The sequence below is a fragment of the Cygnus olor genome, chromosome 12, assembly GCF_009769625.2.
Source record: "Cygnus olor isolate bCygOlo1 chromosome 12, bCygOlo1.pri.v2, whole genome shotgun sequence".
Classification (NCBI taxonomy): domain Eukaryota; kingdom Metazoa; phylum Chordata; class Aves; order Anseriformes; family Anatidae; genus Cygnus; species Cygnus olor.
In genome coordinates this window covers 10,616,328-10,904,685 of record NC_049180.1, presented here as the reverse complement: position 1 = coordinate 10,904,685, position 288,358 = coordinate 10,616,328, and the positions used below count along the sequence as shown (strand labels likewise).

Here is a 288,358-nt window from a genome sequence, read left to right as displayed (position 1 = left end):
CAGGTGCGGGCTGCTCCTCAGAAAGCACCTCACTGCCTGTACTGCCCCGGCCGAGTTCCAGCGTGTGTGGAGAACACAGCCTGTCTGATGCGTGAATAGGGTTTTTGTTGGGTTGCTTCTCATGTGCATCAGCCCCCAGGTCTGGTTCCCTGTGCAGTCACACAAGGGTCAGTGCTTTCATAAGGAAAGAGATGACATGGTCAGCCCTGCCCCTCGCAGCAGCAGCCCTCACTTAGAGCAGCTCGGAGCTACCACGATGCTGGCTCAGTGTCTGTGCAGGTAACACTCCGATACAGAGCGTAGAACTGGACTTTAGCACAGCAGCTGCAAGCAGGCTTCCTGAGGTACCAAGAGGTGGCCTCTCCTCTCATGGTAAGAACTTCAGCAGCGTAACTTGCTGCAGTGTGTCCAAAGAGGGCATGATGGCTTTCTTACTCCACACTAACTTTTCCCCATTGCTTAGCCCAGGGTAACGCAAAGAGGCAAGGAAGCAGCTGTCTGCAAATTTCATTTAAACTCTTGTAGCTCTTTGCCATATTATAGGAGAACTATTTCTTGGTTTATCTCTGTTCTTTTTTAGAATATGAATCTAATTGCAAAACTATGATACTGCACTTCAGCATGTATTGCAGAGTTTCCGGGATCACGTGTAGCTGCAAACTTTCACTTCATGCCGATGTACTGCACTCTAATGGGTGAACTTTCTAAACTCAGTGTTCTGAAAGTACGGAGGTATTTTGAAATAAAACCCCACTGGATAAAAATAATCCTCTAGTATTTTACTCCCAATTAACCTTTTGATGGAAGAGAGTACGGAGTTGGGCAGTAAGGCTTGAAAGTCCAGTTAGTCTCAGTGGGATTATTTGTGGAATAGCTCCTCTTCTGTGTTAATGAATCAGAATCTGCCCTTGAGTAAATATTCTCTAAATTCAACATCTGTGACCAGGGCATATATGGAAAAGAGTCATAAATACTACACAGTCATAGGTCAAGGCAAGTGGACACTTTGTGGTGGTGCACTTCGTAATTATTGAACTGCACCTAACGTCCTAAGCTGGTGGATGCAGCAGGGGCAGGAGTTCACATATTCTGTAGGTCACCTCAGTAGTTTTAGCTTTAGCCTGAGAAATAGTCTCTTTCACTGTCCCTGCCCCTCTTTCTGGCTCAGTCACTGTTTAATGATTCAATGCAAAGTTGAACAGTGGCTCCAGCCAGGGCTGAGAAAGCCCTTCCTCCCTTCCTCCAATACCTGTGGGGTAGCAGCTGTGCCCCTGAATCACAGAAAGGAATTAAACCTGTTTCCCTTCCACACTCCCATTTTATGGGAAACCTCTAGCCACTGAACTGCTGGTGAAGGTGGGGGATGAAGGAAATAGTCTTGTAAGAGGAAGGTGACCACGTTGCATGGGGAACACTCAGCTTGCTTGTTTGCCTGAGTAGTATAGGAAGATGCAGGCAGTTCCTGCATCCAGTGAGTTTGCTGGGCAGAGCTGGGGCTGACATGCTTGTGCCCAGGCCAGGCGTGTTAGCATGGGACATTCAGACCAGCAGCTACTGAGCAGCAGACGGAGCTTTGGAGCTTTAAGGGAGTAAAAATGCATTAAACTCAGCTCTTAAACAGATACACCTTCAACTTACTGCACAAACGAACATCTCAGACAGTGACAAAACACAGTGTAAGCCTGAGAAATTAGTAAAAATGATAGAATTTGAGTTTTAGGTCCTCTTGTAGGCACAAAATTAAGTTCTTTTTGACCTGCTTGATGTTTGCTAATGACAGTTTAGAGGCTTGGTGTTGTTTAAGTATCATTTGAAAATACATTTCTATTTTTAAAACTCTTACACAAGATGTCAGAGACTCTCATCTAGGGGTGTTCTACCATGTCACTGACTTAAGCAGGAGTTTATGCATGAATACGCTTTTGAAGGAGCAGATCCTGAGCTGGGATAAATTTGCAGGAAGATGCTGAACCCCGCTGTCTCATTAAAGCTGTCAATGCTTATCCAGTGTGACCTCTTTGTACAGGCTTACTGAACTGGGAAATGATGTGAGAACCCAAAAGGTTCCCAGGAGCTCTTTTGGTCTTTTGGATTTCAGTGGAGTCTGAAACTGTTAGAAGCACAGCTGACTCTCCTGTCTTGGGACAATCCAGGTTTTGTTTTGGCAAGCTGACAGAAGGAAGTGAAGAAGAAGAGAATTACAAGGAACATGGTGAAAACTTAGTTCTGGTTAGATATGTGGTCCTGTTTTTCCCATCAGTGTCCTGCCCCTTGTATCATTTAATACAAAACATTCCTGAAATGTTCTGTTTGGTGGGGAAGACAGGATGAATAAAATGCTGTTCTGGATTCCTGATTCCCCTAGTTGTCCTGGTGTTGATACAGCACCTGACGTATCACAGCAGCATGACAGTAAAGATCAGCATTCACCAGCAGAAAATCCTAGCAAAGATGTTATTTTCTATTCCAATCAAAAGTGATATCACTAATATCTGATGACAATTGCTGTCTATTTAATAATCCCCACTCTGGAAAGCCTTGAATACTCAGTTTTGGTTGCACTCCTGGAATCATTTAGTCTTTGCTTAGAGATGTTTGCTCCACATAAGCCAAGACCGAACGGTGCCTGAGGGAGCCAACCAGCCAGCTACAGAATCTTGATCAAACTGACATGGACAGCACTCATCCCTGGTAGGCAGACTGAACACCCCTCACAGGAACAGGATTTTCTTTCAGCTTTTCAGTGTCACAGTGTAAACTGGAACATGCTTTGGCTTGCTGGCTGGGCATGGAGGGAGGGAAGCCTGCAGTCCATTACCTCTGCCCCCACCAGCTGTGGCAGTAGAACTGTGCTGCAGGTTCCAGGGAGTGTGAGGATGTATTTGGACAGCTGCAGAACATGAGCAAGGGGAAGAAAAAGGGCTGTCTCCAGGCAAACATGTCCTGATTTATAACGGAACTATATTTATGTTAGTCGCAACCACATTATTCAATGTAATTGGGGTCAAGAATTGAACGAGTCTAAAAGAATGCAAAAAATAGTTTCAAAATTCCTATTATAAATAAAGACCTGGTTTAGAGGTTTTGTGAGAACTCGAGAAGTTAAAAGGGTAGCAAAACCCTAGTGTTTTCAAAAAGACAATGCCAGAAAAGCCACATGAAAATTCCCCTCAGTGGAGACTGACTGCTTTCAATTAATTTTATTTTTTATTTTTTTGGTGCTTGTCAGTTTCTCATACTGCCCTCACTGTCATTTTGCTTCACGCTATTTCTGTGCAAGCTGACCAGTTCAGTATCAATGCGCTGTAGTACCAGTCAAGAACAGGGACTTGCTGTTCCTATTTGCCAGGGATGAATTTCCCTCCCCTCATCATCCCCCAGGGTATTACCAGTTGTCAGCCAAACAAAGCAATGGCAGTACCCTCCAGTCTTATGCTGCTTGTTAGATTTTCAGCTGGGAAAATGTATGTGTTTTCCCCCAGCTGCATTTTGGAAGGTTGGCCTCTGGCTGAGGCAGTGTGTTCTGCTCTCCTTTACATGTATGTGCTACCCAAAGGCAACATTTGTTCAAAGAGTTCCCACTATTTGCCTAATTATTTTTTCATCTTGCTTCTTTGCTTATGCTCTGTCTGGTAGGATAATACTGAGCGCACAGTGAAAGCTCTGCCTGGGCACAGCTTTTAAGGCATGAATTTTACTCTGATTTGCTCTGTCTAAAAAGATGTTTCTCCCATCAGAGAGCTCTCCTGACTGTATTGCTTCTCTCTGTGGTTTTCAAGTTAATACAAAGTCTCCTCTCTTCCCCAGGTCTTCTCTTTCCACCTACTTATGTTGTCTTCTTCGATGGCACTCTAAAGAAACATTGCCAAATAATTCTCTGCAATTGCCTTTTTATGGCTCTGCTGCCATCATTAGAGAAGTTGTCTTCATTCTGACAGAAAAAGTCAGAATGTTGCTTTTAAGCTATAGTAATGCCAACATCTATTACAGTTAACCTTTGCTCTTCAGTTAAAGCTGTATCTCAGACCTAAGCCAAGGGTCATAGATAAAACATCCCTGTTTTTTTTTTTTTCTACCTCTTAAACTGAGTTGCATCAGTGAACCATTAACTTAGTAGATTATTTACTGTTACCTTTATGGGAGAAATGCATACTGTACTTTTCCTGCATTGCTCAGGGTTGATTTATGTATGGCCTCGGTTCTATAGGTTCCTCACTGAGGCAGGGCCTTCATACCACAGCAAAGTAAACAGACAGCAGAAACTAGCCTGAACGGTAGTCAAAACTCACAGAAATTCACATACTTTTGTCCCTCTATCTTTTCCATTTCACATGCTGCACTAACAGTCCTGGTTTGTACTGGGGAAAAACTAATTACAGCAACGTAGGACTGAGATAAGTGTTAGCCTCAAGTTAAAATGGGAAGGCTGGGATCTGAGCTGTGCCCAGATCCTACAGGGAGCCATAGCCAATTAATTATAACTCCCTGATCCGAGGACAGGTTGCAAGCTGGCCCCAGCACTGCTGAGAGCAATATTAGAGAAGAGATCGCAGCATCCTGGGGCTGCTCTAATCAGGACCAGCTGCCGGTGGCCATCACGGCCCACCAGAACACGGCTCGTGTTGGACTGCACCCCTCTGTGCCCCCACTGTGGACTTGCAGGGGACTGCAGGAACTGGTTACACCAACTCTCTGGCATGATAAAATATCTGGGCTGAAAACGAAGGAGTTCTTTCAAAGGACACAGCATGCGGAAGTGGGGGAGCCATGGGCTGACTAAATCTTCATCCTCCCATTGGGCAGCCCAGCAGGAAGTGATAACAAAATGGAAGACATCCGCTGGTAGGGACCGGCGTTTCTGCTCTCTGAGTAGCAAATGGAGACTTCCTGGGCTGATGATTTTCCACTTCCTCCCAGTCTCACCAGCCTATCTTTGAGAGTCAGATTTTACAGTAATTTCTGGGAGGTGGACTTCCCTATTTCTTCTCCTGCAAGCTCCTCTTTGCTCTTGCCAAACATTATCTCCCCTCCCAGCATGTTGGAGCTCCCCAAAGCAAAGGGAGTGGAGTGTGAGGAAACCAAGGGATTTGTCTGACTCAGCTTCTTTTGGTCTTTCAATCAATTGAGAAACAAATGCGATATCTCCCTCCACTCCCTATCGACTGGGCCCACGAGTGTAGGTCAGGCATCTGGAGCTGGATTTTCCAATGGTTGGGAAAGAGCTTAATCCTTAAGAAGAGATTTATAGGGAGGTGCAGAGAAGAAGGGTTGGGCTCTCTGTTCCCTTATGGTGGGAGCCAGGAGAGAGGTGATTCACTCAACTCTTCTGGTAGCCCTCTACAGATGCCTTTTAAAGGCAGCCAGAGCTGCTAGAGGAGCGCCGTACAAGCCAGCTACAAAAGCTTTTTTGATGCTTACATTGACCTCAGTTGATTTCTTGACAAAGCAGGGCTTACTGCTGCTTTCATTCTGTATTGAGGGAAAGATAGGCTTAATCTATTTTGACAGGCAGGTTTAGTTCTGCGTGATGTTGCTGCTTTGCTAACGGGGGTGGCCGGGTCTGTCTGTGGCTTTCGGGGTGCAGGGTAGGAGCTTGACTCTGCTGCTCCATGGCACACGGTCTGATGATGCTGCAGAGGCTGTGCGTGCTCTGAGCATCCCCGAGGGGCTCCAGTCCTGACTGCTTTCAGAAGCAGATTCTCCGTGGCAGTGGCCAAGTCTGGGGACAGCACTGCCAGCTGCCGTCTTGCTACATCTAGCATGCCAAAAGTAGCACAGTTTCTTGGGGCAGAGGGGAAGGAGAGGACAGAGAGAGAAAATGTTTGGATCTCACTGCTTTCCTCCCACATGCAGCTGCCCTAAGCATATGGCTGCTGTGTGTTGTGCAGCACAGTTGAGCTTGAGCCTGGGGTGTCTGACTGTGGCAGGGCTGCCGCTGCTCTGCCTTTAAGCATCAGATTAGACCTCAGAGCCCAGAGGCTGGCGGTGAGCTAGCCTTGGGCTGCTTTCCTCCCAACACCCAAGAGTGCACCACCCTCTTGGATACTGATCCAGGATTTCACATCTCTCAGCTGTGATGTTTTCGTGCCCTCTGGCCTTCGACTAGATGCTGCTGCCCAGACCACTCAGCAGCAGAACAGTGCCTCACGTCCTTGTGCCCTCCAAACATCCCAGTACCCCTCGGGCACTCAGGTTACACAGTACCCCCATGCAGAGCCCACCTCCCTCCTCCTCTACTGTCAGGACGTAGGCATGCACAGGTAGGATGTCCCTTCCTATGCCCTGCAGAGCTCTGAAACCTGGGTCAGTAACCCCAGCCCCCCCACATAGTCTGCCAAATGCAGTGCAGCCCCAAATGCTCCTTCCAGACAGCTTAAGGAAGTTGAGTGCAATTTTATAATATGAGGCTAACTCAGGGAGAACTGCATACATCTCCTTTCCCCCACCCCCTCCAAAGGAGTATGTCAGCATCTGCACCCAGCTATATGGGAGAAGACACTGTACTCCCAAATCCCAGTCCCCCTTTGGCCATCCTGAATTGTGCACAGAGATGCACAACAGGTGAGGCAGAGGAAGATGGCTGAGAGGCGAAAGGTGAGCTCTTCGACTGCATGGGTCCCTCATTCAGTACAGCTTTTTCCTAGTTAAACTTGAAAGTGCAGTTTGTTGAAAGGATCTAACACCCTTCTTTTTTCCCTTTCTTTTCCTTCTCTTTTCCCTTTCCCAGCATAGATCTTCTGCACGCAATTTAAAACAGCCTGTATCAGTAAATCTTAATCTAGTTGGGTACCACAGTGAAATATGCTAGGTGAATTTCAATTAGGCTAAAAAGCTCTCACTGAATCAGCTTTAAACTCCTTTTAATCAGACCAGTGTATCTTTGTGAGGGGTTGATGTATTTTGGTCCCAGCTGTGCCGTAGTTCTGTGCTTCAGCCCTGACCTTGCTTTAGCCATGCTTGCTTGTCCTTCTCTAAAGATGCGTCTAGATGTCACGTCATGAGGCTTATGGGAAGGTTGGAGCGGAAACAGTTCAGTCCTATCCTTCATGCTCACGGTGTTGTTCATACTCAGTGCCAAGATAACAATCTGCTAGTGTTTTTCCAAAGAAATGAAGCTGTAGTTTCCCTCTGCTTGACATTAGCTGTGAAGAGGAGTTTGTTATGCCCCTTATTACAATAGACGATTGCAGGGTTGAGCAAGATGATGAAAACTTCGAGGTTAAGTAAGGTCAGGAAGAGAAAGCCATGTGGCCCTAAGTGTGCTTAGCAGGTGAATTTTAAGTACCTTTTTCCTTCTCTGGAAGAGAAATTCTGCTTCTGTGGAAGTAAATTCTGCTTTCCCCATGGCTTAAAACTTCCCATTCACAGAACACCTCCATTTTTTTTTTCTACACCAGCCCAGGTGCATTATTTTCAGCTGCTGGTTGCTCTCTCTTGTGAGCATACAATGGCATGAAAAAAGCACCAGCTGTAGGACAGGCTTCAGGAGGCCTCCGAGGGATGCAGTGAAAGTAACATCTGCATTACTACCTCAATTTGCGGTGATACTGTCCTCTGACAGCTGAATCCCCTGGTGTGTATGTCTAAGAAGTCCTTGAGACTCCAGGTTATCTCTTGGGAGAAAGGCAAACTAGTCCTGGGGGCCATTCTTCCTGTGCAGGATTCATGGCACAGCCCAGATTTTTTTCAGAAATTTTCTTCCAGAATTTTAGAGGGAGAACATTGTTTTTCAGGAAATTATTTTCAGGTTTCAATGGTAACCTGATTTTTCAGGTTTCGTGGTGACCCTCAGCTCCCACAGAGAACTGTGCTGATGGTATTCATTGCTCAGACACTGCAGGAAGCAAACTTTGGCTATGTACCACATATGAGCAAACTCCTGCTCTTTAAAGCTGTTCCTTATTATGTCCAGTGGCATTCAGAAGAGTGAGGATTTAAATCTGTATTGAAAAGGCAGAGGCAAAAATTCTGAACACCACATTTCTTTTTGTTGGGTTTAGACCTACTCATATTCATAACACTGCATTTCTGATGAAATCGGTAGATTTTACCCCACAGGAAAAAGTGCACAGAGATTTGGGACTTGTGCAGAATTCCATTCAGTACCTACAGTATGGTAACGCTTAACATGCTTAACATTAACGCTTAATATTAGGGACCACAGTGATTTCTCTCCATGTCAAATTCAAGAGGAACTCACATCACCCTTCAAATAGCTTTTGCCGTAGAAGAAATGTCCTTCTTCCTCTTGGAGGCCAGTGCGTATACCTGTACTTCTAAGCTTTCCTCTTCCACTGCAATTTCTGTACATTTTCCTCTGTGAAACCTTCACCATTTCTAAGCTCGGAATTTCTCTCACAGTTGATATCTGTCTTGAAAAATAGTTTCGCTTATGCATTGCTCAATCAATGCTATTCTTACTTCTATTTTTGGAGCTGGAGTGTTAGACCTGTAAGATGGCTCCAAGTGGTGACCATTGCTAAGAGCCAGTGACCTCCAGGCTCCTTGGAAATGGGGAGTGGATGGGCTGACTGCTTTTCTGGTGGCTCTGCCTGCCAGACCTTGCAGTTGCTGGGCTCACTCGTGGCCCAAAAGCAGGCTTAGGTCAGGTGTTAAAGGCTGAGCACCGGCACTGCAGTAATCAACTGGAAGCGCCGGCCTGGATTTTCCACTGTGTAGGTATGTTTTTCTATTAGCTTCCATTTTTCCTAGACTTGGAACTGGAAATACTGCAGAAAGAGTAATTGAACATAAACAGGATGGTGGGAAGCCTCAGACTGCCTGTGCAAAGGGCACATAGCCTGTCTGTGCCTGCTGGGGGAGACATGTGCAGGTTGAGGACGTGAACACAAAAGTCCTTTAGTCTGTTTGTGCAATGCCTGGCTAGCGTGCAGGATGGGCATGAATGAAGTGCATGTACTTGTATGAATGTCTGCTGGTGTCCTGGCGCCAGGGGTCGCGTCATTTAAAGTTTAAAATGGTTAATAATATTTTCTATTTAATTTTGGTACAAATAAGGAAGTGCAGTGTGCAGCCATCTTTACAGTCAGCCATTTTCAGTTCTCCTTTTTGTCTGATCCACCCTGGACACGAGAACTCCTGTGAGCGCATGCAGCCCAGAAGCAATCCATGGTCACTTCAGAAGTCATATGAGTCATTTAGTTGACCAGATTTTACTGGAAGACACTCTCCTGTTTTCAGTAACAGAAGTATGCAAATAATGGAAGTCATACACATTGGAAATGTTCCTGTTTTAGTTTGCTTAACAGCAGAATCCATTTTTTGTTATTACTTTCACACAGTACTTTCAAGTAATTCTTTGCAGTTCCTTAATTTTCACATTTCACTGCAGATTTGTTGCTATAGGTTGGATATGATTACATTTGAAATCAGTGTGTTAGACAATGGTAGGATTGCAACAATTAAAGCAGAGAAAGTCCTGACTCTAGCAGCAGAGCTGATGGGTAGAGGAGGAAATAGTGCTGAAAGATAAGCTGCTCCGCAGCTGGGGCAGCAAGACAACTGCTTATTACAGAACAGTCAAAAATAATGGTTAAAAAAGATTTATTCAGCAATTTAATCTCTCTCACTGCATGTGTGATTTTAGAGCTAATGTGATGGACCCCTGGATGTGGAAGGCTTTTGCACAGGACAGGGTGTGTTCTGATCTGTGACTGATCCATGTGATGGATGTTTGTCCTGTACTGCCAATACTGAAGAGCAGCCTCCCTTTAGGCTGCAGGCCAGTGACCCTTCATTTAAAGTCAAAGGTCTCAGGCAGGAGAAGGGGAAGTGAGGTCATGAAAAAATGACCAATGCTTGGCTTGAATTCACTGAATTCAGCTGCATTAGGATGTTTCCTTTGAGGGAAGGTATGTGACATCTTTGCAATGTGTTGGACTTTCCTGTGGCATCCAGTTGCAGAAGACAAGATGTACTGCTTACCTCCCAGTAGCATTACTGTGTTGCTAACAGCATGACTCCTTCAGCTAATTTCAGAGGGGCAGATTTCTTAAGCTAAAAAGCAGAGGTTCAAACCCAGGAAATAAACCATCTGGTCTTTCCTCAGGTGATCGCATGAATAATCAGTGATGTTAATCATGTGAACAGATGCTGAAGGATTACTTTTCTTTTGCTCCAGCAGTGTAACGATTCCTTATTAGCATGGCAAATTGGTGTTAAAATGCCTTTATCAGCTCTCAGAGTGATACAAATTGTTCTTCCCATGCACAGTGAAAGTACCTGCCTATGGGGGCTGTCTCAGTATCGTGCCTATTGAACATCCCATTGACTTTTGCCTGTTAAAATATATGCACCATAATTGTGCTGTCTCTCAGCTCCTGGTAATTCTGGGCTAGCTTTGCTAGATTTAAGCTAAATCGAATCCTGGCCATATTTTCTCTCTGTATTGTAATGATCCCTTCCTACTCCCCTTGTTTTCGGGTCTCCCCACAGTCTGACACCGCTGGCCTCAGCTGCTCTCCAGCCCATTTACTGCAGTTTCGCAGCTCACTGACAGCTCGGGTGCAGCAGCAGACTGAGAAAATGAGGCAGAACTCAGAAGAGAGGAACCAGGTTTATTTGCTGTGTTTCTTTCTTTAATAACATTAATATGTCTAAGAAAACCCAAGCCACTGGCAGGACAGTCCATGCAGAAGATACGATTGTCACCACAATATTTTGCAAGGTTTTGGTCATTTTTGCCAACAAACCGGTATCTATCAGCTTCTGACTAACCTGACAATAGTCAGTAAGTGACACAAGTGCTGAACATGGACAGCACACACATATAGTGTCTTTCACAAGGATGGAAAGTACAGTTTTTCTTAAAAATGTTTTAGTAACTAAATATATAGGTGGGTCTTTTTTTTTTTTTTGACACTTTACACATTTTACATTATATTGATCTTGGCCCAGAATTCTCTGTTAAGTGTTCAACATGAGTGATGCATCTGAAAAAGGCACTTCCTAACTTTTACATGCTATTAATAATTTTATCAAAGAAATAGCCACAGGACCTACACGAATGAGGTGTGTTTAAAGCTGCATTGGCTGCATTTCCGCTGATTGTGCAACCCATTCAAATCTGTAGAAGATCAGTGCTCACTAGCAATTGTCATCTGAAGCCAAACAACCACCGTAGCTCGAACTTTAGACACCAGAAGTCAAACCACAGTCAGGCTAGAGAACAGAAAGTACAATACATGGAGAGGGATTTTGAAATGCTGTTTTAGTGAACTTTTCGTAGCAGCGAAAATGATGTAACCATTTAAGGAGTTTGAGGTACAGTATGTCAGTTGCTGAAGTGCTTAAAAATAAACCACAGCACACTCGTTTTCACAGACTGGGAAATCGAAGTGCAGAAAAGTGAAACGACTTGGTTCATAGAAGCACAGTAGCCTCTAGCAGATCAGGACCATATCCCAGTTGTCCAAGACCCAGTGCTGGTGTTAATCAGTAAGGCCTGCTGCTTTGCGTACAGCATAATATGCATAATATGTCTTGTATAGCAATTGCAGTCTGTTGTCATCTTTTTGCTTTTTCTCCAGTGCGAGGGCTGTAAGAAACAGCTGTCTCACTTGCTAGGTGACAGTTTTCCTTACTTCTCAGTAGGAGAGATGAGTTACCAGAAGTGCCCTACAGAGAGAACAGGACTTGTTGCTGGGAAGTTACACATTCAAGTGTCCAAGCCCAAAACCACAATGTACTATTTGCTTTAGACAGTCATGCGATAACGCGTTTCTTTCTGTTGTAAGCTGTTAAAAATAAAACAAGGATGCAGAAAATAAATGTTAGAACAGAAGGAGCACCCTGACTTTCCACATAGCTAAGGCAGCAGGGTGGCAGCCCTTGGAGCAGAACAAAAATATGTTCCAGAGAGTTATTTCTTTTTGCTCAGAGTTAATGAAAACTGCACGCAGTTTCCCTACCTGTTTTTTAAAATTATTTTTAAAATCAGCCCCATTCTGAACATTGTTTTGGATGCTGACATCTGACTAGGAAGCAGCTATACAAAACTACATCTGCTTGGCTCCTGTGTCCTGTTTACCACCTGAATTTTGAAATACCCTGCCCTAACATTAAGCTCTCCAGGGTATTCACTTACACATCTACTTGTTTCACCCATTGAAAGAAGAAGAACGAAGAAGTCTCATATCTTATCCACTTTGTGATGTAACTCAGTGTACCCCCAGCCTTCCCCACTTTGCTCTGGTCATGCTCAAGTCGGTCAGGCTGTGGGCAGAGCTCCCAGTGGGCGCTGTGTCACTGGGCATCATCTGTCACAGGGCAGGGGTACCGAGCTCACCATGATTCAAGGGGTGCAGAGTGGTTAAGGGCAACTGGCGTGTCTTTATCTGTATTATGGCATGCTTTATGTGACAATTGCCATCCTGGACAATTGCATCCTAAAAGCACAGATCTCATCAGCTAGAGTTAGGTGGGCCGAGCAGCTGCTGTGAAAGACTTCTGCCAGCCGTGTGCTGGAAGTAGGGGAAGGAGAAATGGGCGGTGGGGAGGGACATAAAAGGTACATTTTTCCCAGGACTAAACCAGCTCCTCTTTGGGTGCTGTGAAATAAATCATATTTCTAGTGCTGTAATAAGAAAGTAGTGCAGCGAATGGTTGTCACTAATCTGGAATAGGAATGATTGTCACTAATTAGCTCCTGGCCCCACCACAGAACCTGTCTCCACAGGATGATATCTTACACTGCGGGCACGGTTACTTTTGCCTGTTGAAAGTACACTTCCAGAAACGGGCAGGTTATCTCCGCCTTGGGGGATTTATAAGAACACTGTTCCAAGGCAAGGGACTGAAAAGCACCTAGCTCCAAAGCAGGCTCTCGTAGACTTTTCACCCTGTTTGAGCAGATGGAAACCGCCACTGCCACCACTTCTGCTCTGTGGGACGGAGCGTGTTGATCTGCACAGGGACAGAAATGACTATCTGTTATCACCATGACTTACATGTGACCAAGGGGGCGGATGCTGCCGCCCAGCAGGTGCAGAAGATTCCACGATGTGTTATCTCTAGCCACGGACTGTCCTGTTTCCAGGAACACTCTTCTGATGGAGGAGATAAGAGCCTGCCAGTAACTTCTCTTATGTGAAGGAGTCAGCAAAAGTGTCTCCATCAAAATGGCTTTGTAATTGCATTAGTTCCTCAGAAGCACAGGAGGAAATGTAGATACAGCTGCATGTCGTATCCTACTTTTTTACATGTTTTGTTAGGTAATTGTATCATATTTGCAGTGTAGCAGATAAATTAAGTGGACTATGAAATGGCAAACAAATAAATCAAAGTCCTGCAAACATGTATGAGCAAATGTACTGAATCCAGTGAGCTACTGCAGGTGTGAATATAGTCACTTTTTCTCAGGGCTGAAAGAATCAGCTGCCAGCTTTTCTGTGTGTGCATGATTTGAATCTTTTTTTAGAACAGGGTAGATGGAAGGTGCCTCACAGTGTCTAGTGACTAGCATGCATCAGGAATTCCCCCATAATCCAACCCAAATGAGCACGGATATACAGTAAGATCCATCAATACATCATTCTTTACAATAATTGGAAATAAAGAAGTTTGTCAAAATTTCTGTCCTGAATTTCATGCCCTACTCCTTTATGGTTGGTTCTAGGTCTCTGGAATCTTTCCAGTCTGGAGATGAATTAATGCTTTGGGGTTTTGCAAGCAGGCAAGTGTGGCAACTTAAGGGATAAGGGCTTGATCCAAAGGCCATTTTCTCCAATTGGCCTGGGCTTTAGCTCATTAGTCCAAAATAATTAAGGACATTGTACCACCCTGCAACGTCCAGGCAATGCTGAGATCTTACACTGTGCAACTCAGTGTAAGCAGCAGTTCACAGCAACACATTTTGCCCTGTGTTAGCCACCAAGCAAACACTTCCAGTGCTTTTGTTGTTACCTAAAGCATCCTTCTGGTGAGCACAGAGGAGGCAGGAGTAAAATGATAAAAAGAGAAGAAATTTGATTTGCTGTGATCTGTACAAGTGGGATGAAGGTCCGTTGTTTCTGGACCATATCCATGAGTTCCTTTTAAGCAGACTGTGTTTGGGGTTTATGGGATTCGGTGGCGAATGAGTCAGGTGATGTGCTAGTATGTGAGGACAGGCATTATAGCTCTCAAACGAAAATGCTATCAAGCAATTACTGTTGCAAATTGGTGTTTGGGCTGCCTCAACTCTGCTCTTCATTCTCCTGCTTTATCCCCCTCTTCCTCTCCCAGATTTAGCTTCTGGTATTCCCTCTGGAGCACATCTCCGAGGGACAGAGCCTGCCCATCAGTTTGGCTCCTGGCTGGAGGGGGAATTTGCTATCCTCATCTGTGCTCAACTCTAACACCGTGAGTTAGGCTATGTGCTGCTTCTGCTGCTCTTGTAAGCAGAAATTCGTCTTGATCCTGGCAATATTGCACTCGTGGGCTAGCTCTTACAGAGGGTTCTTGCTGTCATGTGCAGTGATGGGAAGGGTTGGACGAACAGCCAAGGGTCTGAAATACACAGCTGTGAGACTTGCCCAAAAGCCCGACTGCTCTAGAGGGGCAGTCTGGTCCAGGCTTTCAACGGCTGACAGATCCGGAGTGCCCAGACGTTCACCCCATCCCAGAGCCACTGGAGGAGACCCTACGGTTGCTACAGCCTTGACAATCAGCTGGTTCTGTGGAGGACAGCCACAACTCCCAGATCCTTTTCAGGCCACATACAAAAGCTCTGTGTGTTGCAAGAGGACTACAGACCACCCTTGGGAACCATTGATGGACGGCTTCCCAGCCTCCTGGCCCCACAGCGTCACCCTGCACTCATCATTTCTGCTGGGCCAGAGGCCTTCTGTGAGTTAGCCTGAAGTGCGTATGCTTGTTTTCCTCTTGCACTGAATAAGAGACTGACAATATCTAATTGTCAATACCCCTCCCTTGAGAGACATGCAACAGAGTTGCTCCTCAGGGCATATTCCCCACTGCTGTATTTAGAACAGTTTGAAAAGACCAAATTTTAAAAATAATAGTCTTTCCAAAAACTCCCCACCCACAAGCACTCCTCTGCCAAATTTCAGTTTGAAGAAAATGAAAAAGGACAAGTTTATACACTCTGATGAACAGGAGTTCAAAATGGAACCTGAACATCGTAATTCTTGTTAATGTACACTGATAATGGAAAGCAGAGGTGATGATGGCATAGTGCCCAGAGGGGCCCTTCGTTGTAGATGCTTGTATTGTTGCTTCTTTTCTTGGTTTATATTAAAGGTGAAAACCTCTCTTTTCTTCAGTGTTTAAGACTTCTTTCCCCCTTTTAAATAAAGCTACACATCGGTACTTCTGCAATGTTGTTAACTGCAAATCACTTGCACAGTGAATTTAGCTGTCTTCCTGTTCATGACTCCCCGTTTCTGCAGATATTGCATGTTTAGGTTATTTGTGAACATTTGCCACAAAACACCCAGTGGACAGTTGTCAGACTTTCGCTTCTTCTGGTAAGTATTTGTAAAGGAAGGGTCACCTAAGTAGATGGCATTGTTTCTGTTCCCTGTTTTGATAAACAGTATTTGTCCTGTGTGTGCATACTAAGTCTAAAGTGAATGGTAACATCAAGTAATTTTATTGGCCTGCAGACACTGCTTTAGAAAATCAAGGGAGGCAAAAATATCATGGTTAGGTGGTTCTCCAAAACTTAGGTGAACAGAACTCTTGTGCAAGTTGTGTCAAACTCCATGCAGGAGTCTTGAAACTGGATGGAAGAAGAATGGCTTTGGATTAGTAAATACAGCTGTGGATGCTGGGTTCCACACTACTTGCACTGATCAAAGTTAGTGATGTGAATTCTGCAACTTGGTTGTCTTTGTGCAAACTCTGCTGCTGTGCACTCATACTTATCCAGCTCAGATGTAGGCAGTCATTTCTAAAGGTTGTAGAACACATTTCTGCCACTATGATTCCACATCAAGTAATAGGTATTTTGCCAGTCTCATGGCTAACCCATCATTGTAGATGAATTCCGACCTCACTGAACCCTCTGTGGCACCAGTGAAATGTATGTAGTTCAAGGCGGAATTTAATCTTTAGATTTTATAAGGGTATGACAATTACCTTTTACCCATGCACATGAAATACTGCATCAGGCAAATCTATAATTAGTTAAAACTAAAACAAAGTGCATTTCTATTATTAACAACATTGCATAAAAGTCTCAGTGCCATAGCTGAAAAATCAAAGCCAAGTAACAGTTCAGAGACAGTTGCTGCTATAAAACTTTTGACCTTAGTTACCGAATGTACACACAAACAAATAAACTAACCAGACAGAGATATCCCCCTAGGAACAATCATGATTTGCAAAATTCTGGGGGCTTTCAGCCAACCTGTAAAGTTGATGGAATGAAAAGTGTGCCTGTGTATGCCAGCTCATTAATCAGTGCCCTTTTTCATGAGCTGAAAGGATGGTTTGTCGATTTGCTTCTACCCAAGGCATCCGTTTTTGCATCCTTTCCAATAAATACTGCTGACTCGAAGGCTTCAGGAGTCAGGAAGTGTTTTGCTGAAGCATCATGGACAGCACTGTGTATCTTGTAGTGGGAGCTCTGTGGAAGGCTGTATCTTCAGTCTTGCCAGTTGTATTCTTCAGATGCAGCTATCCTCTTGGATGCATATTGCTTCATGTTGGCTTAAAATACTGCTGTGTTATATTGTTATCTCTGGGACCTCTTTGACAACTGGTTCCAAATACATTTCTTCAGTAATGTTTGAGGTCTCTGATGGTCAGCATTGCTTGTTCAATGGGTCTCAAATATGCCAAGTTAGTTCTCAATATTCCTGTGTCAATTCTGCTTATTGTTAGCCTCTGGCCTTGGCACATCTCACCCAGAGTGCTGAGGATTATCTCACTGAGGAATTGTGCTGGTCTCCATCATTCAAGTCTTCTTGCAGTCAGCTGCAATCATTTTCCAGTGAGCAGAAGTGCTCGTTATTGAACCTTACATGTTTTTTTATTTTTCAGTGTAAATTCTGTGTTGACAGCATGCTCATCCCCAAAGCCCCTTAAAGTCCACTTTAAATCACATATTAGAGGCTTAAATCTATCATTCACATACCAGTGAACTTGTACATAGTGGGTATGGTTCAGGGTAGCATTTTAGAAAGTAACAACTCCTTTTTAGCATCCGTGAGTACTCCTGGAACATGCTGAGCTTGTTTTCCAAAGCTCTGCTCCTGGCTGGCATTGCCTACCAACTCTGAAAACAGGGCTTTGTATCTCTTACCCTGAGTCCCCTAAGATAGGGGAGAATCATAAATATGAGCCTCAGGTATCTGCCATGCAGCAACTGTGTGGTGCAGCTGGCAGCAGAGCTGCTGTGACTCTGACATCCCTCTTCAGGATGCCTCACAGAGTATGTGTTCAAATAGCTATATAACATGCTAATCTTACCCCGTTACAACATACTCCTACTCAAAGAATATTGCAGCTGGCTTACATAAGAACTAGACAAAACATTGCCATTTGAAGCTCATGCCCACTGTTAAATCATGAAGAGAATGGTCCCTTCATTCATATGTTGTTTCCCATGCTGTGCCACATCGAGGCACCAGAATAAAAAAGACAAGTAGATGTTAGGAAACCAGCCCAGCAAAACCTCTTTAAAAGTTTACAGAAGGCCTTGACTTGCTCTTGGGTGCATGGAGGATGGAGTGAGGATACGCAGTGAGAGGCTGCATCTGGTCACTGGGAGTGGAGAGAGGAAATGTAGTGTGAAGTGGGGGGACTGTGGGAACCTGCTGTGAGCCACGGGAATGTGCTGGGTTATAGCTAAGTGAGGTGCCGTCAGCACACAGGTAACACAATGGGAGACAACATAATATAGCTTTTTTTTTTTTTTTTTTTTTTTTAAGTACAAGGGTAGTATTTCTCTGCATTTAGAGGCAAATCCTGTCTTTCTTTTTGCCCGGCCCCTGGGCCTACTCTTGGGCAACTAAAGGGCTCAGAAGGCTTGGGAAAGTAGTCTCATGTCCTTGCAGCTGGTTCCTTACTCCTGTAGGCAAAGCTGGAGAAACATTGTCCCTGTTCTGGAGCAAGAGCAAAGGGCCATCTTCTGCCCTTTACCCAATAATGTTTATTTCCTGAGTGCTAATCTGAATTAAACTTTTCCATAAACTATTTTTGAAGCAAATCAGCTCACCAGGCTTGGATATGGGAGTCCAGCGAGCCAGGCCTTGAAACAGCAGGTTCCTATAACAAAAGGTTAAAGTGTCATGCATAGAAATGACCCTTTCCCTTACAGGAACAGCCGCACAAAGCAACCTACAATTTGTCCAGCTAACAAGATACACATGGAACTTACATTTATAAGCCTTTAATCGTATGTGTGTCTTCACTAGCTGTGCTGCGACATGTTTGGGCTGTATAAACTCTTCAGAGCCCTGTCCTTGTATACTTGTGTGAAATGTCTTACACACCTACAGAGCTGTATATAAAAAATAAATCCTAATCCTCATCAATAATCAAAGAAGGGAGCAGCTGCAGGCTGTACTTTGGCTGACCCTGGCCCAAGTGAGCTAAAGAGAAGGAAATAAAAACCCAGCATATGGCACTGAGAAGCAATAGACAGTGTCTCAGCTCCTGTCTGAAATGATCCTCGTTCCTGTAGTGCTGGAAAAACACGGAGGATTTTTCTTCCCATCAATAGCAGGGTTGCACCAAGGGGCTCCTGGTTCTGCAGATCCCTATGGCCCACATACCCTGCCGAGGTCTGAGGGGAGAGGGTAAATGCCAGGAGGAGAGGCACCGGGACTGTCCCTGGCCTGGAGGGAATGAGGCAGGGTGACTCTGGGAGCACACCCACAGCCTGACCCAGCTGTAGGGATGTGAGTGATACTTCTTTCATATGGGCATCACTTTGCTGAAGCCAAACTTCCTCTGTGGCCTTTTCCACAGGCTGCTCTGTGTGATGCTGGGGTCCTCAGGATGACACAAGGTGTGAATTTGCTCCACTTTGTCTTCACTGCCTGCCAATCTTCAGCTGCTTTCAGTCCTCACAGGGATAGTAGACATGCACAATTTCACATGTTCCACCACAGCTGAATTTTCAGTACAAATCCCCACTTTACAGCTCTCCTGTGCTCTCAAAGATGAGAAATTATGTTCTTGCCAGTTTAACCCATGTAAACTTCATTGTAATCTGAGTTTGGGGGAGAATTAATAAATCCCAGTGCAAGTTTCCTGGGAAGGAATTCTGGTCTGTTTTCAAGATGATGATGCAATCTCACTGATGGAGTGAGAATAGCTTTTCCTTCAGTCCACACCTTGGGATACACATTAGTTACGTAGAGTAAGTGAAGTATTCCCAGGAACACCAACAGAATGGCAGTAATTTTCTTTCTCTCCTTTTCCCACCATTCTGAAGTCTTCACTGTTCTCCTTTCAGCTTTTAAAACAGCATGGATTGCTTTATTTTAAAATCAAAATCCTTCCATCAGATCTCTTCTGCTGGCTACACGCCTGTCCTCCTTCCGCATGCTGCTCTGAAATAATACTGTGCTCATGCCAGCAGCAGTTGGTGGGAGACCAGTTTACAGGACTGAATGGGTGGTATGGGGAGCACCAAGGTAGCATCGTTACACTGCTACCTGAGAAGTGATGCAAATGTCTCGCTCTGTTCTTTTAAAAACTTTAAACTTTGCTTTCTCTCTTAACAAGTGTGCAGTTAACTTCTGTCCTGCAGAATAGCCTTACTAGCAAGGAGTAGTTACACCTGTAGCAAGTTTCAAAGTTTACCAAATTTTCTTTTCCCCACTCTTTACTGTATCTTTCCAAGTGCCCTTGGTTTCCTTTTTCCCTAGATAGGAAGTAGTTCACCATTGATCTCTTAAGGTTGCATCCAAAATGTCAGAGGTCTCTCAGGATCCATGGACAATCCATTTTCAGCCAAACTGGTTGGTTTTGATGGAAATATTTATTCTCCTGCAGCTGTTTCTCAAAGGCTTAAGGCAGTGTTATATGAGAAAGTAGGTAATTTTAAGTCACTTTGAGGAAAGAAGCAGTTCACCAGTAGCATTCTGCACTTCTTTGGAGATCATCTCATGCTCGTTGAAGTCTATATTGACTATATCATTTCTGTAATTCACTAGTCAAGCTGGAAAAGCATTTCATTCCATAAATACTACACAACATTCCTTCCAATATTCTGTGGGTTGTTATTAGTCCCTTTGTTGGTTGCTTTTTTTCTCTTTTCTTTCTCAGTCTGCTCCATGGACTTGCTCTCACTTTGAGATAAATCTGAATTGCAGTTTTAAAATACAGAAACAAATTCTGTGTTTTATTTGTTTGGCCTATTTCTTTGTTGTGAAGCAACTGGTACCTCACCCATGCTGTAAACATTGTATGTTATTACAATCTATACTGACTTAACTGCTTGGAGCTCAGTGTTCACCCACTGCTCTGTCCCCAGTCCCTGGTGGTCTTCAGTCACTGTTCACCGATTAAAGCCCATTAGGTCTGTCTTGCTCATTTGCTTTTCTTATGTCATGTCCTGGGGATGCAGGTGGTCAGTGAAGGACAGCATAAAGCCAAGTCTAGCAGAAGACTTCTTTGTCCCCAAGACAATCTTCAAATCTTTGCTGTCATTTTTCTAGAGTGGCCAAGGCTATATGGTGCATTTATGATTTAGGTTTTGTGGAGGCATGGAAACAGACTCCTGTCCTGCAAAGCTTACTTTATCTAGAAAATGATGAAACTTTGTGAAAATAAGTGGAAAATAAAGAATATACAATTGAAACTGAATTGGAAATGAAATGTAACTTTATCGTTAACCTTGTATAAAAGGCTGCCTGCAGCATCTTTTGAAGCAGACTCTTCTGGGGCTAGTCTAAATCAGTTCGGAATGGGCCTTAGCTAAGGCACAAATTCCACTTTTAAATAAAACTTGTCACTTCTTTAACTGACCTGGTACAAGTTCGTGTGTACCTGAACACAATGTACAAGTACAAGACAGGATGTCTACTACTGCCACACATGCTGTCCCTGGGAGTTTAGATTGCATGAGAGTAGATTTTAAAAAGCATGTCTGAATTTTACTTCCAGTCCTCATGTATATTGCTTTTTCCCTTTATATGCTTATCCAAGCTAATAACCGTATGAAAAAGAGTAGAAGGCCTTTGCATGAAGTAACAAAGCTGGACAGTCAGCATGCCTTGGAGAAGCCACTGGGTTGCACTCAATAACTCATTAGAGTTCAAATAAGAAGAAATGAATTGAAATGGGAAATACATTCCAAAATGCTGAGAAAGGAGCAGTAATTTAGACTGAGTTATGGGGACAGCTTCATCTGGTGGGCGAGCACTGCTGATAAAAATGTTCACAGCATATAGTTCTACTTGGAAGAAATTCATTTTGTTGATGGTGCCCTTTCTGTCACTGCATGTATGATTAGGCTAGTGAATAAGTGTATTTTCTTGGCATCGGAGCTCATGAAAACTGTAACTGAACGTTTGGTGATTTCTAGAAGTAGGTTTCAAAGAGAGCAAAATTAAACTTTGGGTGACAATGGGACTTTGAATTTAACATTGTGTGTCACTTTGGATAGGGCCCTGGGAATGTATGGTGCAAAATGCATCAGTGACAGATCAGCACTACATAATCAAATTAATTTGCCCAACCTCTAAAAGCTGAAATCTGCAAATCTAATTTCCTGTAGAGGCTCTTACTATTGTTTACAGCTGTACTGTAAAGCATATATGGATGTACAACAGGAGAGTCATCTGGCCTTAAATGCAGTTGATTGTTTGGCTCAGGAGTATAATAAAACTGTCAGCCAAACTCTGCCATTGAATACTGAGTTATCTATACTTGTGACAGGAGCCTGTCAGTGATTTCCAGTAAAAACTCCTGGAGGCCTAATAATTGTAAAAATGCTGAAAGAGAATTTTCACCCTCATTAAGAGTCAGAAATGGGTTGTATATTTGTGGGCTATAGTCAAACTACACATATTTCAGCTGTGCAAAGCTGCCCCTCCAGCTGTGCATACTCCTTGCCTTGCCTTTCTATCCCATCCCATCCCATCCCATCCCATCCCATCCCATCCCATCCCATCTCATCCCATCCCATCCATCTCTCAGTGTGAGTGATCCGCCCATGCCACCACCATCTTGCTGCTGTTTCAGCCAGAGGGTGTACTGGGAGCTGTAAGTACCCTTATTTTAGCTAGCAGAGGTGAGAGCGATAAGCAGGCCCTCAGTGCAGCCATCTCATCTGGCACAGGCACGCTGACACGAAGATTACAAAGCTCTCAGCTGAAGGGGCACCCCAGAAGAAAGACGGAGAGTGAGCTGGCTGTGCTGGCTCCCCATAGGTCTTGAACTACCTCTGGCAGCATCTCTTCTGGGCCACATACACCCTCCTGCACCCCAAGACCACCCTGCTTTGCTCCTAAGCTTCCAGCAAGCTCTCCTGTGCTCCTTCACCTACCTGAGAGGTGGGCGATGGGGCACCCACAGGACAAGTCCCACAAGGCAGAAGAAGGAAGCGCCTCCATCTCCTACATCTCAGACACTGAGCAAGTGAAGGGACAAACAAATGCTGCCCCTGCCAGGTTTGGAAGAAAGGGCTGGTGTCGCTACAGTAGCAATATGGAGGCTAGGATGTGGGTAGTGGACAAAACATCTCTGCAGTCCAGAGGAAAGTGTGTAGCATGATTAGGTTCTTGGCATTTACTATACGCAAATTTAGATGGTTGTTTTCCCTGCACACACATCCTTCCTTGGTGTCTTTGTCTATGGAAGCATTGTACAGGGAGCTGTACTCAGGGTTACAGTTTCTGTTAGATGGTTGGGCTCTTAAAAGGCAGCCTTACAATGGTCTTTTGTGGATCTAATCCTTGGGAGTGTGAGTCTTGCTTGCAATAGGGATTTAAATGACCATGTGTCTCAGAGTGCTCCAGACCACCAGAAGAAATATTCCTTGCCCTGAGCCCTGTGAGTACCTGCAGCAAATTTTCATCACGAGTGGAAAGAGTGTTCTGTATTCATAGAGCTTAGTCCCATCAAAGCAGACAAGAGGTACTCAGGAGATCGGAGAGGGAATCTGACTTTATTTTATTTATTTGTTTGTATTTTGTTTACATCAGCAATCACTAGAGCATCAGAGTGCCTCTCAAAAACATGAAGGCATTATTTAGAAAGATAACGGGGTAGAAGTAGCATTGCCATAGCAGTTGTTGCTGGTTTCATGTGTTTCTTAATTAACTCTCAAAACTCCTTTCAGACAATTCTTTCAGCCTAAGAAAATACGGTTTTGAACTTGACCAAAGAGCTTATGAGGGAAGCAAAAGCCTTCAGAAGAGGCTGAGCCCCGGAAATGTCAGCTGTGATTCATTAGTGTCGTAGAGACACATAATTAAGCTGATGAGGACAGGGAAAGTTTCCATAACAGCAACAGTACTAAAATGAGATTGGAAGAGTCGTCATCATTGTTTGAAACAGACACAACCCTTAAGCAGATCACTATTATTTTCTAGACTCTTTGCAGTGCTTGAGGCATTGTGCGACTCACAAAGCCCTTCAGCCACCTCTTTCCCTTCAATTTCTCCATCATTGTAGAATTTAAATAGCTTGTTCTTCTCAGACAATAGATTTGTCTTTCTTCTACCAATACTGTGTTTATTATAAATGACATTTCTGCTTAAACAGAAGGGTCTTGATTCAAAAAAGGCATCAGTTAGGTTTTCTTTACCAAAGCACAATTCCTTTTCGAAGAATTCAAGTGAGTTGATTTCAGGTATTTGCATAACAGCCAGACTTGTGTTCAGAGGAAATTCAGTAATTTCAGGAACAAGTAGGTTTAGATTTAATTGCTGCTCATCTATCTATCTATCTATCTACCTACCTACCTACCTACATACATACCTACATACATACCTATGTGACTTAATTAATTTTGAAGGGTTTTCTAAACACAGCAGGGTGGCCACAGTCTTTATGATTAGCTTGGCTGCAGGAACAAGCCATGAAGTTTAGTGGCAGACTAATAAAGACCCTGTTTCTCTATCTGGAAGTGTTAATCTTACTTGAGATATACTAGTGAGTCTGCTGGTTGCTACTCAAAGTTTTTTTTTTTATTGTGCTAATTGCATATATTCTCTTGGTGATGTTTCCAGCACGGAAACAGTTGGGAATCTTTTGTTGAGTTGGGCATTGTGTTGAATTGAGTTGAAGTCAAGATAATGTTTTGATACCTCTGTTCTTACGTGTGTTGGCTGCTGCACAGGGATGGAGAAATGGGAGTATGTGCTTTACAGCCAGCAGTCTGTGGTTTACGCCCCATAAGCTCTAGATCACCCACGTTTCTGTCTGAGGCAAGCCTCAGCAAATTCAGGCTTGCAGGATTTCTTTGTGTGGTTTGCAGCTCCAACCTGCTGAGTCCTGTTTGGGTGTTCAGGCTCATGTGAACTAGGAAGTGTCCAACTGATGTCAAAAGGAAACAAAAATAATTCATTTGGAATCCGATCCAAAGTTTACTGAAGCCAGTGCTAAATCCTGCTGACTTCAGACTGCCTTTTGGTCAGACGTGTCTTCTGTAAGGAAACCAGTGACATTTACCTCCCCCGTGTGCCCGGCTCAATAAAATCCCCTCACCTAAGACAATTAGGAAAGATGTTCCCCAGGCAGTCTCCTGAGTTGCGAAGGACTGCAGCAGAGTTTCCCTTGTGACCAGCATCCTAGAGGAACATGCCAGAAACAATCTGTTAAAGCACAGGCAGAGAAGAGCCTATGAAGGCACTTGGGCACAGTGCTAGCTGGAAGAGCAAGCTGAGAGCGAGACCCCAGCGTCTCCAGGGCTGGTAGCAAAATGCTACCTAGACACAGGACAACGTAATGGGAACTGGCATTTACATTTACAAGCAGCCGGTGGAGGTACTGGCTCAAGCTATTCCTCGTGAACCAGGGCAACTGCTGCGCGTGACAGTGCGTAGGGGTGTTAGAAGAGGGGCTTAACGCTGCTCCAAGGTAGCAGGAGCAAGGGCTTTGGTACTTGTGACTAATCCCTCACTTCTTACCCACGTGTGCTTGTTGGTGACTGCTCTGAATCCCCCGGCAGGTGAGTTGCAGGGGCTGGGTTACTCTCGCAGAGGTCAGTGGCCATCCCACCTCCCCCTCCCACCATGGGGCTCCGTACAGACACACTGCAGGCCTGTGGTTAAATGCTGCAATCTGGTCCCGCATGAAATACTCTGCTCTTTAGGGCTGTGGTACAGTAACTTGAGCAATCCCAGCTATGTGTGTTTTGTCATATGGCACTATAAAATAGGAACATGCTTTACTACAGTTATTAATTTTCTCCTGCAAAATAAAAAATATGCTAAATCTGCCACTAGAGTTCAGTGTTTTCAGACTCCCTGGTGCTGAGGGGCAACTGATGAGGGGCAAATGCATTTGATGCAGAAAAGCTTTTGTTGCCAGGAATATTTCAAAAAGAAATTTCATGTATTTAACATACTGCCAGGATACATAGGAACATCTGCACTAAATATCAAAATGGAGGAGTCTTCTCTAGAAATTCGATTTTTCTCTACCATCTTCTTTAGTTTGTCTCTAAGCAAAATGGATCTTTTTGTACCTGCATAACTACTTTTGAGAGACAGTTATAATGGATTGTAGAAGAGATCCAAATGAAACTGAGTATATTGTTTTGCTCCCTGATGTTTAAAATTACAGATTAATTCAACCAAATATGAAGAAGAGCAAATATTTCTGTATATTTTTTGTCAGTTGAATACAAAGTGTTAATGTTTGTTGGTTTGCTTCTCTCTGATCTGCAAAGAAGAAGGTTAGGAAATATCTTTGGTCTCATCTTTCCTGTTATGATAAATAACTGATCTGTGGTCAGAGCTGTAAAGTTCATAACCTACCCAGAAAAAACTTAGGAACAAACCACTGCTGCTGCAACATTATGTAAAGTGGAAAACCTATTTTCCTGGGGAGGGGTGCTGCTTAAAGATGATTTCACAAAAGAGGAAGCCCTTGCTGTTTATCCTGCTTGATCCAAATGTGCAACATTTCCTGTGGCCAGATCTGCAGTAAAATCAAAGAGGGTAGCCATTTTCTGTGGTCTATTGCTTCCTATAGCATGCCCATATGAGAGAGGAAGAAATTACCATTTGTTATAAAACTACCCCCTAACCTTCCTTATCTGATTAATCAATTAAAAACAATGATTCATTGGTAATAACCCCACAATGTCCAACTGATAATCTGTTTTTCACATCTGTCTGGGAGAACCACTGTCTATTTTAAGGTGACAGAAAGCCATTTTACATGTTCTGAGAGATGGAATGTATCCTTAAGACTTTGCAAACACAGAGTGTAGATGGATGATAAAATCTTTGCCTGCGGGAGGTCATTAAGTGTTTGATTGTGCAAAATAGCTAAATCTTGGGTTTTAGAAAATCAACACAACTATTTAGAGCAATCTAGAAATGAAGACACTCGTTAATAATCTACATGTATGACCCTATCTTGCAATCCTGACACAGGTAAAATCACTGTATGAACTTGGGGATTTTGCATGTTCAGGTAATGCATCATTACATTTCTGTGTATTTCAGTTATCACAGAAGGTGCTTAGAATCTCTATGGTAGGCAGCTTTTTAAAAACAGAACACGGACAGAATGACAGCCAGCCAGACTTCAGGCCTTCCGGCAAATGCAGACAGACACAAGTGCCAGCAAGCCACTGGTAGAAGTTGTGTCATTCGAGGCCAAAGGTTAGTGCATTGACTAACACCACACACACTCGCAGGCCTGAGAGTCTGCTCATTCCTCATCCAGACTACAGGAGGGAGTTCACTCAGCTGTACCCGCGTATTTACAGTTACTTACAGCAAGCCTGTGGCAAATGAAGAAGGCTACACAGTCTTTCAGTGGTGCATATAGAGCTACCACACACACATAAGAATTATATTAAGAGAAAATTATTTAGGTTATGTAAAGTCAAACAGAGAACAGATAGGAAATGCCATAATTTAATTACCTGCATAATCTTGCCTCAAGTAATTGCACCCTGGGCATTTTATCTGTGATGGCTCCTACCTGGGCTAAGCAATAGTCTTCAAGTACGGAAAATGCAGAGCGCTCTCTAAATGGACTTAGTGTAATACCACTTTTTTACCAGGGAAACAAGCCATGCCCAGTGTAGCATGGAGCAGACTTTCTCTTTTGCTTAGGACTGATGCTGTATTGTGGTGAGGAGGAGTTTCTTTAAAAAGTCTGTTTTTGTGCAGGGTTACCGACAGCCATGTGTGGGGAATGCAGTTCTTCCCGTTTTCTTGAGCACTGAGGTAACTGTGCCTTTGGATCCTGCAGCCTGGTGACTGGCACCCCCTAAATGCTGAAATGATTGATGAAATCAGTTGCCAGCTTGAGTCCTGGGTGGGTAATGCAGGAGACAGAGGTAGGATTCCTGGATTCCACTTGTGTCTGACTCAGTGTGTGTGATCTTAAGCAGTAAATGTAAGTCAAATCAGGGCATGCTCTGATCTGTCATGGAAGGCAGTTATGGGATTAATGAATGTTTGTCAAACCTAGTTTAGTCAATACTGCAAAACACAGGCACAACTAACTCTTGGGTGTTGGATCCTATTTTATCAGGTACAGGCTGACAGACTCAGATTTAATGAGGATGCTGCAGTGCAAGGCAATGCAAGGCACTGCTCATGTTAGTCTGATGAGAATACATCTTCCTTCTCAGTGCAGGGCGTGCAACAGTGTTTTCTGCCCTCCCTTTCTCTTAATCGGACACCAAGATCCATGGCCTGAATTCATTCAGTGAACTCATTTACTATTTCAGCTGCATCTGCAAGAGTTCCCCTACCTTTGCACTGGGTCTGCATCCCTGATCCATGCTTCGCACAGCGAAGGAGGGACCAGATAGTCTATGGACAGAATATATACCCACATGCACCAGCTACTTTGCACTAAGTCCAATTCTATTGGATTGGGTCAGATTTACTTTCCATGTTCAGAACGGTTTACGGGACTCGTACCACATTTCTAATGTTTCCCTGAGGCATCAGACTAACTGCCGCTGTGCAGAACAATGGGGTAATCAATGCAGGCACAGTGGGGCTGTCTAATTCTCCTGGAATTGAGACAAAATCCATGGGAAGAATCAGGCCAAAATGCACATTCCCAGAGCGAGTGCCTACAGTACGCAGTTGCTCTGATTCTTCGGGAGAGCAGCAGACTCACAGAGCAGCCCAGCACAGGGAGCTGCCCCAGCTCCTCCATCAGCAGCCCACAGGACCTGGGAGGCAGGTGGTGGAGCTGTTAGGGCTCCCGGACTGCCAGAACTCCAGACAGGTCCCTGGGGTCCTCAGCACTTCCAAGGAGGAAAAATAGAAGAGAGTGCCCTTTGCTGGACACCTCCTGCTCAGTGGTACTGGGGAGAATCTGAAAGCTAAAATCCAGTAATGAAATGAGTGTGCAGAGCATCCCACATTTGACTTGTGTGCATCATTGGCTCCTAAAGTCCAGGTGCCAACTTCCTGGCCAGAAACCAATATTCTCATTCTGAAAATATCAAAATGCTGGAAGTAAGTGTCCCACATCTGAGACAACCAAAATGTGGACATGTTTTGCAAATCATTAAAGAAAAAGGCATTTGGAGCTTCATTTAAATAGGGATCCTTTATATTTTAAAATATTTCTTGTATCACATTTTTTTTTCTTCAGTAAAATGTTATCAAATGAAAATTAAACATTTAATTGCAAAAATGTTAGGTTGGAACTTTTAAGGCTTGAAAAATGTTAGGAATCATGGAAAATGATGTAAAGTATTCCTATAATCAAAACTAGTCCAGAACTTAGTCCTGTATCTGTATGAATCACAGTAAAGCAGAATTATTTCTGTATGCGCTCTCTCCCTCTTTCTCACTCACTGCTTTTGCTGAAAAAGAAGTTCATCAGGTTGGTTTTGTGTTACCTATTTTACTGTAGTTAACTCATCAGTTGGAAGTTAGTCAGAGATTAGGAAACATTATGAAGTTATCAAAAAACTGGCATGTTAGGATGAAATCAGTTAATCTTTAGCTTCACAGGATAGAAAGAGGAAATGTAATTGCAACACTGAACTGTGTTTTACAGTCATTATCACTTAGAAAGCCCTTCAGATAATTCTATAATTAGCATGGGACATGTAACGGAGGAAAAATACCTGACACGAGAGGAACTTAGTGAATGTTTTCATTCTCAAGCGGGATTTAGCTGCCATGCCAGTGCAATCTGCTGAAACAAAGCTCCTTTGAGTAGCAAGTCATAGTTTACGATATCTTAGGGCAGCAGACACCTGGACCTTGACTGAGTGGCATGGCTCAAACAGCTGCTTGTGCTCATCGCTAAATAGCACACACAGTCAGGAGCAAACTGCACTCGCCAAATGGTGAGCGAGGCTTACTCCAGTCAGGCAACTCACTTCATTTATCTGATTCTCAAATACCTTTCAGCACAATCATTGCTTCAGTCAGATCATTGAATTAAAACCAGCTCCGTTTATCACACATTTTGATGTTTATACAGTACCTGTCATCACTCACTTAAATGGATAAGAATATGGATAGAGATTAATTTCTGCTCTGTATTTGGTCTTGAAATATAAACTGTGTTTTTAACTACTAATTCCTGAAGTGCGACATTTTGTGAAAGATCTACCTAAATCTTAACAATAGTTACTGGCACTTAGTTCAGGAATGATTTGCAACAGTGTTATTTATATACTGAACAGAGTGTTTGAGTGATTTCATTTCTGCTGAGGAAAATCTAGTAAGTTTTCAGGTAATCAGAATCCGGGTTCTAATGTTGAATTGTTAGATAAAAGGTGACAAAAGAAAAGATTGCTGTGTGGTTCTTTTAGCGAGGTAAGAGAACCACCTTGACTTTCTTTTGTCATTCCAGATGAGCTCTTCAGAAATTGCCTACCTACAATTCTTGAATGGAAAACTGCTGTTTGGTTCCACTGTTGTGGAAAAAAAATCTGTAGAAAATGTAGCTTTTATTGAAAAAAGGAAAATCTATAAATGGTATTCTGTTTAATGTATGATAACATTAATTTTCACTACTACTACTACTACAATATGAACTTGGGCTAAAGGACATGCAACAGATGTGGGCTGAAGACTGAGCAGCTCTGGGAAGGGGAGTCAGGTGTTTCCAGAGTCAGATACCTGAATAAAGCCTTCTGATCCTTTGACTGTGAGGAACTTGTACAAGTGCTCAGTTCAGACTCCAGATTGTCACAAAAAAAAAGTCACAGAGCAGGGATTCAGAGCTGCAGTTGTAATCAGGCAGCCAGAGAGCTAGAACCATCCTTCTGAGCCATGTCTGGGAAGTGCCTCTGTTTTCCATCAATTATAGGACATATGTAGGGGTGAGGAAACTTTTCAAGTCTAGTTTCCAGCTTCTGCAGGTAACTGTATTTTCTAACTCCACTTACATCTGAGTTGAGCTGCTTCTTCCCATTTTTCTTACTACATTCCTGTTCTGGCACTTTCCTTCTGTTTCTAGCCCAAATATACCCATGGCTATTTTATACCTCTTTTTCTCTAGTTTCAATAGCTCTTGCATTGTCTCTTCAGAGTACCTAAGGGTAGCAATAGTTTTAATTTAGCTGAAAAAAGTGAGCCAAGCACTGCTCAGTGAAGAAAAGATCATTCAAAACCAGGCCATTTTCTGCTCCTCGCCACCACACCCCAGCCATTTTGGGAAGTGCAGCCATTTCTGCCAGCTGCACCATCTCCTGTGCTGTGGCAGTGCCAGGGATCCACGTTGGCTGAGTAGGTGATACTTCTTGCTTGTGAAATATTCCTGGGGAAGGAGAGGGCACTCTCACACAGTCTGCTCTTTAGCGAGTTATATCAGTAAATACCAACCAAAAAATACCAACTGCATACCATTACAACCATAATCGCTCCAGCTAGAATGCTCCACATGCTGCCAGAGCTATCAGTGGAAAGCTGATGCTCTCTGCTGCTGCGTGAGGAGTCCTTCCAGAGCTGTTCACCAGCACATCCTCTCATTCAACCACTGATGAGACGTGTTTCAAGCATAACAAAAACCAGATGTTCTGTGTTCATTGTATAATTGCATAGCTGAAAAGAGGTTACAAAGTGGCCAGATAGCACTAAGCAGCAACCACGGGAAAGGATTCTGTGAAATCCCTGCAGACCAGGTTGAACGTGGCCATTCAGCACTGTGTATTCAGACGGTTGGGAGAGGTTAACCCTCATTTTGAGTCACCTGTTACTCTCCTGAGTAATCCGTAGAATATGCCCCTACCAGACGTGACATGCCCAAGATCCAACTTTCCCGGCTGGCTGCATAGGCTCCACACCTACTTACTCAACTGTCCATGGGTGGCATAGTGCCAGTGCAGCACATGAGCATCCGCAGTGCACCGAGTGCACGTTGCGTGGCACGCAAAGGTGCGAGCTTTGGGCATTACTGGTTTGCAGAACAAACCTCTCCAAGTGTTCTGCTCGCATCTAACCTTTATATTTGTGTTTTGTAGTCATGAATTTGTGTACATATTCAGTGGGCCAAATTTGGAAAATGTGCAAATGGTTGCAAGCAGTTTTATCAGATCTGCATTTGGATGTGTATGACTACCATGCCAAAATAATAGTTTGTCACCATTAACAATTGCTGACAGTATCATTAGTAATCTAGCATTATTGGGTAAACAGGATTTTTGATTACAAGATATTTTTTCCCAAAGATTAGAATTTCAAGAATAGAAATAGTTATTCAGCATTTGATATTCAGCCAGACCAGTTGAATTTTCACTAAAAGAAATAAATCCAGCTAACACTAAGCAGGGGTACTTTGTAAACTTAGCCAGATAACTCAAAACCTTGACCAGTCCCAAAGTGCAGATAATTTATGATTTGAAACCTCATGCTATCACCACAAGACCCAGGGAAGAAGTTCAAGGGATACAACATATTTCTTGTTAGAAGCAGTATAAAATTACTCTCTCAGCTGATGACGTTCTGATGTTTGTTACCCATCCAGATAATTCCATGAAATCTTTGCTCGAACTTGTTGACAAAGTTGCTTCAATATTTTACTGTAATACCAATTGGACAAAGTCAGGGCTTATGCTAGTGAATGGTCTTTGTTCACTGCTAGCAATTAACTCTTTAACTCTTCACTGGAAGCCTTAGGGTTTCACACCCTTAAGGTATAAGCTCAGTGCAACTGCTAAGTTTTATGGTGGGAATCACCAAAATTATCAGGGAAGTGTCAGCAGATTGATTTCCTTCAAATTTATCTTGGTGGGGGAGACTGGCAAATAATAAGATTATGATTGTTCCAAAAAAACAATTATGTATTGAATATGCTGCCAGTTGCTATAAATCCTGGAGCTTTTCAAGAGATGGCTCCATTATTAGCAATGTTTTTGTGGAAAAATGAGAACCACAACATTGGCATTAGGAAAATCCTGGAAATTGATAAAAGCAAGCTTTTGTTTGGAGGCAGAGTGTAGTTTTGGTTCTCACCTCCTGAAACTGAAAGAGGCCCTGTGTGGTTTTACCCAGAGGAAGCTCAAGCCCAGCCTTGTTTATTAAAAATTCAAGCTACAATGTTATCTCCCCTAAAGAATCAGGTTCCACGCTGGCATGATTCACCCCAGCTGGAGCCAAAGGGCTTGCTGCTGGCCTGACTGGGTGTAGCTCCATTTTTGATGACATAGGCAGGGAGTAAATCTGCCCCAGTCTTCCAGAGTTTCACATCCATAAGGACATAATGTGTGTAAAACGTGCCCTGATCGCAGCACAGTCTTGGCTGCCGGTGGCAGCTCTGGGAGGAGACCTGAATGACAGAGGACTCCTGTGGGCACGGGGAGGCTGAGCAAAGGGCAGAGACTGGCGCTGGGTGCTGCGTCTCCCTCCCCCCTGCTCCTCTGTTGTTGAGAAGCCCCTCTTCATGCCTGTGATAGCTGCCAAAATGCTTTCTAGAAAGGTATTTTGGGGAACGTTCAGTAATAGTAATGAGAGAAAAATGAACTGCATTCCCAGTCTCTGAAAGTGCCCTTGATACAACAGTCTTTGAAACTGGCAATCTAGGGGAAGGTGCTGCAATATACTGCATTTTCCCGTTTTATCGTATGCACAATATTGACTCTGAGCATGTCCTCCTTCAAGTGAAAATTGTCATTTACTTCAACATGTATAAGAATGTTCAGAACGTAGGAAAACAGTATCCAGTAAATCTCCTAACAAACCTGTTAGAACTATACAAAAAATATCTAAAATAGCAGTTATTCTGTATAATTCCTGGCATCTTGGGGATGACTTCATGCTTTTGCTGTGTTGGAGCAACTTGCATAATTCACTTCTGCTCATGTCTCTTAGGATCACCTGGTTTCATCAAAAACCAGCTTCAGATCACAGAATAATCTTGGCTTCATTGAAGTGAATGGGAATTTTGCTACACGCAAAATCTTATCCCCAGATTTTCAAACATGAGGAGATGAAATTTTGGCTCTTAACTTACCCTCGGGATTCTTGAATTAGTGGTTCAACTTCCAAAAGCTCTGACACCCACTGATTTCAATAGGAGCTGCTGGAGCTCTTTGAAAAAAGGTTGCTCATTTCCAACACTAAATATGGATGGTGGAATCTTAAAATTAGGCTCCTATTTTTGAAAATCTTGGCCCAAACCTTTATTAATACCACACTACCATGTGTCCTGCATCTATTAGCAAGCATAACAGCATTCAGACTCACATCTGCTGTATTCTCTAAACGTGGGAAACAGAAATGGTCTTTTAATCAAATTTAGATTAAACACTCTCTCTGAAATAATGATAGCCAGTTATGGATGTTCCATAATTTGCTATTAGTTAAAATATTCCCAAACAGCACAGAAGACAAGTGGTATGTGTATATACTGTTCCCGGAGAGCTCTGGTAATTGGAGTAATTTCAGCAATTTCCAATTTTAGAGGAAGTAACTGATCCCAAGTTGTTACCTAAAGTAATTCTTACTGACAGTATTATAGGCTTGAAACATTTTCTGCTATGCCAATACCACAAACTAGCTGTGCAATTACAAATGTATTTGTCACTTCTGTATTTATGTTATTAACACTGGTAGTTTAAAAAAATGTATTACTTAGAACGGTCTCTGCCTCTGTCCAAAAAAGAGAGGCTTTGATATGTTATTAAAATCAGCATTAAGTCAGATCTCCTGTGATATAATCTCACCAGAATTAACCAGCTAAATAGGGCTGGCTCTGATCTGAATTTGAATGGGAAACCTCTTGGTGTGGTGTAAACGCTGAAGGAAGCAGTATTACTAGTTCTGTAGGTGGCTTGAGTCAATAGCCCCAGATTGCTTTTATTTTGCATCGGGCTGCTGAGGGCACTGACTGTGTGCTTAATAAAAATTGTATGGGCATTTTGCAGAAGAATTAGTCCAGATGTTTTAGCTGGACTTCAGTTTGGCTATCCTCTGCTTATCTCTCTAGAAACAGCAAGAGTTAGGCTTGCAAAATATTTTCCATTACCATCCTTGCTTTCCACAGGCTCCTAATTTCCTGAACTGTGTACTTCTGTTTGCTGAAACTTTATGAGTTCAGCTTCTGTTTTGCAGTGGGTAGAGCACTCTCTCTGCTACAGTTGAGCAAGATCTCTTCAGCCACTTCTGGGTAGGGGGGGAGAGGTGTTTTTTACACATTCCCTAGTGTAAATTGGGCTACCTTGTCGTGAACAGAGCTCTGATATAAATCTCCCTCCCCCCAGAATGGCTGAAGGGTGATGCTTAAAACCTGGCACAGAAAGTGGCATCTAAGACAGTTGTGGCTAAGCAATGATTAGAGCCAGATCTTTGTGCCTCTCATTTTATATGTGCATGAACAGCAACCCCATGGACATCACGGGACCCTTTGGTAATACTGGGAACTGCTGAATGTGACAGGGCTGGTAGGATCTGTGTCTCTCCAAAGGAGGCAGGCGCTGGTTTCTGCTCCCTTGAAAATAGGTCCCCTTATTGCTAATATTGCAAAGCAGTACCAGGACTCTGTCTCCTACATCCCCTAGGAAGCAAGAGACAGGGGCAGTGAGAAGGAAACCACACAAAAGCCTTGTTGCATTGCTACATCAGCTTTCTGCATTTTATGACTGGAGGCAGGGTCTGGCTCCCCATCTGCTTTTCATCAAGGCTGAACCCTGTGGTACCCTTGTTTGCTTGGGCCATTTGAGGCTACTGTAATAAAAACAATAATAAATAACAAATAAGCAACTGGAGGCTAAAGCCATAGGATGAACTCGTTCTAAGTTCTACAGGACTGAGTCGCAAAGTCCTGGTGGACCAGGAGGCCCTGGGTTACCAGCCCAAAAGGCTGGAGGTGTCTGCAGGAACCTCTTTGCCATGGGATACATTGAAGCACATCGTACTTCCGTGTGGTTTGTGCTCAGAAACAGCGGCTCAAAGCAGGTTCGGACCATTGCTCAACACCAGCTGCCCCACCACATCATGTGCCCATAGCTACGTGCACCCATAGCTTGGGCCCACACATTTCGGGAGATCTTATCTCCTTGAGCTTTCTTTCATAAGATTCTGTTCTCTTTTGTCTTCTGCCTTGTCTCTGGCTTTGCAGGGAACTCCCAGTGTTGCTGAGGGCATCCTTTCGTATAAATAATGTATATACCTCAGTGGCTCTTAAATAGTTCTGATGTTTTATTGTTGTGGTGTGATGCAGAGGGGAAGCATTTGCAGCTCAACCCATACTTCATTTCAGGGCACTGAATTTCCCTTCTGTTTTGTAGTGAAATGCATTTCAGAGCGCAGTGTGGCACTTTGAAGATGAAAGTGGCAGCAGTTTTGCATTGAGCTGTTGGGTTTGTATTTCTTCCAGCACCGAAGATCACTTCAGCTCAAAGGCTATTTTCACCAGCACTGTGGCAGGGAGCACACGAGTGCAGTCCAGCTCTTGGCCTGGTGTTGTGTTAGCGTGCCCAGCTCTGCTAGCCGGAGCTGCAAGGAACCCAAACGAAAACCAAACATAACACTTGAAAACTTATCTTTCCCTTGCTGCTCAACAGTGGTCAACAGTGCGTAGCCTCCAAAATCCTGAAGATACATGGCAGGTTGAAAAACTGAAAACCAGAGGCCACACCTTTAATGCCAGTTTAGAAACATGTATAAAGCATCTGGTTACCCCCGTCTGGGAAGCTAATCCACAGAGAGCTGAAAGAATCTGGCAAAGAAACACTTTTTGCCTCAGGCTTGATTTGGGGAGAAGAAAAAAAAAAGTAATATTTCCAGTTTTTAAATTGGTCTTTGGCAACCATGGAGCACTGCCTTACAGGATTACTATGATTATAGGCTACAGTATGCACTATAAATGAGGACTTTTGAATACCCGCTCAATTCCTGGTCAATGTGGGCCAGCACTCCTCACGGCTGCCATGGCTGCCCCTGTGCTGAGCCTGGGCAGAAGGGAGGGTCACATATGTCTCCCAGTTTTTTCATCTATGTAACATAGACATGTTCATATGACATTATTATGTTCCATATGGCATGCTATCCATAACATAACATCGTATTTTAGATTGCCAAATTCCTCATTGGTAATAGCAAGAGTGAATGAAGAAGATTACAGGTTTTTAATATATCCAGGAGATAGATAGGTATGGCCTGTGTGAAATACGGCTTTTCAGTTTCTTCCTCCTTTACCAAGGCTGATTCCCTCTCTTAGCTTTCTCCATGTTAAAAGTCCATTACTGCCAAGGTTTTGCTTGTAGAGTAGCAATGTATTAGAAGGTAATTCTATTATGATTCATTTGCTTATGATAAGTTTCACGCAAACACTTTTAAGATTAAATATTTAGTACTGTAAAAAGATTATCTTATTTTTAAGGTTCCTGGAAAGCCAAAGGCAGGACCTTAGCACTCAGCTACTGGCTTTCAGAAGGAGCCTGCTCTTGACGCAACCCGAGCTGGTTTGTATATTGTGCCTGTAAATCCCTATAAAGAAATCTGGGAGGCTGGGCAGGCGTTCTCACCAGGCTTTGAACTGATTCCCTGTTGAAAAGAAGTTGGGCACCCAGCTCCCGTCAGTGCCTGAACATTGTCCCCTTCTCATGTGCTCAATGAGCAGTCAATATTAATGAAGGGCCCATTTTTCTGCAGCCCACATCAGTATGTCCCGCAGAGTCCCAAGGGGAACTTGTGCAGGGAAAGATGCAAGTGAGTAAGATGAGTCTGACATGTAAAACCAGAATATGTTATGAAACATGGTTTAGGGCCTCTGAAAGGTTTCCTCACAGAGGAATGCAAAAGCAGCTCGTCACGGTAGCGTAATCGTAACAGTTGATTGGCCGTAAGCCACAGCTCCGTGCTGTTGCAATGTGCATTTTCTGCTGTTGAGACACGCCATGATAGGAAGCTCTGACATAGCCACCAAGTAACAGCAGCGGACCTCTATCAGGGTTCTTCCTATTTTTGAATGTGGAGTAAAAATGGCTGGAGACAGAATTGGGAAACAGAATTGCCATAAAATACAGATCAGGGGCCTGGGTTGTGAAGGACCATGGATTAAAAGAAGAGGTTTTGCACTGCAAAGAATAATAATGGACTATGTGCAAGATTCGCCTCAGAGATCCACAGAGTATCCACAAGGCACTTGCTGATGAAGCGCACATTCGTGTGCCACATGCACAATTCATCATTATTTCAAAGCCATTTCATCATTGTTTTTATTATAGCCTATTGTAATAGGCTTAGCTGAGAATTATATATGGCATATTCATTCTTAAAATGATCTGAGTAAAGGAAGGCACCAGCATATTACAGTGAGAGTATAACGAGTGCTATGAACTCCAGGTGAGGTGGGGGTAGTATGGATTCCTATGGCAATTGCTAAGACCAACAAAGGGAGAAGCAGTGCCAAAACTTAGTTTCAGTTAATTTTTAATGGTTCAATGATTGCTAAAGGCTAAAGTTAGTATCTCATTGAGGTAGCCAGCATTTGACCTTTAGATCAGCCCATTCTGCCTGCATGCTTTAGCACTCAGGAATTACTACTTTCTCCTGTTTGTAGGCTGTAGTACCATGCATTGATGGTTGCACCCAGCCTTTGAAAAAGATGTCAAAATTTTCTATAAAATACAGTCAACTTCTTGCTTACCCACACTCTCATTCAACTTTGTGGAAAAGCCGAATTAAATACCATTAGCTCATATCAGAAAAGGTATGAGGGCTCCAATTTTCAACCTAGACTAAGCCAGACTTCCATTTTGTAGTCATCCTAAATTTTGGGTCCAAAAGCTTTGCAGCTAAAATGGAGATAGTGTCAGTAAAGTTGCTATAAAGATGCAGAAATGAATAATCTCATATCTAGAAATAAGGACTGAAGCATATTTAGGAACAATGTCTCTGTATGCCTTCTACATATTTGACGAATGCTGGGCTACCAGACTGTTAGTCAGGGATGGTTCTGGAGCAATTCCTTTACTTAAGCATCATGACACTTGCTAATGCATTGCAGATCTCTTTTAAGACATGTGATGTTTTCCAGAGCTGTTGAGCTGCTGTAATTTCTCAATGAAATCAGAGAGATGCAGGGACCTAGTATTAATTTTCAGCAGTATATAGAAGTATCTTACTACATGGTTTAATTAATGCTCAAATTAATCACCAAGCACTTCTTTTTTCATTAACCCATATGTATTACATTTTGATACTCCAATGGGAAGTGTTCTACTTTGTTTCTCTGCAATACTGTGTATTCAATTTTTATTGTCTGCGATAAAAGCAGCTCAGCCTCATTATTATCCCAGGATTTGGGTGACAGTATGGAATGCATCACAGCAAAGCTAAAGCCTAGCTGAGAGCAATTTTACTATTACATGCACAATTACTGTCCATTACAAATTCCAGAAATGAGCACAACTATAACTTTTAATAGGTGACTACGTTGCAGGAGAATAAAAGGAAAAATAACATCCTTCCCTCAGTTCAGAAGAACAAAGAAATAAATAAAAGACTCTTGGTTGCATTCTCTGTATTAAACCCAGGCAGTCCTGAAGGCATTTGGCTCTTCAGTGGAGAGCAGCCCTGGCTTCTCCATCTATTGCAGTTTCACTTGATTTCGAAGACTATTTAAGGCCCTTGCCCTGCATGTTTAGAAAGAGACACCTGCACAGAATGCTGTCAGCTTAAGTAAATCTGCTTGGGACCTCTGGGACCTGCTCCCAACAGAAGTGCTCAAGTGCTGGGCAGGGGTAGGGTCTGAAGGACTTTGCTTTGCAGCTTCTCTTCTTGTCCCAGAGACAGGACGGGTGCTTTTGTGAGGGCTTAGAAAGTGTTAGGCTCAGAATGGAACTGAAGTTGAAAGGGATTTTCTTTTGTTGCTATTTAAAAAGCAACACTGAAGCTTAACTAAAGTTGTTTGCATTTACTTTCTTTGCACAGTTCAATTATTAGTGCTTTAAAAGCTTTTTTTTTTTTTTAATTTTAAAAATGTTTTAAAAGCATTTTTTTTTTTCACTAGAAGTGAAACTCGAACCAAGACCCCATTTCAGGAAAGCACTTCCGTATCCAGGTAGCAGTAGAAGTAAATTCCCAATGTAAGCAGTTGTCCAAGTGCCATAGACGTTCCATCTCTTAAGAGAGTTGCTTTGGCAAGTGGATGAAACAGGTCAGAAACAAGTACAAAGCTGAAAAAACAAAAACAAAAACAAAAAACAGTTTGCATAGCCTATAACCAGAGGACAGCACAAATGCTAAGAAAGAGAACAAAAGCTGAAAATTAAACTGGTTTAAAAACTCTTGAATTCTGATAATCCCAAAGTTAGAATTAGTGTGAGAAGTATGGACATGATACTGTTCACGTTCCTTTGTGAGGATCTTTTCACAACACACTCGTGCATGTGAAGAGCTCTGAGAGCAAGTTACTCAGAGGAGACTCTTGATGTCTCTATTACCTTACTTGACGAGGGTTCTCATTTTCTTGCAACTTCAGTAATTAATCCAGCTATTGTATGAAAAGGGAAACTGTCTATACAGGTTCTAGACAATGTGAATTTCCATGCCTGCATTTTGTAACTTTTTAATTAATTTGTGTTCTTGAGGTAGCAATATTAACATAATTTGTGCCGAGAGTTAATCACATATGACACCTTAGCTACCCAGACATTTGTATTTGAATAACTGTATAGGGTTACTCATTAGAGCAGGATCTCCAAATATAACAGACTTGTTTGCCTTCCCAGACGTCTGTCCTCCTGTCCTTAACTAGCCTTTTGTGATTGTTCAGCAGTGGGCTGAATTTATGGAATTATGACTCTATGAAATACAACAGCATTTCTGAAGGAATAATGGAGAAATTGCCTTCTGTGCCTGATTTTCCAATAGGGGACTGGGAGCTCAAACATGTCTTTTTTTCCCCACGGCATTGTGGCTGTGAGTGACCCTGGGCAGGGTTTGAGTGTGCAGCCCGGATGGGCTCAGACAAGCTGTGCCAGGGCATGGCATGGGCATCAGTGCTTAGTGCTTCACACAGGGCTGTGCCCTGGCTGGGTGTTCCTGCAGACCTCTGGCCTCAGGACCCAACTCTGTGGCCACCCAGTACCCTTCCTGAACAAGAAGAGGGCAGGGAGCTGGTGGTCTAGATCCTTATCACTGCCCCTGGCAGGCAGGGCTCTGGCCAAGTTACCTAGTCTTTCTCCAGCCCTTTTGTAAAGCAGGGGTAACCGCAGCCCGTAGTGTTTTACTGAGTTTGGCTGGAGGACAATGATGTGCTAACGTTAGAGAATGTGGTGGATAATGCAATGAATAAAAACTGTGCAAGTGCCTGGGATCATTACGATAAGCTTTCTCTGAGTAAATTGCACAGAGACATAAGTGGTGATTTTTTATTTGTTTTTAATTTAAAGTACTCCTACTAAATGCATTTTATACAAATGCATTTGCAGACACTGGCTGTTGTCAGCATTTACATGTGTAAATGTGAAAGTCCAAGGCATAATTCAGTGGCGTTAATTTTTATTTCACTTCATGGGAAAAAGAAACAGAACAAGGAGTTAAGTGCCTTTTTTTTTTCCTGTGTCAATAATCCAACCAGTTTAAATGTATATTTATTCTATGTTTGAAATAATGCAAACTATTCAGAATGCTATGAGAGCTATGAAAAACACAGGGCTTGGAAAACTGGCAGTTTTTGTGGTTTTGGGGTTTTGAGTAAAGTTTCACAACCAATCAGCCCAGAATAATGTCCGGTAAAGGCATTTCTTCTGCTTGTTGGTCTATTTATTTATTTACTTTGGCATGGTAAGCAAGGCAAGGCATATTTGGAGGAAGGTCAGTGAAAATGCTCCAGATCTGTCAAAGGGTCTGATCCTGCGAAGTGCTGAGGACCTGCTGTCATCAGGGAGGTGCCCAGCGCCCTTGGGGGCAGCGGTGCTCGCTCGGGGGCAGCCTGAAGCACGACCTGCGTGCTCAGGCAGCGTGGGCACTCGCAGCTTTCCCAAGGAATTTGCACAGAAAGTAAAACCAATATTGGATCCATTTGATGCTTTACTTTGGCGCCCACTGGTTTCTGTGTGTCTCCTTCTCTGCTGGTGGCCCTGATCTCATCTGCCTCGCTGGAGATCTACCCTTTGCTTGATATTGTGTGTCTTCCAGCAGCCTTCCCACCCCAGCGCCCAGCCTGCCCCAGTGGCGATGCCTGAACTATTAACCTAATGCTGGCAGAGATGTCGATGCAGTCTGTTGTTCATTGTTCCCCCTCCCCAAAATGTGCTAACATGTTTCATACAATATTTTTCTCTTGGGTTTAGGTCCCCAGGATATTAGGAAGACTTGAGTTCGGGAGGGGAGATCTGCCCAGGGGAATATGTCTGCTTGTAGGTTTGCTCAGCTCATTCAGGGCATTACCACGGGTGTGGGCTCCCCTTTCTCAGCCCGTGCTGGGGGCTGCCCAGGGGCTGGCCAGTGGGTGGCTTCCAAAGGACTGAGATGCTCCCTGGGGAGCAGGGGCAGGGGGCCTTGCACCCAAGGTCTGAATCAGGTGTGTTTCATGCCACAGCTTTTGTTTGTGTCTCTATGCAATGGACATTTTGCAAATATCCACCACCAGGAGGTCTCTGGAGAGGAACAAAGTGCTGGAAAGTGAAGGTTGCTGCCCCATCATGTGCAGCCCTCAGCCCTAGCAGGCATCCCCGCAGGCTTGGGCCCCAGGAATGGTCACACCCAGTGAAGGTCCATCACTTTCTGGCGACAGCCATCAGCCTTTCCAGCTGGCCTTGCGGGGCACACGTGCACCAAGAGGGACACGTGGGCATGGTGGCTGGCTGTGCTGTGGCCATGTATGGCTGTGCCATGGTGGTGGTGAGGTGGCAGCCATCAACAACCAGCCTGGCTCTGGGACATCCCAGAGGAGAAGCCGAGGCAATTTTCTGAGGGTACTGCCACCTTGTGTCAGACCATCCCTGCACCGTGATAGTGCCACGTCCTGGCACAGACCGGTGGCTGTGCTGAGAGATCAAGAGATCATTTTATGGCCAGAGGTAGCTGTTTGACACCGCTGGCTGTCCTCCTCAGTCACACTGTGCTCGCAGCTGCAGCAGCAGAGCCCCTCCATGCAGCTGTGCACCGTGCTCCCACGCAGCAGCCAAGGGCGACTGGGAGAAGCAACAGCTTCCCTCTGGATCCTGGATGTCTGTAGCACAGACTGGACGTCCAGGCAAAAAAGGAGCCTGGAATCCCATCAGCAGTCACATCTAATAGCTGATCGCTCTGTGCGATAGGAAGAGAGGCCAGGGGAATTTTTTGTTGGTTTGTTTTTCTTGTTTAACCTGAAAGGTCAATTCCAGTTCTTCCCATCCTTTCCTCTGTGCCCAAACAGATTGTTCAGAGCTGCATGCCTCCATCGCGCACATTCTGTACTACATTAGTTTAATGGCACTGTCACTATGAATTGCAAACTTTCTCAGCTCCCCCCTGTGCTGGTGAAACATGGCAACATAAGGAACATCTGTTCTCTTACCCTTTGCTGGAAATGGGAAACATCATATTGCATTTTTGTTATTAGCCTTATTTGGATGCCAGTGGTTTTGTTTCTAAACACATCAAGGCAGCTGAATAACCTTAATTGAGTACTACAGAAAAAGCATGGTTTCATGCAAATACAGCTGCCAGCGTAATTATTAGGACAATACTGAACTTCTATTCCTGAGATCGGTTCCAGTTCCTTGGTTTTTATATTGCTCCCTTGCTGCTGAATTTCATTATAAACATCTCCACACAATCCGATCTATAGTTAGGCAGTAAACAAGTTAGGTCCTTAATTTTTGACGTTAAAAAGCCAAACAAACCTAATGATTACAATGTGCATATGAGCCTTTATTCATGCACAAAATTAATTACCTAATCTACACTAGGAATATTGGCGCACTGCAAGCAATTCTGGAAACTACCTACCGCAGGTAAATCTCTGTTTTATATGACTTCAGACAGTCCCCAAGATTTCTAGCTCAAGTTCATTAAAGACAGATTCCTGCAGCTCCTATGGAAGATGACAATATGTGTAAATGGAATCAATTAATAATCCCCAGATTTAATTATAATGGATTCATTGTTGTTGCATGAGGGACCACAGCATGCAACAGGCAATTAAGCAAAGCACATATATGCAGCTCTGTAGTCCACCTATTATATGGAGTTGCTTCATTATTGAGCTTGAAGGCAAGTCAAAGGCCAAGAATACAGCAAGGGCACAACATGACAGCATCTATTCCAGCAAGTTTGTCGGTGTCTCTCAGGGCTGTGAGATACACACGTTCTTCACGAAAGGCACAATTTTAATGAGCCTTAATGAAAATATTTTAATTTTATAATATCTCTGAGACTCTTTGGCCAGCTGACTGGAGCATTCCAGAAAACTGTTGGCAAGGTGAGGCTTGCTCAGTTTTCCATGAGTTTGCCTTGATTTGGAGAGGTCTTTGGTGAAGCCTGAAAATCTTGCTTCTGGTGGGAATGATGGGGGGATTTTTCCCCCTGCAGATTTAATTAAGTTTTATTTTCTTTTAGACCCACAGCAGAATTCAAGGCTGCTTTGGATCGCCCATGAAGTATGTTTGGTCGAATTCCTAGGAGAGATGTGCTCATTGTCACAGAACAATTGGATCTAGTGTCACATTAGTAACAGTTTCTCTTTAAGAAATCCAGACTGTAAGAACAGCAGAGGTTTTGCAGGTCAGGATGTGTTGTATCAGCAGAACTTTTGTGGGGAAGCTTGCACAGCACGTGCCTGCCCTGTCTGGCTCAGTCCATCGTCTTCACAACTATTAACATTTACTCCAAATTTAAAGAGGCACAAAGGTCAGCAAGCCAAATTTAGTCTGGGGGTATCTCTACTGAAGTCAGTAGAGCTGATAAATTTGGCCTGGTATTTGCTGTTGGAAGGGCGAATATGAGAACAATTCTTAAAGTGTTTATTTTCATTTTTACAATCACAGAACAAGCAATTTGCAGCAAAACATTGCATGCTACTTTGCTCTCAGAGCCTAAGTCACAAAAGATGCCAGACCCTGTTTTTGATCTAATTGATACTGCAAGTTTCTACCAGGTTTGTGTTCGTTTCTGTCTCTGCCAGTGCTTCCTCTCAGAAATAGACTCACTGGATAACACAGTCTGCTTATTTGAAGTGGGAAATCTGAACTATGTACCATGGTGGTATATACCAGTGGTGGTATATACTTAGTTCTTGCTTTGTAGAACTCACACCCACCTAAAACTTCCTCATATCCCCTTGTTTTGCAGAGGTCTCCCACTTTGTGTGGTGTAATTCCCAACTAATCAATTAAGCACACGCGTGCACCCCAGTGTGGTCTTGTCTATGCCTCTAGCAACTAAAACAAAGGCAAAACTGCATGTGAATTTTTGGATGAGTTGATATGATCCAGGATAAAAGAACAGTGCAGGCAAATGAAATAAGCCAAAGGCTGGCAAAACGAAGAATGAGCACCATCCTGTTGAGGAACGATTGGTATGGCAGGGTTTTTTCAGTGCTTTGCTCAATATATTTTATTCTATTATAACAAATTTGCATGAGTAATTTTGCAGTGGTTTGTAGTTTGAGTACAGCATGTGATATGCTACATTTGTGATTTGCTATTAGTAAACAGTCCTGAATGCACTGTTCGTGGACCCAGAGTCAAGCGTTTTCCATGCAGTTCAGTTCAATAAGTTGCTCATCACCACATTTGGAGCTCTGATGAAGAGCACACGGCCCCAAGTCCTGTTGGCATTAAAGGCTGTGGCATTCTGTTTTACAAATCAAAGAGGGAAGCTTCAATGCGAGCAAAGCACCCCAGTGTCCTGAGACATCAAATTGTTGTAGAATCCCATTTTTAATATCTTTCTAAGCAGATTCATGTCCTAGGGGTGGATCCAAGACCCTTCATCTCCTCTGACCAAGACAAGTTCTGGGAGTTTGCCTTGGCTGTGACTCATGTGCTTCCAGACCAGCGTCACCACTTGTGTATGTAACACCCGGGGCACCCCTGATTTCCCCATGCCGAGCAGGGGTGACGGGTGTCTCATGGAGCGGCTCCCCCGCACTGTGCCAGGGCAGTACCCCGGCACCACACGGCCCCCTTCTGCTGTCACAGCCCGGAGCAGGGGTGCCCAGGCGAGCAGCCCAGTGCCCTGGCGAGGGGAGCTGGCACGGCCAACACGAGTTGCTCCATCACGGAGCGGGGAGAGAGCAGGAAACGAGCAATGACTCACAGTCAGCGCTCGCCCCACTCTGCTTTTGAGGCAGCCCAGCCACGCACAGCCCCTCGCTCGGGGCAGGCTGTTCAGGCACAGTCTAGTCCTTGGTGAAATTCATTACATCTGGCGGTGTTCATTTCCTTTCAGTTTTTATCTAGTCTTTCTGGGCTTCCTGTTAGCACCTAACGCCAGTCGGGACAGCGCAGTGCCTGCTGCATGCTGTGAGTTTGCTGTGCAGAAAGCAGTAGGAGCCAGTGGTTACAGCAAGAGGCTGTAATTCAGCTAGCAGAAGTTTTGGGGCATCCTCCCTGCACTTTTCCATGTCCCGGCTCTCCTGTGCTTGCTCTTCCATGAAGTGTAATGCTCAGAAGAAGAAGAGCTGGGGTACTGAGGGACCTCGGCAAAGCCTGTACAATAGATCCTGTATTTCTGCCAGAAAGGGCTGTGGGAAGCAAGCAGTGAAGACAAGAAAGTAATCTTTAGAATGTGGATTCTGGTTTTTCTTCTACATATCTCCCCCTTTGATTATCTTTTACTCTCACTGATTTTATAACTTTCCCCATTCTCAGTTTACTCACTTGAATATTTTCAGCTTTCCTCTGGCCTCTGAACTTCTGTTTTTATAGGGTGAGCTTGTTTGCCAGGCAGGTTTTCCTCAAACTCTCCCAGTGCCAGTAATTAAGGGATTATCATAATTACCTCACTGGTAGAGATATTGGGTATTAGTGCTTAGGCTGAATGTGCCCACTTTGAGTTCTCTACAGTGACGCTCGGTAGGCTGTGGCTGACCTCTGCTCCAAATGAGTGCAGTGTCATTAATGACAGCACTCCTACAATGGGCACCTTTGTGTTTAAAAAACTTTCTGTACCTTAATCCAATCTGATGCAAGCTACACATACAAATATATTACAGGTACAATTTACTTCATGGCATTAACAAAACTTAAAGAAAAGATTCAGACTGCACTGTGAAGTGTTTAATGAGCTGTGGGTCGGATACTTGGAGCTGGCCAAACTCCACTGGCTGCAAGTCAGGGTGCAGCACTTTCCTCTCGCTGCCCTGTGCCTGGCACTAGCCTGAGTGCTCTGCTTCTCCCTGGCTTGAGAGCTCTCCTTGCTTACATTGGCCTCACGGGTCCACAAGGTGGTGAAACATATTGTAGACTCTTTGTGGTCCCTTTTCTTCATGCAGCTGCTGCAGAGATGGCTTTAGCTTGCTGGTACCACCACTGCGCCATGGTCTATGTGCAGGGGAGGCCGCAGGTAAATCCTGCCAACCTGCCGCCATGAGCAGACACAACGCACCAGCAAATGCACTCCTGTGGATCCTGAGCAGAGCCCTCACCTTGGGCTGAGTGCTGGGAGGGAGCAAAGCATCTCTGCCCAAACTGCTGCTCTTGTGGTTCGGAGTACCCAGCACGCCCTCCTTTCCAGGCTGGCTCTCAGGGACTGCTGTGCCTTCCCACATCTGGCTCTTTCATGGTTGGCCTGAAATGGCCTTTCTCCTAATGGCAGCTTTTCCATTGCACGCAGGATCCTGAGGTGATGATAACGTTATTTTCCCTGCAAGCTATGTATGAGCAGCCTTGTCTTGTTTTGTATTTCATCTGCTGTAATTAAACTGGCGATGAAAACATTCAGGACCTGAATGCCCTTCCACCATGGTCCATACAAAGCTCTGACACTCATGGAAATTAATCCAATCCTCAGTTTCCCTTGCAGTTTGTTACACTCCATTTCACACATTGCCCTTCTCCCTTTATAAACTGGCTATGAAAGCATTTGTGCTGTCAGCTAAACTGTGTATGGGCTGCACCAGGCTCTAAGTGTGTGCTTCTCATTCACAGATGACCAGCCCAGAGCAGTAGTTACTCAGAAATAACCTCTACCATTTCTACAGCTTTTAATTTTTGTTTGTCTTTCTGCCATAGAGGCTGTATGTTATGTATGCCATCTCCGCTTGCTTCCTGTTCCCGGCCAGCTGTGGATTGATGATAGCATCTTCAAGTTGTTGGACTTCCTCTTCTTGTCTTTAATCTCTTTTGGTTTCAAAATGGCCCCCCACATTTACAGTTACCAACCACAGCAGTCAGATAGCAGCAGCTGGTAGCCAAGCAGACAACACAGTAAATGTTAAAAACAAAAAGAGATCTGTTCTTTAGGTGATATAAGAGATTTTAGTGCTAAGATTTAGTGAAACGGAGTCATTTCTGAAATGCTTGGCAGTTAGTATCTTAAGTGTTTTAATTCTTGACATTTTCAAGTTCACGTAAGTTACGGTATTATTCAGCTGTACCTGTAGGAATAATGATGGTCAATAACATGTTTATGCTGCATAACAGTGTATAAATTCAAAATGTAGTAACTAAAAGGGAATTGCATACTGCATGGACTTACTTGACTTGCTTGTAATAGACTCCTTCCTATCAGGCCATGCATTCCTTGCCCTAAATCTCCAGGCTACAGCTCAGAAAAGCAACACGTTTTCTTTAGTTAACACCTGTGTTCAAAGCCAGGCTGAACCAAGCCTAATGCAACCATCCAGTTCTTCAGAAGCAAAGCCACAGGTGATTTTACTTCCTCTTCCTTTCCTTCTTCATTAAAGTCTGGTTTCATAGGGCACAGAGCCTGACTGAGCTGCAGAGCAGATGTTTTGAGGGAAGTCCTGGCCAGAAGCCACTTTGTGTCTGCTTCTGGTTGGTTTTGTTTTAAGATAGAGTGGGAAATGCTCCTTATTATGGAGAGGTGTTTTTCCAAGATGTATGGAAAGAACAAGTCAGGAAGTGCAGAATTTCTTCAGCCAGGTGCTACAGGCCTCCCCAGCTGGGAGCACAGCCAACGCCTTGCATGGCTGGAGCATTCGCATGTGTCAGATTTTGAAGATAAGAGGAATCGATCAGGGACTCACTGCAGCAGTCATTCACTGAAACAGACTGCTCAGAAACAGCATGGTTTTACCTGAGAAAGACAATTAAGGGTTTAGAATATTAAAAATCCAGCCAAGTGAGGAAAGCAAGGAGATGCTTATGTAGTTTGAGATGATTGGGTGGCCTATGAAAATGATGGAGAATGTCTTCCCTGGGAAGTAGGTAAGAATGCAGAGGTCAGAGGTTATATGGAGAGCCTCCAATTTTAAACTGATGAGACACTTTGTCATTTGTAGATGTGATTGTTAGAGAACCTAGATGGGATTCAAAGGGACATGACAAGGGAGAAAAGGCAGGTTGTAGCAGTGAAGGTCAGGTCTCCACTTCCCTCAGCTGCTATAGCTGTTTCTGCACTGCAGACTGCCAAGCCAGGTGGCTCAGCCTGCTGTGCCCTTGCTGTCATTACCGTCGAGGGCTGATGTGCGAGAGAGGTGTACCCCAATTGTCATCCTGGATGCCTGAGCCCAGCCATAAGTCCCCAGGAAGTTGTACTCCTTGCTTCCTCAGAGCATACTGAGGGAAATAGCTATGTCTGGACGATAGGAGAGGAGCAGATCATGAACTTCTAGTGTCTGGAACTCCTGCTTATCTCTCAACTGCACTGTAAACATGAGAAAATCTTGTTTACTGAAGTCCTGAGCACCACAGACCTTGATTACAGATTGCAGCAATGATATGTGCTCTCCTACCACTGCCTGAGCCCTGCTGTCAGCCCATTGCAGGGGGAGTCATGCAGCAATTCTGCACTTGAGGGGGAAGACTCATTTCCAGGTTGCTAGCATATACAGGGAATGCAGTTATAATGCTACATCATTGGCATCAGAGTCTAAGCGTGGGGCGGTGGTAGCAATTTTTGCTTCTTAGTCTGCATGTGAGATTCCTTCAGCCATTACCTGTTGGTGTGCCTTCAGGATGCTGCGAGTCGTTGCTTTCCTTTCTCCAGTCACAATCCCAGATTGCAAGCTGTTTTATTTAACAGTGTTTTATTGTAACAGTTTTATTTAAGGCTGTTATTATCTGCTCAGTGTTTCATTGGGAGGGAAGTTGTGTTTATCATTCAGGAATTGTGGCCACAACCAGGAGATCTATATTCAGTTCATGATGTTTCCCCACACACTTTATCTTAGGCTTCAACCCTGCAGTGTCTGAGTGCCTTAAGCTAAAGCCTTGAGCTTGGTATGATCAGTATCATGGACTGATGGAGAACAGCAGAAGGCTTATCTTCTTTAATCTGCTATCTCCTCATATCTCTTGCTTCATTTGTAAAATGGGGACTGTGTTGTAAAAGTTTCTTTATCAGCTTGGCTTTAGGGTTGTTCAAGAAACTCTGGTCCCAACCATCTTGTGCTGAAACCTTCATACCTTCTGGGTTTCGTCCAAAACCAAATCAAGATGAATCAGGCCAAACCCTCTCAGGCTCTGGGGAGAGGCTGGGAAAGATTATTCCATGCAAGTCTGATGGCTAAGCTGTCCTTAGGCTGCCTCAGAGCGACACAGGAGCTGTAGCTGCATGTCCAGTCCTAGTGTGCTTCCAGCATAGCCAGGCTCCTGGGCTGATGATACGAGATTCATCCTTTGCAGCTCTTACCTGTCTTCTCTTTTTGACTCTATGGGCCAGGATGCAGATTTCACATCCTACACCACATTTTGCACCTAGTCTGACACTGACTTCTGGCAAAATAGCTCCAGCATCCATTTCAGCTGGCTTTGCAGAGCCGCCCGCCTGGCAGAGAGGTCTTTCACCCAGGCCAGCATGCGAGGTGAGCCCACACCACTCCCCCAAAGCAAGGCCGACTGCTCCTCTGCAGGGCACCACAGTGGCACACACCTCCCCGGGGACTGTCGAGCAGCCTTTACTGCAGTACCATCCGTCCTTAGACCCCTGTGCATCAGGACAGCAATCCAGGAGGCAAGAGGCCAGATCCTGCGCTGCTGTGCCCCGCAGTGGCAGCAAGGAGATCAATGCTGTATTGTTAGCACAGGTATCACAGACACTATCTCATCAGTCTAGCCTTTAGTAAACAACCTGTGTGTTACACAGTCTTTTTGTCTCCTGACTTTACAGAACCACCCAACTGTCCAGGAAGCATCACGGCTGCCAGCCAGGAGTGGTGTCCAGGCCTTTGAGCGTATCTGAGTTTTGTTTTTCAAAGGGTAACTTCCCTCCCACCCCCAAACTCGGAACAGGGAGACGCCAACCAAAGGGGAAGGAGACAGTGGGCAGAGCTCAGCCTTGTCTCATTGGGCTGATACAAGCACTCCCTCTGCCCCTACCTGATCTCTGTGACCTGCTGATGCAGAAATCAAATTGTCATTGGCAACGAACCATGTTGGCCTGAAAGCCACAGATTAGCTTCTGAGAAAGACTGATGTAACTTCTCATTCTCATTGCTGAGTCTAGAGGGAAGACACCCCCCATACACCTCCTCCCTCCCCTTGTTTCAAGGATTTCAATTTCCACGTAGTAGGTGGTGGCAGTGGACATGATACACGTGCTTGAACAGACACGTTTAGACTTCAGCCAGGTCTCATCTCCAGGATGCTTTTTCTTTATGTCCCCATTGAGAATGTGCATATGACTTTTCAGAGATGCTGAACCAATGGGAGCTGTAAAACCTCAGCTTGGTTTTCAGCCCATATGTAGTTCGGTTGTCACTGAATATTGCACCAGAAAAATATTTAATGGTGGGGAAAGAATACCCCTTCTCTGATATGAGCAATGTATTCTCAAGAGCCCAAATCTGCTACCTTTGCTTAAGCTAAGCAATACTGTCTTATGTTATCAAAGGCTGAATACCGATTTTTGCCAAACTGGTTTAAGTCCAACCTTTCCCTGCTGGCTTCAGGAACGGCGATCTGGATTTGTCCCATTGATTGAGAGTTTCAAAGCAGTCATGACTTCACACTTCCAAAGTCATTACATTTAATCTCATCAATATGGACTGAACACGCAAGTAATGCAGGAACAGTAACAAATGGGGAAAGTCTGCCCTGAAAGCCCAGCAAGACCTGCCCTTATCAGCCCAGGACATATAAATCACTTTCTTTTCCAGCTCATTTAACCTTGGCCAGTGGCTTTATGCCTCAGTTTGCTCCATTTCCAAAAATGTGTCCAGTTCCTCTCTTGATGCATGGCTAAGGCTCTCTTCTGTCGCTGACTCTGTCAACTGGGTAGTATCCCAGTCCCTCCTAATTGTGTAATTCTGCCTCAGTTTAAACATATTATTCCCCTTTTGCTTTCAAATGAGTTATCTCAGAAACTGCACTGGCACAGTGAGGTCCCTTTGGTTTTCTGGTTTCTGTGTACTTCCTAGAGGAACTCTAACTTTTCACTACTTTACATCTCCCTTACCCTCCCCACCATCTCATGTGGGGCTGTCATTTAGGTCCACAAGACACACATGCGAGAAGGAAGGAGACACCCTGTTTCTCCTTAATGTGAAATGCTCAGAGCTCAGTTCAGTATGAGTGGTGCTAAAGCCGAGCGAGGCTGTGGAGGTGCCCGTTAAATAGCCCCACAGGGTGGCACGTGCTGTGAGAGTGGGGCACCCATGGGCTCCTTTAGCTCACGCCTTGCTGTGCTCAAGCTTTGCAATCAAAATGTGGCAGAGGCACTTCCATTGCTGTCACATTTGTTCTTCAGGGGCAGCTGAGAGCTCTAAGATGGAGCTCAGGAGTGTCCAAAGTACATTTTATTGGAACAGCAGTAGAGTGAGCGACTGTAAAAAAGGGTCTGTGAGCAAAGGAGATTTTGAGACAGGTTTCTGGCATAAGTGCACTGAAACAACAGCTCATCTGAGCTAGGCTGGTTCAGGGGTGGGAATGTTTCAATATAAAGCTCTTGCATGGACCCATTACCATTAAACCAGCCACATTCTTGATAATGAAACCCAGACACTGTGTATAATGACGTTACCCCATAAGGACATAACCTGTGTCACGCTGAGTCTCAGGTCTGCTGTGAGCAGGACGCGTGTGCATGGAGGGATGGCAGAGCACTTGTATGTTCCTCCTGGTGCTTAATCCTGCATCAAAGTGGGAGAAGAAGCAGCGATTAGTACTAATGTGGTTTAAATGGAGCCCAGCATACCGGAGGTGATCAGTGCACATATTCCAGCACAGTGGGCTGTACGAAGTAGATGGCATCATGTAGAGTGCAATTATGCAGATGTGCAGTGTTTTCATAATGTATCGTTGTTCCTGAAGACGTTGTATAAATCTCTGGGTTTGCTGCAGAAATGTCCATTTCTGCTGTCACTGCCAGCTTGCCAGGCTGTTTTGTCATCTGCTCAAAGCTTGTTAGGGCTTTGGAGTGCTGTGCAGGAAAATCTCTTGGTGAGATGTGTGTTGTGAATTATGGCCCTGACAACTATCAGAGGGTGCATGCTGAGGTATGGCATTAATATTTATATGGGAACAGATGTCCTGGCTATTAGCCAGGATACAACCTTGTTGTGTTAGATGTTGTAGAAAAAAATATGGGCCCTGCCCCTAAGAACTCCCAGTCTTTACAGAGCAAGTATTAAAAATCCTGCATTTCATTTTGAACACGAATGATTTAAAAGGATAGGTAGAAGAAAGTTTATGTGAAAGTAAATATAGTAATAACATTTCGAACTCAGTGAAACTTTTTCAACCAATGGCTGATTTGCATGTTCATTAGCTGGACTTCAGGTATTCTTTTTTCTTCCATTTTTTCACACAGGTAAACCTTAGCTATAAAATCATCTCCTTTTGTTTGTACACTGATAGTGATGTTAAATAAGCATCTTAAAACACTGTCCTGTTCTGTAGATACATGGGGATGTAGCAACGTGATATTTTAAAATATTCTTTTCTCTTCCTGGCAACACTTCTAATTCCAGTGGAGCATGACAACATCTCCTTCTGCTTTGATAATGTCATGCATGCAATGTGCCTGCTGTTAGTTGCAGGACAATGACTTCACAGCAGACACAAATGGGCAACAACTGGCAAAGCCAAAAATAAGACACTTGTTTATGTTGATAATAGCTTTCCTCTGTGCTTTGTGTGCTCCTTCTGGTGGAGGAGCTCATTCCAGCCTTGGATGAGTTTTCAGCTGGTCATTTGCTTGGGATAGCTTATGAAGTTGTGGTGAGCTGTGTCGTTAGAATACGTGCAGATTCTCCCAGTGCCATTTGCAGAGGTGAGCAGACGTTTGACACTGCAGAAGGGCTGTGATGGATGCTGTGCCAAGTCATCACGACAAGCATCCAATGGTTAAGCTACACTCTTTTCTGCATCCTTTCTTTTCTTTGCACGTGAAGCAAGATGAAGCTTGCCTCCCTATTTGCTTTCCTAAATGAAGATATCTTCTGGCAGGGCAGCACCCAGGAGCTTATGAGACTGCCACTTGAAACACACACACTTAGTGGCTGTGAGAAGCCAGTGGTTGATGGGCATTGAAACACGCTCCCCACAGATGTGTAGACATGATCTCTATTCCTTAGGATCAGCACAGGGGAATATAGAGGTGCTTACAAGAACGCTGCCAGAGTGTACCATTTCTACAAGAAAAGGACTTTAATCTTTAGAATTAGTAGCCAGACAAGGAATTAACTTTTTATAACGAATATCTGTGCAGAAGGTAGAGAACAAAAATTTTTGCCCAGACTACATAAGGCTCTGTCCTTGACTCTGATTACTGGTAAGGAGAAAATAAGAAAAACAGTATTCCCTGACTTCCTCGTTTTCCACCATGAATGAGACGTGAGAGGAATAGCTTTCCTTTGATTTGGTAAGGAAGCTCCACTGGTTTTGTTCCCCTGTCAGAGCAGCAGTGGGGTCTGCTTGTCCGCATTGAGGACAATCCAACAGAAAGCATAGCGAGCAGAGACTTGACTCATTGCCATGGGTGCAAGAGCTGTTCTTTGAACCCACTGCACTCATGGGAACAGCTTTCTTGGAGACGTGATTCACCACTGGGGAAGTCCAGGATGAAGTATGGACACCGCCTTCCCAAAAGGGACAGCTGTGATCTCTTACACAGACTCCTCCCCTGACTGTCGTAGCACTGAGAATGACTTGCTGCTTCTGGGAATGAGCCACATGGGGCAGATCTCAGGGACTTGTCTCTGCACCGTCAGTGCTGAATTACTAAAACTGGGCCTCTCCTTGCAGCGTCCTCTCAGGTCGAGGTCTTTGCCAATGAGGGCTCACAGACAGTTTAATGAGTCCTTCTCAGGAGCCAAAAAAGATTGCATGGGGATTTCCGGAAAGACCTAAGGTTTTTGTCTTTTGCACACTTTCCAGAAATCAGATGGGCATTTGATCCACGTAGTTCAGTAGTGTCACGCACTTCATGGCCTAACGTTGGTTACACAAGGTGACAGCACCAAAAATTAGTTTATCACTTCTCATATAAAATTCTGAGAGATTTTGGAGGAACCACTGGTAAACCTCAAAGAAGGGCACCAGTCCTGGACAGAGAACTGCAAAAACGAAGGGTCAGAAAGAACTGGTGCAGGTGAGGAGACCCGGGACAATACGTGTAGTGTGGGACTGAAAGGTCTTGCAAAATTTTGTAGCATGAAAGAGCCAACTTTCAAGTGACGGGCAGGCCCAGTAGGTGGCTTGAGGTTTAGGCAGGTGGAGTGAAGTTTGAGGGATGGGGAAGAGAGGAGTACATAAGACCAAGAGTGGAAAATTCAGATGAATGGTGTAGACAGGCATACGTCCAGCTATCGGGAGGGCAGATAAATAAGCTACCAGAAAGAATAAGTCTTAAGAGAGAACGACAACTTGGCGAAATGCAAGGACTGTTGAAGGATGCAACTCAGAGCAGTTTACAGGGCTCTAAGTACAGCAAAACCATACTTGGTTCCAGAAATTCCTAAGCTGGAGATGGCTGGGGGCTGGAGAGCTCTCAGGGGAAATGCTGTATGTGCTTACCCTGTGCTCATACTTTTCCCCAGGCATTTTGCTTTTGCCACTATTGGAGACAGGAGCTAGCTGGACCTTTGGCCTGGCCCAGTGTGGCTGCTGTCATGTTCTTGTGCCTCTTGTGTTGTGAAAGAGTTGGAGTCCTTGTGGTAAATCCCGCGGTCTTTAGCACAAGCTGCAGGGCAAACCGCGCTTATCGCGGCGCCATTGCTGAGTCAGGCACAGAAGGGACCTTGCTGACATTCCTCAATTCTTTGCACACTGCATACTGAACATATTGTGAGGAGAAGACTCCGTGTTTCCCAAAAACAGCTGGGCTCTTCACCAAGATGACTCTTAGCAGCAGATCGCTGCTAGTGTTCCTGTCTCCTGCCCCAGGCTCCAGAAGGGTGGCAGCGGCAACTTGCTGTCCAACAGCTTTTGTTGCTGTCCCAGTTTAACGACAGGGCTGTCGGGCTGCTGGGCTGCCTGGAGAGCCTCTCCTGGGGCAATCCCTTCACCTCCAGCCCACTGCAGCCTGGTAGCCTCCACGCTTCGGGCTGTCAAACGCAATGTACTTGTGAGGCTGCCTTTATTCTCAGGGGGCGAGGAGGGGTCGGTGGATCTGGTCGTTCCTCTCTGTAGCATCTTGGCGGCTGGTGACAGGAGAGCTTGCCGAGCTCCAGCTCTGGATGTTCTGGCTGCCTCACTCCTCCCCTGCTTCTTTGGGTTTGGTCTTCATGACTCTCTTGAGGCTGTAATTATCTCCCATAAATAGTGCCAGAGCTATGCTGTTTTGTCTATCAGGGCTGCCATTACCCCAGGAGGGGTCTCATTTGTCCAAGAATACAGTGGCACATTTAAAAATAAATGTCTCCTGAGGAGGTGATGGCACTTGCTAGATCTCCCATTTTTTTCCTGGTAGCTGCACTCACCCTCTTTCTGCTTTTTCCCAGAGGAAGACTCTATTTCTACCTATTAACAGGTAGGAAAAAGAGGAATCTGCTTCCAGAGTAAGTGGGAGGACAAAGAGGCCCTGAGCAATATTTATACACATATACAGTAATTTCTTGCCTGGTGTGTGCATACATACTCACGTGAACTACATATATCAACAGTACATTTTTCTAAGGTCAATATTTTTTTCTGCTTGGGAGAAACAAGCCATGCCAATAACTGGATTCAATTTATAAGAAACTAGGTGGAAATAATGATGAGGAAATGAGAAAAATAAGCTTTTGATGAAATAATTAATGACTAGTTGTGACACAATCTCACAGCAGCAATCCAAGGCTCAGGGAGATCAGAGGAGCCCATCCGCTGCCAGACAATGCTTACCATGCAAAGCCAAGTAGCCTCCTGTTTGCAATTTAAAATCATAACCATATACATGAACTGCAGTTTGTGGCGGCTTGTTTGTTTTAAGTTCTCTCCTAACAAAGCAATGGGACTCCCTTTGCCTTGTACCTGAAGGAGGAATGGACTGCTGGGTTGCAAGCAGCTAAGTGCAGTGGAAGACAGGTCCGGCTCCAAAGCAGCTAAAGGCAGGAAATGAAGGTTTCAACATGTGTGAATTATTCTAGTGCCACCAAACCAAACAGAGCTCTGCCACTCACAGATCTGGTCCAAAAGACTGAAAGCAGTGATCCTCAGCTGTGGATGTCTAACATTGTAACATGTGGGAAGGGAAGGACTTCTGGAGAGCCTGCAAAAGGTGCAAAGGAAAAGCAAACCCTGTGTCAGCAGGCTTGCGTTTGCTTTAAAGGAGTCCTCACCCCCTTAGCAATATTTTTTGGACCCGCAAATGGATACAGTTGAAAACACTTGGCCTAAAATATATTTTTCAGAAGTCTCAGTTCCGCCCTCAGACCCAGCGTTCCCTACATCTGTTACACGGAGCGGTGGGTGAGCCTGCGGCAGTGGGTTAGTTCGGCTCAGGAGTCACTTCTGAAGTAAATCTCGCCATTGCTTCCCCTCCCCTGATTCTGCTGCACAGCAAGATGGCCTCAGCTGTGCCAACTGGATTGCTCTGCCTGAAACCAGGCGGGCAGAGGCGCTCCAGGAGTGCGTCAGGCGGGCTTGTGCTAGTTATTCCACACCGCCAGGCTAGAGCTGGTTGGAAGCCCCTGAAATCATTGTGATGTAGACACAAGGACTTCTACACTACAGCACGATCTGCTTTTTGCATGGCGTTACCTGCCAGAGCCAGCAGAGTTGTGTCACCACCCTTTGCCCTGCTCTGGGGTCACAGGCAGGCAGTGGGGCGCAGAGCCGCGTTCTCCCTGCTTGGCTCTGGGCTTGCTCCTCTCCCTGGGCTGCTGCGCCCATCTACCAGCCCAAGAAGAAGATGAGGTGGGGAGGCGTGATGGGAGACAGTCCACTCCTAATCACTTCCAGAGGTCCTGTTTTCAGCTTGGTCAAGGCACTGCTGAGTCATTTTCATGCAGAATGAGTTATGGCTGTGTTTAAAACCTCTTTATTACCCTTCAGTAATCCGGAGCTCAATCTTGCGTTTTTAATGTTGCCCTTCTAAAGGGCAGATTTATATGTAAAACACTTTACACTTTGGTTTCCTCCTAAATAATAACTAACGTTTTTCTTCTGAGTGCTTTATAACATTAGCTAACTAGTCCTGACAACACCCTGGTTTCCATACGCACAGCAGAAATCTTGGATGAGCTTCTTAAGTCTGGTGTTTTCAATTCTCATGATTTTATTGTGAGTCTGGGGTGGGCTTTTTCTTCAAGTCTCGGCTCCTGGAAGCACACGATCACATGACTCAATTTTCTTTCTTTCTTTTTTTTTTTTTTTTTAACAATAAATTTCTAATTCTTCCAGTTGCAGGGAAAAGCCTGAAAATGTTATCCAAATGCACTGCAAAGCTCAGAAACCAGATGCCAAACAACAAGAAGCCAAACTGTGTTGCCATTTTTAAATCTCTGAAGTTTTAAGGCAATCTAAGCCTTCTCTGGGTCTTCACCCATGTTTTCTGAGTGCAGAGGGTCTTGGCATTAAATAAAACTTCACAGTACAAAGAGGCAAAGGAAAATAAAGTCTTCAGGGATGCTAATATTCTGCTTCTTCCCTCTCTTGCTTGCTTGTTTCTGATTCTCATCCTGCATGTGCTTTGCTTTCCACATTGTGACTAGTCACGTTCCTCACAGTGGTAAAGAAAGCACACAAATAAATCTTTGCTGGAACAGAACAAATTTTAAATCAAATCAAAATTTTACAAACAAATAAGATCAAAGTTTTAAACTCTTCCATCTGTTACTGTGTGCTTGTAGGATGCAGAGTGCAGTGGGCCCAGGCATACAGTTTGTGACTCTCAATGCTACTGTAACACAACAACCATTGCTGCTGCTGCTGCTACTACTAATAAAATAGACTTGTTAATGTTTCTAATTGTCTTCATCTGCTTAGAAAGGTGCAAAAAAGTTTGCAGTAGGCTTCTCTTTCACTGTACCTATACACTGTATAGTGTAGCTATCACACTGTAAAAGGAACTGGACAACAGAAAGCGATGAACTTTCTGCCTCTGTTTCTTTCACTTCCTTATTGTTTTTATACTGACCCACTTAACTTCTCCCATTATTTCCCACTGACGGGGGATGGATCAGAGACTGACTGTCTATGGGACAGCAGTTTAGATTTTTCTCACTGGAGTTTTAGTCCTGTATAACTCTTGCTGCTGTAAAAGTGCTGTTGTTATTTCATTTATACCTTCTGCATGGGAATCTAATACTGTTTTCATTACTCTATGCATGTATTCTTTAGCTTTTAGAAAATCTCTGCTAGATTTTAAAGTCCAGAGCTTCCCTGAAGGAAATATTTCCCAGCTAGATCTTAGTGATACAAGATTGTCTTGATATTAATTATAGAGCATACTTTTCTTCATTTTCTTCTGTGGCTTCTAGACAAATATTTTTTGTGGCTCCCTGAACAAATCCCTTGTCCCTCCGAGTTGGATAGCTGCCTCCCTCTCACTTCTACTCAGCCGAACAATATTTTCTTCTCCTTTAAGCATTTGAATCATGCTTGCCGCTTTTTAAACCATTCTGCCCATTTGCTAGCATGTTTATATACTGAGTTGAAAAAAAGGTATTTGAGGTAAAATCCAAAGCAGCAGTGGTTTCTATCTCGCAGTGCGCAGTTAATGCGTTACCGCACCTTCACATGTCAGGCTGCCAGCAGAAGCCGCGGAGAAGATTTCCGTGCCAGCCACATGGAGCTCTGCCATAATCGGTCTGTTGTAAGAGCTGATGGGAGGGCCAATTGCTTGTTTCAAGTGTTGACCACAAACTCATTTAGACAGGTTTTGTCTAGGAATCTAGGGATTCCTGTATTGCAGTCTTCCTGGGACCAATTCTCTGCCCACTTCCCTTAGAATAAATCTGCATGACTGCATTCATTTTGTAAATCTTTATTGTTGTTTCAGTTTGGTGTGTTCAGGGGTAGATGACCCTGGTTTACGTTTGCTCTTGTCAAAGGCAGTACATGCTACAGACAGAGCAGAGTGAGACCACAGCGTGCTGCTGCCAGTCCCCCTCAGAAATACTGATGGAGAGCAAAACTATAAAAGAGAATTGATAACATCTAAAGGGAAATTTTCCAAACACATGAGCAGAGGCATACTGGAAAGAGAAGAGCCTTAAAAAGTGCGTAAAAATTTAAAGACTGATTCTAAAATGGCTGTACTGAAATTTTTCACTGAGGAAAGTGACCAAGACTCTAGTTAATGAATTTGCTGATAAAAAACAAGTGAATTACTATAAATTACATGAGAACCACATTAGGTTCCTTCCCAGCAGGGAGCTGACTTCTTGAGAGACTCTTGCCTCTCCATGTCCAACAGTAACAGTGCTTTCTCCTTTCTAAAGTGAAAGAGTTGGACCAAGCCGTGGCATTGGCACATCTGCCCGGTGGTGGTGTGATGGGGCACTGTGACAGTGGCATCACAAAGTCAGCCTCTGAGCAGGAAGCACGCTAACACATTTCCACATTTCTTGGACAATACAAGGCAAAGAGGGAATATATTTATATTGGGATTGTTTAAAATTAAAATTAGGTGTCTAATCAGATGGGCAGGTTTTTTACATGCTTTCTAGCACAGAAGGAAAGAGGGGGTATTATGTCAAAAGGCTGTGGTTACATCATAGTGGCTGATAACAAATTTATGAACTTCTGTGCATCCTAATGAATTTATGTGCATCAGATGACTGATTGCTCATGTTGATATGTGTATGTTCAGTAAGGGATATGCAGGATTTTGAAAGATGAGTGGCTGGAAATGTTCTCTGGATCTAGACACGCATTCAGTCTTTCAAGAAGAAAATTCGGAGGGAAGTCTCAACTAGAGACAGAGCTGCTTGCATTTTAGCAATCTGTTAGCCTTTCTAACTTTGGGCCTCAATTGCCTATATAAAATGGGGAATGGCACTTCTGCACCTCACAGGGTTTCTAAAGAGAACTGCTTTAAGGGTATGAGAGGCATGGGCAGTTCAGCAAAGGAGAGGGTTTGTATATACAAGATAAACAGCCAACACAATAGGGTGAAATGCCAGAAAATACCTTGTTGAACAGAGGCATGGGAAAGGGACAGCTATGGTACCGATCCAACCAGTTGGGCTCCTCTGTGTCATTCCTTGGTAGATTTACCATGCAATTTTGGTTTGTTTTCCCCTCTCTGGCCCTTCAGAGGATGAATCCTGTTGTGGTGATTTAACACACACCTTACAATATAGCAGCTCGAGACAGTGGATTGAAAGATTTATGTTGCTGATTCTGCAACAAATGCGTCAAGTGCCAAATGTGCTCTCAAAAGCTTCCTGTGTTATGCTGAGACAGTTGGTCAAAGGCATCATAGTGAAAGGCCAGCCCAGAGCCATACCTGGGTGTGAGTTTGATCTACCACCTTTCGTGCACTTTTATTTATCGCAGAGACGATGTGTTTCACTTGCAACTTTACTCCTCTGACAACTATTCTTGCAATTTAAATAAGCTGCCCTCCAGTATTTGGACATTGACCTGCTTTCTACTTGTTTGTTTAGTGAAACTGCCGCATAACTGACCCAGCAGAGTCAGGAGTTATAAACAAACTTTGACTGCAGAGTGTGTGTTTAGTTCAGCTTTCACCTTGACACAAAGCCTTTGCTTTCTGGAGGAGCAGAGACGCTCTCCAGAATACTGCAGGATGGCGTGTCGTGCACACACCAAGAGCAGTGCACACAAACTCCCCAGCAGTAAAACACAACTAGAAGAAGGCAGCAAACAAAAACATCATACGCAGGGGTTTGTTTGTTTGTTTAATAGAGTGCATGATAAACTTACTATTTTAATTCATTTATTTGGTTTCTTCTTACCTTTGTGATACATAAAGCTGCTGTAAACAGGCTGGCCAAAAATCTCTTTTATGTCACTGTAAATCCAAAGTCATTCCCATGACAATAGCACTTGCAGTAGATCTCCATCAGCGTCCCTAATAATTAATTTGTCCTACAGTGGGTTTTTGGTCTTTGCACATCCAGGTGCAAGTCTGATTGTTTGTAATGTTTGATTTTTTATTTTATTTTGGGGCAGAAGTATTTGCTAAGACTGTAAATATTTAAATCCATCTAGATATCCCAGAGGAAAAATTCTGTTCTATTGAATATTTTAATCTGAACAGATAGCACCTACCTTGAAAATGTAATACAAAGCTATTCAAAGCAGTCCAGCCTTTGTTGGACAAGAAAATAGCTGTGAGATTAGTTCTGTGGTCTATGGGAAATAAATGACAACTATAACTGAATGACTAATATCACCACCAGGAAATGGCCTCCATCAATACGGCAAAGTTAGCAATGCCTTTCAGAAATAAGTTTTTCAGGAACTTGTGGAGGCTTCTTCTGTAGTGTCTTGGAGAAGTTTTCAGAGCGCCGTTGTGTACTTGGAAAAATAGATAAATCCTAAAAACTATATGTTTGCACCAGTAAATTCATTCAGAGACTTTTTTCCCCTAAGGGGGTTCCCTGCAGGGGACCTATTATACATGTTCTAGCCTGAAACTTGAGCTGGCCAGAGAATGGAAATTGTGTTTCACAGACAATTTTGAGATTTTGAAATTTGTTTTCATTCCAATTCAGAACAAAACCTCAAAATGTTGAAATTCTCCACAAAGGAAAATTCCACAAAAATAAATAGTTTTGGCTTATTTAAATCATTATAACTTTTAAAAATGCAAATATTATATAAAATCAAAAATCTGTTTTTTCCCAAAAATTGTTGGCATTTTTTCCTCCAAAAATCTTGGTAAAAGTAATGTTTCACAAAGCATTTTGATTCTGACAGAAAGACAATTTTGAAGGAAAACTACTCCATTAAATAATTTTCCATCTGAACTTCATTAGAGTTTCTATTGCCACGTTATCCAGATGTTTTGCTCCACAACAGCTGTAACGCAAAAACTCTACAAATAGTCTAGCACCAGAACCGTGGTCTACAGTGCTTCTCATTACGTGTTTGTGCTATGGCAAGGACCAGGGAGTCCCCACAGAGGTCTTTCTCCTTGTCAAGGTGTGAGCAGGAAGAAGAGAGGAGAAAACACTTTCTGAGGAGGGCTTTCCAGGTGTGGGACAACTGACATGAAGTTGCTCTTGCTGCCACCAAGCCCCCTGACACAAGAAATCTTCTCCCTGGCAGCAGAGCAAGCAAATGAGCTACTAATCAGCATCAACACTGACTCCTTCCATTGAACGGAAATGACCCACGTGAGGAATCGTGCTCCTCCTCAGTCACTAGTGGGGCAAAGTCCATGGTGAACAGATTCTAGGATCGTTTGACAAACAGCAGTGTCAATAGTTTGTATTCCAAGGCTCAAAAGAGATGTTAGTGATGTGCTTTCAATGCCTGCGCTGAATTTTGGAAGACCTGTGCTGTTCCGGGGTTATCTGAACAGAACCAAGTTTCATTTTTCATCCATTTCCAAGTATAAACTGCTTCCTGAATTTTCATTCCATGCTGTCTTTCTTTGTGATTTATTTTCATGCTTTAATTGGTAACTGCAGGCTTGGTGCTGCAAGGTGCTGGGCACTCATAGCATAAGAAGGATGTGCTTCTTGATGGGGGTGATCTCAGGGACTGCAGTCTCTTGTCCTACTCAGGGAAACCAGGTTGCAAGTACATTCCTGTGAATAACAACTGTGATGTTTGTCACCCCACCTCAATTATCCAGTATCTTGCCTCATCTTGCTGTCTTTCATTTGGTCAGGGAACCCCACAACCCATGCATTAACTCGTATCTGGGCCAGGTATCCAGCCTGCTTCCAAGAGCCTATGCCAAACAATCTTTTATGGTTACTCCTGTAAAGTATTATGTCCATTACAGCAAACTTGCGGTACATGTTTGGAAAGGATCAGGATGAGACCCCATTTATCTTTGTCTGGGTCAATAGTGCAGATCAGCAGGAGATTCGCACCATGAACAGAGAGAAGATGTGTGTCTAACTGAAGATTTCCCAAGGAGCAGCTTCAGATAATACGATAAGCATCGGCCAGAGTGTGATGTATCAGTACAGCAAGCAAGGGAGAGAGAAGCAATGAGGATCAAACTGTATCCAGTGCAAAGGCTGCGAAGGCAGGTACCCACCCATACTGACTGCATTCCCATCCCTCACTGGGGGCTCAGGCAAAACGAATGGAGCTAAAAGACTTTACGGGTGCTGCTGCCTCTTCACTTCTGATAAGTGAAACATATTTGGTGTGTGTCACAGGCAATGACAGTGGCAGGTGATGAAGTTATTGGATGACAAACCTGGTCACACAGGTCTAGTGAGATTCTTGCCCTGTGTGCTGCGAACGCTGAGGAGGAACAGTGTTTGGGTTGCTATTATATGTACACAAAGCCAGAATGTTGTCTACAAGTGGGACATTTGGGCTCGGAGTATAATTCTGGAATATGTTTTTCTCCTTGGGATATTTCTGAACTGAAGTCAGCATGCTCCCCACTAGAAAGTGACATGTAGGAGCCACCCTCTCTTGTTGAAAACTTGGTAGAACGTCTGTACAATATTATGGTCACCAAACTATGTCTAAACCTAATTGGTTGCATGTGGGATTGATTGCTCTAATATAAAGAACTGAATGCACTGAAGACCTGCCAGAGGTTGTGGAAAAGATCAAAGAAGGTCAGATAAAAGGCCAAATGTAGCTTTAGTAGAGTAGTTGCAATTGTAGCACTTCAGTGGAAGGGCTCCTGCCAATGCTGAGCTGGGATCTTCTGTCGGGAGCACAGTGATAGGCCTTGGAAGGGTCCGCACGTGGCAGCCATGTCCATCCTCGCATAGAAGAATTCTGGTCCAGGCAGCTGCATGGTTTTGTCTTCAGCTGGAGCCAGTAACTCCTTGTAAGATCTCAAAATGTTTCAGTCCTCTAGAAAGTAAAAGTCTCTCTTGAGAAACATATACATTCAATGTCTTAATCAACTGTCAGAAACTCTATAAATGCATCCAGAGAGAGGCACCAACCCTCCTGGTAACACTGCCAGCCTCCCATTTCCCCAAAGACTAACCACCACACAGAGCTGGGACCATTGCTTTGTGCCCTCACACAACAGTCTCACTTCAAGGTCAGAAATTCACTGTATTGCAAAGAGGATCCATTACAGTGCTTGTTCAAAAACAAGCCCCCTGGGTACTGAGCTCCTGGCGCCTTGCACAGGCTCTCGGTTACCCCCAGAGCCTGCTAACTTGTAATTGCACGGTGCGGGTCCACAGTCCTGCTCCAACAGGTGCAGGTCTGTCCGGAGAACAGGCTCAGAGCGATTCTACCAGAATGTTTCATTACTGTGAGATACATTTCTAGTCCAAAAAAATGCCACACACTGCTTTTTCCATCAGTGAATTGTGTCAGCTGTTCTTTGTTGGTTTGCTGGCATCTCAAAGGATGTAAACCAGCTCTCATGATCAGTGTTTAAAAGCAGAGTGGCGCTGAGTCTGGAGCAAGAACAGTTTCAGTGCAGAACTGCAGCAGATGTCATTTAGGGAGAGCAAAGAGCCTGGAGAAGCTGCCCACTCTGCATTACCTGGCCAGGGGTTTATATGACATCCAAGAAGCATTTCCAAGGCTCAACCTGTGCGCTGAGAGATGCAAGATAGAGCTTATTAGACAACACAAGATGTTGCCATTGGGCACGCACAAGGCAAAGGATCAAGTCCCACACCTGGGCTTGGTCTCTATTCAGATTTTTGCAGACATAGTTACTCTGATCAGGAAAAAGAAAGGTAGTGCACCTCTAAGCAACGTAGTTATGCTGGCAAAAAGCCTTGAGTAAGCAGCCAGGGCTCCTTCCCTGCATCGTGCACCCACTGGCAGACTGGCGACTGTCTCCCTGGAGCACCCTCTGGCCTGGCGGCTGAGCCCATCTGTTCCAGGCTGGGGCCTTCAAGCTTGCCAAGGTGTCCCTAGATGGGGCAAGCAAGGAAGAGGGGGGCTGGAGTGACACTGGGCACCCTTGTGAGGGAGCTTGCCTGTGTCCCTGCTTCCAGCTTGTCAGCAGGCACCCATAAGGGATGCCGGGAAGCAAGTGTAAGGTGCAAAAGCAGAACCTTGCCAGACGTCAAGTTGGATTCGCAACAGATCTCCCATGGCTTTCAGGGTTCTTCCCACCTGTGCAACAGCCTCTGTATGGGTTGGCCCTGGATAGTGTAGGGCTTTTATTCCCTGATGGGCTCCAGATGAATTAGCCTCTCCTATTACATGTACGAGGAACTCTTGAGATATGCCTAAACACAAGCCCTGTAATTACGGTGTGTGTGCTAGCAAATTAGACCAAACTGAGCCAAAGGGCCTTACCGAGGTATTAGGTGATGCTGTGCTACATGCTTGCTTGCTGAAGCTGCCTCGTTGGAGAGGACACTGCCACAAAGTGGAAAGCTTGGCAGTGTGCAGGAAGGGCAGCTGGCTGCCCACACTGTCCTCAGCCCTGCCCAAAGCCACCCAATGTCCAAGGGGATAAAGTGTTGATGGACTGAGGGCCCTTAGGCACAGGCACCCCTGACTAAATTCATGAGCACATTTTAAAGCCTCTTTTTTCCCCTTCAAACTGCAGTGTGTGTTTAGACACCTGCAAAAAGGCTTTGCCCACTTGGCACTCACCAGCCTGCAGCAGCTCATTAAGGGCAGCCTGGGCTCCTGGCACAGGCCAGGCCTAGTGCTGAGCACTCCAGAAATTCCTCTCGAGCTCCAGTTCTGTTTGCTTTATTGCCTTTGCAGAGCAAGCCACCTAAAAGCTACCTTCTGAAGGGCCCCGTGCTAAAAACCACCAAACACGCCTTGGCTGTAAGAGGGGACTCAAAGCGGTGTTTCCCTCCCATGTGAGGCTCAGGGCAGCTGAGGCGGCGTGGCTGGAGCATCCCGGTGACCTGTGCCCGTGCCTTTGATTTGCTCCGACCTCCTCAGTGCGAGGCAGAGACACCAGTGCCTCCTGAGTGCTGAGAGAGAAGTCCATGATGAGCAGAAGCCATGAATTACAGTCAGCCCTTTTTTTAATTAGCGTTTCATTAATTAGTACTAATTTAGCAAAGGAGTGCCCTGATTAGCTCGATTAGGCCTAGAATAGAGGGGAAGGTGTGGGATACCCGGGGTCTGGTGCCGGTTTAAATGGGGCTGGGGAGCTGATGCCCTGCAGGGAGGGGGTGTGCAGCTTGGTGGCTCCTGTGGGGCCAGGACAGGCTGCTGCTGTCCCTGTGGAATGCGGCCGCTCTCACCAAATCCCCAAAGGCAGTGTGTTTCAGGCTGCCAGCCCTTCCCTGCAAGCCAGATCACGATCTTTGGGTGCTCATGTAATGCACATTGAAGAGGCTGGCAGGAGCTGGGGAGCCTGTGCCACTCTCATGGAGCAGCCCCTTGCAAATGAGCAGTGCATGAGAGACAACTTCAGAGGCAATCATGGCAGCTGCCAAGTGTCCCAGTGCCATTCCTCTTTTCCCAGCTTCTCCCTGCTGCCATCAAATACCTGCACCCTTGACACAAATACCAGGATCCCCCCTGCTCCCATGGAAGAAACCTAAGTACAAGTGATTTTCCAACGGCCTTTTCCCTCTGCAGTACTTCCTTGCTTATCATTGAGAGGGTAAAATCTGTGCACAGGCGCTGGGCCACCTGCCCTCCCTGGAGACCTGCCCGGGGTGCTCTGGGCACCAAGTGCGGGAGCTGAGCGCTGAGACGGCCGCTGGTACTGCTGCCCCTCGTGTGGCCCAGGCCCCTCCAACAGATACAGCTCCTCCAGTGCCCCTGGACCACGGCACTTCCCCTTGGGCCCTTCAGCTCTCACCTGGCCCCTTTTCCCCCTTTCATCAGACAGCAGTATCGCAACTAAGAGCAGTTGAGTTGGCGCTATGTGTATCTCGAGGACTGCTCCAAAGTACGGTTGAACCAAGAAATTTCTAGCTGACCTAGTGGTCCGAAGGAAGCAGCAATTATGTATCTATTGTCTGACTGCTGCTTTTTTGCAGCAGGGATGACTCCTTGACATTAGGCCTATGGAGTCTGCCCGTTAATAGTAGTTTAAAATGGTCAAGAGGTTACAGCAGTAAGGAATGTTAGTAAAAAATGTCTCTGTGGAGTTTAAACAACCAGTATTTTAGGCAGGGCTTGGTGGGTTACTGTCCCTGCACAAACAACTAGAATGTGAGAGTCTGGGCTGGGAAATACTTAAACTGTTTGGAAAAACTTGTTTTGTGCAGCTTGAGAGTGTCCCTGGAGGCTGTGGCCCAATGCCATGACTCCTGGTAAAGGCTGGGCTGCAGTAACAATGAAGCTTTTATGGGGAAGCTGGAGTACAATCAGAAACTTTTCGGTCCCGAGGGATTATGGGGAGGGGAGTTCCTGGGTTCAAGATGTCTGGCACATTATGCACATTTCCACCAGGATTTGGGGGTGTTCTTTGGCATGCAAGGTATGCAAATTGCTAAATGTGTTTTCAGTTTTGCTGTGTTGTGCTGTCTTTGTTGGGTGATCATTTTTTCACCAGTGTAGCCAGAAGACAGGATGGGTTCATAGCACAAGAGGAAAAGTGTAGTCATCTCACAAGCAGTATTGACCTATGAAACGCCAACTATATTTCCAATTCTCCAGCAGGCTCCTAACTGGGTGGCTCCAGATTATTCACTGATTAAACTTCCTCTAGAAAGAAGTGTCCTGAACTGAAAGGCATCTTTGATCAACCACTCCTTACCGAAGTGATCAGAAGTGTGTGTATGGAAACGTCTCATTCCTTGTTGCTATTACTGAACCTTAATGATTTGCATGCTCGATAGAGCAGATGTCAGCAAGAAGTCTAGCAACCTGCTGAACTGAAGTATCCACTCAGCATTATAGCGTCGGTTCAGATTTTCTTCAAAGGCATCACACTGCTGCTATTTAATTTGAGGGGATTGTTACAGGAAGGAAGGCATTTCCTACTAGAAAGAGGCTTCCTTTACTCGTGGTGTTAACTGCTAGAAGAAGCAAGGCAGGATCAGCCCAGCAAACCAAAGGAGGATATAAGATAACACTGCCGTCTGTTCAGGTGTCTGGTCTGGGAGTATTAAACCTGACCCAATGCCTGTTGAAATCAATGAAAAGATTCCTACAGACTGTGGAAGGGACCATCCAGAGGCTGAGGAGCAGCTAACCCAGCATTTCATGAGCAGTTTGTTCTTCATCTGCTTGTGGTATCCTGAACCACACACGTGCCACACACACTGGGGCAGCTCTGGGCTGGCCAGAGCCTGAACTCTGTTTGTCTGGCTAAGGGAAATGGGCCTCACACGAACAGGGCCTGGGGATCGAGAGGCTGGAGGTAAATCTATTTTTTTTTTTAGATAACAAGAATGTAGTTACCAAGCCGAGACTGCCCAAAGATGCTCAGACATGATGGTTGTTATTGCTGTTGTATTTTATTTTCTGGACCCTCAAGGAAGTGATCCAGTGACAAGGGGGATGGCTTCCTGATGGGGTCCCCCTGCCAGGGACTCCTTTATCCCTCGTTTTGCATGTCTTCCCACTTTGCTTGCTGGGGTTTTACCTCAGGCCTGCCTTCCGTTTGGAAACACTGAATAGCCCTTAATGACAGCAGCACAAACAAAACCCTATAAAGGCAGGATTTGTGATTTACATGGGGTTAATTACCACAACAAGTATGTTTATTCACTTCTCCAATAAATCCTTAGGACAGGAACAAGTACTAGCTTGACCAGATTCATCCTGTGCATACATCTCTCTTGTAACCATTTTTGCAAATCTGTGTATGAAGGATAGAGAAAAAGACAAAATTTTATCTCCCATCACTTAGGCAGTAACTCATAGCTCATGAGCTGTGTGCTCCTCAGCCTGCTAACAGCATCAACATTTACTTCAGATCTGCTAGAGTAAAATAGACTACCATGAATTTGCTGTATTTTTTAAAAAAGTAAGTGAGTGGATCATAAATGAATATTAACTATAGCAGTGTGACCTATTGCTCTGACACCTACTTGCCACAGGAGAAATGTGAAGTCTCCGTTTGTCTCTTTTAAACTAATCAGATCTGATCGTTATATTCATGAGGTTAAAAACCCACAGTGGCAGGTGCTGGTCCTGTTCAGGCCCTGCGGTGGGAAGTTGTGCTTCTGCAAGGGTACTCCAAAGTCCGTCACTTGCTCAGATATTATAGATGACAGCAAATTAAAAATTCATACCATCTAATAGAATAACTTGGTTTCATCAGTCTAATTTGCAGGGGAGGGAACTGATGTAGAGAAGTGACCAGCGACTTTGGGAGCTTCTATTTTTAGGTGATAGACCTAAAAAAAAGTGACGTTATGGGGACCAATACTATTAAACACTGTCCCCGATTCAATTGCATTCTGATACATGCAGCTTGCAAAAAGGTTTTCTTCAGCTGTTGATTCAGCTTAGCTTTAGCCATCTTGTAGGTTTCCAGTGGCCACGTATACATAGGGTTGGCTGCAGTGTCCCTGATTTGCTAGGAAGGCGTTTGCAGTGGCTCAGCGCTGTACCAGGCGGGCCCTCCCGCCACTCCTGAGGAATTTGTGTCAGATAGAACATATCGTACAATGCAGAAGATTTTGTCACCTTGATTTGAAGGAAGTTGTTTGTGTTAATGCTTAAAGGTAATGTGAGACAAGGCAAGCTCTTTACTTTAGAACATGTACCGTGCCATTGATGTACGCAGTACATTAAATATAACAAACAAAGGGTCCACTGTGGTATTTACACCCACCGCAAATACATTTGCAAAATAGGATTATTTGCAATCCAATAAAATAGTACTGCTTTTAAGGCAGAAACCCTGTGTGTTCAGTGAAGTGTGCTCCTCGACTTTTCTTACCATTTATCGACCCAACACATTCCTCCCCATTTTTTTAATGCCTTTCATTAATAGTTAAGAAAAACCTAGGGAAAACAAACACTCTTTTCCTGATTGTTTATTCACCAGTCTCTTAGGAACCATAATTACGTCTCCCAGGAATTGTGTGTTTTATCATTCTGTATATCTTAAAGAGCCACTTTAGGTAAAATAACAAGGAGTGCCTTATGAAGGAAAATTGGATTCATTTTAAGACTTTTTTAACCCTCCAAAGAATGGCTCTTTGTTTACTTCTTTAGTGCATGTGGCAACTTGCCCAAGTAAATACTATGCTGCATAAATACCAGAGATTGGTATTTATGATATTACATAAACATACTCTGAATAATGACTCATTGTTGCAGTGAAGAAGAACACGAGCAATATACATTGCAGTCGATGCGTTATTTCTCGTCACAGTATTAAGTGGCACTAGAGTGCTGTAGTACAAAATGGCACTAAGACTGGAGAGGAAAAGTCTTATAGCATTGTTTAGCAGGTCTGAGCTTACAAAACAAGAGAGAAAACAGCCAAAACAGGAACATGATGAGGATAAGAAGCACAACAGATCAGTCATCAATATGCAAGGGTAAGGAGTCAGTGGTTAGGTATATTTTGGGGTTGACTGGCAAAAGGTTTATTGCTCTTTAAATTGAAAACTCATCCAGTACATTTATACTGCTGTTACAACAGGGAGCTGAGCCCTCAGGTTCATAATCCTGGCCTGTGGTGATGCTCAGGTCCACTTACGGCAATGGTATTTCACTCATGGAGCCACACTTTCCAGTGGCTTTATTTCTCAGAATCTTAGTCCATCCAGCTACAGTTTTGTTAAACCTTTACCTGCGCTTCAGAAAAAATGTGCATTTGCAAGGATTTGCTTGAACAGAAAATGTCACAGTGCCACACTTTGTCTTACTGCCAAATGATGGCTCCCCTGCTACTTGGGTTTCAGATCTCAGAAATCAAAATCCCAAAGGGAAGATGCATATGCCAAAATGTCTCTTTTAAAGCCAGCAGGGTATTAACAAGTTATTTGTTTTTCAAATGCATGGTTGTAGTCTGCCTAGTCCAAACAGCAAAAACAAGATATACTCAAATTCTCAAAGGGCCACTGAACCATCCCTTTAAAAAGAATGATGGAAATTATTACCTATAATAATTCACTAGCCTAAAAGATGATTTTTTGAAATTCTACTCTTTCCCAGAAGCAGCCACAGACCTTCAGGAACAGCAGAGATATCCTGAATGCAGAGCTTGTCTACAAAGTGGGTGGCTGATCCTCCTAAAATACAGAGGTCTGAGGGTGTCCTGTTATGGGAGCACCCTACTTCATGCCTGTAGGCTTGCACGTTATGGCAGAGAGGAGGCTTCTTGTGTTTGCTGGGATTTATTGTCAACAGAAGATATTTTCTCCCTGGGTGTGAATAAAGGAGTGAATAAAGGAGTACTTCTATTTTCCTACTGAAGCGAACATCCCTCCCACTTGCTTACCTTAGAAAATAGCACTGGATGTGCCCTGCATGTTTTTTGCCAGCCACTTTGCCAGCCTCTGCAAAGTTTCTGTGTTTATGTAAACCTCTGCACTACTGCATGGTCAGAAACTGTCTGTTGTGGTTATTAAACTCTACCTTATTCGTCTAATTTTAACTAGTTCCTGATTTTACTTCTTTAGTCAAAACCCACCATCTTTAAGCAGAGCTGTGTTTTGATGTACTCCTGGGTGGGTACCACATGTTATTCTATCTCGTGTGCAAGCCCTTACTGAATAAATGGAGCATTCATTGACTTTTCCTCCCTTGTGCTTTACATATTTTGTACAGGCTAGGAAGGAACACAGGTGACAGAACAGAAGGTTGCTGGTCCACAAAGAGCACTGGTTAAAGGATGTGTCCTGGGCCAGGACCTGAACACATGGCATTAGTTTTCTGACGTTCTGCTAGCAAGCCTGGGAATGACAGAGATGCTCTCTGTGCCATTCTGGATGACAGAAGATTTATGCCTGAGTCACTTGTAGACAGCTGCTCAAAAGGCTGCAGGTCCTAGCAGAAAGCTACAGCTTCTAGGTACGTCCCTATTTTCCTAGAAAAAATGCCACAGTAGTGTATGTTGGCAAAGTTGAGAGGACAAGAACTGTAGGCAAGCATCAAATTCAGTCACAATTCTATTTTTTATTATTATTAAATCATTGACACTGTCAAAGCCTTCAGTTTTTATTCCTCCTATAATGCAGAGGTTTGGGGGTGCCCTATAATGGGAGCACCCTGTAGTGTGCTCCAGTGAGCTTGGTGCTCTTCAAACACATGGGATATCATGCTGAGACATCACTCCTTCATTTGGATTTTGAAGCCATGCCTCGCCATCAGTTATATCTCAAGGCAATTACTGAAACCTGTGCCAGGCAGGCTTTACCCAATGTCTTCCCTCACATTGTTTGGGGTCTGCTCTTCTCTCTTCCTGGGAGCCTGGGAGATGAGATGACAAGCTAAGGTCAGCACCAAAGCCAGATAACACGCAAGCCCCTTCCAAGCCCCACAGAAGTCAGTGGGAAAGCTTGGGTGGACAGCTGTGGTTTTGACTCAGGCCCAGAGATACTAGAAAATAACAAAGGGGACAGAAAGAAATAGCTTGGTCAGCTTTGGGGGTTATTCCTCATGTCTTTTAAAAGGAATAAATACATGGTTTTTGTTATGGATTTCTGTGAGAATAAGTTTGTGCTTCCAGTCAGCCATGTCTCAGTAATGTGCTTGTGTGATGATGGCACAGCAATTCTGAGCTTACAGGCTTAAACATCCTTTTTCAGTATAGTTCATTGCAAGGAAATGTGAGTAACCTATCTCCTCTCTAAAATGCTTGTCTGCTCTCATACATTCATACACTTTGCATAAGCCTGAGGATCACACTGACAAAGAATCACAGCACCGCTTACATAGTTAATTTGGTTATTTATTCATGTAAATGTATGTGGATTGAGACATTTTCCTGTGATCTAAAGCGACTGCCAAACCTCTGTTTTGTTAGTTTGTAACTCATATTTTGTCTTGTCTCATTCTTTTGTTTCATACAAAAGGATGCAGACATAATTTCACTAACAATTGCTTTGAAAACGCAGCCGTCTGTAGCACCTCCCAAAGAAGAAAAGACAAGAGACCGCATGTCATTACTTTAGTTCTGCATAAGTAAACTGCATGCCCATATCAGCGCTCATTGTTCCCATAGAATTGCACAAGAACAACACAATTCTAGGCAAAAATGCAATGCACATATGTAAGCCTAGTCCACATGCAGCGCTTACAAGACAAGTTAGGGTTTATGCTTTTCAGAGGTTCAACTATCTAAATAAAGCAATTAGGTTTTAGTTAATTTCCCTAACTGTATTGCTGCACAAGGGGATATCCACATGATTGCAGAAGGCAGATAAAGATAGGACAAACTCAGCATATAACTTTTGTTGTAATGGCTTAGAAAGGGGTCTGACAACTTGAAGATGATATTGCAGCTATCCAGTGGTACAGCTTCCTTCTGCCACATATGCAGACATTGCAAATCCTATCTCACAATTTCATCCATTACTGTTTGTATAATGCATTTTGCACACAGCTTTTTATGATTTTTTTTCAAATATCTTTTCTATTATTTTGTTGATCAGAAAGCAAAAGGATAAATAAATCTGCAAACCAGACATGAACAAGTGTTATTTTAACCTGTCTGACAAACAAGGAGTTGACATTTAGTTACCAAAGCAAGAGGCCCATCTCTCTCCTAGGCCAGCTCAATGTCAGAATTTTTGGGGTCCCTACCCAATATACCTTCTGTGCAGAAGACGATATGTCTTCCCTGCATCTTAGCTCTCCTGAGGATTAAGAATGGTTCAGAATAAAGTTTCTATATTCCATAGTTAATATTTGAGAAGCGTTTTAAGATTCTCAAATTAAGGCAATATATGGGCCACATCTACAAATGCATTATTAGACAAGACACACGTAGCTATAGGTGTATATAGACAGAAAAAAATGCAAATTGACTTAACTGAACTTTGTACAGTTCTGAACAATGCTAAACCTCATTAAAATTCAAAATCACATTTTAATTCTGTAGTTCAGTAAATCACCAGCACTAGAGTATCCCCAGAAGAGCTGAGAATTACCCCAAAGGAAGCGTTGGTAAGGGAGATAGCACTGAGACTGGAAAGCATGCACATATGACAACAAGCCCAAATATTCTCCTTACCCGAACACACAGGAACTACGTCTTTCTTGCCTCCTGCCTCAAGAGGCAGAGGACAGGAGTGTCACCTTCCTGCCACCCACTGCCTGAGAGCAAGGGGGGCCAGGTAGCACCAGCAAACATTCAGGTTTTGTACAGGCTTCATCTGGTTGTCACCTGTCCTATTCCAGCTGGGACAGGAGCCACTGAACCACACTTCTGTGCTCCTCACAACCCTGTTCTAGCTGGTCCTCTCTGTCCAGCAGTGCAGGCTGCCCCATCCATCTCATTCCCCACAGTTTGATGAATACATTTAGCGTCTCTGTGGTCTCTTTTCTCTTTGACACATCAGTTTCAGATGTGACTTCTTTTTATTTCAGCCAGATATCTACTTGGATATAGGGCTCGAAGTGTCTTTGAGTGACTGCATGAAAGAAAATCTGCAAGAGAAGCTGCCCGGGAAAGGGCAGACTCATGACCATCTTGTCTGTGGTATGTAAATATATAACTTTTCCTGACATTGCTTCTAACTGATGGGTTGTGGTAGGATTGTGCTTTTGAATTTCTAAACAGAAATAAGCTGAAAAATATTGCTTTTTCACCTGATGCTCTGCACCTGATACAGATGTCTGTGAATGACTTAAGTGTGTATTAATGTAAGACCAGATAAAGGTATGTGATTATATACCTTCACACTCCACAGAAGCTTCTGCTGCTCTGCACCATTCAGGACTTGGCCAGTCTCTATGTTGCAGTTCACCCGTCCAACTTAAGTCTTTGATAAGCAATTTAGTAGAGAGTATCTGAAGAAAAGCTTAGTACACCTGGAAAAGGTGCTCAATAGCTCCATGAGAGATTTTGTGTCAGAAATGTCTGAGAGCAGTCACAGCTGGATAATAAAGTACAGAAGTGGCTTGGATTCCCCTGTAGTAAAGTACAGTTGCTACTGGTAAAAATAGCAGAACCTACAGCCTTTCAACAGCTGTACTCAGCAGTTAGATGCCATATCATGCAATATCACAAGTATCAGTGGATCTAGAGGTAACGTATTTAGCATACTTACACGCTACCCAGAGCATTTTCTGTAAAATCTATATTATAGAAGTGTGTCTTAGGAAAAAAAAAAAAAAAAAGATCCCAATGATCCTGTCAGATACCTCGGAGTGAATCACTGATTGTTTCTGCTCACTGATTTTTTTGTTCTCTGCAAATACACTAAATTCAACCTGTGAAGAAAACATGCAGTGTTTTTTCATTCATTTGCATCAGTGTGCTAATACAGATTCTGCAATCGGATTTTATCAGACAGGATGATTTATTGCATTGCTGCATGAGGGCAAGTGGAATTCAGGTCCATCTCTCATCCCTCTGCTTGAATCTCCATGTAGTAAAATATTTGTTTGTTTGTTTTTAAAAAAAAGGTTGGCTTTTGTCAAGCGTGCAGTTCTGTCTTGAAACTGTGTCTGTTGACTGAGTTCTATTTATCAACCACTTTATTCTTGTAACTTTAACTATCTTTTTATAAGAAAACTGAGATCAGCCTCATTGATTATATTATATGAGTCAGAGACATGTAAGAGACTAGAAGTGTGATAGCTGTTCTCCTACAACCACAAGCATCCAGCTGGTATTATTTATGTACCATCGACAATGGGGCATGCTCAGACTTGAAGGACTAGTGCTGACCTTCCCTTGCTAATCATTTATACACTCCTTGTTTTGAGTGCTCCACCTTAAGGTTTCTCATGACTCACTTTCTCTCTGGAGTGAACAAATAAATCCTGAAGGACTCTGTACGCTTCCAAGTGTGTAACCTGTCCCCTCGTACTGGCCTTGTTCTCAGCAACAGAAGCTCTCCAAGTAGTAGTGCTGTTTATTAAGGTGTGACTTCAGAGCCATAGGCCTTTAAGAGCTGAGAGGATGGTGGTGTTCAGATTGATTTAGGCTTCTCCTAAGTGAATGCCAATCCAACGCTCCCAGTCATGGGTGCTCTGAGGGAGGGATAAGCTCCTCTGCAGGCTCTGGAGACAGGGAAGTTGGACATTTGTAGTTCCCCTGCCAAAAAAGGAACCTCAGATGTTCTAACAGATACTTTGACAAGATTCAAAGGCTTATTGAAGCAAAATCAAACCTGATTCTATCTCATGGAGATGTATATATATAATATATATATTATTGCATATAGATACATATTCATTATATATCTACATTTATGTGTGGGGCTTTGAGCAACCTGGTCTGGTGGGAGGTGTCCCTGCCCATGGCAGGGGGGTTGGACAAGATGAGCTTTAAAAGTCGCTTCCAACCCAAACTATTCTAAGTTGACTCAGTGCTGGGCACTTTCAGACATTTGTTAATTGAAGGGAATGGTAAATTGAGAAGACCTATTTCTGTTCTGTTGCTCAGAACAAAAGACCTCATACTGGACATCAAATGCTGAGGGTGCTGCTGGTAATCCTTATCCCTCTGTATCGGCTGGTCCACCTGCTAGGTGGGTATGCTAGTACTGACATCCCCACTTACCTTGCACAGCTTTGGGGAGAAATAAGCACTAAACGGTTGCAAATGCTTTGAATCTTCAAAGAGTGCAGAAGGGTGAATATTATGAATGGTATGGCTATATTATGGAATATTGGAATAATGGAAAAAAACGTCAATATTGTCATTAATTAGCCATCCATAAGCAGGGAGTTGAGCTGAGAGGAGAGGACAATAGGCACAAGAAGGTGCAAGAAAATTCTGTCCTGCCTTTTTCCCTTCCTCACAGACCTCTTCCCCAGGAGGAGTTGCAGGGAAGTGGGGCGGGTGGGTTGTAAAGATGTCCTGACTGGAAGCTCTGCAGAGAGCTTTGGAGGGAGCTGGGCTCAGGGTTGGCTTGGTCAGAGATGGAGGGGAGGGAGGAACGTGTTTTGGCTTATGTTACAAATTGTTGCACTTGAGCTTAGGTGCAGGGGCTTGGGATAGGCTAGTGAGAGTAGCGGGACATGCCAAAATGTCATCATAAAGGAGGGAGGTCTGATCTGCCATGCTAAGAGCATTGGTGGCCTCATGGTCCCTAGTCGAGACACATCTGATGGGACAGAGCTTTACCACAGCAGTCACAGGGGAGCAATGTTAGGCGCTACGGGTTGGTCCAGCATGAGGGAGTAACTTAAACTGCAGGGGTGTGATGCAGAGAAGGATGTGGTTCTTTTAATTCCTTCCCCTTGTCCCATTGTTTCCTTCCCAGGCGCACACAAAATCTTCCTCTGCCCCTCCCTCCCAGCTCAGCTTTTCTCCTCTCTTTGGCTGTCCCTTTGTCCTTTTCCCTCTTGTAGAGCCAAGCTCACCAGTATATACCCACACCCAGTGCAGTAGGGACTTCCCCATATTGAGTTAAACTGGCCTTCTCTTAGCTCTTCCTCACTATCTGGGACCCATATGTCAAGCAAAACAATTGTAAATGAGGTTAGTTCATTACTTTGGCACGGGGTGGCAGAAAGCATGGGCAGGAGTGGGTTCTTCAGAAAAGGTTGTATTTCACTGCTGTGCCCATTAGCTGTGCTGGAGGACTCATTTCCATGGCCTCACAGAGCCCGGTCACACCACAAAGCTGTTCGTGGGAGCCCAGGTTATGACTCCTCCGTCACAGCAGACAGAATGAGGCTGGGAAGGTCTGGGACTGTGGGCATGCAGGCAGATCTCCTGTGCCCGGGACATAAAGGACATGACCTGTCCTGCCATTAGCTTGTAGAGCCAAATTCTCCCTGGCTCCAGAGGATTCTTTATGTGTGTGTGAAGAACCTCACAAGGTCAGTGCTAGATCACATCCCCAAACTACGAATTCATATATTCATGCCAAAGCAAGGCTGGTGCAACAGGACAGAATGGAATAATAAAAACTGGGAGCCACAGCGTGCTGCAATGTCAAGGGAGAAAATACCTCGGCGTCCCATGGGAAAGCCCTGGTGAACTCTGCTGTCAGATTCATCAGGGTGTTCCTCTTTACCACAAGCATGGTCTTAAATCTTTTCTTTGCATGCTGAAGATGCCACTTCTGACACTGAGAGGTGCAGCGCAGTAGAGCTACATCTTTTAATGGAAGTTCCCAGGCTACAGGCCAGTACTCTGCAAACAGATCAATTTATGGTCCTTCAGGTACAAACAAACATGATTTGTGATCTAGAGGAGGATGTGGTTCTTTCTCCTCCTTCTCCCTGTCCCCTTCTGAGCCGTCCAAAGCACACAAGAACATGGCCCAGCAGTGTAATCTTCCCAGGGCTGGTAAACAATATTCCTATTCTATATTGCTTGAGTATCTTTACCAAAAACTAGTAAAAGCCCAGCAAGCACAGACTATTAATCATCCCATAAAATACTAGTCTAGCTTCACTGGTGTAACTCAAAAAGTCCAGCGACTGTAAGGCTTATCTCAAAACTCTCCTGCTGAACCTGCGCTCCTTTGTCACTGACTCCAGTTTAGAACTTTGTTAACATCAAATAGTTTGTAAATTGTGCAAAATTCCTCTCTCAAAATTTGAAATATTTTTTTTCCTTGCTGGTCTTGTGCCAAGATCACTACCTTGTGACAGACTTCACACTGGAAAAGGACCTGATTCTAAGTCCACGTACTGTGCTGAAAAAATACATCTCTCCAGACAGGTGCAGACAGCCCTGAACTTGCTTTGCCCACGCTCTGCGATGTTTGGATGGGTGCCGGCTGCACAGCCGTGTTACGCAGCGCCTGAGCCTTGCCATGTGTGCTCAGTCAGACCAGGCAACTGCAGAACCACATTTTTCAGAAACCTCCTTGGGTTTGACAGTGAAGAGCACGACTGCTCTGTGGTCTTGTGGTGCATGTGACAATATGGCCATGTTCACATGTACAAAGCCAGCTGCCATCTGTGTTTAAAAATTAAAATAAAAAATTAAAATAAAAAAAAATAAAAATAAAGGCACGTTATGTCCAGCAACAGCCCCAAGGTGTGCTGGAACAGGTGTTCCAAATGCAGTGACTATAATGAAGCAGCAATTTATAGCTCTGTACTTCTGACTGTTTTCTGTCAGCCAGCTCAGAGAGAAGTATTTACGGCATTCTCGTTGGTCCCATAGTTCACGGCATTATTTCTCTGGGACTGTAAACAGCAGAGCCCTTGTCATGTGAGTGTGGGCACTGTCTGACTTTTCCCCCTCTAATAATAACGCCTATATGTATTAGTGAGGGGGGAGCGGGAGATGCAGAAACTGCTCTGTATGCAATATTATTTATGAAGTCTTGTGCTCAGCTATTTCTCTACCCACCTGATAATATACTATATGGTTTTGTTCACCTCCTCCATCCAAGGATCTTAAAAATGCTTTGTAGACCAAGCTTGTGGGGACCAGTAATATTTTTATTAGGCCAACTGATTGTTTATTTGGAGGGTGAGAGGACTGTCCCTCCAGGAGGTCCTTTTCCATTCTAAAAAATGATCTTCAACAGGATCAGCAGTCCTCAGTGGTAAATACAGGCCAAGAAGTGCCATGAGTCTGGGTAACCAGTGCAATGTCCTCTTGTTCTCCCAGGTCAGCGGGGAGGCAGCCAGTGCCGCATCGCTGCTGCGGCGAGGCAGACTGCAGCACTGAGAGCTGGGCTGGCTTTCTCAAGGCTATGCACCAGTTTTGTGGGATCAAGGCAGCCCTGGTCCAGGACTCCCAGACTTTACCAAAAGCCTGTAAAAACACATTTTCTCCTGTTGTGGCCAGTATCGTCTCAGCAATATTTTCGATTGCTGTCATATAAAAGATATATATATTTTTTTTCCTCTGGGCTGTTAATGTTGGCACATAGATGTTTTCTATCAACCTTCTCCAGAAAATTTAAGTTACTCTGAAGAGGGAATTAAGTAAGGAAGATTTACTACAGTTTATAAAAGCCAGCACTTGCAATACACATCCCCAAAGGAATGCTTTGTGATCCAAAGTATCATTTCATATCATTCCATTGGCAATAATTCCTTAGTCAAAGCCTTTCCATGTTTCTTCCCGGGATATTAACATGGATTTATTCATCAGTTAAAACATCTAGCAAGATAAAACTTGTTTCTAAAAGTGGGCTGACTGGAAGTAACATCAAGTAATTTATTTTCTATTTTTAGTGGTATTTTTGAAGCATTGATTATCATGCAGACTATTGGTTTTGCCTCCCTTCCAATAACAAGGGCTAAATTTGGAAGTGTTTCACACTGACCTTAGTAGAGCAAAACCAGGATGGTTTATTCCTCATGTAGGATTTCTTCTAAGTTCATTGTTATTGCCAGGTAACTTCAACTGTTTGTCCTGCTGTCTCCCTGGCTGTGTGTTGTTAACCTAAAGGTGATTAGAGATAGTTGCGAGGTGGCTCAGACTTTACCATCTAAACCTGAGTTATTGAAGGTAAATAACACTTGCTCTGATTCTCTCAACAGGAGTGCTGCTTGCCTTTACGATGGTTGGCTGTGTCCTTGAACCACAAACCAAACCATTTCCAGAGGCTGGCATTCTTCTCTGAGATCTCCAGACAGAGCTGTGGCTGTGATGACCAGGCCTGTTGCTTGGCGGTGCCAAGACGAAGGAAAGCTACCAGTTGTTGTCGTGCTGTACAGATGCAGCAGGAGTCAGCCGTGAACACAGGTGAGACCTGGCCTGTGTTCAGGAGCCCAGCAAGAAACGTGCCTGAGCCTTGTGCAGGTGTGTGCCTTGGAGACAGCCACACATCAGCCACCTGAGGTCCCCTTCCTGGCATGGCATGGGGTGCCCTCTAAATTCAGGAGGCTCTAACAAGTTCCAGGCAGGATGAGGATTTAGAGTGGCAGGTGCATTTTAGAAACATAGGGTTCAAATTACTGGTTTTTCCAAGCTCACTGCCTACTACAGACTGCCCTAATAGGTAAAGTCTCCTCTGTCACTGCCCTCTGTAAGGACACAGAGCGTTGACCTGGCAGCAGCAAGCCTGGGTCACACAAGGATCTGCCACTGTCACAGTGTCCCGAGCTCTCCCAGGCAGAGGAGCAGGGCTCCTCTGCCCAAGCATGCACTGAGGTCATGGAGCAAGGTGAGCCCAAATGCCATGCCAAGGGACATTTCTATTTCTAAGCGACTTGCTGTGGCAGCAGCTGTGTTACTTGCAAAGGAAGCTTTTTCGGATTTTTACGGATTTTTTTCCCTTTCTTTCTAGTTTAGTTAAAATAAAGTAGTTGTGGATGTAAGTGCACGGCTGGTTTCTGCAAAGAAAAAAATACACAACATTTACTGCAAGCAGGAGGCTGCTGCTCAGCTCTGCTACCTGGCACAGCCAGGGCTGACTTACTGCAGACCGGCACATCCCCATCCTCAGTCCTCAGCCTCGCAGTGGTGGAGCTGGCTAGGATGCTCTGCGCCAACCCCAACTCCTCCAGCCACTGCCAAAGCCCTCGCAGGCCCTGCGTTGTCCTGGTATCTCGGGGAGGTGGTCCTGCAGCTCCCGGCGAGCGTCCCCGCTGAGGCAGGCATCACCTCGCCACCCGCCTTGGCCGCTGGGCGATTCCTGGCAGAGGTGACTCACAGGCAGGGAACCCTGCGAGGGCCCTGGCACATGCCTGCACTGAAACACTGCCTACAGCCTCCTGCCTCTGCCCAGCTCGCCCTTCCTGCCGCCTTTCCCCCGGGGTCCTAACTCCCGACTTTGTTGCTCTATAAACATAATAACAATAATTATTCTCTCATTGGACACATAGCCATCTTCTTTGTTTGCAGGCTTAGATAAATATCATTCAAATCATGGAGTCTGATTCATGAGTCAGGCTGATGGCAGCCCTCCAAAACCTCCTTGCCCATGGAGAGTGTGTTTGTGTGAGAGAGAGAGAGAGTTTCACTGTATGAAGAGTAAGAAACTGGAAGCCAAGTGAATTAAATACAAAGCAGATAATTATGTGTAATTCATTTACTGACTAATGATTGCACCTGGTACAGAGGTTTATGAATTCATTTCACTCTGCATATGTTCTCAAAAACAATCCCTCTGCTACAAGATAAAAACTAGGCTGACAATTCTTAATAGAACAGTGTTTACATTAGTGTTAATGTAAGGTTCTGTCTTTCTGGTTCATTCTTCATTTTTTCTCATGATGTTTCACTTTTCCTGGGTTCACCTGGTGTCTCTTTGACAGTGACAACTGATCCGTGGTGGTAGAGGCTGGGTGTCACTGCAGAATGAAGCCTTCACTCTGCTCCTGAAAGCTGTGCAGTGCAATTACACACACTGCTTATCTCCCATCTGCTGCAGCCAAACCTTGCCACCAAGGCTGTGCCTTCGGCAGGGGAGTGGCAGGTCACGGCCCCCCCCTTCCCTCTCTACTGGGATTGCCAACAACTTGCCGCTCTTTTTATGGTGTCACCCAGTTGTCACTGCACCCTGATGCCATCAGCTCCTTCCAGCTGAATGCCAGCAGACAGTGCCAACTTTCACCTGCTAACACCTGGGTTGATTACAGGTTGAAGACCAAAATACAAAGCCTTTAACAGGGTGAAAAAGCTTGTGCTAATTCAGCGAAGCACAGCGGTGATGTCTCAGTGTTGATGTCACCCTGAAGACTGCAGCCTCTGTGACACGACACCACTCGTGCCGTGAGCAGGTCAAGTGTGGAGATCTGAGCCATGCTGGGCAAAGCCATGGGTCCGAGGCCTTGCTGGGTGCTTGCGGCAACTACCCAAGGTGATGCTGTTGCCATGTGGTGGAAACAAAAGAGCTTTTCCAGTTGTGTTCCCAGTGCAATCCTTGGGGGCACAGTAGAGCCCCTCTCCCTGCCCCTCAGTGTGCCACAGGCAGCTCACCTTGGTAATTCCCCCCACCATGCAAACAAATCTATACACTCAATTACTTGTTCAGGTTCCCTGTGATAGCTGTTGCTCAAACCAACAGGCATTTGGCTGTTTCCTGCCAAGCGTATCAGGATCATCATATACCTGGGATCTATTTATTAATCAGCTCAAGCACAAGGTGCACGAGAGCTAAATGTATGTTTGTGCAAGTGGGGGAGGGCTACATCTGCAGACATGGCTGAATGCAGATTTCTGTGGGATGCCCCTTAAGACTGCCTTTGGAAAGGAACAAGCTTGGAATGACAAAAGGGAAGGAGGAAGTTATTTGGCAGTTTGATTAGAGACTGTTTAATAAATCATGAACTACTCATACTGAAAGAATATGCTGATTTCACTTATATGCACTTTCTAGTGTTATTTGCCATTGAGGTTTTACCAAAGTGCAGTGAAGCTGAGCTCGTGGCTGCCAATAAAATAGCTGTAGTGTCTGATGTAACTCCCACTGCTGCAAGAACACACTTGGAGGTGTCTCCTTGGAGCTGTCACCAACATTAGAGTGTGGTGACAGGAGAGAGTCACTGCCTCTTGCTGTCAGAGCGTCACTGAGCTCACTGCACACCCAGCAACTCCTCTGGCTGGTGCAGAGGCTGCACGCCCCGTCTCCAGAAGGGAGCTGGCCCTACAACTTGCAGCCTGCTTGGAAAAGTGGTGGAGGTGCTGCTTTCTCCATCCGTGGCAGCCGCAGGTAATGAAAACATCAGCAATTAAAAAAAAAGAAAAAAAGTAACTGTATGCTCTGATATTTTTCATTGGAGTGATCTGTCATTAGAAAAGCCAAAACCAGCTCATCTTGTTCACGAGTATTCCCATTGACTAAAACAACATTCAGCGTGTGCTTTAATTTTGAACATATGCAATCCTTTACCGATGAAGATCTGACAAGCCAGAACAGATTGCAGTCTGTGAGATACTTGCAATATGATAGTATTTTACCTGTAGGTGGATCCTCATTTTAGATAGCGAGATGAAGAGCCAATGAGCCTGATTCACTGCTGCGTTACTCCAGTTTTGCACTGGAATAACACCACTGAATCATCAGCAAAGTTGAAATAACAAATGATAAAATGGGACCATTGTATTTAAGTTTGCAGCATGTATATGGAAATAACTAGCTCTTTCTTGCAGAATGATTAAACTGTATGGATATTTTTTGTGTGCTGTTTTTCCCAAACATATCAAGAATACGACAATATGTCTGGGCTAGAGTTATACATGTCAGAAAAACCCCAAACAATTAAAATCTAATGTAACAGCTAGTGCAGGACTCCCTCGGTATGTCTGATGTGATTTTTTTAAAATTTTATTCGGAAAAAAAAAAAAGGATTATGAGAAGAGAACTTAAACACCTCAGAAAAGATTAAATTTTTGATGCAGATCATTTCTGCACACCAGATGGGCACAGTCTAAAGCTTAGAAACACAGTAAGTTAAACACCTAGTCCTGGTTTCTATGTATGAAAATACTCACTGAGCAATTGAAAAGAACTGAGTAATTGTGATCTTTTTGCAAGTAATGCTCTGGAAAATCAACTAAAGGCAACAAGCAAGCTTGCAATTAGTAGTTCTAATTATAAAGTGTATACATAAAACAATGTAGCATCATAAGTAAAGGCCAAGTTCAAATGATGCAATAGGAATAGTAGAACATCATGTAAAGATGGACAAAACAGCCAGCAAGAGAAATACTTCTGAATTATCCATATTTTTCCAATGATAGAAAAAAAAAGATGAAATAATGGCAGTGTTTTATTTTTTATAACTTTTATAGTAATCCTTTCTCAGTGCTACCTGATGCTCATGCTTCTGTTGTAGACCACACTTGTCCTTGGATGGTGATCACAGTGCAAGGTGCAGTAATGAGAGACATGGTTTTGTGGGTGACATTGGCAGTAGGGTGGTGGTTGGACCAGATGATCTTGAAGGTCTTTTCCAACCTTAATGATTCTGTGATTCTATGATCATCACAAGCACAAGCTGGTGCAGGAGCCTGCGGCTCAAACAGTGGGCTCAGATTATCTATGCCATTTGTGTTTATCAGGGGACCGCTTCATGACTCACTTTCATTTCCATCACTGAAAGCAACTATCATATGCCACAGCTTTTTTTTTTTTTTTTTTTTTGAGCTTGAGCCCGTCTGCTTTCTAGGCAAGCCAGATTTATGTCAAATATAAGCTAACAAAGTTTGAAAAAAAGGAGTAACTTCAGTACAATGTGGGGGTCTGTGTTAAGCAGTTTGCAATATGTATAGCTATGTGCACACTCTTCCGTCATCTATGACAACACTTTATGTTCTACATGGGAAATGTGAACCTCCAGTGTTATGGGGCAGCATCACTGCAGCTCTCCTCTGGACAAAGTGTGTGCAATAGCAGCACAGGATTACATGCTGCATTAGTTACAGAACTTCTCTCAAAATTAAGTCCGGGATGCAACTAGAGAAGGTGAAGAGACAGAATACCTTAGGGAAATGTTTTTATTTATTCTCCTTGGATGCATATATGGCAATCACCCATGTAGCGTGATCCAGGATGTTGAAAACCATTTCATTATGTTCTATAAATAAAGGACTGATGTGGTTCAATTGTATCAATTATGCAACTCTTCTAAGTGGTGTAGTCAAGGGTAAATGCAGGCAAAGGGCACTCCCTTTGTACCCACTTCTACTCTGGGCACTTCGAGTATTTACCTGCTCCTTCTATACCACAGACAGATGAATCTACCCACTTTTATTTACCACTGTACCACTGACTCCTCTTTGGTCAAGAGCTTTTCCTATGCACAGAGGACACAATGAAATAGAAAATGGAAGTCAAGACACTGCTATGTATTAGTCTGTTGTGCAAGATATAAGTGTGGCTGTACAGTAATTTTGAGCAAAGCATCGGTTTTAAACAATGTTTAAACTGACACTATTATTATGCAATATAATTAATTATGGCCAGAAGGGCATTTGAGGTTATTTGGCACTACCTTTGTCCATTTCATAATTATACCAAGAAGAGAATGACTAAGTTGTGTCTAGGCTAATTGTATCCATTTGGTTTTATCCCTTCTCTCTGCCATCGTACGTCACTTGCATTCTGATCTGGAAGTTTTTTGGAGGGGTCTGGATGCATTTGTGCTGAATACAATGGAGCCCAGTGCTGGCTGGGCAGCCTCAGGTGATATTGCAAATAGAAACACTAACAATAGCAATAATAATTACAGCTAGTCAAAGTGATAAGTACAAAACAAATATCACTTTTTTCCTGCCGCTGTTACAGTTGCCTACAAGAGATTTATCCTTATCTGCTCCTTCTCTGTGCCTTCTAGGATGCATTTGTGTAGCTAGAAGGTAACGCTTCGTGGCATGACATGACGTCTACCAGATGTGCTGGGAACCCAGCAGACACCTCCTGCGAGCAGCTGAGGGCCAGCAGCAGACGGCCGTGGCAGCACACCCTGTGCCAGCCCTCTTGCTGAACACGCCAAGGGGGTTCAGTGTTCAAGGGACACACGATACAGCCCAGATGCCCGGGCAGAATGTGCTGGATGCCCCAACTAGCAGGCAGCTCCTGCTCCTCAGCCCACCCCAGCTCCGCCAGCAGTCCCCAGCCCAAGCTGGCTGCTGCAGTGCGACGTGGCACTGTGCGAGCACTGTGCCTCCGGACGCGCAGTTTGCTGCTGGTGTTAGGGCTGCCGTGAGGACAGCAGGTCACCTGGGCTCTGGAGCTAGGCTGGCTGCCCTGACAGCCCAGCCGCAGCAGCAGAGCGCCGTGTTTGAGCTAAGCAGCTGCCCTGGACCTGAGCTGGCAGGTCACTCACCAGTCAGATGAGCTGCCTGGAGGTAGCGGTGAGTAAACTGTCTCTTTTGAATGTTACTTGGCAGTGTCAGGATTAAAACCAACCAACCAACCAACCAAAACCAAAAATAATAAAAAACAAAAACAAAAAAAAAAATGGTGACAATAGATTTATCCCAGAAAGGAATCTGGTAATATATGGTCTTGTTCAGCTAAAACGAAAGGCTACAGTCTTCAGCTGATGGCTGGAAACTGGATTGCACTCATGTAAAATAGAACTGTCTGCAAGGGTTGAATGCTGTAATTAACAGGCATTTTTTTAGAAATTATTGGCTAATGCCATTTAATAGAAATACTGCCAACTATTGTTGTTAAAACTTAGTTTGTTCCTTTGGTGGGAATATATAAAGACTCAACACTGCTTCACCAGGAACAGATACCTTTGTCTGTTATATATCACTACAATGATATTCATTTTTACAATGGCTTATATGGCAAATAACATGAATTTTGAAACTTAAATATAGCTTCAGAAAGTAACGAGAGGGTCACCAGTCTCCTGAGCAATCACAATATTTGTGATACAATACAGGCTATTTATCATAATATGGCATTACCGACCCAGTCCCACTGCCACAGCAGGCAATGTAGCTTTTGCCCCTAATGGTGCTTAAGCAGAACTAAGTTTAAAGGTTTCTATAACAGGCAAATATGCTAATGTAAGTTTGAGCAGCTCCATCTGGAGCATTTTTCTTGCAGTGTATACACTACCACCCAGAGAAGTAATGTACATTTTTGGTAACAAACTCTCTGAACCATACCAGGGAACACAGGTTGCGCTGCGATAATGAGCTCTACTCATGGGATGCAGCTGTCTTATCACCTAAGAATATTTTCACAATGCTGCAATAGTGACCGAAAGGTTATTTCTCAAACCTTGTCACCCAGAAGGTACCAGCTGAAAAGTTTCTGTTTGATTGCTAAAGAGTAGAAAGCAACAAACGAACATTGGCAAATCTTATATCAGGCATGATGTTGATGTTGCACACCTCAGACTAACGCCTACCTTCACTTCAGGGAAAGGAGAAACCAGACCTGCAGACACACTAATCGCTGCTGCTTTCAGAGTTCCCACTCACCTGTTTGGAAATGAACTACAGAACCTCACTGCTTTCTATTTACTGCACCAAGAGCCAGTAATCTCTGAATGCTTCTAAAGAGTCATTAATTGCATTGCTATTACAGCATTTTATGATGTAAAATCCTTTTAATGGCTTTAAAAGAAAAGGCAGTCTGTGCTGGGGCTGACCTTTCTGATACAAGAAGGGGAGGTAAAGTCCTCTCTCTGTTCAGCTGGGAGTAGCACAAAGGTGATGATGCACCGCATACGTTTGGGAGGGCTTGATGGTGTGGGTGTGTGACCCGCCCAACCAGGGTCACCTCACCTCCAGGAGGGCGAGCGGCAGCTCTGGGCTGTCAAGGGCAGGACTCAGCTCATCAGACGGTGTCGGAGTCAAAATCGGAGTTCCCAAGGCCTGGTTTCTGGCTGCACCCATTGGTGAGTTTAAGCACAAAGACAATGTGCATGCTTTGCAGCACAGGAGGCAATGCCCTTCAGTTGTTTCTAAAGCAAGGCACTTAGAGCACATGGGCACAGACACCCAGCAATGCTGGTGGTGGACAGGTTACAGGCATGGCTGAGGAAAGCTGGATGGGGATGGTAACAGCACCAAAGGGATTTGGGTACCCCATTCCCATGGCTTTCAGTAGTGCTGAACATGATAAGCTCTTGGGCAAGCCTGCAAATATCCCAGCCCACCATCTGATGTAGGTTACAGGCCTCCCCAAAGTCAAAATGGCGGTTAACATGCATGTAACCTGCAGTGCACTCAGAACAACTGTTAGACAGTACCCCTGGTCAGCAGAGCACAGTAACGTCACTGATTGCCTTTTGCAGAGCACAGACTTGGCTACATACACAGCCTAGGTGAGGAGCAGAGCCTCAGAAGAGGAAGGCTGGCGCCAAAATACACACATGGGGCTGGAGGCTGGGTAGTCCCAGTGCCCAGGTCACAAATGAACCTGCTTCTGCAGAAAACATTTAAGTATATGGTCTGGCTATTGCTGACCTTGTCCAAGAGCCTCCCCAGCAGCAGTGTCCCCATTAGTTGACATGTTGTGTGCCTGCATTGGATGACAGAACTATTGCAGTGCTTATAAAGGCGGGGAAGTTGGTATGTTGACAAATAATATTGAGTGAATTAATTTCTCCTTCCTGCATTGCTGTCTCTGCTCTATTCCCTCAATTAAACTGGGTTTTTAAAGACAATTTATTCACTTTTCCAGACCCCATATATCATTGTAGCAGGAGTATTACCATACACCAGTTAGAAACAGAGTTGTGAATTCACCTTCTGTTTTGAAATGTTACTCCATCCACCCACACCTCTTTCTTCTTTGCTAACTCCAGTCACCCATCCCCAGGACCTACACCCACTCTGATCCCAACTCACCAATGAACATACATGAAAACAGACCTTGCTAAATAGATTGCAGCTCCTGTTCCATAGCTGTGTTTATAGGATCATTTGGATACTAAATCTGATCCCTAAATGAGAGCCCACTGGTTGAGTAAGGACTCAAGGGTTTAGTGGTCGTGCCATGGAAGAGGTTACTCAGCACAGCAGCTCTGAGGTGCTCCAGGACGGGACGCAGCCAAGTGGAGGCCTGACCCCAGTGAGGCTATGGCTGGTCCTGATGCAGTGTTTGGGAGCAGATGGGACCCACAGAAGCTGAGTGAGGAGACACATGAACTGCTCGGGGGGCATCACTAATTCTACCCAAAATGGCCCCCATGGGAGCCCCCTCCCTTCATTTCTCCATCCCTCTCTTCCAGGGAAAGCCCTGCCTGCTGGGACTGGGGCCCTACATTCTTGGGCTCACTTCTGTGAAAAGTTTTCCACTTTGAGCCAACAACATCCCGAAAAGATGGAGGGTGCAGAGCAAACAGAAAACTGAGCATGGGACACTGATGCAAAAAAGGTTTCAAAAGGCAAAGGCAGGGAGAAGTTACCTAACTCTGGCATTATAACAGTTCAGCATTGATGCCACAAACAAAAGGAAGTGTGCTGGATGTTTTATTTCGTGTGTGAGGTAAACTGTGCAGTTAGAGTCTGAATAAACCTCTTTTGTCAATTTTACTACCTTTCTGATATAAAAATAAATAAACTTAAACAAAGAAGGAGTGGAGACCTGCCAAGTCAGCGTGGTTCGGTAAGAACTGCACTGACAAGGGAGTAATTGTGTCTTAAAGCTGAGGGGCTAAAACGATCAGCTTTCAGGGGCGAGCAAAGCCCCTCTGGAAGGAGCTCTACTGTATGCATCAGGATCTAGAATACAAGGAGGGAGAAAAAAAAAAAAAAGACTCTCCTAAAAGGCAAATAAAATAAAATAAAATAAAATAAAACAACAACAACAAATCACCAACTCTTCTGCTACCAGAACTGCTCTCTTGTTTGATGGGAAGGCTGCATGCAAATAGCTGCTGAGAAGTATGAGTATGTCAGTGTAACAGCAATTAGGAATATTTTAATGATTATATAATATCACAAGTAAATAATATAATGCACTAAGTAACTTTTACTAGGCTGAATATAAAACAGAGGCATCAAGAAATCATGGTTTTACATTGCAGTTAATCTCAGCAGTGAGTTCTAGGCTTACCACTCCAATGCCAAACATGGGAACTTCCAGCAGACAGCAACACGTAATTACCGCTGGGTGGAGGTGAATCAACCACTTTCCGTCACGAAGCCAATGAGGGACCCTCAGACGATCTGCCAAAGGTGGGAGGGTGCATGAGTGTTACTTTCTTGCTAGACTCCCATCAGGGCACCACACCTTGTGATATTATCTCTGTAATAAGCAAACAACTTTAAATGATATTGTGTCACTGCAAATGAAGCAGGAGGGTGACCCAGCAAGTCAGATTTCATTAGTGCGTGAGGGACTGCAGTCCAGCGTGCAGGTACTCACACGTACCTTGGGACCCTGGAAACCTCAATCTGCTGTGCAGAGAAATCCAAACTTCAGCTGCATGCGTCTGAGATTGTGTCTCCTCCGTTAGAGATGCACATGGAGCCACGGCAGGGTTGTCACTACACCGATGTCCTGTTTGCTTTCCTGTGCATCACTGTTGAAAGTCTTCTAATACGCTAGATAAGATTACAAAGGTAAGGCCATCACAGGAATACAGCTGCTCAGTCATATTAATATGGGTACAGTGAAAGACGATAGGATTACGTATGTTTCTGCTAATTAGCAAACCATGCGCAATGCCACCTGTCCAAGTGCTCATGCAGTGTTGTCACCTCCCACCACTGCACCTTCCTGCTTCTTTCCTCAATTGCAATTACACGGGCTAGTTCCAGGCACAGAGGACACATCTGGTCTGCCAAGCCTTTCCAGCTGAGAATGCCCCAGTGTCTCCCACAAAGACCACTGCTGCTCTGACCAGCATTTCCAAGAGTTTTGTTATCCGCAGAAAGGGAGGGATTCAGGGGACTTCATGGATGCCTCCCTGGCCAGGAGCAGGTGCTGTATCTACAGCCAGGCCTCTGCAGCAAGATTGAGCTTCAAGGCATCTGAGGGCATGGCAGATTAATTCACAGGGACCTGAAGTACAATAGTGAGATAAGTATGACTATAGAAAGTAAGAAAGAAAATGGTTGGAAATCCACCAGGTCTGACTGTGGGGCCAGAGCAGGCCAAATGCTTTGCCAAAGTCTTACCTAGTGAAACTCAACTGCCTTCTGTGAATTCAACCTACTATAGGCCATTGTGCTAATGTGTATTTTGGCAAGTGCCTGACCCCTCCTGTTGACTGAACTACTCATGCTCTCTAGAAACGACCATGCCTGTACCTAGCACTCCATGCAGATAACCTTACCCCTTCTTCTTCCTTATTTCTTCCTCCTACTCAAACTAGTCAAAGCCTTTCCTGGTGCCAGCTCTGACAACACCATACTCTACTGTCTGTTGGTCTGGTAGTCCCATTCCTCCTCTTTTATCATTTCCTCTCTTCAGGATTCCTGCCCTGTGGTAACACGAAAGCCATGACAACAATGGTAGGCAGGTCATACTTGATGGGTAGGCTGGGAAGAAAGGGATTCCCAGCAGAGGAGAAGCAGGAGTGTCCTGGTTAGCTTGCTTCTGAGTTTGACCTGCTTGGCCACTCTCTACCAAAAATTCCCTCAACCAACACAGCTCATGCTGGAGGACTCACAAACTCCACACATATCATCACATGGCTTCTTCTGAAAGGCATTAGTCAAAGCATTAGCAAAGAAAAAGATGTCAGTTGTAAAGTATCGGTACATTTCCTGGGAATATTACAGAGCAAGGCCACATGAAATCCACTTCCAGATACAAGAAAGACAAGAAAGTGACTAAGAACAGGCAGCATGAATTTACTAAGCTCAAATTGTACCTGGCCAACCTGGTTGTCTTCTGTGCCGGGATTATGGGCTGGAGGGACAAGGTCGGAGAAGCAATGGATGTCACTTTGGCTTTAGCATAATCAGTAACATTGTCTCCCACACTTAGCAAACGGGCGGTATGGACTTGATGGACAGACCACAGCACAGCTGGAAAAAGCACATGGCTGGACTATGGAGGTCAAAAGGCAGTAATGGTCAACAACTCAACTTTTAATTGGCATTAACAAATGACATTCCTCAGGGGACAACACTAGGGCCAGTCTTGACCAGCAACCTGGCTGATAGGGCGAATGCATCCTCGGCATGTTTGTGCGTAACACTGAGCTCACTGAACAGAGGACCGGGGTCCTGGTGGACAAAGTGCTGACCATGAGTCAGCAGTATGCCTGTGAGTGATGATGGCCAATTGCACCCTGGGCTGCATGCAGATGATGGAGCCAGACTCATCAGCGGCGTGCAGCACAAGGGCAATGACCACAAGTTGCAGCAGAAGAAATTCCATTGAATATAATAGAAGAAATTTTTCAAAATGAGAATAGGCATGCAGTGAAACAGGTGCCAGGAGAGGTTTGTGAAGTCCCCATCCTTGGAGATATCCAAAAATGTAAAGACAAAGCCCTGAGCAACCTAAGCTCATGTTGAAGTTAGCCCTGCTTTGAGGAGGTTGGAGTGTAGCCCTCCAGATGTCCCCTCCAACCAAAATTATTATTTTTTTAATAATCTGGGAGACCTGGCTGGAGTTAATGATTCCTCGAAAAGAATGAAGCTGTTATCTCCATAGCATCACCTGCCAGTTATTACTTATTTGTAATATGAATGAATTTGGTGTATGCATCACAAGTCCAGACAGTAAAGAGACTTCACTTCAGAGATTTTATCTTTAAAGATCAAAGAACTGAACTTTCTCTCTCAGATCTTCAACCTGAGCAGAAAAGAGGTCCTGCTTTTAATGTACAAGCATCAAAGTTGCAAAAACTCCTTAGTTCAGAGGTAGCATGAAAAAGTCTATTTCTTGACTTTATTTTGGATATATGCAGCACCCGTACATTCTTGTGGTGACAATTTTAACATTTGAGAGGCTTTCTGATGAAACCAATGTTTTGGCCTAAAATGTTGTAAAAGCCACGCCTGAGATACAGCCTCCAAATGCAACCCCTGCCTCAGTATTTGCCTCCTACCAGGATCTGTTTGGTTCTCATAGAAAACCGTGGCCCATCTTTAGACTCACATCTACCCTAGCACAGATGTATGAAGCAGTGTGCGCGCTCAGGTATGCAGGGGGCAACCTTACAGGATCCGATACAACACTGTGAGGGGACCCTATAGAGCAGGACAGATAGAGTGCATATGTGCACATTTATCCGCAGCCATCTGTTCAGCAGTCCAGGCTGCCAAAGGCTCATTAAAAATTGCTAGCTGCTGTGAAAAGTCCTCAGGACTGCTTGCTGGGTCTTAGCGAACCACAGTGCAGATGTGGGGTGTGGATCAGTGAGAGCACAGCTACCAACAGCACGGGTGGCAGCGCCAGGTCTGCTGGCAAACCACGAGAAGCTAAGGACACTGCTCCCTGAGATGGGACGGTGCGTAAGGGGAGACACGGGCCACTCCTGTGAGTCACAGCCCCAAATTCCCACCCAAAAAAATGCAGATGACCCAGCCATTCTGCAACTTTTTGTCAGAACAACAATGAATGCTCAGAAAAGGCACCAGATTTAGCCCTCATCTCTGCACCAGTTAGGGGCTATGACACCAACACAAAACCTGGGCCAAGAAGCAATAAATAAATAAATAAAAGCAAAAACCCATATGTATTTGAAAGTATGTCCAGAAACAAACAAGCAAAACCTCTTATCCAAACAAATCATAGTTAGATCTTGGGTGAGACCATGTTTATGAAGGTTTAGCTAAGATGCTTGCTTGGAGATACTTCTCCAGCCTTAGCATAACACAACCAGCCTGGACAAGTGCTACTAGAAAACACCTCATTAAAATACTGTTGTGGTATTTATTTATAGGTAGTAATTTATATCACACCCATCATACACACTGATCTGGCAGCTATGATTGGCAAATCAGACTGCTTCTCCAGCAATACTGCCTGCCCCAAACCCACCCTCCATGTTCTCTTCTCTCTTACCAGCACAACTGCTGCCCACTTGACACTGCTGTCACTCTGAATAAGACTTTGTCTGCATTTATCAAGCCCTCTTCAAAATGCAGGTGGGGTATCAAAGATACAACAGCCCCATCAAGAGCCAGGCACACATCTGTGGTGCTTTGTAGCCAGGTATTCTTGGGTACAACCGTCAGCAACGGCAGAGCTCACCCCTGAGGCAGGCTGGCAGCTGGATTCTGCATCTGCTGGAGAATCCAAATGGCTGTGGAAAGTACCAAGGATAATACCAGAGACGCTCTGCACGTTGGGGACAGTGGTACAAAAGCCAGCATGATAAAACACCTTGTAAGAAAGCATAGGGTGTGTCTTCAGCAGAAAAAAAAAAAAAAAAGGAAAGAAAGAAAAAATGACTGGCAAAAAAAAAGAGGTTAGATGAGGTAGCTGGGACTGCCGGGGGCAATCTGAAATCAGTTTACATTAGAGCAGGTTGCTCTTGATTTTGCTACAGCAGTTGTCACGCTTGGTAAGACTAACAAGCTATTCATATAGCAGCCATCATTGTGCAGCTCAGCACATGCTGCCTAGTAGAAAGAAATCCAAGCAAATGCAGTGGCTGGAATGGGACATTAAAAAAACAAACAAACAAAACAAACAAACAACAACACATAAAATTGTTATGTAAAGAAGTTTCCACTTCAGGAATCTGTGAGAACAATTATTTTCCTGTAAGAAGACTTCATTACTGAAGCACCTGAGGTTTTACCCTAAATCTGCATGTTGGATTGAAATGCCAGCATATACGTCCTGCTGCAGCTTCTAGGTCCTTGCCACTATCTGGCCCTTTCAATCTCCAACTTTTTTAATACTCCCAAGTTCCTCAGCTATCTAGAGTTCCACCTTCTTGCATGCCCAGAACTGCCCCAGTCTTGACAGGACCAAGCAGCTCTGCCCATTTCACACCTAACTCTGATGAGGATCCAGAAACTGGGCGTTGCTTTGCCTAAATCCCCTGAGGGCTTTGATCGGGGATTATACGTTACCTGGTGACTGTTCCATGTAAAATGCATAAACAGTCCTGGGAGCAGAGTCCAGATTCTCAAACTCCCATGTGAATGCTCAAACCAGTAGGAAAGACAGCCGCGCTCCCTCGCGTGCACTTGCTTTCTGGCCCAATGATTCAACAGCGCCGTGCTGTAGAGCAGCAGCTCCTCAGCCGAGGGCAGATGAGCAGTGTTTAGCTCACTGCCTTGTGGTTTGAGTGCTCTGCAAGAGGTGGAAGATGGGGACAGTGACCCTGAGGAGAGCAGTGACCCTCTTTGTCACTTCCTGGCTGATGGCAATCAGTGTTTCAGATTAAACAGGTGTGCTGTGACAGAAAGGCTGTCTGTACTCACCTTCCAGAGGATCTGCCGGGCTGGGTCACTGCAGACTTAAAGCCTTAAAATTCCCCTATTAGTCTCTCTGGCCACGATGCTGAAGGTTTCAGACCTCCTGAGGAAGTTCCAGGCTTGCTTTGGGCACACGGTGCAGAGTGCTGGCTCTGCAGTCAGCAGGTGGGCACTACAAATCAAGAAGCATCGAGCTTAATACTGAGACATCAAAGTGCTCCTGGGTATAACTTCAAAAATTTATAATCGCATCTGCAAATGGCTACACCACATAGTTACTCAGGCTGGGCACTCAGGTCTTGGTGCATAAATGAGGAATTTCATGAATTAATGTCCACTAAGGGGGGAAAGCCATCTGTATTGCTACTATTGCTACAGAAGCAATGTCCTATCCCAGCACCACACTAAATCCTTCCCTGTTTCGGCTCTCTGTGTGACACGCAGTGGTGCATTTGTCTCTTCATTTGTGGGAGGAGGGAAAAACTTTTTTCTTTCTTCTAAAAAAGGAAAAAATTGTATTTAGACAGTCAGTAAATAGCAAAACACTTTCGACATCTGTTTGCATTGCTCATAGATATTAGATACTTTTTTTCTTCCAGAATTATTTACCATAAAAATGCACAAATGATGACATTTCTTTGAGGAAACATTCAACCACATCAGCTTCCATCGGGACCAAATCCATAACAGTTTACAACTCGAGCTGGTTGCTTTCCATTTTCACTGCACAAATTATATTTGCAATGGTAGAAATTGATAATTCTGCTCTGAACCAAATAAATAAAAATGCTTAGAAAATGCTATATTTTGCTCACAAATGAAAAGCAAAAGTTGTTTCAAAGTTTCACTTACTGCAGCAACTGTTCCTCGGTGAGTTTCCCCATTTGCTGCAAAGCTCAGTAAGTTCCTTTGGAAACCACTGAGCACTCCCAGTACACACACAACACATCAGGATCAAGCCACAGCCCGAGTCACTTCTAATAAATGCTCTCAGATGCCAGGATAAAGAGCAAAGCTGTTTGTATTGCCCCCAAGCCATGATCTGCCTTCCAACACCTTCTTCTGGTATCTCAGAAGAATGTAAAAAGAAAGAGAAAGCTGGGAAAGCTTTTCTGAACTGTGTCCTTCAGCCCAAGCTAGCCCCACTAGGTTCCCACCACCACTGCCCCATAGCTCACCTTTGGATCTTCACTGCATTCACCATCCTAGGCAACATCAGGGACTTCCAGCTCAAAGCAGGAGAAGCTGCCAACCATGCTCTAAGACCATACACTTGCTGCCCCAACAAACTCATGTCATCCACAGCTTGGCACAGGGCAGAAGCACAGAGCTAGTCCCTGGTGGATCCATCCCCAAGACCACCATTAGCTACAGGGGCTACAGATACTGCAAGGCACATACAAAAGGCTGACATTTGTTGTCACCAAGGTGGGTGGTTATTTTTATTGTGTTGTACATGTCCATGCGGTGGTCAAAATGTAAGTGCAAAGGGGACTGCAGACAATGAGCAGTCTTAGCACTTGATCCCTAAGGTAGCACAAAATAGTAGAGTGATCTCAGGCTGAAGCACAGCTAGGTGTCTGAGCAAGGCCTCTGTTACAATAGGACGGGCTACAGAAACTATATGGAAGAAGGCAGGTGAGTAGAAAAAGGGAGCCCACCTCTGTCACAAGCTGAGGTGCAGCAAAGCCCAGGGTCTACGGGAAAGCAGAAGACTTGTCTCCAAGGCTGATGACTGCCAGGCACATGAAGCACTGAGGTACAAACTGAGGAAGCATGCCAGCATGCTAATTCCAGTCAGGGAAGCTCACATGGTCCAGCAACAGCAGTGCAGTGCTCTGATTCACAGCAGTGTGCGCAGGGCATTAGCATGAGAAAATCAATAGTGGCTTCAGGAGAAAATTAACAGATGGTCATAGGGGAAACCTCCCTAAGGTTTTTTTTTTCCCCTTTCTCTGTGATAATAGACCACTTAGAGTTTCTGAAACCACCTGCACATTTTCCCAGTATCATGGCTACTGGTTAGAACAGGGTGTGTGTCTCCATGGTGCTGTTTGAGGCACTGGGTTTGCTTTTCAGTACATGCCTCTATGTTCCCATGAATGACTGCATAATCCACAAGTTGGCTGTCGTGATGCCATTGAGGGGTGACGTGGGGGTGATGACTAACGCTCAGGATTAGGTTTAGGGAATACTTAACATTTTCTAGCTAGTCTCAGTGCTTCAGGAGGATCACCTGACATCCAGGTACCCCAGTTTTCCCATTGCTGCAAGGGGAAGAAGTAAAACCTCACTGGACTTTGGAGGAAGAGCAAAGTGTATCAGCGTTTTTAAAGGCTCCTGCAACTCACTACAACAGACGTTACCCAGAACAAAGTGCAGCAAGAGGAAATAGCACAACATCCAGGGACAGACACAGAAAGCTCCACCACCCTGGGTGTATAATACTGCGAAAAGGCGGGGATGGGCAGCAAATGTGTATCTCATGAGTAATGTACACGTGCATTTTCATGTGGCATCACCATTCTGCCAAGGCTGCCAGCTAGCAATGCTTACTGCTCTCCCTGCCAGGACGTGTGACGTATGGCATGGCCACATGCTCCTTCAGAGCAGCGCGGTAGCATGGGATCTAGGACTTCATGCTACCCTCCTCTTAGCCTCGCTTTAGCTAGAAGGTATTTGCCCAGATCCCACACGAAATCAGCCCAAATTTCATAGAAGTGGGCATCAATTCCACCACAATCCCAGGTGTTCTGGGATAAACATCCTGTCCACATCAGATCAATTCAAGAATCTCTGTGAACTGCACTGCTTGCCAACCACCCAGCTGCAGCCAATCGTGCAGGTACAGACACACAGGGCAGCGCCAGCCATGCCAGCTTCCCCCAGACAACAAGAGGGCTCCAGGGCATCCAAAACACTCTGCTCCTGGCAGCTAGGAGCCACTGACGCTATCTCCTGATGCGTGTGAACACTCAGTTGCAAAAATCGTCTTTCCATCCCACCACAAAGACCCTACAATTGCTGCCATGCATGTTCTTCCCTGTCTGCTGTACGTTCTCTTCACCTGCACATCTGCTGCTCAGCCTCACTGTCTTCTGCGTGGTGCCAGAGGGGCAGCTGCAGAAAGCCATTCCTACTTCTCACCACTCATGTGCTGCTGCCCTGGGTGGCGGCAGGCCCTGGTGGCCTCGAGGACTACAGAGCTCAGGGAGACTTTAGTAAGGCTCTGGCACCAGAAAGATGCTCTGCACTCACAGTCAAATGTGACCTGTTCTGCAGGGAAAAATCTTCCCTCACCAAGCTCGTTCCCTCCCCCTCGGTTAACAGGCAGTCAGGACTGGGTTGTTGATAGTTAAAGGATCATTGCCTCTTGAAATTGCATTTCAGGAAGCTAGAAATCACTGTTTGCTATCCACATGGTTTCTGTTTCCAAAGGTGACCTCATGCATGTGCGTGCAGCTACCTTCCTCCAAGAAATGCCTGTGCATACGGCAAAACACCCTCACAAACCGGCGCTGGGGTGCCTGCTGAGAGTGCCACGCTCTGTGCTCCGGCTGCTCCGGCAGGGTATACCTCACAATCTCTATTTTAAGGATCAGATGTGTGACATCTGAAGTGCCCCAGGCCAGTACAGTTGAAGGACATGAACATTAAGGGTTACAGATGAGAATCTGTGGTTAGCTGGCAGCTGGCACAAGTATTGCTTTGCCTTATTAATTAGAAAACCTTTTCTAATGAATCCTACTTGCAGCCAATAGATGAACCACAAAGGCTCATCATTACTCCAGCCCTTTTCCAAAATACTGCTGGGTGACTAAAGACAACTGTTGCTTGGACAATGACAATTTTTCTGGCAAAAGACAATGACAGGGCAGGGGTTGCAATGCATAAAGTGCACACATGCTCAATACTTGGAAGAAAGATATTCTCTGACATCCATGTTTGAATTTTAACTGTTGACTGTGGGCCAGGTGCAGAGATGACGTAGGTGGATTTGTAAGTTACATCAGTAACAGGGGGCTGGCTGTACGCAGGCTAGCTACACCACAGCTCTGGACTGGCACACTTCCATAGGGAAGATGCACAAATCTGACTGAGCCTACAGGAGAATTTCTGAGGAATTAAATAATGCTCTATCTGACATTTCAGCCTCTGCTGCCAACAGTGTCCTGAGACAAGCACTGGCAAAAATATGGAAGAGGTTTTCTGATGTTATTGTTGCTGTGGATCCCCAGCTACAAATCCTCTGCGTGGATTTGGAGATGTTGAAAATAATCTACGAGAATGTGGATTATTTTTGAACTGGCATTTTAGTCAAGAATTGTGTTGGAAATAATGGTGATGGAAGGACAGCTAAGCCAGGCCGATTTCTTATAGTAAAGCTGTGTTGTACTTTAGATTACTTATTAACAAACAGCAAATGGGCCTCTGCCTTGACCTTTTTCATTTGAGCAAATATACTCTTCCTGCCCCTTGTAAACAGCAGGTACTGGTAACTGAGTCACGTACCCCCTCACATCACTGAAGTTAGGGTTTTTTTTCATTTGTGGCAAGAATTTTAGTCAAATTGAATTTTGCCAGGCTTACTAAGGTTATTAGCAGTATTATTAGTCTTAATAATACCAGCAGTAATAATAATTCTCTGGATCACCATAGACTTGAGAACATCTAAGTAGTTCAAAAATATTAATTAGCAAAACTCAATAGGAGGGCTGAGAAACCAGCAAAAATTGTCAGCCTTACTTCAGAGCTGAAGAGCTAAAAACAGAGCCACAGCAAGCAGAAGTGGCTGTTTGCCTGATGAGTTTCAATTAATGGGTGTTTCTTAGGTGTCATGAAATGCCAGGTGCCCAGTGCCTCTGGCAACACTACCAGGTTAAAAGCAGCAGCCCACGGCACATATCTGGAGCAGCATAAGTCAGTAGTAGGTTTGGGAACTGGAGTCAAAAGGATAGGTTCTTCCACTGAGGGCTGGGCTTTCAGTAGCTGCCCTGCTTAGAACGGGATGTGCCCCAGGTGTGCTGTGCATTGGGAACAATGGTCTCCTGGGCTCTTTGGAAAATAACAATCCTGATGATCTTTGGCATAGCTGAAGACCAAGAACATGCCTAGAACCTGCATGTGCTCTTGTGTCACCAGACTACTGATACCCATTCCTTTGTCAGCTGTTATATTAAACCTTTTGGAGTGGTGGAGACAAACGCTGACAAACACAAGGAACCCCTCTGCAATAGCTGATGACTATTTCTCCAGTCTAATTTTTTACCTGACTTCTCTCTAGTTGTATTAAAGCTCCAGTGGTGGCCACGTCATGTCAATGGCACCAATGAGTTTGCAGTGTTCATCTTGGTTATAAGTTAATTTTTCCTGCAGATATCACCCCAATCCACTCTGAATCACACAACATAAAGCACTTGGTAAACAAGGTGAAAGTTTCATCTAGATTCTTAACCAGTGATGTATCAAAGTCTTTGCAGCAAGGGGTAATTACTTGTATTAATTACAGACTCCTCTAGGGTACATTATGCCACTGCCTAGATAGGATTGGACATACAAATTGGAGGAGTGACTCTTTTTGCTTTCTTTGATTTGTTCAAAAAACCTTCCCATTGGTAGCCATAGGAAGGACACAGTCAAAGTCAATCCCGGTGTTGTGTTTGCAGTCAGGATGACACAGTGCCAGAGCAACAGCCTCACAACTGAGAGATCCAGGTGCAGTTTCTCACTCTGACACAGACTGCTCATGTGATCCTGAGCATGTCACGTAACCTGTCTGTCCCCATCTGTAAAATTAGGATAATGGTAGTTAGTTCATGTTAAAGCCTGAAAGATGTCAAAACAGTAAGAAAAAGGAAGCTTCTCTTCCCTGAGTCTTCATCCATCAGTGTCTTCTAAGAGTTACAAAAAGCACTGTCACCAGCCTGACTCCATTTCCCTGCCTATGATATGATCACTGGTATTTGCCTGGTGGGCAACTTTTTGCCCTGTGGCTGTGCTCACTCACTAAAGCGTTTTCCCTCAAGCACTTCATTGCTCTGTACTGCTCATTTCCATCCCATGCTCTTCTACCCTCTCTAAAGCCCAGTGCCATATGACACTTCCCACTTTCTGAGCTTTGTCAGCAGGCTGCTTTTTTCTCTAGCTGGCACCAGTCAGAAACACCCTCTTCCAGGGCCTCATCCCCAGCTGCTGGGTCCCGAGTCCTGGCCACCCAGTGCGTGCCAGTGCTCCCACCACCAGTGCTCTGTGGTGGGACGCAGCCTCCAGCCAGGCCTCCCTGCATGCTCAGCTAGCACCCGGCTGCTGCCTTCTACCACTGACAGTCAAAGCTGGTTAAGACAAACCCGCTAGAGTTTGGACACCATCACAGGAAACCCTCAGAAAAGTAACAAAAAAGATTATGCTTTTCTTCTACCTTCCTAAAGAAAAAGCCAGGCTTTCAAGCTTATCAACTTGTAGCCATTTGGTGACTATGTTTAGCTGCTTTCTTGACTATTTATCACTGTAGGAGGTAGTTACTTTTCAGGGTAATGCTTTGTGATGACTTTCTCTGAGAACCTTCTCTGGGAACATGGATGGCAACCTGATGCTCTGACTTCATCATATTCACTCAATTCCCTTCATTTAACTCCATCAACTTCTTTACAGAGTTAGATGTTTTCCAACTTTGCAATGAATTTGAAGCATCTCATTTGCTGACAATAAATCCCAATGTCTCAAATGTTCTGCACATCTCTGGTGATATCCTCTGTTATAGCTATTATCCACTATTATTGATATCCACTATTGTTACAAGAAACACGCAAGCCCTAGGGTTCAAATTTAGTGAGGTGTTGCTCTTGGGGAGCAAAACAGTGGAGTCCATTTTCCTCCACTTTCCTTTGTCTCAGCAGCCTCAGCAGCAGCTATTTCCCAGCAGAAACACACTGGTGTCACAGGAGTTTTTGGTTGTGTGATGCCTAGTAACTTTAATAGGAGTCCCACAGCTGCCATCCCACACAGTGCTTTGAAGATTCGGACTGTGTTTCAACCCAGAGAGATTGTCTATAAAAGTCTCACAAACAATTTAGGCACAGTTACCGGCTTGGCCAGTCCTCGTCACTTACATGTCACCCTTCAGGAGCAGCACTCCCCAGGCCGACATTTGGGCAGGCATGGAAGCGACACTGTGGCCCTTGGGAACCTCTTAGCCAGCAGGTCCTAGTACACACAACATAAATCCAGCAAAGTGGGGTTCTTGGCACAGCCCTCTGGTGTTGCCTTCTCCTGGTGTAACATTTAACAAGCACCAAACAGGTGCAGGAAGAATCTCCCCACTTCACATTGGCAGGAGCTGTGGGGGGTTTCTGAGGCCCCTGGCTCATGGGCACGTGGACCCAACATGGGTGTCAAAGCGCAGGATCACACCAGGGGCAGGCCCACCTCACGGAGCCCAAATGCACAGGAGCTGTTCTGCACCTGCAGCCGTGCAGTGGTGCAACAGCTCGTGTCCTCGCCTCACCCTTCCTTCCTTACCTCCATTTCAGATAAACCCCGAGTGCCTGCCAGTCAGCAGCTGCCTCCCTGCCTGAAGAGCACACCTGGGTGTGCTGTTGGGTGAACAGGGGACAGAACCTGGCTGTCACCCCGGCCTCTGGCTCTTGCACAGCTGAAGCACGGGATGTAGGGTGACCAGCCCGGGACCAGCTCAGCGCCCGGTGTGGCAGCCCTCTCCTCTGTGGTTGCTCCCAGGACGGCCCCCTCAGCGGCACGGAGGGAACAGGAAGGATCTGGAAACCTCTGTGGCTCCGTGCCATTTTCGTGTTTGTTTACACACACTGCTCTCTGAATGGGCAGAGGTCTGTGAAAGTGCTGATTCATGAACATCCCTGCCATCTGTGGCCTCTTCAAATGAGAGCTCACCCGGACCCAAGGATGATTTACTTTTCTTGGCTCTTCATCTCAAACTGATTCTGTCTCCATTCCCTCAGACTTCGAGGGATTTGGGCAAAACCAAATATTATTGAATCCCTTGAAGCTGCTGAGTTAACTCTGAGCCGTTGAACATTCAAGGTTCTGACAGGGGAAAAATGGCAAGAGTTAGTGCTGGGGACGCCATCTCACAAGCCTCACAGCCCTCCATTTTCTTCAAACCTACCAGTCTCGGCACGCTCACAAAGTCACAGTCTGGAGACCAGTGAAGGAAGACAGGAGAGGCTCTGCCATCCCAGGAGCTGGAGCTGGATCTGAACAGTGATTAGAAATGGGTTAGGATGCTGGATACCACACACATCCACCCCAGGCAGAATACAGCCACCTCCTGTCCCTTCACCAGAAAAGCTTAATTTCTTTCTTCCTCACACCAGCCACCAGCGTGATGTACCTGCTTTGTGCAGATGACTTCAGTGTTAGTCCTACTGCACTGCCCTCCTCTCTTTTTGCACTGTGCTCTAAAAACCTGTTGCTGCCGATCCACTTTCCCATTAATGGCCACGGCCTCACCAAGCAGGGCAAAGCTGTGGTCAGCGAGCTCTCCTGTCGGGGCACGTTATACACCACCACTGCAGCCGAGCAGCTGCCCCCTTCCTCCCCCCAGCTACGTCTTCCCACTCGTGAAACTATCCCCTCAGAACCAGAAGAACCCGCTCCAGGGGAAGGTGCCTGAATGGGGCTCGCAGGAATTGGCCCTGAAACTTTGTTATTGGAGCTGACACTGGAGTCCAGCAAGGTGCTCAGCTGCACCTCCCGCTAACGTCACGCGAGTGGAAGGCACTTTGCATGCCTCAGTACTAGCCCCAGCGTTATCACAGGCCAAATCATAACCACTGTAATAAAAGTTTGCAATAACGTCAGTTTAATTAATGGTGAGAAGAAAAAAGTCTTGCCAGGCCAGATGGCAAATCCTGAGTTTCTCACGTGATGACTGTCAAATTATTGTCTCCACAAAAGAACATCATCGAGCACATTTAATAAACCTTGGAAATGTTTATCGAAGCAGCGGCAGAGATCCTGGCTGATCCACCAGGGTCTGTGCCCAGGAGGGATCCAAATGCAGAGCTGAGCTTTAAGGAGCTGCCACCAATAAAGGCCTCGAGTGCATAAAACCAGACTCGGCTTTTAGACTTAACTGAGCTCAGGCACTGAAGTCCAGCTTTGCAGAGGTCCCTGTCTCTCAGCCACCTGTACTCTGTGGTCTCTCCTTGGTTCACATTCACATTTTCTGCTGGCACACCTGCCCAGAACAGCATCTCCAAGGAGCTGCATTTTACACCAGCCTCCACGGGCACACAAAGATGCAGCCACCCCTGCCCTGAACGCCCTGAGGTGGGGGGTCTTGCAAACCAGCTCCCGGCAAGCCAAATGCATCCTGAGGCTCCTCGCAGCACGGAGCTCCGATCGTTTCACTCTAACCCAGGAGCTGTCCACCACCAGCAGGACGGAGAGAGCAAACATCCGTTTAGCAGAGGTTTCACACAGGTTTCACTCTGAAGAGCTTCACCCAGAATAGCTGATCGGCTGGCAGTTAGACAGTCTCATGGGAAGTGAGAGACAAGCGCTCGCAGATTGAGGAACGCATTGAACCCAGGTCTCCCACTTCCTCAGTGAATGCTCTAAAATAAAAGACAGTGACTTAGAAGACAGACACCAGCTAGAAGGAAGGCGCACCCCTCTCTCACTTCAGTGGTATTGCTGGCACTGCCCCTGGGGAGAAGACTCTGGGCTTGGAGTCCTCAGAGGACTCAAGCACGAAGCCCTGAGTGAAGTTTCTATGCTCTGATGGGATGGCAAGGGAGGCAAGAGTGGAAAAAAAAATCAGAAACACCCATATTTTCAGGCTGACCTCTGGATATCAAACATGCTTTGTGCTTGGGAAGCCTGAGCACATCAGCTTTGCTTTTGGTTTTAGGATCTGGCTTTATGGCGAGACAGCACCACACTCACTGTTCATAGCCCCGTGCCCTGCACTGAGCCTGGCACCCGCAGGCCAGCAGCCACGTACCACCTCCCTGAGGGCTCGGTGATGGGGTGCCCGAGGGCCACGACCAGAACAAGGGTCTGCCACTCCATCCGTGCTCTTTGGGTGAAAGGATGTGGTTTGCTGAAGCTTTGTGGTCCTTTGGCTAGTGAATGGCAATGTTCTGTGGGAACTGGTTTTGACTTCTCAAAGCTTTTACCTTTGAGACAGTGGGACAGGACACTTTGAAAACTGCTTCTTCCCCCTTTGTAGAAAATGGGAGAAAAAATGACTTGACATTTTCATACTGCAGTAAAACCCTCTTTAAAGTGTAATAAATAAATTCTGCCTCATCTGGATGAAAGTGCATTGTACTTTTGCAACTTTGTGTGTTATCTTTCAATACCAACAAGAAAACAAGCATTCCACACAAAACGAAGAAATAAAAAAACATGTTTCAAGTGTTGGCTGGTAATTCCATGTAACATATTTTCAGGCCTGTCATGAAAAATAAGCAACGTAATACAATTTTTGTAAGCTGTTTCTCTTGGCAGATGGCATTTCCATTTTCAGTCTAACTCGGAGGGCTGAAGTGACCACCACCACTCCACTAAAGCTAAACCTCTAGCATAGCTGCTGCAGCCACTGCAGAGTTCTGCTTTCACGTCGCTGTTAGCACGGGGAGTTTCAGAAGAATTTTGGATTGGCTTGGAAACAAGTCTAGCAGGGTGCTACAAATAGAATAGCAGAAGAAGGTAGCAGAGTAAAAATATGCAGCGTTAGATCACGGGTATGGAAGTAGTGCAGACAGGAAGCCAATGAAAGGGATAGGCATGCTGTTGCTCTTTGCTACTTGCCACGATTTTGAACGTGCTCCATTTCCAAATCTCTGACAAAATTCCTGCTTGTTTAACCTCACCTCCCTCCTTCACATTGACACTCACAGCCAATCCGGATAAAAAGACCAGCACACTAGGAAGGAGATGGGTTGTTTTTAAGCCTGCCCCTTCAAAGCGCCCTGTGCAGCACAAAACAGCTCACACGGTCACCGGCCGTAAAGTTTCATCTCACAACAGGCACAGCAGGGCTGAACGCAGAACCTGTACTTGAACCTTTCTGACCTTTGGGGATACATCCTTGTAGTTTGGGCTCAGTCAATTCATACGGTGTCCCACATCTGAAAGCCGGTGTGCCTACAGCAAGGCTTTGCTCATGCATCTAATGGCCTGGGTTATTTTCCAAGGTGTGCACCACTTTCCTACTGACTCCTGTGGGATTCATCAGCCTCATTTAGGAATTTGAATATGGATTTAGAAGTCTAACTTTTGGCACTTGGGGTGGAAAACTTTAGCCAATAAGACTGCACAATCCTATTACCATGACAGCTTGGGAATGTGAGAACTCAGCAGTTTGGAATAAGGCGCCACATTAAAAATAGATTAAACCGAGAACAGCCCTCACGGCCTGCGGCGCCTAGGACAAGTGTCTGCCAGCTGAAATGCCTCGTAGGTAACTGTTCGCTAGTGAATCAGGTGCTGGCTGGAGGTGCCCACAGTTGCCTCAAGACACAGACAGATTTTTTTTCCAGAGACACTGTATTTTTTTTTCTAGCACCATATGAAACTCGGCAGCTCTAACCCTAAGGGGATCTGTGCAAACCTCTGGCTTGCTCTGGTTCCCATGGCACTCACATCCACCGAGTTTCAGTTTGAATTTCAGGCCCACAAATCTTCAGACTCAGCCCAGAGCGATAAGCTCTGCCAAGCCAGCGCTCTAGCGATCAAGCAGGACTCTTCCCCTTTCTCTGAACACTAATGCATGAAATGGTGGAGGAACCAAGCCGCCTTGTTGTGACACACGGAAAACACGATCAGCATCCAGCGCAAGGTGCTGGAAGGACTGATTTCCTGGTCTGTTTGCAGCCCGAGGGTGAAACAAAGGGTGAGCTTGTTCCCCTGGCTGGCGGCTCCCTGGTAGCCAAGGACAAGAGCCACTTGTCCCTTTGGCTCCCTTAGATCTGCCCAGCAATGACCGCAGAGATTTGCTGACCTGCCGGCAGCACTTAGGACAGCTGGTGGGGTTGCATTTCAGTGGCTCTGTGTTTGTTTCTCCAACAGCTCCCAGAGGACAGTAATGCTTTTATGCTTAATATATGCTGTCATTTTGTATTACATCTTTTCTTTGGATGTTACTTCATAAAAGACCAAACCTAAACAAAGACCCAAACCCCAAAATCCAAACCCCAAAGAAAGCTGAGGACTGCTGCAGACATCGCGAGTGAATTACTGCTCCTTCAGCTGACACGGAGTCAAAAGAAGCCATAGCCCTGCTGGCTTCACAAGAGCGATAGAGTGGTGGTTACTGGTCACTAACATCTCTTCTCCAGACTTCTGCTCTTTCTCTTCTCCAGTCCCATCATGTGGTGAAGCCCTTGATAGTGGCTTTTGCTGCTGTATCAGCATTTGTGGCATAAAACAATTGTGACAAACCTCTGGATTCCACAACTGGATTGCCCAAACACATACATGACCAAGCACAACCCCAGCTCCTAACTGTCCTCCTCCAAAATCAGTCCTCCCATGCCTGATCCACGCAGCACCCACAGACTCACAGTGAGGGTCACGGTCTTACACAAAGGACTGACAACGACTGGCTCAGAGCAGACTGGATCTATTTGCATGTAGGGGCTCAATGTGCTGGGAAAATATTACAAGCACACTCCGTCCAGTTTCATCTTCAGCTGAGTACAGTAACTCACTGAATACTGCAATACATTTGACAGGTTAAGAAACCTTCTGCATTTTATTTGTTTTAATTCCCTATATATCTCTCTACAATTTATTTTCCCTGCAGGATTGTTTGGGAATGCCTTACAATAACAGGATCAAGAAAGGAACAGTATATACCAGGTGTGTGAGTGATTAACTCTTCCCCACAATGAAAGCACTGCCAAAACTTGGGGGGGATTTCAGCGTAGTTCTATTTCTGTAGATACAGGTGGGCTGAGAACATCATTGACTAGGTTCCAGTGGAATAAATAAAAATAGGTAAATGATAGACGGGAATGTATCTCCCCCAAGCCTTGGGATTTACAAAGAATTCCCCTATTCCCCCACTCCACACACAAACCTGCTCACTTCAAGATCCAGAAGGCACCTTTTTCATACGTAATGCTAAAAATTTACACTAGGCTTTATAATCCTAAAATACCTCTATGGCACTAAGCCACATTTGCAATACGTGGGTGGAAAAGCTGTCAGCATAGCGGAAAAAATATTCTGCTGAAACTCAAAACTTTGCAGAAACAGCTGAGTCACTCTTTCGCAGTTAAGGTAGTCCGGGCTTGTTACCCTCCGTGCCTCTGGACGGAGCCTGGCACACACGCCCATCCCCTGGCTGCTGGGACCCCCAGCCCACCTCTGAACATAAGCTGTGCTGGGAGCATTGAGCAGGCTTTCCTCACGCAGGTGCTTTGTACCACCCACCTGTGCGAGCCGAACGAACGCTGGGCATCCCAGAGGCTTGAAGCCTTCAGGTATCTGCAGCAGTGCGGCCAGATGTGTGCTGGCCAAGCCATATGCATCAGCTCAGCTCTGGTAAGCAAGATGATATGCAGCTGTACGCACAGCTTATGACCTGATCACAGCTCTCAAGGCAAATGATGTTTCCCTGACCTCTTAAGAATTAATGCTTTTTTATTAAAAATCATGAACATAATGGAAAAGCTTGAAAAATCTATCTCAAGTGCTCTAAGCTAAAAGAGCACAAGATCAAAACACGGAACAAAAACATCTCCACATTTCATCCTCTCTTTTTTTTTTTCCTTTTTTTTTTTAAAGTCTCCCGATTCCGTCAGTATTATTGTTTTGGCTGGTAAATGGGAGCTGCCTATGAGCCATTTATTAGCACATAAAATTACTGAAATTGCAAGGGTCTAGAAGTCATAACTGCCAACAGATTATAGACTACTAATGCAGTCACATATGAAATCTAGAAAGCTCATTTTAAAGGAACTCTATATAGCCTATACATTTTGATTCCCTCAAAATACAATTTGGCTTGAAAAATCCTGTGATCCTTTGATCTGCACTTTAAGTAGAATGCAAGATTTTCAAGAAAAATTAGATTTGCCTGTCCAAATCAGAAGAGTATACATACAGGTAAATAACAGCTTCCTTCACATGCATAACAATGCATCAGATTTTCAGTGTGTAAAAATAATTTTCATATGAACTGCAGTAACAATATAGACTCATTAGCTGTGCTGTACACACACAGCCATGCAAATGCTGTCACTGGGATTCATGGGTGCTTACAGGGCAACTTTACTGCTCTAAAATGGCAATATCAGAAGGTAATTTTGCATTTTAAACCCTAACTAAGGAATTGTCTATAAAAACCGATGTCCCACGTTTGTGTTACATGCTAATAGCTGCTAGCCAGTCTAACTTGCATCTGTGTGTTTCCTCCCCCAGTGAGAAGATCTATTTCACGTTTTACATCACAGAAACGTGCCCAGGACGTGCACACACCCAAGACATGAACTGTTGTTCCCTTGCCCCACTCTCCCATCGCGCTGGAATTCTGGGTGGGACCCTTGTGATGGAAGAAATGCAGCGAAGGATTCCCCTACATTTCAAACTTTTCTGAAACATTTCTCGTCTTTCTCATATTTCACAAAACCCAGCAGTCCTCCAGCAACAGCACTTAGCTTTTCATGGGAAATGACACTGACTGGGGCAAAAATATGCTTTTCTAAATAAACAGATTATGTTGTATAGCATGAAAGCTAAAAAAATAATGGCCTCAGCACGCCTACTCCCTGTCTGCCATCACCAAGTGCACACATACCACAGGCTTCACCTGGGTACCTTTTCAAGCACTAGGCCCTCTTACAGTAGTCGGACAGCTGGTTCTCCCTCAGACCCACCTTCCTTCAAAGATTTGCTCCCAACCCTGGTAAAGATGATGTGACTTTTGTCACCAGCAGAAGCAAACTTCAAATGTCCTCAGCTCTGCACCCCAACAGCAGCTGTCTGTCTTCTCATCACATTTTCATACCAAAATACATACTGTTCCTATGAGCCCTAAAACACTTTCATTATTTTAGGTCTTCTCCTATAGGGCTACAGAAAGAGCAAATTTCATCTACTACAACAAATATAAGAGCACTCTCTCAGTGCTGCTAGTGAGCTCTTGCAGGGATAATTCAGGTCACTGACGTAACGCTGAGAAATGCACCCAGCTACCGAACAAAAGTACGAACACCAGCAGTGTCAAGAAACATCTGCCACTGTTTATAATTCTAAGGAAATCATCCATATACAAATTAGTTTTAAAAATTTACAGTTGTATTACTGATAGCTGAAGAATCACATTTCCAACACCACTTGGCCATGACATTACAAAATAAGTTAACGTGAGATAACTCAAAAAGTGAATGTCATTCTTTACCTATTATGTAATGTCCTATGTGTTGTTACAGGTCTCATGAAATACCCACTTGGAATTTGCCTTAGCAAAGACTGCTTTTAAATTGGTTTTATCAACTCAGAATTCTTGATGGGATATTTGCAAATGTTATTGCTCACAATGTAAACATTAAACAGTATGCCTAGAGCTTTATTTATTTACACTACCTACATGTTCACTTACAATCAAAACTTGATGCTTTCATGTGGTAATCATATATTGACTTTTTAAAATAAATGTTGCCAGTACTTTTTATATACATTCTTCACTCAGCGAGCCAAATAATACAGTGTTATTCTTAAAACTGCAGACTAGAGAAGCAAACCTTAGCTTTATTGCACGGAACAGCAACCCCTCCTTTACCCCTGCCTTCAGCTACAATGGGAATAAGCCAATTCTGTAACCAATAATAAGATAGGTCAAGAAAATGAAAACACTGCTAGTCCCATTCTGTTGGAATTTAGCATGAGTTCCAGTCAACATGGGAGGGCTGCTGACTGGAATGAAGCAAGCAGCACTTGCACACAGCCTTCCAGGTTTTATACTATTTTACGAGAAGTCTAAATGCTAATTTTCACAATTATGAGTCAACAACAAATACTCATTCAGCCTGACTCTGTCAACAGTGTTTTAAATGAACTGGCACATCAATAAAAATGTCAAAATAATTTTTTAAAAGTTCATGAATATACATTCCTAGTCCACTAATCCCCGCACGAAACTGAATACTGTTCCACCAAAGAGAAACCTAACGTATAAATGACAACATAACGAAATAAGACATATATCTGACAGAGATGACTGTATGGTTGTATATGATGAAAGCTAGAATATGTGATACTCAGTGACCAACAGCAGGTTTGGCAGTCAGCCCTGATCTCCCTGTTACCAGTTGGGGTATATTTACTGGTATTTGGTTGGGTTATCTCCTCTCCCTGAGGGACACTAGTATAAATCACGTGGTGGATCCAATACGTATTAGTAGCCTGAGATTTATTTGGTTCTTGAGGCAGATCTACAGCAAGATGCATTAGACACTGCAGAAGGAATATCCAGAGTGAGAAAATTGAGATACAGAAGTCCCACCGTACGCAAAAATGTTCTGAAACATTTCGAGGCATTTGTTCGGTCAAGACCTTCCCTAACTCTAGTGGGATTTTGTCAAGGGAAGTGGTTTGAATGCCTAAAGCAGGGTTAATTCCAAACTGTGGCTCTTTTTTAATGTAAATAATTAGAAATCACAAAATCTCTGCTCATAAAAGGAGACGTGCTAATCCCTCTCCTCAGTCACTTGTTCCTGACTCCCGGTGAAGCTGCACCCAGAAAAGCTCCCATTGCTGCCTCCTACCAAGCATCCTCATATTTCAAAGGAGAAACCAATTCGTCCAGTAAAGGAGGGAATAATGTCTAAAACTAGGGCAGGTCTTGAATCTCCTGTTGACTAGGAACAGTTGTTAAAATGTAAGTTGCCCCTGCTGCACAAAAAATACAGTCAGGGCAGGTAACCGGAGCCAGCGCCTGCTGCATGGGCCCAATCCTGTTCCCACTGCAGTCAGTGGCAGGACTCCAACCTGTTTAATGGGAACAGCAACAAGCTTTCTATCTCCTTAATATAAATGAAGATACGCATCTCATCTTTGACATATTTTGGGCTCAAAGCCATTGGCTGACACTTGTTTGGTTCTCTGTACGTACATGACTCATGGGATAATATAATGCCTGATTTCCATTCTGCCAGACCTGTCTTTCTCAGTGGTTAACTATTAATTCTGGAGGCAAGATGCAATACTGCAGTAGAATAGGATGTTAAACTAAGAAAATTGCACTTAAATATTTAGAGTAAATGAATCAGATTCCCTTTGTGAGGATTCCCTTCCAGTTAAGGAGTTACAGCCACGTACTCCTTGGAACATCAGCCCACTGCTCCTGCACAGAGGGAGCATTTATGGAAGTCCCCAGCACAGTACCCAGCAGGCAGCAGTGTGACCGTGCTGCCTTTACCAGCTCAAGGAGAAGCCTGATAATGGAACTGACATAAATATATATATATATATATATATATATATATATATATATATATGTATTCCAAACAGCTGATTTTTATTTCAGGCTACCTACACCGAACTGGGTTACTCTGGATATATGAGTGCTGATTTTCCACCAGAACTGTAAACTCTTTGGGATAAGGTCTGACTTTTTCTCTTCAGATCCACAGTCTACATTTGAGACTCTTAGTATTACCTTAAAAAATTATTAATAATATGATACGGACTGGAAGGAATTATCTGAACAGACTTTCTGATTCTTCTGAAGTTTCTTGTGGTATATCTATTACCACTAAGTGTTGTCTTGGCTTTAAAATGCTGTACCTCAGATAAGGTGACTTACACACGGATATTTCCACGCAAGCTGTTTGTATGCAATTTCACTTGTATAAATGAGGATTTCATTCCAGGGGAAGAAAGAGAAGGCCAGAACTACAGATGTCGACGTATAAAGCATTATTTTTGGCTTAACCTATTATGCCAAGAGAGGGCAGTGGGCCTGTTCCTCCACCCTTTACTCAATTAGACATTCGTCATTGTTTTCACCACCAAATTGGGTCAAACCCAGCCAGCACATAGCATGGAGAAGCACCTGCTTTCTCCTAACAGCAAGGACCTTCCACTGCCCCCTTTCAGTGTGGGAATTGTTGTGGAGTACTCCAGAAACTGTCCCCTAACCTCTAAAAACTTGAAGCAGGTGGAGAAGACGATCTCCTTTGGGGTAATTCCCCCACTGCAGTAGAAAAAAAAATAAATCACTGAGAAATCTTGACATTCCTCCCCCACCCTGAGCCGCTCCAGACTGCAGGACTTTGTTATGATCATGAGCAACCTCTCAACTCTGTACACAGTGCTAGCAGACAACTACTCCTTTCCTCCCCGCGCCCTCCTAGCATGTGATCGCTGCCCACCCCCGCGTCTCGCCCCCTCCGTGTCCCCAGCCCCAGGCCTGGGGCTGATGAGGGCACAGGGTGGAGGAGGAAGGGCTGCACTGCCGCCGTGGAACTGTGTGTCGGGATGGGCAGGGGCTGGCAGCATTGTAGTAGCACCGCACACAGGAACAGGCTTGGGGGGAATCTTTCAAAAGGCTGCCCCACGGCTGTGTAGACAAATGCCTCCGAGTGCGCACCCACCCAACACCAGAGCTGCGCAAGCCCTTGGCCAAGTCAGGATAACTGGTCCTAGTGCAGCAGATATGTGTGCAGGGAGGTGAGCAGGAGGACCGCATATGAGGCCGGCCGCTGTCTGCAGCCACACCAGGTTCACCCTGCTGCGTTACTGCACCCTGCAGCAGGGCAGCCCCTGCTGCTACCGCATCCACAGCAGCACAACATGGTGCCTGTTTGCACTTAACCCACCGGTCAAGACAATCCCCTGACGTCTCCAGCTATCGCTTCCAACTATTCCATGATCTTTGGAGCAGACAGCACGTAAAAACCCTTTCCATTGCCTATTGCCCCTAACACACACCCAAATGCTACTGAAACAGTTCGGTTCATATGCCACTATGAGGGCAAGGCATGGGGTCACACTCAGCATTCCTCCATTCAAGGAAACAGCTCTGACAAATGTTCTTGCGTTACTCGTCAGGTCACCTTTATGACAGAGGCAGGCACCGGACCCGAGTTAACACCAGCCCACAGCTGCATCCCCTCGCCCAGGCTGGCAGGACACTGCTGCTGGAGCCAACGCTTGCTAGCAGGGTGACCATCGGCCCTCGTGGCTGGCATGCTGCAGAAGCTGCTGGTGCAACCACAGCCTGCCACGCTGGTGACATAATGCTTGTAGTGCTCTTCAGGGTGAGGCTCAGTTCTTGCTGTCCAGGTTTGCGGACCCCTGCCATTTCCCCCCAGAGGAGGAAATCTGACAGTGTAATCTGCGGTAGCAGGGGCCTGCCCTCACACTCCCATCTGGAAGGCAGGATGGCTGTAAAATCCTCTCTCCTTCCAGAGAGATGGAGCGCTGCTCACTGTGATCCTGTTGGGTGAGGGCAAACATCCCTGCACACGCTGCTGTGAGACCTTCCTCATCTGGGCAATGACTTGGGGCCGTGTCAAAAGCTCAGCCTCTTGCTGGTGAGCAAGAGAAAACGCAGAACCGCAGCAGGAAGGGGCTGCCAGCGCAGAGCCAGGCTGCAGAGCACCGTGCTGTGAGAGCCTTTCGTCGGGGCTCAGCCTAGGGTTTGGGTTAGGACTGGGGCACGCTGCTCACTCTGGCACTGTGTTTAAGGCAAGCATCTCTAAACGCTTTTCTGCTATCAATAATTTACCCTTCCTAATATTCCGTGGCATGCTGTGTTTATATAACTATTGAAACACCTATGCGGTAGATAGGTGATCTTAATTTTGAATCACAACATGGTTGATTCTTCTGCCGCTGACGACCTGCCTAATCTATAGTTCATTTAAATTAATGGAAAAATCTGCTTTGTCTGAGGCCGTAAGTGATTTGCTGAAACCACACACACAAAGTGAGTCATGGTTCAGAACATAACTCAAACGATCAGGACTGTATTCCCATGCTCTAACCACCAGATTACAGTCCCTCCCACATATACCCTGCAATAATCTTTGCTCAAATGATAACAGCGTTTCCCCACTTTACACGTTGGACAGCATTACTCAGGGAGGCGCATCGCTGGCGACAGGAGCTCAGCTCTGCAGGGCTGGGGGAAGGAGGAAACACAAGTAAAAACCATTGGATTTGCCTAGTGCAAGTAGAACTTAATTCTCCCCTTGGAAAATTACACGCTATCAATCCCTTGGTTTGAATCTAACTGGAAAGTGAAATCCTTAATTCTGGTACACGTTCATGTCCCTCTGATCCATCCTCATGGACTGCCACGGTGTGTTCTGCAGGGCCTTCTCTCTCCCTTCCCCTTCCCCTTCCCTTTCCCTTTCTTCTTCCCCTTCCCCTTCTTCTCTCCGTGCCTCGGAGTCCCGGCTCCGCGGGGCAGGGACTAGCCCCCGACTCGCGGTGCCCAGCATGGCGAGCAGCCCTGCCGTTACCTCCCCTTCCGCCCGCCGCCCCTCAGTGCCTCCACACCCCCCCCACACCCGGTGCCTGGCGCGGGCGGCGCGGCCCCACGGCCCGGCCAGGCCCCGCCGCTGGCAGCCGCCGGGGCGGAGCCCTCGCGCCCTATCGCCGCCGGGCCTCGCGCCGCCTCCCCTCACGGCCCGGCGCGGCCCCGGCCGCGGCGAGGCGGAGCGGAGCGGGGCGGGGCGGGGACCCGCGGCGGTGCCGCCTGCCCGTGCTTAGCGGCCGGGGCTGGCCCCGCGGCCGGCCGGGAGCCCCGGAGCGGTGTCTGTGGGCCCGGGCCGGCTGGGGCGAAACTCCCCGGGGGAGGGGAGGGGAGGCGAGCGGCCGGGCCGCGCCTCGCCGGGCCGGGAGCCGGGAGCGCTGCGGGGCCATGCCCGCCCCGGCCCGAGCGAGGCGGCCGGCTCCGCGGCACCGAGCGGCGGCGTGCGGGGAGCTGCCGTGCCCCGGGAGGCGGCCGCGTGTTCGTTGCTCGGGGCAGAAGAGCAGGCAGCTGGCGGAGCCGGCCGGCAGCCCCGCGCTGCTCAGCCCGCCCGGAAGAAGTGTCACCACACGGAGAGGCGGGCGGTTATGGTCGAATATATGCTGTTTATTTATGAGTGTAACCAGGACTTCGGACAAACTTTATATGCAGCCCTCCCTCCCCCCAAACAACCCCCAACCCCACCGCTGGGTACCCACCCGCGGCGCACACGCCCCCCACACACGCACGCCCCCGGCGCTGCCCTCCCGCTGCCCCGGCCCCGGGCCGACTTGCTGCCCAGCTCCAGCTACGAGCGCTCCGGCGAAGAGATTTGTTTGGGTTGGTTTGTTTGTGTGTTGGTTATTTTTTTCCGCTCTCTGCCGGGGAGAAGCTCCGGAGTCCAAAGGTGCTGCGGCGGGGAGGCAGCGGCCGGCCCGGGCCCGCGCTGGAGGCAGCGCAGGGCACACTCGCTCTCACCCACCCACACAAATAATAAAATAACGTTGCAGCACAAGGGCATAGTCTCTGTCACCAGATAAGAAAGTCATGTGATGGCAAAGATCTAAGTAATGCAATAAAAATAAAGTGTAGCTAGTATACACGGAAAGGCTTTCACATTACATGAGGCACAGCTTGGACAGACAGAGACTTGGAGAGGAGCTGAACGTCCTGGAATAAAGCAAAATACACTGAGAGTTCATAGTAAATACCCGCATCGATAGGTATTTATTCACTTGTGCTTCGCCATGTCGTGACATACAGTACAAGACGCTGCTGCTCTTCCTTTTGAGACGGGGAGCTCACTGTGCTCCCTCACAAGCTGCTGCTCCGGCAGTCCAGGCTGTGTCTGTCGGTCCCGGGGTGGCCTGGAGGCACTGGGGCCAGGCTGGGGCACCCCAGCTGCCTCCTGCTGCTCCAAGAGGCATCGGGCCCTGCTGCCTGTGCTCCCTGCTGCCTGCTCCTCAGCGCCGGCCCCTCCGGCCCTCACCCTGCTTCCTTGCACCCTGCCAGGCTGGGGCACAGAAAGCCCCAGAGCTCCTGCAGCCAGCTTTTAAGGCACATCTGGGTCACTATATGTGCTTTATTACTATTATTATTATTGTTATTTACCCTGTGTAGACACGTGAGCTTTTTATTTCTTCCTTCCCCTCGCCTTTCTCCTTATAAAACCCACCATGTTTTCAGCTTATTCGTGTGTCATCCCTAAGGCACAAACCTTTTTAATACTACAGCTGCCTGGCTTCTTTTATTGGTCGTTAATTGTTCGAAAAAAAAAAAAAAAAAAAGGAAAAAAAGAACCGAACCAAAAAAAACAAAAACAAAAAAACAACCCCCCCCCCCAACAATCTGAGATCGCTGTGCTCCAGTATATATAATATATATATGTATATGTAGGTGAGCGTGGCAGCCCAACGGCGCCCCGCAGTCCCGGCGCTAGGCGCAGCTGCCCATGGCCTTCACCAGCGAGCTCTCGGGCAGCTGCCTGAAGATGCCCCGCAGAGTCTCCAGCTCCCGGGTGAGCTGCTCCACCCGCTTCCGCAGCCGCTCGTTGTCGGTGGTGAGCTCCAGCACCTTCTGCTGCGTCTCCACGTTGCGCTGCTTGGCCTTGTCCCGGCTCTTGCGCACCGCGATGTTGTTGCGCTCCCGGCGCACCCGGTACTCGTTGCTGTTCTTGTCCACTGTCTTTTTCGATTTGCTCCGGTGGTCCGCGGGCATCATCTTGAGCGCGCCGGCGGCGGGCAGGCCGCCCGGGGGATGCGGGTGGTGCGGGTGATGCGGGCTGGGCACGGGCGTTGGGGGCGGCGTGGGGTGCCCGGGCTGGAGGTGCATGGTGGTCTGGGCGCAGTGGGCGATCTGGTACTGCAGGTGGGAGGGGTGCTGCTGCGCGGCGTGGTGGGGGTAGAGGGCCGACAGGGCCGCCGACTTGACCTCCTCCTCCTCGCGGGGCTCCTGCTTGATCACCAGCGGCCGCAAGCCCGGCGCGGCGATGCGCTCGTAGAGCGGGTCGAGCTTGCCGTCCATGTAGCCGGCCATGCAGCCGAAGAGCGGCTGCTGGTGGTGCTGCTGCTGGTGCCCCGGCGCCGAGGCGGCGGCGCCGGCCCCATGCATGCTGTGGAAGTCGAAATCCCCGGCCAGGATGGCCTTGGCTTTCTCCTGCTGCTTGCTGTGCTGGAAGAGGTCGGCCAGGAACTCGTCGTTGAAGGCGGCGGGGTCGATGTAGGCGCTGATGTCGATGGAGTTCTCGTTCTCGCAGATGTCGCCGAGCTCCGCGCCGCCCGCAGCAGGTGCCGCCGCTGAGGGAGCCTCTCTGTAGCTGTAGGCGCTGCCGGGCAGGGGAGTCTGGAGCTGGTGGTGCTGGCCGCTGCTCATCGGGGGCCGGGAATCGACCTCGTAGAAGTTGGCTTGCTCCATGAAGCACCTACAGTCTGCCGGGCATGGTGAAGGGCTCCTGCAATCCAGGTTTCGGACGGGGCGGCGGCGGCGGCTCTGCCAAGCCCGCGGCACCCCGCGGTCCCCCGGCGGCGAGCAGCACGGCTCGGCTCGGCACGACTCGACTCGGCTCGGCTCGGCTCGGCGCGCCCGGAGCCTGTCCCCCGCCCCAGCCCGGCCGAGCCCCGCTCGCTGCCTGCCTGCCCTGTTGCTAGTGGCTTGCCTGGGTCCTGTGAGCCGTATATATACACCCCCGCAGCAGGGCCGGGGATCGCCCTCTAGTGTCCACCTCCTGCCGGGAACCTTTGACCACCGCGCAGCCGGGTCTTAGCGCCCCGGCCGGGCACAGCCGCCCGCCCGCCCCCAGCAGCCGCCCCGAGCTCGGCGAGCTCCCGGCGCTGGGCTGCGCTCTCGGGGGGGTCCCCGAGCTGCCCGAAGCCTCTCGGGGAGGTGCGGGGAGCGGGGCCGTCGCGCCCTGCGTGCCCGGGGCCGCTCGGCGCCCTCCCACCGGCGGCGCCGCGGAGAAAGTCTCAAAGTTCAGCACCGCCCGCGAGTGCTCGCAAATATTTGGTCAGACGGGGGGAGACGGGGGGGAGCCCCGCCGGGTTTGCCGCAGGACCGACGGTGCTTTTCCAGCCGAGGGGCTTTGTGCCTGGAGCGCCCCATCCCGCCGCACCTGCGGAGCGCGGCTGGCCCGGCCCGGCCCGGCTCGGCAGAAGCGGGGACCCTTCGGCACGGCTCGGCCCGGGCCGCTGGGGCCGCTCCGGCGGCTGCTCCTGCCCGCCGGCTGGCACGATGCGGGGCGGACGCTTGGCTGTGCCCCGCTCCCGGTCCCGCAGCGCGAATGGAGCAGGTCCGTGTAATTGCAGCCTGCCCGCAGCGCGGCACGGCTCCCGGCGCTCACCCGGGATAAACCCGGGGCGCGGCGGGGCGGCAGCAGCCAGGTGGCCCGGGAAGAGGCGATGCTCCAGCGGGCTGCGGCGCCCCGCGGCTCCCGGCCGCCCACCCTCCCTCCGGGGCCGCACTGACCTGCCTGCTCCTGGGCGCAGCCTTCCGAGGAGCCCGGTGTGCAGCCTCAGCTCGGCAGGGGTGCGGACGCCCGGGATTTCCTCTCGTCGCCGTCCCGCAGCCCGCAGACGAGGCGTATCGGGGCTCCCTCGCCTACCTCCTCGCGTCGGGAAGCCCCCTGGCACTTAGCTCTGGTTGTCCGGGTCACCTGGAAAGAGGCAGAGAGAAAGGACGTGTCAAGGCTTCTGGAGCAGGTGTAGGCAACTGCTAGAGGAAGATCTGCAGAGAATTCAAAAGTAGCAGTAGCTGGCAAAAAAATGCTGTATTTCTTAGTCCTGGGTGTCCTAATAAGCCAGAAACTTGTGACAGCAAGTTGCTTGCTCATAAAGGGTTTGACAGATTCCTTGCAACTAACAGTAATTGACAAAATCTTAATCAGGAAACAATATTACAATGTACCAAGAACCCATTTTTTTTGTATCACACAGTACACATGTGAACCTCTGTTTCATGAGCAGAAGGAAGGCAGCAGTCAGCTGGCTTTCTGACCACAGAATGTACCTTTCAGTAACAATAGAAAACAATTAAAATCCTAAATTCGTTTTACATATGGTGAGTATCTTCTGAAATTATATTTCAACACATAAGCAGTGGCTAGAAAGGCCACTGTCTGAACAAGCAAAACACACAAAAGAACTCTGAGCAAAGTCACGATACAGAGGAAAAGCCTCAAGTCTGTGACAGAAACAAGTTTGGGATGCTTCAGCGTGGAGAGTAACATGTCCCCAGCTGCATCTGGCTGGCCAAATTCTGCGGGCGCTACCCCATTAAGCCCCTTCACAGAAAAGGGACAAATCCAGAGCTTGACTTTTTGCCTACTGGGAGGAATGTCGCTGGGAGCAGCAGTGGTGACTAGCTCATACTCCCGGCTTTCTGGAGGCCTCAGCGGACTCTGCAGGAATAGGCCAGGCACATTTAAAATAAAAGGTCAGTGCTGCGTGAAACAGCAGAAGCGTGTAACTAAGTTTGCCAGTTAATAACAATACCTACGCCTCTGTAGTCTTAAAAAGCTCTCACATTTTATAATCATTCTGAATTTCAGGCCTAACCACATATTAAAAGAAATTCAAAGTAAATCAGAAAGTTTAGGATCAGATTCCATTCCTAATTACTGTAATTAACGAACAAGTCCCCACAATTTAAGGACTGGTTTGCTCAGTACTTTTTACATAGACCCCTTTTATCTAAGTTAAGAACTATTAAATAATCTCTTTTTACACAAAGACATTAATTCCTGTTCAAAATTTTTTTAATATGGTATAAAATGAAGTTCCCAGATTTAGATAAATAAGACATTTCTTATTGTTTTTATTGTCTCTCCTTTTTTGAAGGCAAATAAAATGCTTAGAAGCTGGTCATCCCTCAGACAAGCACAAATGCAGATTTCCTCACTCCTATCAGCGGTGACCGATACCAAATATTTCAAATGTAATGGCAAGAGAAAATTTTCTGTCTCGTTGCTTCAGCTGCATGTGTCAGTAAGTTAATTTAACTAAAAGGGGAAGGACGTCTGTTGCATGCTATGGATCGCTGAAGCAGCACGACTGTCAACTCTTGAGGGTGCTATTCTTCCATCTCAAAGCAGATCTCACCAGGGACGGAGTGGAAAATGCTCCAAAACCCTAAACAACACCGAAAGTCATTTATACAAAGTCAGCTGTACTGGCTTCTGCTAGTAAGGACGGAAACAAAAGAAAATCACAATCATGGGGAAATGTAAATACCCCTGCTGAATTTTGAAGTGAATTTTGTGACCGTTTTTAATCGCACCAGAGAGCTGGACTCTCTTCCTGTCGGCTGAACTCAGCTCCTGTGCTGTTCACAGGCCGTTGGCTCCCACAGGTTGCCTTGCTCCAGGATCCCAGCTGGCTGCACGGGCAGCACAGCAGCGCTCTGCTTTCTGACCCACCAGTCTGGGAGTACAGAACCTGGCATGTAGCAGCCCAGTGAAGAATCAAAGTGCCATTACAAGTTTATTTTACTACTTTGTTAAACTAGAGCGTCTCACTGCTATTGACAAAGCTCCAGAATGTCCTGTGTGCATGCAAAACTCCTCGGGCATGAGTGCCAGCACAGCCCAACCCCTCCTCTTTCCTACCTGCAAAAGGGGTGAGGGGAAAGGAGACAGATCTGGCTAGGGACAGGGAGTGCACTACGGAGCAGAAAGGGCAGTACGGCTGTCCTGGGAGTGATGAGGGTATGTTAGCCTCAGCTGGGGACAGAGCCATGCCATGGGTGCACCAGGGCAGTAGGCAGGGAAGGAGCAGAAGTTTTATGCGTGAATAAGGAGCTGGCAATGTACCGTCTTATTTCTTCTGGTGCAATGAAACACAAACTTCTCCCCTCTGCTGTGTTTTCTGCCCCAGGGCGGGAAAACATGATACTGTACATGTAAAAACTGCCACACATGACAATTTTCAAAAGAAAAGGCTATATGTGCCAAAGCCTTGGAGGCTGGTAGATCAGTACGCAGCATGGTATGACAAGTCAACCACGACCTTCCCTTCAGCTGGGAAAGGCAGCTGGTGACTGATCACCATTTTTGATGTGCACAGTCTGGTCTAATGACAGATGATTTAATTACTTATCATTACAGCTTTTCTCCTTTGCAGAAACAGTGTTTACAACTCCAAGGTGAATGAAATCTAATCCATGCTATCTTCCTGTTCCCTTTTCATATAATTCCCCTTGTCTTCAGGGTCTCTGCAACCATGTCCTCAACCCTTGCTGTCCTTGTGCTCAACTAACTGCTGACTCCTCTCCGAGAGCTCCGTACCTTTGCAACTACCATGCTACTGACTGGGAGCACCTTTCCACTTCCATCTGCCTGAATACTGGCTTGCATGCGTTCACGTGGGACTCATAACCCAATCTTTCCTAATTGTCACCTGTAATCACATACAACCAGGGTGTGAAACTGTAAGCAGTTTACCCGTTCACAAGTTTTACATAGTTAATGAGCCATTAAATTGATAGTTTCTCTTTTGTAGTTAGGATTGTACTTTAGTGACCGTATTCATGGTGCCCAGAATATTCTGAATACTTTTCATTGCTCAATATTTGGCCTATCTACAAATCATACACATTCTCTCTCTAGACTTTTACTTCAGACTAAACAAAGACTTTCCTTCTTCCCTTCCTGAATCACTTTTCAATCCTCTGTCTACCTTACAAACTTCAGTGGTTTCTATCACCACAAATGGCTCACGATTTTTTATTCATTCATAGTTACATCTCCCTGGGAGGTGGAAAAGTGTTGTTACTCCTCCTCTAGACCTTACTCCTACTCTGCTGAATTGAAGGCTCATTGATCTGAGTGGGAACCGGCACAAACCTCAGCTAACAGACAAATTATGCAGCAGAACAGTAATAGGGCAGTTAGCACCATACTCCGAACTCAGTTCCCAACTCCACTTCTAGGGGAAGAATGTTCTCAAAAGTCTCTCTGGAGATTTTAACTCTTAGTAGATGGCTAGCTACTTCTCACAGCGTCACCCAAGACATAATCCAAGAAAGGAGATTTAGTCTCTTGGTAAATCTAGCAAACTGGACCATAGCTTCTTATGTCTGTTTGAACACGTGTGACACCAACTTCAGGCATTTAACTTAGATGGCATCCAAGTGTCTATATGAGCTATGTAGGGAACTTAGGCTCACAAATCTGAATGTTCTGAACCGTACCTAAAAAAAACAGATTCTGAAATAACACAGAGAGGGTCTTGATAATCTTGTCATGTGTAAAGCCAGCTGGATGGTACACCTGGGTTAGCATCACTGTTTAACAAAATCTTACTAGTTACAGAAAGAGCCCCTCTCTCTTGTACGAGTACTTCACTCTGATACCCAAAGTGTGTTATGATTATCAGCTGCTCCTAAAATACTCACTTGCAACTCTAAAGTGTAAGGCTGAACACATATATTGGCAACTGTTGCACACCTACAAAAACACTGCAATGTAACAGAATCACAGGAAGAAAATACTCATTTGTCTATTACACCTCTGTTCTGACCGCATCAATCCTTTGAAAACATTCAGTCATCCTGTAACATGATTCACACCTGTTATTTTAATGCAAAAGGCGGTTTATTAGGGTAAGCATAACCTTGGCAATGTGTACAGACACTGTGTAAAGTCAGCCACAAATCTAGTTTTCAGAAGGTACAGATGGACTAACACATTTTGAGAAGGCCACTTAGGTAATGACGAACCTTGCCACTAACCTAGGTGCCACTTTTTGCTGACCTCAAAGGACTTTCAAAAAAGATAATGGTACAGCATGGCTCAGGCTTTACCACTTTTTCTAAGTAGTTCTTTTTTGAGCTGTGGACATTATTCTAAAGGTATCTGCAAAAACTAAAATTTCAGAATTATGGAAATACCAAAATAGTTTAGGCACCTTCCATAAGTATAGCAAGAGACTCTTTGCTACACAAAGAATTTACAATCAGAAGAACAAGATATGAAAGGTGAGAGTGATGGGACAGGAAAAGAAGAGGAAGACCAGCTTATAAAAATAAGGTCACGCTGTTTCTTAATTAGGTATTTCAGTATGTGACACATTCTGTCATAAAACTGAGTCCCTGACATGGACTAATTTGTCCATGTTGTCTCTAAATCAACTTTATCTCTAAATCAACTTTACTCCTCTTTACGTGAGACTGACAAGGCTATAAATTAGAGTGAAAATGTGGCAAGAAGTTACATTCTATAGTATGGATAGGAAAGCCTCCTGCTGTCCTTCCACAGGTGAACACACTGCTGACTCTGTGGCAGACTTCAGCTGTATGAGAAGGGCGTGAGGCTTCTCAGAGAACTCAAGGATCCGGTGGGCTTTTTGCGTTTCTCTGTATATGTCACAAGTCAGACAATGGGATAGCCTCACTACCCTGCTCAGAATTTTTGATTCTCAGCCTGGAAACATTCAATGCTCTAAGTATCTATGGAATTAAGGACTAAGACATGGAAATACAAGAACTATGCACCTTTGGTACAACCATTCTGGTATGAATATCACGAAGCAATTGACTTCAGTGGCAGAAAGGTTTGGGGCCACATTTGACTAGTGTTTTGAAATTTCAGGTTTTAAAAAATATTGACTCTATACTAACAGAAAACAGTCTCACTGCTCAGTGCAGATGCTGAAAGTTTGACCTCTCTGTTGAGCCAAACTCAGCTTTTTCTAATTATACCACTGCCAGCCCAGGGATTACTGGCATGAGTAATCTAAGCAGGAGTTGGCCTACTAAATGAAAAATGTCAAAGGCACCGAGAGGGAAGGGAGTCACAAGGAAGCTTTGCAAAGTTCTTAGAGTTGCCCAGTGACATCACAAATGAATCCTAACCATGATCAAAGAAGCAGCCAGCACATGGGAAACAACAGACGCATGGAGGAAGGAAGCAAGTCAGAGGCAATCTCAGCTTAAAAATTATTGGTTTTGTTATCAGTTCCAAGCTAATAATAGAGATACTTCTGGCATCAGAATTTCCACGGCACTCCTAAGAATAACCACTGCACAAAGACGAGACTTAAGAGGCAGCTTACACTTACAAGCTGAAATACAGCACTGAAGTTCCCGTCTGCAGCATGTTGACCCTGCTACGGTGTGATATCACCTCAAGACTGCCCATGTAGCACACTGATGAGGCAGCAGAGGCTCTCTCATGTAACCAGGGGCAGGTGATGTGAGACATGGCCCTTCATTCCCTGCAGAGATTCCAAAGCTCACTTGAAAACACCAAGTGAAAGGACCTGGCACTCCTACCTGCTGAGATAACATCTATTCTGCCTTCTAAGCCTTCGTAGAAAGACGGATTACACACAGTAACATTCAGCATAGCAGTCTTGTTAATAAAAATGAGGCATTACTCACCACTGAATGACTTCTGTGAGACCTTTTTACATTTTTCTGTTCAAATGGGAATGTCATGCTTTGCATAAAACAAGTCTTTATCTTATGTGCAATAAAGGGGAATCACAGACCAGATCAGTCTAATGATCAGTAGATTTTTCCTGAGTGGATCACAGTCCCATAAAATTGTAGAAACTAAAGTCAGGAGGTAGCAAGGACATTTAAAGTTTTAGATGAAAACTGGACTGGCTACCTTGAAGTATGGTGCTTGGAACAAATCATTCCTTGTGCTTAGTTTTTAAGGGTGGCTGACAGTAGAGCTACTGAGTGCTTTAAATAAATATTATCAGAATTCATACAAATAAAAACAGAGGACTTCTTCTGACGGACACCATCATATTTTTCATTCATTTTACAGAAGCATAAAAATGTTTTTTTGTTTGCAAAAATATTTGAGAAAGTAAAAATCCAATGACAGTGCTGGTCTATTTGCAAGAAGTTTTCATATCTAAATGCTCATAAAGCCATGCTGAAAAGTCACTGCCCCTCAACTTGGAGTATCAACAATGTCATGTACAACTGGTTCATACAGTTAATAGTGGAACTAAGTCTAATCAAAGCTAATCATTCAGCAAAAGCCCAGGGCTGAGGCTGAGAGGTTTCTAGTCCCAAACAAAAAGCCCTTGCAAACTTCTTGTGTTTAAGTAAGAAAGGAACCAGCTATCCAATCAGGTCCTCATAATACAAAAAAATCCAACATTCTATTAACAGGGAAAGTGAGCAGTGCAAGCTGCTGATATCTATGACATAAATGTGGTAAACATGACATAAAGTAAAATTTAACAGAGAAAAGTCAAAGTTAATTTTAGAAAAATAACTCATGTTCTTTAAAAGCAGCAAACACTTCAGATCTTTAATAACAGGAGTTGCATGGTTCTAAAAAGAATTATGAAACATTCTAGTATTCAGTGCTACAGTACTGGATTTTATTTTCTTAAAATGTATGATTTTAAAAGGAAGATGATGATTTAAAAACCTGCATGCCACAGAACTCATAGCATGAGAAGGCTGAATCATTTAAAATAGAATATAGGAAAGGATTCATACTTGTTACGTGCTGTTTTACGCTGAGCAGCCAAAAAAGGAGGACAGAAAAGTCTAACTTAGCACAGAAACCTGTAGCTCTCTGTTAGAGAAACAATTCCCGACAGTTACTGTAGCCAACACAGCTACTATTTACGTTGGATAAGACAGTACAGTTGGTAGTGGGTCAGTATTTTCCACAAAATTGAAAGGGCTATCCCACAATACCATGAATGTTCTGTGACCTTTAGAAAGGTTTAGTAGATGCAAATATTTATATAACTAAGTGCAGGGCTTATGAATTATTTACATTTAACTTAAGCCATCAAGAGATCATTTGCATCTTCAGTAGTGTCTCTAGATCCCTCACCACATGGGAATGACTTTTCTCCTTTATTAATTAACTGAAAGAAACACGGGTTGCCCAGCTCAGCATGCCACTGAGAAAAATTAAAGGCTTCTTTCCTTCTTTTTTATGGAAGTGGAAAACACCATGGGTACCCTTGCACATAGCTGTGCAAGCTCAGCTGCTGAGTCCACTGGATACACAAAAAATTATGCCTTTATGGAAAACAAATATATGTCTCTTTTATGAGAAAAGGCTAACTGTGCAAACCATGGGTAATCCTTGAGGTAGAGCTCATGTCTCCTGACACATCAGCTGAAAACTCAATATTCAGGCCACCACCCTTTGCCCCAGTGCCCCTTGGCCTATTTGTCTCAGTAGGTCAGAGCTATTCAGTCAACCTCCCTTGCAGGACTGGAAAACTTGTGAGTCCTCGGGTCTACATCTTTTGGTTAAGGCTAAAAAATACATCTGGTGGTGGATTAGCAAAATACGTGGCATGTATTAAATTTTAAGCTGACCGAAAATCTTTCTAGAAATCGCTTTAAAAGCACTCAAATACTAAGTAAAAGCATGCATGCTCTTCGGCTTTCCCATAGCTCAGCTACCAACGCTGCTATAGCATGAAGTATCAGAGCTGCCTGTGAACTCCCATTAAACTTACAGCCACAACTAGTGTCCCTTCACATGATGAAATCCAAAGACATACAGATGGCTTTGGAACATGCTGCAGTATTCTCTGCTGATGCTACAGAGTACGGTTTAATAAGTGTCCCCAGATTAAGACGGTGTTTATGTAACTGAAATGTTTTGTTATGAACTTTTTGTGCTCAAGGCATTGTCATTTGTACCCAAGGCTTTCCAGTTATTTATGGCATCAGCATAGCACAACATCCCACATTAGCTTGTTAGAAGTAAGGCAATCGCTTCTAGTTGGAGTTCTCTGGGACTGGTTGCCCATGTGCGTATTGCTGCCAGGAGTACACATACACCTGTGTGCACTCATCCTGTCCTTTTTTTTTTTTTTCAGGAAGGAAAACACCAGCACACGCTTTGCAAGCCTTAATTTTGTCCCACCTGCAGGGTCCCTTAACGTCAAAGGGCTTTAGAAAGGAGAAAAAAGATGATGTGAGGTAAAAGTACACATAAACAATGCACCTCCAGTAATTTCATTTCCTGGTAAGCAAAGTCCTTTTCTCCAACTGCCAAACCACATTTCCATTGGAACGGTAGGTGACTTCAAAGCAATACCTGTACTCCCTGAAGGAGGGCCTCAAAAACCTGTGCAAATGATTGTAACTGTTACCACACTCACTGCGGAGCTTTGGAGGTTTCTAGGATTGTGTACACCTTGGTAAAGTCCTCTTTGCAATGTGTATGTTCAGCAAATGTTGGGTATGTGGAGAGAGTCTTTAGGGACGCTTTAGGAGAGTAAGTCTCAGTTTCCGCCAAGTGACTATTGGCATTTATATTGACTGCCAGTGCATGTGCACCGCTACGAATCTGCACCACACGGTTCATAGTGTTTTGAAGTGTTCTGTGCCTCCATCAACTTTTCTTTGCACGTTACTCTTTTTTGTTTCCATATTTTCACAGACAGGCTCTTCCCCTATGACTCACCAACATCAACTTTATTGTAACATCACTGATCCTGAATTCTTTCCTCAGGCAAAATTCCTGATAATCTTCTGACCAAAAAAAAAAAAAAAATCATAAAAAATGTGCAGGAGAACCCTGGCACAACAAATCAGATCAAGGACAGTTTCCTATACAGAGATTTGCTGATTTTTTTTTTAAGACTGGTGATGTACAGAAACATGACCTCAATGGGCAGACTAGAGATGAAGGGACACAAAGCTTTTGCTGCCTATCAGAGGGAAATCTAATCTACTTACTGTCAAGAGGAGAGAAAATCAGATGAGCCCTTCTCCAGTGACACTGTTGTCCTGGGACATGTTACCAAAGTGTTGTTTTTTTTTCCCCACAAATTTGGCTGCAGCATTTATATTCAATAGAAACCTAATGCTAGATTGTATCTGGTAAATTCGCTGTGACAGAGATGTTCAGGTGCCTGCATGTGTAAATGTAATTGCTTTGTTCCTCTGGGAGTCTATAATATGTTAAGAGAGTATGCAGAGCCAAAGAGCAGAGAGCTGTGCCCCACTGTTTCTGTTACTTTTGCTTCCATTTCAGGATGCAGGAAAAGAAAAGGCCTTTCTGCGAGTTAACTCACCAAACTGGGATGATCAGCCTTCTGGAAGGACAATGGCACCGAGTACTTCCTTTACTTTCTCTTGGCGAGAAGAGAGACACTGTACCTGCCTGACAAAAATACCACCATCACTGATTATCTAGCACAAAATTATCCTAGATATTATTAGCAGCAGCTCAATGACAGACATTCTGTAATTGCCAGTACACTTTCTCAAATGTCCCTCCTGCATATTTTGTATCATCCAGGCATAAATAACTAACTTTCTTTTCATTTGTATGAACAGAAGTGACACAGGGTAAACAATCAGGTGGACCATACACCCTCCCTCCCCACAAGGTGACAAGCTCTTGGCTTCTTTTTTCACATAGTTGTTCATTGTGCTTTTTATGGTATTTCAGAGACCATATATAGGTTTCAGGGAATCATAAAGACATTGATAAAAAAGAAGTTTGGCTCCTTCTTCTCCCAATACCATGGGACTGAAGATGAAACAGTTATGCCTTTCCAATTTCAGTGCTTTTCTGGAAGGGTACTCTAGGGTTCTGTTGTGAAGAACCATTTCGAAGTCAGGGTAAAATTCATCCCTCAAACTATTTACTCTTCTTGATATCATATGAATAACGTGAAGTTCTTCATTAGAGTATACCCCATGACAAATAATGCCCTAGTAATTATGGGTGGGGATTTTCATGCGGTGACTGATGATGCCTTGGAAAAGAGCCATGGCACTGTGCATTCAGAAGCTAAGCTATCTAAATCCTTGCAGACCTCATTTATGCTTTTGGGAATACAGGACAGGTGTGGCAGTTACTAAACCTGGATACTTGAGAATTCACCTCTTATTCCCAGGTGTGGGCCATTAATTCTCGCTCAGACTTGTTCAGTTCTAACAAGTCTCTTTTGAACAAGATTTTATATATACACAGATGATACACAACATTTTCCTTTCAATCCATTTATCTACTTTGTTTTTACTCATATTTAGCTATACAGTTTCACCCTGCCTAACATTTTACATGCACATGAAAATAAAAAACAATATTGATCAGTGGCAGTCTAAAAATCACTATTGCATTCTACAGATATCACAAAAAAATGCAGTTTGCAATAAGCTGAGCACAATTGTTAATGAAGTTCAGCTAAAACTCAAGCCAGGCCCCAGTGATATTCACAGCAATGGTTACACAAATTTTAACTGCAGCACTAGGTTTCAGAGCAAAGCCAGAGAATGCTCAAACACAGGTTAGCAAAGCTGTACAATCCTTGCTAGAATGTGGCACTCCTTTTTTTCGTTAGATCCTCTCCCAGAGACCTGAACTCTTTGGGGTAATCATAAAATCAAAGAATATACTGAGTTGGAAGGGTCATACAAGGACCACCAAGTCCAACTCCTGGCTCCACAAAGGCTACCTAAAAATCAAACCATAGTCTGAGAGCGTTGTCCAAATGCCTCTTCAACTCCAGCACGGTCAGTGCTGTGACCACTGTCCTGGGGAGCCTGTGCCAGTGCCCAACCACCCACCTGGTGAAGAAACTTTTCCTAACGTCTAACCTGACCCTCCCCTGTCACAGCTCTATGCTGCTCCCCCTGGTCCTATCACTAACATGACAAACTTAGAGCTTCCCCGCAGACCAGACATTCTTCAGGGACATGCTTGCTTTTTCCAAACTCAAATACCTACAAGAAAGCTTCCAATTCCATAGTCAGATATTTGAATGCAAGGTCACAAATAGTAAGTCCAGCAGCTTCACTGACTTAGAAGGGACTTGTGGCTACTGAACTCTAATCAATATCTAGTCACTTCGATATAGTTAGAATAGTTTGGTCATCTTCTTAGAAGTCCTCTGGAATACTCTAAAGACAGAGGATGATATGGATATATGCTAAAATAATAAAATAAAATAAAATAAAATAAAATAAAATAAAATAAAATAAAATAAAATAAAATAAAATGTAGGTGGAGAGAAAAGTATGGCATGTAGCACCTATGATAGCAACAGTTTGGGTTTCTAGTAAAAAAAAGATCATTAATGCATTAGTTTTCTCTAATACATTGTAAGATTTCTGTGTTAGTCTGATTCATTTAGCTATCGCACAATAGCCTACTGAAGTTGTGGGAGAAAGAACAGCTGTTGGCTTTTTTTTTTTTTGATGTCCTCCTCCACTGGAGAAACATTTCTTTTACTCTGCACATGTAATGGAGTTGATCTCTTTTCAGAAACCAGTGTAAGTAATTCGAGATATTTGGGTAGCTTTAATATTTTGATAATTGCAAATAAGGAAAGTAGAACTGGAAGATGCTGAACTAGAAACTGGAAATACTTTCTTGCAAAAATTATTAGCTGCATAGAGAGAAAGAACAAAAACATTGGATTTTTCCTGTAAATGAACTCCAGGCAGCGTTACAATAAAATGGATGTTTGCTATTTGAATAGAATGGCTCCTTTCTTTACTTAGTATTTGCTAGAACAAAAGCACTGTAACTTTCCAAGGCTTAGTGAGTCAGTGCTAGAATTAGAAGTGCAGTCCTGAAATAGCGATCACCAGTAAGCAATGTTTCCTCTCCTTTCTCTTCACCTATTCAAAAAGGCTACCTCTGACAAACCAACTATTAATAGACAAGTTTCTACCATTTAAATTATCGAATCAAATTGAAAGACATTTCTAACAGTAGGATTTTGATCTTGGTGCAGGTCAGTCCTGAATGCAAAATATAAGTCTTGTAACACCAACATACAAGGGTTATTAAGAGAAGAGAGTTTTGCAATAATAAGATTAGGGAAAAAACTCTACTACAAATTTTGTATTGCTAGGATATTTCTAAATGAATGTTATCTGCTTGGTGATCATAAGGAACGTGATGATATTCCACAGAGTTTTTCTGTCCAGTTTCAACCAAATCTAGTTTAACAGAACAGGGGTAGCAGTTACTAAGAAAAACTTTTATAACAAGACTGACAATAGGAAGGTTAGTAACTTTCTTTTCCTCATGTCAAAACAGACAAGAAGAGACTGCTACTGCTGCTTTCTAACCATTTGTTTACTATTCTATCATGACTTTGCACTCTTTGAAAGATTAAAACTGGAACACTAACAGGCTGCTGGGGGTGGATTACAGATCTGTCTCTTCAGCTTCTGGATAATCTCTATAAATAGGACAGAAAGTGTTAGTATCATTCAGTGCATTTGCCCACTAACACACTTTACATCACAACCTGAAACAGTACCTAAGGAGGGTATTTATTTCTACTTGTAAAATATATATATATTTAATTTCCTCTCTTCTAAATTACAAGAAAGTAAATGACTAAATTCTTAGTTAGAAGAATTCAAAAGACATATTACACCAAAGGGAAAAACTATACAGTTAAATCGTGTGTGAAAGGTAAATGTTTAACAGAAATGTTCAAGTCTGAAGTAAAAAGTCCAGTAAAGGCTATCCAGGAGAGAAATGCAGGCAAATAATTGAATGCTTGCAGAAGAAGAAGAAGAAGAAAAAGTGTAGGTTGTAGTCCAGTCTGTTTGTATGTTTTTTTATTTTAGGACAAAGAAATAATTGCCCATGAACACAGACGTAACAACCATAAACATTGTAAACAGACAATAAAAATGATCCAGAGACATAACAGTTTTCACACTGAGTTCTACTACAGAAAACTTCTCAAATGTTTTTGTAAGCATTAAGTGAACAACCAATAAACAGGGATATTTCCCTCAAAGTTCCTCTCCCCTCTAAAACTTTTGCCTCCGATTCCCATAGATAGCTTCTGTTTCCTCAATAGTTTTTCTGCCTTGAATTGTGATTTGCTATATACTATTTGAAGATGCTGAAAATTTTTGTAATTTTTTTTTTTTCAGGAACTGGAGTCTTTAAAGAACCATAAGACTGGACTATGCATGTGAAAATAAGCTGCTATTACAATGTTATCTGTAGTCTTATAGGCAGACTTGCTACAGGAAGACATCCAGAATCAGAGCGAGAAGGGCTCCATCCCAGCAGGGACAGGCCAGCTCATGACACCGGACTCCAGAGATACTGACACACCTCCTGTAACTCATATGTGACAGTAAGCAGAAAAGGTGTGTATTTCAATGCCATGCCTCAAGAGCAGTAGTCCATATATTTTGTGATTACTTTTTAAATTGCTTCCACCATAATCCATTTTTACTGTGGGAAAGAAAAATATTATCTTGCAAACACTTAAGTACACTGTGTGATGGTTTTCCTGTAATAGGATACAATGCCAACCAAGCATTGGAGCTCCTTATATGCACGGAATTACGTATGGGCTTTAATGTTTAAAATAATCAGACCGAATGAGAATGAGTTTGTCTACATTTTATTTTTTTCATCTTTCTTTGATGAGGATTAATGAATAAATGGTGATAAAGTACTCTAAAATCCTAGGAAAGCACTCTAAGAGCATACACCTACTTAACTATTTTAAGTAGAGAATAATGTTTAATGCTTACCTGGAATTTTTGCTCTAGTTACAGATGGATGAGTCATTGCCAGAGAAAACATAACAGTTTCAACTGAGAAACAGAAAAACATTTGAGATATTAAAGCAAATACTTGATGACTGACAAGGAAACAGTATCTTCACAGTAATGAGCTGAGTAAAACTGTTTGCCCAGACTAATCCTCAGAATTCTTCTGCAAATGTGGTTTATTTTCCACAGGGCTTTATAAAAACATCAACAACAAAAACACTCAACATCAGACAGCCATAAAAATGGCAAATACGAATATCTACATTACCAAGCTCTGCAACTGTGTTCACAAATCTGATTATTCTCACTTCTTTTGCATAGAAAAAGTTTCCCCAGGTAGGTCTACATGCCAAACTGGTGCCCCAGAGAGACTGGAACTCTCTCTCTCTGCATTTAAACAATAACTATTTTTTCCACACTGTTCTTTTCACTGTGTGCACATAAACTTGCTCACAACTTCCTTACTTTACAAAGTGATGATTTTTGGAGCTGCCCACTGTGAACACGTACACCTCCTTGTTGAAGTACACGTTTCCCCTTCAAAGAGCTATTAGACGCATTTTATGAATCTACAGGTTAGATGCAAACGTGTATTTTTTTATTGCAATCTTGTTCAGGCAGAGCTAAGGAGATGTGAGCCGATGCCTCTGAATAGCATTACGGGCCCAAACCGTCCTTCACAAGACGTGAGGCATTTTATGACAAAACACAACTGCGCCTAACGTTCCTATGGCATTTAACTACCACACAGGTGTTTCCTAACCTGTTTTAAACCTTTAGTCGTTGTTTTTTTTATTTGTTTTGAGGTGTTCACAAGGGGAAAAACGAACGAGTAGCCAACGCAATTTCGAAATTCCCCGTAATTTCAGCTCACTCGCCGACTCGCGCGGGGCCTCCCGCGGCGGCTGAGGTGAGAAGATGGCTCCCGCGGGCAGGGGCCTCGCGCAGCTCCTGAGGGCGCCGAGGTGGGGCAGCCCCGCAGCGCCCTCACGGCCCGCCGGCCTCGCCCTTTAAACCCGAGGAGGGGCCGGATTGGCCGCTGGGGCTGCCAATCGCGGCGGGCATTGCGTCACCCCGGCGGGCAGCCGGGCGCCGATTGGCTGGAGCGGGGGCTCGGGGGCGGGCGGGCGCGGGGCGGGTTTCGCAATCGCCGCTCGGGCCGCGCTGGGCGCTTTAACGACGAGGCTCGGGCCCGGCCGCGCCCCCCCCCCCTCCCCTCCTCCTCCGCCGCCGCCGCCGCCGCTGCCGCCGCAGGTAAGGGCAGGCCGCGCGGGGGGCGCCGCCGCGGGGCGTGGGGCCGGCCCGGGCCGGGCTCTGCCCGCTGCCGTTGCCGCGGCGGGTGGCGGCGGTGGCGGTGCGGCGGCCATGGGGAGCGGCGCGCATGATGCAATCGGCGGGCGGGCGGCCCCGGCCCCGCGCCTCTCCTCCCCCCGGTGAAGTCACGGCTTGGCGCTCCCGCACGGCCGCGGGGGAGGAGGAGGAGGAGGAGGGGGAGGAGCGCGGCCGGGCGGCCCCCGGGCTGCGGGCCCGGCGGGGAGGCGACGGCCGGGCCCCGGGGATATCCCGGGGGTGCCCCCCCTTCCCACCTCCCCGGGCCAGGTGCGGGCGGAGGCTCCCGGAGCCGCCCCGAGGGCAGCGGCCGCCCGGGCGGGGTCCCGGTGGGACGGCCCGGCGGGGCGCTGCCCGGCCCCGGAGCTGCGGCATGTCGCGACAGCGCGAGGCTCATCGCGACAGGGGCCTTTAGCGCCCCGGGGGAGCGCTGCGGGACTTCCTGAGGGCTCCGGGCGGGACCGCGCTGGGTCTGGGGGCAGCCGGGGGGAGGCGGGGGGGGCTCAGCGGGCCCCTGTGCCCCCCTGTCCCCCCCCGTGCCCCCCAGGCCGGACCCCCCGGCCCCTTGAAGTTCTGCTTCCTGCCACCCGGGATCGCGATTCGCGTCATCAGCGCTGCCAGGGTGCAATTAATATACGTATTTAGGTGTTCCCAGTGTTGTCTTTTTTTTTAAAGATACCGGACTGCATATTTTGCAGTGTGAGGAAGGGTTTTCCCTTCACAAGGAGTAATTGGAGGTTATGAGAAAAATGCAGGAGCGCGGTGTTGTCAGCTCTGGCAGCGGGTGGCAGATGGAAGCCACCTTGTCCAAAACACCTCCCCGTGAGCACGGTGTGCAGCAAACCCTGCAGAACGGGGCTCCCCCAGTGCTCAGCAAACAACTGCCCAGAGGTTTACGCTGTTCCTTGTGCAGCAGCAGTTGGATTTAGTCAGGTCCTGCTGGGGTACTCGCACTGAAGTCAAAGAGAAGGGAGGCCACCTCTTGCTGCTCAGGCTTGGGCTGATTCTGCACTGGACAGCCAAGGCAGCTGGGTGAATTTGTGCAGTGAAGCTGTCCTGGCTAACAATCAGAATCTACAGAGTCACATCTCAGAAAAGGAGCAGAGAGAAATGCTCTGTAGTTTTTGCTTCTAAGTAAAAAAACACAGAAAACAACACTGATTTAATTAACAAATTAAAACACTTTTTTTTTTTCCGCCAAGGCAAACATTTGGAAGTTTATTTTTTTTTTTGGGGGGGGGAAAGCAAAGATAATAAAGGTCTTGATTTGCTTGGGAGCCTGTGGTCCCTGCGGAATGCTGTCAGACTGTAGCTGCCTGCGAGGACACCCCTGAGCTACCAGCTATTATGCTGTAGTGGGTGGCCAGCCAGTGTCCTGGGTGGCCAGTTGGTGGCCCAAGGAGAGAACAAGGCAGTTCTGACTGGCCACTGGAAACACTAACATGTGCTGGGTGGAACCACCCCAGGGCTGGCACCGGGCTGTGGCTGATGAGCTGCTTTATGGGAACAAGATGCTGGGAAACTCGAGCTGGCTCTCCAAGGAGCTGCCTCCTGTTGTGTCACAGCTATCACCCGTTTGCAGCGAGCCAACCTGTTTGTGTGCCACGATACCTGAGCCATGGGCCCCAGCTGCCTCCTGGCCTTCCCCAGGTACTGTGTGCTTCACCTCTGCCTTCTGCAGAGCCCCTTCTGCATGCCTTCTACCTGCGGCCTGTAAATATCCTGGCAGCATTCCCTGAATGATGCCCTGCAGAGCCCACTGCCAACCAGGGTCTCCTTCCCTCTCACTGCCCAACTGAGTAGCTGACAGTTGGTGATGTGGGTCCAGCCTCCAGATAACCGGGGGGGGATTAGCGTCAAGCCTTAATTGTTACGACTCCAGGGTTATCTGTGATACAGCACAGTCAGTGCTACTTGCTCTGCATAAATATTAGCTGGAGCAGGACAGGAGTCCAGGTGTCACATCTCCCAGGCAAGTGTTCTGTTGATCGTCAGGCCAAATTAGAGCTTGTCTCACTGAAGAAATAGTTATTGGATATGAAATGGATCAGCTGCAGTAGGAAGGAACTGAGGAGGATCTATTCCAAAGTGCTCTGTAAGTCAGGGCTAGAAGAGTAGCTTGAGAAACGGGACACTTTGGTTCTTCACCTTCGGGGCAGGAGCTGCCCCTTCCTCTGCAGTATCCACAAGCACAAAAAGCAGTGGGTGAAAATGTTTCTGACGTGTTACTAAACTGGGTTGTCCAGATGAAGTTAGTAAGCACTGTTGTGTTGAAATAGAGGGGACAGGAGACCATGCTGTGTGACTTTGAAAACATGCCAAAAAAACGGGAAAAAAAGTTCAGGTATCGGAGACGATCTAACAGAGCTCTGTACTATTTGAGGGCTGCAGAAATCCTGTTTTCAGAAATGTAGCTGAGACAAAGCCAGAAGAGAATATACACTTGCATCTTGACTTTAAAAATATCTGGGCAATCATGCATGCAGCTACTGTAAGTGGCCTTGCAACTCTGCTATTTGTGCACAGTGACATCTTGTTAGCTGTATGTTCGGCTCAACCACCGATCTGCATTGCTTAGTTGGTCGGAATCTAAGGCTTAAATGTGGTTTGCAAAAATTGCTTTAAGAGCTGAAATCAGAAGATAATAAATACAAAGGTTAGGCATGTACGTACGTAGATTTAGCTGTGCAGATGTCAGAGCTGACATCTGCCCTGAAATATGAAAATCATTTCTTGAGGAGGGGTGCAGGTATTCCCTTCTTCACTTGTCCTAAGTGAGAAGACTTTGTCATGACAGAATGTTAAATAGCTTCCAAGCCAAACTTAACAGGCTTTTCTGTACATTTTACTGAACCACACTCTGCAACTGCATCTAGCTCTGGCTCCCTCCTATTATGAGAGGCAAACTGGAACTGATCTAGACAGTAACGTTTTAACCTCGTTAATGATAACCTAGCAGAAGGTAAAGTGGCAACTTGGGCTGCTGAGGAAAACAAACAAGAGCAGCAAGCAGCTGACGAACCCGAGTGCAGGACGAGGAGTGACACACCGCAGCTTGTTTACAGCCACTCACTGTGTTCGGCAGCCGGACGCAGGGCTGCAGTCACGCCGTGCTGCTGGGACGGAGAGCCACGAGCCCTGCGCTTGGCGCTGCGGATGCTGGGCAGCTTGCGGTGCCCCCACCAGCTGCAGGTGCTTTCATCCCCAGGGGTCCTCCCAGCGGCAGGCAGGGAAGTAGCCAAATACCTGTCGTATGCTAGCACGTACACCTGTGACAGAGTGTGGGGCTGCACCTTTGTAACACAAAATTATCTCAGAGTAGGATTGTCTTATGCCAGTTAGATGCTTTTGTTTAATATAACAAGAAATCAAATACTCATTTGAGCAGTCTGGAAGTACTTTTCACTGGAGCCACAGGCAGGGATTTCAGGAGCTTAGAACAGCCCTATTGCCCCCTCCCCTCTTCTCTCCCCAACTTTTCTCCCAGACATTTAGGAGGTCACACCCTGTGAGATGGGAAGAGAAGGGGAGCAGCTTTTAGCCTTGACAGGGCCATGTCCCTCCAGCAGCTGTAGTGGAGTCCTGCTTGTACCACCAGCAGGTCGGGAGCAGGCTGAACCTCAGCGGGAGGACATGAGTCAGGTGAGAGGGCGTCCTGCTTTTCAGGCGAGGCTGCCTGCTGGAGAGGAGAGTGGGCAGTGACTGGGGCAAGAGCTACAGCTGAGGAAGATAGTTTGTAGGCACGTCAGCTGTGGCCCCCATCTCCCTAAGGGTAGCAACACTCCCCTGGCTTTCAAGTGTAGTGATGCTCACATTGTCCTCACTGTGCTTTCCTGTGCCACCTGCTCATTGCAGTACTGTTACAGTACTTGTCTTAGTAGGGGTTCCTTTCATGGCACTCGGTCACAGCAATCACAGCACACTACCTTCTCCCGTATGTTATTTTCTTCCACTGAGTACTAGCGAGACCTTGAAACAATCATCAGTTTGGACACCATCTTCAAAAAGCAAGTAAAACAGTCCTAGAGCTGGTAAAAGCACTAGAAGATGCTGTGAGATGTTGAAGGAAAGGTGGATAGCCTGAGCACACTCACTCCAGAGAAAAGACAGGCCAACAATGAATGTGTCTGTGCACGTACCCAGAGGGATGGTCTGAAGAGGACAAGGATCAAGTACTCCTGTTGGTCAAGAGTCAGGCTGTTAATAGGTTTAAGCTGCAGAAGGAAAAATTCAGTCTAAAAATTAAGAAAATTATATAACTGGAGGAAAAGTTAGACGGTGGAACCAGTTGCCAAGGCAGAGGTTGTGAAACTGGAGATTTTCGAGGCTAGGCTAGACACCCATCCATCAGGGATGGCTTTGGAATAACTGAGTAAATCCAGTGAACAATGCAAACAGCTTGACTAGATGACCCAGTAACAGTCCCTTCCAATCCAAATATGTTCGAGAGGCTTCTGAAATGTCCAGCAGTTGGCAGCTTTTCCACTTCCAGAATAGTTTTGGTGTGTTACTGCCAGATGTACCATCAGTACCTTATGCTAAAGCCAGCGATGTATAAGACTGTAGCTAAACCCGGCAAAACTTTAACAGCATTTTTTTTTCCTATTAGGTTCACCTTGCTCTTAATCCATGTGAAGATCTGCTGGAAACACGTTCTAGAAAACAGTTTTCAGTCTCCTGATATATTCTGTTGTGTCAAAGAAGAGCCTGTCCAAATGAGCAAGACATCCCAACAGAACACCGCTACAGATGCGAACGGAGTAAGCGTGATTCACACCCAGGCACACACCAGTGGTTTGCAGCAGGTTCCCCAGCTGGTTCCCGTTAGTCCTGGTGGTGGAGGCAAAGCCGTGCCTCCAAGCAAACAGGGAAAGAAAAATTCCTTTGTGGATAGAAACAGTGATGAGTATCGTCAGCGCAGAGAGCGGAACAACATGGCAGTGAAAAAGAGCCGGTTAAAAAGCAAGCAGAAAGCACAAGACACGCTGCAAAGGGTCACCCAGCTCAAAGAAGAAAATGAACGTTTGGAGGCAAAAATTAAGCTCCTAACCAAGGAGCTGAGCGTACTGAAAGACTTGTTCCTTGAGCACGCACACAACCTTGCAGACAATGTGCAACCTGTTGGCACTGAAACCACCACAACAAACCCAGAGAACAGCGGACAGTAGGCACTGTCGCGACCTCATGAAATGAACTCTCGAGGTACAGCTTGTCTGCGCCACCCATGCAGTAACTGAGGAAAAGATGTGTTCTTTTAACCGTCATTTCTTGGAGATCTTTTTAGGTTTAACACTGAAGATTTGATACGATTAAACCAGAAACTGCTTAGTCTATTTGTTTAAAAGCGTTAAGTATTTTTCTCCTCTGGAGGATTTGTCTAGTAAATGCAGATCTAAGTTCATACTCAACAAGGAGCTTAGCATTAGGGAAATAACATGTTCACGGAAGTGTACTTACCTTCTTATATTTTGCATAATGGGAGGAATCCATCGGGATGCTTCACTGTAGTATCAGTAAATCGTAACTGGGTTAATTGTCTTTTAAATACTTTTTAGTGTATTTAAGCCCTTTGTTTTCTCCATTACGTATTACAAACTGCAAAGGCCGTGGAGAGAGTTTGCTGTCCTGTCAACTACTTTAAACCTGTAGAGCAAGTCCTATAAAGCACCACTTAGGTCTTTCATATCTGGCTATAGTTAATGGGGAGGGTGTAGTATTAGTGAGCTAGGATGCTTACTGATGTTTTCTAGAAAAACAGCAATATACTATAATAATATATACAGGCAGTTGGCTTCCAAAAGGCAAATGATAGTCTGAAGCAAGTATAAGAGGTAAAGCAGCACACTGACAAAGTCTTTTAAGCCTGTGTTCACATGTTAACATTGCTCACACAGTGACTCTGGGGCCTTAAGAGAACAAGATTTTGGTTTCCAGAAAATGGCAAAATGCTACCAAAAACCTCTGCTCTGCAAAACTGCATTCTTGCTGGGGTGCAGGTATCAGGGAGAACAAAATGTGCAGCTTGGCTAAGCAATGAAAGGATTAAGGCAGCATCTGTACAGTCAGAATGTATGGATCACTGCTTGCCGACACTTATTTCCATTTTCATGGGCGTTCAGATTTGTAGCCAAGTTCGTATAGAAAGTGATTTTAAAAATAAATGGCCCTAGTTTGAGTACCTGATTCAGCAGAATTTCTATAGCCATCGTAGAGTTGTGTGAAGGAGTATCTTCAGTCTTATTTTATTTCCATCAAAGTTTTGCTATAGCAATTTTTTAAATGCTAGTGATAAGTCTTTGCCATGATCCATAATGCAGTGGTATGTACTATATTGAGGATTTAAACAACAAAAGTAAAGCAGGAACTTTGATGTAACCTTAATTTATTTTCATTTTTAAATATTTCATCGACTGTATGGTTGTGTTACATTTAACCCGTGTGTCTGGCTAGTGAATTATTACACTGTCTTAATTTCTCTCCTACACTACCTTTTTCCATAGATTATTTTGTAGGATGCTTGTTTGCCTTGTATCTGTATTTAGGAAAAGAACTTTGATATTATCTCTATGAGGATGCTGTTAGAAACTAAAGCCTTTAAAAGTTCTTTTTGAATTTAAATTTTTAATACAAAGGTAATTAGATGCAGTCTTTTATGGATTGTTTTGGACTATGGTAGTCTTTTTACAGAGATATGTTTTTTTGGTTCTAGCTGCAGCTTGAATAGGTAGGGTTGAAATATCAGAATCTAATAAAAACATTTTGCCTCTAGTGCTGGCCTTGTTTTTCCTGTCCCTTTTCTCTTTTGCTCAAATACAGAGGTGGCTACCTTGAGCAGCTGTTGCCATTGAGAAAGCCATGCAACAGTCTCCATTACTGTCCTCTACTTAGGTTTTTATTCAGTTGAAAGAGAATCAGAAACTAATTACACTTTAGCCTAAATATCCAATTTCACCAAAACCAACCAACCAAAAAAAAACCAAACCAAAACTCACAGCTACCTTTCCTGAACATGTATTGCAATTAAAAGATTATGATAGGCTGGGGGGCTGTGGGCAAGGAAAACAACTGTACAAGGATAAAGATGACCTGACTGCACCGTGTTTGTTAGATGGGCAGCAGTTCTGGTGCAAAACGCAGGAGCTTGTCTCCTCTCTTTGCTCTGTGAGTTGGGACTGCATCGTCTTGTTATCCTGCCATTGGTCTGACAGGTTAATGTGGGTTTCTCTCCAGATAACCTAACCAACCAGGAGCTCCAAATCTCTCTCGTGTTTTTTCTGATTTTGGTGAAAACGGGCTACCTCTAGATTAATGATTTCTTAAATCTCTTGAGTAGGAATAAAACTTTTGATGGAGACCTAGGATGCTTGCATAGGTCACTTTACCACCTTGTACTCCTGACAGCACCAATTCCACTTCCTTCTTTAAAACAAAACCACCGAGTTACGAAAAGCTGTTAGTTTGTACAACGACTTTTCCGGCTTAGCAGTCCATGCACTTGCTGTGGTTGCCTAGGGAAGCATCCAGACTGTGCAGCATGTCACTTTCAACATGGGAGGCCATAGACCAGAGATTTTACTTTTTTTCTTTTTAAATTTACTCACAGTGTGAGCTTGGTTGCAAGAGAGGTTGCATGAGCCTGTTATTTTAAGACCTTTCCTGCCACAACAGCTATCTCAGCCCCCTGCAGATCAAAGGCAGAGGTGGAGCTTTCCCTGTCACTGACAGCAAAGCGCGTCAGCCCCATCCAGCTGAGCATCTCCAGTAAGGCACAGGAGAGCTCTCACAGTGAAGTGACTTGGAAGAACCTCTTTTCTTCCTAAGGAAAAATTGGAATAAATACATATCTACACAATAACATTTTAGTATAGGCCTATAAAAACTAATACTTTTCCTTTTGATGCATTTTTTTAATAGCAGTTATAGTCTGTGACAGAACATAGTGCCTCTCACAACAAGAAAAAGTGCTACAATGCTCTACATTTCACCTGTAAACCTTATTCCTGTACCAGTAAGAGAACTTCCCTACTCTAACTTCCATGAGCACTAGGAGGCTCTACCACGTTAATTATACTATGTCGCTGCAGCAGCATGATTTGCATGGCAGATAAACCCAGAGCGCCTCCAACCCCAGGCAGCTGAAGCAATTTAAATATATCAGCTCACTACTTGGACCTTTTTAAACACGCCAACTTGCTCAACACAATGCACTCTGCTATTTTGGTGCGACTCTCCTTGAGCCTGCACCAGGAGGGAAAGGCATTTGGGAAAATACAGCTAATAGCCTAACAAATCCTAATGCAGCCAAAAAGAAAATTTGTCATGACCTGCATTCTCCCCTCCCCATACATTTAAAATCTATTAAATAACATTTTGCATTTTTTTAAAGGCTTCCTTTCCTGCCCTTGCCCCCCCCCCCCCCAATGCTAATTTAAAAATATAATTCCAATTCACTTTTTGCTTAAGTGGATAAAAATTACCATAATTACAGAACAGAGCTCTGGAAGGAAGGGTGAAATTTCTAGTGACTGAATTCACGGGCCTGATTAGAGAGGAAAATGGAGGACAGTGCACGTCCCAACTGCAATGCTTCCCTGTCCCGGGTGAGCACAACAAAAGAGCAGCCGGTTACGTGAGCGAGCGCCTTCCCCGCAAAGCTCCTGTTCGCTGGTACATGTCGAAGCAAAACCAGTTCTGCCTCCTGCACAACACCAGATTGCTCGACCTGTTCTGCAGCAGCAGAGACCAGTATTTGCCAAGATTAATCACAGGCAGGGAAAGGCCTATTAACTACACTGGGGTTACAGCTTAGTTGAAACAATTCCAAAAAAAATTTTTTTTTTGGATAATCTGTGAAGTGTTACTTTAAAATAGTAACTGCTATTGAACCAAAGCGACTGCAGGTTTCAGAGTGCCCAAAGCAGTGAGCGAGCTCCTGGGTGTGTTCAGAGCACGCTGCAGAAACGTACTTTGACTCAGAGGGAAGCAGGCCGAGGCCGTGAGCACAATTTCGCACTGAAAAAACCTCCCAAGGTTTAAGGGGAGACGAGCTTGGAGCAGTGCCAGCAGGTTTCTGTGCTTGTGTATCTGCACAAACCAAATCTATTCTTACCAAAGCAAAGCTTGAGACTTTTGCACGAGTACTGCATTTCAGGTCATGAGCCTGCCAGTCACCTCAAAAGGAAGCGTTAGCACAATTGCGGGTAAAGCTGCTGATCGCACATCCTTCCCTCCTCATCCCTTCCCCTTCTTGCTCAGCACCTCCTGTACTTACCTCTTACAGACTATGGCCAAACAACCTATGAAAAAATGTAAATATGTTTAATGTCACTTTACTAAAAAATGAGCCTATAAAGTCCCCCGGATTATTTCACAATGTGATTCTTTAGTCTCCAACACGTGAAGTTTCCTATTTGGCAATGCATTTAGAAATGAAGAACAGGTCCTTGTCACTCTGATCAACCCAATTAGCAGAAAGAGTGATGTATTTAACAATTTTGAAAGAACTTATTTCAGATCTAACAGCAACACAGTACTTTTCGACACCCTCTAAGCCCATGCTGCATTGCATGCCCCATATAAGACAGGAGCTTGCAGGCCCCCAGATACTGTTGCCCATGTACCATCTCCAGGACAGGAGATGCAGAGATGATTGAGATCTCTTCACAGGGAGAAAATCCTCCCTTGGCAAATGATAAGACATGGAAGGGCTCTGACACGCTGCTGTGACTCCAGAGCCCCAGGTACGGTGGAGAGAATGCTCTGAAGCTGCTTCGTAGTCCAACTGTGCAAAAGAGCCTGAAGACTAAACAGGAGTTTTCACATATTCATAAGCAATGAACATAAGCATGATGTGTTCAGTAAGGAATATTATTTTTATGTAGTTAGAACAACCAGGACTATTTTATGATGCAAGAAGAGCATTTATTCTCCTGCAGGCTTTACCTACAGTAAAGAAAGGATTCTCTGGGTAATTGAAATCTTGCGTGAATGGAAAATCATTTTATGATGATTATTAATATGTTTGTGGTCTATCCAAATAAAATTTACATTATTTAATTCTGAACCTGCTAGCACTGGACAGTTAAAAAGAACTATCATTTCACAGAGCACATCCTGCTGAAATGACCCCAATCCCTGTAACCAAGATACTTCCTTCTTGCAGATTTTAAGGCTCATGAACACCACAGCAATCTACATTTTTAAGGAACAAATAGATGGACAAATCTAATAAGCCCTGAGCTGTGTGTGAAGGATCAATACACCCATTATCCAGAGCAGAAAAATCTGTCTAATGATGGGTTGAAGTTTCCAGAGCACAAATTGGTAGAAAGGTCAGATAAAGAGGAGGAAATGGTAGCAGAAGAACATAATGAACACAAAGTTGTGAACACAAATGATGCCATGGATGAATTTTAATAAAAATTTCATTCTGTTTACTCCATTTTCATTGAAATAAGATCCATAAGAAAAATATACGTGTCATTGTGTCCACTGAGAATAGCTGATTTTCACAATACTTGTGCTGAAGTTTAATAAATGACTTAGATTGTTATAACTGCTGACAGCATTCATATAATCCACTTGTTACTTTAAAGAGTCTGTATCATCAAAATTCAGATTTCATTGGAAGAAAGATATGTCAGAGCTAAGCTCTGATAGAAGTGTAAGCCCCACCAATTATGCAGCAGGTTTATTCAGGTGGCACTTGTCATTTGAACTGCTGACTGCAAGCAGCAACATTTGGTTTACCTGGATATCCAGTGCTGAAGCCTTCTACCTTCATTTTTAATTAATGAATCATTCCAGCTAATAGCCAGCCTGCTTCTCTCACTACTAAGAATTAGATGCATTTTATATGCCACAGCATTAAATCAGAATGATGACTGATTAGCATGAGACATTAAGTATCCCCCTCCAGTTTACTGCTTTTGGCTGGACAAGGAGTCAAATGACTTGACACTGCTTTGGCCTTCTGCCATGAAAGCCTCTATTTCTTCAACAGTACGTGGGACGCACGTTAGCAGCTCCATTCCACTGGCTGTCACTGCAATGTCATCTTCGATCCGGACCTGTTACAGAGAAGACGCAGTTATCAAGGTATTCCAGCTGGAGACGAGAAGCACATCAGGAAGCGATGGCAGTGGGAACACAAGGAGTGTTTCAGTCTGAGTTGTTGACAGAACAGAGGCAAAACATAAAGCAAGCAGCACCATTTACCCTCGGCACCGCAGTGGCACAGAGCTCTGTAGGACCACATCCCCCTTGGGCCGCGGGCTCCTGCCACCCGCCCCGGCACCACACAGGCTCCCCTCCCCTGTGGTGGCTCTGCAGGTGACGCAGGTGGTGCCTCTGCTGCTTCGGATGCCCCAGGGACAGGCTGAATGAGATGCTGCATCAGTGAGCTCATGCTGCGTAATTACATGGGGCCAATAAATCTCCACCCTCTGACATCAGGAGCAGAAAAAGGTACATTTCGCCCTGAATTTGCCTCCAACCTTGCTAGTGCACAGCTCGCTAGGGACAGGTTGAAGAGCAGTGCCTGCTAACATCTGAAGTGCTTGTTCTTGAAGCAGTTCTGTTGCTGAGCTGCAGTTAACTACTCTGCACTTAAAAATCACGTTCCCTTCTCTCTAAATACAACCAACTTTCACAGGAGGAACTGCAACATCAAATAGCTTGTAGCTGATACTCAAAACATTGAATTTGGAGCCGATGAGAAAATCCTAAGCAGGTCAGACATTCCTTTTAAAATACAATGATTGCGCTTTAAATCATGCAAGGAAAAAACAGATCCTCTCAGTTTTCCAGCTCTTGTTCTGTTAAAATGAAAAGTATGTTCCATTTCTGTTTGACTCTAATCTCTCCTTACCAGTAAATATGCCTACATAGTCATTTCCCGTTATCTTATCAGAAAAATGTTACTAAGTCGCTAAGCTGCAATAAAAGCAATTTTAGTAAGGTGTAAATCCAAGAGAACACAAACTCTGGGACTCCCACCTTACAGTTGCTTTAATTGTTTCTGACCTCTTGACATTTTCAACTAAAAATAAAGCTGGTTAACATTTGTACTTCTGATTGCAAAATAATCCATTTGTTCAAACAAAATGAGTCATCCAGCCCTTATTAAACTGTTTAATGATGTCTTTGCCAGATTATTTCTTTTAGTTGGTATCAAGTTAAGTGTATTATATAGCAGAATTAAATAAACAAACTCCACTGAGTTCACACTTTTGATTTGGACAGCTGTAAATTTGTAAGCTGCAAGTCCCTCTCCACTCAGTGAGTCTGAAAGGCCCACACCAGGCTGCAGAAGGAGAAATCAGAAACACAGTGAACAAGTCTGTGCACTTCAACAGATTTTACCAGGGTTGTTTTCTTGATTCATTGCTTCAAATTTTCTCAGCTGAGTGAAAAATAAGCCAAGGATTCAGCCCCCAGCATCCATCCTGCTGCCTCTGAGAGCAGCACGATGCTGGGGCTGGGTGCTCCAGGCCCTGCCAGAAACCTGCTGGTGTATCCAGTCAGTGTGCAGAAGTGCTAGAATCCATGGGATAGGTCTGTCTGATGATGTGGTAAAGGCCCAAACACCCCATTTCACCAGTGAAAATGGATCTGGGCACAGCTTTGATGCAGAAAGTAGAAATATAAGCGCCAAAGTAACTCAGCCGAGGCAAGGCTGGCCGCAGCTAGAACTGCCTGTGGGACAGCCCCTTCCCAAGCACCTCCAGCTGAACAGAGTTTCACCTCTTTGAGCTAAAAGTCACCAATGAATCTGCTACAGAGACATTTCAGTCACAATTCATCTGCTTAGCAAGTAAGATTAGCAAAAAAAAAAAATAAAAATATATATATATATATATATATATTATTTTCCAGTTCAGCATCTCATGCTTTCACCAGAACTTGGGCACTCCTTGAGAGGACTGACAGCCTTGAAAGCAGAGCAGATGAAGGCAGCCAAACATGGGGAAGAGCACATGGGGCAATGTGTCTGTCAATACTGCATCCTATATATGCCTCAAGAGAAAATCAGGATGGGGAATGAGCTGGAAAATGGAGCTAGAGTGAGGAAAGGAGCCATGGAAAGCGAGATACAGTGAGGCCAGACAGGACTGACAAACAATGGATGCGGAGGTAAAGTCTGGAATGGTTGGAGCCTGGAAATGGGCAATTCTGTAAGAGGATAAAGGGACAAAGAAATGGGGGCTGGCTTAGGACTACAGAAAGGGAGGTTCTGGCAGAGGTGGAAAGCAAAAGACCCTGAACAAGCAAAGCACAGGGGGGTGCTGGAGCCATCTACGTCTGAAAACTGGGAGTTACCAAACAGAGGAGGACAGGGGAGACCCACACACAGCAACTGGTCATATAGGAGGAGGATTGTTAGGAGGCTGCTGTGGATTGCTGCGGAAGGCAGCAGAGCTAGCCCCGTGTCTCCCGCTGCTCTCCACCAGCTGCTCAGCAGGTCAACAGGATGCAGCTGGAGGCATGAACGTGCCGCTCCGCTAGCACCTCACCTAGCACTCCTAGGGAAGCTCCAGCTCCTTCTCCAGGATCCAACCATCCCTCTGCCTGGATGAATCTAACCTGAAGTGTGCACTTGCCATAACAGAGAAGAAATACTTCCCACTCTTGGTGCATACGATCCCTTTACCTAAAAAGAACACAAGTGCAGAAGAACACAGGTTCTCAAGAGGAGAATTTTTTTTTTGCATTTGCTTTTCTGTTCACATCCTCAGTGCTTCACACTGAGCTTAAACTCAGCAGTCGCAAGAAGCAGCTTCAGAGGACCTGCAAAACCTTCCCTCCAGGAGAGCCCGGCACTTGGTCTTGTCTTCTGTCCAAATGGACAAAAGATGCTGGATCTGGCTGGCAAGGCTTACTAACTTGGGACTGCCTTTCCCAGTGGGGGACAGTTGTTATGAAACTTGCTCTTAGAGCTGTCCCTGTTTGCAGGCTCTTTGTTCCGCAGTGCTGCTCGTTTCAGGGCTACAACGTGGTTTGGAATCAAACGTGGCTTAAAGGAACAGCAAAGGGAGGTGCGGGGCCGTCGCTGCACCAGCGGCTCTCAGGGGCTCCCTGCAAACACCCCAGGAGGGACTTTGCTTTTTCAGCATGAGATGGCATGTTTCAGGAAGCACTCCTGCAAAGGAACGTCAGGATCCTAAAACGCCTTTTTCTTATCATGGGTAGTGGCATGATCTATTTAGATACATTTGATTGCACAACTGCCTAACGCCATCAACAGACCATCATGTGGCTTGATTCAATGAACCTAAGCCTGTCCCAAAGCAAGGCTGTGCGGGCACAGCCAAGGACAGCACAGGAGTTAAACACCATGCTGCTGTCAGCTATATATACAGCCTCGCACTTTGTCCTGACTAACTAATACAGTCATGCTCCCCAGAGCCTCTTGTGTTATCTTCCAAGCGAAGGGGGTTGTAGCACTCATTCATTTCTTTTGGATGATGATATATATAAAAGGCTTTTGAGAGTCAAGAAACAATTTTGTCCAATTAAATAGTCCAGATCTGCACGATGACAGATCCCAGATGTGATGAAAAAAGACCACTGGTGACACATCTCAATTTTTTTAATCTATTGAGCATTTGTTTATGGCTGTGGAAATCAGCAATACTATCGCTACAACATCCTAGAGCAGGAGACCTGCCTGGGAAAGGGTTACAGGACATGTGCCACATGTGCTGCCACACAAAGTAAACACGTGCTTCTGGCCAACTGAAGAAGCCATGCATCTGCTTTTATAGCTCGTTTCCTGCAGAGGCAGATGCATGTAGACAAGGGGACTGAGCCATCGACTCACCAATAATTTTTAATACAGCAAACTTGTCACAAGCAGAGTTCAACTTCCATACTTCACGGGGATATATGAGGATTGATTAGAAAACAGACTCACCCCTATGTCAAAGTTAGGGAGAGGTGGGTATAGTGCAGGACTGGGGAAACATCTGGCACTCTCCTGTTCCAACATTATATGGAGAGGTAACATAAAGACATCTCCTTCAGAGGCTAACAGTCTCTCTGCTGTGCAGGGACTCTTTCTTATCCCCTGCTGCCAGTCTCCCTTCTCTTACTCAAAAGCAAGTCCTCGTGTCAGGCACAATTTATTTTAAAGGTCTACATATTAAGATTTTATAAAAGAGGATCGAGATTTGCAGGGTGAGGCCATGCATTTTATTAGATCAACTGATATGGCTGGACAAAGAAGTTTCAGGCACACATTCCCTTCATCAAGCCTCAAAAAGAAGCAATAAACTATAAGCTAAATACAGGTTAATAGCAACTGCTCTTAGTTTAACCTAATTACATTAATTAGACAAGAGAAAAGGGTAAAGAAGGTTTGTAAGCAACTAGTCACTGATTTTGGGCTGCCTACAACTATCACTTCTCAAAACTTTACAGAAAGCTATAGTCTTTCATAAAGACAACTGCTTTTCTGTGAAAACTTTTCCAAAATATGTTGAGTAGCATTATTACTGTTGCATAATGTGAAATGTTAAAAAGCAGATGAGTATTATGTTTATTGTATAGTAAGCTACTTCATTCCACAACACACATTTGCCACAAGCCCAGGAACAGAGCTCAGCCTTACGCAAAATAGAAATAATGATAAAGACAACTGCATGGCTTTGTGAGCTAAAGGTAGAAGCAATTAAATATCTTTTCAGAGATGCAAAACAGAGAAGTATTTTCTGCTTTTTATCTGGTTTAACATTCCTTCCTGAATAAGGGAAGTCCTATTGTTTCAAAAAATATAATAATTTTTGCAGATCTTCAAGAGCTAGGTATTGTAACTCTATTTAACTTTAAAGTGAGAAAAATCTGCAAATGAAAGGAAGTAATATATTCATCGTTTAGCTGTGATGGAGCATTTTCTCTAAGTTACATAAAGTTTTCACATATTAAGTGCAGTGCTGGTTCTACAAACCTTAGGGAAAAATATAGCCTGAACAGAGACTGAATGCTTAAGGCCAAAAAAAGACTGAATGGTTTTACTGCGTCTTTGAGAAAACATCATATGAACTGCATGAATCAGAAATCGGCTTATGAAGAATGGAAATGTCAAACCCTAAAGGGCAGCATTTGGAGTTGGTATTTCCCCTTCCCTCAGGAACCAAATGCTTTTCCTGAGCGAAACATACAACCATGTATACATACCTCTATGTGCTCTACTTGCACCTCTCTGTTTATGCAACAGAGCAGCGCTCACAGAGCCTTGGCAGACCAGAGGTGCCCTGGGACAGGCGCTGCGCCACCGCCTGACGGCAGCCCTTGCCCCACAGTGTTTATGACCTCAGTAAACTGGGCCTTCGTTTCACAGACTGAGAACTAAAGTACATGTGACCAAGTGACTTCCCAAAATTGGCAGAGGAAGCTTGTAGTGGACCTGAAACTGGACTTCACGTCTGTCAAGTACGAGTTTAGGGCTTCAGACAGGGCAACGTGTGCTCTCAGAAGCGGCTCCCTTAGCAAAACCTCTTGCCTCACTCCAGAGGGATCCGTATTTGATCAAGAACAGCTCTTGTTTGGGAAGAGGCCAAATTACGAGGTTTCCGAGCAGCAGTTACAGCCATACAGCCCGGGTGTGTTTGCGTTACACGTAGGCAGAAAGGCTGGGCTGCCTTGCACCTGGTCTGAACGTGTGCAGTTGTGCTGCTGCACCAGCACCAATGGTGGGTACCAGCAGATATTCACAGTTACAGAAGGAAAAACTCTAATTTTCTCCATTCTTCCTTGTTCTGAAGCTTTTATAATCTCCTTACAGCTAACACTAGGCAGCATGAATTACAGTAAATGGCTACAGTCTTTCTGGCACAGCAAGAGGGCTTCTGTTCTCAGTGCAGAGACTTGTCACATTCAAGAAAATTATCCAAAACCAAAAAAGACATGAATTCAAGGTGAATTCATTAAACTCCACAAATCCCTGTGTAGATCACCTTACTCAGAATTACAGTGGTGTTACTTTGGTTAATGTAAGTTCATTTTTGAAGTGAATTAAACCATACCAAATTAAGAATACTTTAATTAGTGCTGAGCTCTGTAGAGCAAAATAGGCTAGTTATTTCCTTTTTCAGTACGTATTTTTCTTTCAAACTTAAAGAAACGTTGGACATGACTGTAGTGAGCTCCTTGGCTAGAACTGCCATCAGTACTAACCCCCATACTACTACGACTACATATGACTACACATCAGTAACAACACTGGGCTTCATAAGATCTTTAAATCATGTAGAGAGAAAGTTTTCTGACATATGTTTGAGACAAATACTCATTCATTCTGGAAAAGCTAAAATGAACCAGCATGCAGATAACTAAGCACTCTAAACAACACAAATTGCATTTTGATTGCATTACAGTTCAGCTTTTGTGCAGAATTCAGAAATATTCGGATGCATTTCTGTCTGAGATTTTATTTCCATTCTTCTCCTGGACAAAATCAAGTGACAACATCTGGCTCAGGGTGTGTGTGTAATTTTTTTTTTTTCTCTAAGTAAAATGTATTGTTCACAGGGGGATCGGAGATTTAGATTTTTGCTCAATCGTTTTTGGGCAGCTCCCCCTTTTTGCAAAGTTTGTTGGCTAGCTCTCCTTACAAGTCATCATTACAGGAAGCTAAGCAAAAAACAGGGGAGAAAGTTAGACTTCGTTTGGAATCTCTGGAACAGAAGTGACTGATTCAGCAAGTCATACCAAGGTAGAGATGCTGTGCTGCCATTCCTGTTGCATGCAAACACACACAGCAGGTGAGCCACGTGCATGCCTCAAGCCAGCAGAGCTGGAGTGGGCATTCACAGCAAACCATGGAAAAATGTGGGCTTCACTGAATGCTTCCAAAGAAAGCTCACCAGGAATCAATTCAACTGCCTAAAACCTCCCACAGTGTGTTTGCAAGAAAAATGAAAATAGTTAAAACTGTTTTCATTGTGGTGTTAAGCTACATAAGTGCACTACAGTGTTCCTTTAGAATATGTTTCAGCGCATGGTACCATATATAACATGTTCAAAATTAGAAAACGCAGAGTTAACTGCCTTTCATTCATCTGTATCTCAGTTGGCTGGCTGGCAAGTCTTGATAAAGAAACAACACAGAGACAGATAACGTCCCAAACCTCAGCAGTGAATTAAACAGCAGAGAGGGTAAAGTCCCACATCTCTTGATAAGATTGCTCACACCGGATAGCGAGCTTCCAGAGGCGGCTGCCCAGGAGCCCAAGTGACTCACAGCTGGAAATGGCACACACAACTTTTTGGTCTGGGTTGGTGGTTCAAAGCCAGCTCAGACCAAGAGCGTTACAGTAATTACCCTCTCATGGCTGGCGTGCAGTGATAAATTAGTTGATGGCAGCAACAGACAATTCCTAATGAGTGACTTCTCATACCAGAAAATCACCCGCCATTGCCAGCGATTGTTAGCTGTGTTGAGACTTAGCAGAAAAGCCAAGAGAAGGATGGGGCATTACAGCTGCCTGCTTTATCTTCTCTGTGCATGAATACGGAAGCCCAGAGAACAATGCGGCACCCTTCAAATGCTCGCTCTGCTAAAATGAAAACCTACTGGAAGCCACTGCAACTGCTACACATTCTACTAGGGTGGTGGTTTTGAATGGGAAATGCCCTGGAGAGCATGGAGAAACAAGGCCCTTCTATTTACACAGCAGCTCTCTGAGTGGAAACGATCATTCGGACCACTGCTAACTCCTCAGTCAGCCAACCTTTTCTGCACACATGCTACTACATAAGCCCTGCAATGTGATACCTTAAGCACGAGAGCTCATGAAAACCATTGGCCATTCCTCAGGAAAACAGGGGAAGGTTTTACATTAATCAGTTTCAGGCCATTCTGGCAATAACGCAGTAAGAGTAATTATTGCTGTTTTTCTCTAATGCCTGACTTGAACAGCGTAAGACTCTCCTGCCCGGGGACGGAGCACCTGACTGCTACTGCTGTAACTCTGGAATGTGAATCTCAGTCTCTTATTTCATAATATATATACGTCTTGGATTGGACAGAACTCCTACCTGGCACGTAACTGTACAGTGTTGACAGAAGGTATTTCAATCAATGGAAAAATACAGGTCTCTTGTTAATTAGATATCACAAGTATAAAACTACATTTAAAAATAACAAGAAAAGACCAGTTTGTCTGCAGGGCAAAATGGCCTGAGGTACTGTTTCAGGAACAGACCCCCATAAAAGACATTAAAACTTCTCAAGTATATCGGAAAGGAACAGAAAAAGGGTTTCAGAAAGCCATCCAGCCAAAAATTACTCACCCCACCAAATCCCCTGAAACGCTGCAGGACATCGTTGTTGATGAAACAGGACTGCGCAGGATCGCGGAGAGCTTGGTCCAAGAGGTGGTCGATGAAGTAGATGCCTGGTTCGATGGTCAGCACCATGCCCTGCTCCAGGTTCCGGGCAGTACGCAGGCTTCGGAGCCCTGGCAGGTCAATGCGGTCCACTCCCTGGGGAAAAAACACCAGTTCTGATGGAGAGAAACACCATCTGTAGCAAACCTTTTATCAAGACCATCCTATGCTGACCATTCCATAAGACATCCAAAACACGTAAAATAATTGGGAATTAGAGGACTGAAATTGTGCTATACAATTTTCTCTCATCATTCTCTCATTTAGCTTTCAGGCACAGTGATTACCAGGTTTCAACTCAATAGCCAAACTGTTTTTTAGGCTGCAGAAGTTCTGGCTTTAGGATGTGCTCGGTACAGTCACACTCTACCTTGGGAGATGTACTGTTTCTGGAGAATAAATAATTTCTTGCACTATTTCTGTCTATACCTTCTCTTGAAATGTATAATATCTTGAGCAACATGAAAATCTTGAAATGCACCCTCCACATCATGGCTGAAATAGCCGAACTATGCAACAGAGAACAATTTCTCCAAGGATATGCAAATGTTTATTCTCACTGTATGTTATTAAGCTTATACATTTATGATCTTGATTCATGAGCAATGAGTCTACACATGACCTCATAAAAGCAGCCCATTTAAAACTAAACTTTTGTCAGATTCAGACTTTCAGGCAACATAGTTTTTAATAATATCAGTCAGCACCAAGTCAAAACAAGTTCTGACTAGCAAAAATATTCTCTTCTTCTCAAAAGCTGGTAAAGTAAAATGATATATGAGGACGTGCTTAGTCAAGGAATTAGAAACACTGCAAAGACTAGTTCAGGATATTAATTTTCTTCCCCCAAATGTGCCAGGTATTGCAACATCTGAATAAATATATCTTGATCCCACTAGTTTTTTGAAAATCCTTTGCAACTGTAGCAAAATTTCATCAACAAATATTGTGATGACCAGCAAACAGATCACAGGCCTGCCAGCTTACAAACATGTACACACGTTGAACTTCACTCACGAAAACTTTTCCGAACTAGCCAGTCAAAGGTTAGTGGGTTTGCAAGACAAAGGCTTTATTTATCTGGTCTCCAGGTCGCTTTCCCAAGGCTTCTCATGGCCAAAGTCATCATAGTTTTCCTGTCGGTAGCAGGCTGACTCTTTTCAAAAGCACCAGCACTGTAACTAGTACCAGTTGGATGAAACATCCCCTTCTGGAAGGGGAAGCACATTGCGGGGACGCTACCCTCTGCTCCTGGCAGCCAGGGCTGCGCGTCCTGGCACAGCTGCACTCCTGCATTTCTTCCACGCCTCTGGAAGAAGTGCCATGAGGCCGGGGGGAGGCAGGGGCATACCCTGCATATTAGCCACGTTTTAATCTCACTGAATCGCTCCCTCTTCAAAGTGTGTCTAACCCCACAGCACTGTTTGCTCTTGAGCTCCACTTTCAGTTCAGAGAAAGCCTACCTCACAGGAGCAGAACCTGCAATAGCCACTCAGCACTGTTTGTTTTGTTCTCACCGGTCACCCAAGCAATAACGGGGTTTCTTTTTTTTCCTTTGCAGAGCTATTCTGTCCCAATGCATGACATCTTACAGTAGCCAAGGTTTTCAGAGCTAACCAGCTTGGGCATCTGCATGTGCCCATTTTTCAGAAATGCTGAGCATATGCAGCTCTTGGTGCCCTTGTAAGCCAGGCCAATGGGATGCAGCAAACGTACTCTGACCATTTTCACTGTATAATTGATACCTTCCATTCCAAACATTCAATCCACGCTTTCCATGTTACATTAAAATCAGAAAGCACAATTTTGATGTACTGAGGCCAGGAAACACGAATAGTCTGATATTAAAGCACAGCACTTTGCATTTAAATTCTTATCAAAAATCAAAGAAAATCAATATATTTCTAAACTAGAAACAATAACTGTGCAGAAATGGAGCCATTTTTCTTTTTGTTGCTGCCCCATGGGGTTTGGCATCTCACACATTCATTGTAATGCGTAAAGGAAATGAGGGCATCCAATCTTGTGGATTAATCTTTCCATGAGCTGTAAACAATTAGATTAGTGTCTGGACCTTTTGGTGTGTTGCCAACTATCTATCGGCTGCTTTACAACAAACAACCCATATTTGGCTTTTAAGTGTACTTCCCTTCAATTCTGTTTGTAAATGCCTTTTCTAAGGCAGTCAATCCAAGACAGATGCTAGAAAGATGAATGCACAGTGAGAAAAACAATGGCAAACATCCTCTGAAGGCAGCGCTGGCACTGCGTGTGCATTTTTTGCCTTTTCTTAAAGCAAAGGAGATTTAACACCAGGTGTGATGATCGAGCCTGGATGCCCACCTCAGGTCTCTCCATACAAGCGCTAAACCAACACTCAGATGCTTTGTCTGGACAGTCTGCAGTCTGATTCTGCTTTTAGCATTCCCTCCAGGAAGCTAACAACACGCTTACAGCCAACAAGCAAGAGCGAGGGACACACAAGTGGATGCCCTCGGAGGTGGAAGCTCGCTGGACAGTCACCAACAAAGGGAGCAGCCCCCAGTCCTGCTCCTACAGAAGCAGAAGGAATTCACAAGCTTTCTGATACTCCCTCAATCCTAGCAACTCCACATTTTGTTAGCTCCTGGTTTCATCTTCATATCCTTGGATTTTGTGGGTACTGAAGCCACTGGGTAAATGGCAGCAGCTGCATTTCTTCCACGAAAGCATCTTTTATGGGCCTTTGGAGAAAGGGTAACTGCTCAGCTTATCAAGGACAGCAAGCAGGACACCAGTGGGTGGGCATGTGGCAGGGAAGCCCTACCTGCCCCTTTAGTAGAGTCTGGCAAGGTGTTCACTAAGAGATGCGTGAAATGGAAGAGGAGAAGCGGGTTTCTGGCTGTCACCTGTATGTGGCCATGCATACACAGTCTGTCTCACGTGAAGCTGAAGGAAAAGTTGTGCTGAGGAAGGGCAAGAGCACGGCAGGGAAGATGATCATGTGGGGGTGATGACAAAATTCCTTCTTTTGAGAGCAGCGCTGGATTAAAACATACATAAAGCTATGGCCTCAGCATCCCCAGTGACATCTGAGGCACTTGTGACTATCTCGGTAGTGACTATCTCGGTAGGTACCATGTCCACCAGCTCTGCTTTGGTGGTTTACAGAACCAGGACAACTGAGGACTCTTCTAACGACTGAGACACCTCCCTCCCCAAACAGAAGGTGAGAGGTCTGAAACAAGGACACTGCCATGTCCCATCATCATGTCAAACCCTGTTGAGAGCAAAGCCTGCTGGGGAAACCTCGCTCTGCTGGTATGAATCCTCTGCTGTTAACAGATTTCCTTCTGTGTAAGGAGGAAGCTTCCACGTATTTTGCAACTAGACAGCTAATGCCTTGTTTTCAACAATAACCATGATGTTGTTTTGGAGTTAGATGAAATGAAGAGTAAAAGTCTGAATGCCGGAGCAGCAGTTGTGGATATCTGTTTCTATTATTGTTATATCCTGGAGGCCTGGCCATAGATCAGGACCCTGCCGCACTCAGTGCTGTATGTACAATGGTAAAGCATAAGATGGTACAAAAAAAAAGAATAGAGAATAATCTAGAAAATATTAACACCTAGGCATCCAAAAAGAGACTCCTAGTGATATTTTGGGAATATTACTTTTCAAAGAACTGTTTATTTTCCTGTATAATGCAACAAAAAACTATATCCAAAACCATTTTCTAAGACTGATTTTATTTGGAGGTTCTGCTCACATTTTAAAATTGAGACACTCCCACAGTAAGCACAGATGTATGACACTGTCATTTGTGACTGTACTCCTGCCAAGAACATCAGATTCCAATTAATGGTTCACGTAAGGTAACAAAAAACAGCATGTCTAGGCAATAAGGACTGTCAAGGGAACAAGAGAATTATTATGTAAACTGATTTCATTACTATGTAAGCAAAATAAAAGTTCAAATTAAGTTAAGTGGAGAGTAATATAAAATATAGATCTATTTTTGGAATAAGGAGGGAATTAGGAAGTATGCAGATATGCCTAATGCTCAGGAAATTAGTTACGGAAGACTAGAAGTTGCAAATATCCCCAGAATCCAATGTAAGGATGAATAGCTAACTGCTTTTAAGCAGCTCAGTGGTTAACGGTGGTACATGTTGCTTCTTCTATGGAAGAACTGCAATGCGCATCAGGATGGATCTTGTCCCACAGCCACCAGCTACCAGGCACAATGATGGGAAGCACAAAGAGCTCTTGGACCCCTTGGGTGAGACTGATCTTGGGTCTGTCTTTAGATCAGCTCAGAAGAAAAACACATAGGTGATGTCTCTGCTGGCTGCTCATCTCCTACAGATCCAATACACCAGCTGGCGATGCACAAACACAGAAACCAGGGCTGCAAGGCTTAGCTGGCATCACCCACAAGTTTTCTCAAGCCAGCAATAGCAGCAAAACACAGCCACAGCAGAGATCACCAAAGCTATTCATAACTGCAAATACTGAGCGACACAAAACTAGTTTCTGGTGCTTTTTTCCAGTTAAATCATCACAGAACTTCTCTGAGCCTGACAAATGAGACTGTCCCATTTGGACCACATCCGATACAGTGAAGTCCTAACCGTTTTACCAAATTGAGTTCAATCAAATATTTAATTCAACAGAATACCAACGCTGTATTGAGATTATACAAAATTAACACTGAAGTGAAATCTCAGCTCTTTCCCTCTTCCCCATTCTCCCACTGTGTATACCCAACATCTAATTAGCTCATTTATTGTAAAAAGAATGGAGCCCTATGTGGCTAGTAAAATAGAAGGCTTGAATTCCATTTCACTTGTCTCCTGGTCCCTTCCCTCTCAGCCCTTGTTTCTCTAGCTGAGTGCTGCTAATGAAGATTACTTTATTCAGTCTGTCCCGCTTCTCCCCAGCAGCCTGAGCTGCCTATAGTCACCTGAAGGTACTGCTAGTCGTGCCTTTGAAATCAGCAGCAGGTTACCCGAGAACATGCCCCAAGCATCACATACCACTTGTGGCATTTGCAAGTCAAAGCTTCCACTTCTGCACGAGAATCTAATTACCAGCTGGAGCTTCTGGGACACAGCTCAAAGTTAATATTGGGGGAATGAAGGGCAAATGATATTAACTGGCTATTTTTATTTGGAACATTTTTGTTCTTTTCCTAGGTATTAACTGTGGTATCAGGTTTAAACTGCCTGGTAAGTTTCCTGCTATTGCAGGGAGTGAGGAAGAATCACCTGTCACTTAGTGCAGGTAACTCTGCCAGCTCAGATACAGCTGAATCAGCTGAAACAGCGGAGTCAGATACAGCTGAATTTCGATCCATTGCTTTAACGTGGTTCCGTCCAGAACTTCACCTGTCATTTTTACTGCCTGATCCCCAGATGTCACCAACCTCCATTGCTATCATAACGGAAACAATGCAATGTACAGATTTTGTCTTTTTTTTTTCTTAAAACCTAGGAGTGAGAGAAATAGAGCAAATAGTAAAAATCACTAACTTAACAACTACAGCATAAATCTGGAAGATGAGGAAAATACTATTTAGATAGATAGGTTATTTAGATAGATAATTCATAAGAATTTGGATAAAAAGTTTCAAAAGCCAACAGCAACTCTGCTTTAAGATGAGACCCAGGACAAGCACTGTTTTAAAATGTAACAGATGTGTCTTTTTGTGACATAAACAAAACATACATAGGCTATAGCCTTAAGTGAAAGGCATTTTTCTTTTGTGGATCTTTTGATACTTGGAATACTTGGATATTAATAAAAATTGCATAGCAAAACCCCCCTGAAGTGTATCCCATGACACTTTATACACCTTACTTTTACATATAGTTGAAGCCTGAACTGTGTTATCTTGGTTTTAGATTCCTCCTGCACGTAGAATGACTTGCTCAAAAACACAAGTTCTGTTAGGCCCTGCTAAACTTTCAGAAAGATTTGGACAACAAATATTCAGATAAAAGCTCTCTTAGCACACAAAGTGTTTTGCAACAAACTTCAACAAGTAAAACAAACATAAGCAAGTATCTCCTTCAAAAAAAACCAAACACTAGAATTAATGAAACCCAATCCAAGCAATAAAAAAAACAAGTCCACAGCACTTTCTTTCTCAGAGGAAGAGGGGAATCCCTGTGGGGAGACAGGCCAAGGTCTGCACCAGGCACTGCACTGACACAACACCTGGACATTCCCTCCTGTTCTGCCTTTGCCCGAGTCCTAAGTTTCCAAGAACACCTACACTCCAGCATCAGTCCCTGCAGGGAAAGGCTGCTGGGACCTGATCACAACTTTTCTGAGCACGTGAAAGATGTGACAGCTAGGGTAAGAAGATCTATTAACCTAACTCTGGGAGGGGTTTCAAATCCCACAGAAGAACCTTTAGTGCCACAGGAAACTTTACTAGTGTTTGACCCAACGCAGACGAGAAGCACTCTGGATTTCAGTGCTATTCTGCATGGAAATGCTGCAGAATTGAAAGCCTTTACCAGTTTGGTTTTCGCCTGCACTCTGCCTGCTCAGTGGCCCACCCAACCACACGGCTCTGCTATTGCTATAAAAGAATGCAAAGAATCAAAAGAAAGTGATTCAAGGGGACCCCATGAGGCATAAGAAGCAAATTTCTCGTATCTTTTCTCAAGGCATACAAAACTGACTACAAGAAAAAAAATGCTAAAACTGGTAAAAGGCCCTTTTCCTCCTTGCTCATTTAAGTGCCTACCATACAGGTTGTTTCATGTTTGCAGGTCCTAGGTACACAAAGCTGCAGCAAGGCTTTGCAAGGTTATGACCAAGTGAAGCAATTTGCATCACTGGGGCTCCACATAACAGCTTTAGGCTCCTTGGTAAATTCACCTCATCCTCTGCTTCTTAAAGGAAAAAAACATTAATGCATCATTTGCAATGCTAACCACAAAAAAATGAAATCTTCTGCTTCAGCATAAACTAGGATACAAAAGGAAAATAATTTTTGCCAGAACAAGAAAGGGAACAAGATTATTCCTGCATTCTCTAGTACGTTTGGCGACCTAAATCCCCAGTCATCTGGGACCTGGCAGAAAGCTTTCTGTTTGAGCCAGACGTAGCCTGCACACCTCTCCGAACAGCAGAGATGTTCCCCGAGCACGCACAGTCATGGAGGACATGGATAACTCCAGGATCAAAACAAACCGCTAACCTTAATTTGCTGATGCAGAATAGCAATGAAAGGATCAGCTTTTCATGAGAATAGAGAACTGAATTAAAACTTTAAACTAAGGTAAATCTTGTAATTTTAAAAGACAAAACAAAATGAAACTCTTAATTCACAAGATGTTAAAATCACAGTAGTTATTAACCTAACTTAAATTAACTGGCTTATTATTACAGAAAGTCATCAAATGTACTTAGCATTCTTCAGAGCCTTACAGTCAATTAATATAACATGAAATTGAATCAACTTAAGCATCTAGAGACACAGAACCTAGATTTAAATGAAAACTTCAGCCCCATCTACCTCAGGGTCTGAAAATTTGGGATCACCTACCACATTTTCTCAGTTGCAACAGGCACAAACCCTCATTTATATCCCATATCGAATTTACCCAGAAACAAATGAAAGAGTGTGGGAAAACCACCTCCATGATTAAATTTTACAGCTGAAGCTAAACCCAGTGGAGTTTTCACCCTTTGAAGCTAGCTCTTTCTGACTGAGGGCCAGATTTTCTGAAGTGATTAGTACCACTGGGGCTGGATTTTCAGAGCTGCTCAAGTTTTAGTTAGACCCTTAAAAGAAGCAGACAGATTTTCAAAGTAGTATTCAATGCTCAGCTTCCCCAGTAGGAATAACGTGGTGCACTACAGGAGGCCGCATTCTCAAAGGAGCTCTTGACAGCAGAGCACTTCTGAAAATCAGGACATTTACTTGCGTGCTTAAAGAGGGAACACCAGCGGTTATGTTCTTTTAAAAATCTTGTCCTAAACAGACTTGCTAAGCCACGTTTATAGCTGGCCAACACTCATTACTCTTTATTATGGCAATAAAGGATGGGAAATGTTATATTTTCTAATATTCAAGAGTATCCTTTACAGAAAACATGCAAACTTTTTAGTGTTTGTCAAAGAGGAAGAAAGTGCTTGTTCAGTGCTGCATGTGAAAGCAGCTTACTGGAAAAGATGAAAACCTATTATTGCCAATTCTGAAAAAAAAAAAAGCAAACCAAAAAACTTTGGCTACTAATGAATAACTAATCTAAGCTAACAATGTCTGGAAATAGTTTTTTTGGAACACACAAAACTTTGTGACGGGTAAAAATTAGGAAATTAAAGCTTATTGTATTATTCCAAATGTAACTGTTTACACTTGAGGAAAAATAATGGAATAATATCCACTTGGAAAAAGTTTTTATTTTTAAAAAATCCTTTGTAATACTCCCAGAAATTCCCTTGGCCAAAATAAAATAACTTGCTTCTTAACCAGTTAGAAAAAAAGAGCATGATACATGGCATAGGCTCAGCGTACAATAAACACACAAATAGCTTTATAAAGTTTCTTGTGAAAATCCTGCTAGGTAGTAAACGTTTAGAACACACCAAAAATCACTCCACAGTCCACTTGATTCTTTCAAAACACATTTTCTCATGAAACAACAAGCCATAGATAAAAAAGCCTTCTCCTATTTAATACGGACACATATCAGACTCACGAGAAGAGTCCAGTTGCTCACGTTTAGATTTGCTTGGGGAAAACCTCATCCCCTGAAGCCTCCCAGTGCCACCCGGGAGCTGCAGCCCCATGGCTTCCTGCTGCCACAGGCAGAACTGTGCCTCCCATTAGAGGCTCAAGCCCAGAAGCACCTAACGCAGTTCATGCCGCTGACAGGCTTTTGATGTGGATTTTCCACCATCAGGTGCTCTGACGCTCGCGTACCTCACCTTAGCCAAATGACCCAATACAAGGAATCTCATGCTCTGGGTCAGAAGAGATGTGACAGGTCTAACACAGGTGGAATCAATGCTGCAGAGAGACTTTAAAGGGGCTTCTCTTCTACAGAAGCCCAAATTCATTGTTTTTCAAACTAAGCTGATGCCACACAGCCATCTACCTGCACATTTATATGCCAAGACAGGTCTTCAGTTATTTGTTCATGAGTTCACATATATGCTTCCCCCGTATTCAGGAAATTTGTTATTTAGGATCAGATTTTGAAAGGGAATTAGCCATGCAAATATTTTTCATTTAAGAATGTAGTTGCATGTCTACACAAATTTAACATTTGCAAGTATAAAATTCTCTATCTGCATAGAGCTCTGGTATTTTTTACAGACCTTCAATATAAAAGCGGAGAGTGTAACTTGTATGAAAATTGAATCCCTAAATCTAGTTTTATCTATAAGAGGTTGCTCTTACAGAACTCTGGATGGATCAGAACGCTCTCAGAAAAAATGTCTCTTAAATTATATAAAAAAATATAAATAAAAAGCCAACACGGTACTTTTCATTCTCTTAATTCTTCTCACTTGTTCCTAAAATTTAGTTCTCTCTACCGTACCAAGTCTTGAACATATGCTCAAGTTTCAGCAACTGCACCAAATCCATCAAGGTTATTCACAACGTAAGCGAAAACGATGTAAGCAGAGGCATGCAACACTGGGGTCCTGGATTTCAAAGTCCATGAATTCTCCCAAGTCACCACATCCCCTGCGCTTTGCTGAATGCCTTCCATTTATACACAGAGAGAATGCACTTGGGAGAGAGAGAGGAGGGGAAACATCCATCCTGTCTGTATTAGCTAGTGAAGAAACCTTAAAATCAGCATAGGGTTGCTTTTGATTTTTGTTTCGTTTTTATTACATGTAAGTATAATAGCTGATGCCAATACATTGTCATCACAGTACTGTGTGTCAACAACAATTATCTTGTAGTGTTTAAAAATAACAAGTACCCTCAAATATTATATCCTGTTTCTTCCCTCTGCAAAAGCAAAATCAGCAAGAGCAGCTGTTATGCAGCCCATGCATCCAACATGAACAAGCTTCTAAATATGCTTAAACCTTACCTAAGAAGTTTTTACTTTTTTTTTTTTTTTTTGGTTCATGTGGGAGAACTACCTTACATAAGAAAGAAAGAAATCCACTGATCTGTTCACATATTATATTATTGAAAACCCTTAAACAGTCAGCCTCATATAACCAAAATGTAACACAGAAAATCCTTCTGAAATCTTTCTGAAGCTACTGTAAACTTCCTTTTTGTATTCAAATGTTAAGTTCAATTTCCTTATGGAGGGTTTATTTTTTTTCAGTATCATTGCAAGCATCTTATCATTGGGTACAGAATTTTACCTATTCTGCTTTCAGACTGCAGTCACAAACCATTGTGTTAATTCAAGGGAAAAGGTAATCACTTTGTGATTTCTGCAGAAACTCAAATACAAGAGATCATGCTTTCACATTTGCAAAAACTGGGAGACTTTATGGATACTTCCCTTCTATTCCCGTTCCAGGACAACACATCTACATCGATGCCCATGTGGACAGTAGAGATTAAAGTTCAAGACAGGAATATAAACCAGCTTGTTTCCATATGCCACAGCCATCAGGAATTACTAGCCCAGTTACAACAGTGGGTTCCCACAGCTGTCTCATCTGGAACAGAGCAAGTGAGTCCTCTCACTACAGGTTTCATGCGGCTCAGGTACACTACATAGCTCTCTGTCATGGCATAGCTATGCCTGAGTGACATATGTTACAATGGTGAATCTAGGAGGTACACCACAATGTATATAGAAATTGAACAGATGAAGAATGCCCAGAGGGCAGCATCAGTTGAGTTCTCCCTACAAGCAATTTTTATTTCAATGAAATAATAAATTCCCCTTAAGTGAACTGCATAAAATATCACTAGGATACACAAAATATCAAAAGGATACACTTAAATGCACCTCTGTTCCACCTCTGAGAAGATGTAACCGACTAATCACGCATTAGCTAAGAGAAACGCTGATCGAATCAGAGGGGTTAATCTATGAGGCCGTTGAGAATGGACTAACACTAACCTCTGGGTAGCCTCCAACGTCATGCACATCGATTCCAAGTAGATGTCCAAGTCCGTGTGGCATAAATATTGCACCCAGATGAACCTTCACCATGTCATCTACATTGCCTTTCAGAATGCCAATTTTTGTCAACTCCTCCAGATGGACTCTGTCAGCCAGACGGTGCATATCAGGCCAGGCGACCCCTTAGAGAGCAGAAACAAGCAGCTGAATTAACTATTGCTAGAAGTTTTTAAAGACAACTTTCAAAAAGCAGATGTAACACGTGTTTATATAAAAAACAAAGGTGGAAAGAGCAACTACATTAGCACAAAAATACTTTAAACAAGACAAAATTATCTTAAAATGCATGCGAAGCACAGAAAACTACAAGCAAGAGGAACAGCATCATCCTATAATTCAGCTCCACATGAAAAAAATTAAGATGCTGCATCTATGTCTATGCAGATGCATAAGTATCAGTGAGGTTTTCAAAAGAATATGAACTGTACAATGCAATTATTTAAAACACAGCATAAAATATTACCATACCTATTATTTTCAATAATTATTATATCCATTTACAGCATTTGAGATGGACAGTACTTTTCTATGTACGTGGAAGATTTAAAGCCCACATCGTTTGGCAAAGGCACTCTCCAGAAATTAATGATTCCCTTGTGTTAATGGGCTGCATAAAACACAAGTCCTCTAATACACATACTAACACAGCATTACAAAATACTGTTGGTTGACTAGAGACAGCGTGCCAGGATGCATTAGATTTCTATTATTTTGGTATAGGATACAATTTTGTTTGACAAACTGCTGGGGGGAGGAGGGAGGAAGAAAGCAGCTCTTTTGTTAGTAACACAGTACTGTCTTAATTAGTTCACCATGGCTTTGAGTCATCAACAGAGCAGTTGCAGAGTCAAGACAACTAGGGCTAAGGTACAGTAAAAGAATATTTTCCTTGTTCATTTTTGGCATGATTAAATAAATAAAACCCCAGCAATTTTTAAGGCCAAAGCCCCATCAAATTCCATTTGCTTTAATCCAGTTAAACACACAGCTTTAGGGTCTTGTGAACTTTAACGTCATATCAAAATTACATTAGCAGTTATTGTTAAAAGTACTGAGGCTTCAAAAACTGAAATAAAATGAACCTATGGGAGGGTTTCAATAAAATTCAGTTCTCTTACACGGCTCTGATATAAAGGTCAGAAACAAACTGAAGACAAGTGGCTGCTGCATACTGCATGCCGTCCACACCACCAGCAATGTACCTTAAAGCTCCCACCAGCACTGCCTAGAATTGGTTCAGCACGCAAATTAACACGCCAGCTCCTTTTTCTCCCTCAGATGTCTGTGCTATCACCTCTTCAGCCTGCTGTCTGCAGGCAGCTGAAGAAGCACCTTCCCAAACAGTACCACAAGGCCAAGGTGTGCCGCACAGCACACTGTACAAATCCTGTTTTCTCCCAAAAGCCAACAACACTCAAGTGAGTGATGCTCATCCACAAAACTCATGCAGTTTTCCCGTTCAAAATGTGCCGTCTTGTGTTTGTTTCCCCTTAGAAACAAATTTAGATTTTTCCTTCAGTAAGTATAAATATAGCTATAACCATCTGTTCTTTGCTGTGATCAACGTAATTATATTTTAAAAGCATTTCAATGTTATCTTTTTTGGACATTGACTGTACTGCAATTTTCACTTCTTTACATTCACCCGAAGTTATTTCACAACTATCTCACAATAGATTCCAATCCATATGATAAATTGAAACCACTACAATCTACCACACAGATGTTACTGATATCAAACTGGCAGTATTACTGAATCACGGCTGTTTTCCTGTTTATTCTGTAGCTGTAGGAATACAGGATTTTTGTATGTACCTCCCAGTTCAGCTTCCACACTTGGTGATCAACTCAGACTGCTCTAAAAATTTTCAGTATTCTTTCTGGGGGAAATCAGACTTTTTTTTTGAGAACTCTCCCATGATTTCTTAGCTGAGTATTACTATAAGTCTTCTATTTTCATCTCCACAGCTGCAAAGCTACGTATCATATCTGACCCTGGTCAACTATTTGAAGCCTCCATCCTCTTTTGATGTAAACAAAGGTCACAATTCTGCAGCTGTAAGACAAAGCACAACTGTGTCCCGGATGCTCTGCATAAACACAAAATGAGGTGCCTGGGAGAAGAACTGAAGATGAGGTGTCTGCTGCTCGCAATAAAGCTTCCCTCCACAGCTGTGCTGGTGCTATGTGTCTCAATCCAAACCCACGGACTCCACTTAAAGAGATACAGAGACCTTTTATCAAGCTCAGGAAGAGATGCAACTAATAAGAGACAGGATTAAACTGTTCATAAAGTTAAAAAAAACAGAAAACACAAAGAACACATATCCATTTTTCTGCAGAAGTTTAATAGAGCAGATCAACGATACTACTCCCTAACTGGAAAGACTACCGTGTTTGTAAATCCTGAATATCTGACCAATAAATCCAATACAGCCCATTTATCCCCTCCCCTCTACTTTTTTCTGTTTGCCCTCACAGAGAAAACACATGGCTATTTGCCCTCTTCCCCTCCCACTGGAGCTCTGTCTTCTCCATGCTTCGGTTTTCATCCCTCTTATCTTTTCATTAGAGACTGAGGACAACAAAAAGCTGCACTGCAAAATAAATTACGAAGCCAGATGGAAATCTTGCAGCTTCGGGCTCTCTGTTGGAATAAGGGCAGTGATACATCTATCTTCTAGCCACTGCCATCAGCTTTGCTAGCTGGGGGAAGCGCTGCAGCTCCGGCTCTGAGACGCATGCTGCAGGAGCTGGGCAGAACGCTGGGACAGCACGGCCAGAGGGAGGCCGTCAGACTGCTGGAGGCGCCCTGCTAACTACAGCTAATCCCAGTGTGCAAGTAAATAGAAATTGGTGGTCAAAGCATCTTAGTGAAAGACAAAGTTGAGATGCACTGCACTGTCTGTTTTACTGCCTGGCTTTGTGTTTCATTCTATCATGACTCTGAGCGTGGTGGGATTTTGCATTATTAGGCCACTCTCCTCCAAACCACTTAACCTACAACAGTCATACATATGTAGGCTATTATTAGTGTTCCAAGACAAAATGTGAAGACATTTTTGAGCTAAGTAGAGATAGTGAACCAAGTGGAGTGACCCCACTGCATTTCAATTAAAAAATGGTGATATCCTTGTCTTGTTTGCTACAAACTGACTCCCATCACACTAGGAATAAACTTTGATAATTAAGTGCAAACAGATCCTCCCCCCCGCCCCCCCCTCGCTTTTTAAACAGGGGATTTGACAGGCAAGGAGGACTTGAACATCGATTTTTCTTCAAACATTTCCTACTACCCTTATAGTCTCAAAAGCATTAAAAGAAACAACTACTTTTCAGTAATACGGGAACTTCTTAGAAGCACTGGAGAGTCTATTGAAGGAAAGAAGCTGTCCTAATTCTATAAAGATCTTAGTACTTTTTTTGCTTAAAGTATATTCACATGATGCACAGATTTAATATACAACTCTTCAGATTTGTTTTAAACTTAAAATAGTGTTAGATTTACCTAGCAATTGGAATCTTTACAATACAATGGCCTATCCAAACCTGTCTCTGGGACTGGCTATAGCATGTCTGTACCTAACTGTATTTTAAGTTAACTAGTACATATACCTGAAGTACAAAATTAAATTTTCCTATGTAAATACTGAACTTCCAATAAATGTGAGAAGCACAGAAAGGAGGAAAAATTAAATATCATGGCTATCTTTGCTAGGAAAGCCATGGACAGGATTTCTTCAGTACGCTTCTCATCAGTTTTTTGGATTAACCATGCTCAGAGCATAGAGAGCTCTGTCACCTGCTGCAAGCTGAAACAGCAGAAGTCAAACACTGTATTAACATTCTTGTAGCAAGATGGAAAAAGTTAAAAAACAACTAAAAACCACAAAGAACTTCCACACAAGTGGATCTAACATCAGTTGTATGTGTTACTGCAACAGCTGATGGTGTTGCAACACCAATCTGCATTAGCCTCACACCACCAATCACCCACTAGGATATTTTACTGATTTATTATTCAGGACTATTATTTTTAAGCTTTGGAGAAGATTATCAAAGTTGCAGACACGTTTTTTGTGTAAAAAGGTTAGTTCCATTATTATCTTTAAGCCATTTTATAAACCAATTATACTTACTGACAGATGGGGTTTAGAAAGCTAGATTGGAGGGTCCTTGGACTTTGAAAGCTTGTACCAAAATGAGTCTGCAGTCAGGAAAATCTGCTGATGATGTGTCTGCTCCATTCTTAATTCTCTGCCAAACGAGATACTGGGTAATACAGGTCACTGAACCAACAGCTGGCTCCCCAGGAAAGCTCAGTTACCAAGGCTCGTTAGGCTGCAATTCATTACCTGCCATGTAGCATACGCTTGGGCAAAAGGCCAGGGCAAAAAACACCACACGCAACCTAAGTATTTGACATCCCTTGAGTTATAAAGTGAACTACACAGCAATGACCAGAGGTGCATATGTCCAATACTGAAATGTGACAGACCATAGATTAATTAAAAAATATATTAACTATAAAGGCTATTAATTTTCAGAGGCAGGTACCAACTACTATATTACTGTACTAACAGTATAACAGAGCTTCACAGAAGCGTGAGGTACCGTGTTTAAAAATGGCAAACTTCATACATTAAGTTTATTACACTTTTTTTTTTTTCTAATTTGATCCCATCAACCTGAATGTTACCCAATAGTCTTAGATAATTGCTGTGTCAGAAAAGGGAAAGATAAAATGTGTATTGTTTTACTTCCCTGAAAGTATTTCCCCTCTGATTTTCTGTTTGACAAAACCACCAAATTTCAGATAAAACACTATGTTTTCAGGACTCAGAAAGATCTCATAAGGACACCTTTTTGAGCGTTCTACTGATGGGGAAGACTTTTGTTCCAAAAGAAAGAAAAGAAATGCTTCTAGTGAAACCTGCAATTAAAAACATACCTATCTTTTAATGAACATGGCATAACTTTCTAAATAGTAGAATTAAAAATGAGTTGCTGTATCACACCACAACCTGTTCCTCAGTTGCTGCTACCTCACTGTTATTTTCATTCAAGGGATTATTTTCTGATGCTTTATTAGAAGCCATTCTAGAATGTAAAGCAGAAGCAGCATACAAAAGTAATTTGGAATTACTGCGTACTATTTAGCTACTTTGGTCGGAAAGTGCTCTGGAAAGGCCTAACAGGATTTTTTTGGCTGCTACTTAGGGTACTTTGTGGTTGTAATGTGACAATGATTAAACCACAAATGATTTAGCAGGGTTTTTTTTGTTGTTGTAGGGTGGGTTTTTTTTTTTTTGCCAGCACAGATGTCACAATCCTACTAAAAAAATTAGTATGGCAAGGTTATAGGAACTTCTCCCCAAATTGCGCTAAGGTTAAGCTACATTTTATTTCTGAGAGTCCACAGACAAGGGCAAAAGGCCTGATGTCCCCTGGCAGTGCCACTGAAATGCAGACACAACATGCAATCCCTGTCCAGCCAACAAACCGCTGGAACAGCTTAAGACCTGCCAACAGGCAGTAACCATATCAGACAAAACAATAGGTCCTTAAAAATTCTAATCAAACCCAGTTTAAAAAACAAACCAAAACATTGTTTAAATCATAGAAATGATTATTTCTTTCCTCTTCACTTGGGTGCTAGAGAAGAATTTGTTGCCTTTCTGATTTTCACGCTTTTCTTTTGGCACACTAGATCAGAGAGCAAACAGTCGCTTGGGTTTCCAGCCAGGTAAGGCAACTCTGGGCGACAGGGCATAGAAACCAAGAGCAAGAAACCAGAAGTCTGTACTCAAGCACTGACAGCATCTGGGCAACAGTGAGGCTGTTCTCAGCTCCATACCTTATGTAGATAATTGCCTGTACAAGTCACAGCCAGCATCAGACAAAAAACTCATCCCTCAACCCCCCAGTAAGATGTACCTGGCTGACAGGAGCAGGAGCTGCTATAGGGAAACAGTGATGGCCCCACTACCTCCAAAATACCGACCACATCTTCAAAAGGCTGAATTAATAGCCTTGTACTCCTGGGTTGTATCATGGTATTTCTTCTGCATCAGTATCACAGCTGTTTTAGGGGGGTAAAACCCATCCTCTCCATTATAAAGTCTACATACGATGCTCTAAAACACATCACAGGGATCATCAAGATCTTAAGAAAAGCAATTTCAACAGATGCAGATGTGGAGCAAGTGGAAGGATTTTTTTCATGTCTGGAAAGCTGCAATATTCAGATTGAGCAGCACTGTCAGACACTACGAATTTCACTGCATGCTTCTTCCACATAGGTTTATGTTGAAAAGAGGAAAAGGCTTGGGGGAAGGCAGAAAGTGCCCAGAGGGAGTGATTGTGGTGTGGAAACTTATCAATCTTTGAAGCTTAGAAAAGACTCTGTTTAGATAAGATTCAGGGCAAACAGAATAATCTGTCTAGCAGGTTTGCACTCTGACAGCTACAGCTGATATAGTGTCAAGATTGAAAGACTCACGAACTTTGTACTCCAACTCAAATTACAACGTGTAACGTACATTTCCTGAATCCTGCACTGGAAGAAAATTAGTGCATGTCAGACCATGTAACAGGTTATTCCCCCACAGCCACTGCTAAAATCAGGACTGTACAACGTTACACTTGTACTACCTGTTACAAAATTAAGACAACAGGATTTATTTTTTTTAAGCAGTCTTAAAACATTATTCACTTGAGAGAGGCTAGAAACCTGCCACCAGTGCATGCTCTAAGACTTCTCTTTGCTTTGTACAAGTAGCATTTTTGAAGAACCACTGAAAGTAGTGGAAAAATCCACGTGCACAGCATAGCTGGAAAGCTGCAAGTTGGCCCCTGTCTCATGAAGAAACTGCCCCCAGGACTGGTCAGAGAGCTGCACACCAGGGTGACTTCAGGGCAGAAGGGCCCAACTGTCTGGAAGTGCTTGGTTTTATACACTTGGAAATAACTCAGTGTTATTTTTGTCTTACTAACATTGCAGTGGTCACTGTATGCATGGGTCAGCTCCTGTGTATTAGTCACAAACAGCAAAGAACGGCTCCCAGGTGGTTTGCAGTGAGACTCGCAGTCTGAAATCTTGCATTTCAACAGATCGTTGCTTGCACAGAGGGACTGGAGGATCTGCTGAATTTGACAGAAAAAAAAAAAAAGCCTTTTTCTTTCACCCCTTGCTGTAGGTTAATGCTATTCTGGGCAAGGGTAGGTTACATGTCTAACAATGAGCTCTCTGCTAAGCAATGACACCATATTTATGTAATAGTATCTTGCAAGAATCAAGGATTGCTACTTGACTGTCAGCACTGTTTGTGCATCCTTTACTTCCTTCAACTTTTATTTCTTAGGTGGCGACTGATGCTTTAGGCATTTATACTGACAATAACTGAATTAATTTACCACAGAAAGCTACATTACCTTTTTGGGTCAAACTCAGAAAGCCAGTAGTCAAAGGGAAACTTATTTATGAACCTTAATGCTAGCTAGAAAAATACAGCAAACTCCACTGAATAAAAAAGATAGAGAGCAGACTACAAATATTTTTTATAGCACAGATTGACAAGATTTATTTTCCAATCTGTCTTTAACACAATAACACATTCTTAGCTGCAAGGGGAAAAAAAATACTGCAGTGTCATTCAGTAGGACTTTCAAATATCAAGTACTGGTTATAACATGCCCTGAAATCATTTGTTCTTCAGGAGAATTGGTATGAAATCTTCAACTTCTGTTATTAATATTTTATGCCTGAGAATAATTTTTTTTGCTTCAGATATTACAGCACATTAATAATTATCAGCAGTGCTTTCCCTAAAATATGACCATCTGAATGGGAATAATTCATATGGGCATTTTGAAATTATACAAACTATAAACTAGACTGTGCTCCCACACCCTTCCCTGTTGTCCTATTGTCAGGAGGTCCAGTTTACAGCCCAATTTCTTTCTAAGAGTTCATCAAAATTAGCTACTGGTTTTATATAGCAAAACCAACACGTATGCCTACATGGTATTCTACTAACTACAACTCTGGACTACAAAAAATAAAAATCAAATGACTTGTATGCAAAAAAACACCCACTGCATGTGAATGAGAACCTTATTTGGGAGGAATAAATATTAATAACAGTTTCAATTATTTTCTTTAGAGATAGTATATTTTAATCCTAGTTGAATACAGTGACAATTACTCTAAAACTATTCAAAATAGTAGCAAACAAAAATCAATGAGCTTTTAAGAAGTTACAGAACTGAAATAGACTAAAGTGCTGAAGAAGTGATCTGTATATTCACAATTTTTAATTTGCAGATATTTCTAAGCACAGCTCTGCTCAATTTAATAACAGAAACAACTGCTAGTAATATCTGTTATGTCAAATACCCTAGCTATTAGTTTCCAATTAAATAGTTCTTTAATTAATTGGGTTATTCTAATCCCTTGTCTTAGTACTATCCTGCCCAAACTAAATTTGAGTAATGTCTTTAAAAAAGAGTAGTGGAGAAGACAGAACAGGGAATCATACTAGTGTTTTGAACTCAAATCACAGCTCCTTCTGTTGTACAAAGTAGGTTACTTATGAAAGCGATGTGTTCACTAAACACTACCTCCTCCTGACAGTCACTCTGAAAATGCCATGCCTCAAATATTTACATATTTAAAAGCTTTCAAGAATACATACCATCCAAGCTTTCACATTTGGCTGTACAAAATAATACAGACCATTCACCTTCTAAATTCCCTAGGTTGAGTCCTAGGGACTCAATTCCCTCCGCTTGAGTCCTTTAGCAGCAGTCAAACAGGAAGGAGGCAAAACACTGGAAAATAAAGAGGCTGCTTTGATTTGTCCTGACGTACAACATTCCTTGGAGAGATGCATTTGGGGAAATCAGCTAATAAAGGCCTCTCTACTACAACACGTCTAAGAAGCTATACCAATGAGCAAAAATGTAAGAAATCATTAGAAAAGGAATAAAAAGTGGGCACAGTTTCACACAGTAGCTCAGCATAATACAGCTGCCCAGGAGCAGATCAAGAGGGATTAACTTTGGTTAGCATCCTGCACCTACAAATACACAGGGCTTTCTTAGCTCCTATGCCACCAAGGGGAAACCAGGAGGAGCAGCCAAACGCTCAGACTCCAGGAACGACTGCAGCAGCATCCTAAATACTAACATGCTGAGCCTCATTTTAACGGAGCCTATGGCGGGTGGCACACCATGGAGTCCATGAGTTTCTTCCTAGTGAATTCTCATGAATCTTTTTTTTTTTTTTCTCTCGTCTTTAAAGGAAGGCCTCAGTTAGACCCACAGAAGGGTTTAATGCCTTCCTCTGCATTGTATTGCACCTTACACAGTTTGGCTCTAAATTTACTGAACACAACAAAGAAATGACAGAGCAGAACTTGCTAACTTGAGAGAAAAATCTTAAAAAATTGATTCTCAACTGCAAAATGCAAGACTCAGCTTGGCGAGGCAGCTGCAGCAGGGACCATCAGCTACAGACAACTTCTAAAATCCAAGCCAGATAGTTGCTGACCTGCACTCCTGGCTGTTTGCCCCAAATGTCTCTCCTAGGTCTCAACTTCGCACCGTTCATACAGCCCCTACCACTCCATCGTTCTTACCCTCTCTCTTCACAGTTAGCTGATTTCTTCTAAACTAATCCCTCCTGAAAGTAGGGTGCTATCGCAACACTGCACACTCTCATTAGTAAAAGGACATCTTATTTACGTAAGTGTTGCTTTACCTTTTTTTGCCTGAAATGTTTTTTGGTGGTCACTTGACTGGACTTTCTTGACCAAAGATTACGTGGCAATCCTGGTACCTGAAGCAATGAAGTCTGCAATGGCTGATCTTTGATCCTTTAAGAAAAGACTTAAAGAAATGAGGTCTTCAAGCCCTTATGTAAAACTTGAGTTCTGAGAAAGTTATAAACAGGCAAGATTACTAAGGGATCTTCCAGCCTGAGTGTAGAGAAACCTGCATCTTATCAGAGATGTTAGCCCGGAGATGGAGATTCCTTTTAAGACATTCCCCAAAAGCATTTATCAGAAAAGCAAAGCCTGAAAGCCAGACACAATATGATACTCATTCCCTTGAATAGTAAAATGCTGGACTTGGGGATAAACATACAAAAGCATGAGCTCCAACTTGATAAAAAAAATAATCAGAGATACAAATCCTATAGGCCCTATAGGGGTCATCCTATGGGGAGACCCTATAGCAATGTCAACGTCCCAAGGAGGAAAGCTTTCACACTGCATATAAACTGGCTCGGTGAACAACAACTTCTGTGCATATTTGGAACAATTTTTTATTTTTCATTTTATTGAAACAAACAAACATCAATCAGCAAATATTCCCAGCTGCCCTGCTAATGTCTGAATGCAATTTGAGTTCAATGGGGACTTTTGATATACAAGCTTTTTAAAATCATATAAATGTAGAGATAGGGAATTGAGTGGTTGCCAATCTGGCCTTACTCAACTTCTTCCTTGGGAACAGTTTGCTAGACAAAGAAATCTTTTTTTTAACTGGAATTTAGGACAATAGAACTTACTGATTGAGGTGTTTAAATTCATTCTTCCTCTCTCTCTCTCCCCAAAAACACTAACACGTATAACATATTGGTAAAAGTTTTTCTTTTTTCTTTTTTTAAACATACGCAAGATTTGCAGTAGTACTAGGAATGTTAAGCACAACAAGCTCCCTTCCTTCCCATTCTCCTGGGACTTTCCATTACAGAAAAGGGAGGAATGTTCAGTGATCCCAGTGTGCAACTGCAAAGGGACAAAAATGGGAAGTTCACAATTACTCCAATACTTAGCTCATCGATCTTAAAGACACTATCTGTTTACTCTCTAATGCATTAAACCAAAATATCTTCAATTGCAAGATTTGAAGATAAGCATGCTTCCTTTTTATTTCTTCTAGGCACAGCAGCTGATTAAATGTATTTGAGTAACTAATGCTACCACTACACTGTCCTCACCTACTCAGAATTACAGAACTCCAATTCTCAAAATTCTCTAAAAGCTCAAGATAATATTCCAAATAATAACCTTCAGAAGTCACCTGACTGGCTGGGCACAGTACAAAAACACAGCCATTTGTTACAGAATAAAAAAGAAGCTATTCCACAGCAACTTCCCAAACCTCATTGTACCCATGTGTGTAACAAACAGTAAAGTATCCACTGGAGAACAGAGTGATACTCAAAGCTGGGTTACATCTGAATGTGGTTCATGCATACAAACTGCAGCATGCCACCATCCTTTGTTTGACTTGCAAATATTACCTCCCCAATTAAGAGCAAGAAGTTTCAGAGAGGGACTCGCAGCACAGCTAATTATTTTACACATTTCTACACATAGATTTGTATTAATGACAAAGAGCAAACAATACTGTTCTCTCAGGTGTAACTTATGACAAATTATTTTTTTTTTAATTTAATCAAGCTATTACACTGACATTGGATCTAACCTATGTAACTGGGGTAAACAAAACTAGACAGGAGACAGGATTTGGTAGAATGGACAGAGAGGAAAGGTTATTGCTAGCTTACGAGAAAAAAACTCAGATACCTATTCTCAATGGCAGATTGAGGATTTGACAATGTTGCCACTGGGAATTCACAATCCTTCTTGCCCCAGACACGTGTTTTATTTTTTTATTTATTTTACATACGTTCAATACTTGTTTTCCTTCTTTTTTTTCAGTGCTTGGCTTGACAATCTGGAGTCTGACTTGCAGAAATGCTAGGCACAGCTGTAACTGAGGTCAAAACAGCTGGGTTTTGAGCAGGAGCATTATGGTAAACACTTAAAGGAAAAATCTCACATGTGAGGTTTCAATCTTGGAATCCAAAATAAGTCAATAGCTTTTACACTAGCTTCTCCAGCCTGTCTGCCACTGTCTATGGAAGGGGAACTGCTGCACACTTCCACGTAACTAAGATGAAGTGCAAGCGAACTTACTGCCTGTCAAACACGTGCATACACGATGAGCACTCTGAGGAAAAACTGGTGAGGATGTTAATAATTCTGGATTCAGAGCAGGTTTTGAACAGCAGACAGTAGACAGACTGTGGGCCATGCATGGCACAAAAGGTTAAAATAAATTACTGAAAAGCTGCTCATTAGCTGAGTTTTTTCTGTTACGTGCATTGCATGAAGATAGCAACGGGGGAAACAATGGGTATCTCTGCAGTGGTACTACAGTTTTTATCATCCTAGGATGTGGAACCTCTTGATAGTCCCCACTTACTGTATTTTGGCTTACACAGTGGAGTCTTGAAGGGCTTGAGCTGAATTCGTTTCAGATGAAACCACACAGGGTAATGTGCTCCAGGAGTGCACCTAGTGTGCCTCAAACAATTTAGCAAATCCAATGAAATTGAAAAACAATACCCAACTTAGACAAATCAAGGCACTAACTTCTGGAATACTCTGAGACACTTGGCTTTACAATTTCACCATTTAAAATCCTTTACAGTATCTACATAAAGGCAAATTGTTTCTGAAATCACTGTTCTGAGGAACAAGTAGATGATGCCTCAGCCACTGAAGCAGTGGAAGTGTCAGTATTTTGCGCATCCGCCCCTGTATTTCAGTTCTGTGGAAGAGTAAATTTAACCCAGATGGACTTGACGCATTAAGAATATCCCCTAAGCAGAAATTCTGCATTCCTCTCTGACATTTTGGATCATGAGTCTGACTTTGTAGGAAAGAGACAATTACCCACTGCCACACAAGCACGCCTTTTTGACTCTTTCGCTTCAGAGACTTAGCACTGCTGCCCTTGTAAGAGAGCCACATTCAGTAGTTTCAAAATTGCTGCTTATGCAATAGAACTGAGTATGTCTTCCCTCCATTTTATTTTAAATAGATTTGGTTTGTGGCAGGAATTGTGACGGCTGCACTGAACATGGCTATAATCCCACAAAGAGCATTTAACTTTCAGAATACATTATCTGGCTTGCAGAAGGCACCTCTTTTCTTTCAGTTGAAAGGTATGAAGACCCATAGATACAATTTCAGCTGCTTGTATTTTTGGACCACACACAGGACTTACATGAGTATTTTTCTACAATAAAATGTGATGTTTTCAAGTATTTTTGAAATTATGATTGCTGTTTATATACAACAAGTATAAAAAAATGGTAGGAAGTCTACCGTCTCTCAGAAAGCATCTTCACTTGATAGTCAATCAGGTTCACACGAAAACCAAATACTCCCTGAACTATATGCATCTATATAAGATGTTTAAGGTTGCTAGCAAATGTGTGTCCTTCCAAAACCACAGTTATGTAACACAGTATTTAGTTAGTGACTCTCTCTATAGCACTTGCTTCCTATCTTGCAACAAGAAAGACTCTGGGAATCATTAACCTTCCGAAGACAACAACTAGATGTCCCCTGTGACCCTTTGCCACAAGGCACAACTAAGGCCCCAGTTCTGCAGCTGGAGATAAATAACATTTTTTACAGTTGCTGACTTTGCTGTGTAACTTCTTTTTACTCAGCCTGCCACACTAATGGTTACTGTCATGTGAGCCAAGTCACTTGACTGTCTTTTTCCCTCTTTTGATCTTAGGAACCCTGGAAAATGAAGACAAACAAAAATAATAGCAAAATAAGCAAGGGCTCCATAATTCAGAAAATCTGACTAAAACATGATGGGGCTGGGTTTTACATTTACTGCCTCTAAACCCACAAACTTCTTTGCCTCCTTATTAGGATACCTAAAGTATTTACTTTCTGTTAGATGGGGAGCAGAGATACTTGAAAGCTGAATTCACATCACTCCTTGCTGCTCCCCTTTGTGACAGTAACAGACCCACCCAGGGACTGATCCTGGTGCTTTAGTCAATGAGCTAACAAGTGAGATTTGTTCAACCAGGGTAAGGAAGCTGCAGCCTCTCCCACAGACAATGCTTTCCCTGTACAGCAGTAGCAACACATCCAGTTTGCACACACCCCTTCAGGGGGGCTCGGGGCTTTCTCAACAGCCCAAGCAGTTTGTCACACTGGAAAGTCATTGCAGACACTGTAAATACTTGCCTGCCAGCTACCTATCTTAAATGGTTTATATCATTTTCAGTAGTAAAGAGTCTTGGTCTTTAGGGTGTTTCCTCCTCATAGGAGGAAAATATTTTTAAAAGCTTTTTTTTTTTTTCTCTCCAGTGGACAGAAGGGTTAAAGAGAACACAAAACCTGCAAAAAGAACACATGTACAAGGCATATGGACCTAAAAAGCATACTTTTCCAGAGGGTGAATATTTCTGCACATTGCAGGACTCTATTCAGAACTGTAATTCAACACAATACAAAAGGGACAGGTTGCATTTCACCACACAGTAGTACCAGGTGAACCAAATCAATGAACCAGTCCACAGAATGTGCATTTAATCTGCTTTCTGTGGCGAGAAAATTCATGATTACTAGCCTCATGAGCAGAAAAAATGCATTTGCACCATTCTTCTAAACAGGCAAGAAAACTAAAGCACAGCGAGAGAACAGAAAGTTCAGTCCCGTCCCAACATTCTTCTTCATTCAGTCTTCTCCCCAACATTAAGAATTATTTCTCTTGAAAACTGTCTATAAATCTCAAGCTCCCAAGGCTAGTAAATAATCCTTGCAACCAATCTGCAGAATTAAGCTTAGTATGTCCTTATTTTCTGATACTGTAAATAAATCGATAAGTTAACTGAGGAATTCTCCACAACATTCTGAGTACAGAATCATATTAGCTCTTAAGTTCTGAAGATAGTCCACAATTTATTAGTGCAAAATACTGATAAATACCACACAAGAGGTGACACTGAAATGTGAGCAAAATGTGAAGATGAATGGGAACAGGATTCTTCAGGGGAGAAACAGCAGATGATGGAATATGCACATTGCTATTAAAATGGCAAAATATCTGGTTTCCGTTTGCAGATAAGCTTCAAGTATTATTGCTCCATTCCAAGCTACGCAAATGAACAGTGCTGCTGCCAGCTTGTAAAACAGGAGAATTATGTATGCTCTGACTGGCAATCCAGAAAGCCCGTGCAGTCAGGGTCTGAAGACTGAAAGCTAATGTGGTAAATGTAACGGACAAGTGTGCTTCGTGCATTAAGTACATTTTCCTCAAAGCTGTTCTGTTAGTAATACTGAGAAATGCTCAAGTACCTTCACCAGTGAAATACTGAAGATCACAGAAGCTGCTGGCTCTAAAAGCATTTATTTGCTTCCCCGAAAGCAGAATTGGAAAAAAATAAGATTTTCATGAAGCCAGGCAGTTGTTTCAAATATGAATATGTACACTTGAACAAGCTTGCCTGCAACTTAAAGGCGTAAGTGAAATATCCAATAGCCAGTGCTTTCTAAAGCTTTTAAAGGCTAATTAAGTGTCCTTCCCAAAGGTACACACTCCATCCTCTCTTCATGAGAAGATTTCTATTGAGTTTGTGTGTAAAATACAGAAAATGCTTGAAACAAACTGAAGCATGACACATGTTCACTCAAGCTCTTACTTCATTCTTTGGCATAAGCTTCCTGAAAAGATATCTGCCAGTGTAAACACCAGAGTAACAACTGTCACCACAGTATTTAAGGAATTAAAAAAAAGCGAGAGATTAAAATACCTTTTAAATACTATTAATAGTTGCTTATGTGTTATTTCTTTAAATATTATATGGAGAATGTTGGGTATCATTCACCTACTAAGAGCTGTTTAAATACGGAAATGAGTTTTCTCATCTTGTTCCTTTCCAGCACTTTCTGACATCCAAACATAATTGTCTTGACAGCCTGAACGCTGCCATCAAGCTTGTCAATTCCTGCTGACATGTACAGATCTTTTACCTGGCTTGACTGCTTTCATTACAGCACGTGACGACTTCAGCACCGCTTCGTAGATAGCCCTCTGGTCAGGAGTGAACTTTCCATTTGCAGGGAAGGTGCAGGTGATGTCAGAACCATAGCAGTAATACTCTCCTCCCATATCAAACAGGCTAAAAAGGAAACAAAGGAGAAAGAAATGAAAATTTAATTCCGAGGCAACAGAAGGTATTTCTCTTGATCTGCACTTAAAAATCACCTGCATTTTAACAGTTGGCGACATAATCACCACTTCAATGCTGTTTAAGTAAAATGAGACAACAGTCTCTTGCCTTCTCTCCTGGCTGAAGGGTATTTGCTATATTACATACAGCTTAAATGGACACCTTCACCAGCTGTTCTGGTCCTGGATGGAAACACTGCAAGAACACATGAAGGAAGATAAAAAGCACATGAGGAATCTACTTCCAGGTCTTCAGTTTCAGTTCCTAAGACCTCTTCTCAGAAGAAACGACTTCTTTTTCTTTCCTGAGAAATGCCAGCACCACATAAAGAATCTAGCCTCAAAACTTAACTGAGAAATGTTAATTAAATTATGGCCTTTTGTATGTAAGTGTGTCAAAACACATCTGATAGTTTAAATAAAATGTCCCCAATAAAGGTTGACTGCCACCGCTCACAATATAAACTTTCCTTTACAACAACCGTGCCTAACAGGGCTTAAAGAAACAAGCATTATGGGAAGATCCAAACAGAAAAAAAAAATCAGTAAACTTCTGCATCAGAGGTAGAAAAATATTATAAAGTGCTTTCTTTTATGGGGAAAAATGTTTTACCCTTTGAGAATCATATTTATCCTACATATGTATCCATGACTCCCCACTGATTGCTCAGTTGCCAGAAATCAATCTACAAGAGCAGCAAGAGGGTCTCTATGCCCTTGTGACAACCTGGTTAGACATTTGCAATACCATGCTTCTTGAGCCTACCTGATAAGGCACTGCACTGGTTTCAGCAGGCTCAAAAATTAGCAAATAACCAAATAACCATTTGGACCAAACATTACTTAAGCAAATAACCCCCCAGCTCATCATATATTGATTACAAGAAGGCACATTTTACATATAAGACTTTGGTCTTGACACAGTATGTGTGTGACCTCCTGATTTCTTAGGTAATGAATCACAGTTGGAATCTGCTAATTTGTCTTCCTACAGTCAGCTCAAACAACTGTATGTGACTGTCATCATATGAAGAAATATAGTATTTTTCCTTTGCTGCATTTGAAAACCTTGGTGTTTTCTTCCTCATGCTACTGCTTCACAGCAGGGTCACTTGGACACCACGAGCAGAAGGAAGGGCACTTTACTGCATCACCCTCTCTGTTACTGAGTCCTAATCACAGTAGTAATGAGGAAAACTGTGTTGCATACCTCTGCTCCCAGCCAGCATACATGACGAGGTAAGGATAAGTATAAGCTACCCCAAAAAGTGCTACAGCACTCGGCTGTAAATGTGCACTATTTCCAATGCAACTGCTATTGAAATTAACGGACAAAAATTAAATGAAGGCAATCATGGTAAAACTAAATAGTATTTTAGCAGCATTGAGACTCTTCTTGCTTCATTGCATACACAGACATACACATACTCAATATTTACTAAATATTGAATATTTACTCAAATTTTAAAATCCACCCTGCAGTTTCCTCTGTGAATGAATCTTTGCACTTAGTGCAAGCCCTGCTGGAGTCATCCCCAGCCTCCCCACACTGGGCAAGGTTCACCTACGGAGTGACTTGCAGGACTGGAACTTCAGGAATCAAACCTATGTTTTATAGATGCAGAACTGCTCGAGGTTTAAAGCTACAGGAACAAACTCTCTAGGAGAACATTACAAGGACAATTGCAAAGTTATGTATGTACACAAAGAGCTAATGCAAATGCTCTATATATTCACTTCAATAGGAAATACAGTATTTTGAAACAGAAAGTTGCTAATTGAAAAAAGATACACAGTAGACAGCAAATGTCAGACCCATGGGGTGAAAAAGCAGGATTTGACACCACCATAGCAACTGTAAACAAGCCTAGCCAAACCTCAAAATGAGAAACCCCATCAACACTGTCTAAGTTTTGATTTTATGGTTAGACTTGCTCCTAAAAATAACGAATGATACATACAGAAAATCTAAGGATGCAGAAAACTACTTGCAGCAACTAAGACTCACGTAAGAAGCTGCTAGGCTCTCTAACAGGCCAACCATATACATTTTTTAGTATAGCTACGAATCTTTCAACCTATCCCAAATCAAACCATTTCCGTATCACAAGTTGAGTTTCACCGTGCTTGATGGGATTTACAGTTTTGTGGCCTAACCCAGTCCCATTTACAAATGTAAGTGTCAATGCAGCACGGTCACAGTAAAGTTGTGAACAGCAGCTTTTAAAAGCCCTGGTGCAAGTCTACTGGAAGTTACCATGCCTTCTATATTTTACCTGGAGAACAGTTAATTTGAACTTACCATAGGCAATACACTTCAGCGATTTCTTTTGTACAATTATCAGTGTTTTCTCAGCCCCATTCATCATTTGGTGGTTGTTAAATCGTTGTTAGAGTTACTGGAGCACTAAGTAATGGAAAAAGGCTATTACAAAGCTGATGGTACACCAAAATAAGGCTTGCAAGCCAGGAAGCACCATTTGTTCAGGTTTCTTGGCTTCCAGACAAGAGTAGCAATGAGGGAAGATGATCTTTCAAATTCCACCACAGAGCAATAACACACCATCTAGTCTGTATGCTTCAGTGAAAAAGCATCCAAAACAAACTGTACATCTGGGAGATGTTTTGGCTCTTACTGGGAATTCTATTCCATTTAACTTCAGTTGGGAACATATCCATTAGTTAAAATGTTTCCCAAGACATGGAAATAGCCCAAATATTGTAGCTATCCTGAGGAAATAATGGGAGCCTGAGAAGATCCCAGTTTCATATCTTTGCTTGCCAGGCAAAATAAGTGGTGAAGCACATTTAAGTCTAATAAAATGCATGTGAGCTACTATCTTCTTCTGTAGACTAACTGAAAAAACTTTCTACAAGCAGGTTACTTAAATCCTCATTCCTTGGATAAAATACACTATTTAAATCTGGAATTAGATGGTAACTGTTTGGTAGTAAGAGAGGCATTAATAATGTATTTTAGTGTGCATCAATTGTGCATTCAAAATTAACTGTCTGATGATGCAGTCTTACAAGGGTCATGTAGAGAAACAGCTACTACATGTTATTTGGACTACTATCAAATATAGCAGCACTATAAACAAATTAACTGCACAAATGAAAATAGGCCTTATAGGCATCTTGATCTGCGGCTTACCTTTTAAGGACTGTTTAATGTCAGCTAACATATGCAATAACAGAACTAAGTATCTCCAAACACTATTATTTTATCTAAAAGGGAAATACAAATGGTAGATGTCTAGCAGACTACATACGTTGTCTATTATAAAATTTGTGAGTACAGTTTTTGGTAGAATGAAGACGAATTTCAGCCCAGAAAAACCCTTCTCCCTTTTGCAGGAAGGCTGCAATTGTTAATTGCAGGTTCAAATGCATCCAGAGATGAGGAGCCTGAGGTCGTCAGGTTTCTGAGGAGCCTCAGATGGGAAGGTGGCCAGAGAAGGAGTATTGCTGGTCAGAGAGAGGCGTGCCGCTATGTGTCAAAGTCTTCACTGATGTAGGCTGAACCTGATGAAGTCTTTTATTGCACAGCTGAATTTCTTTCAAAACCTTTACAGAGAAGAGCTAATCTTGCTGTGCATTACTTTGTTGGGAGCAAAGGCAATGAAAACCTACCTGGCTTCATTTCAGGGTGAAAAGTGCAGCGTATATAAGAATACTAAACAGTCAGAAGACCTGAGCACACACTAAAAATTCCATGTTACCATTTCAATTTGTTGTCTAGAATTAGTAAGAAGCAATACTCTATGTAAGAGACACAGAAAATAATATTATAAATTCCTCCTTTTAAACATGGGCAGAGATCTCCTAAGGGAGGCTTCAGTTCTCTCTCTCTCTCTCTCTATATATATATATATTTGTAATCTTTCCTCCCAAACATATTGCAAAATACTTAGATAAAACTAAACAATGCAAAGTATTACAAAAATCAGATAACCTGTCAGTTACTGTACTGACAGAACTACTTGCTTATGTATCATTAATACAACGTTAGCCAACAGGGTCAATAAAAAACATGCCTTCTGCATCTGTTTTAGAATTAACTTTCAAAAATGACTAATTGCATCTCATTCCTCTCACAGGCAAAAAGCCTGACACCACAACTTAAAATCAATTTGTACATAAACCAGTACGAAGTCGAGAAGAAGCAGGAACACACATCCCATGCCACAACCCTGCAACTTGACAGGCACCAAGGGGAGAAAGAAGCGGCCAATCCTGCCTCCTCTGTCAGGAGCATTTCAGCCTGTCCCGGGAGGTCCTGGGGCCACCAGCAGTGGCTCCTCCTCGCCCCAGGGACCTGGGTTCTGCTCCCCGCTGTGGCTACCCAGGCCGGCAGAGCAGAGAAAATACTTCAAGGCTGCTTAAGTCCTGTTGACTTTTAAGGAGAATACAGGCTTGTAAGTCACCGCTGTACTGTAAATGCTACATGACACTATGCACAACAGCTCTCTGCACGTTCCCCTTGAAGTCACTCTGAAACAACACAGATGAGCCTCACAGAACATTGGCACCACAGAATGCAAATTTATAGTTATGTTTTTGGCTTTAAGGCCCAGAAAAATAATAGGTGTTTTGATACTGCTTTCAGCTTTCCAAGCCTCTGATTGTGAAGCATCACAAAACACTGTGTAACACTTCACGTTGGAAAACTGTGGTTCTTTTCTTTATAAAGTCACTGTATACATTTTTTTTTTTCCAAAGTAAAGCATCATCTTCTTCTAAGCATGTTTTTAACTTTTATAGGCTTGCTGACATTTTTATTGTCAAATAATTTGAAACTGCCAGGCAATGAAGCAAATTATGGCCAATATCACAATGGGAAGGAATACTTTATTTGGGGTATCTGAGCCATGTGCACGAATCACTAGTGATCCAACCACCAATCCAACCCAACGACAAGCTCTCACAGGCATTTCTTGGGAAGCCTACAGCTACTTTAACCTAACCCGTAAAATTGTCACCTTGCTGCTCTAGAGAGACGCTCTGCGTGCACAGTCAAAATTGGGTCTCCTCAGGAGAGTTACAGAAACAAATTCATCTCCCTCGGTTAATGCCGCAGAGCCACCACTGCTGTGAGACCCCCGGGGACTCCCCCAGTGCAGCGGGGTGCACGGAGCCCCTGCCGCCTGCTCTCAGAACAAAACCTCCCCTTCCCCCAGGCGGGCTCCTGGACCAGTGATTAGAAAGCTGATACCACTGCGTAGTACTATGCCCTCCTCGTCCCTTGGGTTAAAGGTGCACGGCTATGACTACTGATGCACTTTACTCAGCTACGTTTACTGAGGTTTTAGAGTTCTGAGCCATTATCAACCAAGACGCTGATGAGCACCACGCAGATGAACTGGTGCCAGCCCTGTTCCAGGACAACAGGAACAAATGTACACACAACCTTTTCCTCTTCTTACTGCAATAAGAGCAAGTTATCCCCAGCTGGAGATTTTATTCTGTATGAACTCATCACACTGCTCCGAGTTCGCAGCGAGCACGCTTTGTGCTTTAGACTTCATGCAGCAATTAAATCTTGAAGTAGTCACACACTAACAAAATCTGACTGTTTGGTTAAACACTTCAAGGCAATTTCAAGCTTGAGGGAAATAGGTATTAGTATTTTTATGAGATACGTCTTTGGAAATGTGCCAGGTGATTTGGAAATAGGGTGGCTTAATAGCCAACCACAAGAATAAATTATAGTAAATGATAGCAGAAGTAAGAAAATGGAGAGTTTAAGTGACACACACTTTTTCATCCACTTGTATCATGACTAGCCAAGTATTACCAATTTTAAAAAAACAACCCTGAGTAAGATAACATCACAAAACTCAGTACAGAGCTGGAACAGAATAGGGTAAAGTCCTACCATGCTCGGGAAGCTTTTTTGGAAGAGGTGCTCTGCTCTGTCCAGATTCCATCTGACATGGTACAGAGAGAGCCTGTACTGGCTCTGTCCCAAAGCCAGGCTTGGCTTGTTGATTGTAAGGCCAGCATTTTGTTGGCAACACCCCTGCAGCTTAGAGCAACCTTGGAAAAACGTTAGAGAATATTTTGTGTGTAGGAAATTGGGTTCTGGATAGTCACAAGAAAATATCAGTCTGTTTGTGCAAGTCTTGTGTTCAAGAGAAGATGCTGGAGCCCACACAGGTAATGCAATTAGAGACACAAAATGCCAGTGCAACTATTCTTTGTTACACACATTTTGCTGTGATTTATGTATGGCTCATATTTTCACTTGTCCTCAACTGTCTCTTCATGTCCACCTTCTCCATGGGTTCCCCATATCTGTTCCTTTTGTAGCACTGTCTCACTAAAGGCTTTCCCAGACTACTACAGCTAATGGGAGGCTTGTCTCAACCTTCTCTCAGAGAGATACAAGATATGCAATTAAGCTTTGCTCCAAAAAGGAAAGGCTAAAAAAAAAGATCTGTCTTCACTGAATTTTGAAGGAGAGGAGACTGCATGCCCATGATGCCAACTTCAAGATCCTCAGTGGCTGTGGCAAGAACATACACAAGTCTGGGTTATCAAAAAGTACAAGAAAAAGAGCAGTCAAACAAAAAACCTTCTCCAGGTGTTCGTGCTCTGACTAGGGCTTCCTCTCACTACTACAACAGACAGAAACAGCAGCTCACAGAAGCGGTGCAGCAGCTTGATGCAGAGATGTGCAGCTGCACATGGGTGTGCCATGGTTATGCCCCGAGGTCGCTGAGGAAGGTGCGCCCTTCTGCTCTGCTGCTCCATCTGTATTGCAGAGAAAAAATGGTTTCCTAAACCAACAACAACACCACGTGGGAGTGTCATCTCACTCAGTAATTTGAGCCAAGCAGAAGAATTTCAGATCCATTTATCACAGAGGATATGAAATCTAAATGTCACTGAATTCACTGAATGAGCTGGACGTAGGAGTTGGCTCAGTAAACACACACATTTTAAGATTTTCTGTACTACTTTTGATTCTTTTCACAAACAGGTTGAGAAGGAATTCCTTGCTTTCAATATTTGTCTGTGGAAGAAACTGAAGACAACTGCCGTATGCTTCTGCACTAAATAAACCAATTTCCATGATCGAGGATCGTCCCTCTTTCACCCCCACGCAATTTGCATCAATGTTGCCTTAAAAATGTTTGCCAGAGCAAAGAGCCAAAAAAAAAACCCTTTGATTACCTTTTTCATGGCTAAATTCACCCCTGAGAGCCATCTCCCAGTGTTTCTGGTAAGCAGCTGGACGTCCCCAGTATAGAAAGAAGCATTAGATACAAAAGAGGGATTGGGAACCCAAAGCTAGTATTGCCAGGTTAGGAGAAGGATGAGGCAGCACTTGAGGCTTTATAAGACACAGAAGGCGCAGTGTCTCTACTGCCCGCTTCACACCTCTGCTAGACCCATGCAGGCAATATGCCAAAGGTCAGGCAAACTGTCAGGTAAAGTTCTGACAACTGGATCGCCTTTTTGCTGAATCGATGGTTTTTCCTGGTTTCATTATTGTAACTATTATCCGTTTTTAATTGGCATATTTAGTAAGTGACAGTACTCTCTTTAGCAGAGAATTCTTTGCTGAAAAGTCAACCTAAAACAGAGATGACTGCAAACGTGACACTTTGGCCAGCTGCCACGAGCCTCCATACTGGGAGCGCAGTATCTGGCTGACTTGCTCAAACAAGGAGAAAGGATGTCAGAGCTGCAGGGAAGAGAAGGAAACGTGCAAGGAAAAACCTGTACTGGCAGCTGCACACTTCCCAGTCACACTGAAGAGAACAAACCTCATAAGCTCCTCACCAGAGTATGAGATACCAGCATAGGATAGGAACAAGGCAGCTACTTTTTCAAGTTACCAAAATTTTGCAATTAACTCATACAGTCAATCTCTAGATGTCTAGGGGTGGAAGGTACCTAGTAAAGCTGAACGGCAGAAGTTTGATGTTTCTGCTTCAGGACACCATTCTTAGGTGCTAACATCTGGACTTAGGAGCCTTAGCTTTCAGCTGCCGTTTTTGGACACTCTGACCTGGGCAAACAACCACTGGAGATTACAGGAGTAGGTGAAGTGTCAGACCTCTACTCATTGATCCTTACTGTAAATACTATCAAGTTCTCTTATGTGTGCATGCTTACACACACATGGTCCTGCAAGCAAAAGGTTAAAGCTTCCAATTTTTTCCACAGTGAAAACTGAGACAGTGACCAATGGCACAGGTTCATGTAAGTTTTTATTTTTTATTTTTTTTTTTGGGGGGGGAGCTGTTTTGTTGTTGTTTGTTTGTTGACTTCCTGTAGTTTTTCTTGGGATTGCTCAAGCAACCTCTAAATTATCAGTTTTCAAAAGGAATCCATCAGACAGGGGGTTCAGAATACTGTACAGAAGATGCCAACCAAAGGCAAAAAAAAGAGTTCCTAGTCCTTTCACGGAGAGAAGGTCCAAACGTTCAAGCCAGGCATACAGTAATGAAAGCAGCAACTAGTTCTTCAGAAAAGGAAGCTGATGCTGTCCATCCCTAGATGAGTCTGCTGTCTTGCCAGTAAGAACATTTTTTTCTATTCAGAAAAACAAAACAAAAACACTACTCTTCCTAGCAGCACCTCAAGCTGAAAGTACAGTACATGGCAATGTACAGTTGAAATTAGAAATATTCTTGCTTTAAAGACCTAAATTGGCTCAGCCTAAAAGTGGAGCAGTATTATACCAGAAAGACTCCTTGTGAGGCCCTGGCTCAGAGTCATGCCTCCACCACAGCAATAACAAAGGGCTCCCTGACCAGACACAAGGGAAGAGACCCAACACTGCCGGAACGCAGGGCCTGAGAATTACACCTGGTTTGTGGGGGATACACCAAGGGTGTGCTGGAGATTAACGGCACCTTCACTTGGAGCCATATAGTAGTTTAAGACTCCCTCCACAATTGTATTTTGACCTATATGATTGAGTTCCCCACACCAAGAACAGTAAGAAAGACTTTGCTACTGAAATCTATCCAAGATAAGCAATATCTGTCGGAGTATTTTTTTAAATACTTTACGTGCATCTGTGTTAACAAAGACCACCACAAAAGATGGATTAAACTAAATGGCATTTGTGAATGATCAATATTAAATCAACAGCTATTAAAAAAATACTAAACTGTACCCCACTTGTTTTATTTAAGCAACCCTAGCCAAATCAGTCCAGCAGCAGCCAAAGCAACTTCATGCCCTCAGGTTTCTTGAGACTCTGTTGAGAACGTTAATCTAAAAATATGAAAGATGAATCTCATTTGCAGGTGATAATTTAAAAAATATCATATGCACTACAACATATGAAGACCATCAAATTAAGAAGCAGGCCATAACACGGTATTTAAAGGAAAGCTAAAATTTGTTATAGCAAACATATTATTACTTAGTGATCTCTGCTTTGGCTAAAACGCTTATACATCTCTAACAGCAGGCAACCGCAAAGCCCTGAATTATCCAGATCACACAATCAATTAGAGTACTATTGCCAATTCTAGCAAATATACTTTTCTATATTTAATCAAATCAATTTTTGTAGATTAGCATAAAATTAATATAGTCTATAGGTACAACAGGAAGGAAAATACCTACACTTGATGAAAATAGTAAATGCTACTCAAACCAGAGGAATCAAGCCAAAGGAATTATTTCAGAAATGGATAGCCAGTTGATTTTGCAATCAACCAGTAAGTAGTAGCAATTTACTTTGTATTATTATTAGAAACAAAACCATAACTAACAACAAGTTGTTTCAAAACTGCAGACTGAAAGGTTAAAGCTAACCATAATTTTTGCATATTATTATAGTACCAAACTTCAAAATGCATAAAAAATGTACAAGGGCAAATGAAAATACTAGCCTCACCTACGTAAAATAGATGAGCATTTACATCTGACACATTAATATCCTGGGATCTTAAAAGCAGTGCTTTCAAGAAGTAATAAATACAATATTTTGTTCCGTAGGATAAATTGTTTTAATAGCAGACAATGAAGTACTTGGGGGTGGAAAAGGGAGGACTTCTATTATCTGATGCAAAAAGATTGGTCAGTTCCTGCTTTTTAATGCAACATTGCCCCCACCTGGACAAATGCAGTTTAGTTTATAGGCTGGCATTAGTACCATAAAACTTTGTAAAACAGTGTAAATTCCACTTGGAAAAGAGTCACAACAAACTTCTCTGTGTGCAGTATACTTTTTCTTTAAGCTAACCTGTCTTTTAATTGAGTAGTTGAAAGTCTTCTTGATATTTTCCTGAAACATATGATAGCTCCAGTACTCACAAAAAGTTCTTTCATCTTACACGCTTACTCATTCCTGCAAAAAAATGAACAATGCATTTTTCTACAAATAAAACTGAATAATACTAAGGGAAATATACTGCTAGTTTCAAGGAAGTATGTATACTGTGTATGCATATTGTGTGCATATGTAAAAGATGTATGCACACAGCTTATATAGAAAATGACAGCTCTTTTGATTCTAGAAACCTCTATACTACGCTTTCAGATCAAAAATAGGTAAAATTAGAAAAGTAACATTTTAGTGAATAGAAGACCTTGTCTTTATGGATAAACATAGACAACTGGATTTGACCAGCTCTTGTAACACGCAACTTTCTTTTGCAATGTTCTTTGTACACCTCAGAGTGATCGACAACTCCGGAAGATCTAAAAATGGTCCTTCATATCTTTAGAGTAATTAAATGATAAAGACCCCTGAAAACTTAGTATCTTCCCTGTTTCACCCAGAAAAATATGTCTTAACTACTTATATATGCAGTCAAGCTCCCCATAACAAAGCTTCTGAAATGACAAGAAAAGGAGCACTAGAAGTTAAAACAGGATCTTCTGAGAGCACCAGAAATTATAATATTAACATATTTATAAAAAGGCACATAGGAGTGTCAAATAGAAGGAAGCAAGCACAAATTTAGCGCAACATAAGTGGAATGCACATTACATGCAAAGACAATGCTCCTGGATGGTGCTGAGCCTTTGCTCTGGTAAGTATCCAATATCAAAACATTGCCGGCATCAAACCATGGGTCAATACTTAATTCCTTCCAGAGAGCATTTATTTTAGTGCCCCCTGGTGTCAATATTATCCCTTTTATTATTTAACTGGCATTAGAATACTAAGGAAAGAAGTATTCCTCAGAGTTAAATTATTCCAATAAAATCTTTTTGCAATGCTAGATTGCCTTCCATGTGCCCAGCTCCACTATTTGACTAACCAAATAACAATACCTGCCAATACAGCCAAGACACATTTGGAACATCTCACGTAGATGCATTAGGCTACAATTACACTTCTGTATCAGAATGTAAAACAGATTTTGTGGCACTAATAAAACTTTTCTAATGTTTAAATTCTGGTACCCAAATGCAATAAAACTATTTGCAAGTAAAATTTGTTTTCCTCACATCACTGGTGGGTCGCCAAAATAGCCGTGAACCTTTGCAGCAGGAAATATCCTGCTCCACCAAAGATACCCTATTCTTTCCAATGCTTTCATTACAATCAGTGAGCTTAAATCTGAGAGTGTTCAAAGAAACAGTCAAATAAATTGAATGACATCATTTGATGATCGAACCTGTTTCTGCCGAAACTCTTCAAGTTAGTTTCGGTTTAAAAACAGATAGGCCCACTGTGAATACAAGGTTAATGGTATCTCTCTCTCAGGTCTGCTGCACTTCATGGGCAGTAGATGCTGTCCTCCCATTATTTATGATTTCACCCAAGCCCTCTTAATACATTACACAGCGGGACTCCCTGTAGGGGAGTACCCTCTGGGCAATCCCCGTTGCTGCAGCTGGGCCCTGGGCCCACTGGGGACCCGCAGCCACGGTGCCCGTCCACAAGGTGCATGGAGCTGACACAGCGCAGGGCCTGCGTAGACAGGACTGTGCCAGGCAGCAGGGAGATCTTCCTTAAGATCCTGACTTAGGAGGGTATTTCAAAGTGTTAAACACGCCAGTTGCTTCAGAATATACAATTATATTCAGCATTTTTCGAAGAATGGACCAACTAACTACCAAAAAAGGTCATCAAGTGCTAAAAGGTCAGTAAACTTGCCAACAAAAGTTGGTTTAATAAGTGCTGAATTTACCCTGAAAAATTTGTCAGAAGCCATGAAAGACAGAGACCTGCAACTCAGGACGTGTGCAGAAAACCATCTCAGGTAATAGCCGTATCTATTTCAGTGACATCTGGGGTCAGGCTTATTTTCTCACATTTCTGTTACTTAAGCAAGAGCTTCATCATGAAGGATTAATCTTTATTTTAAGATCATAGAAGCATTTTGTATTTGTCAAATGTTGCAGGAGCCCTGCTGATCAATCGCAATAAAACAATCAACTCCTGACGTGCCTTCAGCACCGCAGCAATGGCAGGAATCAACAAAGGCAGGTGGCACGAACCGCGAGGCAGCGAAGTAAATGCAATAAACTATCATTTTCCCAAATGCCTTCTCAAAATCAAAATGTAACATACACATTTCAGGTTTGGCACCTCTGAGGGTTCCTACAACAAAGCACCAAACCACAAAGGTGAGGACAGACGTTTGTCTGGCCCCACACTCCCCAAGCTGCACCCCACCTGTGCCGATGGCCGGTTTTCTCCTTTCCCCACAGCTATGATGTGGCTCCACGCGACAGCACTGGTAGGGCACAAGGAAGAACCCAATGGGCTTTGTTTCCTTCTTCTTTAAGGAGTAGATTTTCAGAAGATGCTGATTTGTTGAGACCGAAGCTTTCACAGAAACACTGTGGCTTCAACTGAATTTTTCATGAAAGATACTTCCCAGGTCAAGTCCTAACTTCCAGCCGATCTCTGAGATCGATCTGAGGAGAGCTGAGACCAGAGACTTCCGTGTCCCGTGAGGGCTCTCCAACTACTGAACCAATCTCTTCCCCTAGTCTGAACAAACACAGAATAGCTGCAAAAGGAGAGCTTGTGAGAAACTGGCCCAGGAAGCAGGAGTAACACCAGGTACACCGCTTGACAGACAGGACCCTAGGTGCTTATTTGCGCCTGATTTGTGCATAGCAGGGTGTCAGATCTTCCTGCTAAACTTTAAAAGACCTGTTGTTATCTAAACTGGGTTGGTAGAGGTGGTGGAGCTCCAAAAATCACTGGAAAATAGGTTGTGGTTACTTCCCGACTCTGACCCTGATGGAGGCCTCTCGTGAACAGGACAGGAGATTGTAAGCTAGAACTGCTTATGGCTCCACTTTCCAAATTACAAAACATAGCCACAGCCTCACCACAGAAACAGCAGGCGTCTTAGCACGCAACGCATATGCAATACCTTGAGATAATGCAGTAAACCTCAACCTTGGGCTCGGTTTCTATCTGAGCTGTCACAGGTTTAAGATGACATAAGAAAATCAGTATTTGTATCTTAGCCTGGCCATGTGACAGCACTGTAGACATCTGTAATAGTGATTTTTAACATTTTGAGCAGAAGAGTTTATTTAAATGTAATACCAAGTGAACGGGCAGAGTGCACAGTGCTGTGATTCACAAGGGTGCTCAGCCTAGCAATTTATCTGCATGACCTCTCTGACCACGGAGATAATAGACGCTTGCTTAGGAAAAGTGTTTGTTTTAGATCATGTTGACCATACTCATTTACATGTCCACTACATAGATGTTATATGACATGAATTATTTATGTAAAACACTGACTTGCCATAATTGCAATATTTACATTTAATATCAGTTCAGTGCTTTGCACATGCCTATTGAATACTGAAACCCTAAAATACTGATTTCTATGTCAACGGTAATTCTTCGTGTTAGCTATTTCATTTTTAATATTTAATAGACTGAAAATGACAGCCCTGCTTAGGAAGACAGTCCATATTAAAAAGAAGTGCTTTACAGTCCCTGTCTTGTACTGAGGTCATCTAGCACAGAAGCTGTACCTATAAAAATGTGGATTATTATGCAATATTGGCAATTCAATACTATATCAGTTTCTTACAGAAATAAACCCACTTCATGTAGATTAATTATCAAAAATGAAAGTCATAAAATCAGTGTTCTAGATATGACTTTTTAATGAGAGGTCTGAGTAACAGTCTAAAAATAATTTTTTAAAAATTGCAATACCCCAAGTATTTTTGCCTATGATCTCTTGTTGATACCAGCAAATCCTTGTAACTAATATTCTTCAAAGAGCAAACAAAGCATGTAATCGAGTGTTTGAAACAAGCAAAACACTAGTCTTACAAATTATTTTTTTCTAATATTCAGGTGCTGTTGATGTATTTACTGACAGCTACTGCATTGTACTACTTAGCACATAAAAAACCCAAGCTGCACGTTTCTGCAAAACTCTTGAATGTTTTTCATATCAAGTAAATCATTTCAAGAAAAAGACTTGAAATTCTACTGAATAATTTAATAAAAACCACACCAAGTACCCAATCTTCTGATTCTATTATTCCATTATTCTATGGAGTTGTTACATTTGATTTATACCCAAATTACTGGCAGAAGCAGAAATAACCCTTTAAACACTTCTTTTTCACCAAAAGTGAAGTTGCTTTTCCTTATGTTCAGGGAAGAGACTAAAACTATCCAACAGAGGGCTCCCAGTAGCTATTCAAAAGCTTAATTGAGAGTCAAACACATGAACTCTTAACATATACATGCAAATCAGCATGCTGTCATTTTAACAACCTATTCTGTATGCACTATAGGCACGCCTACACCCAAATTATAAATTTGTAAAAGCACACAGTAAAATCACCCAGGAAGTTCCTTGTGATAATTTGTATTCTACTGAAGTAAGTTAGCATGGCTTCTTTAAACTGTGGAAAATGAGTATATTTTTAAATAGTCTTCATACGAATGCAATTACATTTTTTTTTTTTTACTTCTTTACATGCACTTGAGAAAAATGCTAATAAAATTGTGCGTGGAGCACAGTTTGGCTGCCACCTGCCTATCGGACAGGGCAAGAGGCAGGGGCAGAGACTCCAGCCTCAGTAGGCACTTGTGCACTCAGAGAAAGGGCTCCTGCAAGGGGCTGGTGGGAAAGGAACAAAACTTACTCAATACACTTGCTAAGAGCTGGGTCCCGAACTACTTGGGACATCAGCAGCTGCTCAGACAGAGCTATACCAAGGCATGGTTAACACAACACAGTGCTGGAGACTGGCCAGTGAGCAGGAGGCTTATCTTGCACCCCAGTGAGCACAACCAGGCTAACCTTGTCATCCTGTTCTTCCACTAGGAAAGAAAGGGTTAGGTCAAGCTGATCTGAGCACCTACTTGCTAAGAGCCAATCTACACCTGACAAACTTGATCTAATCAAGACGTGAGGCTGGACCATTTCAGGAAGAGGGTATTTCAAACTGGGTTAATCCTTGCTTTCCTTGTTGAGATGGCTACGATGTGGAGCTGCTGCCTGCAAGAGCTTCTATTTATATACGTCAGCTGTGAGTTCTCCCAGCAATATTATCCCCCTCACTGTTTAAATGCCTTGATTTTACGTACAGGACATCTTAATACATTGTGGTGTATCTTCTCTCAGTAACATAAGCTGTGATTTCCTGTAGGCTACACGCTGTCTTTTTTTGCAAATGTAATCAAATGTCACAGTCAATACAGACCCATGTTGGTGTGCCCGACCTGTTCAAAAGAAACCTCATAGGATATTACCTATCCAAAGACAATGTGATCAATAAGTCAAAGCTATTATACAGCAATAAATTAACATTAGTATTTGATTGGTTTGGTAAACTATTCACCACAGATGAATATAATACATAAACTATTGTACAAGAAGCTTTTAAAGATTTTTTACAGTATTAAAAAGAAATTACATATCTGTAATTAAATGCACTCTGCAGTCTCTGTAGATGTACCAGCTTTTTTTAAAAAAAACTTTTGAGAACCTTGAGAACCAATTTGTTTCCCACAACAGCTTCTGAGCCTATGATAATACTCATTTGCTTTCCTCCACATCTTTATATCCAACTGTGAAAATACATACCTGCAGTCTCTTTGCACATGCTACAAAAGTAATCTAATACATATCCTCCACTAAATATCTGTGATTAACTCCTCCAGAACTAGTTTTGTCCTTTTACAAATGCAGGCTTTTTGATCAAAGTCCTTGGAGGTGAAGTACAAAAGCTATATTCTGCTATGCTACACACCACACAATTAGGTTTGTCTTGAAATTTATAGTAACGTCTTTGGTGATTTTATTCACACTGCTTTTATCTGCAGCGATACTACAAAGCATGTGGAATGTAATACAAGTGGAGAGAAATGTGTGGTATTTGCAATCATATTCTTGCAATGCTAAATTCTACGGATTTTTTTTTTTTTTTTTTTCGTTTTTGGCACAACGCAGGACTAGAAGCACCCAGACCTAACATGAACTGAGCTGAGTTTGATCACCTCTCATGTTCAAAAAGTCCACTTTCAGGCTAGGGTGTCTGGGTGCATGAAGACAGTTGGAATATATCATCTATATTACAATTTTATGCCATTTTTCTTAAAAGTAGTGAACACCCTCTCAACCCCCAACCATCAGAGCTGAGGTTTGGATCTGAATTTCAAAAGCAAAATTAGATTTCAATTTTTGCAAGTGCCCTTATTTAAAATACAGCCATTCTTAAACTAAAATCTATAGTGCCTTTGGAACAGAGCAGTTTGAAAACAATATCCCATTCCCCTTAAACTGGAGATAAAGATATACAGGACCTTTGGAAGAAACCAGAATAGCCTGGCATGCAATATTACATGATGTTTTAAAGATTAGATCTTTTCTCCTTATGCAGCCACCATTTTACTAATTAAGTCCAAGAGTACATATATTGAAACAAAGCCAGCAGTGTAACAAAAACACCAGACAAGCTCTAATCCTTTACTTACCACAAGTCTCCATCTTCAATAGTCTTATCATTTGGGGCTCCAGCGTGCCCATAGTGTAGAACAGATGAGTTCTCCCCACTGATAGGTAAAAAGAAAATTCAGCATAATTAATGCAAGAAGAAACATTAAAACACACAACATGAGAAGGAACATTGTAAATGTGACATTGTAAACATGTAAACATCAGTGACTTTGTATATTAAGCATGAAATTTTGCAGTCTGTGAATACTGCCATAGAATCTGCCAAGTCATTGGCTAAGATAACATATTCTGCATCTCACTCAGCTGAAATAGGTACAGAATAGGCGTTTTGCTATTCTGGCTGCAAGATGTGACCTTTCCACAGAAGGAACTCGGCACAGTTCATATAAATACTTCCCACATCCATGAAAGTGTCAAGGAAGCAATTATGTAAGTGTAATTTTTCAACCTGTACCCATTTATTTCATTCTGGATTTTTTTTTTTAATTATTGATACATTTCCCTACTTAAGGTTAAATATTCTGAAGCATAAAAGACAAGTTTCCTCTGGAGAAAAACATGAAGTGTTTGAAATGCTTTACGAGATATTGGGGCTGGAAAAAATCAGCTGTCCAAGTAAACAGTTCCAGTTCACCTCTGGCATGGCTATGCATGATCTCTGCTGGAATGAATTCACTGCACACTGCTAGGGGAACATTTGTGATGTGTAATGTCAGCAGTAATATCTGGCACAAAACCCACCACTCTATTTTCATCTCTTATTAAAATCACCTTATAAAGAAAAGATTTTTATTCCTGAAAACCCTTTAGACTAAACTGCTGATTCACAGGAATAAAACATCTCCAGAGAAAGATGGACCTTTGTTCTGCACTTCTAAAGCTCCGTGATCCATTCAGTGACCTATATTTGGTCTTGGCATCCCTCTCTTGTCTACTGTTTTTCCTCCAGGTCTAGCAAACGTCAGTTAAAAGACAGGTAAAGATCTCAAGCTCTACCTATTTTCCTTTTACTATTCTCCTCAGACAGATGTTCTCTCTCTTCAAAAAGCTAGAAAAATTATATCATATCCAAAAATACATGTGTTGGAACAGGGTTGCTGTGGCATCACTCTGACCCCTCAAGATTACTTGCCAGTCTATCTCACTCTTTATCAAAGCCGTATTGGTCATCCTGTTCAAATTTAATTCTTTCAGTTATGATGGCAGAACAGCTTCCTATTTTAGGTGGAAGGAATCAGAGGCTCAATTTCAGTGAATCTTGTTGTACCTGACGTCAATGTGCCATCTGACATACATCTCATATTAGATTTCCGATACGTGCAATTACAAACCCAGTAAATACGCACTGTATCCAGAAAGAGCTTACCTTCAAGATACATTCACAGTACTTGTGATCATTTAGATGTATAACTGACTATTAATTCATTCAAATATAACAATTCCATAAGCAAGGATTATGGAGGAGAAAGCAGATGCCTTCTTAAATTTCCAAAGGCTCTCAATCCAAAGGGCTGGATCATGTCAATAATTTCAAAGTAGTAACATTTTCTCTATTTTTTAGCAAGTAGGAAATCAGTACATACTAAGGCAGTGAGGGACAACATTTCAGAATCGTAGGAATGATCTTCTGACAGGAAGTGTATTTCTTATACAACATCGAAGGGAAAAATTAAAGTTGCTAAATCAAGAGTTAAAAAAAACCCACACAATTAAAGCTGTGACAGATTTGCTTTGTAATGTTAGTCCAATGGCGTAAGCACATTTTTACAACTGGCTAGTAGCTGGCTGCTTTTTGCTTCCTGGCTGCCTGAGCTGAGAACCTACTCTGTCATGCAGATAACTAAAAACAGCCCCGTAAAACCTGCATACAAGATGAAGACACAAGTGAGCCTCCTTCTGAGATTTCCTGTCTCCTGGGCATTTGTGGAATAGTTCCTTTTGGCCACAATTGCAGCTTTCCATGCCAGGACACTTTCAAACTTAGTTTGCTCTGCATGAAAAAAAATTATAACTGGACAATAGAGTGTAATCCACAGAAAGGCCTTCCGTGTCAGGCTACATGTATGGCAAGAACTGGGTTTCCAGCCATAGCCTTCTGCTTCCACAGGCAGCTGACAGCAGCACAGACAGCTCCTGCCTCTGCTTTAGTCCATCAGCATTGACAAGAGGATGCAGCATCATGTGCTGCCTGAGGAACTGCTTCCCAGGTGGAGAGCTATGATTCAGGGGAGGCAAGGAGGGAGCACTTGGAAGCAACTGGAATGACCTTGGTGCTATGTGTGACACTGTTTGTGAATCCACATGCTTGGTTTTTAAGGAAAAACACAAAAATAAAACATTCCCTTAAGTGGCATCCACACATGCTCCACAGCAGTTTGTCAGGATTTTAGCTAGATATACTATTCCTTATCTCTTTCTAAAAATAGGAATAAAGGAATAGAAGCAGTTAGCATATGCATGCATTTATGATCAACTTAAAAAAAAAATTATTATGAGGCTTAAGGGCATGACTTCATGCTAACATATTTGCAGATAACTTGTTTACTTATCATCATATGCTGGCACTCTCAGTGTTATATATCATACCAGCTGCATAAACAAGTCATATATTCAAATATGAGCACTGCACGAATGTTTTCAACAATTGGCATTCCAAATACAAAGATGAGGGATTTCCTTAACACAGTTTAACGTAAAGGTTTTAGTTTACAAAATATTTCTGTAAGGTTTGGCACCAACTGTTACAGAAGATGCATGAAAATCTGTTTTTCTCTGCCGTTACTTAAGCATTAAGCAGCACAATCTTTCTTGGCATTGGAAACTCCCTATCTTTCATGCAAATCTTGGCTCTGTAGCATAAATGGGATTGTACCACAGAGAGAAGCAGCTGGTGTGGATGACCAGATACCCACACCATATGCATTTCACTGTTTTTGTCTGAGGCGATCGGGGTGAGAGATCTGTTTACTTCAGGCTGGCTCTAGGCAGGCCCCACGGACTGAATGCCCGTTAGCAACTGAGGCACAAGAGAGCTGCTCCCAAAAGCTCCCCCAGTTGTTTGTCACCCAAAAGAAACCCACAGCATGCACTCCAGGACTGGTCCCCAGCTCAAACCGAAGCCCCATAGGAGGGCAGGTGGGAGCTCTCACCTCAGAAAGGCAGGGTTGGCCTGGGTTACTGCACCCGTATGGCCACCTCCCGCCTGCTGCTGCCGGGAGGTGCACGTCAGACCTCCCTCACGGGAAGCACCTTTACCTCTGCCTCAAGATGGAGGCAGGGAAGACACTTTAGGAGCAGGGTCACAGAAACTTCACTGCAGTGATGCGTACCCACAAGGTAAATGTTGCAGCTAACCAGGAATTGCTTGTAATGATTGTCTGACTTTCAAGGGGGCTTCAGAACAATTAAAACAACCCCCCCCCCCCCAACCCCCAAGCACTGGCAAAGCCAACAAGCCTTCCTGTAAAAGCTATTTCTTTTCTTTCCAAGGAGTAACAGTTGAAAGGCCTCATGTCAGAGTGCCAAAGCTGGGGTTTCAAATGAGGTGCTGTGGGGAGGTGCTGACCATGGGGAGCTCCACTGCCTTCCTGGAGGCCAGCACACCTTCGAAAACCACCACACGTGGGGATGTCAGTGCCTGCCTTCAGGCAGCCCAACTGAAAAATACTACAAGAGTTTTCCACATATCTATTTTTATTCCTTTAACAATTTGCCTCTAACTGGTGCCAGACATGTTTGTTGCAGAAAGAATTACGTGAAGCAGCAGAAAAGCTGCAAATTAACACCACTGAGAATGCAAACGGGAGGAAGAGATTCAGATTGCTAGGGAAGGAAAAAACAGCCCCCAAAATACATTTTAAATCAGAAAGCTCTGAAAACGAAGGAGCAGAAGAAAGAAAGAAGAAAAATGTCAGCAATATTTTAAGAACAGAATTAAACTGAGTATCAAACATAAGAAAAAGTGCAGCTAATAGCTCTACATTAAGAACTAAAGAAAAACCAATAGACCATGAACTAAACAAGCAAACTATTTCCATCAGGTTTTAAATAATAGAGTCAATCTAGTGGGAAGCATTAACAGCCTTCTCTCCACTTTTTCATTTAAGAGATTAATTTTTTTTAAAGTTGGATTGAAAAAGAAGGAAAAACATATTCAGTAAGTACCCTAACCTTATCCAAAAAGCTTTATTTATGATGATCCTCAGACAGAGGAACATGTTTTATTGGACTGCATTATTTGTAATCACTGTTATCACCTGGTGAGAGCTGTAATCTGCCTAGAGACATCTATCTAGAAGATCTGAACCTACACCTAAGATGGCACAACATCAGGTAGCAGCTGATCACAGCCTCAGTGCTGGTTGCAGAGATGCTGGTGCCTTGTCACCAGTGGGTGCCATTCATTGTAGGGTCACAGGATGCACCATGCGTGTAACTTAACCTTTCTTTTCCTCTCTAAAAATGGCTATTTGGTACACTAAGGCACTGCAATAAAAAGTTCATTAGCATTTAAACACTACTCTGAAGTCAACACTTTGGAAATTAGTATTAAATATATCCGATTATGTTTACCAGTACTACTATTCTTATTTAATTGCACTTATGCGACATCTGTTTGCACTTCAAACCACTTACAAGTTGACAATGTTAGAAAGCATTGCTAACTGCAGGACTAACCTAGCTAGGTGATGACCAATAGTAACACTAACACGTGTGTTATTATTCTCAACTGATTGGAGAGTGAATATATAGAAGTGAATACATAAAGCATACTTAGTCACACCAACTATTCAGTAACTGTCTCCTGAAGAGTGCAAACACTGGACCGAGACAGCAATAAATGCATGCACTCAAAGCGTACCAAGTGATTTCTGCCTGAAATACAGTATCTATTACTCTTGTTTTCTGGTTTAGTGAGCATCTTTCTTAAAACCTGAATAGCAAACATATTTTAATTAAAAACATGACTCTCGTCTATGGAAATTATTATCAGGCCCGTACCTAAAAAGAAAGATCCTGTCAAAATATCACACTTTTAAGTGCTGGGAAAACAACAGAACTCAGCATGAATAGAATAATACATAAACTATTCAAAAACCTTAATTGCAAAAGCTATTTTTAATCTCAAATGTAGTTAAGTGTAGTATTTACAATGACATTTTCATAGTAATTAAAAATGCCTATTACTTTTGCCATTATTATGCTAATTGAATTAATCAAATAGATCTACTTTCATTTCAATAAGTCCTAGCCTAAAATGGTTAATTTTATTCATTCTTACTGCATCATTCAGAATGTAGCAATTTATTGACAAAGGCCTTTTGTTTTGTTTTGTTTTTTTGTTTTGTTTTTTGTTTGTTTGTTTTTAAATCCATTCTATCTCCACTTTTGACAGTAGCAGTAGGATACAACACCATCTCCCAGCTAAATAACAATAACCCACCATATCCCAGCAAATCAGGATACTGTTTGGATTTCAAGGCATTTCAAGGTCGCAAGTGGTTTCTACAGGTTTAGCAATATCATCCCTGTTTCTAGCTTCTGCACCCAAATCAGATCCTGCAGCCCAGGTTCTGGTTTGCTATAAGTAAATGGGAAACCCGTATGGCTGTGGAAAACCATACACAGAGACAACTTGATTTTACCATCTCAGCCTGTAACAATACCACAGAGGTGAAGTCTCACTGCAGTGTCAAGTTAATTCTCAAGTTATATGATGGTACTTAAAACAAGAAACTTTTTCCAACGATTTAGATGCACAATTTGCCATAAAACTGCTCATACTGCAATTTTGCATATAAATTGGAAAAAAATTGCATTTACAAATAACCAATTGAGTAAACAGCAGAAAGAAGCAGAGATGCTAATTGTCCTCATTACCCCCAAAGCAATATAATATTATAGTCATTATCTTAAAAATTATTTTTTACAATAAACCTATATGAATTCAGGCAAATGCTTGTGCATAGCAGCAGATCCACAAGTGGAGCATATATACCAACAGGTATGCCTCATCCGTCATATATATCTGACTAGATTTATTCCAGTGACTAAATAAGATTAATCTCTGCATACAGTAAATAGCTGTCCTTCACACATACCCTACACTAATCTCTTGAAATTCTTTGAAATGTTTTTAAATTCTTAAAAGTGTGTATTTCTACAATTTCAGGGAGAATTTTTATATTATTTTCTCAAATATAACAGCTTCAACACCAGCTGTTCAGCAAGAAGAGAGAGAGCATTAAAAACTTCAAAAATTCACCCGTGAGAATTAGTTTTAGTGCACCCTAACATCCTCAAAGAAGTTCGAAAGCGGTATGAAATACTTAAGGTCTAATACTTTTCAAAGAAAGTATTTGTGAACAACAGAGAATAGCTCTAAAGCCCTTCTTCATAACGGTGTTTAATAAAAAAGCCAATTGCAGCACAGATGTGAGCATAAATGCAATGTTGGCAGCAACAGCACTCATTGTGAAATCTCTTGAGTGTAGCAGAATCTGTAACTGAGTTATTTCTTTAAGACACAACACTTGCCATCTTTCCTTTGCTTTTCCAGAGGAAACAGTTCAAAACTCACTCTGTTGGCACTCACAAACACATCATATGCCAAAAAGGAACAATTTTACAAATATCCAGTGGGAAACAGACAAACATTGCAATAGCTCAGTATAAACCATCGACTTACCTGCCACAGATGCAAGTGTAGGAAGTATGGCGCATGCCACCTCGAGTATAGCAATAGTGCTGGAAAAGGCTGCAAAGAAAGAAAGATAGTAATTAATAATATATTCAATATATTCAAAACTACCACAAGACAGGGAGGACAAGTCTTGCTTCAGTACAGCTGTGTTGTGCAAATCTATGATCTTCCCCTGCCCAAACAAGGGGAAAAAAAAAATTCAACACAGATCCCACTCCACAAGATAACATTAGGCGAAGTCCCTGACAACCTACAAAGAACACTGCAATACACAAGGGATGGAGAAGGGAAGCAGAGCAGCCGCGTGCTCTTGAACATTACTCCTGTTGCAATGACATCCTGTTGGAGGAGCTGTTTGGCCTCAAAAGCACCGAAATATTTTCATCCTTACTGTCAGAGTCCCCTTCACATAAGGGCAGATGTGCCCAGAGCACAATTAATATAGGATTAGGTGCTTTAAGAGCTAAGAGCATATCATGGATCCTTTTATTCTTTTTGAAATATGCTCTAATTACAATCCAATTCCTTTTAATACTGAATGGATTTCAAAAACTCATTTGTTGTAATACTGAAATCATTTCATTAACACAGAGTGATAATGGTGCTTTTCAAAGAATAGAGATGTTGTGATTTTGTCCTTCTGCAGAAGCAATCCACAGAACACAATTCAAGTTCTTTGAAGGATATTAAAGACATTATATGCTTGTAAGTCCAAACCAGATTTTAGAATTACATAAAATGACAGTATTTAAAGAGAAATGAAACAAAACATTGAAATATATCACACATGGATAAAGAAGAGCCTACATTTAAGGTTGTATGTATAGGCAGACACATTTTACAAGATTTCTTTTCTGCTCAAAATGTTTTGGTTTTACAAGTCAGAAATACTGATTTTTCATTGCCCCAGAAGCCGGTAACTGCAAAGAGTAGGTCGAACGACAGAGGACCTAAGAATAAACTCTGACACAGTGAGAGCATAGCAGAGAGAAAAATAAATTTGGCTAATGAAATGTATCATCTAAATCATCATTTGCTGTGGTGCAGACAGTTCTTCACCAAACAGACATGTTATATGGAGGTGAAGTTACAGGTCTGCTCCTTCCTAGCACACTTGCAGACAAGGTTTATTCTACACAACATGATACTATGCACAAACATTTTGCGAAATAACATATTATACTGTTATATATGTATAGTTATGTTCTAGGAAGCAACTTTTAGCGTATTTATAGACCTTTCACACTAAATGACTGGATAAACTATCTCCTCCAGACAGCAACTTTCAGTAACATTCTAAAGAGCTTTAAAAATGAAATAATGAAGGTTGTAAACATCCTTCCATCATCGCTGATGCAGAGATAGGAGGGTTTATTTTTCCACATGACAACTGATCACATACTCATGGCTGGAATTTATATGAAGCTGTGCAGTAGAGTAACAGTAGTCACCTTTTGCAGTACTCTCAAATTAGCAGTAAAAAGTAGTAAATAAATTAAGACAGGCTTCATATAACCCAGCTGTTGCCTGAGCTTTATTTCCGATTTCTAAAAAAAGTAAACCTGGCTGTTTCATCAAACATTATGGACTTTCTTTTAAGAGTGAGTAGTTGTTGTAGTTGTTTATGTGATTGAGCTGAAGACAGTGTAACTTTGCCAGGCAACGAGTCTTCTGCTACATGTAGTAAAACTACTCACACTGCCGTGAATTTACTTTTTCAGGCTATGACTCATCAGACACATGTTCAAGCAGCTGGCAAGAAATTCATCAGTGCTATCAGAGACAGCTAACATCCTTGTATAACATGTCCAAGGTAAGTGAAGGATCGCATATCCCTTTGATGGTAAATGTTGGCTTTTCAAAGCTAAAAGAAGCACAGATGCAGAATTATGGAAGCTGCCAGTACTTTGTAGTTAAAATCCTCATTCCACTGAAGTCAGTGCAGACCCTGCCACTAAACTTCATTACACCAGGATTTCACTGTCTGCATGCTACGAGAATCTTTATCAAAGAATCCAATACAAAAGTGAAAGTCTGAAATAGTTGGATAGCATATCATTTCAGCTGGTGCTCCACATATATTGCAAATACTGCACCTTGAACTTTGCTTGGTTTATCTGATTGGAGGATACATATATGTTTAGGCAGTTTTATGTTGGTGCTGGATGCTTTGCCAGGAGTTTTTAAAGCAGCCAACACAGATACAAGAGTTAAGGACGTCTTTCTTTTCTCCTTCTTTCATATTTCAAAGCTTTTCTGTCATGTTTTATGCAGTATTTCCCTGGAGGCTGTACATATTACTTATCATACACATACTATCTCACTCATGTATACAGATCAGCCATTGGTGTACTTGCATGTCAGATGTTACCTTTTGAACGCACATCCATTTGTTTGAGATGGCATGTTCTTTTCATTGCTTTGAAACAATATTTTTTCCCGTTTTCTTTTTATATGTAGGAGTACATCCCAGTTTTGATACCAAAAATACCATAATCTTTAACTGATTGACAATATTTTTAATGGAGTTTAAAGTTTCAAAAAAACTGTGTGTCTGTGTTTTTTTTCCATTAACTTAAAAAAAAAGCAAACTACCCCCCCATTTACTCAAGTGTATCTCACATGAGCGCTCTTGCCCCCCAGCCCTTGCAAATTTGCTGAGGTACATTTTCATTTTATCCCCACTGCTCTGTCAAGTCTTGACAACATGGGTTCATCATCATTAGAAGTAACAGAAAAGCATTTTTGAGATGTTAAGGAATATTACATATATCCAAACAAACCTCCAAAATGCTTGAAAAATCACTTTCACCGATCCTCCTAAAAAGCCATTGAAGTAAAATCTGCTACAATCTTTCTGACAAATTATACGAACTACTCTGACAATGATGCTTGTGTCGTAAGATCATCTACAGTCCAGTTTCTGCTGCTGTCTAATGCGTTCTGACAACTCCAACCAGACCTGTGCCAGGAATGCAAACTGAATCCAATAAAGAAGTTTAACAGTTTTCCTAACTTGAATAAATGCCTTTGTTCCATGAATCTAAGGCAGGAGGGACAGTAACAATCTGTAATGACTTCCCTCACACTTCTTATTTCCAGATATTCCTCACCACTAAAATAAAACATATTCACATATACTCCGCCAAGTGTGATTTTTATTTTCCCAAAGAAGTAAATAAGTAATGTCTAATCTGCATTTTTGTTGTTGGCTCTTCTCAGTCATAATAAATATTCAGAAGACCACCACATTTTATACTTCTCAACTATTCACTTCCAAAACCAAGGTAATTCTAGATCAGAAAGCTTCAACTTCTAAATAAAAATCCAATTAAGTAACGTGGTCTGTGTGCTGCAAAAGAGGTAAAAACTGTAATTGCAGGGAATGCATTAAGTATGAAGAAAAAGAAAGAGAAGGAACAGAAAGTGGTGAGAATATCCAACAAAACACTCAAATTGCCCAATGCATGCCTCAGTGGCACGTCCTGATGCTCCTGCTTCCCAAGCCATGCATCCCTGGTAACTACAGAGAGGTGCTGCAGAACAAGGTGTGCTCTTTGGAGTGGAGGAACAGTTCTTCATTCAAACATTTCCTACGACAGATGACCAAAACCTCTAAATAACCCTGCTCATTATTTCCAGACACTGGAGCCACTTGAAGAACACCTGCTGGATACTGGTAGCTCAGAAACTAGTTTTTTTTTTTTTTTAGACTATCAGAGAGATCGGCTGTCATAAACTTAACTTTCCTTGTGAAGCATACAATACACAGAAGAGTCAAGGACACTCTTGGGTCAGTATCTCATTAAGATGTTTGTACTGAAAATACATTTATTTATATTTTTTTTTCCACAAGTGATCACTCACTGGTTTGAGAATGTTTCAGATCCACAATAATTTCCTCAGCAAACCTTTGAGAAAGTTGCTTCCTAATAAAAAGAAACCTTTACACACTTCAAAAATATTATTCTTTCAACATAGCCCTTGAGACTTGCCTTGAAATGCAAGCAGGTGGTTTTGAACTATGAATTGGAAACCACAGCAGCTTAAGGGAATTTGGTACAGAACTCGGAGGATTTTCTGTATTTTTTTATATGAGTACAGTTGCAAGACACAGGTGAATATCTATTAGTTATCTGTGAACTGAATTACTTTTGAATTACAACTACATTGTGCCCTTATGCTTTTGTACAGTGTCAATATCAAGAATAGCCATGAGACAGGCTAAAAAACAAAGCTTTTTTAAAGAATTTGCGAAAGGCCAAAACTTCTGAAGCTGTTCTAATTACACCAGGACTGACAGCCATTCTTTTGACCATTTAGACATATAAGTACCTTCACATGAAGAAGCTGTAAAGCCCAAATAACACGCAATTGCTAAGCCACACTTGAAACAATTTGTTCACGATACCTGAAGTATTTCTACCCAGTACCAAACTAGGCTGGAAGAATTAATTGCACACACAGAAAGAGGAAGTGTCCATTATAGGGGGCAGCAGCTGATCAGTGGGTATGTGCTCAAGGTGAGCAATGCTTTGTTTAGTCCCACACTAGACACAGTGAGATTCTTAAACACACGGCACTTCCCTTTGTTATACTACTTTCATAACGTCACTCATTTTCCATGGGCAAATAGATGCTTTAAGGTTTAGTTTATCTAATCCTAACTGCATAGAGTTCACAACACAACACTGCAATATTACAAAACGCGTCCAAGGTTGTTTCAATACAAAAAAGTCAGAACTTCATTGTGAGAGAATGAAGAAGGGACCTGAAGAAGAAATACAGGTTACTATTTGTGAGCAAATGGCAGATTAAAGACTTTCATCTGACTAAGCAAAATTAGCACTCTGAGGTTTCTTCTACGTCTCAGAGACAACATCATTAAAGATTTTACAAAGACAATATTATTATCTAAGTGGTCTACATGACTGGAAATTGCTTAGAATTGAACTTACTGTCCATAAACAACAGGAAAAAAATACTTCTCTGCATTGACTTCTAAAACCTAACTATTTATGCTACTTCTGATGAATTTTTTTTGAAATTCAAATCATTGGCTGGGCTGTTTTGCCATGGAGTGGAGCTGTTGAAGCTTATTATTAGCCAGAAATACTGAAAGCAGCTATACTTTGAAGCATTACAATTTACTATTGCCCTAATTTGTACCGTGCACAAGCAGAAATAATGTGACTTTTTTTGAAAAATGTTGATCGTTCCGAATTCCAACATCTAGACTCCGTTGTCATTTTTTGTATGTTTTCTTCAACTAAGTTATTTTTATTTATTTTCAGCAAACTCGAGATAGTAATAGGTGCTTAGAAGAGAAAAATGTTATATGAGTTCAGCAGGGACAGAAGAACTGTTACTTTAGTAAGCAGGTATGACATGAAACTGGTAGAATATTAATGTAACTACAGTGCAGAACATCTATTATGAAATAAGGAAAAGCTGTGTAGAAGCAGCATAGAAGTGAATGGTTTCACCATGGTAATCAAAAATTCTTGTTGGTATTTCTAAATGTGCTACTTCTTTCTACTGAAATGGATGACAAACCAGAACTCAGTGTAGGAACAGAGGGCAAGATTACCCCCAAATGCAGATATATTTTAAGCATACAAAATGACACAGATCAGAAGGGATGGCATTCCTTCAGGAAAGGAAGCCCACTAATGCAAAGGCATTTCACCAGCCATTAGTGCTACCTGGAAACCAGAGACATATTAAACAGGAAGTCCATAGATAATACAAACTCCAGCACTGTCACAAATGTCATATATGATTTGCAATGATTGAAGGTAATTGATAATCTCAGTTCAAGAACAGAGAGTTTAGGTGAGGGGTAATTAGCATTTTAATTGTATAATTGGGAATTACAAATTACCTGTCTTACTTAGAGAATAATTGAGGAAATTATATGATGTTAATTGATACTTCAGCTTTTTTGAAGAAACTACACAGGTTGGTGATTTTAGAAAAACTGGAATTACGTTTTCTCTCTCAGACATTTTGTTTTTAAATTTCACAGCCATCCTTTTATTACAAAAGCTAACTATTCCATATGAAGCAAGCTTTCTCCCATCACTTTGTAAACCTAAAATTTATTAATAGATTTTTGGACAGGAAGCAAAGAAACAACATGATGCTATGATACAGCAGCAGTTTAATAACATCTGTGGAACTATCTCCCTTTTGCCACCCCAGAGAGATTGAGAAGAGTTTCTTCTAATAGCTCTGTTTGAGTATAAATCCAACTTTTTTTTTTTTTCTAATATGACGAAAGGGCAAGCATTTTAACAAACGTAGTTTTTAAGAGATTCATATACCTACCTCTACTTGCTTTGTATTTCATCTAATTCCACACTGATGCAACATTTCTCCACCCCACTCCAGAAATTCATCAAATTATGTACTATCACAGAAGTTCTGCTAACCCATTTCATTACCAACATTCACGTGAAAACATTAGTTACGTAAATGTTTAACACCATACCCAACTACTTATTTTCCAGAAGCATGGCAAGACAACTGAACAGGTACCCTAAAGACAGGACAGCTGCCGGAGTGTGCTGTAAACACACCTTTCAATAAGTCAGTCTTGAAAATTACATTCAAGAAGCATTTTAAGAAAGTCTTCAATATGGTTGTCAAATTATTATTTTCACAAAACTCTTTCAACTCTACTTGGAAAATGCATCTGTCATTTGTCAGAAGAGACTTGTCTGCATAAAAAATGGCTGACTTATAGATTCAAATATTATGACAACTATTGAAATCCTTACAGTTACTGTTTGATAGAAATTAAGCTGATTAAGGTATTCATAGTACCAACCTGCACAAATTTTAACATTAATTCTGAAAAACTTGCAAGTAAAGGTGTACATGCCTTTCTTTTCTTTCTTTCTTTTTTTTTTTTAAAAAAAAAAAAAGCCTGTACCAGCTTAACCTGCTCCAACTTTGTATTACACAGGTCTCTTCCATAGTTGGCAAGTCTGCAATGGGACTGTTACAGAGATAATACAAGTTATTATTACAAAGGATTTCATTAGAGCTCTAGTGAGTCAAAGAACTACCATTAGGTAACCAACAGAAGTAGTAGTACAGGACTGTGCTATCACCGAGACTGCATCTATGATTAGACCATTGCAAATAATGAAATTAAATTGATTAAAGTAATTGTCCCTGCAGCTGATAGAGGTAACAGACTACGTATACAATTCTGGAATCCACTGCGACAGCAAGTGCAACAGTCTTCAACAGCCCTTTGGTTGGGTGGTTCAATATTGGTATAAAGGGAGATCACAGTAATAGAGCACAAGGTGGAAACCTTGTCATTCTACACTGTGCTAACACTACTTTCTGTATGTTGACTCCCGCTCCTGCCTGCAAGTCTGAAACTCCCCATCCATTGTATTTAGGTAGCTAACACAGCAGTGTGATCTCTTTATACAGCAGAAGGGAATTTTAAATGAGTTTTGAACCTTCACCAAACGAAGGGTCTCCTTTTCATTTCTTCAACAACTCTGAAGTCCGCGTGTAGCCATGCACATTAGTAACAATGCAAAACCAACTTCTGCGGTGGTCTGAATTTCATACTTAATCTAATATTACAGAAGGAGATGGCATGAAATTTTCTTAGTCTCATTGCTCCATTTCCAACTCTAATAATTCTAGATCTCAACTGGCATATTTCAAATTAATTTTTTGTAGTTTAAACCTATTTATCACCAGCTAATTAATGAGGTCTAAATCCTTTGATGACAGAATGATTAAACTGCATTTTAACTAATCCATCTTTAATTAAAATGCTGCCAGCAAACCATTTCTGGATGTGTAAAAAGGACACATTTATAGATGCTCACTCTTTAACCATGCATTATGTAAAGCCAATAATTAGAAGAACTCATGATTTCAATTATATTTTAATTACTGTTACATATAAAACATGCTTTAATAGATGTAATGCAATACATTTTCTTTCTTTACAACCCACTAATCATTCCTATTGGGGTGACAACCAAATAAAAGGAAGTTTAATATATGCACTAGTACAGGAATCTTGTTTTAGCTTTGAGCCAATTCTCTCCATTTCTTCTTTGCAGAAGAAAGGTACTTACTTAATTATCTCCAATTCTAAAACTCAAATGAATCCCTATAAATCCCTGTTAAAACTCTAAAAGGAGATTAGCCGTAACTGACCATAATAAAGATAAATACTTCATCCTTATTATTAAACTTGTATGTCTTCACGATTTGTGAACTCAAAACACAAGGCTACTTAAAACCTGCTAGATAAGGAAAAAAATGTAAGGTGACATCTGTACAGATCTTCCTACTTCTCTCCTCTTCTGGTTTTAGGAAACAACATGAGCCAAGAGATGCTCTAATTACTGCAGGTGCCACCAGCTTCATTTACTTAGGGTATCCCTTTTCCTCCATCTGGGAGGGAAGGCTGGTATATCGCAATGTGATCATGACAGCCAGCTCCTTCTTGTTTGCGTTAATGGGAGGCTGAGATGTGAAAATGATGGAAGTTAAACTGCTCTTTGCTATGACTAATTCAGTTTTTAATGCAAATATGGAACAAATTATTTCTTTCTGAATAATGGAGCGTACAGATAGTTGGTCAGGAACACTCAATATCCTGTAGTAATCCAGCCTTTAAAATTGCATGTTATTACAATAGGTATTTTTTGCTGAGACAACCTAACATTCAATAAATTACAGCTACTAAATATGTTTCTAAACTCTGCATGTTCCAAGTAGTAGTTTCACAGAGTAAATTCAGCCTTAGGGTTTCACTGCTTTCAGTGATCTGAATCTAACATGAGGAAACTTAATAAGCTTATAGAAGAAATCTGGTTAATTTACCCATTAAATTGTATTTTACAAATAATCCAAAAATACACATTAGTTTATTTTTACTAGCTCAAACATATTAAATTTAATTTTCATAAGCTGATTTCTACTGTTTGGGTAAATTAATGAAATTGTTGGGTTTTCTTCAAGTTTTCTACATTAACAAATGTTGATAGTACGATGTTTTCACATCACAGGCACCTATGATGAAGTCATTGAACGTAAGGATATTAAAATGCACAAGACTTGAGGTGCTACAGTTTGATTTATATGTATCCTCTCATTTCCCTTTTTGTCTATTCCTGCTTATGAATCAAACTCTTGGCAGCAGGGACTACATTTTACTTCTTTAAAAAATGCACTGCACATTTATATCCCAATAAATAACAGAAACAACAGATTACTGTGAAGAATATATAACTATCTCTTCAAAAGAACATGCCTGGAAAGGTCATTTTGAATATTTAAGTATTCATACTTAACAGATGTGAGGAATAAATGCTGCTGTGGCAATGTGCTCTACCAAGGTTTATCAAAAACACTCCTTACTTTTTAAAAGATTACAATAGATATACCCTGAAGAAAAAACACTCTCAATTTTATTACATATAGCATACAACTGCTGTTCCACCACTTCATATCACCTGTCGTCCTAACCAGGATGCTGTTCTTACTGCTTCTTACAGTGCCTCCCAGTATGCGGCCATGAACATACATATTTAATGACAGCATGTACAATCATATTAAATGAGAAATATTCTAGAAGAAATATTTTAGCTGTTAGAGAAGTACTCAGGAAGGACAGCAATAAGGCCAATACCAGAAATAGAAATAACATTATGATAGATATAGATATATAGAGAGCAGAGAGCAACTCCTTGTCTTATTTACAATTTAGTCTCCTGGTGTATTTAAATGCTAACTATAGTAAGCACTGTTGCTTGAAGATGCAGTTCTGGACGGTAAGTGCTGACTTCCTTCTCTAAAAGGCTTGCGACTAAAGCAAGGACAGAGCACACAAATGCCAGCTGCATACCTGCTTTCACTCTGGGTAAGCCTAGCACACTGGTAATGTAGAAAGGGAGAAGATTCTCATTTGCTGCAGAGGATACTTTGCAAGACTCATGCCAGTTAGTTTTAGTTCCCAGAACGCAGAACCCTGAAACACCTCCTGGCTGTCCCATACACTTTCTGGAGTAGCACACCACCTTGCTGCTTCACTAGCAGAAACAATGCAACTAAACATTGAAAACCTCTATTCCATCTAATTAACTCCAGAGTATTACTGAACTTTTCTTCAAATTGCAGTTTCCTTTGTAGACCAAGAAATCAACAGCAACCCACTGCCTCCCAGCATCCTAGAGTAAGATGACGTGTTTGGTTGGGTCTGTTCTCAGATACTACGTCCTCAGAGAAAATCAAAGTTTTCCTGGTTTGTGCAGATAAATGACAAATCAGAGATGTCCTTCTCTAATCTTTCTGTCCATGTTTCAAGGGTCCTGGTCATATAAAGTGAGTGAATAGCTGCCCAGAGGACTACACCATTTACCACAAATTACTTCTTTATGGAAGAATCAATTTTATAGTCTCCTGAATTTCAAACACTTGCCTCTTCAATCCAGTGGAATTACTCTTTTGAGAGCCAAGCCTGAGACAGATGACTCCAAGGATCTACTCTTGGGGCTATGAAGTATCTGTTATAAAAATCTAGAGAGGACTTATAAGTCTTTGAAAAAGACTCAGGGTAAAGAAAACATGTATCAACACTTTAACATTATATGACTAGAAGTGTCCAGATTAATCTGTTGAGCCTCCAATAACCCTCTGTCCCAACAGACTAGGAAGCTAAATTCAAGTTGGTCTGATAGAACAGAAACAGAAAGCTTTTTCAAGGGACAGAGGAGGCTACGTTCCCCTGCAAACTCCCCTGGAAACTCCAACATACCTCTTTTTCTGCTCATTCAGGGAGAACTTTACAAAGCTGAATTCATGAGAATATAGTTTCAAAACCACGTTAGACTAATTCCAGCTCCTGCGAACTCTAGGCCTATATACCACTTTCAAAGCAACTACTGTTACCAGGTATGGGGAATAAAATCAAAAGCATTCAGTAGAGGTAGTTCTAAAGGAGCTGTGAAGCACTTGCTTCCCTCCATACTGAGTCTGAAGCACAAATCCATAATACTGATCATGGTTCCCTTGGTCCACACTGCCAAGTAGGAATCATCATTCAGGTGAAAGCAAGAGAAACTATAGCCTCAACATAACTTTCAACAATTTAAGCTGTCACGCAAGGCTTGACAAATCCACTTGCCTGCTCATAAGCAACACAGAGAAAATTGCCCAGCTCACTGCTCATCAGTTTCTGCAGATCTACTGCTTTTATTAGAAAGAATTAAAACCATACGGATTAGGAAGATGACATCAACCAACTATAAACAAGCGTTAACATTTTACTGCATGTCTAAAACTCTGAGGATGTTTCAGTTACTCCATTCCTGGCATTGCAGAGCCTCCACTAGCAGTAAATAAAACAAATTCCACTACTTGGCCAACAGTGCAATTTTTGGATCTGTCCGAAAAAAAAAGAAAACGTTTTGTCCTCATGCTGCATATATATGTTGGGCTTAAAACTGCTTGTGTCAAGATGTGAAACTGCACAACAAGGCTGTATCTGCTGGGAGGCACAGTCATGCTTTTGGACCAAAATGGCATCATCTATTCTCCTTCTATAGAAGATTTATTACCCACCAAACACGTCTCCTTCTCCCTGAAGAAAGATGAGGGCAAGCAGGAAAACAGGGCAACATGGAGGCAGTATGTGCTGGACAACAGCTCCAAGACTAGCCCCACAAGGTCTGCTGTGCTCCCTGATGGTGTAAAACTAACAAGCAACCACAGCCCTGAAGACAGCGGAAAAAATCTACATAGTCACACTGCCTTAAAGCACGCCCCAGAGTGCAATGTCATGTCCAAGCAGCCATGGTTTGATCTATAGAAATTCTCAACGCTTATTTCTTGCCTTGCAAATCTCTGCAACAGGGATTTGAGCAGTTCCAACAGATGGCCCTGAATGCCTACCAGCTATGGGCACTGGTTCTGACAGGAATATAAAAAGTGTTTTAAATCCTTCCTCATTCAGATGGCAATTATCCTTTTACTAATATATTATACTCTTTACCTCCCTCTGGAGAGAGGTAACCCTTTTCCACTAAGCTTATGAGATATAAACAGAAACACAGGTTTTATCTGCCATTCCTTGCTGAGAGTATCAGATGAGACCAGCGCCAAAACCTCCACATACAGGTTACAGGAACAGCCCTGCTTACCATCAGATTCAAAAACAGACTCCACAAACACAAGGCAAAACAATCCAGTGCATACCTTGAGTGCCAGACAGAGCCAAGACCAGGGAGGAAGTTAGAAGAGCGGGACATGTTGCTGAAGATGAAGGCGCGGCAGGGAGCAGTGAGGCCTGGCCCAGGAGAGCTGGGAGCTGAGCATGACAGCGTAGCCATCTTGCCAGTATGGGCACCCCGATCCCACGCACCCATGGGATGCCAGCAAGGCCTGCGGAGGGTGACTAGGGACAGACAGAGCTCAGGGATCGCCAGCAAGGAGAAGCAACTACATCTTTCCCAAATTACGAGCAGAAGATTGAGCAAGAGGCAAGAAGCAGACAGCACGGCTGTGAGTTCTCCTCACAGGAGGAGCGAGCACACGTGGGCACTGGAGTTTCTCTGAACTTATGCTTAACTTCCACAGGCCCTTACTTAGAAAAGTTTTTGCCAAAATAAGCTGGTTTTCCACTTAAAAATGGAAAAAGTGTTTGCCAAAATAAGCTGGTTTTCCACTGATTTTCTAAATAGGTAGAATTCACCATTTCCCTTGTTTCTTACCACAGCTTCTCTGTGAATTTGTCCAGCTTCACCATACAGCCAACAAGCATATAGGGGCTTCTTGTTTAGGTGCACAAGTAGCCCCCAGCAGTATGTGTACATTGTTTAGATCACTTAAACCTTGCTGAAGGTAAACACAAGACACTCTTTAAAGGATTGACTTTAAAGGAGGTCCTTTTTAGCATTTACCAAATTGACTATACTTGCATAGTTGCGTGCATAGGCACTCTTATTTCTCAAGAAAAAACTGTTCACTTTGCATCCTTTTCAAAATGGAGCTGACATTACAATACTACTTTTTACACACACATCAGACACAGAGGTAGTATATAGATAGAATTCAAAAAAGTTACCTTGGACTAGATTCATTCCCTGAGGTAATAAAGCCTGTGTTCTGATGCATATGTAAAAATCTCATTAGCTCTTTGAGAGAATTTCACTATACAGAGGACATGTTCAGTTGTTTGCAAGCTCTCATTTCTAAATTATTTCCAGATCACAAGTCCAGTATTCTGTAGCTTTCATCTAAATTCTTTCTTCTTTAACTTATGACCTCTCTCTTGTCTATAATTAAAAACATTTTGTATTAATAAGCTCAGTTGATCAAATGATACAGATCTTACAGCTTTAACCTTCCCATAATTTTGATGGCCTACATCTATATGATTTACTGGGATCTAGAAATTACCTCTGATCATTCAAATACCATCAGATTTAAGATCACCTCCCCTGTAAGCCTATTTGTTGGGCAAAAAAAACAAAAGCCCATGCATTAGAAAATGACTTGTTCCTGACAACTACTTCTGTCAGTTAGCCAGTTTTTAATCTACTTGATGTGTACCTTATTAATATTGTATACAACTGATCAGAATGTCGGGTGATAGTAAGTCATATGCATTACAGAAGGCTAAGTATATTACAGCCACGGAGTTAACTATCAACTAAATGTAATCTAATTAAAAAAATTAAATCCAGGGTTCTTTAATAGGATGTCCTCCATAAAATCACATTAACTCAAATGAAATAAACCCTTCTCCTCCACTATTGGAACTTGTATCAGTATTGCCGGTGTTGTCAAATAAGCTTCCTTCATCAGGAACTCAACTGGGCATCTTCCGTAGCCACATTTTGTGCTTAATGGTTGCTCACCTTCCCCCTGCCCCAACTGGAAATCAGAACAGGATGATCAGATTTAAATGTTAAATTAATATTTAATATATTAAATATTAAATATCTTCTATATTGCATACATATATTGATTTTAAAATAGCCAGGAAACAGCAACAGCAAACAAAGATCATTCATTTTCTTAAGACACCAGAGAAGTGGCTGAGTCACCATCCCTCGAGGTATTCAAAAGACGTGTAGATGTGGTGCGTAGGGACATGGCTTAGTGGTACACTTGGCAGTGCTACATTAACTTGGACTTGATGATCTTATAGGTCTTTTCCAACCTAATGATTCTATGATTCTAAACGTGTAGTTTTTAAAATGTGTGTTTTTTCTACTTTTAACACTCCTATTTCTTAGAATTTCTTAAGAATTTCTTACTACATCCTGGTGGATGTAGTATTAGTATTTAGTGAGATTTGTCTGCATCATGGATTCATTTAATAAAGTGAATCATTAAATGATTTTTATATTCAAGAACATAAATGTGATATATTAAAGCAATTGATAATTAAAAAGCTCATTTTAATTCTTCATTTTTCAAAGAAAAATTGTATTTTTAAAGGATTACTTGTTTAACTACAGCTGTCAGTTGGCTGGTAATTCCACCAAACAAATGACCTTTCCCCTTCTTTTTGAGTTCAGTTACTTTTATTTGTCCCCAAGTATTCAGCAGAAACCAGTCACATCAATAAAAAAATGTCAATTTTGATCTGCCTCATGAGATGTAACAGCTCCAGATAGATTTTCAGTCAGAAGGGTGACTAGAACAGCTATTATTAACAGCCATTAGAGAAAGCGGCAGAACCAGAAGACAGCTCCCTAGATTTAGACCCGATTAGTGGACACTGTACACAGACAGGCCTTCCAGCACTGTAAATAACTTTAAAACTCTACCTTGCAGCTGAACTCTCTCTGCTGTCAGAATTGGTTAGGCCACATCACATGTGAGATGATCTAAAGCAAAGTGACAAGCACGCTGCTGAACTGCTAAGTGCATATAGCTTATCATAATAAATTAGAATTACTTAACATGGGTATTTGAGCAAAGGTCTACACGAATGAGTGAGGTAAAGGAGACTGTTTGACATAGAACTAATCAGAAAATCACTACAGGAAAGGAGGAAACACAGAAGCTTTGCTAGAGATAGCCCTGGCTTTTAAATATCATTTTCTGCTTCACCTTTGTCCTGTCAAATCGTTCTTCAGTTTTACGCCATCTGTACAAAAAATGGCCTAGTAGAAGAGGTAATTTTTAACTAGGCAGACACCCCAGCTTAATGATAGATAAAGCATCGTAGGCAAAGCCCAGTTTTCATGAACCAACAATATCATTCATATTAAGAACTAAAGCAAAACTTTATAATTAAGATGTTGTGCATCACCTCCTGATTTTGTGTAACAAAAACATGTAGCAATCATGATAGAATTTATATTTTGTTTTCATTTCATATTTCTTTCACAACATTTCTACACATTTAACACCATCTAGCTCTAAACAACATATTTAAACCCCATACAATGTACAGCAATATAAAACTGAAAAGGTCTCCGAACCCAAGTAAACTTAACCCAAATAACTATTGGAGAAGTGCTCAAGCAAACACAGAAATATTGCCATTTACTCTTAAGCTCTGAACATATTAAAACAACGTTTGCTATGTTTCCCTTGCTGTTCTATGAAATTCCAGGTTTGTATTTTGCAACACCATAGCATTCATAAGGAGAGAGCTTATGTACACCTGTTTCTACGGAGCCGTACGACTGAGCTAAGCTGAAACAGGACCGATCATGATCATGAACAGCTGCCATCATGAACTCAAGAACCCACATACAGTAATGCCGTAGGTCACAAAGGAAGACTGCGTCATCTCTTCTGTGTTGCACCAGAGGTCTTGGATGCAACAACCCCCAGCATGATTCTGCTGTGGGGCAACAACCTGTTTTTTCCCATTGTACAAGCAATGGGAAAAGCACTTTTACTCAAGCATTTCATGCATTTATGTTAATTACTACTATGAACTTCAACAGATATACAACTTCATGCAACTTTCTTCTAGATGCAGAATTCTGCTCAAGACAGGAGGCAGAAACAGAAGACCTGCATGGCGAACCTACGCTGGTGTACACTGGTTTCTTCAACGTGGGATTATTAGACAGGCTTTTAAATCAAGACTGGATTAGAAGATTCAACGTCATTTCAGAAAGCATCTAAGTATCTTGGAAATGTAAGTCCCCCTTCCCAAAATACTAAATCATTGATTCATACCATATCCAATAGGATAGAGCTGCCCTTAAAAATCTGGCCTTTAAAGTTTAAATTCTACTGAAAAGGCACTATAGAATGAGACTACAGCACTCTTGAAAATTGAAACCCCTGTCCTTACTTACATTAGCAGCAGCACCATGATAATTTAAGCTGAAAGAAATCCAATATATTTTTTGCTATCTAGCCTTACTTTTCCTTCCCTGTTAGCTTGGACAATGAAAACAGATGGGTCCATTTCACTTGCAGCTTCTCTTGCACCAGGTGAACTTGCAACCACCAGCCCCTAACAGCCCACACTTGCCTTTGGGAAAGCACAGGTTCTCCCCGTTTCTTCAAGCAACTGAATTATTTCTACCCATCTTCATTCGAAAAACTGGGAATGGAGAAGCTTATGGATAACATTTTAAATTAAATGTTGTCTTACCACAGAGTTGTCCTAATTTTATCTGTTTAAATTTCTACTAATTGCAACTGAAAAGACACATTTGTTAAAATACACATAAATATCTACATAAATTGCAGTTCCACAAACTATTTTAATTACTTTCCTACAAAATAATCAATGCAATAAAAGCTCCTCAAATTGCTACAAGTTCTTTTCCAAGTATACAAATACTCGATTTGCATCTTCATAATCTTTGCTAGTCAAAACAAGAGTAAGACATACAAAGCTACTTAAAAGTGGTATTTTTCCCCCATACTATTATTTATAGAATGCATTTTACCATGTTTCTCTTCACTAAGTTTTCTACATAGTCTTGCAACTTCATTTACAAATACTCATCTTCTTGAGGTAAAATGAGTTTCACCTGTTTATTCCAGCTGCTTTCAGTACCTACAGCAATTACGTTAGGGTGAACTGTAATTTAGAGACTAGCCAGACTAGTTAGGCTTCCTACTTCTTCATTTACCAAATATTTCATTTTGTTCTCCTTATATTCACTGTGTTAAGAATCTTTAAAAACAAGTCTACTGCTCCTTTCATTAGTAATTTCCTGAGTTGAATTCTGTTTTTGTTGTTTGTTTTACCTCATAATGACTAACAACAACAAAAGCTTATAAGAAAAGCAAGCCTGATTAGTTTAACAGAAAACTGGAATTCAACCTTAACACACTGAAAAAGTAGAACTGTGGAAGCTGTATATTGCAATTGAAAGGAAAGCGGGTCTTAGGGGTGGCTTCTGAAGCACATTTGAGTATTATCTCAGAGCACCAACATATCCAGCTGAGTCCACCAATTTGCTGCTCTAGGTACTGTATGGAGAATTAGAGCTTCTGTTCCAGCTACACAGAGAAAAGAAACAACAAAAAGAGACGTTTTAGCATCTCCTGGCAGAGTTCAGCACAGAAACTTTTTTTTTTTTTTTTTAAACTTCTAGCCCAGGCCTTAGCCCCTGGATATGCTGATCCCAGCCCGAGCAGGTCAGGTTGGCAGTGTCTCAACTGGTAGCTTTCTTGATTTATTAGATGAGCATTTATTATAATCTGGTTTTCTATTCTGTTCCCATTTAGCAACAGCTGTGCAGGACAAGTTCATCTACCCCCATTAATAAATTATCTGTTTTAATAGTATTAAATAAACATTTTCACACCACAGGATGTATAAGGGGCATTGCCTTCATAAGGCTATAATGCACTGCCAAGCTGGCACATACTGATGCTTTCATGCACTCACACATAGAACAACACTCCTTAGCCTCAGAGAAAGCCATATGTTCAGTCCAAAAAGTAATTTATTTACTAAGGACTCTCAAGTGCAATAAATCCTTAAATAGGGAATACCACTACACTCGAAAAAAATAAATCACATACAATTTCCTAGTTGGAAGAAGATAAAGCATACAATATTCTACAAGCTACCTATTTTTATTGAGAATATAATCATATCTGTGAAATCCGGCACGTACAGCTCCTGAGTTTGTTATCTACAACTACCAAACTACTTCTCTTTTAATGTTCTTTGACTAAAGAAGAATAAACAAACATGCAAACAAGTAACTGCTTACAAACCTGATGAAATCTTAGCAACTTCTCACACTGCCAGAAGTAAAATGTCATCCTTGAGATTCCCATTCCCCACTCTCCTTTCTCCAAAGCCCTGTTAACTGGTTTTGGTTTTAATCTGGTTTTGTTTTTACATCTTCTTGATTTACCCTCCATTGAACTTTTCCAGTAACAGAGTTCACGCAGAGCCTTTGTGGATTCTTTGTTCACTAAAGAATATGTCTGTATTTTCTTGTATTTGCTACCGGGTTTAGTAGCCTCATAAGCACCTATCTTCCCTAATACCTCTGATCTTCTGTATCTTTCAGCAAAGTCTCTTCTTCATTCTGACTCAGAGCAGCATTCACTTTCTCTAATCACTCAAGACCTCTGAATGTGATTATAGATACCGTTTTTTTATTGCCCAGATTTTTAAGACAACAGATGAGAACAACATACCAAATCCCCACTAAATCTTTGCATGCTGCCAAGGCATTTTCCTGCAATATACTGTTCCCATTTGTATTCACTTGTTCTGAAACCTGAGGCATGCTGTTTTGTATTCCTCATTCCAGGGGCCCTAACCACTGTGGTACAAGAAAAAAAAAAAAAAACAGTGATCCCAGGTCAGGTATGACAAACAAATATTTTTTGGCAGAACAAAGACACATGTAACAAATCCTAGGATAGGAGTGATGTACTGTGGCAAAGGCCTCTTAGCATCTCATCTAATTCTCAACATACCTAAAAATAATGTAATTAGCCAACATCCAGAGATACACTTTTAAAACACCCATGTCACCATTTCCACTGTGCTGGCTTCTACTTCACTGCTGCAGCAGCATGCATTTAGCAGCCATGGCCTGCCTTCTCCTAGTTACTGACATGCAGTTTAAAACAACAAGAGCAACCTTAATAATGTCACTTTTGGTACTTCTTTTTCCTATCTTTAAACAAACTATCAGGAATCAACATTGTTGTGTTTCACATAACAAATTGAAACTTCACAGGGAGCAATTCAGCCTGATTATCTAAACCTTGTGGGGAGCATTAAAAATAATTGAGGCATCAGGAAATCAAGGTGCTTTTCAATGCAACTAGTAATCCCTGGAAAATTGTGAATATCAGATATTCTACATTCTTACAATGCTATTTTACCCCATAATCCTAAAATTTATTACAGAATATACTCCTCATCCACTACCCAGTGAGACAGGTAAATCCCATAATACTGGGAGGAGTACAGAGGTGCAAAGCAGAGCATCTTCAAGGGATTTTTGTTCATTTTAGAGGGTAGTGGAAGAAACATGGACTTTTACCAGGAAAACAAGCCTCCTCCCTCCTCTTAGATGACAATGTTCAGCTGAGAAGGACCAAGGTGCTGGTTAGACACTGCTCTAAGTCAAAAAAATTCACCCTAACAGAGAGGAAAAACCAACATAACTCCTAGAGTGAGCAGGCAGAGTTGAACTTTAATAACTGATCATAAAAGGCAAAACAAAGTGGGATTTTCCTTCTCACCTCTGCAGATACAGATGTTTAAGATTTTTCTTAATTTTCTGCCAGCTTGCGTGTAGATCAGGAGATAAATAAGAAACAGTGGATCTTCTTGAGAAAATTTTGGCAAAGTTCTGGTGTTCTCTTCTCAAAACTGCAACTATACGACTAGGACTGCAAGGACCTTCAGAAGCCACTAATAACCCCACAGGACACTGCCCGCTCCAGCAGCCTTTTAATAGAGACTGATTTCATACCTGTAATTGTAGGTCCTGAGGCTGCTAAATCCCCTAAGACACTGTGCTCCAGTAAAGCAAAAAGTGTGTGCGTGTACATGCATGTGTGCATATGTATATACAAACTCCATAAACTGAAATACAAATAATATTTTAAATATACATCAAACCTGACTAGAGTATTCAAACTTCATTCTTCTTTCATCCACACAGCCTGTCTGATTCAATCACACCTTTCAGACTTTGCATGATCTGTATTTGCAATAACTTCACCAATGATAAAAATGCATTTTGGAGGCTAACTAGTGGCTTTTTAAAAATAACAGTATTTCTTTAAAAAATAACAGTAAATGTATTTTGAAATAACATTATCTGTTAAATTTTCCCTGCAATAGCATATATTTAAAACGAAATATATAACAAAATATATTCAGTCCAGCATCCAATATGATTTAACATTTTTAGAGCAAATGTCTTGCAAGATAATAATTTGAAGTTTTTGTTCAAGAAAACTTCATTCCTTTCAAAATAATTCTTTGGACAGTCACATCAGACCATTCTTTCACAGCATGAGTGTGTCAAGGCCAACATTTTTTGCTAAGTCTTTTGCATAAGATCAATTCTGTATTGAAAAAAATACATTTTTTCCCTCAGTTCTTAACAGCTTTCTTTTTATGTTATTACATATAAATATTCCTCAGCATAGATTGAACGCTTACATTGTTAAAAAAAAACAAACAACAAAAAACAAACAAACAAACAAAAAAACAACCTTAAACCAGCATTACCATGCAGGGTTTCTAAGTATATTGTGGAGAGGCACACTTCTAGGGAGTTTAAACAGATGCTTTGTTATAACAATACAAATCAGCAAGACCAGTGGCTTTAAAAAAAGTATTCTTATTAGCAGTATACTGTAGGAATATTACTTTCATCAAAACCATGCGCCAACTCACCCTACAAGTAAATTTCAACCTCATAAAATTGTCAAAATTGTATCCCTTAGGAACAACAAAAAAGTTTGATTCGCATGCAGTTTCTGTATTGTAAAATATTTCATATTTTATTTCTCCTATGTAAAGTGTAATAGGCTACGTAATTTGATTTACACTTTGGGGATCTGATACATCTATTAACTATGTAAAAGAGTGCACCAAATATTTCACAGTTTATGCTCCAAGTTTCAAGTATTCTTGATGGTAAAATAACAAACGGGTGCAGGCAAGTAAGCACTGAAAACAAACACAACAACAAAGAATTGTCTGCTGACAATTGCCTGCCTAAATCATAAGAGAGCAAAGCAGGAACCACGCTGTGGAAACATTAATAGCTGACAGACCGAAAAAAAATAGACAGCTTCCTAATGAAGCAGTAGCTTTCTAGTATTGGGAGCGGGGAAACAGATTCATTCATGCCTATACTATCTTCTATATTAAAATTAATATTGCTATGTATATTGAAAAACAAAACGGAGAAATGCTGTGTTTTTTTTTTTTAACAAATCATAATTAATTTGAAATATGAAAAGCAAATAACACTAGCTAGGTTGTTACTATGAATGAAAACCTTATCTGAGTTTGCAAGTTACTAGTTTTGGAAATGAACATCATACACGCAGTTAGTAGCCACATTTTAAAAAATCCCCCACAAATCCTATTCAAAAGTCACATCTGTTTCTTATCAGAAGTCTGTCACATGCACTAAAAGCCCTGAAATTATGTGCATGTTAATACAGCAACAATGCCATTGACAGCACTCTGTACACACTACAGGAATGAAACCCATACTTTTGACCAAATCTCTCAATTTTTCAGATCATTAAAATACAAGTTCTCTGGATTTTAGTAGTAAACAAACTGTTTTGAATAGTGGAAAAAACTGCCATAAAGCACATTTAAACTTTAAGATTGAAAAAATCCACTCTTCATTACGTTCAAGTTGTTACTAATGCACAAAAAAAGCCTGCGCATGTGAATAGCAAATCTCCAGATCCCCAAACAATAGTATTGCCCCACTAGCTATAAAAATGACAAACTACATCCACAGTCACAGTACACCCAAACTCTGTAACAGATTAGATTTAAAAGTGAGCAATGCCCAGAGGTAGCTATTAGTCTTTCAACTCAAGTGTCAACTTCACACAAATTAATGACCAAGCAGTCTCAACCAAATACTGTCTTGACAATTATAAACTGCATTCCCAAATCCAAATTCCAGTGCAATACTCCTAAGTTTTCTGAACTGTATTGATTTACTTGGGGAAAAAAAAATGCTCTTGCATGTGATTCTGAAAATGTTCTGCAAGCTATCACATCCACTTCACCGGCCAATTCTTTAATGAAAGACACATAGTGGAGATGAAAGAAAAGGAGATCAGAGCAGGAATTTGATGTACAAGAGCTGAAAGTAACATCACAGATGCAACCCTTGTCAAATTCTTCCAACTACACCAGTCTACACATAATCTATAGTTAAGATGAAACTGAATTTTCTCCAAGAACCAGCATGATGTGAACCATATCTCAGCTTGAATCTACAAAGGAATTGGCCAATAGTTTAGATTTTGCACACTATCACTCATTTTCAGCACACATACTTGGAATTAGAGAAGACAAGTAAGCAGACTAACAACTAATTGTACGGCCCTTCCCTTTCCCTTGGAGGTTTATTTTTTTCTCTTCAAAGCTTTATAGATTGATAGCAAAGCCATGCTGTAAATCAAAAGAAAGACACTACTCATTACCTACTTAGAATTTCCTGGGCCCTTACCGTGAAGCTATTTCTCTGCTGTTTGATCTCTAAGCCACTGGCAAGGTCTACAAGCACACCACCTATCCTGGCAGCTGATACTTATTCTTTCCCAGATCCCTTTTCAGCAGCTAGATGAATTTCCACTTCTTCCAGTTCTACAGAGAACCGCCAAGATAAATGATCCATGGACACAAAATCAAGAAGGAAAAAAAAAAAAAGGTAAGAAAGAAAACAAGATATGTAAAACCAGCTAAGAGTAACTCGCACAAGAAAATGGAGTGCAAGGTCTGCTGGTGTAGACTAATATGCACAGTTGTGATTGGCCTCTGTGCCATCTAAAACAATAAGTAATGGTTTTGTTTGTTTGTTTGAGGAAATAAAGATTTTAAACTCATGTTACCACTTTATCTCCAAGCAAGGAAAAACACATACAAAGACACATCCTTCCTGCTCATCCCTATCACTTTTGCATTTCTTCATGTTATGAAAGATGGTATGGAAAGTTTTCTGTTTTTCTTTTTTTAGTCTCTGAAATACCACTGAGTGAAGTTCCACCCTTTTCTTTCCAGTTTTGCCGGCAGGCACTGCTCAAGCAAGCCACTTCTCTTTCTCAGTCCTTCAGCAGGCACCAGTACTCAGCCTTTCACCTAGGTTCTTTCTAGAGAAAAGCCAATACTTTAAAAGCCAAGTTTTCATTGCTGCCAGGTAGGAGAGACCTTGTGCAGAGAGCGCATATAGCTACAAACAGCAGGTCCATGTCAGTGCCCAAGCCTGCTGCTGCACAAGCTCTAGCATTCCCCAGATTAAGACTTTGCTGTTGAGAACAGCATCTTCTCAGCTGCAGTCTTTGATACAGCCTTGCTGCATCGAAGGGAAAAGAAAAAAAAAAAAAAGAAAAAGAAAAAAGAAGCAGCTATCAGTGTGGCTTAACTGCAGAGCTGATGAAGCCCCTATCAAAACAATTAACATTTTTGGTCATAGACACCTGAATCCCTGTGCTCCAAATAGAACGGGAAGAATAAAAACCATTATGACTTCATTATATATACCGTAGCATAAGGCAGATTAAGAACAAATTCAATGATGGAGCAGGAAAACGCCTCCGAATCATCTCCTCTGCCTGCAGAAGACGTAGCCCATATCCTGAAGGAATGAACACACAGGCTAGCGACAAGTTACAGAGTTAACCTCTCTGTTCTGGTATTAATCAAGTCAGCTTTTTGTTTGTGGTATTATCAGAAATCTCACTGAACATCTGGATCCAAGTCTCTTTTCAATTTTTGACAGGTTAGAGACTATGGAACCAAACCTGAGTATGTCAGCAGACCACCTGCACACAAAAAGCAAAAAGGGGATATTCCAGGGCTACCTTTGGAGGCCGATCAGAACCTTAAGCTGGGGCAGAAAGCAGTTCATCACATCCCCTTAAGTAAGTCAGTGACCATTAACGTTTCTGAACAAAACACCTCAACTTCCTATTCATTTCCAAGTATAAATTAGGGTGACCCTTCCTGTCCTAGGGCTGGAATGTTTGGGACCAGTTTTTCTCTTACACCTCACTGCCGTAATTATGGTGAGTGAAAGATCCTTCTGCTCACTTCAAACTTGAAGTTCAGGTAGGTTCTGTAACATCCCTCTGAGCATCTCACAACTATTTTCACTTTGCAAAAGCCGTTGAACACATGATGCAAATTCTATACGTTTCACCACAGCTTTAGCACAGTTAATGACCAAACCATGCCCAGCACTGAAGATAACATAAGAAAACAGGGACAGGGGCAGGAAAGGTACTGGGTTTGGATCTGCTATTTTAAGTAATAGAAATGTATTATCTTAATCTGCGTTAGGAGTAACGCACATATTTTGACTGATTAAATAAACACACAAAAGAAAGCCAAAATTAAGCAAGTAAAATGCACACACTGCATCTCTTCAAAAGGAAGCAGATTCTGCTGAAGACAAGCATTGTCTCCTGGGATTTTACCCTTGATTCTACCCATTGCCTTCCACAGACCAATGGCTGCAAGATGAACACATTCCTCTTGTTAAACAAAACACTTCACTCATCCATACTGAATATCAGATGCTAACCCATGTTCCTAAGCAACCCCATGCTCACTCCACATTCTCCCCCCTCTGCCACCAGTAGCAAGAGGTTTTAACCATCACTTCGCACTGCACCCAACATGCAAGAATCCCATCACGGGAGTCTCAGGCGCAGCGCTGCATTAAGCAGCATCAGGCAGCTTCAGCCCGTTTTGTCTTCACTAAGACATGCAGAGTATAACTCAAAGATAGCACTGTTACTTTTGAGTTGTTTATAAAGACAATTTAAAAAAAAAAAATCCTGGCCTAGACATAAATTGCTTGCAAATACAAGCAAAAAATTTATATTCTTGCCAGCAGGTATGGAAACATTCCTTTAGAGGTACTGGGGGTTAAACTTTTTTCTGACATTTATAATATTCAGTGCTGGAAAAAAATCTCTGCAAAGAATAATTGCTCCCACAGGGACCAATCCACGGGTCACAGTTTTTTGCACTTGACGGCAACAGAGGCTTGAATGAGATTTTCTATAAAACCTAGACTTAAGCTTGCAGCATAATCACAATGTTTGCCCTAGCTCTAGAAGCTGAACTGAAGTACCACTTCTACAGCGTAATTATTTCACATATGTTTCAAAAACCCATGGGGAAATTTTATTATTCAGAAGAATAAATAGGGTAAAAATAAATGGTTTTTAATTTTAGCCAATTTTTACACTCCTTATGAATTTTCATTTTTCTTATGCAAGTTTAAGTCCATGGGAGAGAGGATTTGCCTTGAAGAAATAATTAAACTTTCATCTTCAATTATGCTTCTTAGCAAATACACAGCCACCCACATAGCACATAACACACAAGTGCTATTCAGTGGCAGAGAATGCCAACGTAATCACCAATGCTTCACAATCTTCCTTTCAAATTGAATATTTGAAGTTTGAGTTTCTGTTCAACAATACAGTGTAAGCAGAAGCATGGCAAGGGCTGAGATTAGAAGTAGGTTGGGGTCCCAATATAGAGCTTTATTTGCCCTCAATACTTTTTTGAATACTCAAGCTATTCTTAGAGAATAATGCAGTAATTTGTCACATGGGATATGTAAACCTACTGCCTTGAGGATACTAGAAGATTATAACACTCAATTTGTGATGACAATGTCTGAAGCAGATTTAGGAAGCTGCAGAAGTCAGAATTTTTCTGGGGATGCAATCTGAAGAAGCAGGACTCCATTCACTTGGTGAAGATGCAGGCACATTTTGCGACTGCTAAGCCTACCTATGACTGACACCTTCCCTAATGACTGAGCACATTTTGACCCTTCTTTAACAGAGAGAGACACAAACAACTACACATGTGCTCTGTAAGCCAGTCACCAAACCTGCCTGTTCCCAAGCCCATTCACGAACAAGACGCAACCTATTCGCAGCATCACGCTGATCTGTTCACTGGCCTCAACAACACTCAAACACCAGCTCTGCAAACGCTGCTCCTTCTTCCCTGAGCTCAGGCTTTTCTGCCAGCACCTGAGCTGGCTGAAGGGAAGAGAAGGGCAGAAAGACCAAACACCAACAGCAGAAAGCAGAGGTTAACGGCAGACTGATGGGCTGAAATATAAGAACTGATTAACTTTCAATATATATCCTGAAGTGCACTAAGGTCCCAGAGAGCAGCAGTTTAGCAGTGTTCCTAAAGCTGCCAAATCTAGTTCCAAGGTCATAAAATCACTACACTGATCCCAGTACAAGAACCAACATGAAAATTAAGCACAAAGTGAAAAGTACCGGAAAATACCAGAAAGTTACAAGACCCATGCAGGAACTCTTCCAAGTAAGAGACCTCCCTGCCCAAGCAGCACCAAATAACCAAGCTAATCCACATTCTTAGATTCCAGTAATTCCTGACCAAATAAATCCTGGATGCCCTACGAAGGTCTCACATACAGCAGCCTCTTTGACCTGCAAAAGAGGATGAACCAGTGCTGGTCAGGTCTCTCACTTAAATGTCTCCTGCCATGTAATGCTATCTGCCTTCTCACAAAAACGGAATTTCTTATCAAAACCAGGTGACTCCTCTCTCACCTACCAGAAGCTCACTCCAAGGCTCAGGAAATCTCAGGCCTGAACCGCACACACACAGACTTCAACCATCCTCCCCAGCACTGCAACACATGAACACTCAAACCACTGGGCTCACGTTGTTTCGAAGAGGAATCTCTTACTTGCAGAAATTTGATTTGTCACATTAAAGAACACAAACATCTCAGAAATCCAACCAAACTCGTGATGGACGAGAAATATTCTAAGAGGATTGCACCAAGTGAGAATTGATGACAACTGTACCTCACACTAAAGGATTAACTTAAATGATAACAGAGACTTCAAATAAACCACATCTCATTGGTTCTTTTAAACACACAGATTTCCCTAGATGAACCAGAAGACAGACTGTTTTCAGCAAAGCTTTTCATATCCCTCACTTCCCAAAACTGCCTAGAGGCTCAATTTCATGTACTCAGGAAAAGCTGGTGAAAGCAAAATCTAACCAACCCAGAAATAATGTTGCATTTTGAGGAGTTCTCAGCCTGGGTATATTCCTTTTAGCAGAAAACTAGCCTCTACTTAGCCGCTACTGTCTAATATGAATCAGGTTCCACCCCAGTCCTGGAGCCCACTTTCCATCGCTTCTGCCTGGCAATTCAACTCTGTTGTGTCCTGTACAACTCAAGTTCAGTTACACGGGCTGTCGTCAGCTCTTGCCTGGGCAGCAGAAATGCAGCACACCTGGACACAAAGTTCAGCACTAAGCAAACTCCAGTACTGCTGCATCTCTCACTATGGGCAACCACCAGCAGCTTTGTCTGTCCTGCCTTCACTGACTTCCCATACATGTATTTTTCAATTCCTGTTAGGGATCTCAGACCTTAATAAGCACTGGGTGACCTAAGCCTACCATCTTTGAACAGCTCTCAAAGCCCTATGACAAAGGCCTAGGTCAAAGAAATTACAACAGTTGAGAGCAAGAAAACATTCAAGCTCAGATGCATGGAGAACCAAACAAAAAATGACTTTCATGTATAATATAGCAATTATAACCTTGATCTTCTTTTTCAATGCTGTTCATAATAGCTACACTAAAAAACCATCACCTGCCAAAACAGGACACAGATCTGTTCAATTCTTCCTCTACAGAGTTGTGGGGGGACCCACAAGCAAATAACAACAACAACAACAAAAAAACCCCACCACACTGTGATGGATGCAAGCAATGCTGCTTACCATGCTAGAATGCGGCAATTGCACACTCCGGTGATGAGGATGCTCTAGGAAACTATTTGGAGAAGAATTTATGTGGGGATATGCTGGTAGCAAGGAACAGAATTTTCTTTTTCTTTTGATCTGTCTAAAATGCTTTTGATTCTGAGAAGGTCAGTGTGCAACATCCTGTTATTAATGGGCACTCGTGGTATTTTACACATTCCCTTCGAGTTGTAGTGCTTCCAGTCTCAGAGCACAATTACACGATAGTACTGGTTATCAAAAGATGAGGGCAAACAAACACAAAATTCTGATCTCTCCGCTTCCACAGCGATTAGCAAAAATTATTGAATTAAAGTTCACGGTGCAGATAAAGCCTCACATATGGTAGAAGCTTTACTTTCGACTTGTCTGAACAAGCATGAACAAAATCCACAGCAAATAATAATCAGTTCAGCCTGCTGTCTTCTACAAAGACTTCCATGTCACATATCTGCGATCTGAGCTTGTCATTAGTAATGCTAATTAGTTCACTATCTCAATGCCATGCTAGACTCAGTAAAAACTGAAACCATTGTTAATTTGAAAAGAAAATGCGTTCTTTCCCTAATATAAATAAGGGTAACAGTCCTTCTACAGAACACCCACAGAAATTAATATTGCTTGTAATTTTCAATCAGACTGAAAATGTAAATAAAAATTATGACTATTTTTTGATTTCCAAAAAGATATTAAAAAGATTACTTGTGAGTTATCACAGCACAAACGATATTAACAACCTTGTAAGGACATACAATGATAGAGCATTTAAAATTGGGTTATATCTTGCTATGCAAGCAAACTTAGTTCTGTATGGATGCACGTTGCATACAACCTTCTACTGCTCCCTTTCTGAAGGGAGGGAGCCAATTTTCAATACCAGCATGGTAATTGTTCTTTGCCATCTGCAGGCTGATAGAAGGTTTATTTTAAAGTTCTCACATGGTCCAATTCCACAATTTTTTCTTAGAAGATAAGACGCAATTACATGGAACTTCAGTCACAAGTCACAGAAGAGACCTGTGCAATTAAACAGCTCTCCTCCACAAAGAGCTAATTAAAGTGATGTCCAGGAGGTGAACCAAGCTGTCCTCTACTGAAAGAGTGAACGTATGAGCTTTCCACGAGACCTCCTGCAAAGGGAAACCACTGAGAGGCTATTGTGAACATACTGCAACTGCTGCGCTTCCTGCCAGCAGTGCACAATTCCTCCAGCACCCCACAGCCCAGCACTTCAGGCAAACCCAGCCTTGGAGGTGCCACTGCCTCCCCTCTTCCCTCCCCGGGGGGTTTCTGCCCCCTGCATATTCCCATCAGCTGGGGAGAGGAGGAGGACAGGACATCTGGAAATGGCCATGCGCTTGCCAGGGCTGGGGCAGCTGGACCCTTTCAAGGTGGATTTACCACAAAGACAAACCTCTCCGAAAGCAGCTGAGGTACTGACAGAAGGTTTCCATGCTCAGCAGGTAATCCTCACCAGCTGAGTCAAGTGCAGTGTGTGTGCACATGCATTTGTGCCTCTGTGTCACAGAAGAGAAGCAATGCTCAGGATTTTAAACCAATTTTTAAATTCAGATGTAGTTTAAGATTATTTACAACCTTAATTCAGATGGATTAGGAATTTGGCTGGGTCTGCCTAATTTAAAACATGAACAGACCAGCTGTACCTGCCGATATGTCCCAGCTCATCCTGCTGAGTTCAGCCAAGGTTCGAGGTTGGTCTGGGTCAGAACCAAACCTTTGTTTAATGCTTTACAAAATGTTCATATCCCTTTTCTTACACATTTCACTGCCTGCAAAGTCAAGACCTGAAAACATAACAAGCAGCAAGCAGAACAACTGAAAAATCTGTGAATTTAAACTGAAGTAAGAAAAGTGTCTGGAGCTGAATTTCCAGTGCAACTGCAATATGGGAACTAAAACCCAGGATACTGCAGCTGAGCTAAGCTTGTCTACAGAGCCAGTTAGCAAATCCATGCTATGTGCTCCTGCAGAGGAAAGGGAGGCAGGAGAGGAAAGACTGTAGGAAAGCGTCTCTCTGAATCCAGCTGGTCTTCCCAGGCAGGTATTATACCTGACTCCTGTCTGGGCACTGGGCTCCTGAAATGCAATGGCTAACTCACCTAGGCCAGTAGTAGCTACCTGACACATGCTGTCAGAGCTCCACTAAGCTGTAGACACTTGCGTTTCCTGTGTGCTTCGTGGCTCTGACAGTAAAGCAAGTAATTCCCCCAGACAAGTATGTATTTTTTAAAGGTACTTTAAGCAATAGCTATATACATCCAGAAAAAAAAAACACATTCTCTGTATCAAAAAAAATAGTTTTGGTTCCCTTACCATTCAAAACAACCTAAAATATAGATTCTAAAATATCAATCTATAATAAAACAAACATCACCTTTAATTGTGAGGCAGCTTTGGGAAACGAGGCAGTCATGCCACTTTCAGGCTCCACAATGCTAACAACTGTTTAAAATTTATTTATTTTTATAGGAAAATAATCATTTTTCAGTAACTAAGCAGATCGGCAGGCTGCTTGAGATTAATACTAGTCTCTTGCTTAATAAAAATAAATCCTCTGCACAAATACCAGTGAGGGCCACAGAACAAGACGACATCATTCCTACGTCAGAAAGCGACTGTGAATAATTCATTTATATATTTTTGCCAGTTGCAGTGGTCATTTTTGTTTACTCTCCACATATACTTATGCAAAGGTTTTACAAAGGCTATGCTTGAGCTGAAATTCTAAATGCAAGAAGTAGATCAAGCATGAAAAAAATTTTTTTAAAGATGATTTTGCTGCAGTAGTCAGTATCTTTCTCAAGGACATTTAAAGAGCAAAATCTATCAGGAGATGGGAAGTGGCAAATCCAGATTAGCTAAAATAATAAGCATTTCACTAAAAGGAAATACACAATGGAAAATGAAATGATTCTGGCTATTTTCCAGCGAAATCACATGTATGTTTTATTCTCAGTTTGTTCCACTGGAGGAGAGCGGAGAGAGATAAATGAAAGATGAGAGCCATAATCCATGAGAGCACTCGCAGACTTCCACAGATAGTGAAATTTAACATTGACAGATATGACAGCAACTCATCTCAGTCTAAGCTCTGCTTTGGAATCAGGGACCTTATTCTTTCTTTAGAAAAAAAGAGTAAGGATAAAGAATTCATATCACTCTCAGCTGGTAGGAGAGGTGAATTGTAAAAATAGTCTGAAAGCATTGTAAACCAAGAAGGAAAAAACACTGTAGTGGTTTTCCACTTCTTGCCATTTTATTCTTTAGATTATCTCTGTTATATCACAGTGGAGTTAAAGTGTACCATTAACCACTGCAAAATCACTGCAATTAGTTGTATAGTTGCATGGACCTAAAAGATCCACTGGGCTACAGGCAGCACAGAGGGGACATGGGTACAACTGGACAAGCTCCTGACTGGGCTGGCATGCTCTGAATCAACTCCAACACCCCCTCTACAACACCACCTGACAACCACAGTATTACACCCAGGAATTTCTCCAGTGGACTGGTGGTAACCAGCCACTGCGAGATCAAATGGAACATTTATTATTGCCCTGCATCACTTGTACCAGCCTTAGCGCTAAGCACTGAAGACAAACCAACAAAATGCAGGCAAACCTTACAGAGGAAAGCAGACACACCAAGACGAATTGGTGAATCCTAGGCAAGTCGATCGTAAAAGCAGGCTTTTGTGGTGCCAGACCAGTGCCTGAGAGCTACAGGATCACACATCCTCTGAGCAGGTATGGTCAGATTCTTCTCTCTTTGCTGCTTTTACTGATGGAATCACCAAAGTAATTCAGGGTTGCTTCTCTGAAGAGAGCCACATAAAGAAATCCCCCCCATATTCTCTCAGCACTGGTAGCTTGCAGTTACACCACCAATCACACAACCTGCCCTTTACACTAGTTCTCATTTGCATTAAGAGCCCACTCTCTAGGATCAGGATCCAAGTTTTTGGATGCCAGGTACTGCAATCACAGTTATCTTCATGGTAACACTAAGATGTTCCTTTGTTCAGCAGCTGCAGAGGGTTCAGAGATCCTTCAATAACCTAGGCAGATCTCGGACAAGGGAAGGAGCGTTTAGGGTGGCTTTGTGCTGCCCAGCATCATCAAGGCAATGAAGAAGGCATTATAATCTAATGAATCCAGGAATGTGCACATACTCCTATCACAGGGCCTTCAGTGCTATTAAGAACAGGGTAACCAACCACAAAAAGGGGTGATGCACAGGCTAGCTAAGCATCCTATACCATATACGTAGCACATTACTCTTCTCTTACTACTGTTGTTGCTCTAATGTACATTTCTGTAACATTTTCCAAGCAAATCAACAATTACATGTAACCATCCCAACCTTAAAATTGTTCTACCTAACAAAAAAGGGAACAAATGAGAAAATGACGGACGATTCAAAACTTGATGAGGTCAATAGTAAGCAGGTGAAAGGCACTACTCTAAAAATTGGCGCACACTGATCTAGAGGAGGTGTCTCCAGCATCATGGAGCACCCTGAAACAGATAATGGTAGGTTTTATCTGTTACTTTCACTGAATATGTGTACATATATACATATACAAAATGTGTTCATAAAAAAATATATACAAATATGTGTACATACATAAGTAGTTTTGCTCATATATACACTAAAACTTAGCTGAAAGCAGATTTTTTTACATAACTCAAGCTAAAGTGATTTATCATTTTGCTGTATTTTTAACAATATATTCACTAAAGAGCAGTTTCATAATTAAAAGCCTTTAATTAAACAGAAAATTAATTAAACATGAGGTAAGCAGAAATTACATCAGAGAAAATCCAGAATCTGACCTACCAAAATGGCTTTATGTGCAATTACATGTGCTGTGAATTACTGTTTGTAGATAATTGGCTTGGCTGTCTCCTTAAAGTCAACTGACCACATATTAAAGTTAAACAACATCAAACAATAAAAAAGTCAGGGCTGATTGGAGTTGTAGTTAAGTAACATTCATTTTTTATATACCTCAGTATTAATTTTTACTGGTTCAAAATCATCTATCAGTGGACCTTAATCATACAGAATACTTTCAACACATTTTTGTAGCTAACTTTCAACCCTCAAAATAAAAGAGATTGTTATCAAGAGATTTCTCCATAATTTCCTACCAATTAGTTCTCAGAAAGCTAGGAATAAAACTAGCTTTACACATTGTTGACTCTTAGATAAAATTCCTAGAGTTTTAAGATGTTTTTGCTATACTGTACAGCAGAAGTAACATGACATTTTTTTGTAGGAAGGCTGCTTGCCCAAGCAAAAAAAGAAAAGGCAACTCTTAGGTTTTAAATGCAGTAATAGACATTTTTAGTTGCTTTTGGGATCTCTGGCACTACTCTTCCTAGCACACCGGATCAGACTAGCTTTCTACTCAAAAACACGTGCTATATTCCAGAATGTCAGAGAATGAAATAAAGCAATATGAAGGGAGATTTATTGGCCACGTTTCAAGAGATATCTATATTCGTTTCAAAATGCCATGATTTCACAGCAGCGGGAACTCCAAGTACACCTGGGAAAGAGGGCTGCACAATTCAGAAAGCTTTCACAAGAGTGGAAGCCCTAGAAACATTGGAAAGTGAAAAGCATCACTAACTTTTAATTGATCTCTTAAAAGACAAGTGTGAATATTTTTGATGAAACTATACAAACTAAAAATTTCAGTTCTCTGCATCCCTAGATTCTAGATGTGCCAAATCTGCTGAATGCAAACTAACAAGCCTGTTGACAAGGAAAAAAAATGAAAAAATATCTACAGTTTCAACAGAAGTTGTCTATTTTGGATGTTACCTATTTTTAGGTCTTTGAAAATTTCCTTCTTAGACTACATAAATGGATTTACCTGTATACAGAACACAGATTTCATAGACTGATTCTGGATTTATTTTTAAACACTGCAGCCACACACTTCTTTGTCAGAAAGGTGTGGGAATTGCAGTTTTGCATTTTTAGGACTCTTCTTCCCTAAGCGATAAGGCAACAGAAACTGGTGCAAAGATGAATTCCGTGCAGCAACAGAAACTTAAATTCTATATTATTGTCTCAAAGGCAGACGCTGCATAGATAGTCTGCCAAGACCTCTTTCATTAGTGAAATAACCTCAAACTCTTCAAGAAGTGTAACCTGTCAAGGCATATGGAAGAACAGAAGGCAATTTTAAGTAGGTTTAATAGACAGTTGCCTGATTTTTATTTTTATTCTATTTTGAAAGGCACAAATAACCTTTTCAAAAGGTTCACATGTATTGAAGAACCTAGACAAAGAAGAATGGAAGTCCTGGAGTGAAAATGCAATATACCCCATAGACTTAGAGAAGAGTATATATATTTGTTGTGTGACATTTAAACCGAACTGCCAGGCTCCTGACATCTAAAAGCATTTGAGAGCAAACTCTTCTCCGTGGAATTTTTTTTAATTACCATTGACTTCCAGAGCCAAAATTTCACTATCAGCATGTATAACATGGGCAGTAAGTAAAATGAACACAAATACAAGGAGCATTAATAAAGCTAATGGGGGAATGTATGCAATGTATTTTTCCCAGTTGCCTGGTAGTATCTATAACTGCAATTTGAAGCAGTCTATCAAGTACGAGCCTACAGAGTCCATTTAAATGTAACATTAGAACATATGGAATACAGAAAAACTACAGGTATTATTTGTTTTATGAGCTAACTTAAAAACCTGGTAACAAACACTGAGGTCACTTTATTCTTCCCCTCACAGGACATCCAATTAGCCAGCTTGCTAACATTTGAAAAATGATTGTCAAGAAACAACAGCAATTGAGATACCACTGTTTTCTAATTCTCCATTACATAATACTTTGAGAATTAAGAATACTGTATGTGAGCTAAAAACAAGTGGACTTGGTGATCAAAACCATGTTTTGTAAGATGATGATCCAATGTAAATATTGATTTAAAAGTGGAAGCAATGTTTTCCCTGTATCTAGACACATCACTTACCGTATCAGTTGCAAGCAGCCAAACCCTCCTATACATGCTTGTACGACATATTTTCTTCAGCACAGAGAAATATCCTGTACTCTTCTTGACTTCTTAACAGCTCTAATAATATCCACCACATTTGTGAGATGAGCTCTTTGTACAGGCAATACCGACTTGTAATTGCAAGCAAAATGTAATTGAATACAGCCTTTTGTAAGGTTCTTAAACACTAATACTGTAGTCTTCTAAGCATAACTAGCATAAGGGCAATGTTTATCCATAAACACCATTTTATTGGATGCCTTCAAACAATAACAACAGCTATTTCCTAAAGCTTCTGTAAATTACTAAAACTCCAGGACGAAAATTATACTATGCTAAACCATGACAAAAACATAATCAACCATCATCAAATACATCTCTAAAACTGATGAGGTGCCACCTCAAAATAATAAAATAACGCTTAGAACAGTCTTCAAACAGAAATGAGCTCTCAGTCTCCACTGAATCAATGCTACTGCTTTGCTTCAGCTACTGCATCAAGCCCTGCTACAAACACAGCTTTTCCTTCTTATCACACTTATTAAAAGACCTCTTACCTCTCCAGCTCATATTCTTTCATACCAGCTTTTACTGCCTTCATTACCTGTAAGATACATATTAACATGGGACATTCTTAACAGGAGGGAATCACATATTTATAAATTTATGACATGACTATTTCCAGAGGAACCTGTATTACAAAAATACTTCATCTGTACCTCATTTAAATTTACATTAGTAAATACATTTTAAAAGTACATTAGAAATCAAACTCATTTTAATCTTTATAAATGCCTACAGTCTCCAGCAATAAAGCAAGTTTAATTGCCAAAGTATATCCTAATGAAGTGCAGCTCATCAAAATACCAAAGCTTAATTCTGAAAGCTCTGGTGAACTTGGCAGCAAGTCCTTTTGTTTTATGCACATGAAACACCAGCAAAACAAAACTGAGCTGGAATATGCTACAAAGGAAGATTTGCTTTTGTACTTTGTAATCTGAATCAATAGAAATCTACTAGAGTCAACACTGTTAACACCTCGTAAGTCTGAATTTTGCTCTCAGATTTACTGAGAACATGCACCAGTGTTATTCCTTTGCCTGGTTCTGTATTATGGAAGTTCTAGGCAGCTACTTTAGGTAAAGAATTATCTCAGATGGGATGAGATTATTCAAGGATTATGAAGGACCACAGAGAATGAATGCAAGTGACTTTATTCAAACTGCAACTTTACAATTTCTCTTTAAAATATTTTCATGCTTCACAGTTCAGAAGTTTGTGGAGCCAGGGCAAAGGCAACTGTTTAACCAGTAACCACATCAGCTGCTTTCCCCTAAGCTCCCTGTGGTCGTTGTGCAGAACTCATGGCATCTCTGTGTCACTATGCAGAGAAGGACGGATACTCAGATCAATGATACCATCAATACCAGTAGAGCAATGACTACTGATAGTGTGCTAGGTCCAACCTGAGCAGCCTTGCTCAGCCTGGCTTTATTTTTGCCGTGCTGTTATGTTGACAGAACAGCATGTTGAAGCACTGTACTGGGGGTGTAGGGGCATGGGAGCACATACAGAGCAGATTGGTCTGAGGAGCACTCTAAGGAAACTTGCACTCTCCTCCACTGTGCATGCAAACACTCCTTCAGTTTATAAGGACTGAGCAAACTGCTGGAGTGAAACTTTTCAGAGCTGCACACACTTACATGGGCCAGAATAAAAATCATCCTGATCTCTTCTTTCTCCTTCACTATACAGGTATTTGTGCATACAGGACAGATAGACTGCAAGCAGGTCACCTTCTGCTGAGGCTCCAGCTCTTAACCAAAATCACACTTCATTTCTCACACATTGCAAATGCACCGGTGAGTTCAAGGACAATGCAAGGTATATTACTGGGCCGTAATAGGAGGGATATTACCCTCTTATTTCTATCCAGCCTTTCCATTATTTTATTACTAAGCAATTCAGGGCTGCTGGGAACATTTTCTGAGTACTACTGTTACACTAAGAGCAAAAATTATTAACAGTAAAGTATCTATTACCTCTTTATGAGCTTCACTGGAGATTTTATTGGTGTAGCGCAGAACTTCCAATTCCATGTCTGTCTTAATCACACGACTTGAAGAAAGTAGAACACATATCAGGTTAGGTTGCAACTTTTCAGCTTAAGAATACAAAATAACCTGAAAATAATATTCATCACCTACAATAAAATTAGATCATGTACAACTGAAGAGCAAAGAGCTATTACAGTATTCATGACAGTGAAGTTTTGTTGGCATTGATTCACCATTAGCAAAACAATCTTACAAAGGAAAGTCATAGCATTCCAACCACCCTGTATTATTTCAATATGAATAAACAAGTGGTCCAATCAACATTTTTTCAACTCATTCTACAATACATTTGGAACAAAAGCAATGGATTTGTCATCACTCAAACACTACTTCAAGAGGAACATTTCTACAAGCATACTTGATTTACTTTTTTAAACACAATTTGAAACTACTTTACATAATGAAATTTCCAGAGCTACAGAATTTCTATTCAGCACAATCCCAACTCCCACCTACTTGCAGTACCTCAAGGGGTAGTGGAGGGAATAAATTCTATGTCTGTTCAGTATTTAAAAAGACCCAAACCATGAAATTCAGAAACCACAGAGGCAGAACCTGCAGCCACAATGCCCGCTCTTTTTCAAATGTTTCCAGAAAACAAAACAGAAAACCCAACACCCTGTTCTTCATGCCTTATGTGATGCTGAACACGCATCTATATACATGAGCCTTGATACTCGGTTCTGAACTCATCTAAAAAAATTAACATTAAACTCTTATCTACTTGCACTGCTTTTACCATCTATTTCAAATAAAAGCAGCTATTTTGTGTGATACCAACAGGACAGCAGAGACAGCTCCATAACTTCTACTGAAAATCGCCTACTCTGCTACTGCTATGCATAGAGATTTAGTATTTCTCACGTCTGTCTCTAAGGCAGCCGTGAAGTACTTACTTGCAGTTTACAAAGAACAGGACTACATCTATTGAATTTGGTGAAAATATTTAAATTGTATTTTCCAATTCCATTCCAGAGCATGGAGCAGCTACAAAGTACCAAAACTGTTATATTCTGAAACTGTCACCAAGACGCCTCTTTTTTATTATAACTTGCTTCTACTTATACTGCTATAGAAAACTGTTTACTATACTTCTGCTGCTGTAGTTTGTTTTAATGAGTCCAGAAACAGATTACTGAGCCATCAGGGCCTCCGATGTGTGATAAGAGCATTTCCCACAGACAGTGATTGCACTGCTATGTGGCACAGCCACTCCCATTCAAAAACAACTTTTCTGGCAAGAGTAAAGATACCTTTTTTTTTTTTAATGTTGATCAATCATAATGTTCTTACAAACAGGAAAACAGCAGAGGGGAATGGATTAGACAATCTATTAGACAACCTTTTTAAACTGGAATATGACATAATAAGATCATTATGCACAATGAGAATGAGAAGTACTACGTTTTAAAATGTGCGCCAAGGTGAAAAAATTACACTGGAACAGTATAAGCTCTTCACCATGGATGAGGAAACAAACTTCTGCTTTTAGCTGAGACAAAGAATAGTAGCTCAAATATATTCATGTTAGAATGAGGTAGCAAAGGCTTACAGATTCTTTTTTTTTTTTAAATCCTGTTCTTTGGAAGACTGCATGTGCTAGCATGGTAATTTAATACTTGTTTGATGTGCCCTTATATTACTTTCACTACACAGTACATATTCCTGCTCTGCAAGTGCTTGAAAAATAGGCTGTTTCATAATTCAGATGTCTCATCTCTTTATTGGGATCTGGTAATAATACAGCTTAGTAACTGCTTAGCTGCAAGTGCAAACAGTATTAGAATCTACTTTACTTGACTTGATCATAAGGCTTCATTCAGGGTCAAGGTATTTATTTGAAACCACAGCTGCTCTGGTATCTTTCTGCATATACAAATTCATATTTAGCCTTAGAGTTCGAATTTGTATGGGATTCATCACCTTCAATTGCCCAAGGTCAAGCACTGAAACATTTACAGAAAACATTAGTCATTCTGAGACCAACAAAAATCACTACCCAACTCTTAGTAGGGGAGACAGAGGGTGTACAATCATGCAGGAAACAACATCAACTTTATCCGCAAGCAGATCCCCTAAGAAGTCACTGGGCTCCTTCCTATGCTGACTCCAAAAGTACTGTCAATGGAGCTCCCACCAGAATATTTGGGTAGCAGAAGGGTATCTCAACACCTCCTGACTGATTGTGATAAAAAGCAGCACTCACCCAAGCCAGGTTTGAAGTGTTGCCAGTTCTACACTTTTTGTTAGCACCGCAGTGTAATTTCATGGGTGATGAACGATCCAAGGTTTCTTTACTTTTTCCCTCCCACTTCCAAGATAAAGCTAGAAAGCCTTACCTCTGAGTACTAACGTGAACTTCGATGTTCTACTAAGAACAGCTTTTAGACCAGTTACACACTGAATACATTCATTAATATTTAGTAGGAACGAATCATTTCCAGGCTCCAGCTAATGCAATTGCAAAAATGTACAAATTCAGCACATAATGCAGTTCTTAAATCAACAGGCAAACCACTCAATGAAAGCAAGACAAAATAGAAGCCAAGTTAACACTCTCAGAATTAACCTACACATTTTTTTTTATTTTTTTTTTAGTAGTGTAAAGACCACTTCTTCCTCACTTTCCTCTTCTACATATACTTTGGGCTTTTATTTGCACTTGCCATATGAGGTCATCTTTCACACACGCCAGTCATCCAACAGAAGAGAAAAGCGTTAGTACAAGCAAGTATCATTCCAGTCCTGAAATGACTTTGGTCATTTTACGGGGCTAGACACCAATTTTCATGCACAATCTATTTCCCACTAATCAAGAGCACACAAAATTCTAGGCATCTATGAGCCTGGAACTTGCGTAACTCAACTGCATTTTTCCTAAACCAGTGCTTTCCTCAAAGATGCCCAAATATCCAGAGCGGGAACTGCGGTTCTTCACTGAGAGGGTTGTCGCGCACTGGAACAGGCTCCCCAGGGACGCAGTCACAGCACCAAGCCTGTCAGAGTTCAAGAAGCACTTGGACTCTGCACTTAGTCACATGGTCTGAATTTTTGGGTAGATTTGTGTGGAGCCATGAGTTGGACTTGATGATCCTTATGGGTCCCTTCCAACTCGGGATATTCTATGATTTGTTTCTCCATGTGCATTCAGCATTCCTGAATATGCCCTTGGAAGTATTGTTGCTGGTTATTGTTGCTAGTTATCAGTTCGGTGTTCATCAGTCATCTTGCTTTGTTGTTTTTTACTACATGCATGCAATGTTAATGGCTGCTTTCCATTGACACACATGGAACACAGCAGTGTAGCATCCTCCCCTTCTTGTCCTTCTGGAAACCTAAGCTTACGAACCACCTAGTAAGCATAGATGCTGTCCAAGCAACAGACTGCACTCCTGCCTTGTCTTCACCCTTTTCCTTTTTTGCTGTAGCTTTCCACATTTCATTTATACAAATTTCTGCCACTGTTGATATATTTATGCTCTTTTCCAAACTTCAGCATAAAAAACTTCCTAACTGAAGTAGTATAAAATCCAACATGTTGGTAATTCATGTGGGCAAAGGAGAAGCATTATTGGTAACATTCTGGAAGACAGCTGCACAAACGCCAAATGCTTGGGACAAGTCAAAAAAGACATTAGAGGTTTGCAACATAAATTAAAAAAAACTTCTGATAACACAAAAAGCTTGTGCTCAGCTTTAAGACATCACAGTTATAGTATACAGACAATGTCACTGTACAGTAAAAAAGTCCATTTCACTAACTGCTGGTGTATTAAATTTCTTTCTCATTAGTAGGAGAAGAATTGGACAAGTTTGGAATTTGTCTTCTCACAGATGCTGTTTTATTTTCAAAACAATGGAATCAATACTTCCGTATATATTCAGCACCAGATTTAAAAGACAACCCTAAAATTTACTATGAAAGTGTTTAAATGTCTAAATTCATACAAAAAAAAAAGTCAAATCACCCTTCTGCTGAACTTAAAAAACTCAGTCTAAAGTGAGATTCTTTTCTGGTTTATCCTGAAGTTGCACAGTAAGTCAGAAAAAAAAAATGAGATCTTGAAAAAGGATGGAGTAAAAAAGGGAGGCAACAGATCCTTAACCACAAACACTTTGCCCCTTGTCAGTATTGAACCATTTTTTCTGCATTTTATTAGAAGACAAGAGAATACTAGAGATGTCTTTTGCAGCTCACAGTTCTTCCTGGCTGGTTCGGAAAGCTCAGCCATTTCACTTCGTTGGCAGTTTTGACATAACGGAGTTTTTCTGACAAGTACCACGTAAAACAGAACAGTCCAGAGCTGCTGAATTTGAAATGTGTGCATCAATGCAAGCATATGATTCAAATGAAGCCATACCCTGCCCTAGATTATAACAAATAACAACCAAAAATCCACCTTCCCAAAATAAAAATGGTCTTAATTCTAAACATGTTATTGTTTTCCAAAGAAAGCTTCTTGGGCATTAACTTGAGATTCCAAGGAAATTTCTAATTTAGGAAGCTTTATATATGCAGCCTGTCATTCACATATTGATTTCACCAGATATTTAAAACCTAACAATGGTCTTTAACATACCCTTAACTTAAAACAAAAGCCCCCAAACTTGATAAAACCTTTTCAAAACACTCTTGAATGCAAATATTAACTTTGGTTTCGCTTAAAATTCCATTTTCTTCAAATCCAAGTGCAGAGAGGGTACATACTGAGTGTTCCAAGTATTTCTCCCCACGTAAGACCACAGCGAGGGCACAATCAGAGTTCTGGACTAGCATTCACCACTCGTAGAAGAGATTCTCTCCATACCAAGACAAACATCTCCAAGTTTTGCCTTTGTATTGCCTTACTGCTATGTCCTTATGGTCACCTTAGGGCACAGACCTCACCTGTGTCCATCCCTGAGCTTCCTGAAGAAGATTTAACCCTCCCTCCTACACCAAACCACAGAGACATTACCATCAGGTGACTTCCTGGTATGGTGAATGGTACCCGAAAAGCTGACTTGGGAACAAACTAGTAGCCATAATCCAAAACCCTTTACAGCTCAAACTCTCTGTCTCCCTGCAGTGTGCTTGTACCTATAGATCAAAGCTTGGGAATCAGACCAGGCCTCTCCATGTTCCCTTTCCTGTCCCTCATCCTTTTCTGCTAACAAGAGTACAAGAAGGCAGGCAAGAAACAGGGCACAAAAAGATGTAGCTCCACTCCTCCAACAGCTTGCCAGGTCACTTGGAGAACGTGGTTATAGTATTATGCAAGAAGGAGGAGCAGTAGTAGCCAGAGTGCACACTTTCCTGTTTGTATTTCAAGATTCTCAGCTTATCTCTCTTAACCAAGGATTTGCTTCCTCATTTCCAGATAAATACACTCTAAACACTTATATACAAATCTAATCATTTACAAAAATCCTCTATGTTGTGTCTTCAGTTAATTCCTAAATGGAAAACTAAAAAGCCCTAGTTATGAAGCAATTCTGAGGACAAAGTCAACAACGCTGACCAAAAGAGGAAAGCTGGTAAAATGCAGTAGAGCTGCAAGCTACTAATACACTTAGTCACACACACTAATTTTTCTATTCAAGATAAGCTGTAGTAAAATTCCCCTAAAATTACCAAGTATAGTTACATGAGTAATAATTCAGCAAAATTAATGCTGTTAAAGTAGATCCTGGAGAAGTAATAACACCTTATTAAATATTACCTGTTCGGACATAGTTTTCATCTGCCTTTGATTTTCATTGCTAGAATATGAATTATCCTCAGTTCTTTTCTTATTCATACAAATTCACATTCACACAAACGTGACTTAGTTCCAAACACATTCTATGAAAATTTATATCCAGACTCGAGGCTTAAGAAACGTTACATAAATTCTTCACTTCTCAGTGCTGTTACCTAACCATATTTTTACTTTTGTACCTCATTTCCAGCCCACAACGTGAAACCTGCCTAAACTTAAAACACAGTAACTAGGAGGTTCTGCTTAGGGAACGTCTCCGAAGCAATGGTTCACAATATAAGCATGCTCAACTATTCAAACAAAGATTTTACACTACTCACCATTCTGCAATTTCAGGATGAAGGATTTTGTTGTTTACGTTGAATCTAGAATCAGCAAAAAAATACAAACATCAAAAAACAACTACGCAAACAAAGGCAGAGATGGCACAGTTACTAGTTTGTTTGTTTTTTTTAAATACGTCTTCTCTGAGGATGTGAAAACTTGCAAAGGCTAGTATTAGATCTGAATTTAGTACTGATCAGAGTAACTCACAGTGAGAAGAAAGCACACGCTCATCTACACTGTGCAAGTATTTCATGTTGAAATACTTAAGACTTAACCAGATACATACTTCTAAGAACATGCAGAAAACAGAGTAACAGCATGTTCTGGACATATCTGGAGAATTTCTTTTGACAAAGGTAAAATTTTAAGTTACCAATTCACTGCTATGAGTGCGGGTTTGACCAGATCAACCTCCAGAGATCCTTTCCAATTAAAACTGTTCTGTGATTTATCTTCACTCCCCAAATGCCCTTCAGTGAATTTAAGTACAGTAAATTGCTAATTTCACCCTCTGTTTTACATATTCTAATTTTTGCTTGTGCAAAACATGGCACGTGATAAACAGATTTGCTCAGGCAGACTATGAAAAGACAGATAACCTCTCCTCTTTTGTCATCTACAGAAGAGGCAAAGTGAAAACTTCTGCCTCCAAAACTTTTTTTTTTCTGTTTATTTTCTGCATTAGCAATTCATGCCTTCTTGGAACTATTTTAATGCTCTCTAAACAATAACATTACAGTGGCCAATGGAGTAAGAAGTTGAGTAATTAAGTGGAACACAAATGAATTTTCAAGCATTGTTTGAGGGTTTTTTATGCTAACAATTTAAATGCTTAAGGAATGTTCTGCATCAAAGATACTTTTGTCTGACTCAGGACTGCTGGCTCTTCAATTAGGGCATTTAAGAGAATTAAAACGCTCCAAAGCTCCCAACAGATCTTCAGAAGAATGTTGTAAGGCAACAATTCGTTTTCTCACAATTTTGATGGAAAAAATAAATCTACTTCGGGTTATTGGCTATTCATAATACCTCAAAAAGGGATCAACTAAAGCACAAATCCAATTAAAAAAATATTTAGAAGTCAATTCTAATTGTACCAGGGTCTTTCTGCAGCCTTAGATAGCAAAGTCACCGGTTTGTGCCTTTCCAAACCTTAAAGGTTCTTCTTGAACCATCTTCATGCTGCCAGAAATGCAAGTTTTACTTGCTGGCTGGGACCACCTACCATGCAGCAGCTCCTTAAAAACTAGTTGGTGTCAATTTGGAAAGCTAACTGAACACAAAGAAAGGCAACAGGATTAAAACAAAGTCGGGGGGGGGGGGGGGGGGGTGGTGGGGGGGGGGAGTGGGGGGGGGGGGGGGGGGGGGGGGGGGGTGGGAGGGGTTTGGGGGGGGGGGGGGGGGGGGGGGGGGGGGGGGGGGGGGGGGGGGGGGGGGGGGGGGGGAGTGGGGGGGGGGGGGGGGGGGGGGGGGGGGGGGGGGGGGGGGGGGGGGTGGAGAGGATGCAGGAGGTCATGAAAAACTGCAATTCTCTCTCTCACCTGAGCAAGAAACTTGTGTATTGTCAAATATAAAACATGATCTTAGATCTGCAGGACACGGCATCAATTCACATTTAGAAGAGAACCTGATCTATTGTATGTAGCTTTTTCAAAGAGCCAATGATTAAGGACTGAACCTCTCAATTCTGCTTAGTTTGTGATAACCGCGAGTCCTCTTTAAGTGGCCACAAGACCACCTGTTTATGATTGCTAAACATCTAAAGCTAATTACTCAAATTATGCTTTGTCTTCATTAGGAACAAGGCAACTAAAGAAGCCACATTCCAGAAATTACTAATTAAATGGTATGCTCAAGGGGAAGAGCATGTCATCATTAACAGGAGTGCACAAATAGTGATTAATTCATGTCATTTGTGCACAAAGTTCTATATAAAATAATCCTACCGTATTCTACCTGGAAGTTTAGATCCTGCTGGACAATAATCAATTTACTTTTAAAAACCACGGTTTGCCCTAGTGCTAAGAGGATCATGTAGAGCAATCCAATTCTACATTTTACTGCAATTTGCAAATTGACAATACTTGATGATGAGAGATGTGGTCTTGAGGAAGAAAAAATGACATTTGCTACTGTTGCAATCTGCAATGTGTCAATATTCCCATTTAATCAACATAGAACTAATAAATATTACATTGAATGGCATGTTTAAATTGATTTCATACTCACTTGTCCTTTAACATGCAAGACAATTTCATTAGTTTAAAAAAAGATTAGAAATCAATGCCTCCTGTATAGAACACTGTATGAGTCTTTTTTTGTCAGTTTAGAAAGTATATATGGTGACAAAAAATTAAAAACACATTATTCTGATGTGTTATTGTAACATGTTGGAAATTCCTACTCTTCTTCAATATGGAGAATCTTTCCTCTAATGATTGACTTTGCTCACAGCAATTGTGAACTAGCCTTGGCCAAGCAGTCAGCTAGTCTTCATCATACCCAACACATACAGTTTTGAGACAAATAAATTAATTGAAAAACATTAAACATTAAGTGTAATTGCTTGAACTGTCTATCATTTACATCAATAGATTCTGAGGATAAAGAAAAGCCCCTAACATGGTGAGTAAAGCTTTGTTAACAGTATTTTGGGGTATGTGGCAGATTACTGTTTAGCCATACAAGTTCAAAATCTATTTTCTATATGGTAAGACACATCTCAGAACATTTTTACAAGTGTTACATAACAGCCACGTGATTAGATTTTAAAAATTCCTGTATGTTTTTCCAGTCTGAAAAATGTTCCATGAATTAGAAAAAGAAAATAAAAAAGGAGCTAGCCTTTATTGGCAGACAGAAGTACATTTTTCTAGAAAATAATACATTAGAACTGCTTTAGAAATCTGCCTTCTACACTTACACTATCTGGAATAAGTGAGGGAAAGTAATTTTGGTAGGATTCATAACAGTTGCGTACAGAGCTGACTTCAGGGGAGTTAACAGCAAGGACGTTATCAAATGGTCCAGGTATTAGGTCACTGTCCCACACTTCTGCCTCCGCTGAACCACAGCACTATCTACTGCTGAGCAGGACAGTTTTCCAAGTACAGTAAATCTCCATTTTTACAGACTGGAGCAACACACCAGCCCTACCCCCTTTTTAAAAATAAATAAATAAATAAAAGCTCTTAAATATAAGGCATACTTTGCTACAGAAGAGAGAGCTATAATAAAAATAATAGAAGCTCTGATATGATTCACTATTACGGGCTCTATTATCTGCATAGAATCAAGTTCGATCATTGCTAGCAGGACAAAAATAACTTAGGGGTGATCGTCAGGGTGAGCATAGAAATAACCCGTGACCACAGTAGTCACTTTGCTCCAAGTGATTATTTATTACACTGCAAAAATTAATCTAGTAATTTAGATAATTATGTTCCAGAAGAAGTTCAAAAGGTTGAAAAAGTAAGGCAGGGAAGCGACATCATTAGGGCAAGAAAGAAGTAGCTTCTGACAGGACCAGATGAACAGCCTGCATGGAGAGCAAGATTCTGCTTTTTAAGAAGTGATACATTACTTCCACAATTATCCATAGCAAAAAAAAAAAAAAACAACAAAAAACACACTGCACACCACTGGAGCATAGTCAGTCTAGGAGAAATAAGACAAATGGGACTAGGAGAAACACAAAAGAGCCCTAGCAAGCAAATACATCTTCAGCAGGTAGCCAGAAAACGGAAACAAACAAGAACACAGGAATAAAATACAACACCATAGCTAAACCAGAGGCTCACCAAGCAAAGGACAGTGGGAGGGGAAAATGTGCCATTGCTGGTAGGCACGAGGGAGCATGATGTGAAAGAACATGTTGTTTGGTACAAGCTCAACAGTTTTAGTCCTCTTAGAACAAATCAATACATTTGAAATACACGAGTTTCAGTAAAGGAAATGTGATATAAGAGAGGAGGAGAAACTGAAAAGCAGCAATGCTGAAATTGGTTTAGGTCTGTCAAAAAGAAATGCAAAACTGGTTGATTTATATACAGTTACAAAAATCTGAGAGCAGATTTTAAAAGGAAGTTCACCCCTCATGCACACCCTCAGTTTGCAGCGTTCAATCTCCCTGCTGTGCACTGCAGGCACAGAAGCTAAGCGCACTGTGAACTGACAGCCCCCCGAGAGGACAGGAGTAGGAGTTAGGGAGATCAAGGAAAGGCTCGAGTGACAAGTGGTTTGAGGGCACCGTATCTGTCAGAAGAGGTGAGATGGAGTGGATCTCCAGCATATTCAACAACAAAATCAATGAGTGCTCTCCCATACTTGCAGTATGGGAGGAGAGGGAAAGACACTAACCAGATCTGTCAAACGCAGCAAAATGAACAGTTCGGTGCCTAGGGGTGGAGAGGGAGAGCACATCCCAGGTCTCAAAAGAGTTATCTGCTAAACCACCAGAAAGCTCCCCTAAAGAATGAAGTACTCTAATTGGAGCAAACAAAGAGCATGTTTACCACAAACTGGTAAGCCAGAGAGAAAATACCATTAATCCACTGAAGTGTTTCAGAGCACACGCTATCAAAATCTCAAGTCAAGTGTCAAATGCAGTGGCTTCCTACATTAATGTTGACTAGTAATAGAATGTGTTACTAATTACACTCTACTGTCTCAGTGAAATTCAGAAGGAAAAAGGAATTTTGATACTTCAAATGGACCTTTGTACATGGTTCCCATAAAGAATTAGGGCTGGAGTTAGTAACTGCTTATATTTCATGTGGAGGTGTCTCAGATAAAACTGAAGGCATCTCTCTGCACAGATTTTGGAGTCCATCTGTACCTGCAGAGCATAAGGTAACTGAGTATCTCCTTGGTAAAAGCAACAGAAAGGACACCAAATATTCATTCAAAATGGTTTGATTATGTTCTGAAATAGTTATATTTCAGAATAGTTATATTTTATTCATTGGCCAGCAAAAGATGTCTAAATGCCAGCAGGGTCCCCAATAATCCTGACATTCATTAAGTTTCTATTTAGGTTGTGGAAGAGAGAACAAAGTAATTACGGGATCAGATTCCAGACTTCAGTTCACATGACATGGAGAAAAGACTGTCCGAGGAGAACATGTGCTATCTGACTACACAAATGATTGCCCAGAATTGTAGTAAATTCTGTGCACTGTAATTATCACTTCAGAGTTAATATGCTGTGGACAGAGGTGGATGGAGGAAAAATACAGCAGGGTGACTGGGAGTCGAGGATCACAAAAGAGGCCACCTACTCAACATCTCAGCACAAGTGTTTATTTTAACAGGCTTTTTAATGGGAAGTTTTGTTTCTTTTCTGCCGTATGTCTGACATAAAATGAAAAATGATCTCATTTTAGGATATCAAAAAAAAATATTTGCACTTAATTCAAAATTGAGGTCATTATCCTCACTTCCAAAAGCAGTCTCTGACATATTTTTATTAACTGCCTTTTCAAAATACTTCATGTAGGAGGACATTTTCACTCTACTAGTAGCCAAACTCCATAAAAATACAATATAAGGGGACAGTAAAAGGTCATTTCTAGGCAGAAAGGTGATCTTTTATTTTGGACATGTAATGCTGTATCTTTCCAGAAAAATGTGCATGCCAGAATTCCTAATACCTGACTTAACACTGTACAAGGAATTCAATAAAAGAAAGAAGCTACTCTTAAAAATCAGTTTTTCTGAAATCTGAAAATCAAATATTCTATCCCTAAATATGGAAACAGAAATTAGGGGTGGGTCTGTTTGGTTTTATCTGCTTAAAACGAACACAAAAAACATCAAATGATCTTTGATGCAAAAGCTTTCCAACCCCCCCCCCAATTTGAAATCATTAGAAACATGTCAAAAGTTTTATTTCCAAAGAAGTATCAATATATTTGATTTGCCATTCAACATTATGTTATCAGGAAAATAATCATTTAAATGTGAAATAAAGATGAATTCAATATAACCATGAAACAACTAATACATAAAAAGCTGTGTCACTTACTGGCTGATTCCCTCGAATGAAGCTTCTTTGGAGATATTTCCACTATCAGTATTAACACCGCGCTTGGGAGGGAAAAAGATTAAAAGGACCATGATTCTGAGCCAAACACAAGTATTTAAAATTTAAATCATGGAGAGAACATAACTGCACTAAGTCTTTAGGAAAACTTATACATTTCCTTGAATCACTATTACAAAAAGGAAAAGAAAAAACAACCAAAAAAAAAACCAGTTTGTTCAAACGTAAACCAATTTAAGACATCATTTGTTTCAAAGGAGACCAGCATGGAACTCAGGTTAGGATATGCTGCTTAGGAAAACGGCAGGCTTGGATTTCGAATTCCCTTAAGCCTTGAAAGGAGCTAAGAGACCTATACGATAATAAAGAACAAGGGAATAACAAACAGGCAAGATTTCTTCTAAAGTAATTTCATTTAAAAATAAATTATTCCACACTGCCTTGGCAATGCTTACTATTTAAATCTGCATGCCGCTTCCCTACAGCTTTCCATTCAAGCAAGTAGCATAAGCATAAGGATTTTGGCTGCTTCACAGCAGACGAACACTTCTGACATGCATATGGGAAACCCTGTGGAGCAGCATTACAGTTCTTTATTTAGAATGAGACCACAGGAGAGGACCAAGTCTCCCTTCAGCCAATGTTAGGAGAAGAGCTCTGCCGTTTTCTATGAATTTCATTGTGGCAGTGGGAGGAATGTGAAAGCATCACAGCTCCATCCTCTCAGCAAGAAATCTGTGAAAATTCCCAGCTACAATGGGATGCTCACAGAGAGACAACTAATCAACAACTTGATGCGCAGAAATGCACAATAAGGAATGTAAGATGGACAAATACTCCCTTTCACTCTCATTTCTCTGAAAGAACATGAAATAAAACTATAGGTTCATCCTTTTAATACATAGTGTGGAAGAAAGACTGAAGACTGTATTTAGGACATCTTCTTAATGGATAAAAAGCTCAGATCTCATATTGTACGTCTGCCTAAGGAGGGATTTTTTGTTAAGACCTGTCTGGCAACTATCATGGGAAAACAAGAAATCCGGGAGCTGCCACTGCATTTGCTGTAAGGCAAAGCTCAGAGTCAGCAAATCATTTCTTATATAGACTGAAGACAACAAATCAGATACTTGTAACAGCGAGACAGGTTTACCAAACACATCAGAGGAAAAAAGCTGGGGACGAGGTGACAGGGAAGAAGCAGCTTGCAGGCTTTACCTCCACTCGTTCATCCCACTTCCAGAGCAAGCCCCTTTCTAAAATACTTGGCAGGCATTCCATCACACCCTCCTTGCAGAAGTTATTCTTACCAACCCAGTATATGCAGAATAAGAATTCCATGAATCCTTACGGGGTTCCCAAAGAAAAGTCCAGATATGCTCATGACGTAGCTTGAGCAGCATTAGAGAAAAATGGAGTTTGGAGGCATTCTACATAGGCTGGAGAATAGCACGGTCAACATTAGGCTTGTCATGTTTTGCCAGAACACAGGTAAAGCTTTAGAGAATATAGACTAGAAACCCAGAGGTTAGAAATCCTGAGGTCATGGAGGAGCCAGAAGAATACATTAATACAGATGGCCTCAAATTTGGCAAGGATGGGGAAGGGAAAGATAGGGAAGGAATGACAGTGTATAGAAGTATTTAAAGAACTGATCTCCTTTTTGAAGGAAATTGGTAGTTACTCTTCGAATAGTATCACTCACCAAAGTAAGGAGCACAGAAGGTTTCTTCGAAGCCAAGACATTGGATATCTAAAAAGAAGTTTTAGATTGTTATTATTTCTTTTTCTTCCTCATAATCACAATGATACTTATTTCATCAAAATTTACTGTATATAGACTAAACAACTTGGAAAGACAAAATTGTTCTTCTCATACCTTTCAGATATTTTACTCTTACATGACACTTGCAACCAGAGTCAGTAGATCACAAAATATTTAGGGAGATGCAGTGCTTAAGTTGATGGTGCCCTTTCAATACATGAATAGCAACTGGGCTTCAAGAGCTGCTGCAGAAACGTGGGCACAGAACTAAACATTTCTTGAGGCAATGAACAGACAACATAATTCCATGCGGCACCGTTCTATAAACTTTAAAATAGCTTAACAGCATAGTAATAATATTAATAAAATAAAGCATATGGCAGTGAGGTATAAAAATACCATTTCCAAATTTTATTTTATTTTTTTAATGAAAAATGAGGATTACATGCTTACACAGATGGGTCATTTGTTGACATAAAACCATCCTGTGCAAAATGCCCCTAGTATCCTGATGGTGGAAAACCACTTCCTTGGCAAGCCAGGCAAAAGTTATAGACAGAACCTTTGAAAGCTAAACAGCTTAACTGCAGGCTTCAGCTGCTCCTAACTTCAATCCAAGTAGTTCAGGTGGAACATGGCCTTTCTGTTGGGAAAATGTACTGCTCCACCTAATGAGCTCTTTTCCTCATCAATGAGGTTTCTAAACAGTAAGAACAGAACTGTAATAAAGTCATTTATTGGTGGAAAGCTAGCCAAAGCAACTAAAGTGACCCAAAATAAACATGATTTTTATTTTTTAAATAAAACATACATTTTCCAGTTGCAATTTTCACTGCCTGACAGAGGAGTGTCTGCACTCTGTGTGATTCCAACTCACATCAAAAAGCAACCTCTGCACAGGTTCCTCTACCCCAGCTACTGAAATACAGGATCAAACTTCATTTCATAATTAGACTCATTATGAAAATGAAATGAAACATCCTCACAGCTGATTACAGCAAAGTTTTGGGTCTTGTGAGTCATAGTTAAGTGTTCTGCAGGGACAGGAATATCAGAATCTTCCTTTTCAAGCTGCTCTCCATGAAAATCAACCACAGAGCTTAGCAGGAATATTGCCCTCATCCTGCTGAGCCTTCCTACCAAAAAAAAAAAAAAAAGATGACTGGCCAGGTGCATAAGTATATAAACATCTGCTCAAAAACAAAATGAGAAACCTGACTAAGAAAGTCACGCTTACATTTAAAAATATGAAAATGCTTGCTTATTCAAATATTAGAGTGATTCAACACGAACTAAGAGTAAAGCAGGCAGGCAGCTATTCCTCACAGCTCTTTGTATGCATAAAATAAGTGCAGGCTCTCAGTCAGAGTTAAAACATGCAATCTCCCTGACAGCAATCTCCTCAAATCTCCAAGGCATTGAAAAAAAGAAATGTATTTAGCAACATGTTTCTGTTGGATAAAGATATAGACTGACAGGTCTCACGATGCCCCAGACTTGTTTATGAGATGGTCTTTGGATTAAGACTTCAGTGTTCAGCTCAAAGTAGCAGCCTTTTTTTTTCTTTTCTTTAATTTAAAAAAAAAATTACAAGTGCTTTATAAGGAGTAAAATCACTGCCACATGTCCATTTTGTATTCACAGAAAAATATTCATACACAGAGACAACTCACCTCATTTACATAGTGGACTTCATCCACAGCATATTTTTTCTTGAAGTATTCAGGAGGGTGAATCCTTTGGAAAACGGGAGAAAGAAACATTTGGATTCAGCTTTACTGCTACATTTAATAGTTTAAGGCCACAGACAAAGAAATTACATCCTCTACTATCACAGTAAAGAAGCAGATACAAGGAATGTTTTAGTAATCCTAACCTTGATTCAATTTCTCAAAATAGTAGATTACACAGAACAGTTGCCATGGCCACAAAATCGTTGTGCTTCAATCCAGTCCAGGCCAAATACTTAGATTTCATGGTCTCCTCCTGAACTAAAGTTTTATTTTTCCCATTCACTCTACACAAGACAGTTTTTTTTTAAATGAATTTGCCATTTTTGTACAATTTTCCAACTCACCAGATGGTGCAAGGACGTTGAAACAGCACCAGACCACTCTGCCCTGTGTTAGATTTGAAGAATGAACAAAATACTCGTTTTCTGCTCTAGTGCTCACTCACTGCAGGACCCTCTTCCCTGCTGTAAGCCCCCTGGCGCAGCACGAAGCAGCCCGAGGACTGTTGGGCTGTGTTCTGCAGCCTTTATTCGTCAGGACCCCACAGCTTCACTCCTCTAACCTAACAGGGTCTGCGACTTCACGGTCCATGTCCAAAATGAAATCACTTCTGCCTTCTTCTGCCCCAGTTGGGTAAAGGAAAAATAGTGCAGGAGTGACGTGAAAGATCTGCTTCCCGTCTATCGCTGCAGATGCTGGCATGGCCCGGCACCCCCGTACTTCCCCGTGGCCCTGGTGGCACACAGTGGCTGTGCAATGGCTCAGTCCTTCACCCACAAGATTTTACTCTCCAATTCCACAATTCCAATCTCTATCTCCCCCCGATATTGAAACAAAAATAATCAGGACTTCTGAAAATGTAAAACAAATTTAAAAAAAAACACAAAAACAACAACAACAAAAAACACACCCACCCTACACCCTTCCTCAGAGGAATGAAAACAGGAGGAAAAACATGGACAATGGAAGGGGAGCTGGGAGCTCTGTGCGTTATGCCTCCTGCAAGAAAGCAGGGGGGCAAGAGGCGCAACAGGACAGAAACTTCAGTTGTTTAAACATTACACCACAGCAGCCCAAGTCCAACCAAGAAAAGAGTAAATTAGGCCAGTAACTGAAAAAAAAAATCTAACTTGCAGATCGGTGGGACCAAGAGCCCAACGTTTTTAGGAGGTGCTCAGTGACAAAGACGTGTGGCATAGCTGCCCGCGCTGCCAGCTGGCTGCATCTCCAATTTCAGACATCCTTTCAATCTTGTGCACTGGTTCTTCATTTTACATTCCTTTATGGTCCAAATTATATTGGGCCGAGACAACAAACAACGACATGGAAATGCTTTTAGTATTCTCATGAAGAAAGCAGGCTCCAAAGCAGCAAATTGCAGTTTTTTTTTTTTTAAATCTAATTATATGTGAAATAATTATTCAAAAGTAACACAAACATTTCATTCTAAGTTCTCATTTGCAATGCTTCTTTTGTGGACTCTTCCCATCACTGCTTGAAATTTCAAAGGAATTATCATTTCTCTTCCCTCCCTGGTTAATTTTGCATATAATTAAAAAAAATCACTGTATCTTCTTATCTTTCTGTACCCTGTTCTTTATAGTTCCCTTACCTCCAACTTCTGCATACTCTGCTTCCAGTATAGGTATCTCTTTTTTCCCCCCCCTCCTTCATTCCTCACACATTAAAGTACTTTAATATTTCAGAAACATCATGAACAGATTTAGCATTTTCCATTTTTGTTCTCTTTTACAGTTTCAACTAATTCCTCTGGTTTCGGAAGGATCCCCACTGTAAAACCAGTTAATTTACAGCCAGTGTTAATTTACGGTATGCTTTACCCTTTACAGAAACACCTCCAAAGCACTATTTACAATTAGCTGTATTGTTTGGATCTGGTAACTCTTTCTTGTAAATTAAATATTTCTTAAAAGTAAGCCCACAGATGTGCTGGATTTTATTAACTTCATTTAATGCCATTTAAGTAAGAGTAGGTCTCACTTTCCAACATGCCAATAAGAAAACTTCCGTCTTTCCACAAACTGTTTTTAAAGTCCTTTTCTTGGTTTGTTAATTCATATACTTGCATGGTCTACAGCAAAGTGCTGCTAAATTAATTCTTTCGTTATGGTTAATATTAAACCATTATCGATTCCATTCCAGCTGTAATTCATCCAGCACCTCCCCTTACGAACACTCTCATTCATATGAGGAACACAAGTAGCTCCTCGTCCTTTCAGGGCTGAGGATTTTTTTCTGTACTTGGACAGAAAAAAAACAGCAGCTTCCCACTCTGTTCTAAGCTTCTGTTTATTAAACCAGGTCATCCTTCAGACACTTTTGACTCCATCACACCCATTGACAAGCTACCAAGCTTCCCAGACACGTCCCTCCTTCGGGTCCTGTTCTGGCTGCCTTGCGCAGAAAGCCAGCAAACTTTAGCACAAAGTACAGAGAGACTTCTCAGCTCCTCTCCAAAGCCTTCAAGGTTCTGCTTCACATCTTTTTGTCATTCATTAGCACCTCTGACTGGTAAAATAAATTCACATACGCTTCCCACAAAATACCATCCCCTACCCATCTCATGGGAGCCACAATGCTTCGGTATTGAAGCCACCTCTCCCCGTGGATTACTGGGAAGCTTTCTGTACAGACCCACCCTTTGCAAAACCATACAGGCAGAAGGAAAACATGCACATGGAAGTCTGCATTAAAGCAGAAAAATTCTGTACTATCATGTGTAGAAAAGCAGTAAAGAGAGCAAAACAAAAGCTCAGAGAGAAAGGAAAGCAAATACGATCCTCACTAAGACCTTTCTATATTCCCTCCAATCTCTTCCATTCTCTCTCCAGTTCATCTAACGTGCTTTCTGTCCCACCACTGTGACATCTCACCATCTCTTCCCACACATTTTAGATCCCCAAACCTTCTCCACCATATTTTTCCTATACAGAGCTACAACGACATCCAGGCATGCTGTACTCAGAGGCAATTTGTACCAGCGTAACCTCACCCTGAGCTACCGCTGGCACCAACACCAGAGCTCACAGTTTGGTGGCAAGCTATGAAAGGTCCTCATGCACCGTCATCAGTTACTGCACGAGAGAACCAGTGCAGTTTCTCAGCAGTGACAGGGTTCAGGATTCATTTTTACACAATTTAAATGCAAAACAGGTTAAAGTCAAGCACCAACCATCCCCGTCACAAGGAATTATACCTTGCACAAAACGCTCACTGGCCTCATGAAAACCAAAGGTTATATTCAGTTCTGATCATTTCCAGTACATTTGACGCTTTATAGAGATTAGGAGTACTTCTCTCTATAAATGACTTTCAGGCAGGTAGAATAAGTTAATTTGTTACAATTTTTAGGTTTGGCTTTGTCTTTTGTAACACTGCTATGGGCTGCCAGTTTCAAAATTCTGATTAATCACCACAGAGACTGCAAGCAGAAAAACCCCACAGCAAGTCATAAATTAATTAGAAGAATTACCCAAGTGGAAGACATGATCCCAAATATTATTGAATCATGTATTTCCTTACCTATCCAAAAAAATTAACTTCTGTAAGCAGATGTGAACAGAAGCTACAGCCTAGTTTTTCCAGGCTTTGGGGGAAAGAACTGTATAAAAACTTTTAGATTCACTGTAAACATAAATGAGCAGACACCTACGGAGAACAATGCACTTGAGCCCTCAGAAGGCTCAATCTCCATTCCCTATAGTTTTATAATTCAGCCTAGCAAATACTAGTGTTCATTAGAAATGTCAGTAGTGGGCCTCTGGAATAGTAGAAGTTGTCATTTTATCTCCTCATGGAAATAAGCAACTCCAAACTTCTGGAACCCCATCAAGCCCAAGCACCCCGTCACCCAAGAGGCCTGCCAAAAATCTGGCATCTCACAGATTATGGCAGTCAGAAAGATTAGGCTGGAGTCCAAGACTTCTATTTATTTGCAGTAATACATTCTCCTTCTGTCACCAAAGGTTCCCTACAAGAAGAGACTGTTTCTAGCTCACCACTTAGAACTCATCACACTTTCCAGTCCAGCAAAAAAGCTTGAGTTGTCTTGGGTTAAATACCAAACATGCTTACAGTGTGCTGGTGCTTCCTACCTCTTCCCTCTTCCTCATTCTACCTCACCTACTTGGTTTCTTGCTCTGAAGCAATTGAGAAATGCTAAGGATATCCTACATTTTAAATAAAATATTCAAATTCTGATGTGCTTTTTAATTTTAAAAGCTGAAGCTTTATTAAAGGGCCAAATAGCAAAGATTCACCTTTTGATCACAAGTGACAACTTTGATACACAAAATTTCTACTGAGGGAGCAACATGAAAAAGAAGAGGAGGAGCAATATTTTCACTATAAACATACAGTGTGAAGCATTAAGTCAGATATTGAAGTAATACCCCATTTCTCTTAGACACTGATCAAACAAAAACCGTCAGCAAAAGAGTAAGTGAGAGAAGCATTACAAACTAGGAAGCAGGAACTGCAGTCAGTTGAATACCCTAACATAACCTTCAAGTTTATTTTTTATTATCTTTTCCATTTGGTTCAACTAAATTCACAGTGGAAGAAAAAAAAAAGTTGGTTTTTTTTCAAATTTTTAACGCTAGGAGTTATTTAATTATCACTTTGTCAAATAGGCCACCCTATAATAAATAGCCAGCTATAAAAGCAGCTTGGCAGAAAGTGTAGATAAGGAAACGTTAAATAAAATTCTATAGATTGGGGTGCAAAGGAATATTTGCTTGTAATTATCCACTTCTTTTTTTTTCTGGCTAAAAATATTAGATTTATTCCATAACAATTAGTACATAACACTTATTCTCATCTCCAAGTACTGTTTTTTTGTCTTCCTTTATATTATGTGGCAGTAAACATAAATTTATAGCAAAAAAACCAATTCCTTGGGAATCTGGTTATGTCTGAATATCCTACTCAGGTACAGCAACCAGGACAGGTTGACACAAAGAGCCGATTTATTTCATTCTATGTAGTCTAAACATTGAGAGCAACAATGGGGTAGGGAGATACAGATCCAATGTCTGAGACTGCACCAGAGTCAAAAAAATCTGTAAGTACAGGCAAAGCATATACTTAAAAAAAAACAAAACCACCCATGAGCACAAAAAAGACCACTGTTCACCTATGATGCGTACTTGGATTGGTTATATTGGCATGATATGTAAGGCTAACTTCACCCTGAATGCTTATTTTGTTACTAAAGGATTACAGATACACACACAAACATATATGTGAATACAGGTAAACACCTCAGAAATGACCAGAGCACCTTTAGCAGGGCAAGTGCCCACAACACAGATTAAGCAAAAAGATTTAGCTTTCTGCAGTCCTGTTAATAAAATACAGAGAAAAACAAACAAACAAACAAACAAAAAAAACAAGTCACACAGTTTGCTGCATCAGCCAGTCCTGCGTTAGTCTACTACCAGACATTTAGACTAATAAAAAATCCACGGAATTGCAAGGGCCCTTCACAGGGCTGTTTTAACACCACTGCTATTTTCACATACCTTATATTTCCTAACATGTCTGCAAGCAATTCACAGATTATAAAAGCCAGGAGAGATCAGAATAGGCACACGTGTTTGATTTTCAGGCATCTGATATTGTTACATATCCTGCTATTAGATTTTGCAAACAGGATCTACTCTCTGTTCCATATTTGAATTGCTGCAGCAGGTGGGAGAGCCCTTTGGTCAGCTCTTTTAAAATATCTAGATAAAAACATTATCTTTAGGAGCAATTCAACTTTCTGTAGGTTTATCACCAGAGGAGAAAAAAGTTCATCACCATCACTTTGTAATGCTTCACATATTTTTCATTTTCCTCAAACACAGAATGAAAATACTTTATTGAACAGTTACATCAGTAACACTGAAGAAACGGCAGTTGCACCTTTCCATTTACTAGCAGTGGTCTGAATTACAGCTGCCAGTTTTGCTTTCTTCCATGTCGTTCTAACTCATTGCCCTAAGCTTGTCCCCTCATCCAGAGCTCCCCATTAGCTAAGTTCCCATCATCAGCTTGTCCAAACAGGCAGAAACATGAGAACCATCGGTACGCTTCAATGCCTTGTAGTTGTTATGCTTATTTATACATTATAAAAATCAGTTCTACCTCTGCATCAATGTCAGCAACCATTTTGAGGATCTGTTAGCATCTTAGAGATGAAGAAAGTATGTACTGACACAAAGCAAGACATGTCCTTCTAAAGACTACCTGCTGCAATTCAAACACAGATCCACGTGCCTCATCCACTGCTTAGTACAAGCGAGTCTTTAAAACTCACTGCCTCTGGATGTTACCAGAAAGTGACATTCCTATAACGAGTAATTAAAAGAATTACCATAGCTGAAGCAAAAGTGTAATAGGCAAATATCAAAGACATTGTTAGTGATTAAAGCAAAAGGGTTTCTACACAACAGTGTTCAAGGCGCAGTGCTCTCTTAAAAAGTCCTCCAAATATTATTGCCACAACCGCATGGAAAAACTCTCAAAGCTCATACCACAAAATCAGAACGGGAAGATTGTTAAGGCAGTGAGAGAGAAAAGCTAAAACTAGCAAACTCTACAGTCAATGCTTTTGGTTTTCTAGGGACACAACAATATTGCTTACTCCATTTTACCTTAAGTTTCACATTCAGAGTAAAGGACATAATCCGCCACCTCACAGCAAACTCACTTCTTAAGCAAATAGTCTCTACTAAGCAAAGCTCACACATACATAAGCCTGCACGTTGTGCCTTTACAAGGCACTGGAGCACGCACAAATTCACAACTATAAAGCCACCGCATGAGTTGCGTGGCATTTTTCCTCCTATGAGAGGAAACCCATGCACAAGGAGTAAATTGGATGGAGAAGCAGAGCTTTCAGCAACTGAAGTTCCACCCAGTAAACAACCCACTCCTCAGGCTTTACTAGAAAGAGCTTAAAGCAAAGTAAAAATTTCAGTGGGACTACATACAAAGGGTAAGAACCTAGGCAATAATAAACCCAGATAAATACAATGCATCAGCAAAGTAGAGGTGAAGGAGGAAAAGCGATACCAAAGCAATGTTTTAATACTGTCAGAATTTCACCAATAAACTCCCTCCTCATTACAATATCATCACGTTAACAGATGGCAAAACATTAACCAAACAAGGGGGTGTTGAGAACTGCTAGAAAGAGCAACACAGGAGGCTTTACAAGATACCAGCAGATGTTCCTGACTTTGTCAAAAAAAATACAATCACCTATATATCCAAAAGGAATTTCACTATCTAACAGCAAGATTAAAAGGCATACAGTTAGGTTTAACACAAAACAGTATTAATGGGCTCACTGGTATCACAGGCAGCCTCCAGCATGTATTCTGACAACCTTAATGCTAGTCCCTTTCCACATGTCTCTAGATTTCTGTTTATCCTTCGAAGGACAGAAGTGCCTGCGTACATGTAAACTTTTCCTTGTTCCTTTTGATATAGTACAGAAAAATATGGATATAAAAAATACAGCAGATGGATATAAAAAAAATATATCAGAATTTAACAGAAATTGAACTGAAGATAGAGACTCAGGCTGATCTGACTGAAAAAAGTTGCAGGGCTGCAACTGAGGTCCCATGCTGGAGAACAACAAAACAGCAGAGTCCACACACGTGATACTGGATGCAGGACACTGGGTGTTAGATATTGACTTCCCAAGGTCACAAACAGCTTAGGCAGAAGCAGGAAAACTACGAGCAACATACAGACTGTTGGGTTTAAGAAATCAGAAATAAATTATTGAGGAGACTCTCACAGTTCTTCCTAATAAAGGCCAAACTCTCAACAAACTCGTCTATTTTATAGGCTGTCTCACGGCTCCTGCTCAGCTGTTCCCATCACATGCATTCCCCAAAGAAAAGACCTTTAAGCTTTCTATAAATTCTATCTCGAGAGGCAGCATCTTGATTTGATATTTAAAAGATACTATCAAGAGCTACCTGAAAAAACAAAATCACAGAAAACTTGCAAGGTGGTAACCTTTGCTTTATTTCTTTCTGCAAATAAAATTCTTTGGCATGGAGAAGGACTCTGTACTAGGCACAGAAAAAGCTATAACAAAGGAAATTTTTATATACTGAAATCCCAAAATGATTTCCCATGGCATAATACTGTTGACAAATGCTCATAAGAAATCTCTCCTTGCAACAAAGGACACAACAATTACACTGGTTAAGAGGGTAAGTATAATTTCGAGGTCACTATATAGTAACAGCGTTCCACTTCGTGTTATACACCAGTGGAAATTCATGCTTCTTAACTTAGAAAGTTACACATTGCATCTGTCCATAGCAGATGTTCTGCTTTCACTTTGGAAGCACACCTATTTTGGAAGGAAAAGCAGCAGTATTTTATGTCCCACACATAGAAGCATTACACCAAGGTCCGAAATGTGTGCAGCATGTCCCATAGCTCCCATATTAATTGGTAACAGCTTGAAAGGAAGCAGTACCTATGTTTACAGCAGCGTTAGATGACCTGAACAGCTCTAAGAAGGGGGTGACAATATTCCTATCCTCTAACTTGTAAAGAACGCGAAACCACAGAGAAATTAAAGGAATTTGCCAAAACAACTCATTGGACACAAAGAACCTATCCATGCAAACAGTCTCTGATCCACTGCATCACACTGCCCTAAGACAAAAAAGCACCTGGCATCTCCTCAGAGCAGGGTCGAGGAGAAGAGCTCCAGCACTCAGAGCTCCAGCACGTACACAGGCAAAGGGGTACACAGCAAGTATAACACAACCTGTCTGTTTTTCACTCACATTTAGCTCTTAAGATGCATTAATATTCATTACACTTTTCCCTACTCTATTTTACAAAACACTTGTTGGTTTTTTCCCCTTTGTACATTTCTCCTGACATAGCACAATGCAGACAATACTCTTCCAGAGTCCTGCCTCAAACCCTGAAAGCGAGTGTGCTGGGGCAGACACAGCAAAGGTCCTAGCAAACAAAACCTAAAGAAAACAGTTAACAGCAACAGCTGAGAACGCAATTTTACAAGTGCAAGAACAGAGGCCGCGCTGTAGATACTTCACTTGAGGGTTTTTTGCATCCTGCAGTGCCTCCTCAAATCCTGGCCCACGAGAAGCAAAGAGCTTTGCACTCCAACCAGGCAGCTGCGCAGCAGAAGACAGAGCGGAGGTGCAGAGCCTTGTTGGAGCACTGCTGGAAAATCCCCACAGGCATTGCTTTTGCTGCAGCTTGCTTTCCTACCAGCAGCATCTGAATCCTTGGAGGAAAAACAGATGGCATGGCTGATCAAAGAAAACTTGGATTCTCTGATATTTCAAAATGTTATCAGGAATTTATACCACTGAACTCGATACTCCTGCTAGCGCATTAAATAAAGTATAAAATAAGAAATGCCTGGTGGGGGTTACCAACATTTCCCCTCTTACCACAGGCATGAGACGTGCACAGGCAAGATTTAACTTTCCTCATGCTGTGGTTTAAAGCCACATCTAAAAACTCTGGTGCAGCATTGTTAAGCAGATTTACTTCGGATCCATTCTATTTCTCAACACACCTAAATGAAAAAGAGCAGAGGACAAAAAAGCACTTCAACACTGCCTGAGTTGCCAAATTGTGCATCCAGTCAAAGGTGCATGCTGGTGTGACTGCAAATCAATGGACTGATATGACTTATTTTTTTTAAATGTTGTCAGCAAGAAACACAAAGAAAGTTAAGCATCTAAAAAGCAAAGATTCATACAAATAATCACTGAAGTAAATAGGAACAGTACACATTTGTCCTGGATTAACGAAACTTGTGGGCAACTGCAACACTGAGACAACTAAAGTGATAATTTGAGAAGTCAGAGCACTAGAGCAGCACTATTTAGAGAAAAAACATCAGTGAAGTGGCAAGCACAATTCAGACACTAATTAGTCTACAGAAGTATTTTTTTTTATCCACAGAGTAATACCATAATAAATGAATGGAAGACAAGAAACAGAATCACCATACTATGGAGAGAAGCAGAATCTTGGAAAAGAAACAGCATGGGGAATTACACAAGTCATTCTCGTCAATCAAAAGCAACGCGCTTTACTGGACGGAGTTTCAAAAGGACTGAATGAAGGGTAAAGCAACAGATGTACTACCAAAATAATAGTGAAATATTTGATAAATATCTCTCTGAAGAATCTTACTCTCCAAAATCAACTCAAATTGGCTTGGGCATGAACACTATGACGTGACCTGGACTTGAAAGGCCTAAAGCAGAAAATAAAAAATAAATAAAAAGATGAGCTTTTCAAGGGCTGGGAAACCCTCCAACTACCACACTGAGAAGTGCTGTATCAATTTAGACTGATGTTCTCAGAAGTTAAAGTGATAAACAGCAACAGACTGCAAGTCTTGATTAGTGGGATACTGCAAAGACTGAAATTAGTTCTGATGGTATTCAGAAGCAGAAGCAGGACTGAATATGTTCATGAGATCCACAGATGGTATTTGCAGGTGGTAACAAACTTTGCAGATAAATTGCAATTGCTAGTTGGTACAAAACAGTAATAAGATGACCTAAAGTGATTAAAAAAACAAATTTTATTATTTTTTTGAACAACAAAATAAAAATTCAGTGGGTAAGGGAACAGGATAAATGTTGGGAAAGGACTGAACTGATACACATGGCAAATGAAAACATCAAGTATATTTTACCTTAAAGGAAAAACTGCCAGACAAAGTATCAGGGGATGACATGCCAGATCAGTTCAGAAGGTAAAATTAAGACCCTCCTAAGAGTATATTACCTGGATACACAGCTCCAGAGCACCTTACAGAGAAAGGGGCCTACAAGTACAGCATCATTAAAACATCTAGAGAGTGTCCTTCATTCCTGCAAAATCTGTGTCAAGAATTATTAAGGTGGTTTACAGTTTGTCCCCTACAGCACCCACCTACACCTCTCTACCTGTCAGGGGTTGTCTCAAATCTCAGCTTGCTGAGAGTAGGCTTAGTACAGACCTTGCCTTCTTGAAACCAAACCTTGGACCAATCAATGCACCAGCCTCAGCTGCCATGACACAGCCGGATAAGCATACCATGCTGTACAGAAACTTAACGCTCAGTTATTCAAAATACAAATGCCACAAAAATTCACCTATCCTCATAAAGGAGAAAGTGACTTCTTTGCATCTAAGCTTCTAATTTTCATGACCACATATAGTCTATAAGAAAAAAATAAACATGGAGCCTTAAAACTTTTTTACATAAGTTCTTGGGAAAAAGTATATACATAATTTTGCACCATTTTCAAAGGGCAGTACAATTTGATAGCTTTGCTGAACTCAGGCAAGTTTAATCACCAAAACCAAGGTTTGATTTTAGTTATAATCTACTTTGAAAATGTTGACAATATTTGAGAAGATTCCTCATTAGGTCACTGAGAAATCTTGACATTTGTAAGGCATTTCATCGTGCTTTACTGTAGCTCCAAAGTGCCACAACCAAGGTTATACTTCACCAATACAGATAGCTTCCAATCAGCTTCATGGGAAAATATTACTTACATCAGATGCAATTGTTAATGTTGTTACACTTACCAATTAGCCATCAGGGCTTGAAAGAAAACAAAGGAAACTGCTTATAAATATTGCTCATTTAATATGTATTTCTGAAGTTAGAGAATGAAAGTGTTAAATATTTTTGTTTTCCATTAAAACATTCTTTATGTGGCAAGGCAATTAAGTTATTTTGGCATCCACTTCACATAAAGCAGCTGCTGTACAGTATGTTTTACTTTATAAAATATCTTTGATCAGCACACTGACTAGTTCTGTCATTTATAATTAAGGAGGTAAATGGCAGGTGCAGCAATAATTAGTGAAATTGAAGTCTCTGTGCAAGACACACAGTCATACCAGCTTAATGCCTCCTAGGAATAAAAACAATTGCTAACAGCTTTGCACCACAAACTTGACTAGGTGAGACTGTGCAGAAAAAGAGGGGTATTCATAACACAGTTACGCTACTGAAGCCTTACAATTTTCTATTATCACATTCATTTCTTAAAGTCTTCCTCCTAAAGTAAGAATAGAATAAAAAATTCAGAAGAGCAAAAGCTTATCCTCTGAGCCATCTCATGAAAGTCTTTGTTTCTGCCTTACAAATAATTGGAGGGGTAGTGGGCAGAGTTAAAAAAATCAGTAGATGTGCAAATGGTTCTTTAGTTGTTGGCTGGAACAAATTTAAAAACAGACTGACTGTTGTTGTTCCTTCTCAACATGGAAGTAGGACCACCAGTCAAACAAATATCCTCATAACAATTCTGCAATTCCCTTTTTTTTTTAAGGGGCTGCCTTTTTTTTTTTTTTTTTGAGAACATTCATTGTCTGAACTGTGAGTTTAGTTAAATCTCTCCTCCCTTTTAAATCTACAGAGGTATTTTTAGCTTTTCAAGCTTTCAAGGACTTCTAAAAATAGCCCTACAGCTATTTACAAATCTTTAGAGCATACACATACGGACAGAAGTCTACAAGATGAGTAACATTCCCAACAAGTGCTAGTTCCATCACCACCGGTACTACAGGATACTGGCAGATAGCAGCCCAGGATGATGCAGTCATCTCTCTGTGTTCACCATCAGGTGAGCTGGTAAGAGTTCCTACTCTCCTCAGCATGCAAAATCACCCCTTACTTACAGAAGCAAGTGCAACTGGCAAGTTAAAAATAATTCTAGTGTTCATGATCTCTGTTGTAAACTAATAGTCTATTCATCTCCAACCAAATGCTCTCACTGGCGCTTCACTGGTTTTGGCCAACCTAACACTGCAATTCGAAAGAAGCAAAGTAGTCCCACTTTTGCATTATTTAATGGCAAAAAGGTTAACCTTCCTGACTGCCATATTACCTAAGTGATGTCTTTGATGGAGCCCAAAGGTACATCCTTCAAAACTGGAAGCCACCGGAACATTACACAAGACTTTTAGTAATACAGTAGGAGAAAAGAGCCTTCTGCACTTATTTTAACAGAATCTGTATATTTCTGACTAACTCAAGTAGCAGATTCCCACATCTGTCTTAAATAGAGGGCAATATAAATAGCAGACAAATCACCTCATGCTGTACTATGAATTAGAAGACCAGCTATAGACCTCACTAAAATACTAACCTTCCAAATATCATACAAGGGATTGCATAGATCTGTGCTTCATCAATGTCAAACGAACGTTTCTTTGACTGGGCAGATCGTACCTTCCACATGCACAGAAAAATGCACTTCCAAGGCAAACTATAGTAGGTAACAGAGGATGGAAAGCAAACTGTTTTTCTTTCAGTGCTACTTTTGACTTAAAATTGACTCTTCTGGGAAGGAACACAAGCGCTAGCTGTGTGCAGTACCCCCCACCAACTAACTTATGAAGCAGAACTGCTGCTGCCTCACAAATGAGTTATTCCTCCATCCTTCTGACAAGCAGGAGAAGTACATGGCCATGGCTGACAGAAAAGAAAACAAGATCCAAACAGAGGGATTGCAGGAAGGGTAAGGAGGAGAATTTAGAAACAAAGACTGCAATAAAGGCAATTGCTTCATTATATTCCCCAAGAAAAGACACAATGGCAATAAACCATTTTTTACCCAGACCTGTAATTCTGTAAATGAACCAATAATGAGTGTTGCACAACAAATCAAAAAGGCTACCATATATAAACAACACCATTTTGTTTAAAAATATAAAATGACACAGTGGAATTTCAGTAATATTATAAAGACTTTCCAGATTAGGTATGATCTGCATGGGCATGAAACGGATGATTTGAATTAGCAGAAAAGAACCTAGGAGGAGGAAAAGCTTTGTCTGTAAAACGCGAACAACCTCCACTAGGGAACAGAGTTTACAGGACATGTGGGAGTTAAACAGCAGCTACCCTCCCATACAGGTGCAGCACTCAGCTGAAGTATTTCAGAGAGCAGTATTTGCATTTTAAAGTGATCATAAACAATTTAAGTTCCAAGGCAGGTCTAAGGGAGTGATATTCATATAACGCTCTGAGAAGGCAGCAGCCATGCCCTACCATATGGTCTAACAGTTCAGCATATGGGATTGGTTGCAACTGTTTTTCCTTTTCCAAAATTAGCATTAAAATATAAGTGATAGCTTCAATTAGAAACTAAGCAACCTGGGCTTAAAATATTAAATTAGAAGTAATCCAATATTCTGAGACCATGTAGACACCAAAAAAAAATTACAGCTTGTTAAACAGTATAAATACTATTAAGATTGAGAAAGGAAATGTGCACATAAATAAATTAATCCCTTCACTACTATAGCACTGAGCAATATTTACTACCTATGTGGATAGAAAAAGAGATGTTTATAGCATACTCACAGAACAGAATTAAAATCACATTCCCCAGTCAGATGGTTCTTTAAAAAAAAAAAGTATCAAAGGCTAAACTACCTCCTCCCACTCAAAAAGTCTCATTAGCTGAGAAGGCTGCAACCTGGTAAAGCAGCTTGAAAAAGTCTACTTTACTAAATAGCTTGTCTGTTTCAACAGAAGATTTCTACTTTTCTTTATTGTTCAGCTTCCTTTCATGGATACCAGGAGATTCATAGGTTTCAATTGGACATGTATTCTCTCCAGAATGGTGGTGGATCATTTGATGTCACCTGATCAATACCAACTGATCACATTTTGCATCACTGCATAGACATATTACTACAGTTCACACCGAATGATTTGGAGGCATCTGATTAAAATCAGGTAATATTTCAGCTCTTCAGACAATTGCATTAAATACCCAGATACATCTTAACACAGTTAAAAGATATGTCTTACTTTCCCATCCAAACTGCATAACTTTCAGGGAGTTGTGGAACAAAAATCATGGATCTTCCAGTATCAACATCTACTGCTCCAAAGCAGCCTGCTTCAGTTACTCCAAAAGTCCAGTGAAAGTAAGATTCCTAGGTTAAGACAAAATATATTCTTAAAAGTAAACCCTCATTTCTACCAACTCTAAAATACACTACACTACATACTAAAAGAGATCTATTTTGCTTCTGAAGTAAACGAAGTGGTTTAGGTTTAAAGCTTTTCAGACTGATTAGTGTTAGGTTTTAATAAATTCTTCTGCTGGCAACTGAAAATAACCAGAGATTAATAAGCTACTATAAGAAATAAACAACAGTCAACTCAGCATAATAATACACATTCTTCCAGTCTAGAATTAGGGAATGTAGTATCAGGAAGAAATAATCATGTCACATGAGACAAGGCAAAAGCAGCGTGCAGATTCACTGGGTTGGTCCTGAAGTGAAGACTCGGTCTCCCAGAGAGAAAAAGGAAGCTTCAACAGCTCTTAGCCAAGAGTTATTTTAAAAACAAACATGCAAACAACAAAATACCAAACAATACAAAGATGAATATTGGTAAGGACAGGCATACACTCTGATACCCTGAAACATTCATCTCTAAAAGCAGACCAATAACTACAAGAAGATGCACACTATCTAGACAGGAATTTATTGGTTTTGTTTCTTCAAAATGTAAAACTGCTCAATTAAATTCATAAAACAAAATGAATTTGTACTAATAATGTGTTCATCATGACATTAACAAGTCATTAAGTCCTCTCTGTGACAGGAGAACATGTGAGTATTTAAGGAAGTGTCTAATCTGAGAAGACGTTGTAAATTCTGAGATACATCCTGGTATGTGGAATACACTATCTATAAAACAATGAATATTCTTTATATACACTTTTCTATGAATTAATTTGGTTTAGGTCAGTGTAACATGTTTCATTACAGAAAGAAGGGTTTTTTTTGGTGACAAACAAGACTGAAAAAAAATATGACATATTCAGTTGCTGCCTTTAATATTATGTTAAATGATGATGATCATTTTGTTAAATGTGTTGTTAAACAATTGGTAAGAACTGGTTTAGGCCCTTTAAGCCACATGAGCCCACATAGGAAAGCACTGAGAGAATAAGAGTAACCAGAGCTGAAGAGGCAATGTAACAAAGAAATCAACTTATTTCAGTGAAGTAAAGCAACACACCCATCTGAGATAAAGGAAGAATAATTAAAAATGGTTTAAAAATTCATGCAGTTAGAGGTGGTTACTTAATTTGATTTGAAGCTCTGATTCAACCCTTACCTGGCGAAACACGATACCAGTATCAGTGCAATATCTCTGGGTTTCTTCTCCACCCTGCAGCAGAACAATTGAGTTCTTCTGGACATCTTTATTCTGTCTCAGGCGATCACACAGCCGTCTTCTATTCAAGGCAAAGAGTGCTACAGGCACTTTCAGGGTCTCATTCCCCAGCCAAAAAGAAGGTCTAGAAGAGATTTTTTTTTAATTGACAGTTAATGGAAGACAGACAGTGGTTGGCACAATTCAGACACACAGTGCTTGTTACTTTAGTAGAAAAAAGTAAGTTTAATGCAACTCAACAAACAAGACACTAATCACTCCAGGGGAAGAGATGCTGCATACAACCAGTGCTCTCTGGCTACAATTAGACATTGCTCACACGAGTACCAAAGGAAAAAGATGGCAACAGCGGATACGACTGGCTGGAGCTATGGCCCACAGCATATCACATTACCTTTCTCTATGTAAAGTGACGTGAAAAGTAGACGCAGACAGCAGTGACAGCCTAATTCTGCTGAATAAAGGCAAAAGAAGAGGGAGAAAGTGAGTTCTGCATTACTGAAAACTGAAGTGAAAGGCTACACTGTCTGGCAAAACTTCATCAAGGCCCTCTGGGAAGCAAGTGCTGGAGTAGCTGACACAGGGACGGCAGAGAGAAGATAGCAGTCAGCAGGCATGGGGTGAGTTCCCCACACTCGCGCAGTATCTGTGAATGTGTTGTATCTGTACATACGTTTACTCTTACACACACAGAAGCAGCTTCAGTGAGCGAGTGAGCTCATACATACGGCCAACGGGAGCGTGCCCCAGGTATCAGCGACCTTCTGCCGTACAGCACTACCTCGCTCTGGCAGCACAACCTGGGCCCAGAGCCTACAAAGTTCCTCTAAGATTGTACTCAACAGAGGCTGTCTGGAGAACGTAGTTTAAAGGTAAACAGCTTTCTTTAAAATAAAAGGTTTATTAAGCAACTAAGGTGTTTAAAATACTACAAAAATATACTACTGATTCATTCATGTTTGTTATAGGTCCACACTTGCACATTTTGTAGCTTAACTATAAGAGCAGCCTAGGGCTTAATGCAGGATGTTTTTTTTAATTGGACAAGGAGAAGTATTCCCTTTTTTTTTTTTCCCTTCCTTCATGTTTAACATAACAGAGTTATACTTTGGAGCTTCAGTGTTACAGATGAACACTATTTTATCAATAAAACCTATGCTTTAAGTCCAATTTGCTCCTCCATCTCTGCTTCTCTCTGTTTATTGAAGACATTCTTCTGAATGGCTGGACAGTCTTTTTTTTATCAGATAATGCTTCTGGATGAGATGACAGAAAGCTACAATTAAACTGTTAGTGTGCTAAAATGACAGACCGGACTTAACCTTAGAGATGCAGAGCTCCATACCTTAATTACTATATAGTTTTCAGAGGCAATGTGAAAAGTAACCTTTGATTTATAGCTGCATGAAATAATCTCCTGAAAGGCTTTATCAGCATCAGAAATGTAAACCTTATAATTTCATACTGCAGACACAGCATAAAAGAGCTAATAAAATATTTTATTTTACTTGTTTATAACTACTTTATATAACAGTGTAAGTAATTTTAGAAGGTGAAAGATTGCTCTTACTAATCCAATTTTCAAACTGTCTGCCTAGGAGTTCAGCTGATGGTGCACAAAACCCAAATGTATTTATTTTTATTACTTCCCCCCACACACCTGATAACCCAGCAACATGGCAGGCGATAATTACAAGGGCTGCAGACTACCTATTGAGGCACATTAGCATAGCATGGAAGCACAGCATAAGCTTTCATTTTGGAATACCCTGGCCTCTCGGAAGAATGAAGCGAGTTCAAACAATCCTAGCAAAAACTACTGAAAATTTAAAATCAGATAGTAAACCTTAAACAAATTAAGGGCAAGACTTTTCAGGTGCAAAGCAGTGGCTCAGCAACTTGGCACTGCAGAAGATGTTGAAAACTGTTATCCAAGCAAGCTCATCCCCTGGAGTATCTCCATGCAGGGGATTGGAAATCAGATGCTCACCTTATTGCAAGTATAAAAGGAATGAGAGAATATAATCTGATACCCTTATGCCATAGGTTACTCTCAGATCTTTTTATCTGCTAATAAGAAAAATAAAACCAAAAAAAGGGCAGAGGTTATAACACAATCTTTTTTATGTTTTGCTTCAGAGGACAGAACAAAAGACACTTCCACTGTAATTTTACTATCTTCACAGTTTTTTTTTGCTCTGGAAAAAAAACAAGCTCTGACCTCCCTCCTCCGCTAGGCCTAAGCCTACAACCCAGAGCTGATACGACACTGCTACAAACATGCATTTTCATCTCTGATAAGTTTACTGTTAATGCTTTTACTGCACTTAAAACCTTCAACAACCAAAATGAGACTAAAGGAGAAATAATGTCAGGCAGGAATTCTTACTCGTAGTCTCCCTGAACCACTTCAAAACTATCTTTTAGTGTGATCTTAACACTCAGGCTGAAATGCTTTATGATGTAAAATTATCGCACTTCTGCACATTTTAGCTAACCCCATGGCAAAAAAGGGAGTTGTCCTTGTATGTATATACCAGATCCTACTCTCCCTGCTTGAGTTTGATGCCACAACGTTAATCATTTGATCGTATACAGTTGTTTTAGATTTGCACAGTTTTGTCACAGGCACGGCCTTGGTCTCTATTTTAAGGTTGCAGTAACAATCACAATTGCTGCATGTGTCAGATCCCACAGCAAGGTTTGAAGGACACAGGAGGGCTGGTCTGAACATCCCTGCAAATACCGCTTAGCAGCTGGGGTTCTCTGCTCATATGTGAATTAATGCCTTGGATTGTACAGACTTGCCAGGCAGCAGGTCTACTTTCACAACTGAGAATCTGTGGAGAAAAGCATGTGGCTTTCAGGGAAGAACAGACTAAGACGTTTGCTTCCTCCAAGTCTTCCTTCCTGCACCCACTTGGACACCAAACCAATGGCAACCTCACCAAACAGGGATGGAATAACACCACAGCAAGACACCCAAAGGTGTGCTGCTTTGCTCTGCCTGCACAGGTTGACTCATTCTGTACGCGTGGCCCTAGCACCAGCTTTCCACAATTTATGCAGAGAGTTTTGTCAGAGACTAGCACTTACACAGGTGTTTAAGTCTAAAGAAAAGAGCACAGCTACACACCTGCTTTTCTATTGCCAGCAGCGATTTGGAAAGAGAACTCTTTCACTACTCAGGATCACAGTAAATGTCTTCAAACACAGGACTGGCTGTGTAACCACCCTCGGTTGTGACCATTGCTCTACTGGCAAGACATACATGACAGGTAAGTAGGTTACTACCAGCCTGGTCTTTTTTTCTCTATTTCTTCCAGTCCAGCCATTTCAAAATGCTGTGTCTATGCAGTATAGCCATGATAATTATTTAGCACTTCAGTTTCAAATATAATTCACTGCAATGTCACATACAGTAAATTGGGTGGGTGCACATATATGACTGCCTCACGTGTATCAACCCTGGAAATACACATGCAATTGGATCAACACAAAGCTCTCTGTGAATTCGCCACCTAACAATACTATCACAAAGTTCCTTCTCAAGAAGGAGCTGAAAGCATTCAGTTTTGGTCTCTGATCTCTGATCAGTCACCTACTTTACATCACATAAGACATAAAAATACCAGAACTTAGTCAGGTACGATACCCTGGCTGCTCCTTCGAGGTCTGATTTGTCCATTAGCACAGGGAGCCTGGTGTCTACAGCCACAAACTCAACTCAGAACTGTAACACAGAACTATATATATGATAATTTGTAATGAAGAGTGTTTAAAGTAAGCACTGCTTTGTGGCACATTCATCTTTGAACCTATGCAAACTTCCGCAAACAAGCAATAGTCAATGTTAGAAATGGCTACTTGCAAGACCAGGAGAGGACACTTGAAGTTCAGCTTCCTCATTTTACTAGCCTGGTACCAGAACTCGGCCATTACTCAGTCTGGAAAGGCCTCCCACAGCAGCTGGCAGTTTCCCTGCTGCCTGTCACATACAATTTTTATGATCACTTAGGCCTAAGCCCACACAAGAGCTGTTTTATTTTACCATACTCAAAGTAAAGTGCACCTAAGAACATTAAACTGCATCTGTTTCTTTAAAGGATATTTTCCTTTTGTCTGGAAGTGTTCATTTTCAAGGTTTATTTCAGAAGTTTTATATTTTCAGGGAGAGATTTTGTTATGGTATGATCCATCTAATGTTTTGGTTTTGTTTTGATGCAACAACCAGGAATTCCATTTTATTTCTGTTTTTGAGTTAGTCTCAAAATTCCATTTTATTTCTGGTTTTGAGCACCTCTGGTTTTCAGAAGAAAATTCCTGGTCTGTCACATCTGTTCTACCAAGGCCATGAAGACAGGATCCAGATTTTAATAAAGCTAAGAAACCCTGAAACTATTCTTCCAGAAGTTATCTGTTAGCTGGGCCTTATTTATTTGTTTTGAGCAACAGACAGAATCATCACCATCAGCTTGAGTTCTAGCCAATTTTTGATGCTGTTTCCACAGCACATCAAGAGGCCTACACTAACAGCAGCACTAGCAACTACGCTATGCAAGGGAAACAGTGAAAGCAACTGCTGCCTTTATGGCGCAAACTGGACGTGTCCCTCACTGCCAGCTAAGCACTTCTCGTAACTACCTCAGCAGTTTTAAGTCGCTGTCCCGTCCCATGTCCTACCTGCTCTCTCCCTTGTGGCACAGCTTCGCTATCAGCTGGACCTGGCAAGGAATGTCAGCGCTGGGACCTGTCACAAACTCTCAAAGCACTGGAAAAACGGCAGAGTTCAGCCGTAAATAAAAGAATTGAGCCCTTGTGCTACCAGCCTGTGCCTGCCCGCCTGCATCACCTCCCAACAGATGGGGCAGGGAGGCTCTGTGAGTGCAGCCAGCACGGACCGGGTACCGCCGCGGCACCCCCGACGGCTCTGCCGCAACACAAGGGCTGCTGTCACCCCAGGGCTGTCGCGACAGGCGACAGGCTGCACCGCGAGCCGCCCGGAGCCGCCGCCGCCGCCGCCGCCACCACCCCTCCGCCCCCCCCGACCCCCAGGGGCCCCCCACGGCTCCTCCCCGCCGCCCTCGCCCCGGCAGGGCCGGGCCACCACAGGGGGTGCGGGCGGGCAGCCGAGGCTTGGCGCCGGTGCCGCGGAGCGGAGCGGAGCTTACCCCGCCGCGGCCATGTTGCCTCGCCGCCCTCCGCCCGTCACGTGGCGGCGGGGCCGGGCCGCAGGCCGGGCGGGCTGCTCGGCGCAGGGGCGGGGAACGGGGAGCCGGGGAGGGACGGGGTCGGATCGAGCGTAGAGGGAGCGGGGCGTCGTGGAGTGACAGAAACTGGAAAAATAAATATTAAAAAAATAAAAAATTGCAGGTGGTACGGTCCTCTGTAGTCTCAGGGTGCTGCTGCCTGGAGCACAAGTCCTGTGAGGAGCGGCTGAGGGAACTGGGGGTGTTTGGTCTGGAGAAGAGGAGGCTCAGGGGAGACCTCATTGCTCTCTGCAGCTACCTGCAAGTCAGCTGTGGGGAGCTGAGGGTCGGCCTATTCTCACAGATAACTAGCAGTAGGACTAGAGGGAATGGCCTCAAGTTGTGGCAGGGGAAGTCTAGGTTAGAAATGAGGAGACATTTCTTCTCAGAAAGAGCAGTCAGGCATTGGGACCGGTTGCCCAGCAGGTGGTGGCATCACTGTTACTGGGGGTGTTCAAGGAAAGGTTGGACGTGATGCTTAGGGACATGGTTCAGTGGGTGTATGGGCTGCTGCAGGGAAAGTTGACTCCATCCCAGCCAGACCCAGTACGCATTGGTAGTAGGGTGATGGTTGGACCGGATGATCTTGAAGGTCTTTTCCAACCGTAATGATTCTGTGATTCTATAATAAACAATCGCTGACTAGTGATCACGTGAAGAACTGTGACATTCCTGAATCCCTTAACACAGTGTGATTCATTTACTTTTCTTCAAATTAGCTGTTTCATTTTTTTCATATTAATGGAAAAAGACACTCACATACTATTTTACATATTTTTCATATTCAATGTCAAAATAGGTGAGAAGTTTCATTTATTATCTGTGTAGAGTTAGTCCCAAACCTATTTTGCTTAGGTACAGCTATTGGTTGGAGTGAGTCCCAGCACTGGCAGTGGACATGGCCCTGAGTACCTGTTCATCTGAGCAGGACCCCATATAGCAGCAGCACTTGGATCTGTGCTAGACTATGTCTCTGCACGGGAAGAAATCCATCACTATCACCTCCTTCCCTGCCATTTCACTGTGCATCTATAAAATGGATCCATATCTGTGGATGCCAAGGTAGTATTGCAATGCTGAATGTATTATTGACCAAATCACGCCCAGTGTTCACAAAGATTAGCAGCACTTCTACAACACCAGCCTGGCTCTGCAGCAGCACGGCTGCCTAGTCAAGCTCTGCTCTTCTCTCTGTCTCATTGCGAAGCACTCAGCGTGGAAACAGTCCTTCCAAAGTGCTTTACCCAAGTACTTTGCTGTATCACAATACTTTCTTCTGATATCAATGTCAGACCTATAGTGAAAAGGCATTGCTCATCAGCAGTAGAGCGATAACTCAAAATTGTGTTTCTCCTTGCACAGAGTGAAGGGCAGCGGTATGCAAGAAAAGCTGCCAGCTCAGACTGGTACTTATCACTATTTTACTGAGGCACAGTCCAGCTATGGAAAGTATTCAGGTCACACAGCAGAACTCTTCTCTCGTTCTCTATCCAGTAGTTTATGCTTCTGGGTATTTTCTTTTGCTGTGCACGGCAGTTATTGACGATGTAACAGCCCTAGCATTGGCCCTAGCATATGAATTGTTGGTTCCTTGTTCAAGCAAGAACAAACCAACTCAGGTTCTGAAGAAATCGGTGTGGATAGGAGCAAAAGTCAGCTCACTGTACCAAATACCAAAGGACTGGTATTGGCTGCAGTGGGCCACGTTGATGATTGTTGTTAAACACCTCAAATCCAAGTCAAAACACCTTCAAAACACTTCCTAAAAGCAAGCAGAAAGCATCTCATGCAGGGATTAGAGCACCATGGCATGATAAAATAATTTTTGAGCAGCTGTAAACTCATTTGTGGAAGCAAGCAATCCCTTTAAAAGGTCCTATTTCCTGCTTTTACCTCTGGAAACTGATTGTTTTAACTGGTGCTTCTTATAAAAGAAAATAATACATGAGGTGACGCTTACAAAACTACCTCAGCGTTTTCAGACACAACTGCAACTTGAGGCCATTCCCTCTAGTCCTACCACTAGTTATCTGCGAGAAGAGGCTGACAAAAGTCAAGAAGTATGAAGGTTGCAGATGAAGTTAATGTTTGTTATAACAAAATTGTGCAGTATTATTAAGAAATGTGCATAATTAAATGCTTTTTTGATGGCCAAATTTGGGGAGAAAACTGCAACTGCTCCACAGCTGGTTCTGAAGTGGTGTGTGAAAGCTGCAGGGCAATCACAGGGAAAGACTGATTTCAGAAAGTCTGGAGAGGAGCATGCATATTAAGAAAACTGGAAGTCACCTAGTCATCCTCTAGCTCTTCATGTTTTTTTACCCAAGGGTCACATTTACTACAAAATATATAATTCAAGAATCTGAAATTTCTTCCCTGGACTGCCCATTTAACAATAGAAAAATACTTTTTGGGGGCCCAGATTAACAGACCAATACCCTCTTTAGACATTCTTATTGATAAGCTGTTGAGTTGCATGGGACTTCCTCCTGTTCACTCAAAGAATGAAAAAGTTTTTTAATGTAAACTGGAGTAAAATATTGCAGTGCTTTGAGTCCCTAGTGGTGATGCTTTCTGCTTAGACTTGAGCAGAGTTAGTGGGAGGAGGCAGGGAAGCTCACTTCGCCTTTCTTTCTTTTCCTGTCACAAGTATAGAGAAAAAAAAAATCTTCGGTATACTCTTCCAAATACTGTTATTAATGGCTTCTGACATTCTTGCCCTCCTTAGAGAAAAGGTCTCCTGTCTTTTAGTATCTGTTCTCTAAAACAGGTTTTCTGGGTCTCTTACTCCAGCTTATTTTAATTTCCTCATCTCTTACCCTTGTCATTTTAACCTCTTTCCAAAAACAATTGATGAGAGTTAGAAGAGTTACCTGCGTTGTATTAAATCTCAGAAGAAACTAAGACTCTATTTCTTCATTCCATAGGGAAAAAACAAAAACAAAACAACAAAAAAAACACTACTTTATGTTGTTTATTACCTAAGACATCCTGTTCTTGTGTCTCAGGACTTGAATGAGTGAAATTCCTGCAATATATGCAAATTAAACTCATTTGCAAGGTGGCTATACAGGTAGCCAGTTGAAATCCCAACCACAGAAATTACACTGGCAGCCAAACTGAAGGCACAACCAGCTTTATTGCACACACAGGTAATTCTGATTTTCTCTTTGCACTGCGTTTGACTCTGCAACTGAGATAATGCAACCTTAATATCTTAGAGACTAGTTTAGAGCATTTCCCTCTATAACAAGATTCAGCCATTACTGTCACTTACCTCCCAATAGCGTTTACCTCCATGGTAAAGATCATCCTCTCTCAAGTTGAAGGCCTGATTTTGCATTTTTGGTGTCTTCAAAATTGCCATTGTAGCAATTTGGGTGTACAAGAGCTCCAACACTGGAACATGTAGTTGGATTTAGCACTGGCCAGATTTTTGAGGTAAATCTGCCTGGTAGTCATATCAAAGGCATGGTGGGGGTTCTCATCTTCAACTGTTATTCAAACACTGAGTAGAAAAATGTACTTCTTAAATAGGGAAAATTCAGATCTGCGGAATGAGACAAAGCAAAACAAAAAAAGAGTTGAACATGAGCATGCCCTGGCCCATTGTCTCCTTGCATAGGTGATGGGGGAGGAACAGCTGCTCTGCTCTGAGTCCAGGCAGCATCTTTCTGAATTACATAAAGCTGCAGAGTCCCCAAGGATCACTAGGAAAATTTCCTCTCCCTCACCTCTGAGACTCAGCTGTGCGTCTCCTCCCAGCTCCTGAGCAGTTTGCACTCCATGCTGCTCCTCTCTCTCCTCTGCACACTCTGCACTCCTGCATCTGCCACTCTGAAACCAGCACTGATAAATTGGTACCAGGATTTTTCATTTTTCTGTGAATTGTTCTTCATCCCTGTGTGTTTTAAGTTTTTATTCTGCTGTCCAGGCAGAATAAATCTTAGAGTTCACCTTATTGTGTCAGCAGTGTCAATATGTGCATTCATAGCTTCAGTTACCCTGTATGAAAAGGGTAACTGAAGCTTTGTCCCTTCAAAGTAACAGACTGAAGAAAAGCATCTGCCTTTGGCATTTTCATCATGAAACAATGTTGAGTAGATTTTCCCTCAAGCACTAAATGTATACTACTGTATTGATTTTTTTGGGGATCTTGAAATAAAAGTGTGATTTTCCCAAAGCCTGCTTGAACTAAATTATTATAAAAGACAAGAAAGGTAAAGCATTATACTGCTTCATTACTCTCCCCATTGACTTTCACTTCATTGTAAGAAAATCTACTATGATCAAAATGCACCCATCAAGGTTTGGAGACTCTAAGGTAACCTCTCAGTCTGTTAACTGCTTTTTATAAATTTTTGTAATTTTATTTTTGGGTAGGGATTTTTTTTTTTTTTGGCAGCTCCTTAGTATACACTGTCAATGTTCCACTTAAATCATTTTGTCCACTGTATTTGTAAGTTGCTGCCATAGGAACCCTTCTCTCATAAAACATGTATTACAACAGCTCTAGCAAAAATGCTTGGAAGAGTTCTTTTTAGTGGGGGGCTCAGTTGTTTTTTGTTGTTGTTTGTTCGTTTTCGTAGGAATTGGTGGCCAATGTGATGATCTCTGTAATGTTCCTCCAAATCTCTGACAGCTTTGAAGAATCAGTTTTTTGTGTATTGCCACATATTGTTTTGCTTCAATAAATGGAGACTTCTCAACGATTTTCAGTCTGTTCATATATTGGCTTTTTTGCTAACCCATAGCCATGGACACATAGATTACACTCATCTCTGCGCCCTTTGCAAAGTGCACAGATCCATGTTTCCTGAGCTGTCTCCTTTGTTTTCCTAAGCTGCGTTCCCTTATCCTACATAAAAATGTGCTGCATGATGTCAGCGCAGGTCAGTAATGGTCAATTGCCAAGTGTAAGAGGTAAGCCACTATCCTGTAATTTCTTTTTTAAATTGTTGCTAATTAGTATGGACATTTCTGTTTATTCTAAGTAAGTATATATTTTACAGAATGGGATGTAGTGACATTTTACAAAACTGTTTTTGAGACATGAATGTAGTATTGCTGCAGCTGTTACCCCAACAACATTACAAATGTTATTGTGGAAACAACTGAGGGAAAAAAAGTTACTTCACATTCCTCATGATTTATTCCCTCAGCATTTGTCATTTTCAAATGCACAGCCTCTTCTGCAGAAAAGTGGTAAATTGGCTATATTGTGAATGGCAAACCCAAAGTGGCACTAGTGGCAGGCAGAGGGGCTTTGCACCACCTCTTGCAGTATTAGTGGAGGAAGAAACTGATGAAGTTAAAGCACCATGTGACAGAAAAATTTCTCAAAAGATTAATGCCTTCAGGCTTTTGTACATTATGATTCATATCTTCACACTGATTTCAAGTCAGATTTTCCACATTTTTGTCAGAAAATCCTCTTTAATTATTTATTGTTTATATGGAAAGTATTTTCCACTCTGAGGTCTTGCATTAAAATTTTAAGCTACTGGTTTATCAAGATTTACATTTGTTGATGATGAAGAAATTGCTTTCTCTTGCACAAATTAGAGCCGACTGTGAAGAGAGGCAGCTAATCTGAATGAGTGAATACGTTCATCCAGGCTTTGCACGGATGACATTTCCTTTTCCTACGTGAATCAGCCCTACCCTCCTTGCTAGGAAGGAAAGACCTGCTTCTTCTGATACTGCCCTCTAATGACTGAAACAGCCCTTTCTTCAGCTCTGCCCGTTTTACACTGTTCCATCGTGCAGCAACAGTGGGGCTGCAACAGCAGACGGACGGCAGTGCTGCTGGGGACACGTCTGCCACAGCACACAAACTCCTTCGTGCAGCTGTTTCTGGCCAAAAGTCACCGGTGCTCCTGCCCAAAAGTGAAAACAAGGGCTTGTCTTCAGCACCAACTGCAGAAGATGAGATCCACAACTTCCTATTCATAGAAATGGCTCATCTAATCTCCTCTTCATTGGACTGAAAATTCAACCCAGCTGGCTCTTGGATTCAATTTAAAAATAAAGTGCTAAGCAATTGGCCTATCGAATTATCTAATCATATTTTATGCCCTGTGACTACAGCAATGTTTCAGTTTGGTCAGCCCAATTACGTTCCCCGTTATCCAAAGCCCATTCACATGAGAAAGCTCTAACATGGCAGCTGAGGTGGGAATGGAGGAGATTGGGTAAGAATATGCTAGAGGACAGAGAAGATAAAAAACATGAATCAGAGAATTCAATTATCTTTTGAACTGTAAAAAATGGTATTTTAGACAATTGCACTTCGCCCCCAAAAGACAAAATATAGCCTTTTTTCCGAGCAGTGGAAGCTGTGCCAAATGTACAAAGCAGCCTCCTATCTGTACTGAGGATGTGATATGTCTCTTTGCCTTTTAATGAATCAACTGACTAGCATTTATTTTAAAAACGGGTCATATTTAGAGACATTTTTCAAAGAGCACCAGTTTGATCAGAATGCAAGACTGGGTTTATTTCAGAGACACAGCCTTCCTTCCCAGAAAGCAGACCTGCTGGGTTCTGGGCACAGCTGCTGCTCTCGCTTGCAGCCTCCCTGCACGACTTCTGGGCACGAATATTTACAAATATCTGCATGAAAATTAGGCTCAATGAGATTCAACTTGGGCACCAAACATAATAACCACAGTCACCTTCCTTTGCTGGCTAGCCTCTAATTTCAGGTATAATTGTCTGGTTTTAACTTTACAGTCACAAACATAAAAGTAATTTCTCAGAGAAGGTTATTTGCTGTCTCAAAAACTCTGTTTTGCTAAACTATCCTTTAGTTCTGTACAAGTTTAAGCTACTATGAGAACAGTTTCGCTTGGTTTATATTAGCATTTGCAGTGTTAAAGCAATCTGTGCTAAGGAGAGTCAGAAAGGAAGCTCAGAGAACGTGTGTGGTTTAATTGTGTGCATGTGTGTATGTGTGTGTGGTACTTCCAAGCATCCTGTATTTCAGGTGGCATCTGTCTGCATCCTTGAAAATAAAAGGCTCATACAATTTTGCTAATGTGGTGCTACAGCTGTGCCATTTTTTTCCCCTTAAGCCCTGACAGGCATCTTTGTTTGTTTGTATGCAGGGGCTCTGTTTGAACTGTTGCCTGGTGTCCTTGCTTTTTACGCTGGCAGGAGAGGTGATTTTTTTTGGTTTTGTTTTCATTTTCAGAAGATGTGGTAATTTTTTTGCTACCATTACTGTTGACAGCAATGACTCCTGTAGTCCAGGCTGGCATCACACTAGGGTCAGAGATAAAGAATTTGGCTTCAGAAAATAACATGGGTTCTTACTGAGTTTCAGAACCGGGGAGATGCCAAGGAGCAGTGAGCGAAG

At 42.3% G+C, this 288,358-nt stretch overlaps 3 protein-coding genes and 2 long non-coding RNA genes across 7 annotated transcripts in view; 2 read left to right on the top strand and 3 right to left on the bottom strand.

Annotated features, from left to right (window-relative positions):
* LOC121076722 overlaps positions 1–85,158 on the top strand; it is a 123,275-nt gene extending 38,117 nt beyond the window's left edge. The window contains exons 2-4 of the long non-coding RNA XR_005823680.1: positions 72,773–73,015; positions 75,536–75,647; positions 81,581–85,158. This is a non-coding gene — a long non-coding RNA (uncharacterized LOC121076722). The remainder of the gene's footprint in view (positions 1–72,772; positions 73,016–75,535; positions 75,648–81,580) is intronic.
* A 192-nt stretch (positions 85,159–85,350) lies between these two features.
* LOC121076723 lies at positions 85,351–95,692 on the bottom strand. The gene is made up of 3 exons (XR_005823681.1): positions 95,428–95,692; positions 91,834–92,006; positions 85,351–91,628 (listed from the first exon to the last, which is right to left on the bottom strand). It is a non-coding gene; the product is annotated as an uncharacterized LOC121076723 (long non-coding RNA).
* A 22,579-nt stretch (positions 95,693–118,271) lies between these two features.
* Positions 118,272–120,699, bottom strand: CEBPA (CCAAT enhancer binding protein alpha). The gene has a single exon (XM_040571286.1). It carries the CDS (start codon positions 120,157–120,159, stop codon positions 119,182–119,184), a length of 978 nt encoding a protein of 325 aa, XP_040427220.1. The 5' UTR covers positions 120,160–120,699; the 3' UTR covers positions 118,272–119,181.
* A 15,666-nt stretch (positions 120,700–136,365) lies between these two features.
* CEBPG (CCAAT enhancer binding protein gamma) lies at positions 136,366–143,331 on the top strand. The gene is made up of 2 exons (XM_040570811.1): positions 136,366–136,488; positions 141,173–143,331. Exon 2 carries the CDS (start codon positions 141,279–141,281, stop codon positions 141,729–141,731), a length of 453 nt encoding a protein of 150 aa, XP_040426745.1. The 5' UTR covers positions 136,366–136,488; positions 141,173–141,278; the 3' UTR covers positions 141,732–143,331.
* Positions 143,332–146,960: 3,629 nt separating this feature from the next.
* Positions 146,961–284,313, bottom strand: PEPD (peptidase D). Of its 3 annotated transcripts, none has more exons than XM_040570807.1 (15): positions 284,276–284,313; positions 275,690–275,873; positions 274,364–274,491; positions 259,447–259,510; positions 257,714–257,761; positions 255,991–256,052; positions 249,959–250,003; positions 243,823–243,898; positions 242,338–242,384; positions 206,709–206,777; positions 200,038–200,115; positions 182,936–183,084; positions 167,007–167,191; positions 155,857–156,048; positions 146,961–147,632 (listed from the first exon to the last, which is right to left on the bottom strand). In XM_040570807.1, the coding sequence occupies exons 1-15, from the start codon at positions 284,308–284,310 to the stop codon at positions 147,483–147,485; spliced, it is 1,512 nt and encodes a 503-aa protein (XP_040426741.1). In that variant the 5' UTR covers positions 284,311–284,313; the 3' UTR covers positions 146,961–147,482. The 3 variants fall into 3 exon arrangements, with proteins under 3 accessions (XP_040426741.1, XP_040426743.1, XP_040426742.1); XM_040570809.1 differs by lacking the exon at positions 284,276–284,313 and adding an exon at positions 280,921–280,974; XM_040570808.1 differs by lacking the exon at positions 284,276–284,313 and adding an exon at positions 280,394–280,440.
* Positions 284,314–288,358: the final 4,045 nt, after the last annotated feature.

Coding starts and splice junctions, on each gene's coding strand:
- PEPD (XM_040570807.1), bottom strand. CDS start 284,310: ATGATCTTTACCATGGAGGTAAACGCTATTGGGAG. Junction 275,874..284,275: donor GAGGTAAACGCTATTGGGAG/GTAAGTGACAGT, acceptor AATCTCTTCTAG/ACCTTCTTTTTGGCTGGGGA. Junction 250,004..255,990: donor TCATTCGAGGGAATCAGCCA/GTAAGTGACACA, acceptor TGCTGATTCTAG/ATTCAACGTAAACAACAAAA.
- CEBPG (XM_040570811.1), top strand. CDS start 141,279: ATGAGCAAGACATCCCAACAGAACACCGCTACAGATGCGAACGGAGTA.
- CEBPA (XM_040571286.1), bottom strand. CDS start 120,159: ATGGAGCAAGCCAACTTCTACGAGGTCGATTCCCGGCCCCCGATGAGC.